The 288358-nt window shown below is 41.7% G+C and overlaps 2 protein-coding genes across 3 annotated transcripts; both read left to right on the top strand.

The window, feature by feature from the left end:
• The first annotated feature begins 150198 nt into the window (after window positions 1-150198).
• LOC309810445 (dolichyl-diphosphooligosaccharide--protein glycosyltransferase subunit KCP2-like) lies at window positions 150199-150623 on the top strand. Its single transcript, XM_082632473.1, has one exon. It carries the CDS (start codon window positions 150256-150258, stop codon window positions 150598-150600), a length of 345 nt encoding a protein of 114 aa, XP_082488599.1. The 5' UTR covers window positions 150199-150255; the 3' UTR covers window positions 150601-150623.
• Window positions 150624-155708: 5085 nt separating this feature from the next.
• Window positions 155709-275998, top strand: VWC2 (von Willebrand factor C domain containing 2). 2 transcript variants are annotated; one of them, XM_082632309.1, is made up of 4 exons: window positions 155709-155958; window positions 157785-158577; window positions 180989-181118; window positions 275484-275998. In XM_082632309.1, exons 2-4 carry the CDS (start codon window positions 157906-157908, stop codon window positions 275633-275635), a joined length of 954 nt encoding a protein of 317 aa, XP_082488435.1. In that variant the 5' UTR covers window positions 155709-155958; window positions 157785-157905; the 3' UTR covers window positions 275636-275998. The 2 variants fall into 2 exon arrangements, with proteins under 2 accessions (XP_082488435.1, XP_082488434.1); XM_082632308.1 differs by lacking the exon at window positions 155709-155958 and adding an exon at window positions 156092-156558.
• The last annotated feature ends 12360 nt before the right edge of the window (window positions 275999-288358 follow it).

The following is a 288358-nucleotide window of genomic DNA, read 5'->3' as shown; positions in this document are numbered from 1 at the left end:
TTATGGAAGCTGTGATCTGAAGACTAAATTGACACTTTGTAACTAATAGATTGGTTTCCATCTGAATAAGCTTCCAGGTCAGTGGGAAGCAGAACATCAGGCAAACTGATGCATTGCCTTAGGCGAACAAACACTTTCTATATGGACGCTATTGAATAAATTTTAACAGGCAAGTATTTTCACCATAAGACCCTAGAAAACTAGACAAAATATATGAAATAACTGTTTTCAGATATTAACTAAGAGACAGTGCAGGAATGCAATCCCTGAAAGGGAATAGAGGGTGTGGCATCATGATTACCTCAGCTCTGCCTGCAGAAACTTTCCAGATGGCAGCACAAGGAGGAGAGCCCAGACAGGACTCAGCGAGTTTTCTGAGCTGAGCCACCAGATCAGAGTTTGGAACTCCTGAGGTAGCTGGGATTTGCCACAGACTTTAGAATTCTGCACATGTCCCCGTTAGTATTCAACTGTGTATGAACAGGTCAGGAAAGAAAAAAGTACCAGAGAAAGAACAAGGAGGACTTGGGAACTGAGAAGCTATCAAAGTTTACACAAGAAGATGTTCAAGTTCCAAGAAGCCAGAATGGAGACACTTTGTTGAACACCTTTGTAATTCAGAAAAGATCCCAGAAAGTCTGTACCCTCAGAATAAGTTTAATTTAGCCCTGGAATAAATGTTACTCAGAACCAATTAATTTTTTTTAAAGCCTTGGAACTCCAAAGCTGATTTACAATAAATTAACACTTGAACGAAAAGGATCCAAACACTGAAGAATTAGAATGTTAGGATGTAAGATGACCAACCAACAGTGGAAAACTATTAGCTCCTCAAAGAAGCAGGAGAACTAACCATAAATAGGAGAAATATAACTCGACAGAAATGGGCACAAAAATGGCAGAAATGATGGAATTAATAGACAAGGGAGTTTAACAGCTATTAAAATTACATTGAAAGATTGAAAGAGAACCACGAACATAAATAGGACAGTTGGAAGATATTTTAAAAGAGTCAAAAGCTAATTCTAGAGCTAAACAATCCACTACCTAAAATGAATGCTTCACAGATTTGTATACTTGAAGACACGCTCTCCAAATCGAAACACGGAGAAATGGAAAAGAAGGACAATGAATGAACTGTGAGATAATATTAACTATAATACATATAAATAGAATATGAGGGGGGAATAGAAGAGTGGGGCAGAAAAATTATTTAAAGTATTAATGGTCACAGATTTTTCCAAACTGGATGATCCAAGAAACTCAGTGAACTTCAGGTACCATAAAATAAAACCACAAGGACATCATGGACAAATTCCTGGGATCCAGTGATAAAGAGAAAACTATAAAAGAAGCCAGAAAGAAAAGAGACACATTATACACAGAGGAACAAAGGTAAGAATCATGATCAGATTTTTTTTGTCTAAAACAGTGCATGCCAGAAGACAATAGAAAAAAAAAAAAACATTTAAACTGCTAAAGGAGGAAAAAAATGTTAACCCAGAGTCCAATTGTTATTGAAAATATTCTTCAAAAGTAATGATTAGCTCTCCAGTTTCACCTTGCAGATGTAGACAGTTAGAAAGGGTGTTAATCCCATGCTCATAACAAGAAAAATCCTGGAAAACCTTATATCAGTGACTATCCTTGAACCAATCAGATAACTGAGGTCTTAGGGAAAACACTAACCTGAAATCTGGGGAAGCGCACGTATTTGCAGAGAAAAAAAAGCACCAAGCATTTGTTTACTGGAGTAAGTGCCACCAAACCCTCGATAAGTCAATGGGAACCCCATTTTTCAGTGAACGTGATCCACGGTAGAGGTGTCTCAGATGTATGGGATTTGCAACCTCCTGGAGGTTCTTCCTCCAGGACTTCCACCAAAACTCACAGGGAAGATGGGGAGATTTGTCAGAAAGCTCTCCCATGGTGCAGGCCATGGAAGGGACCCATAGCCATGGCCAGAACTCTTCCTTGACTTGTGTCCTCTGTGGGAGAAAAGACTGAATCTACAGGGAGAAGATCATCCAAATCAGTGAGGTGATGGAACCCTATTGCAGTCGTTGGAGAGGAATGGGGTCACCACTGTCAGCTCCCCAGAACATCTCCTGTACCCCGTCTCAGGGACAAGAATTAATCTGCAGGGGGTAGGGCATCAAAACAGTATCCTGAGCACACTGGTGGAAATAACTACAGCTGGAGACAAACAGGGACAGAAAACAAGCTCTGATCCCGAGGGTAGTGCAGAAAGGCATGCACGTCAGACCCAGCGTCACACCTTGAGGAAGGGCAGGAACACAAGCTTCCCAAGGCTGAAGACTGAGATTCAACTAGAATATCAGAGAGAGCTTCAGTGTGCTCCACCCCCACCCCCAGAGACGTTGAACAGCCCTGCATAAAAGCAGCAGTGGAACAAAGATGGGGTCCCGTCAGGGACAGACTCCCTAGGGAGCAGCAAAAGGGGAACAAAGGAAGGTAAGCAAGGAAGCCGTCATGAGATGGTGCAACAGCAAACTTAAAAACCTACTCAATTCCTGATGAGATTAACATTAATACATACCTATATTCAGGCCTAACAGAAGGGGAAATGTGCTCATCTTCAAGCATAAAAACATTTACCTCAATATCTCCTGTTTTTACCATTCTGGTTTTCAATGAAAAATTATGATGCATACAAAAAGGCAAGAAAAACCCACAGTCTGAAGAAACTAAGGGGCAGGGGATTTAAAATAACTATGATTGATATGGTAAAGCTTCCAATGCAAAAATTCTCAGCTGGGGCTGGGACATACTGCCCCCAGGGGACACCTGACAATGTCTGGAGATGGTTTGATTGTCTTGTCTGAAGAGTGCTACTGGCATCTAGAGGGTGGAGGTCAGAGATGCTGTTAAATATACTATAATCCACAGAACAGTCCCTGACAATACAAAATTACCCAGTCCAAAATATCATTAGTGCCAAGGTTGATAAATATGGATCTAGTGGAAACAATAAACAATATGTAAGATCAGTTTGGAAATGTCACCAGAGAGATAAAAACTGCAAGAAAGGATCAATTGAAAATGCTAGTAAATTTTGGAGATTAATCCTTTGTCAGTTGCTTCATTTGCAAATATTTCTCTCCCATTCTGAGAGTTGTCTTTTGGTCTTGTTTATGGTTTCCTTTGCTGTGCAAAAGCTTTTAAGTTTCATTAGGCCCATTTGTTTATTTTTGTTTTTATTTCCATTTCTCTAGGAGGTGAGTCAAAAATGGTCTTGCTGTGATTTATGTGATAAAGTGTTCTGCCTATGTTTTCCTCTAACAGTTTGATAGTTTCTGGCCTTACATTTAGGTCTTTAATCCATTTTGAGTTTATTTTTCTGTATGGTGTTAGGGAGTGTTCTAATATCATACTTTTACATGTACCTGTCCATTAATCTCCAAAATTTATAAGCAGCTCATGCAGCTCAATAACAAAAAAACAAACAACCCAATCCAAAAATGGGCAGAAGACCTAAATAAACATTTCTCCAAAGAAGATATACAGATTGCCAACAAACACATGAAAGAATGCTCAACATCATTAATCATTAGAGAAATGCAAATCAAAACTACAATGAGATATCATCTTACACTGGTCAGAATGGCCATCATCAAAAAATCTAGAAACAATAAATGCTGGAGAGGGTGTGGAGAAAAGGGAACACTCTTGCACTGCTGGTGGGAATGTGAATTGGTACAGCCACTATGGAGAACAGTATGGAGGTTCCTTAGAAAACTACAAATCGAACTACCATATGACCCAGCAATCCCACTGTTGGGCATATACCCTGAGAAAACAATAATTCAAAAAGAGTCATGTACCAAAATGTTCATTGCAGCTCTATTTACAATAGCCAGGACATGGAAGCAACCTAAGTGTCCATCATCGGATGAATGGATAAAGAAGATGTGGCACATATATACAATGGAATATTACTCAGCCATAGAAGGAAACAGAATTGAGTTATTTGCAGTGAGGTGGATGGACCTAGAGTCTGTCATACAGAGTGAAGTAAGTCAGAAAGAGAAAGACAAATACCGTATGCTAACACATATATATGGGATCTAAGAAAAAAAAATAAAAATAAAAGATCATGAAGAACCTAGGGGTAAGACAGGAATAAAGACACAGACTTACTAGAGAATGGACTTGAGATTATGGGGAGGGGGAAGGGTAAGCTGGGACAAAGTGAGAGAGTGGCATGGACATATATACACTACCAAATGTAAAATAGATAGCTAGTGGGAAGCAGCCGCATAGCACAGGGAGATCTCGGTACTTTGTGACCACCTAGAAGGGTGAGATAGGGAGGGTGGGAGGGAGGGAGACACAAGAGGGAGGAGATATGGGGACATAGGTATATGTATATCTGATTCACTTTGTTATAAAGCAGAAACTCACATACCATTGTAAAACAATTATACTCCAAAAAAGATGTTAAAAAAAAAAAAAAGAAAGAAACAGAGAGAGAGAACAAATATTTTTCTTCAAATTCTAATATTAGCTGTTTTGGTTTATTTTAGAATCTATCTAGGTCACTTTTAAGAGCTTGAATTTGGTCCCTCCTCATAGTTCAGCCTAACTGTTCCCACGAGAGTAAACTGAATTTCAGTTAACTTGAATTTCTCTCTCAAATTGGGATGATAGTGCACTTGTAAAAAAAAAAAAAAAAAAAAAAAGGAAAAAGAAAATGCTAGAAACCAAAAACACAGAAATAAAAAAGAAGAATACCTTTCATGGGCTCATCAGTAGACCCAAGCAAAGAATCAGTCACATTGGAGACAGGACAATCTGAAATGCAAAAAGAAATGAAAAGTAGAAACCTCTCCTTCCTCTCCCCCCACCAAGATCAGAACATTTAAGAGCTGAGGGAATTTAGCAAATGAAGTAACATTTGTATAATTGAAATCAGTAGGTGACAAAAGAGAGATAAAAGACAGAAGAACTAATTCAAAAATTATGGCCAAGAATTTTCCAAAATTATGTACTGACATAAACTATGAGCCCAAGAATTTTTAGGATATCAAATACACCCACACCCACACATACTCAGGCATAACGTTCAAATATTCAAACAACAAAGGTGACATGCACACTTCAGCAATATATACACCAAAATTGGGAAGATGCAGAAGATTAGCATCCATCTGCCCAAGGATAACATGAAATTCAACACTACTGAATTGTACACGAAAATATGGCTGAGGTGGTAAATTTTATGTTACATGTTGTTTTATCACTATTAAATTTTTTAAATTAAAAATATTATTTTAAAAATCCAAAGGCAAAGAAAATATTGAAGAAAGCAAAGAAAGACACATTACTTAGAAAGCATGCATTTAGAACACGAATGATGTTGAGGTGAAACTTGGTTCTTGGGGAGCAAAAAAAATCTTATATATTATCCTGGTCTGTGGTCCTCTAAAGCATACCCTTTAATGAAAAAAATAATGTTATTTCTTGGTATTTAACTTCTTTCTCTGAAACAAATTTAAATTTAATTAATTTTCCTCCTTAAAGAATGGAGTGATGAGAATGAAAAGAAGGTTGATTGAGACCACTACCTGCAGAAGCATAAACATAAGGATTTTCTGAAGAAATTTGTCAATAAACACCCTCAGCATAGAGTCCTTAAATGTCTCAACAAGAATTCATCGTGGTACCCTGGGTGGAGGTGCCCCACCAGCCCTCACCAGACAGAGCAGCTCTGAGAACATTGCAAAGCTGGCCCCACTCTCTGGAGGGAAAAACAGGCCATCAAGGGGACTTACATGTTGTCAGGCCTGTTTATCAAGTCCCAGCTATGCCAGTTGTTGTGCTGAAATACCCTTGAGGGTTGTAGGAAAAGGTTATTGCCCAATTGCTTATAACAATTGTCTTGGGAAAACTATCTTAGTAAACACTGTCCCCTGGACCTTATCATTGCAATTCAAGAGAGAACTTGAAACTGATAGGCTTCTAACTTATTCCTTTTCCTTCAAAATTTATTGCACATTTACTATGCACTTTGCTAAGTCTAGGGATATAAAGATCAATGAACCAGAGGCTTCGGCAGAAAAACGTGGCAGGGGACTGGCCTTGATAACATCCTACCTATGTATCGAGTTATCGAGTTATTTCCTGTAGTCAGTGGGAAACTTTTGGTGGATTTTAATGACTGACTTTCTGTTTTTTGTTCATCTCAAGGTAATAATTCCCCAGAGCAATTTGTAAAGCATTGCTGATTACAAATACTCTGAGGCTTCAAGCAGGAGGAACCACAGGAAGTAACAGGAAAATGTTACAAGGAATACTTTCTAAATGATTGTTCTGGTCAACCTCTTTGGCTTGGATTTGTGCAAACTCTACAACATCTCTAAGGGAGTAGCTAACATTCAATACAGAGGGTGCTAAATCACCTAGTTAGAATTACCTTGTAGTCCTCTCCTTTCTTTAAATCAATATCACGAAGTTTCTTTTCTTTATACTTTATACTTTTAATGAAGCTAGAAATCAATAACACCAGATAATCTCAGCACAGAAAGAAATCTGAACAAAGGGGAAATATCCATGATTTAGGGGCTCAAGACAGAAAGACGTCGAGTTGCAAGCCAGCCTTCTTGCCTAAAACAGTCTGTTCAATGTCTGCATCCTATCAACATTTGTATTGTTATTTTATGTTGTTATGACTTGGTTAAATTAACATTTAAGTGGAACACAGGGTGCTGGCTAAGGAGCCATGGCTCAACAGAAGACCACAAGAGAAATTGACAGGTAGAAGTTTATTACTCACAAGTCCTGGAGGCAGTGTCCGACCTCCTGGGGCCCTGCAGGGAGGTCAAGGTAGAGGTCAAGGGCCCAGGCAGGGAAAGCCTAGTAGAACCTGGGGCAGGCACTTTTGTTAGGGTATGTGAGTCGAGTGCTTTGGGGTTCCTTTGGGTTTGGGGTAAGCTCTGTGGGGGTCTTATCTAAGGGGCTCACAGGGATAGGTCTTGGGTGGAGGTTAGACGGTTGATCATAAGGACCATTGGAGAAGTCGCCTCAGGAACTTACATTTGCTTGTGACTCTAAGGGCTGTTATCCAGGGCATGTGCTGAAGAGAGGGGCTCAGGTCAGTTCAAGGCCCCTGAAGGCCACGTGGCCAAACAAACTGGATGCTGAGACATCAATGCCATGGAGTAGCTCAGCTAAACTCGGGACATAGGAATTCTATTTTGTGATTATGTTTCTAAAAAAGAGTTCTAATTGTTTGGAGACACACTGAGACCCTTACAGATGAAATTCTATGATGCCTGTGATTTACTTCCCATGGTTGGAAAGAATGTAACGTGAGCAAGGCTACGGATTTAATAAGATGGGTCACTAGTCGGTAACTGCTGAAGCCGGTGCCATGTCTGTCAATGCCGTCTGCCCCCAGAATGAATTTTCCTGAAAATAAATTAGAAGGTGACCTCTGTCCCTTAGTTAGGGACAGTGTCAGGGCCTGAGTTGGGAGGAGTGCACTACTGCTGAAAGGTGCACTAGTGAGAAAGCTAGTTTGCATGTGATGAAAATTTAACTCTAACAAATGAATTTTACCCTAATCGTCAAGGTGTGAGCTGGCTTCAGCCATAGCTGGATGTAAGATCTCAAATGATGCAATGGGGATTTTTCCTTGTCTCTCTCATAGAAATATTTTCCCCTACACTGACTGTATGCTTACACAAATTCTTGACATGTGGAAGAGAATACAGCCAATACAGCCGTAGGCTACTCTGGCCTTACAATTCTTTCACAAGGAAGAATCTCACAGTAAAGAAAGTAACCCTTTGGGGATTCCCTGGCAGTCCAACGGTTAGAACTCTGAGCTCTCACTGCAGAGGGCCAGGGTTCAATCCCTGGTTGGGAAACTAAGATCCCACAAGCCGTGCCGCATGGCCAAAATAAATAAATAAAAATAAAATTTAAAAAATATCTACTAAGATATGACTCGTGTACCATAAAATTATCCTTAAAAAAAAGAAAGTAACCCTTCTATATCCCCTACATACTGGACAGTGTTTATATTAAACTCGCCACAGGCTCTGATTGGCCCCACCCTGGTCATTGTATCCAAGGGAAGAAGGAGGGAAAAGCATTGGTCAGATGAGGTCACATCCCCCCAGCTCATGGGAGAGAAGGCAGGACCCCACAACGGGCAAGGCGGATCCTTACACTGTGTCCTCTATCCTCTGTGACCTCCTACACCTCCCCCACTCTGCACCAGCCACACGGGCCTTCCTGCTTTTCCTATGATATCCCAGACACTTCCCCACTGTAAGACCTTGGCTGGGGAGGTGCTTTCCCCACAATCCCGATGGCTAACTCTCTTTTGATTTGCCTTCAAGTCTTGGCTTGGAAATCTCAAGTGTTATCCACTCCTTCTCAGTCAATCTCGCTTATCCGGCTATATCCCTATTCTCCAAGCACACATCACCTTCTGAAATGCTATTTAATTCACATGTTTCTTACATTTGCTGAGTTTTTCTTTCCTACTCCCAAAAGGGAAAAAACTTCAGGAGAGCAGGAGTTGTTGTTTTCTATCCCAAGTGCCTGGTTGTTGGTTTCTGAACACTTGAAGAATAGTGCCTGGTAGGTACTTTCTAAATATTTGAACATAAGTGAATGAATGAGTGTACCTAATCACAATAATTCATGTTGGAGGTAACCGGCCCTTAAAAAAAAAAAAAAAAAAACAACGCTTATACCAGGGGTATGCGACATTGGGCAAGACAAATCAAATGCTAAAATAATGCAGGTATATCTAGTATTGACTTCGCTATCAAGGAAGGCTTCTTGGAGGAAAAAACATCCAAGGATGTGTCAGAACTCTTATGTGAGGAAGCAGAAGCATGTATGGGTGTCAAGAGAGTGCACGTTGGGATCTTACACACGTTTCTTAGGGTTTGATGGCATAATACACTGTTTATGTGACTCTGTATACATAAACCTATACATAGGCATGTACATTTACACACATACGCGTCATACAGAGCAGCCAGAGATGAAACTGGTAAGGTGAACAAGTCTATGTCACAGTCACAGGTCACAGTAACACGTTTGGACTTTAGCTTGCGGGCACTGGAAAGGCATAGAAGGTTTTAAAAATGGAAGTGACATAATTAAGTTCATTTAAAAATGTTCTCTCTGGCTGAAGGGTGAACAATGAACCAGAAGAGGTCAAGATGGGAGACAGGAAGAATAATTTCAAGCAATGCATGGAGCAGTGACTAGCCCAGATAAGAAAGCAGAGCCTCCTATCCAGGGCCTGCAGATCAAGAGACCTCGGTGCTAAGGGTGTACGATGTTGAGCACATTTTCTCTTTATAAATAAAAGTTGACCATATAGCAAAAAAAAAAAAAAAAAAAAAAGTAGTTCTTCATTTATAGTACAGTTTCAGAAATTATCAGTTAGATCTCAAACTGAAAAGTTCAAGTTTAGAGAATCCTTCAAGACATAATTACAAGTAGACATCAAGACTGGGTTTATCTTAATTGAAGGCAAAAGGAATTTTGGAGCCCATCTTGAAAAGTGTCAGCCACCTGGCACCTTAAGTCTGGTGAAGTCTGTGTTTAATAACGTGTCACCAAGAGTCTCATTTTGCTCTTTTCAGAGCATAGTGACAAAGGTGGTAATTTTCATTTTTCCAGCAGGTTTCAACGTTTCCTTCATGATCAATAACGGACCCAAAAAACATGTTCCAGAAACCCTCTGTACCATTTTCTGAAGATGTGCTCTGACACCCAGGGTCCTGAAGCCGAGTTCTCTGTGTAAATCAGGACGTGAACTCCTGAATGCCCAGATGTGACTCCGGATACATACCCAGACATGGGATTACCGGATGATATAACAGCTTCATTTTTCATTTTTTTGATGAACCTCCATACTGCTCTCCATACTGGTTGCACCATTTTACATTCCTGCCAACAGCGTACAGAGGTTCCCTTTTCTCCACATCCTCGCCAGCACTTGTCAACTCTTTTCTTTTTGATAATAGTCATTCCAACGGGTGTGAGGTCATATCTTATTATGCTTTTGATTTCTATTTTCCTGATGATTAGTGATGCTGAGCACCTTTTCACGTACCTGTAGGCCATTTGTGTACCTTTCTTGGAAGAATGTCTATTCAGGTCTTTTGCCCATTTTTTTATAAATGTGTAGTTTGTTTCTTTGCTATTGAGTTGTATGAGTTCCCTGTGTATTTTGGGTATTATCAGATATGTGGTTTGTAAATGTTTTCCTCATTCCACAAGTTGCCTTTTCATTTTGTTGATTGTTTCCATTTGAAGAAGCAGTCACGTCTCCTGGACTTTACGGACTTGGCGTCAATAAGACCTGCCCCTGTTGCTTGGGCAGCCAGGAGCGAGCCACGTCCCTGGGTCTCGTGGCTCAGGACCCTGGATGTGCATGCGTGTAGTGGCTCCAGGAGTGGGGTTGGGGACACAATGTCTCGTGCGCTCAGGAAACGGGGGTCCAAAACCATGGCAGCTGTGTGCTCCTTGGGGGTGAGAGCTGTGGGGTCCACAGTGGCAGTGAGAACCATTGGGGGACCCAGTGATGCCTCTGGGTCCAGTAGCGGGGGACCAGGGAAGGCAGCCGTGGCGACCAGGGCCAGGGGTGGGCACACGCTGGACTGCAGACATGTGCAGCTGGTGAGTGCCGGGATGAGCAGCAGGGGCTGGGGTCAGCTGGGAACACACAGGCAGCTGCAGGAGCAGGAGATGGTGGTGTGCACAGCTGTGGCTGCAGCGGGGGGTGGACCCGGGCGGCTGGAGTCTGCAAATGCAAAATCCTGCAGGACCTCACGGGGTCCACGATGGTTTGCTGGCTATTGGTTTCAGTTATGATAGTCCTCCGTGTAGCAGCCACTGGGGTCCATGGTGGTGAGCACTGCAGGGTCCTCAATGGTGAAAACTGCTGGCATCCCCAAGGCTATGAGCTTCTCAGCGGTGAAGACTTCTGGGCTCCTCTGCAGGGCAGGCCCCTGGGGACCACAGGCACCCCTGCTGTGTGACTGCCCCTCTTCGTTCTTAGCTATATCCAGACATCTCAGCTATGCTGACCTCCCCAGCCATCCAGGTGGGTAAAGCAGAGTGGCCTGAAAGGCTGGGGAGGCTGGTCACTCACCCTTTTCCCTCAGGGGGACTCCTGGACTAGGGAGCTCGCTCTAGGCTCTTGTCAGTGCTGCTCCGGGGCCTGGGATGATGCAGGCAAAGTGGAACTATTCTTCCTACCTTTTTTTTTTTTTTTTTTTTTGCGGTACGCGGGCCTCTCACTGTTGTGGCCTCTCCCGTTGCGGAGCACAGGCTCCGGACACGCAGGCTCAGCGGCCATGGCTCACGGGCCCAGCCGCTCCGCGGCACGTGGGATCTTCCTGGACCGGGGCACGAACCCGCGTCCCTGCATTGGCAGGCGGACTCTCAACCACTGCGCCACCAGCAAAGCCCTCTTCCTACCTTTTTATGTGTGTATTTTTAGGTTTTTTGCTCCACAGTTTTGCTACAGCCTCTTAAGTGGACTCCAGCCCTCTTGCAGAGCTATTTTTTGTTTGTGGGTAGTCAGTTGCTGTTTCTGCAGAGAGGGGGTGGGGGACAGAGGCTGGGAGCTCCTGCCCCACCATTTTTTTTATTCACTTTTCAATTGGTTCGCTTTCTTATTGTTGAATTTTCAGGATGTTTTATATATTTTGGACACAAGTCATTTATTAGATACGTCATTAGGAAATACTTTCTCCCTGTTTCTTGTCTTTTTATTCTCTTAACAGGTTCTTTCAGAGAGCAGAAGTTTGTAATTTTAATAAAGTACAGCAATCACTTTTCTTCATTGGATTGTGCTTCTGGTATTGTAGCTAAAATCATATTGCCAAACCCAAGGTCACTTAGATTCTCTATAATTTTTTCTTCCAGAACTTTCAGAGTTTTGCATTTTACATTTAGGTCTATGACTGATTTTGAGTCAATTTTTGTGAACATGGTAAGTTCTGTGTGTAGGTTCATTTTTTGTTTGTTTGTTTTTGCATATAGATGCCCAATTTTGTCAGCACCACTTGAGGAAAAGAATATCCTTTCTCCATTCAACTGTCCTTCCTCCATTGTTAATATGTGTGTGGGTCTACTTCAGGGCTCTCAGTCTTGTTGCATTTATCTTCGAGTCTATTCTTCCTCTATTATCATGCTGGTTAATTACTGTAGCTTTAAAGTAAGTCTTCAAAATGGGTAAATCCTTCACATTTATTCTTCTTCAGTATTATGCTGGCTCTTCCAGGTCTTCTGTCTTTCCATATAAACTTTAGAATCAGTGTGTCAATAGCTTCAAAATAGCTTTTGGGGATTTTGTTTGGGATTGATTGCATTGAATCTGTAGTTTAAATTAGGAAAAATTAACAAGTTACTAATATTAAGTATTCTAATCTATGAACACAGGATATCTTTCATTTATTTAGATCTTTTTTAACATCTTTATTGGAGTATAATTGCTTTACATTGTTATGTTAGTTTCTGCTGTATAACAAAGTGAATCAGCTATACATATACATATATCCCCAAATCCTCTCCCTCTTGCGTCTCCCTCCCACCCTCCCTATCCCACCCCTCTAGGTGATCACAAAACGCTGAGTTGACCTCCCTGTGCTATGTGGCTGCTTCACACTAGCTATCTATTTACATTTGGTAGTGTATATATGTCCATGCCACTCTCTCACTTCATCCCAGCTTACCGTTCCCCCTCCCTGTGTCCTCCAGTCCATTCTCTACTTCTGTGTCTTTATTCCTGTCCTGCCCCTAGGTTCTTCAGAACCATTTTTTTTTCTTAGATTCCTCATATATATGTTAGCACACAGTATTTGTTTTTCTCTTTCTGACTTACTTCACTCTGTATGACAGACTCTAGGTCCATCCACCTCACTACAAGTAACTCAATTTCATTGCTTTTATGGCTGAGTAATATCCCATAGTATATATGTGCCACGTCATCTTTATCCATTCATCTGTCGATAGACATTTAGGTTGCTTCCATGCCCTGGCTATTGTAAATAGTGCTGCAATGAACATTGTGGTACTTGACTCTTTTTGAATTATGATTTTCTCAGGGTATATGCCCAGTACTGGGATTGCTGGGTCATATGGTAGTTCTATTTTTAGTTTTTTAAGGAACCTCCATATTCTTCTCCATAGTGGCTGTATCAACTTACGTTCCCAGCAACAGTGCAAGAGGGTTCCCTTTTCTCCACGCCCTCTCCAGCATTTATTGTTTGTAGATTTTTTGATGATGGCCATTCTGATCTGTGTGAGGTGACGCCTCACTGTGGTTTTGGTTTGCATTTTTCTAATGATTAGTATTGTTGAGCATCCTTTCATGTGTTTGTTTGCAATCTGTATATCTTCTTTGGAGAAATGTCTATTTAGGTCTTCCACCCATTTTTGGATTGGGTTGTTTGTTTTGTTTCTATTGAGCTGCATGAGCTGCTTGAGGTTAGATTCACTGGAAGTTTATCAATTTTATTGATCTTTTCAAAGAAACAGCTTTTGGTTTCACCAATTTTCTCAAACGTTTTCCTGTTTTAATGTCTTTGAGTTCTGTTTTAATTTATATTTTCTTTTTCATTTTTTACTTTAAATTGCTCTTCTTATTCCCTAGTTTCCTAAAATGGAAACTTAACTTATTGATTTTATGTATTTCTTCTTTTCTGATACATGCACTTAATGCTATAAATTTCTCTCTAATCAAATCACTGCTTTCATTGTGCCATAAGTTCTGATCAGTGGTATATTCAATTTCATTTAGTTCATAGTATTTTTTAATTTCTCTTCACACTTCTTTTTTGACCCATGTGTTATTTAGAAGTATTGTTTAATTTCCAATTAATTGGAGATATTTCAGTTATTGTTATGTTATTGATTTCAAATTTCATTCCATTGTGGTCTGAGAACATAGTTTCTATGATTTTCATTCTTTTAAAGTTGTTAGGGTGTGTTTTATGGCCCAGAGTTTGGACTATTTTTTTCACTAATTCATGCAAGCTTGAAAAAGCATGTATCTGCTGTGGTTGGATGGAGTATTCTTTAAATATCAATTAGATCTAGTCAATTGATGTACTGATCAGGTCAACTCTAACCTTATTGATTTTCTCTCCATTTGATCCATCAATTACTAAAGAAAGAGCATTGGCGTCTGTGATGATAATTCCAGATTTGTCTATTTTTCCTTCTAGTTCTACCAGATATTACCTCATGCTCTATTGTCAGGTGCATACATATTTAGAATTGGTATTTCTTAGAGAATTGGTTTCCCTAATCATTATAAAATGCCATGTTTATCCCTGCTAATTTTCATTCTTTTAAAAGGTGTTTGGTTTGAAATTAATATAGCTACTCCAGTTTTTTTTTGTTTTGTTTTGTTTTTCTATTATAAAGGTATATTTTCCACCATCACTTTACTTTTAACCTATCTGAGTCTTAATATTCAACATTTTTTGTATTCAACAAGTAGTTCCACCTTAATTGTTCTCTTTTAATGTGTACAGTTTTTAATTGTGTGTTTAAAACATCTACATATAAAGTGGTTATTTATAGTTTGATTAACATCTACCATGTTTCCAGTTCTTTTCTATTCATTGTAATTATTATTTCTTTTCCCTACCCTCTTTTTCTGCTTTCTGTGGTTGTAATTCAGTTTTTAATATGACTCCATTTTATCTCCTTGGTTAGCTTATCAAGTATGTTTATTCTGACTTTTTTTAGTGGTTGCCCTAGAGCTTGCAATATACGTTTCTAGCTAATCTAAATCCATTATATAATACTATATCACACCACATATAGTGTTGTTAACTTATAACAAAGTATTCCCAATTATCTATATGCTACGAGCTCCCAATATATTGTTACTATTATTACTTTAAAGTTATTTTTTAGATTAATTAAGAAAATGAAAAATAAATATTTTATTTTGTCTTTATTCCTCCTCTTCTGATCTTCCTTTCTTTCTGTAGTTTGAGTTTCTGATCTATATAATTTTCCTTCTCACTGAAGAAGTTTTTAACATACCTTATGAAACAGGTCTGCTGGTGATGAATTCTGTCAGTTTGATTATCTCAGAAAGTCTATTTTCCCTTCACTTTGGAGGGTACTTTCACTAGGTATACAATTCTGCATAGTACTTTTCTTGGTAGTACTTTTCTTCTTTCAACACTTTAATATTTACCCCATTTGTCTCTTGCTTGCATGGTTTCTGATGAGAATGTGCCCCCCCACCACCACCACACACACACATTCTGGTTTCTTTCAAGATTTTCATTAGTCTGTTGTTTATTTTTAGGTTTTTTTTTAACTTTAAATATGACATGCATTGGTGTAGATATTTTGTTATCTATCCAGTTTTGTGTTCCCTGAGCTTCCTGGATCCTTGTTTTAGTGTCTATCATTAGTTCTGGAAAATTCTTGGCCAAATCTCTTCCTCTCTGTTTTCTCTTACTTCTCTCATATCCCAATTAAATGTATGGGACATCTTTAGGAATCGTCCTATAATTTTCAGAAGTTCTGATCTTTTTTTTACTCTTTTTTCTATTTGTAGTTCAGTGGATAATCTACTGATAAACTCATCAGAGGCATTCTTCTCTACTCTTACAGATTTTTGGATTTTCAGCATTTCCTTTTAGTTCTTTCTTAGAATTTTCCTCTCAGCTTCCATCCCCCTTCTGTTCTTACACATTGTCTGCTTTCTCCACTAGAGTCCTCTACCTACTAATAATAATTATTTCCAATTCCCTGTCTAATTATTCCAACATCTGTGTCGTATCTGAGTCTGTTTCTGATGCTTGCTTTGTCTCTTCAGATTGTATTTTTTGCCTTTGTCATGCCTTGTAGTTTTTGTTAAAAGTGGAATATGTTGCATCCCATAAGAGGAATTGGGGTGCCTGTAGTGTTTAGATGTATGTTAATCTGGTGAGGACGCCGGCTGTGTTTAATGTTTGCTGTCACTGTAGATGTCCGAAACTTCCAATTCATTTAGCATCCATGCCTGTGTCTCCTCTGCTGGATTTGGCCAGAATACCCAGAATTCCTGCCTGGGTAGAATGTGCTTGTTTCAGCCCTTTCCCATGTAGCCCATGCCCTGATGTTGGAGGCTTGGGAGTAAAGAGTATGGAAGTAAGGAGTGGGGGATGGAAAAGCTCTATCATCTTAGGATGGTATCTCAGTACCATGGTGTGTCTGTGGCTCTGGGCTCTGACCATCACAAGGGTTTCCTAGTTTTTTTGTTTGCCCTCTTAATTGAGAAGGAAGGGGTCAGGGGCTGAGGCAGGAGAAATGCCCTTCTTCCAGTCTTTTTCCCTAAAGCCTGAGTCTCTGTTGAGAAGCATGCTCTGGGAATATTTCACAATGTACTCTTGCCCTCTCTCTGCCAGAGCCACATTATCTAAGCCACGTATCTTAGCTGTGATAACGCAGTGGGGTTCTTAGAGGTTAAACCCATGACATCAGGGTCCCAGGAGTTCCTCATCCTTATGTTAGTCCACACTCAGCCTCCATCATCTTGTCAAAAATAATGATTTAGCATTTCTATGAGTTTATGACTCCCAGTAAGCACATTTCAACTGTGAGTCTCTGGATTTACCTAGCTCTTGAGATCTGGGGATGGGAGTTTGCCCTGCGACTTATGTTCTTCTATGGGTCCTAGAAAAATCTTTGACTTTCAATTTGATTAGCTTTTCCTTCTTATAAGGACAAGAATGACTATTTCCAAGATTTTACATGTTGGAGCTGAAACAAAAAATTCTCTAAACTTCCTTTCAAACCTCAAATATTTCCAAAAAAGAAGCCAGATCCTTGTCTTGCCTGGAATATTATAATTGTCCCCTAACTGATTCCACACTGCTATACTTTCACTCCAGCTCCCATACATTCTACATACCACCTGGAGAAGAATTTTAAAATGCAGATTAAATCAGTTCTCTCTCCTGCTTAAAGATCATCAATGGTGGTAATGGAAATTGAAGGGAAGGCTCTTCTTTGTAAACTTTTTAGATTTTACACATACAGAAGATGATGAAATAATTGCTAAGAAATATAAGATCCTGTGGAAAGAACAAAGAGATTTTGAGAGAGGACCACAATTAGAGATCTTATAAAAGAGAAGATAAAAAACAGACGGATGCAGGACAAGGTGTGAGAGAAGCAGAGGATGTTGAAAGATGAGTCTGGGGATGGCCGGTCCTTGAGATGTGGTGGTACTGGGTGAACAAGTACAAGGGCACTGATGACTCCTCAAGATGCTGGGATGACATGGGAAGTGGGAGGCTCAGGTCCTCTGATGGACAATGATGGGGATGAACACAGAAGGATGGACGGAAAGTCTATCTAAGGAACAGTTAGATACTCAGATACACTCTATACTATAAGCATGAACACAGCTACCCTGACCTAGAGAATAAAAACACACTGCTCTATTTAAAATGGATAACAAACAAGGACCTACTATATAGCACAGGGAACTCTGCTCAATGTTATGTGGCAGCGTGGATGGGAGGGGAGTTTGGGGGAGAATGGATACTTGTATATGTATGGCTGAGTAGCTTTGCTGTGCACCTGAAGCTATTACAACATTGTTAATCAGCTATACTCCAATATAAAATAAAAAGGTAAAAAAAAAATAAAACACACAGAATAAGCTTGACTCCCTGAAGAGACTAAACAAGAGCTACTTAGGAAGCAGGCACTGGTCAGAGCTGAAGGCAAGAATGAAGTACCACAGTGAAAAGAGGGGGGCTGAACGCACATGTACATACTCAACTGTTGTCTACATCCCATGGTGTTTTAGGGGCTCAGTGGACATAGGAAGAAACAACTGAATGAGTGAATAAATGAAAGATTTAACCAGTTGACTTCTGAATACTTATAGCTTTGTGGCTTTGAGATTGTACAATTTTCCCTAGTATTTTCCTAGAAAGAAAAAAATAATCTGAAAGATTGACGGTTAATTGGGCGAAAACATTAGCAGTGTAACAAATGTGGGATGAAAGATAATACCCAATTTTCTCCTCACTAGTAGAAGGCTATTTTATCCTGCTGATAACTTAACTGTCTTGTGTATCTCTCTGCAGTGCACTTAAAATAGAGATGTGTGAATTAGCTAACTCCTTTAGCCTGACTATTAGTGAGAAAGGGCATCCAAGCTACTCCTATAGCAGCAGAGATCAATGATGATTTTAATAAAAGGGTAGCAATTTTGTTCAGGTCTTTCCCAGACCAAGAAAGTCAGAATTCAAATTATATTCACTAGTTCAAGAAGTATGCTTGTACTTATGCCAGCATCTTCACTGTTTGTTTAATGCAAGCAGTGCATTAAAATACTAAAATACTCCTCTCGTGTCTATACATCGCTCAAATTAATGTCATGAGTACTTTTTAGTAACTTACATTTATCTGCACTGAACTTATGTTTAGAAGTCTAAGTTGAAAATCAGGGCAGGTAAAAAGGATAAACAAAGTACAGCTCAAGAAAGGTCAATATCACTGATAGATGCAAAATTCTCTACCTGGTATTAAACCAAACAGAACAATGTATAAAAACGAAGATGCATCATGATCAAATCAGATGTGTTCCAGAAATGTAATATGGATTTGACATTTTAAAAAATCAGCTAATATTATCAGCACTAACCAGGTAAGGTCTCTATTTTTTTTCCCTTTGGTCATCTCAATAAATTGACAAAAGCATTTTGAAAAGATTCCCAATGGAGGGGCCTACATAACAAGGAACAGAGGATGAACCAGCCAAAGGCCAACCAGAAACTCAAGCCTTAGGCTTACAACTGACAAGGAATTGTTAAGGGTCAACTCTACATGAGCTCAGAAGTGGATCCTTCACAGCTGAACTTTGAGATGAAACCATATCCTTGACCAACATGTTGCTTTCAGTTTTTTGAGGGATAATTAATTAAGCAAAGGATCCAGCTAAGTCATTCATGGACCTGACACCCAGGAACCATGCAATGATAAATGTATGTTGGGTGGTGTCATGTGCAGGGATCATGCACAGTATGTACCTTGCTTTTTCCCCTGGTACCTCAGAAGTGGCAGATGGGTTTTTGGTCTTCTCTGTCTTGGTGCTTAGAATTTGTCCCAACTGCCTATGCATGCAGTTATTTTTAGTCCTTTATAGTTTCTTGATATTCTGTTGCTGGAGGAGACGTTTGTCCAAGTGTGAGCACTTCAGCAAAGGATCCCAGGTCCCAGGTCCCAGGTCCCAGCCTGTCTCACTTTCACACAGTCATAAAGAAGTCAAAAAATCAGGAGACCTTCAACATGGCAGAGGAGGCAGATGTGGAGATCACCTTCTTCTCTACAAATAGATCAAAACTACAGGTACATGTGGAACAACTCCTACAGGACACCTACTGAACGTTGGCAGAAGACCTCAGACTTCCCAAAAGGCAAGAAACTCCCCACATACCTGTGTAGGGCAAAAGAAAAAGGAAAAACAGAGACAAAAGAATCAGGACAGGACCTGCACCTCTGAAAGGGAGCTGTGACAGAAGAAAAGTTTCCACATACTAGGAAGTCCCTTCGCTGGTTGAGACAGGGGTTGGAGGGGGGAAGCTTCAGAGCCACGGAGGAGAGCACAGTAACAGGGGTGCAGAGGGCAAAATGGAGAGATTCCCACACAGAGGATCAGTGGTGACCAGCACTCACCAGCCTGAGAGTCTTGTCTGCTCACCCACCAGGGTGGGTGAAGGCTGAGAGCTGAGGCTCCAGCTTTGGAGGTCAAATCCCAGGGAGAGGACTGGAGCTAGCTGTGTGAACACAGCCTGAAGGGGGCTAGTGCACCACAGCTATCCGGGAGGGAGTCCGGGAAAAAGTGTGGACCTTCCGAAAAGGCAAGAGACCATTGCTTCAGGGTGTGTGAGGAGAGGGGCTTCCTGCTCCATGTGCCCACAGATGGCAGAGCACTGCCTAAGCAAGCTCCAGAGACAGACACGAGCCACGGCTATCATCTCAGACCCCAGAAGCGGACATGGACCACTACCACTGTCTCTGTTGCCACCAAGGTTCCTGTGTGCAAAGGCAGGTCACAATCCACACCCTCACAGGAGCCTGTGCAGCTCACCACTGCCAAGATCCTGTGATCCAGGGCCAAATTCCCTGGGAGAACACACAGTACACCTCAGGCTGTTGCATCTACATGCCAGCCTCTGTTACCGCAGGCACTCCTGGCATCCCAATTATGACTACTGTACCCCTCACTCTCCCTAGCCTGAGTGAGCAAGAGCCCCCTAATCAGCCACTGCTTTAAACCCCTCCTGTCTGGGTGGGGAACTGACACCCTCAGGTGACCTACACACAGAGGTGGGGTCAAAACCAAAGGTGAGCCCAGGAGCTGTGTGAACAAAGAGAAAGGGAGATTTCCCTTTCTCTCCCTTTCTCTCCAAGCATCCTCAGGAGCAGTGGATTAAGAACCCACAACTGGCTAGGTAAACCCTGCCTCTGTGGAATACCTGAATAGACAATGAATGTTCACAAAATTGAGGCAGTGGACTTTGGGGGAAACTGTGGATTTGGGGTTTGCTTTCAGCTTTTCATTTGTTTTTTGTTTTCTTTATCTTAGTTTAGTTTTTAGTGTTTGTTTTCATTTATGGGTTTGTTTATTGATTTGGTTGCTCTCTTCCTTTTTTTTCTTTTTTTTCTCTTTTTGCGAGAGTGTGTGCTTCTTTATGTGATTTTGTCTATTTATTTTTGCTATCACCATTTGTTTTGGGGTTCTATATGTTCTTTTTTTAAAATTTCTTGTTATTTTTGTTTGTTTTTCTTTTTCTTTTCTTCATTTTCTTCCATGTTGTCTGGCTGGCAAGGTCTTGGTGCACCAGCCAGGTGTTGGGCCTGAGCCTTCGAGGTGGGAAAGCTGAGTCCAGGACGTTGGACCACCAGAGACCTCCTGGCTTCATAGAATATTCATCAGTGAAAGCTCTCACAGAGATTTCTGTCTCAAAACTAAGACTCAGCTCCACCCAAGGACCAGCAGGCTCCAGTGCTGGACACCCAATGCTAAACAACTAGGAAGACAGGAACACAACCCCACCATTAGCAGACAGGCTGCCTAAAATCAAACTAAGTTCACAGACACCCCAAAACACACCACCAGATGCGGCCTTGCCCACCAGAAAGACAAGATCCAGCCTTATCCACCAGAGGAACACAGGCACCAATCCCTGTAAAAAAGAAATGCCAAACAGTGTAAGTTAAGCAAAATGAGAAGATGGAGAAATGTGCAGCAGATGAAGGAGCAAGGTAAAAACCCACCAGACCAAACAAATGAAGAGGAAACAAGCAGTCTCCCTGAAAAAGAATTCAGAGTAATGATACTAAATATGATCCAAAATCTCAGAAATAGAAAGGAGAAAATGCAAGCAATGTTTAACAAGGAACTAAAAGAAAAAAGAGCAAAAACACAATGATGAACAACACAATAAATGAAATGAAAAATTCCCTAGAAAGAATCAATAGCAGAATAACTGAGGCAGGAGAATGGTTAAGTGATCTGGAAGATAAAATAGTGGAAATAACTACCATGGAACAAAATAAAGAAAAAGAATGAAAAGAATTGAGGACAGTCTCAGAGACCTCTGGGACAACATTAAACGCACCAACGTTCGAATTATATGGGTCCCAGAAGAAGAAGAGAAAAAGAAAGGGACTGAGAAAATATTTGAAGAGATTTTAGTTGAAAACTTCCCTAGTATGGGAAAGGAAATAGCTAATCAAATCCAGGAAGCACAGAGAGTCCCATACAGGATAAATCCAAGGAGAAACATGCCAAGACACATATTCATCAAACTATCATAAATACAAAGAAAAAATATTAAAAGCAACAAGGGAAAAGCAACAAACAATATACAAGGGAATCCCCATAAGGTTAACAGCTGACCTTTCAGCAGAAACTCTGCAAGCCAGAAGGGAGTGGTGGGACATATTTAAAATGATGAAAGGGAAAATCCTACAACCGAGATTACTCTACCCAGCAAGGTCTCATTCAGATTTGATGGAGAAAATAAAACCTTTACAGACAAGCAAATCTGAGAGAATTCAGCACCACCAAACCAGCTTTACAACAAATGCTAAGGGAACATCTCTAGGAAGGAAACACAAGAGAAGGTAAAGACCTACAACAAACAAACCCAAAACAATAAGAAATTGATAACAGGAACATACATATCGATAATTACCTTAAATGTAAATGGATTAAATGATCCAACTAAAAGACACAGACTGGCTGCATGGATACAAAAACAAGACCCATATATATGCTGTCTACAAGATTTTCCATGCAAATGGAAATCAAAAGAAAGCTAGAGTAGCAATACTCATATCAGGCAAAATAGACTTTAAAATAAAGACTATTACAAGAGAAAAAGAAGGATGCTACATAATGATCAAGGGATCAATCCAAGAAGAAGATATTACAATTTTAAATATTTATGCACCCAACATAGGAGCACCTCAATACATAAGGCAAATGTTAATAGCCATAAAAGGGGAAATCGACAGTAACACGATAATAATAAGGGACTTTAACACCCCACTTACACTAATGGACAGATCATCCAAAATGAAAATAAATAAGGAAGCACAAGCTTTAAATGATACTTTAAACAGGATGGACTTAATTGATAATTATAGGACATTCCATCCAAAAACAACAGAATATACTTTCTTCTCAAGTGCACATGCGACATTCTCCAGGATAGGTCATGTCTTGGGACACAAATCAAGCCTCAGTAAATTTAAGAAAATTGAAATTGTACCAAGTATATTTTCTGATCACAGTGTTATGAGACTAGATATCAATTACAGAAAAAAAGCTGGAAAAAAATACAAACACATGGGGGCTAAACAATATGCTACTAAATAACCAAGAGATCACTGAAGAAATCAAAGAGAAAATTAAAAAAAATACCTAGAAACAAATGACAATGAAAACACGACAAACCAAAACCTATGGGACAGCTAAACAGTTCTAAGAGGGAAGTTTACAGCATACAATCCAGAACAATCTCAAATAAACAACCTAATCTTACACCTAAAGCAATTAGAGAAACAAAAACAAAACAAAAAAAGAAACCCCAAAGTTAGCAGAAGGAAAGAAATCATAAAGATCAGATGAGAAATAAATAAAAAAGAAATGGAAACAATTGCAAGGATCAATAAAACTAAAGGCTGGTTCTTCAAGATGATAAACAAAATTGATAAACCGTTAGCCAGACTCATCAGGAAAAAAAGGAGAAGACTCAAATCAACAGAATTAGAAATGAAAAAGAAGAAACAACTGACACTGCAAAAAAAAAAAAAAAGGATCATGAGAGGCTACTACAATCCACTATATGCCAATAAAATGGACAATCTGGAAGAAATGGACAAACCCTTAGAAAAGTAAAACCTCACAAGACTGAACCAGGAGAAATAGAAAATATGAACAGGCCAATCACAAGCACTGAAGTTGAAACTGTGGTTAAAAATCTTCCAACAAGAAAATGTTTAAGCCCAGGACCAGATGGCTTCAAAGGTGAACTCTATCAAACATTTAGAGAAGAGCTAACACCCATCCTTCTCAAACTCTTCCAAAACATAGCAGAGGGAGGAACACTCCCAAACTCATTCTACAAGACCACGATCACACTGATACCAAAACCAGACAAGGATGTCACAAAGAAAGAAAACTACACACCAATATCACTGATGAACATAGATGCAAAAAAAATCATTAAATACTAGCAAACAGAATCCAACAGCACATTAAAAGAATCACATGCCATGATCAAGTAGGGTTTATCCCAGGAATCCAAGGATTCTTCAGTATATGGAAATCAATCAATGTGATACACCATATTGACAAACTGAAGGAAAAAAAACATATGATAATCTTAATAGATGCAGAAAAAGCTTTCAACAAAATTCAACACCCAATTATGATAAAAGCTCTCCAGAAAGTGGGCATAGAGGGAACCTACCTCAACATAATAAAGGCCATATATGACAAACACACAGCCAACATCATTCTCAAAGGTGAAAAACTTAAACCATTTCCTCTAATATCAGGAATAAGACAAGGGTGCCCACTCTCATCACTATTATTCAACATAATTTTGGAAGTTTTAGCCATGGAAATCAGAGAAGAAAACAAATAAAGGGACTATAAATTGGAAAAGAAGAAGTAAAACTGTCACTGTTTGCAGATGACATGATACTATACATAGAGAATTGTAAAGATGCTACCAAAAAACTACTAGAGCTAATCAATGAATTTGGTAAACTAGCAGGATACAAAATTAATGCACAGAAATCTCTTGCATTCCTATACACTAATGACGAAAAATGTGAAAGAGAAATTAAGGAAACACTCCCATTTACCACTGCAACAAAAAGAATAAAATACCTAGGAATAAACCTACCTAAGGAGACAAAAGACAAAAGACCTGTATGCAGAAAACTATAAGACACTGATGAAAGAAATGAAAGACGACACAAACAGATGGAGAGATATACCATGTTCTTGGATTGGAAGAATCAACATTGTGAAAATGGCTATACTACCCAAAACAGTCTACAGATTCAATGCAGTCCCTATCAAACTACCAATGGCATTTTTCATGGAACTAACAAAAAATTTTACAATTTGTATGCAAACACAAAAGGTCCTGAATAGCCAAAGCAATCTTAAGAAAGAAAAACAGAGTTGGAGGAATCAGGCTCCCTGACTTCAGACTATACTACAAAGCTACAGTAATCAGGACAATATGGTACTGGCACAAAAACAGAAATCTAGATCAATGGAACAGGATAGAAAGCCCAGAGTTAAACCCATGCACATATGGTCACCTTATCTTTTATAAAGGAGGCAAGAATATACAGTGGAGAAAAGACAGCCTTTTCAGTAAGTGATGCTTGGAAAACTGGATAGCTACACATAAAAGAATGAAATTAGAACACTTTCTAACACCATACGAAAATAAAAAATAAACTCAAAATGGATTAAAGACCTAAATGTGAGGCCAGACACTATAAAACTCTTAAAGGAAAACATAGGCAGAACACTGTATGACAAATCAAACAAGATTCTTTTTGACCCACCTCCTAGAGGAATGGAAATAAAAACAAAAATAAACAAATGGGACCTAATTAAACTTCAAAGCTTTTGCACAGCAAAGGAAACCATAAACAAGATGAAAAGACAACCCTCAGAATGAGAAAAAGATTTGCAAATGAAGCAACTGACAAAGGATTAATCTCCAAAATATACAAGTAGTTCATGCAACTCAATATCAAAAAAACAAACACAATACAATAATGGATGGAAAAGCTCAATAGACATTTCTCCAAAGAAGATGTACAGATTGCCAACAAACACATGAAAGGATGCTCAATAACACTAATCATTAGAGAAATGCAAATCAAAACCACAATGAGGTATCACCTCACACTGATCAAAATGGCCATCATCAAAAAATCTACAAACAATAAATGTTGGTGAGGGTGTGGAGAAAAGTGAACCCTCTTGCACTGTTGGTGGGAATGTAAATTGATACAGACACTAGGGAGGTTCCTTAAAGAGCTAAAAATAGAGCTACCATGCCACCCAACAATCCCACTACTAGGCATATACCCTGAGAAAACCATAATTCAAATAGTCATATACCACAATGTTCCCTGCAGCACTATTTACAATAGCCAGGGCATGGAAGCAACCTAAGGGTCCATTGACAGATGAATGGATAAAGAAGATGTGGCACATATATACAATGGAACAATACCCAACCATAAAAAGAATGAAATTGAGTTATTTGTGGTGATCTGGATGGACCTGTAGTCTGTCATACAGAGTGAAGTAAGTCAGAAAGAGGAAAACAAATACTGTATGCTAACACACATATATGGAATCTAAAGAAAAAAAGAAAAAAATGGTTCTGAAGTACCTAGGAACAGGACAGGAATAAAGACACAAACATCGAAAATGGACTTGAGGAAACGGTGAGGGGAAAGGGTAAGCTGGGATGAAGTGAGAGAGTGGCATGGACATATATACACTACCAAATGTAAAATAGATAGCTAGTGGGAAGCAGCTGCATAGCACCAGGAGATCATCTCAGTGCTGATCCACCTAGAGGGGTGGGATAGGGAGGGTGGGAGGGACATGCAAGAGGGAGGGGATATGGGGATATATGTATATGTATAGCTGATTCACTTTGTTATACAGCAGAAACTAACACAACGTTGTAAAGCAATTATATTCCAAGAAAGATATTAAAAAAATTCTATTTACAGCAACAAAAACAAAAAAATATGTATGTTGATTTCAGCCACCAAGTCTGTGATACTTTGGTATCTAGCAATAGATAACAAACCCGGCAGCTAAATGAACCAAATCCACCTGGTAATAGAAAGGTCTGATGGCCATCTCAATCCAAAGGCCCTCATGTCCAGGGCAGACTCAACCACATCAAATGCAGTTGAAGTGAAGACAGAAACAGTTAAGGCAATCTTTGGCAAAGTTAGTGAAAATAGGGACAATTTTTTTTTCAAAGGAGGGAAGGTGAGTTACACTTCCAGAATGATAACATTAGGATCTTGGCAGACCAAATCCCCAGTAAAACTTGTGAAAAGTATTTTAAAATGTATAATCATTTAATGTTTCTAGAAGTGGCCCTGAGGACACACAATGATTGATGAAACAAGTATTTGAGAAAATCTCCTAGAACTCGATAAGAACAGTGAGGCTTGCATTTGAACCATGGCCTCCCTTGCCCTCTGGGCTCAGAGCATAAGAGGCCCCCCTGTAGACGGGTGCAGGTGAGAACTGCTGGCTCCTGTTTCCAGCTACAATTCAAGGGCTAAGACATCTTCCCAGGAGGAGCAGACATCCACATTCCTGTCTCCCAGCTACTTGTTGCAAAGGCCATGTTCTGGGTAACTGCAGCTGAGAAATCAGAAATGCATTCTCCCACCTGACTCCCACTTGTGGGCTGACGATCTACCCTAGGCAGGCAGCACTGAGACTCCTGGGGTTCCAATCACCCTCACCCTGGCTCACTCATAAGGTGGAAATGCCACCCTAGAAGACAGGGAGTCATGGAAAAAGACAGAGAGAACCTGCTAAATCCACTGCCATCTCAGGTGACTGTGTATAAGCCCAAGGGCAAGCCTTCTGGGAAGCAGCAATAGAGGGTTCCCACCATGGGAGAAATGAATTTCACGAGAGTAACTCAGCCAGTCAATATCAAACAAATAATAGCAAGCAGTACCCAGACTTGCTGTCATATTTTATCTAAAATGTCCAGTTTCCAACAATAAATGATACATCTTTTCCCCAGCCTCTTTCTCCAGTGGGCCTGTGTCTTTGTTATGATAACATGCATCTCTCTCTCAGTGACAGTAGAAATGTCTGCATGTTCCAAACGTTCTCTGCATTATCATCTCAGTGATGGCCCTGCTGATTTTCTCAGGCCCCACTACTGGAAACCTATGAGCCATCCCTGAATTGCTCCTTTCTTCCATCTCAAAGGAAATGTGCATTGATTCAATCTCTCTGACCTGTCTGAGCTGCCCCCTCACATGACACCAACCTCCTAACTGTGCACTGTGGGCATCCTTTACCATCCTGGCCAGATCCTGGCCACGTCTGCAGGCTCAACCCCACCCATGGCATTTTTGTTCCAGCAACACTGGGGTTCATGCTCTTTGCCAAGCCTCCCATCCAGTTTATGAAAGTCAGCTCCCAGTTCAGAGCCATCACCTCCTCTCACTCCATGGCACCAAGTCCCGTTCATGCTTCTTTTATCTTCGGCTCCTAAAGTATACTAACGCTTAATAAATATTTATTACTGAATGTTTTATTATTTGAGTAAACTTGTGTGTGATTCTCTTTAAAAGTAACGCCAGTGCAGAATATCAATCCCGGAACTCAGGAAGAGCATCCGTTATAACAACTCTACTAGTGAAATAACCTAAAACACTTAAAATCGTTAGATAATCTAATATGACTGAATGATTCCATTTATTGGAAATGTGTGTTTTTTACATGTGCACAAATAAATAAAACAAGAGAGATTCTCAAGAATGCTAACAGTTGTTAATTTTGAGTTATATAATTTATGGTAGATTTCTCTATTTCTTATATTTTGGTAAAATTTTAAATTTTTGGAATGAATATATATCATTTTAATATTATATATTATAAATCTATTTTTGTTTTAGAAGGAAAAAATTGCTAGTTCAAGATGATTTAAAGTTTTATTCAAGAGAAATAGGCCAAGTAGGACCTAGCAGAGTTCAAATTGTTTGTCTCATGTTAGCGTTCATCTGGAAAATTTGCCCACACAATGTACATTTAAACTTGTATTTGAAAACTGAGGGATTTTTGTCCCATTTGTTTTAATCTAGAGGAATAGCAGATACGAAAGTAAAAGACGTAGAAAGTATTGATGAATGCCTAATTAGGACTAGGTGTTTTCACATGCATTAAATTAGTAAATACAATAATCTCCTGAAGCAGAAACTGATGACTCCCTATGACAGATGGGAAGGAACCACTCCTAGAAGGAGGAAGGGTCACAGTGAAAACTCAGAACCTCAAAACAAATACATATATATGTTCATTTTATATTTTCAAATCTTCTCAATTTTATAGCAACCCAACTTTGTAAATGTTAGGTTTAAAAACTGAATCGATAGATAGAGAGATAGACGATTGATAAATAAATACATGGATAGATATACAGATGAATGATAGAGTTCTGGGCTGAATTGTGTGCTCCCCAAATTAACAAGTTGAAGTTCTAACTCCCACTACCTCAGAATATTGTCTGTATTGGAAGACAGGCCCTTTAAAGAGTTGGTTAGGTTGAAATGAGGTCCTAATCCAATCTGATTGGTGCCCTTATAAAAAGAGACTGGACACACAAAGAGGCCAAGGATGGGCAGGCGTACAGGAAAGACCGGGTAAGGACACAGCAAAAAGGCTACTGTCGGGCCTCCCTGGTGGCGCAGTGGTTGAGAGTCCGCCTGCCGATGCAGGGGACACGGGTTCGTGCCCCGGTCTGGGAGGATCCCATATGCCGCGGAGCGGCTGGGCCCGTGAGCCATGGCCGCTGGGCCTGTGCATCCGGAGCCTGTGCTCCGCAACGGGGGAGGCCACAACAGTGAGAGGCCCGCATACCGCAAAAAAAAAAAAAAAAAAAAAAAAAGGCTACTGTCTGCAAGACGAGGAGGAAGGCCTCAGGAGAGATAAAAATCTGCCCTCACCTTGATCTTGGGCTTCTGGCTTTCAGAATCATGACAAAAAAAATCTCTGTCATTTAAGCCAACCAATCTGTGGTGTTGGGTGATGGCAACCTTAGCAACCTAACAGAGAAAGAGCTCATGCAAATGAGAGAGACATTTCAATTCCTCTGGACCCTCATTCTGCAGTTCCAATTATGTTTTGAAAAATAATATAAGGTAGGCACTCAGGGAAGAGTATATTTTTAGAAGTTATTTTTACATTTTGCTCCTAACTGCACAAATAATTCTTACTGATAGATTGCCAAGATAATTTTTGTCAGTGGCTGATTTGTCTAGAAATAATTTAGCTTGCACATATCATCTTGCTTGGAGTTTCATCTTCTAAAAACAAAGGTTTCATTTTGATAATATACGAATAACAGATGTTGTTGTTAGTGATCTGTCCTTGGAACAGAAAGTGTCTTCCTCCCAGTAATAATCACCAGCAAAGGCTATAGGCTCACTTTGTCACAATCACATGGCTTATGTGACCAGCAATGGTCCTGCATACATTTAGACTTAGGAGCAAATTCTTGAATAACAAGATTTCTCTTCATGGCAATTCTACTCTAATATATACATTTAATGGGTATTATTATGGAAACTTTTTTCTTATATGAATTGTTTGCATCTGTTTGATGACTGTTCTTTCTTCATGGCACTGAATTTAACCTAATAATCCCATTAAAGTTAATAGGAACTGCCAAGTTAAAACTCATGGAAGCAAATTAATATGCCCTGCAGTCCTTGGACAAGACTTTGATACATTCTATATGATTAATCTCATTCACAGACGGACTTTATGTTTTTATAATTAGACATAATGAGATTGAATGCCTTCAGCAACTCGGGGATGGGGAGACTAGCTCTTGGGTGGTTAATTTAGGAACTGTAACTAGCCAATCAGAAAATGCAAAAAAGAAGTTCACAGAATGTTATAGAGTGATTCAGCGCATTTGTAAAATGTCAGGCCTCCTGCCTTTGATTTGGGCAAGATCTCCTACACCTGCAGAAAATGACCCTGCTCTGGGTGCTTTCAAAGAAAGTGCAGGGTCCCAGTGCTTGCAGTGGACTCTGGAGAAGGCACCTGTGCCATTTCCCATTTCCCCAGAGGGGAGAAGAGCCCCTCCACATCTTTGGGGTGTCTTAATCAGTTTCAGATGTTATAGGATCTAGGACTCAACTGAAACAGGCAAAGAATTTGCTGACTTTCAGAGACACTTTTGAGACTTGTTTAATGGAATTCAGAGAAGAGACTTGGGGAAGTTGTTGGAAGCAGGTCTCTCGTGGCTGCCTTTCCTCCGCACGGTCACCCATCACCACCCACAAACTACCTGTGAAGTAACTGCATCCTCCCAGAGGCTCCTGAGCAGAGGCTGACCCCAGAGCAAAGCCCTGCTCAGACCTGCTGACCCCAACTGTGCCGGCTGTTCTGGAAAACACCAAGAGGCCCTGTGCTCCCTTTTCTTGAATTCTCTTCTCTTTTCTCCTTCTCTTTCAATTGAATTTCATTTTCTTTACGTGAGAGGTGAGATAAAGAGCAGTCCGGGAAAAACGGAAGGGACCAAGTGCCAAATGCAGCGGCGTTGACTAAAGCACCAGGGTCGCCCTTTGCTCCACTGTTCAAGGTGCTGAGTGGTTCCCTGCCTTGTCTCATTTACCCAAAGGAAAGCCTTCTTTCCCTATTTTGAGATAGTAAGTATCACCGTCCATCCCCCACCCAGACGTGAGAGGATGTGCAGGACAGAAGTTACATGTGCCCCCTAGCGATGGGGTGAGAGTCCTGCAGTTGCAGCTGAAAACTTGAGGATGGAGGAGGAGATTTTGGACCAGGAGTGAGGGCTCATCCAGCCACGGTCCTCTCCATCCTCGGTGTGGTCGCCGTCCCAGTTTCCCTCCAAAATCCCTTGGACAGCCACCTTCTCACTGTGTCCTCACCTGGCCTTTTCTCAGTGTGGACACCTCTGGTCACTTCCTCTTCCTATAAAGACAACAGTCCTATTGGATCAGAACCCTACTCTTATGACCTAATTTAACCTTAATTACCTCTTTAAAGCCCCAATCTCCAAATACACCCCCATTAGAAGTTAGGGCTTCAACATAAGAATTATGAAGAGATGAAATTCAGTCGATAATAATGGGTTTCTATTTTCATTCTGTTTTATTTTTCTCCCCTGACACAAACTGAGTAAGACTCAACTTGTTATGTTATAGAGCTCCTTGACCTCCATGGACCCCACTGCTTTGAACATTAGAGAGGAGGAACTCTACACCTTAGCACGTGCATCCTGAATTAAGTGAGAGTTTAGTTGTTGGGAGAGCTTGCAGCTTCCTTGAGTAGGGGAATAGGAATGAAATTAGTTTTAGGGAAAGAAAGAGTGTCATTGGTCCTGAATATAAGACTGGGAGTGTGTGTGGATGGAATGGCCTTGGATCACACACACTGAAGCTAAAACAAAAGGGCAGGGAGCCCGGCAGCCCCAGCGGTGCCCAAGTGTCCTGGAGCTGCAGGCAACAGAGACAGGAAGAAGCAGCCATGTGCTTCCAGATTAGGAGTCAAGACAAGAGACTCAGAATCCAAGCTTAATTGTAGGAAAACCCTTTGTGCTTTGTGGTTGAGAACTTGTTAGAGGCCTGCAGATTGAGGTCTCAGTCTCTTTAACTGAAAAGATGAAGACCAGTGACCCACAAAGTAATATTCCCAAGTCACATGGTGACCTTGGAGTCCATCCGTTTTTGATGCCTGGTAGGGTTAGAGAAGGAAAGACTCAGAGGCACTTGATCAGCATCTCCAACAAAGGCACAGATAAACACAGCAGGAACCAGTGTATTGAGCATCTCTTTGTCCAACGACCTGAGGGCAGAGTTAAGAAGGTTTGGGGAAAGCAATACACCAGACACGGTGGCGGAAATAAATACAGGCCCCCCAAAAAGAAGAGTGAAGTCACGCCTCGCCCAACACACCACTGGAGGGGAACCACAGCCTCCCCTCACTCCCAAGAAGAGCCGCCAGAAGAGAGAGTGGTTAAATGCCCTCAGCTGTCCCCAGGAGGTGGTAGGACTATAATCAGCACTTGGACATCCAGCCTGGCACTCAGGACTCACATCAGAATGACATCTCTATGTCCCTTCAAATGCGTGTGGTTATTACAAATCCTGGTATCATCCTTGCAGCTGTTTTCTAATCGCACAAGTTTGCAGGAAATAACTCAGTTCTGCATATGCACATGCTTGTTTCCTCACCAGAATTTAAAAGAAAAAAAACCTAAAAACTCAAACTCTTCCAAGCTGAATTACAGGCCTGCCTGAGGTCACGAGAGAGGGGAAATGGGACTCAATCCAGAGGCAAGGAAGTGGCTGGCAGCAGGCGGGAGACAGATGGGACAGCCGTAAAAATGCAGAAAACCCAGAGTCGGAGAAAAGAGTCCGGGAGAGAGAATAGGAGTTGGGAAGATGACCGAGGACCAGTGAGACAGGTGGAGGGCTGGCGGCAGAGAAATCCATCCCAGAGAACTCCAGCCTTCTCCAGGAGGGAAGGAAGAGACACCAGAGTTCACCTCCTCCAGGTATTCCAACAGCAAACCCTTCCTTGGGCTTAATGAGACGTTTCCAAAACTTACCAGCAGTCTCAGGCCATCTCAGTGAAGGGCCTGATGTGCCCGCCACGGGCAAGTCCCCTTGCCCAGGGCCTGAGTCAGAAGTGGCTCTTGAGTTAATCCCGCTTCCAATGACAAGGGCTCTGGGTCCCTGGGGCAGGCCCAAGGCCCAGCTGCCCTCCACGGGCACACCTTCAGCTCCCAGGGTGCTGGATCTTTGTGTGTTTTCTTTGCATCCATTCAGTGCCACTTTTTTGCACTCCCAGGAGTCAGCAACTTGACGTGTGGGAGAAGGACCTCACATCATGATCCCGGGCAGCAAGGGATCGAACATCCCCTGCCCTCCTCCCTTGCTCATCCCTCCCTGGACAGAGAAGTTACCCAGAGCAGCGACCAAGCTGCCATGAACAACCACTGCAGGAGGCTTCAGGAGGGCCGGGCTTGGGTTTCTGTCTTAACACCCTCAGCTCTGTGTCTGAGACCAGACAGGTCTCCAAGGACAAAGCGCTTGAGACCAGACAGGCCTCCAAGGACAAAGCGCTTGAGACCAGACAGGTCTCCAAGGACAAAGTGCTTGAGATCAGACAGGTCTCCAAGGACAAAGCGCTTGGCACAGTGGAAGGCACCAGCAAGAGTTCTGAGTTAAAACCCTTGAGTCTGAAGGTAAAGATCCTCTCTGACCCTCCATGCAAAAAGGAGCCAGTTAGCAACAAAGGATCTGGGGGATCTATCTCTTGATATGCAGTGAGAAGGAAAAATTGTTATGGTCTATTTTCAGCCAGTTTTCCCCAAAGTTGAATTTTGATCCTCCCCACACAAAGTTTTGATGGGGGCCTTACTTTGGTTTGAAAGCCTCTGGGCATCTCACAAACAGAGTGGACCTTTCATATATACATATATACGTACATATACATATATACATGTGTATATACATATGTGCAAATCTCCTTTCTTACATACAATGTAGTCAGGGTGGGCAAGCTCTCCCATCGGAGACGGTCCCTCCTCCACTCTGCTCGGCCCCTGGTCCTCATCCCCCTCGTCCCAGCATCTAGGAAGATGGGAACTCAAACCCCAGCATCTCAGATCTCCAAAGTGACTGTGGAGTTTCATAAAACCTATCATTGGGCCCCGTATTCTGCTGAACACATGAAAATGAATGCAATCAATAAAAACAGTATCCAGAAGGCAGAGAGTCAAGTTTTCACTTTTTGCAAACCCCATAGAGCCCCACAATTAACACATGCTTCACAGAGGTGTGTTTGAATTAAAATTTTCATAACATCCCAAGACCTTGTCTTCATTTGGTTTTGACAGCTCTAAATAGAAACGAGCATGTTTGTAAATCAAAGAGATTGGTCTTCAAACCCCAGTTCCTCCACATCCTACTATTTTGGCTTTTGTGAACCTGTTTCTTCATCTAGAGAATGGAAACGATAATAACTGCTTCAGAGGGACTGTGACCCAAAATTGAGATCATGTGTGTGAAATTACCTACACACTTCCTATTACAGAGCAGGCAAATATTAAACTAAAATCTCCTTCCTTCCTTCCTTCCTTCCTTGGGGACACAAATGAATAAGAATATTAACATTTACTCTCACTCCTCAAACACGATGTTCTTTAGTGTATGATCTCTTTTTAGAACCAGAGCTCTCATAATTAAAGAAAATCATACCAACTAATTATTTTTATTTCGGAGGAGAATTAGTAGAGCCACGTTTCCAAAGCAATAAATGGAAACAGTGCCACAGCAGAGGAGTTCAATTATTTAAAAGAATGTCTCTTTCCAGATCCTGGCTTATGAAAGGAGAAGATTTAGGTAAAGCATAAATGGTAGCAAGAATCCAAGCAGAGGAAGAAATTTGCTAAATAAAAGAACCCCAATGAAATGTTACTGTCATCAGGAGATACCTCATATCTCCAAATACTTTTTTCTTTTTGCTTGTCTGTTTGTCTGTTTGTTTCCAGGGCAGTATTTTATTAGGCACAGGTGTTTCTCAGGGGACCTGCCTGCTTTGCCATCTAAAAGATGGGGCTCTACACTTGCTGTTCCAAATTGAGCCCATGTGAGGGGATGGCAGGGAGAATGAAGCACTAGGGGAAGGTGTGTAAGTGCTGGTCCTACAGCCTATTTCTCCCCACCTGGAACCACCTTCTGACTCTGCTATGCATGTCAGGCTCTATACATCCCCATATGCCAAGAGAAAATAACGTCAGGAGAATCTGTGAAAGCAGGTGTACTTTGAGAGTGTCCGCTCCAGTACCCAGACTTCTAGGTGGTGGTGCTTGTAGTTTTCACCTTGTTTTTGAGCTCTAGCTATGTGTAAATCATCATCCGAGGTGTCTCCCCTGCATCATCTTATTTAATCCTCAAGACAATCCTGTGTGTTGGAATTTTATCCCCCTGTGATAGAGGAAAGCTGAAGCTCAGAAAATTCAAGGCACTCGGGTTGAACTCAGGCTTTCAGACTTAAAAACCCATGCATTTTTTTACCACTTCAATCTTGTACCAATTGCAGGGCCCAAGCCTTTCTAGTTCCCTCCGTGGCTGATTGCATCCCTGGATTTCTCTCCAATGACCACCTTTCTTTAGGATCATGGCCCCACCTCCCCCCACTGCCACTTCCCCATCTCTCTGCATACCACTGACTTCTAGACCCTGGCCTCCACCTGTCTGCTTGCAGCTCCTACACGGCACCTATATGTGGTAGTAAACAACATCCTCAACTATACTGCAGCTGTGAAAATAGCAGCAAGTTCCAGGCAGTTCCTTACTTACATGAGCTGCAAGGCCATCGTATGATGCAAGCAAACCTGCAGGTAGGACGGTGCAGTTTGGCAGAGGGTCACATGTCTCCTGAGTTCCCTGCTTCTCTGACTGAAGCCAAACGTCGTCCGGGAGCAGCTGGAGGAACAGGTGTAGGGAATGTTAGACCATCCTCTGTGAATATGGATGCCTACTCTCACCTGTGAGATAAGAAATACCTGGCAGGGAGTTTCAGACTATGTTCCCTGGTAAGAATTTGGAGCAAAGAAATCCCATGTTCCACTCAAGGCTGTATCCACATGTTGGAATAGAATCAAGGCCAGTATCCAAAACTTTTCTTCCTCAATGTTTGAAGGTTTGTGGCTTTGGGAAAGTTAGAGAGAGGGAGAAGTCTTGTGACTTTATGTTCTTTTGTTGTTGTTGCTCTTTTTTTTTTTAATTGAAGTCTAGTTGATTTACAATGTTGTGTTAGTTTCAGGTGTACAGCAAAGTGATTCAGTTCTTTCTCAGATTCTTTTCCTTTATAGGTTATTACAAAACATTGAATATAGTTCCCTGTGCTATACAGTAGGACTTTGTTGCTTATCTATTTTATATATAGTGGTATATATCTGTTAATCCCAAACTCTTAATTTATCCCTCCATCCCCTTTTCCCTTTGGTAACCATAAGTTTGTTTTCTATGTCTACAAGTCTGTTTCTGTTTGGTAAATAAGTTCATTTGTCATGCCTTTATGTTCTAATTGACAAAATTCAAGTAGTAATATTTACATCATGGAGTTGTTTTAAAGTATAAATAAGGCAATGTAAATAAATGTATACAGCTACTTACTGACACAGATGAAGCCTTCCACAGGTAAATGTTTGTTGACTGAAACCATTCTCAATATTACTACCCCATTTATACATAGGGAGCCAGGGTGACTCTTACAAAAAATTAGTTTTAACTGAAGAGTTTAACTGGCCAGCATTTGGCGATAGGAGACGTGCTCGCTGGAAATTTTCACAATCCATCATCTCCACCAACATGACATTTACCGATTTTCTAGTTTATTCTTTCCTTATAACTACCTATTGTTATTTAGATGTCATCTTCTCTGAATCTCACCAAAGGTAACAATTTTCTACAGTCTTTTCTATTTCCTGGGTGAAATCTTTCCACCTGGTGAGCCTGGCCTGCTTCTGTTGAGATGCTGATTCTCCTCCAGGGATGACGGATTCCCTTTCTAGGTGAATGCATGATGAGTTCTGGCTTGGTCAGAGTCCCCTGCTGGTGGCCACTGTTGGGTCTCCCCTGCACATCTTCTGGCATCAGAGTGCCCGTTGGTGCATGCAGCCTTCTGCCCATTAAATGGCCCCAGAAGGCCAGCACCACTTCTGTGTGCAGGGTGTGAATGCCATTCAGAGACCTAGCACTGCTCCCTGGTCACTGATCTCTGAGCCCAGGTGTCCAGCCCCAGCTGGTGACTCTCGGGAATATAGGGGAAGGGAGAAGGGACTGTTCCTCCTGGGATGTAGGGAAGACATTGCCTTGGAGGTAGAGCTGCTTAGATAATTCAGCCTCTGAGCTGATTTTCCGACCACTGGCCGGAAGTTGGCCAGGAGGGGGATCCTCTGTGTATGGCTGTCTGGCTCATGCCTCTAACCCCACAGCATTTAGCAAGAAAGTGAAATATGGGTGTGAGGGCTGCTCCTGGGCTGCCAACTCATCCCTGTTTTAGTCTGTGGGCTACAAGACACCACAGACTGGGTGGAGAAAGCAGTAGGAATTCATTGCATGTAGTTCTGGAGGCCAGAGTCCAAGATCAAGATGCCACACAGTTTGGTTCCCTGGTGAGAGCTCTCCTCCTGGGATGCTGAGAGCCACCTTCCTGCTGTGTCCTTGTGAAACAGAGAGAGAGAGAGAGAGAATGAGGAAACTCTCTGGGGTCTTTAGTGCCCTTCACATAAAGACACTAAACCCATTATGAGGGCCCCACCCTCATGACTTCATCTAAACCTAATTAACTCCCAAAGACCTCAGCTCCAAATACCACCTCATTGGAGGTTAAGGATTCAACATTTAATTGAATTTAGGGGGGACCCAATTCAGTTCATCACAGTATCCATCTCTGTATTCTTAACTGACCACGTGAGGCCCACTCTTGGTGCCCTGATTTTGAGGGTTTTTCTGGCCACCATCAGAGAAGCTCGTCCAAACCTCACGTTTCCAGGGTGGGTTAGCAGGCAGCCTTGTTGGCTTATTCTGAGAGCTCAGCCCTGAGAAGTTTTTCCATCCACACATCCCACCAGGGAGTGGTATGTTAAAGCAGCTGGCCTGTGATCCATTCAACCCTTTGGGCATGAAGACCCCTGAGAAAGGAAGAGGAGGGAGCCGGTTGTCCAGACCAGTCTCCTTGGCAACTGTATCCATAGCAGGATGCTCCTATTGCCCAGCTAAAGTGTGACACAAAGCAAATAAGCCCAGAATCTCAAGGCCTAGCTCCTGGAGAATGTCTTATAGACACACAACATTCTAGGGACTGCCCAGAGGTGCTTCAGGACTCCCTCTCCCGCTGTGTCTCTGGCCTTGAGACCCCACCCACTGTTCTGATGCTGGGGTGCATGTCTGAAAAAGGAAGGAGGGAATGGGGAGCCTGTCTCCATGTCCCAGACTGCTCTTAGCTTTATCTGAGCCTCGAGATTGTCTTCGTCTCTCAAATTATCCCCAGATCTTGACACCCTGAAACTCTGGTTGGTGGGAACCTGATTTGGCAACCAGATCTCATGCCAGCTCCCAACAGAATCAAAAATGACAGAAATCTGCAAAACGTATAGCCCAGGGATGTTACCGTTTTCTGTTCCATAGCACTGCCAAGGGTGCTTTAACATCACATTTTTTCTTGGGTCTTTTCTCCGGGCTCTTGGAGGAAGGAGCAGTTGGAGTGTGTGTTGAGTGCACCACACTGAAGCTGGATCTGCCTCGCTGCCTTTAATGATGTCCTTATCTTTCCCTCTGCTGGGTGACAAAATAGTACATTTCAGATGAAAGCAGAATCTGTCACCTTTATCAGCACCATTTTTATTAGACAGAAACCAGTGATACGAGTCAAAGTGATAGAGCCCTGTGAGCTGGGGCTTAAAGCAACTTTTCATAATGGAAAGCTGAACAGTAAAGTTCCCAGTGTAGACAGAATGTGTGCACCTGAGAAATCAGAAAAGGCAAACTGGTCAATTGTCACTAGATGATTCACACGCAACTGTGTGGTGCCTACAGCTCAGACACCTTCCACATTTCAGGACCCCCTACAAGTGGCTGACACCTTTCTGTCTCTCTTTTTGGTGTAATGCTCTCCTAGGAGTCCCTGAGGCAGAGTTGCACCCAGCCAAGCAGATGGGGGACAGCACATAGAGAACTCACCTGTGCCAGGTGAGAGCATCAGACGTTGGCGAGGGCATCATTTTATTCATCTAAAGGAGCCACATTATTGGACACTTGCCAACATAAGAGATACATTACATACTGTTTTGTTTTCTTTTGGGTTTTAGTGAATAAAATTTATCTTTTAAGGAAGGTTTAGGTTTGCAGAAAAACTTAAGGGAAAGTGCAGAATGTCCAGAGAGTTTGCCTATACCTCACACTCACCCCTCATACACAGTTTCCCCCAGTAACATCTTACATTCCTGGGGTACATTTGCTACAAGTGGTGAGTCAATAACATTAGCTAAAGCCCATAGTTTACATTAGAGCTCACACTTTATATGAGTTTTCACAAATGGATAATAAAATGAATCCTCCATTACAGTATCTTACAGAATAGTTTTACTGCCCTAAAAACTCCTCTGTGATCTGCATGTTTATCCCTCCCCCAACTCCTGGCAACCACTAATATCTTTATTATCTTCATAGTTTTGCTTTTTTCAGATGTCATGTTATTGGAATCATACAATATGTAACTTTTCAGATTGCTTCTTCCCCTTAATAATATGCATTTTATGCTCCTCATTGTGTATTTATGTGGCTTGATAGCTCATTTGTTTTTAGCACTGAATAATATTCCATTGTCTGGATGGACCATAGTTTATCTATGCATCACCCGCTGAAGGACATAGTGGTTGTCTCCAAGTTTTGGCAGTTATGAATAAAACTGCTACAAACATCTGTGTGCAGTTTCTTTTGTGTGCATAGTTTTCAGTTCCTTTGGGTAAATACCATAGAGAGTGATTGTTGGATCTTATGATAATAGTATGTTTAGTTTTGTGAAAAACTGCAAACTGTCTTTCAAAGTAGCTGCACCATTTTTTATCACCACCAGCAGTGAATGAGAGTTCCCATTGCTCCACGTTCTCAGCAGCATTTGATAATGTCAGTGATCTGGATTTTGGCCATTCTGACAGGTGTATAGTGGAATCTCACTGTTGTTCTAATTTGCATTTCCCTGATAACAAATGAGGTGGAATATCTTTTCATATGTGCATTTGCCATCTGTGTATCCTCTTTGTGAGGCATCTGTTCAAACTTTTCCCTTTTATTAATTTTTGTTGCTGTTGTTATTTTCTTACAGTTGAGCTTTAAGACTTTTTAAATATATTTTGGATACCAGTCCTCTACCAGATAGGTGTTTTGAAAATATTTTCTGCCATCCTGTGGCTTGTATTTTCATTCTTTTAACAGGGTCCTTCACAGAACAGACATTTTAATATTAATGAAGTCAAAGTTACCAATTCTTATTTCATGGATCATGCTTTTGGTATTATATGTAAGAAGTCATCTCCAAATCTAATATCTCCTGGAATTTTCCTCTGTTACCTTCTGGGAGTTTTATAGTTTTGCATTTTACATTTAGATCTATGCTCTATGTTAAGTTAGTTTTTCTGAGAAATATAAGCTCTTTGTCTAGATTCACTGTTTTGTTTTTCTTTTGGCACAATTTGTTGGAAGAACTATCCTTCCTCCATTGAATTTCTTTTGTCCTTTTTTAAAATACTTTTTAAAAATTAATTCTCAAGATAGCCTCATCCAGCAAAAGGCAGACAGCAGAAACAACAAGAACTACAATCCTGCAGCCTGTGGAACAAAAACCACATTCATAGAAAGATAGACAAGATGAAAAGGCAGAGGGCTATGTACCAGATGAAGGAACAAGATAAAACCCCAGAAAAACATCTAAAAGAAGATAAGCAACCTTCCAGAAAACGAATTCAGAATAATGATAGTGAAGATGATCCAGGACCTTGGAAAAAGAATGGAGGAAAAGATCGAGAAGATGCAAGAAATGATTAATAAAGACCTAGATGAATTAAAGAACAAACAAACAGAAATGAAAAATACAATAACTGAAATGAAAAATACACTAGAAGGAATCAATAGCAGATTAACTGAGGCAGAAGAACGGATAAGTGACCTGGAAGACAGAATAGTGGAATTCACTGCTGCGGAACAGAATAAAGAAAAACGAATGAAAAGAAATGAAGACAGCCTAAGAGACCTCTGGGACAACATTAGACTCAACAACATTCACATTATTGGGGCCCCAGAAGGAGAACAGAGAGAGGAAGGACCCCAGGAAATACTTGAAGAGATTATAGTCGAAAACTTCTCTAACATGGGAAAAGAAATAGCCAACCAAGTCCAGGAAGTGCAGAGAGTCCCATACAGGATAAACCCAAGGAGAAACATGCCGAGACACATAGTAATCAAATTGCCAAAAATTAAAGACAAAAAAAAATTATTGAAAGCAGCAAGGGACAAATGACAAACAACATAAAAGGGAACTCCCATAAGGTTAACAGCTGATTTCTCAGCAGAAATTCTAGAAGCCAGAAGGGAGTGGCATGACATATTTAAAGTGATGGAAGGGAAGTATCTACAACCAAAATTACTCTACCCAGCAAGGATCTCATTCAGATTTGAGGGAGAAATCAAAAGCTTTGCAGACAAGCAAAAGCTAAGAGAATTCAGCACCACCAAACCAGCTTTACAACAAATGCTAAAGAAACTTCTCTAAGTGGGAAACACAAGAGAAGCAAAGGACCTACAAAAACAAACCCAAAACAATTAAGAAAATGGTAACAGGAATATACATATTGATAATTACCTTAAACATAAATGGATTAAATGCTCCAGCCAAAAGACACAGGCTCGCTTAATGGATACAAAAACAAGACACCTATATATGCTGTCTACAAGAGACCCACTTCAGACCTAGGGACACATACAGGCTGAAAGTGAGGGAATGGAAAAAGATATTCCATGCAAATGCAAATCAAAAGAAGGTTGGAATAGGAAACTCCTATCGGATAAAGTAGACTTTAAAATAAAGAATGTTGGGCTTCCCTGGTGGCACAGTGGTTGGGAGTCTGCCTGCCGATGCAGGGGACAAGGGTTTGTGCCCCAGTCCAGGAGGAACCCACATGCCTCAGAGTGGCTGGACCTGTGAGCCATGGCCACTGGGCCTGTGTGTCCGGAGCCTGTGCTCCACAATGGGAGAGGCCACAACAGTGGGAGGCCTGCGTACCGCAAAAATAAATAAATAAATAAAATAAATAAGAAATAATAAAATAAAGAATGTTACAAGAGACAAGGAAGGACAGTAAATTAATGATCAAGGTACCAATCCATGAAAAAGATATAACAATTATAAATATATACACACCAAACATAGGAGCACCACAGTACATAAGGCACCTGCTAACAGGTATAAAAGAGGAAATCGACAGTAACACAATAAGAGTGGGGGAATTTCACCTCACTTAAACCAATAGACAGATCATCCAAATAGAAAATTAATAAGGAAACACAAGGTTTAAATGACACAATAGACCAGATAGATGTAATTTATATTTATAGGATATTCCATGCAAAAATAGCAGATTACACTTTCTTCTCAAGTGCACATGGAACATTCTCCAGGATAGATCAAATCTCCAGTCAAAAATCAAGCTTCAGCAAATTTAACAAAACTGAAATCATATCAAGCATCTTTTCTGACCACAATGTTATGAGACTACAAATCAATTACAAGGAAAAAAATGTAAATATCACAAACACATGGAGGCTCAACAATACGTTACTAAATAACCAAGAAATCAAAGAGGAAATCAAAAAATACCTACAGACAATGACAACGAAAATAAGACAATCAAAAACCTATGGGCTGCAGCAAAAGCAGTTCTAAGAGGGAAGTTTACAGCAATACAAGCCTACCTCCAGAAAAAAAAGAAAAATCTCAAATAAACAATCTAACCTTACACCTAAAGGAACTAGAGAAAGAAGAACAAACAAAACCCAAAGTTAGTAGAAGGAAAGAAATCATAAAAATCAGAGCAGAAATAAATGAAATAGAAACAAAGAAAATAATAGCAAAGATCAATAAAACTAAAAGCTGGTTATTTGAGAAGGTAAACAAAATTGTTAAAACATTAGTCAGGCTCATCAAGAAAAAGAGGGAGAGGACTCAAATCAATAAAATTAGAAATGAAAAAGGAGAAGTTACAACAGACACTGCAGAAATACAAAGCATCTTAAGAGACTACTACAAGCAACTCTATGCCAATAAAGTGGACAACCTGGAAGAAATGGACAAATTTTTGGAAAGGTATAACCTTCCAAGACTGAAATAGGAAAAAATAGAAGATATGAACAGACCAATCACAAGTAATAAAATTGAAACTGTGATTAAAAATCTTCCAACAAACAAAAGACCAGGACCAGATGTCTTCACAGGTAAATTCTATCAAACATTTAGAGAAGAGCCTATCCTTCTCAAACTCTTCCAAAAAACTGCAGGGGAAAGAACACTCTCAAACTCATTCCATGAGACCACCATCACCCTGATACCCAAACCAGACAGAGATACTAAAAGAAAGAAAATTACAGACCAATATCACTGATGAATATGGATACAAAAATCCTCAACAAAATTCTAGCAAACAGAACCCAACAACACATTAAAAGGATCATATATCATGATCAAATGGGACTTACCCCAGGGGTGCAAAGATTCTTCAATACACGCAAATCAATTAATGTGATACACCATATCAACAAACTGAAGAATAAAAACCATACGATCATCTCAATAGATGCAGAAAAAGCTTCTGACAAAATTCAACACCGATTTATGATAAAAACTCTCCAAAAAGTGGGCATAGAGGGAACCTACCTGAATATAATAAAAGCCATATACAACAAACCCACAGCAAACATCATCCTCAACGGTGAAAAACTGAAAGCATTTCCTCTAAGATCAGGAACATGACAAGGATATCCACTCTCACTACTATTATTCAAACATATTTTTGGAAGTCCTACCCACAACAATCAGAGAAGAAAAAGAAATCAAAGGAATACAAATTAGAAAAGAAGAAGTAAAACTGTCACTGTTTGCAGATGACATGATACTATACATAGAGAATCCTAATGATGCCACCAGAAAACTACTAGAGCTAATCAATGAATTTGGTAAAGTTGAAGGATACAGAATTAAGGCACAGAAATCTCTTGCATTCCTATACACTAATGATGAAAAATCTGAAAAAGAAATTAGAGAAACACACCCATTTAACACTGCAACAAAAAGAATAAAATACCTAGGAATAAAACTACCTAGAAAGACAGAAGACCTGTATGTAGAAAACTATACGACACTGATGAAAGATATTAAAGATGATACAAACAGATGGAGAGATATACCATGTTCCAGGATTGGAAGAATCAATATTGTGAAAATGACTATAATACCCAAAGCAATCTACAGATTCAATGCAATCCCTATAAAATTACCAATGGCATTTTTTACAGAACTAGAACAAAAAGTCTTAAAATTTGTATAGAGACACAAAAGACCCCAAATAGCCAAAGCAGTCTTGAGGGAAAAAAAAAAAATGGAGCTGGAGGAATCAGACTCCCTGACTTCAGACTATACTACAAAGCTACAATAATCAAGACATTATGGTACTGGCACAAAACCAGAAATATAGATGAATGGAACAGGATAGAAAGCCCAGAGATAAACTCACACACCTATGGTCAACTAATCTATGGCAAATTAGGCAAGTGTATACAATGGAGAAAAGACAGTCCCTTCAATAAGTGGTGCTGGGAAAACTGGACAGCTACATGTAAAAGAATGAAATTAGAACATGCCCTGACACCATTTACAAAAATAATCTCAAAATGGATTAGAGACCTAAATATAAAACTGGACAGTATAAAACTCTTTGACATAAACCACAGCAAGATCTTTTTTGACCCACCTCCTAGAATAATGGAAATAAAAACAAACAAAAAACAAATGGGATCTAATGAAACTTAAAAGCTTTTGAACAGCAAATGAAACCATAAACAAGACGAAAAGATAACCCTCAGAATGGGAGAAAATATTTGCAAACAAATCAACAAATCAGTGGACAAAGGACTAATCTCCAAAATATATAAACAGCTCACGCAGCTCAATATTAAAAAAACAAACAACCCAATTAAAAAATGGGCAGAAGAGCTAAAGAGACATTTCTCCAAAGAAGACATACAGATGGCCAAGAAACACATGAAAAGCTGCTCAACATCACTAATTATTAGAGAAATGCAAATCAAAACTAAAATGAGGTATCACCTCACACCAGTTAGAATGGGCATCATCAGAAAAGCTACAAACAACAAATGTTGGAGAGGGTGTGGAGAAAAGGGAACACTCTTGCACTGTTTTTGGGAATGTAAATTGCTACAGCCACTATGGAGAACAGTATGGAGGTTCCTTATAAAACTAATAATAGAATTACCATATGACCCAGCAATGCCACTACTGGGCATATACACAGAGAGAACCATAATTCAAAAAGAGTCATGTACCACAGTATTCATTGCAGCTCTATTTACAATACCCAGGTCATGGAAGCAACATAAGTGCCCATCAACAGACGAATGGTTAAAGAAGATGTGGTACAGGAGGAGATTCAAGATGGTGGAAGAGTAAGGCACAGAGATCACCTTACTCCACACAAATACATCAGAAATGCATGTACATGTGGAACAACTCCTACAGAACACCTACTGAACGCTTGCAGAAGACCTCAGACCTTCCAAAAGGCAAGAAACTCCCCACGTACCTGGGTAAGGTAAAAAAAAAAAGAAAAAACAGAGACAAAGAATAGGGATGGGACCTGCACCAGTGGGAGGGAGCCATGAAGGAGGAAATGTTTCCACACACTAGGAAGCCCCTTCACGGGCGGAGACTGTGGGTGGCGGAAGGGGAAGCTTTGGAGCCATGGAGGAGGGTGCAGCCACAGGGGTGCGGAGGGCGCAGCGGAGAGATTCCCACACAGAGGATCGGTGCCAACCTGCACTCACCAGCCCAAGAAACTTGTCTGCTCACCCGCAGGGGTGGGCGGGGCTGGGAGCTGAGGCTCGGGCTTTGGTCAGATCCCAGGGAGAGGACTGGGGTTGGCGGCGTGAACACAGCCTGAAGTGGCTAGTGCACCACGGCTAGCCAGGAGGGAGTCCAGGAAAATGTCTGGAGCTGCCGAAGAGACAAGAGACTTTTTCTTGCCCCTTTGTTTCCTAGTGTGTGAGGAGAGAGGATTAAGAGCACCACTTAAATGAGCTCCAGAGATGGGCGTGAGCCACGGCTATCAGCAGGGATGCCAGAGACATGTATGAGATGCTAAGGCTGCTGCTGCTGCCACCAAGAAGCCTGTGTGCAAGCACATGTTGCTCTCTACATCTCCCCTCTGGAAGCCTGTGCAGCCCACCACTGCCAGTGTCCAGTGATCCAGGGACAACTTCCCTGGGAGAACACAAGGCATGCCTCAGGCTGGTGCAAAGTCCCGCCGGCCTCTGCTGCCACAGTCTTGCCCCACACACTGTACCCCTCCCTCTCCCAGACTGAATGAGTCAGAGCCCCTGAATGAGCTACTCCTTTAACCCTGTCCTGTCTGAGCAAAGAACAGATGCCCTCAGGTGACCTACATGCAGAGGCGGGTCCATATCCAAAGCTGAGACCCAGGAGCTGTGGGACCAAAGAAGAGAAAGGGAAATCTCTCCCAGAAGCCTCAGGAGAAGTGGATTAAATCTCCACAATCAATGTGATGTACCCTGCATCTGTGGAATACGTGAATAGACAACAAATCAACCCAAATTGAGGAGGTGGACATTGGGAGCAATGATATATTTTTTTCCATTTTTCTCTTCTTGTGAGTGTGTATGTGTATGTTTCTATATGTGATTTTGTCTGTATAGATTTGCTTTTACCATGTGTCCTAGGGTTCCGTCTTTTTTTTTATTACTTAAAAAATTTTTTTCTTAATAATTATGTTTTATTTTATTTTATTTTATTTCATCTTCTTTCTTTCTTTCTTTTCTCCCTTTTATTCTAAGCTATGTGGAGGACAGGCTCTTGGTGCTCCAGCCAGGTGTCAGGGTTGGGCCACTGAGGTGGGAAAGCCAAGTTCAGGACACTGGTCCACAAGAGACCTCCCAGCTCCACGTAATATCAAACGGTGAAAATCTCCCAGAAATCTCCATCTCAACACCAAGACTCAGCTCCACTCAATGACCAGCAAGTTACAGTGCGGGACACCCTATGCCAAAAAACTAACAAGACAGGAACACAACCCCATTCATTAGCGCAGAGGCTGCCTAAAATCATAATAAGGCCACAGACACCCAAAAACACACCACCAGACGTGGACCTGCCCACCAGAAAGACAAGATCCAGCCTCGTCCACCAGAACACAGGCACTAGTCCCCTCACCAGGAAGCTGACACAACCCACTGAACCAACCTTGGCCACTTGGGACAGACACCAAAAACAACGGAAACTATGAACCTGCAGCCTGCAAAAAGGAGACCCCATACACAGTAAGCTAAGCAAAATGAGAAGACAGAGAAACACACAGAAGATGAAGGAGCAAGGGAAAAACCAACCAGACCTAACAAATGAAGAGGAAATAGGCAGTCTACCTGAAAAAGAAATCAGAATAATGATAGTAAAGATGATGCAAAATCTTGGAAATAGAATAGAGAAAATACAAGAAACGTTTAACAAGGACCTACAAGAACTAAAGAGCAAACAAACAGTGATGAACAACACAATAAATGAAATTAAAAATTCTCTGGAAGGGATCAATGGCAGAATAACTGAGGCAGAAGAATGGATAACTGACCTGGAAGATAAAAGAGTGGAAATAGTTACTGCAGAGCAGAATAAAGAGAAAAGAATGAAAAGAATTGAGGACAGTCTCAGAGATCTCTGGGACAACGTTAAATGCACCAACATTCAAATTATAGGGGTCCCAGAAGAAGAAGAGAAAAAGAAAGGGACTGAGAAAATATTTGAAGAGATTATCATTGAAAACTTCCCTAATATGGGAAAGGAAATAGTTAATCAAGTCCAGAAAGCACAGAGAGTCCCATACAGGATAAATCCAAGGAGAAACATGCCAAGACACATATTCATCAAACTATCAAAAATTAAATACAAAGAACAAATATTAAAAGCAGCAAGGGAAAAACAACAAGTAACACATAAGGGAATCCCCATAAGGTTAACAGCTGATCTTTCAGCAGAAACTCTGCAAGCCAGAAGAGAGTGGCAGTACATATTTAAAGTGATGAAAGAGAAAAACCTAGAACCAAGTTTACTCTACCCAGCTAGGATCTCATTCACATTTGACAGAGAAAGTAAAAGCTTTACAGACAAGCAAAGGCTCAGAGAATTCAGCACCACCAAAACAGCTTTACAACAAATGCTAAAGGAATTCTCTAGGCAGGAAACACAAATGAAGGAAATGACCTACAATAATAAACACAAAACAATTAAGAAAATGGTATTAGGAACATACATATTGATAATTACCTTAAATGTAAATGGATTAAATGCTCCAACCTAAAGATATAGATTGGCTGAATGGAAACAAAAACAAGACCCGTATATATGATGTCTACAAGAGACTCACTTCAGACACAGGGACATATACAGACTGAAAGTGAGGGGATGGAAAATGATAGACCATGCAAATGGAAATCAAAAGAAAGCTGGAGTAGCAATTCTCATATCAGACAAAATAGACTTTAAAACAAAGACTATTACAAGAGACAAAGAAGGACACTACCTAATGATGAGGGGATCAATCCAAGAAGAAGATAAAACAATTGTAAATATTTATGCACCCAACAAGGAGCACCTCAATACATAAAGCAAATACTAACAGCCATAAAATGGGAAATCGACATTAACACAATCATAGTAGGGGACTTTAACACCCCACTTTCACCAATGAACAGATCATCCAAAATGAAAATAAATAAGAAAACAAAAGCTTTAAATGATACATTAAACAAGATGGACTTAATTAACAGTTATAGGACATTCCATCCAGAAAAAACAAAATACATATTCTTCTCAAGTGCTCATTGATCATTCTCCAGGATAGATCATATCTTGGGTCACAAATCAAGCCTGGGTAAATTTAAGAAAATTGAAATCGTATCAAGTATCTTTTCTGACCACAAAGCTATGAGACTAGATATCAATTACAGGAAAAAAGTCCATAAGAAATACAAACACATGGAGGTTAAACAACATACTACATAATAACCAAAAGATCACTGAAGAAATCAAAGAGGAAATTAAAAAATGCCAAGAAACAAATGACAATGAAAACACTACAACCCAAACATATGGAATGCAGCAAAAGCAGTTCTCAGAGGGAAGTTTAGAGCTATAGAGGCCTACCTTAAAAATCAAGAAACATCTCAAATAAACAACCTAACCTTAAACCTAAAGCAATTAGAGAAACAAGAACAAAAACCACAAATTTAGCAGAAGGAAAGAAATCATAAAGATCAGATCAGAAATAAATGAAAAAGAAATGAAGGAAATGATAGCAAAGATCAATAAAACTAAAAGCTGGTTCTTTGAGAAGATAAACAAAATTGATAAACCATTAGCCAGAATCATCAAGAAAAAAAGGGAGAAGACTCAAATCAATAGAATTAGAAATGAAAAAGGAGAAGTAAAAACTGTCATTTTAGAAATACAAAGGATCATGAGAGATTACTACAAGCAACTCTATGCCAATACGATGGACAACCTGGAAGAACTGGACAAATTCTTAGAAATGCACAACCTTCCAAGACTAAACCAGGAGGAAATAGAAAATATGAACAGACCAATCACAAGCACTGAAATTGAAACTGTGATTAAAAACCTTCCAGTAGGGCTTCCCTGGTGGCGCAGTGGTTGGGAGTCTGCCTGCTGATGCAGGGGACTCGGGTTCATGGCCTGGTCTGGGAAGATCCCACATGCTGAGGAGTGGCTGGGCCCATGAGCCATGGCTGCTGAGCCTGTGCATCTGGAGCCTGTGCTCTGCAACGGGAGAGGCCACAACAGTGAGAGGCCGGCATTCTGCAAAAAAAACAAAAAAAAAATCTTCCAACAAACAACAGCCCAGGACCAGATGGCTTCACAGGTGAATTCTATCAAACATTTAGAGAAGAGATAACACCTATCCTTCTCAAACTCTTGCAAAATATAGCAGAGGGAGGAACACTCACAAACTCATTCTACGAAGCCACCATCACTCTGATACCAAAACCAGACAAAGAGATGTCAAAAAGAAAGAAAACTATAGGCCAATATCACTGATGAACATTGATGCAAAAATCCTCAATAAAATACTAGCAAACAGAATCCAACAGCACATTAAAAGGATCATACACCATGATCAAGTGGGGTTTATTCCAGGACTTCAAGGATTCTTCAATATACGCAAATCAATCAACATGATACACCATATTAACAAATTGAAGGAGAAAAACCATATGATCATCTCAATAGATGCAGAGAAAGCTTTCGACAAAATTCAACCCCAATTTATGACAAAATCCCTCCTGAAAGAAGGCATAGAGGGAACTTTCCTCAACATAATAAAGGCCATATATGACAAACACACAGCCAACATCGTCCTCAATGGTGAAAAACTGAAACCATTTCCACTAAGATCAGGAACAAGACAAGGCTGCCCACTCTCACCACTTATTCAACATAGTTTTGGAAGTTTTAGCCACAGCAATCAGAGAAGAAAAGGAAATAAAAGGAATCCAAATTGGAAAAGAAGAAGTAAAGCTGTCACTGTTTGCAGATAACATGATACTATATGTAGAGAATCCTAAAGATACTACCAGAAAACTACCAGAGCTAATCAGTGAATTTGGTAAATTTGCAGGATACAAAATTAATGCACAGAAATCTCTGGCATTCTTATACACTAATGATGAAAATTCTGAAAATGAAATTAATAAAACACTCGCATTTACCATTGCAACAAAAAGAATAAAATATCCAGGAATAAATCTACCTAAGGAGACAAAAGACCTGTATGCAGAAAACTATAAGACACTGATGAAAGAAATTAAAGATGATACAAACAAATGGAGAGATATACCATGTTCTTGGTTTGGAAGAATAAACATTGTGAAAATGATTATACTACCCAGAGCAATCTACAGATTCAATGCAATCCCTGTCAAACTATCAATGGTGTTTATCACAGAACTAGAGCAAAAAATTTCACAGTTTGTATGGAAACTCAAAAGACCCTGAATAGCCAAAGCAATCTTAAGAAAGAAAAAAGGAGCTGGAGGAATCAGGCTCCCTGACTTCAGACTATACTACAATGCTACAGTAATCAAGACAGTATGGTACCAGCACAAAAACAGAAATCTAGATCAATGGAACAGGATAGAAAGCCCAGAGATAAACCCATGCACATATGGTCACCTTATCTTTGATAAAGGAGGCCAGAATATACAGTGGAGAAAAGACAGCCTCTTCAATAAGTGGTGCTGGGAAATCTGGACAGCTACATGTAAAAGAATGAAATTAGAACACTCCCTAACACCATACACAAAAATAAACTCAAAATGGATTAAAGACCTAAATGTAAGACCAGACACCATCAAAGTCTTAGAGGCAAACATAGGCAGAACCCTCTATCACATAAATCACAGCAAGATCCTTTTTGACCCACCTCCTAGAGAAATGGAAATAAAAACAAAAATAAACAAATGGGACCTAATGAAAGTTCAAAGCTTTTGCACAGCAAAGGAAACCATAAACAAGACCAAAAGACAACCCTCAGAATGGAAGAAAATATTTGCAAATGAAGCAACTGACAAAGGATTAATCCCCAAAACATACAAGCAACTCATGCAGCTTAATATCAAAAAAAAATCAAACAACCCCATCCAAAATTGAGCCAAAGACCTAAATAGACATTTCTCCAAAGAAGATATACAGCTTGCCAACAAACACATGAAAGAATGCTCAACATCATTAGTCATTAGAGAAATGCAAATCAAAACTAAAATGAGATATCATCTCACACCGTTCAGAATGGCCGTCATCAAAAAATCTACAAATAATAAATGCTGGAGAGAGTGTGGAGAAAAGGGAACCCTCTTCCACTGTTGGTGGGAGTGTAAATTGATACAGCCACTATGGAGGACAGTGTGGAGGTTCCTTAAAAAACTAAAAATAGAACTGCCACACAACCCAGCAATGCCACTACTGGGCATATACCCTGAGAAAACCATAATTCAAAAAGAGTCATGTATCACAATGTTCATTGCAGCACTTTTTGCAATTGCCAGGACATGGAAGCAACCTAAGTGTCCATCAACTGATGAATGGATAAAGAAGATGTGACGCATATATACAATGGAATATTACTCAACCATAAAAAGGAACAAAACTGAGTTATTTGTAGTTAAGTGGATGGACCTAGAGACTGTCATACAGAGTGAAGTAAGTCAGAAAGAGAAAAACAAATACCGTATACTAACACATATATATGGAATCCAGAAAAAAAAAGAAAGAAAAAAGAAAAAAATTATCAATAGAACCTAGCGGAAAGATGGGAATAAAGATGCAGACTTACTAGTGAATGGACTTGAGGATACGGCAACGGGGAAGGGTAAGCTGGGACAACATGAGAGAGTGTCATGGACATGTATACACTACCAAATGTAAAATAGATAGCTAGTGGGAAACAGCCACATAGCAAAGGGAGATCAGCTCGGTGCTTTGGGACCACCTAGAGGGGTGGGATAGGGAGGGTGGGAGGGAGGGAGATGCAGGAAGGAGGAGATATGGGGATGTATGTATGTGTATAGCTGATTCACTTTGTTTGTGAAGCAGAAACTAACACACCATTGTAAAGCAATTATACTCCAATAAAGATGTTAAAAAAAAAAAAGATGTGGTACCTATATACAGTGGAATATTGCTCAGACATGGAAAGGAATGAAATTAGGTCATTTGTAGAGACATAGATGGATCTAGAGACTGTCATACAGAGTGAAGTAAGTCAGAAATAGAAAAACAAATGTCGTATATTAACGCATATATGTGGAACCTAGAAAAATGATACAGATGAACTGGTTAGCAGGGCAGAAATAGAGACACAGATGTAGAGAACAAACATATGGACACCAAGGGGGGAAAGTGGTGGGGTTATGGGGTGGTGGTGTGAGGAATTGGGAGATTTGGATTGACATGTATATACTAATATGTATAAAATGGATAAATAATAAGAAGCTGCTCCATAAAAAAACTAAAAATTAAAAGTTAATTCTCCTCAAAAACAACTCAGAATTAGTTATTTTATGTTCATTTTACCAAAAAGATATAAAAGAAAGTAAAGGAAAAACAAGAGCTAGAGAGTAAAGGCATTTGTCTTGGAAGCAAAGCAATGGTCAACCAGTAAATAGTGAGTCAGGGTGCAGGTCCATGTCTGAGCCCTGAGACTTCACTTCGAGTTTTTCCAGAATGGGAGGCTTTGGAGGAAAATTCCCTGGTAAGTAAGTTTATGAAATGACACAAAATCCATCCTTTCTGATCCTTTCTCCAAGAGTTAAACTGTGCATCTGCCTGCAGGAAGGACACCTCTCTACGCGTATGCAGCACAGGGTCCCCGCACTTGGTTTCAAGCAGCAGATTTTAACTTTGCCTCCGACATAATTCACCTCTATAGGAGGCTGTCAGCAAACAAATATCAGTGACAAAAATTGTCTGTGGTTAACCTCGTGTGATGCTGTTCCAGGCCCCCTGCTAGGTTCTTATATGCACAGAATTTCTCTGCCCACAATTTGCTCATCTCTAAAATGGAGACACCAAGATAAATGTTTTCTTTGTTTCCTTCTCTTCTGACATTGTGAAGAGCCTGTACCATCTCGCCCGACATCCCTCTTTTCCTGACACCGAGGTTTTTCAGGACAAAGTGTTTGTCTTGCTTGTTGAACAACTTGAAAGTCTAGGGAGAAGATTCCAAGGCCCCAGGGGAGGAATCTGTCTCTTTCCCAAACAAGGGGCTCCGGGTTCTCTCCGTGTGTCAGACATGTTCCCATTCAGGGTTCTGGGTGGGTTCACACATAGCCCTTGTGGTCCACCTTCAGGAAACCTCCAGGGGACTCATGCAGACTCGCTTTGGCTTCTGAAGGGACTTGTGTGGTGGTCACGAGCAGAGGAGGTGCAGCCTCATTTCCCCCAACCTGCAGTGCTGGAGTGGCCACCCCCTTAGAGGGTGGCATCCATCCAGGCTTCCTGCAAAGATGTCCCCCAGATTCTGGGCTGGCTGCCCTGAACAGCTCTCAGAAGGATCCCTTTCAAGGCTCTCAGGTTTCCCCCACAGCCCACACTCTGTTTGCCTTAATTGGAGCAAATGATCTGTGCCTCCCTGGCCTCGGAGACTGATCCACATGGAGGGCAGGGGGCCCAGGAGGATCAGGAGAAAGAGAAGGATGTCCTTGTCTGATCAGAACACAGGAAGAACATGCTTCAGATGCTTTTCAGGGTGAGACATCAACAATGATTTTAGTTGCAATTTTTAAATATCTCCTTCAGATTCAAGGTTTGTGGTCAGTCAGTTCTGCTCACCTCAAACACATCAAGCCCTAGGAATCCTAAATGGACCTCATAGAGGAACGTAAGAATGGAGGGCCCTATAGGCAGATGTGGGTCAGGGAGTCTGCAGTGCCAGGATCTGTGCCCGGCACTTCCCTTCACAACAGCCTGGGGAAGACAAAGAAACTTCCCAAAGTCTGCTTTAGCACATGACAGACACACATTAGGTACTTAATACATATTTGAAAATGAAAGCATGAGTAAATTGATCAATTACTCAGCTCACTCAATCAATCAATAGAACCACACTTGAACCTTAGTGCAGAGATGGATGATGAAAGGCAAGAGTGGCAGGTGAGGGGACACAGCTCTTCACCCAAGTTTCAACTCACCCAGGTGTTTGGCTGGGCATCGCGGGACAGCGTCACACCTCAGGGGACCTGGATCTGAGAGTCAGCAGTTTGGAGCTGGACCAAACTAGTTAAAACTGATGTCTGGACATGAGAGTGGAGAGATATTGCAAACAGTGCTGACTGTGAAGGCCTGTTTAGGGCTCTGCCCTGACTGGGGACAGCCTTGCTCAAGGGCCGTCACATGGTCCCCCAGGAAGGCAGCCTACGTGGAGCCTCACTGCAGAAAGGGCAGAGCGTGCCCTGAGATTGGGAAAGGGAGAGAGCAGGATTGCATTTATTATCTTCCATGTGCTTGGTGCTAACATAAAACAAATTGTGGTGAAAGGCAGTCCTTGCCTTGAATAGTCCTGACATACACAAATTCATTCACTGTAATTTAAAAAAAAAATACTTGTCCCCTCAGTAACACAATTTTCATTTCAGCTATATTCACAGTATATTAAGGATCACATTATATTAAGTATGAGTAATTGCATGAAGTCCAAATGTGGCTATAGCTCAACAGTCCACAAATCACCACGTAAGTACAAGACACACAGCATGATCCATGGCCTCCACATAACTTCCTGGACAGTCTGCCAGTGACCGGCCCCTGTGCCTCTGCATTTGGTCCTTGAAGGGCAGGAGCTCAGTCTCCTGCAGAGACAGCTGAGCTGCCTGATGTCAGGGCAGCCACACAAAGCAACAAGCCCAGACAGAACTGGTAAACAAGCCTGCAGTCGCAGCCATGGTGTAAGAAGAGACCAAACCCACAAAGGGCTGACTTCCCCTGTTCCAATTTCCCCCAAGGAGGGTCAGGTAGATCAGCACAGTCACAGGTCATCCCACTGCTGAGAAAACCCCAAACAAAAGGCTCCTACAGTTCTATGGACCCAGGGGCTGAGGGAGAAAGGGAGAAGGTCTAGAAGTGAAAGGGTAGCGAATACTCTGTCAGAAAGTGTCTTCAGGGTTACCCCTGCTCATCATCCCCATGTAGAAACATCAGCAGAGGCTCTGAAGAGGACCTCTACCCAAGGCCTCAGACAAAGGGACCTAGGAATGAAGATACCTGGGCTAGGAATGCAAATGTGCACAAGAGCATGGCTGCCAGGGTGCTGGAGTCCTTGACTGCAACTCTGCTTAGAGACTGCAGTGCTGGCTGAACCCCAAGTCTGGCACGGGGAGGGCAGCTTCCCCTGTAAGCTCTGCCATGTAGAGCTTTTGCAACTGTCTGTGACTGGGTCTGAAAACCATTGGGAAGTTTGGTGGAGCCAAAGTCCTCAATGCACAGACAGAAATGCATGTAGCTGTGTGGCCTCATTGTCTTCCACGATAAACTTGCATGCCATTTTATCAAAATTGATAATCAAAAGAGAGAATTGGCCAGTAAAGATGAAAGAGGAGCAAAGAAATGAAAAGTGATAACACTGGAAGTGAAATTTGAATCAAATGTCAATTAAGTTATGGAAGATATAGCTCACGGAGAGAACAAGGACACTGTCGTTTGGACACTCCAGGTGTGCACTGGAGGAACTCAGAGAAGGTGACTTGCAGATATGAATGAAGAACGTGGTTGTGATGGAAAGGATCTCGGTGTCTTGGAGCAAGTGAGGCTGGCAAAGAGATCCCTTTACAGGAACTCAGAGATATTATGCAACATGGAAACACGAAGGACAGAATGTTGGAAGCTGATACAGACTTAGGAAGGAGCATGGCCATGTGCTAAGGACAGAAATGATGCTGCTCCATTTCCTCGGTTATACAATGAGAAGAAGAGGCAAACCCTGTCCCACCCTGTCTTGATGACTTTTTTTCTTCCAGTTTTATTGAGATATCATTGACATACAGCACCATATAAGTTTGAGTACAATATAATGATTTGACATACACACATTATGAAATGATTATCACAATAAGTTTGGTGAACTAAACTTATGAATGAAACATCATCTCATATAAATACAAAATTAAACAAAGAGAAAACAAATTTTCCTTCTGATGACACGTCTTAGGATTTACTGTCTTCAACGTTCATATACAACATATAGCAGTATTAATTGTATTTATCATGTTGTGTATTAAAACCCTAGTACTTATTTATCTTATAGTTGGAAGTACGTACTTTTGACTATTTTCACCCAGTTCTCCCTCACTCTGCACTCTTGCCCCTGCTAACCACAAATCTAATCTCTTTTTCTAGGAGTTTGTTTTTGAAGTATAATTGATCTACAACAGTACGTTAGTTCCTCTTATGCAGCGCAGTTATTCAATACTTCCATATTTCAAACCAATCTCCAGGATAGGTTTAGTTATGATAAGTCACCATACAAAGTTATTACACGGTTATTGACTGTATTCCCCACAACTGGACATTTCATCCCTGTGACTCACTTACTTTGCAACTGGAAATTTGCACCTGTTACTCTCCCTCACCTTTTTCTCTCCTCTCTCCACCTGCCTTCCCTCTGGTATCCACCAGTTTGTTCTCTGTATCTGTAACTTGGTTTTTGTTTTGTCACATTTGTTTATGTTTTGTTATGTTGGTTTATGTTTGTTATGTTTGCTCATTTGTTTTTTTAGATTGCACATATAAGGGAAATCATACGGTATTTGTCTTTCTCTGAGTTATTGCACTTAGCTTAACACACTCTAAGTCCATCCATATTGTTGCAAATGGCGAAATTTCATTCTTATGACTAATAGTCTATGCGTGTATATGTATGTATGGTCTTCCTACTCTGCCAAGTTGGGCACCTCCCCTCTTAATAAGTTTTTAACAAAGAAATAGAACACTTTTCTTCTCAATGCTTCTAATGCTTTAAATTACAGTGTACTAAATAATATCAATTTTACTATTTTTTTTAAATTTTCCTATACATTTAGAACCAACGACAGAGTTTTTAGTGTTTTAACAAAAATTTTCAAATACCATGAACAATGGTGATTTTCCCACGCATTGTTGATTGCTGTGCTTGGTTCCAGGCTGCCCCATCATTTTTACTTTCCTGTTCTCACCATGCTCAGGAAGCACTGCCTGGACTATCTAATCTAATCTTCACAGTAAGTCTTAAAGAAGATTGGCTTATTTCTGATAAGAAGATGGAAACTAAAGCTCGGGGTAGTGAAGTAACCTGTCAGAGGTCACAGGGCAACCAAGTGGTAGAGCTTGGGTTTGAACACAAGTCTTGATAACTCCAACATCAGGCTCTCAACGGCATCCCAGTATGGCAACAGAGGGAGAGGGAACACCTGCCACCATCCTGTGAAACCTTCGCCTTGGGCTTCCCTGGGGCTTGACCTTCTCCTGTGCCTGTAAATACACGACCTGACCTGCTGGAAGGGCATGACTTCAAAGAATGACTTAGAGTTTATAGTAATTCTAACATTAACATAGACACACCACTATATATAATATAGATAAACAACAAGGACCTACCATATATGTATAGCACAGGGAACTATATTCAATATCCTGTGATAAACCATAATGGAAAAGAATATGAAAAAGAATGTATATGTATATATAAGTGAGTCACTTTGCTATACACCAGAAACTAACACAACATTATACATCAACTATACTTAAATTTAAAAAATTAAAAAGGTTAAAAAATAATTTCTAACATTTATTCAGTACTTCCTGTGTCTAATGCAGGTGCTGTGTAAGTGCTTTGCAAGTGGTAACTCTTGCAATGTTCATGGTAATCCAAAGAGGGAGTTTCTATGGTGTTGTGTTACTTTATTTAAAATATATAAATTAGGGCTTCCCTGGTGGTGCAGTTGTTGAGAGTTTGTGCCCCGGTCCAGGAAGATCCCACATGCCGCAGAGCAGCTGGGCCCTTGAGTCATGGCCGCTGAGCCTGCGCGTCCAGAGCCTGTGCTCCACCACGGGAGAGGCCACAACAGTGAGAGGCCTGCGTACCGCAAAAAAAAAAAAAAAAAAAGATATATATATATATATATATATATATATATATATATATATATATAAATTATATTGTCTGTCATATATCATATTATACATATATCCTATTTTATGTTATATATATTCTAGGAAGGGAAATGGTGGGACACAGAGGTTAATTTATTCACTGCAGGCCACACAGTGTAACTAGTAGAACAGGGGTTAGACCTCAGGTCCTGGACTCAAAGGCAGTGCGTCCAGCTCCCAGCGAGTTCCATGTCCCCTGCTCACACCCTCTCACACCCAGTCCGGCCCCCTCCTCCCCTCCTTTGCATGACTGGACCTTCAACCTTCCCTTGTTTCTCATGAGTTCACGTGAAGCATGACCACTGCTCCTGCCCTAGGCTCCCCTCTTGACCATTGCCTAGACTCCACTGCTGGGTCCTGTGCTGCCCCCTGCAGACCTGCCCACTTCAGTCCTATGACAGGAGTCCTGTCCTCAAGTTCATGCCATGCTACTTGAAGCCAGATGTCCCTGCTGGTCCCCGGCCCCCTGTGACTGTGTTTGGTCTGCCGGTTGGAACTCTGTTACCCTCAAGACACTCTCCAGAAACAAGATCCCACTTACAACCCAGACACTTGCAACCATGTTGGACCCAGACAACCATGCTGTTTTCCACTTTCAGCCCAATATTTAATAAACTACATGAGATATTCAACACTTTCTTGTAAAATAAGCTTGTGTTAGATCATTTTGCCCAACTGTAGGCTAATGTAAGTATTCTAAGCACGTTTAAGGTAGATTAGGCTAAGCTAGGATGTTTGGTAGGTTAGCTATATTAAAGACATTTTCAACTTACAATATTTTCAATTTACGATGGGTTTGTCAGACATAAGCCCATCGTAAGTCGAGGAAGATCTGTGTATATATATAGATATATATACACCCATATATATGTATACACAAAAAATATTAACCTATATTATTTAAATTTTGTATACCTGGTATCAGGTCATATATAATCTGGGGGGATTCTTCAGTTAATATGATGTTGCAGGATTCACCCTTAGTTTCACATGCTGCTGGCATTTGCTTGTTTGAATGGCAGCAAATATTCCATTGCGAAAATACACAGAGCTGACCAGTCCATTTTCCGGTCAAGGTGCCCTGGATTGTTCCCAACTTTGCCATCCTGAACAGGGATACAATGAACATTCTTGGCTTTCTTCTGTAAATGTTTCTCTCAAGTATGTTCCAAGTGAAACTGCAATAGTTACAAAGTGTGCAAATATTTTACTTTAGGAAATAAGGCCCACCAGTTTCCCAGAGACGTTGCACCACGATTACATCAGCAGCAGTGGATGAGAGCCTTGTGGTTCTACATCTCCAGAGTTGGCATCTGTGGCTTTTCTGTGCCTAGAGAATGGGGGTGCAAAACCGCCTCCCTGGGTCCTTAGTTTCATCTCCCTCTTCAGTAATGCTGTTAAACGTCTCTGTGTGACTTTACTGCATACACGTTTTCATTTTTTAAGATGTCTGTTCAGGTCTGTGCCTCCTTTCTATCGATCACCCGCTCTGGTAATGAGCCTGTCACAGAGACATTGCCTCTACATCCCCCACAGAAAGAATAAGGCCACTTCCAGGCTCTTAACCCTGTGTGATTGCCCACACTGCCCTGATCTGTGAGGAGCTTTACTCTTTTATGACTTTAGGGCAAGTCATTTTCACATTAAAGGCAACTTCAGGCAGCTGAAGAGAAGGGGAAATTAGAGTCTGACCCAAGAGGTGCCTTGGAATGAGGATATATTTTAGATGTCTGATAAGGGTCTAATGACAAGCTCAGAAATCCCCAGGGAGTGTAGAACCTCCAGGTCTGAACCAGTCCAGCTGTCATTCAGGCGAAAGGGGACACAGTAGAGGGGATCCAAGCATCAGAACATAACAAAAGGTCTTGTGGGAATATGTTCCTCTCCTGGATATCTGTCCACTGAACCAGGTTAAAGTTAGGAAAGCTCCCCTGGAGGAGGGTCCTCTGTGAGTAGGAGCTTGAGGTCCCGGTGGATGGACATGAGGGGTAACACAAATGTCTGTACAATTGAAAACCATTGAGTCAACACAAAGAAGGGGGGTGGGGATGGGAGTAAGTCCACCTAGGATTTAGAGAGGCACTGGGCTCCCATTTCTATGCCATTGGCAGCAACAGTGATGGACCTAGAGGTGATGATCATACTGAGTGAAGTAAGTCAGACAGAGAAAGACAAATATCATATGATATCACTTTTATGTGGACTCTAAAATATGACACAAATAAACTTATCTACGAAACAGAAACAGACTTACAGACATAGAGAACAGACTTATGGTTGCCAAGGGGGAGGGAGAGAGGGACAGGGACAAATTAGGAGGCTGGGATTGACATATACACACTGCTATATATAAAATAGATAAACAACAAAGACATACTGTCTAGCACAGGGAATTCTACTTAATACTCTGTAATAACCTGTATGGGAAAGAATCTGAAAAAGAATATATATATATATGTATATGTATAAGTGAATCACTTAGCTGTACACCTGAAACTAACACAACATTGTTAATTAACTGTAATATAAAATAAAAAATTAAAGAAAAACAAAAAGTAAAAAAAATAAAATAAAGTGAAAGAATCACTTTATAAAACAAAAGGACCCTGGTTTGCTTGACAATGAAAGGAATTCTGAAATCCATTTGGGGTTCCAGGAGTCATAGGCTACCTATTCCAGGTGGGGCTGGTAGCCTCATTAAAAGGCAAATTGTTGAAGGACAGAGCCATCAACATATTTTCTGATTCATTCAGGACTGACTTAAGAACCACTAAACCTTTGTGCAAGAGGCCTAGTTTTGCAAAACTACAGAAGAGAAAAGGAATTTATTTTAATGAACAGTTTTACACTATGTATATTCCAAGCACATGACTTTCTTCAGGGACAGAGTTGCCTAAGACTTAGCACTAGCTTTCACATTGCCTAATAATATTGACATTAACATGGATTTAGTTCGTAACCATGTAACTCACTGTACTAAACATTTTATATTGATTATCTCATTTAATCTTATTTTAAAAACTATATAAAGTGGGAACCAGTATTATCCCCATTTTCCAAAGAAGACAGTGAGGTTTAAAAAGTTTAAGAAATTTCCCCAGGGTCACCTGTACAGCAGGTGGAGAAGGAGGAATCTGTGCTGTGTTTCCAAAACTTATTTTATGGGGGAGGGGAAGGGCTCAAACAGCCTCCTCACAACTCATTTTGTTGTAATATTAACCATCCAAAGACAGTAGGGCCAAGTATAAATTCCTTTAGCTCTCATGCAAATACGGAAAACACCTACAAATAACATACAAACCACAAAACCAATATAATTTAAATAGAATAATAAGTGAACGAGGTAGAGGATGTGGTTTCACAGCAGTGAATTCCATCCCTGAGTCTGTGGGCCCCACGTCTGTAATGACTCATGTCTCCCACCATTTGCGTCTATTTGAGCGACTGTGAACTTCATTAGCACATGTGCCACGGTGCCATCTGGCCACTCTAGATGAAAACACATCTCTCATGAGTTAATTCACCCTAGTACTTTCCCATTAGCCAGTGACAGTGACAGAAACATTCCTTGGCACCAACGCAGTTATGAGCACAAACCCATATGTTGGCACTAAAATCTCCCGGCTGTGATCAGGTGTAAGCTAGCAGTCTCCCGGAGAAATCTGGACCCAATTTGAAAGCTGTTTTATTATGCTCACCCTCCTCCCACCAACCCCAGTCCTAACCAAAAAAGCAATAATTCACGCTGTGTGATAAATGCCAAGGCAGAGAAAAATGCAGAGGCTGAGAGTTGTACAGGGCACAGACCATCTGCCCTGTGAGTATAGAAAAGTTTCCCAAAAATGTGACTCCTGGACTAATTCTTGAAGTTGGTATGTAGAGGAAGAGAAGAGTTTTCCAGATGAAGGAAACAACATAAGAAGAGTCCAGGGGACGTGAAGCAGCATAAATGTATGCACAAAACAGAATATATATATATATATATATATATATATATATATATATATATATATATATATATATATATAATGCATGAGGGATAAGAGGAGGAACAGTAGGCTGGAGAAAGGGGTGCAAGATTGTTCCTGAGTTATCTATTTTTATACGCATCTACAGTACATCTGTATTTGTATCCATATCTTCACCTACATCCACACCTACACCTACATCTTCAGCTCCATCTCACCTCCATCCACATCCCCACCGCCATTCGAATCCCCATCCTCATCCATGTCCCCATCTCCATCTCATCCCCATCTCCATCTCCATCCCCATTCCCATCTCCATCTCTGTCTCATCTCCATCCCTGTTTCATCTCCATCCCCATCTCCATCCCCACCTCAACTCCATCTTCATCTCATTTCCATTCCCATCCCCATCTCCATCCACATCCACATCCCCATCTTGATCCCCATTTCCACCTCCATCCCCATCCCCATCTCATCTCCATCTCCATCCCCATCTCCATCTCATCTCCATCTCCATCCCCATCCCCATCCTTATCCCCATCCCCATACCCATCTCATCTCCATCTCCATCCCCATCTCCATCTCATCCCCATCTCCATCCCCATCCACATCCCCATCTCGATCCCCATTTCCATCTCCATCCCCATCCCCATCTCATCTCCATCCTCCATCCCCATCCCCATCTCATCCTCATCTCCATCCCCATCTCCATCTCATTCCCATCTCCATCCCCATCCCCATCCTTATCCCCATCCCCATCTCCTCCCCATCCCCATCCCCATCTCATCTCCATCCCCATCTCCATCTCATCCCCATCTCCATCTCCATCCCCATCCTTATCCCCATCCCCATCCCCATCCCCATCTCCATCTCATCCCCATCTCATCCCCATCCCCATCTCCATCTCATCCTCATCCCCATCCCCACCCCTTCCCCATCTATATTTCTACAACACCATCTCCTTGTACATCTATATCTATGTCTACATCCATATTTATATCCCCAACATACCCATGGCCTATGTGATAAAAGAGAGGATAGCAAGACCTTGTCCCTAAAGAGCTTCCATTTTCCATTTTCCTCTGCACCATCTATAGAGAGAACACCTGCTGTGTTTGAAATGGAAACATCATGACCTTCGATGAGGCAATCTTCTCCCATTACCCTGGACATCCACCTTTGTCATCAGCTTCCTACCTCCTGCCAGGCCAGGGCTGCAGCAAGCAGGGCTCTTTGGGTGACAGGAGCAGCACTTGGAACTCTTATTTCCCAACACTGGCATTTGCCTGTATTATGCAGCCACAGTTTGCTAGGTCCTTTAAATTACAACCCCACTTCCCCATGCTCTGATCATTGCAGCTCCCATGGCCACTTTCCTTAAAGATATAACTTTCATTTTACAATACTGTTTATTTAATATGGGCATGTTGGCTAATATCCATGTATGCTTACTTGCATAGGGCTTTTGTTTCATCCAAGAGCCTGTGCCAACACTAAATAGGTGAATTTAGTCAAAGCAGAGAAGGATAAAGAAGAAAATAAACATGACCCATGGACCTCCTTCTCAGATTAGTTCCTTTGCATATTGGAAACATCAAATTCCAAGTTTTACCATTAACATTAAAATATAAACACGTCTCTACAACTTTGAATATACTGGAAAATAATTTAGTATCTGTGTACTATTTCTTTATAACCCTTCATATCATTGTCGGCTATTGCTATCACACTTCGATCCGTCTTTGATTTATTTATTCATTTATCAAATGACTGTTGAGCACGTAGCACTGATCATGGCAAACCACTCAGATGAGCAAGACAGACACGGCCCCTGGCCTCAGAGAGCTTACAACTAAAGGAGCAGAAGCAGATAATGAACAAGTGAGCAAAAGCAGCAAGATCCCCAATTTATACATATTCTACGCAAATGATGCGCAGAGAAAAATATCTCCATTTTTACATTTAATTTATAATCCATTGTCCACATAATTTCCTATCTACGAAAGTGTAAGTAAAATATAGAGTACAATAAATTCAACTACCTACCAAGGAGCCTAGGCTAATTTACAAAATGGAAACAATTTTCTTAGCTAAATCTTCGATTTTTTAGTTAAAATATCAAAATATCCATCTCTTAGATTCTTGCTCCTTCAAGATTCTTGCTCCTTCAACGGTTCATTCTTGGAGGGCCTGCCTGAAGTATCCATCCTCAAACTCTCTCCCTGCAGGGTCATCTGAATTCTAACCCCAAGGTTGGCTGGTCCACTGTATTCTCCTCATTTCTAATTGAGCACCTGGGACTTTCCAGGTGCTTTGCCAGACACAGAAATCCAAGGGTATCTGAAGCGATGCCACAGAATCCTTTGTCACCTGCTGCCACAGCTGCTAATGGACCTTGACTCACAGGGGCAGCAGTTGCCCCCAGAGCAATGGTTCTCAAAGTGTGGTCACCAGACCACCAGCACCATTGCCACCTGAGATCAGAAGAGCAATTTCCTGTGCCCAACCCAGGCCCATCACGTCAGAAACTCTATGTGGGGCATAGCGATCTGTGTTTTAAAGACTTTGGAGCCTGTTCAGGGAGATTCTGATGTACATGAAAGTTTGAGAACCACTTCCCTAAATGTGCAAAGTGCACTCAAACCAAAGTTGGCTAAATTCCTAATGAGACAGTCGAGGAGACAAGGCTTTCAGAAGTGACTTCCATCTTCTTTCCCTCCACCGTCTTGCAAGGCTTGAAGTGGTTGGCTTGGAGCGTCTCCTTGTCTGTACTGCATCCTCCTCCTCCTCCTCTAAGGCATCAAGGCTCATTCCTGCAAGCACGGGCGCAAAGCATCCGTTCTTCATTTTTGGAAGGGGCACTGCAACACACATCCTCCAGCTTCGATTCTTTTTTTGTTTGTTTGTTTTTATATTTTTTTAAATTTTTATTTTATATTGGAGTATAGTTGATTAAAAATGTTGTGTTAGTTTTAGGTGTACAGCAAAGCGGTTCAGTTTTACACATACATGTATCTATTCTTTTTCAAGTTCTTCTCCCGTTTAGGTTATTACAGAGTATTGAGCAGATTCTTGGTATGATAAAAAGCCCCAAGAAATTCTCCCTCTTTCTCCCTCCTGCTTTTAACACAGCCCTTTGTGGGTATGTCCCCACAAAGCCTGACTTAAAGACCATATTATCTTGATATGGGCTCAAATAAACAAAAAAAAATCTACTTGACAGTCCAACTGGAGAAACGAGTGGATTGATTGAACAGGTGTATGTTCTATCTCTCTGAAACATTGTTTTAATGGGTGTGACATCCCCAGGGCCCCCCCCCCAAAAAAAAGGCAGAATATGAAAATCCATCTGAAAATACTTCCAAAAATAATAGCCCTGTTGAACCAGGACAAAAATCATTATGAATTCTTTCTTTCAAAAAGAATGTATTGAGGACCTTCTCTGTACAGAAGTTCTAGGCTTGGGGAATTGACAGTGTCACTAGATGTTTTGTAAAAATTGTTACATCATTCAATCTTCAAAATAGTCATTAAAGATAAATCATTATTCTCTTTCCCAGGAGATGAGAAACTGGAGGATCAAAGAGTCTAAGTTGCTTCCCCAAAGGCTCACCCAGAAATGGCCAGTTGCCAAGGTGTGCTCCATGAATTGATGTGAGGGTGAAGGTCCTGCTCCAACCCAGTACTGGGCATGGATGTCTCCTCTTCTACTATACTGTCTCTGTGTCTCCCATTTATTTCCTCCATCACAGCATTTTCCGTGTTGCTGTCAATGGTCACATTCCTCAATGTGCAACTATGCATGTGTACAGATGCACATACACAGACATGCACACATGTCACTTATTTGTTTCCCTGTCTATCTGGTTCCATTCAGTCGAGTACTTCGGAGGCAGAATCATGCCCCCCACAAGATGACCACTTCCTAATGCCCAGAACCTGTGAATATGTGATGTTACATGGCAAAGGATGAAGTAAGGTCACAGATGGAATTAATGTTGCCTATCAGCTGACTTTAGGATGAGGAGATGATCCCGTATTATCCTGGCAGGGCCAATGTAATCTCAAGGATCCTTGAAAGGGGAAGGGGATAGACAGAAGGGTCAGTGTCAGAGTGATGCAGAGTGAGAAGAACTCACCCCACCATCGCTGAATTGAAGACAGAGTCAGCCTCTCGAAGCTGGAGAAGTAAGGTTACAAATGCTTCCTTAGAACCCCCAGAAAGAAAGCAGCCCTGCAACGCCTTGATTTTAACCAGGTAAGAGCTATTTCAGACTCCTAACCTCCACAAATACAAGAAAAGACATTTGTGTGTTTTAAGCTACCACATACATGGTAATTTGTGTACACACCTCAGCCTCCAGCCTAGTGCCTGCTGTGGGCTGAGCACACAGGAATGACCAAGTAAGAGCCTCAAACTATCTTTGCAGAGAGATGCCTTTTCCCTGCTCCCATCCCACAGTGAGCCCACTAACTAAAGCTGTCTTCATGCCTCACCTCTAATGTTTCTGTAGCCTCTAGACACAGGCTCTCTGCTTCCAGGTGAGACTTTCCAAAGTTGAGATCTAACATCTTAGCTTCCTGACCAAAGCCCATGAACAGTCACTCACACCCCTTTGCACAGACTTCTGAGTGACCACAGTGTGGCCCCAATGTATACTACCTTCTTCTCTATAACTTCCCCTTGTGTGCACCCACACCAAACACTAGCCATCGGCCATGGATGTCCTTGAATTCCCACTGGAGTCCTCTGCCTGGACTCTCCTGCCCTCTTCTCCCTGTGTGCCAATCCATGTTTGCACTCCTGAAGGGCATCTGAGTCCCCCCAGTCCTGGTTCATGGCCCATGACCCCCCCAGAGCAGTAGCTCTGAGGTGGAGACAGGCATCTTTAACATCTAAAATTTCCACTCATGAAAGTCAAGTGGGAAACCACTGGTCCAATTATTATCTCTCCATGGACTGTTCTGTAAAGACTTCCCAAGCTGGAAAAAATCTCTCCATTTTAGCAGAACAGGGCCAAGTAGATGTTTATTCATCTGGCAAATGGTTGAAATGAAACAACTGGTGTGCAGATGGGTCCAAGCATCATAAAGAATCCCTCTCAATGCCACACCCCCCGCCATAATACTCCATGTCATCAGATCCACAACCCAAGCTGGAACGCTGGGAAGACCGACGATGAGATTTTTATGGTTACAAGGACCATTGCTGAATAGTAAACTCTCTGTGGAAATTATACCACCACAAATCTGGGAGTAAAATAAATGAAATCAATAGCAAGGCAAGAAGTGAGTAATAGAGCCAGCTCAGAGCTAGAAGCTGGTTTAGCTGTGTCCTCAGAGCATCCTGCTCTGGTCTCTGCTGCCTACTTAAAATGCAATAGATGCAAAGTGGGCAGCTTACTCAGCATTACTTCTCTCTTCCCTGGGAATTGGGTACGGCCATCTAGTCATTAGCATTGGGATGCAAGCTTCTAGGTTAAAGCTTCAGCTCCGTGAGGGCTGCAGGGAAACCCCCTCTATGATCAGCAGCTTAAATCTTGTTTGTGTTTGTTTGTTCCTGGCTGATGTTCATCCTTTTGCAATTAATCCATTCATTCCTTCATTCAGTAAACATTTACTGAGCATGTCCTCTGCCCTAGTGCCTTGCTCCTTACAAACATTCAAGATGCAGGAGACAGAGTCCCTGCCATGGAAAACCTATAGAGCAACTGAGGATGACCAGAAGTCCGGGTTTGCCCAGGAATGATGGGTCTTCTAGTCCTATCAGTGCTGAAACTGAGAAAGTCCTGGACAAACTGGGACACCTGGTCAGGCCCACCTCCCTGTTCCAGTTCTTCAGCAGGTTACGTTGTGATTTAGGGCACCGGGCAGCCCATTCCCAAAGCCTGAAATCATTTTGGGATGATGTCTCGTAATGTCTGTACTCACGATCCAGGTCTACATCCTATATCGCCACAGCCACAGGCACTCAGGGACAACGTGTGACTCAGAAAGGCCAATCCATAGGGAGAGCTAAGTCAGCCAGACGGCCGCTTCAGGTCAGAGGAGCTGAAATCTCCTAGACTTTAAGTACTGGCAGGTTATCCTGACCACGTGCAAATAGAGAAAAGGGGGCAGGAGGAGGGTTACTGAGGGGCAGATGTGACAGACACCACACAGCTCCTCAAAGTTAAAAAAGAGGGGGCTTCAGATTCTCATTTTCCAATTTTCTGTGAATAGGGAGAAGCAGAGATGAGAAATATCATCATGAAGATCCTGAAATGTAGAAAAAAGGGCCTCAGATCTCAATTTTCCAGTGTCCTGGCTGAACTGAATCTCTTCAATGAGCCAATACATATAAAAGCTTTAGAAGAGCACCTGGCAAATCGGTGCACAGTAAATGGCCCCATTATTTGGGGCATCCATGAGATTGTTGTAATGTTGGAAAATAAACACTTTGAGACCACCCAAGCAAAGATTATGGAAAATTACACAGTACCTTGTGTTTCCTCACTGCCTGAAACTTACAGAATTGTGAATGGTAAGCGTCTTACTATTTAAACTAATCACATACTTGTAAAGGTTGTTTTTAGGATCCACTGATCTCCAACCACATGCCAGTTTTGGTGTTTCACTCCCTTCAGTTGTTAATCATATTATTCTGCATAATTAGGTTTGGGGACAGATCAGAGAAAGTTCCATACTTCACAAGGATGGCTTATTTTTAAGGCTGCTCATCTCTTGCTAATATACGCTCACCCAATGCAGCAGCCTCAGGTCATGAGTTGTAAATTAAGCTTGAGCAACAGAAAAGAGTTTAATTTTGACACCCAGACCATAAACCTGACAAGGTCCATTAATCAGATGGCTAGCCTGACATAGAGCAGAGTACAATACAGTACAAAGTACTTCCTGGAAGTCATACACCAGGAGGGCTCTGGACTCACCTCTTGCATGTGTTAACATTTCTTTGAGTTGTCAGTGTGGGCTCGGATATTCCAAGATCAAAAATAGGGGACGCGTTATGTTGAAATTCTCCCAAAGGACTGGCTTCTCCTAATCCTGGCAGGAAGACTTATACAGAAGCTGGGTGGACAAAGGTCACCAAGTCTCAGGAGGGAGACTCCACGCCTGGGAGGGACAGTCAGAAATAAGCTCAGACAAGGACCAGAGGGCTGGTGAGAGGAAGACCCATTCCTCATCTGTCACAGTCTGAAGCGAGGTTGACCTGCAGTTGCTGTGATTGTGATCTGAACAAAGAGGGTCACCCAGTGGGGCAGATTGGAGCTGAATGCCAGCCCACCTTCCCTTACTAAGCTATGCACTCTGGCACCAGCCTGCTTGCTGGATAGGAACGGGAGCCTTTTCTATTTCACTGTATGTGTGCAAACTCACTCAAGCAGCCAATCAAAGTTAAAATGAGTTCAAAATTATGACCCTCTCGTTGAAAGAAAGCCTTTGAGAAGGAGGAGGGAAACAGACCATGACTCTGTATTATAAACTGTAGCATCTGTTTATTTTATAAACCTGTGAAAGATTATTTGGAATTTCAGAATTACAGAAAGCTATTTCAGAAATTTCTCATTAAACAGTTGCAGAACAAGAAGACACAGGCTCAAGCTCTACCAATTTGATGTGACAGTAATTCCCCCATTGTCTGAGGACACACAGCACAGATGCTTGTAAGGAATCTCAGCCTGAGAAGCACCTATTCCTGTCTCCAGTGCCCAGAAGCCAGCCCACGCCAATGCATGTATGGTCCTCAGCCCAGTGAGAACAAAGGCTATCTTATCAATATCATGAAGTTATTTTTCAGTTAGAATGAATGTTCTTTGTTCAAATCATAATGTGAAGATGAGAAGGAGAATGAATTACAAGGATTCATGGACCATAGGAGTGGATTCCTGCCCCAACCAAACTGTGTTTGCATGAATTTTTAAATTCAACATAACTAGCTATCCTGAAGATTTTCTTCCCTATTTTTGACAATTGGAGACCTTAGGATGCACAGTAGAATTATGTTTTGCATTTTTGGGTAAAATGAGCAGAGCAAGGTCCTGGAGATACACACTGGAACAATCTCCTTGGCAAGATACGGCAGGTGTTGATGGAAAATATTTAAGGGAGAAGGTAGGAGGGCTGTTTAAAATAGTAAATTAGTAAGTTACTTCTGAATTTAAAGAAAACAAAATTGGAGTTAAAGAATAAATAGGCTTCCAATTGGCTATTGCCACTGAAAAAATAAACATTTTTAAAGCAAACAAACAAACAAAAATCAATCAATAAACAAATAAATACTTGTCAGATATAGAATCAACTCCAAGAAGAATATGAAACAAAGGGTTCAGAGTGATGACTCTTAGGTAGAAAGAAAACATATGAGGAAGAAGAGATAAACCCTTCCTATTGGAGGATGTTAAAATGATTTCTATGAAATAAAAGTGACAGCATATATTGATTTATTATAATTAATTACATTTTGATAAGATTTAAAAGTTGTCAGTCTTATGATTGTGTTTCTACTTTATTTGTTTTGACATTAGTCTTTGAATCCCAAACTTTGAAACCACTTTATAGATTTATAGGTTTATGTCTTCATCAATTTGACACCAAATACGGTTGGGAAAAAAAGTAGAATCTGAATTAGATAGTGCTCAACTCTTCAAATAGCTTGAGAGAAGGGAATCTTAATAAACTGCTTAACAGTCCTGGAACTAAATCTGGTAGCTACTTTCTCACTGGTAAAACTCTTATAAGCATTCAGCTGATGTATTCATTCCTTCTGTTAGTGTTAGTTTCCAATGTTCCATAAATGGGTCCAGATGCTAGACTTTTAGGAGGACACAGTCAATTAGAGAAGACAAAAATCCTTACAGAAATAACTACCATGTGAAACAGAAACCAGGTCATATGACAAACCCAGAGGAGGGCCTGCAGAAGGAAGGAAAGGATTTCTCTCTTACTGTCATGTAATCGTGTTATTGATACTTTAAGCATTATATGGTATATCCCTCTACCTTGAGGAGCGTGCGTTATGAAATCACCAGAAAAAGGTGTCTGTTGCTTTCTTTGAAATATCTCTGGAGAAATAAATATTTTACCATGTAGCATATAGATTCTAATTATCTGCTCTCCCAAGAAACAGTCTCCATTACTTCCAGCAACTTCCTGTTCTCAAAGCTGCTTTGACTAGTAAACCCCGTTTATCTTCGGACACACCTGTGAGTTCTTCCTCCTCGGGTAGTCAAGGGAACTCTGAAGACAAGAAAGAATTCCCACCAGCCTGTGTTAAGGTCAGAGTGTTAAAGAACCTTACAATCAATCAGTGGCATGAAACCATACTGATTTAATATTGAATAAAGTTAAAAATTCACATCATCTGCTGTGAACCTAAAATGCGTAAAATATTTTCTGGAAAGCCGTTTCAAATTATGTTTCAAGACATTAAAATTAAGACACCCTGTGGACCAATAGTTTCATCTGCTTCTAGCAAAAATGTTCAGCAAATTTTCAGAAATACAGGCAGAGATTTATATAGTCACCACACTTCTGTAAATAAGAGCAAAAAGGGGGAATCTCCAATATAAAATAATGGTTAAATACAGTATAGTAGACCCATAAATTACAGTCACAAAATGTAATTAACTTTATTTTTAAAAGCAAGTAATGATGTAGAGTAATTCATATGATAGAATGTTAAGTGAAAAGCAAGCAGGATGGAGAATTAATATGCTAAATGACTTCAATCTTATAAAAATAAATCATAACTCTTTATCTCTAAGAAAGGGGAATTTGGTTGGCATTTTTTTCTTTGTAACTTCTACAGTTTCAAAATTGTATACAAGAACCACATAATTCATCCAATGCTAGAGGAATTCTCTCTTTCTGAGTTTTTGCTTATCCGACCCACACACTTATATACCCAATCTTGTTAGGAGAGAAAATTTCCTTTTGTCTCTTCAAGGTCAAAGCATGGTCACAGTTACAAGAGGCTAGTGACACCCAATTACCCCAAAATGCTCTTTGTCCAAAGTGTCAGTTTGATGTAAATCTCTGCCCTTTGTGCCCTCCAAGACAACGTGCTTGCTTTAAAATCCATGTTAGGATAAAATTGCTTCCTTTTTTTTTTTTTTTTTTTTTTGCAGAAATGGCTTCCAAGCACAGTACAAGTGCTAATAATTTGCACTGTCTCCAGACAACTGCCAAATTGGCAAGCCCCGAGTTCCTATTTGCTTTAGTAATATGTGCATTTTATTATGGAAAAGACCATCATGCATAAAGTTAACTCTGGTTTCTATTTACAAATGTGTGCTATTGGAATTACCTGCTCGATGCTTACATTCTCTTGTATTGATAGAGTGTGGTTACATCATAATGTGCTCCGGAGAATATTTTCCTCGTATCCAAAGTTTTCAAGCAGTTATACTCATGTAGTGAAATGCCCGGGTATTGTCTTTCTAATTAGGGAAGAAAATGGTGTCATTGTTGTTGTTTAGGTAAAATTATATCACTGTAGTTATGTTAATGTAAGAGTCAGATGCCCTTGTTTCTAGTCCATAAACCACTCTCTGGTGTGCAAATGATGAAATTGATCCCCAAAGAAACTACACGATTTCCCCAAGATTATACCTTGCTAGGGTAGCAGAGGGAGTTCTAGTACCTAAATCCTCCTGACAGCTCCAGTGCTTTCATTGTGCTACATCTCTTTTGAGAAGTTCAGAAGGAGAAAAAAATCAAACCAATAATGATGTTTTGATAATAGACAATAGTATTAGCACAGGCCATTAATTGAGGGCATCAGTATTAGAAATGGTAAAATGCATTCACATATAAAAATAGAAAAATAAAGAAATTCTCTGGTCATAAATATGATGTCTTCATGTAAATCAAATTATAAATATTTCTTTATGTCTGGCTTCTTTCCCTCAATGATACTTGGAGAACAATTCATTATTTACCACTTAATGATTTTCCATTCCATGGACATATCACAGTTCCTTTATCTATTTTACTGTTTAAACATCATGCTCTTAATTATATATAATTTTTCGCATTTGTTGCAAAAATTGATCCATTCTCTTATTAGGTAATTCTAGAGGCTTGCTTATTTCTTTACTTATGGATAAATAAAAATTTTTTCTAGTTTAACTTTCATAAAATATTTTCATTTGTTTTCTCTGTTTTCATCAGGAGTTCTTTTCTTTCTTAGATGAAGCTACATTAAACTATTTTCTATTTCATTATATTTTCTAAAATTGTTTTGATCCACTGTGTTTCTTAATTTTATCTTAATTGTCACTAATTAACTTTTCTGCAAGCTAAATTCTACTCTTCGATTGCTTCCAAATCCAATTTATTTAGTTAATTAAGGCCTTCCTTTCAATACATTCTCTTTGTTTCTACCTATTTGTTTGACACATAAAATATTCTCTAGTCAAATTGAGAATAGATAAAAATCACTCTATCACCTTATTTTATCTTCTGAAATATTTTCAAATGAAAGATTTTCATCACAACCCTAAATATTATTCAGTTGGTGGTTTCAGATGACTGACTATGCATTAATTATTAAATTTGATGTAAAATGCCACTTCCACATGATATTTTTCACTGACCTGCTCTTAACTCAGCCACTGACTGGCTCACAGAAATTATTTCATGTATGAAATAAGTAGATTGTAAGCTTTAAAAGTGGAATCCATTGTGTTAACAACAGTAGCTGAATAAGGTTAGTGATACAACAATGGTAAAAATAGATAAATCTGTTATTTAACACGACAATACCATTTTCACTCAGTTAAGCCAGTATTAATGTCTCTGTTTGCATGACAACACTGCCAGGTGGTCAGCACTTTAGCCCCACTTAACCACAGAAGTGGAGCCCAGCTCTGCACTCAGGGGAAAGGAGATGGTGAGGAACCCCTGGGGGTCTCTGCCCTAGTCTTCTCTTCTTGTGCCCAAACATCCATTTCATTCTTTCTCTCAAACAAAGGGACGCTTGCTCTTACCCCAAGGAAAGTATTGGGTTGGCTGAAAAGTTCCTTTGGAAAAACTCAAACGAACTTTTTGGCCAACCCAATACTTCAGTTCCTACCTAAATACCAAAACCAGCTGAAATTTCGAAGCATCTGCGTGATACATGGTGTTCAACTTCAGGTGCAGATGGGCTCTTCGTGGGCTGGTGACCTGTCAACAAAGATGGTCATGTGATCGACACACACACATGCTGTGTGTACCAGGAGGGCAGGGAAGGGACAGCCTCTATCCACCCTCCCTCAGAACCTGGATAAAGAGCTCTCACAGGTCCAGAGCTTTCCCAGGTCCTGATGGGTTAGGAGGATTTCCCCGATTAGCTCTGAGTTTGTTCTGGAGAAGGATCTCCATGGTCCATTATTCTTCACGTCCCATGGCTCCACCAATTTAGAGGTCCCCCCTTTCTTTTACCCTGTAGGGCCACATCTGACTGGTCATTCTAGACTTTGCTTTCTTTCCTGTCTGCCCAGTTTCCATGGTTGACTCATAGTTTGTGAGAATGTAAGTGCCTCATGCTTTTAAATTTCTAACAGTTGAAGGCAGATTTGCACAAGCCAGTGAACCCATATTTTCCAAATGACTGACACTTCATGTTACAAAAATCATGCATGGGTAAAAGGTACATTCAGAGTCCAAGCTAGATAAATGCAACAGTGTATGTAAAGTTCTTTGCAACTCACTTGAAGAATTCTTGGAAATTCCCTGGTGGCCTAGTGATTAGGATTCTGAGCTTTCAATGCTGTGGCCTGGGTTCAATCCCTGGTAGGGGAAATGAGACCCAGCAAGCTGCATGGTGTGGCCCTCCCCAAAAAGAAATTACTTCTCACCTGGTTTTTGTAGAGAATCAAAGAAGAAAGTCTATAATTATAACTGCAGTTAATATCTACAATGAGAATACTCAAAATGCTAGTCCATTTTCCAACTACATACAGGTCTGTGTGAGGTCATATTTCTTTCTTATATACTTCAAACAAAACAATATATTGCAACAGATTGAATTTAAAAACAGGTGTGTGAATCCAGCATCATCCTGTTAGGCCTCAAATAGATTTGCAAACACATAATATAATTTTTCTTTTTCTTCTGGATTTTTAGATTTTATTTCCTTTTTTATTGAAGTATAGTTGATTTACAATGTTGTGTTAGTTTCTGCTGTACAGCAAAGTGCCTCAGTAATACATATATATACATTCTTTTCTATACTATTTTCCATTATGCTTTATCACAGGATATTGAATATAGTTCCCTGTGCTATACAGTAGAAACGTATATCCATTCTATATATAATAGTTTGCATCTACTACCCCCAAACTCCCAATCCCTCCCCCTCCCTCCCCCATCCCCCTCTGCAACCACAGGTCTGTACTCTATGTCCCTGAGTCTGTTTCTGTTTTGTAGATACATACAAAACACCATTTTTCTAACTATTTTTTGTAATAGAAAATATAGTTATTTTTCATGAGAAATATTATTCATATTAATATGTGGTAGATTTATTATTGTTTTTTTACATAAATTAACAAAGATTTTTAAATTTCTCAGTTTACTTTCTTATACAGTAAATATAAATACACAGAATATGCACCAATAAAAGCATTTTTAGGGTCACCAACAAGTTTTCAATGTGTAAAGCAACGCTGAGACCAAAAGTTACAGAACTACTGGTTTAAAGTTCATCCCAGGAAGAAACAGAGGGGGATTTGGTGAATACATCATGTCCCTGCTACAAACACTACAGAGTCCATCTCTCCATGTAGAATTCTCTGTCATAAAAATCCCAAATACCTGAGGAAAGATAACAGCAATCATCTGTGATATGAGAATAAATCAACCAAAGGTAGCTGATCTGGACTATTTCAAACAGAAAAGACTCATGGGTGGGGATAAAACAATGGAACATGTGAAGCTATGGTGCTTCTCATTATTTTACCTAACAGGGAAACGAACAGTCCATAAAGACACTCACCCAGCAAGATTGGGAGTTTGCTTACATTCATGTTTTCAGATGCTCCTAAATTTAGGTGGAGTGATTTCCATTTTATACCATATTTCCAGACTCAATATTTTCAGTTTGGTCTTTAAATCATTTACAATTTGATAAGATTCAGTCATATGTAGCTACTTATTTTAGAAATATCTTTGGAATGTTAGAATCTTTGTTGTCACAGTGTATACAAAACAAGCCTCAGTAAATTTGAAAGTACAGAAATCATACAAAGTATGTCCTCCAACCGCAATGGAACTCAGAAATCAATAACAGGAAATTTGGGAAATTCTCAAACGTGCATACTATATAACACACCTTAAATAACCAATTGATAAAAAAAAAAAAGAACAAAGGGAAATTAGAAAATACTTCCTAGACTGAAGTGATAATTCCACATAGGTTGATGAAATGGTGATTGGTCGGCCACACCTGTGTCTCCCCTGGAGCAGCAGTTGGCCAGCTGTGACTGGGTGTCTGCCATTTCCTATCTCATTACTTCAGGTGCTGCTACAAAACCTCAACTCAGGTCTTCCCTGGTGGCGCAGTGGTTGAGAGTCTGCCTGCCGATGCAGGGGACATGGGTTCATGCCCCACTCCAGGAAGATCCCACATGCCGTGGAGCGGCTGGGCCCATGAGCCATGGCCGTTGAGCCTGTGCGTCCAGAGCCTGTGCTCCACAACGGGAGAGGCCACAACAGTGAGAGGCCAGCGTACTGCAAAAAACAAAAACAAAAAAAAAAAAACCTCAGCTCAGCCATAAGAAGACTCTCTACTAGGTTAGGCATTGCTCCAAATAATGTCAACTCAGCAGTGGACTCAAAAATAAATTTGTCTCTAAAATTTCATATGTCTATAGTCAACCCATGACTATGTTGACCACATATTCCATTCCACTTATAAACAGTATAAATAATATGCAGTTACAACACATTTCTTATCATATCACTTAAAAGAGCAATTTCCACTGCCATTAGAACTATTAAAACCATTGATATCGAGGTCTTAAACATAATTAGTTAATAAGTTAATGTATGAAGGAAAAATGCACATCCCAGGAATAATGGACACATCAGGCAAAAACTGTCAAAATGCTTGTGGGAAAAAGTAATAATATTCTTTACATATATATTTAGAATGAAGCCACTGGAAATTTCCATAGCAAAAAAAAAAAAAAAAAAAGAGAGAGAAAGAGTCAAAAGATCTAGAATATATTTCAAAGGTGTCAATGAATCTCACTTAGGTTCATTCAGAATTATTCTCCCCCATACACATACAAGGAAGTATTATAACTTTTATATTCACAGTAGTTACTGAATTTTTGAAAAGATAATACATTAATGTGATTCAAAATAAAAATTAAAAGAATAGAGTGAGAAATCTCCCTGGCACTTCTGTTCCCCATCTGCACAATTACCATCCATCTCACCTCCAATCAGGTAACTACTATTATTACTTTCTTGTGTATCCTTCAGACATACTTTATGACCACATAGGCAAAAATTATAATATTGTCTCATCTTCCAACTTTTTAACACAAGTGGTAGCATGTGACCCAAAGTAGGCTGCATCTTGGTTTATTCAACTAACTGTATACACGAGAGATATTTGTATTATACTACATAGTGGATTCCCTTATTTTTTTTAAATTGTTTCATAGTAGTAGTTTATAGACAAAAAAATGACCAGAATTCACTAACCCATATTAGTGAAAATTTAGAAATTTTTTGCTATCAAAAATAATGTTGCAATGAATTATAGAGTACATATGTTATTTGTAAATGTGTGAATATTTTCATAGGACACATCCCTAAAAGTAGAATTGATAGGCCAAAGGGTATGCATTGATAATTTTGATCAATATTGATAAATTTCTCTCCTGTAGTTTATATTTCCACATTTCCAGTATATGTGATTCCCTGATCCCCACGGCCTTACTAATAGAGAATATTAACAAATATTCAATTTGCCCATCTGATAGAGTTGAGGAAACTCAATCACATAATCTGATGTATCTCTTTATTTAGTAGGAAAATCAGTCCCTTATGTGATACAACTTGGAACATTTCTTCAATCATTTGAATTGTGACTATGCTCAGTTTATGTTTGTTTGTTTTGACCAAGTATATGTTTTGTGGTTTTGATGACTGTCCCTAAAGTAGTCAACTTGTCAGACTGTTTTTTTATGGTTTTGGGATTTTAAGTTATGGTTAGAAAGTTCTTTTCCACTGTTAGGTTATAAATAAATTCCAATTTTCATTAATTACATTTAAATATTTGACCTACATAGAGTTTTTCCAGCTGTTCACTGGGAGGTGGAGATCCAAATTATTTCTTTCCAGATGGCTAGCCTCATTTTCTCAATAATATTTATTGCATAGTCCATATCTTCCTCCACTTATTTGAGATACCAACTTTAGTTTGTACTAAATGTCTATAAGTATAGGTCTTTTTAACTATCTTTCCATTAGTCTACATGATGCTAGTAGAAGAACAGTAACATGCTATTTTGATTAGAAAGGTTCTATAGAAGTGTTTCATATCTGTTAGAACCAATCTACCTGCATTGATCTCTTCCTTCTAGTGTTTTTGTTATTGTTCCTTTTTTGATATAGCCTTATACCTTTCATGTAAGATCAGATACCATAAAACTCATAGAGGAAAACATAGGCAGAACACTCTTTGACATAAATCATAGCAATATTTTTTTGGATCTGTCTCCGAAAGCAAAGGAAATAAAAGCAAAAATAAACAAATGGGACCTAATTAAACTTAAAAGCTTTGGCACAACAAAGGAAACCATCAACAAAACGAAAAGACAACCTACTGAATGGGAGAAAATACTTGCAAATGATATGACCTGACTGATAACGGGTTAATAGCCAACATATATAAACAGCTCATACGCCTCAACATCAAAAAACAAATTACCCAATTTAAAAATGGGCAGAAGAACTGAATAGACATTTTTTCAAGGAGGAAATACAAATGGCCAACAGGCACTTGAAAAGATGTTCAACATCACTAATCATCAGGGAAATGCAAATGAAAACCACAATGAGATATCACCTCATACCTGTCAGGATGGCCATCACAAAAGAATCTACAAATAATAGATGCTGGAGAGGGTGTGGAGAAAAAGGAACCCTCCTACACTGTTGGTGGGAATGCAAAATGGTGCAGCCACTATGGAGAACAGTATGGAGGTTTCTGAAAAAAATGAAAACAGAGTTACCTTATGACACAGCAATTCCATTCCTGGGTATATATCCAAAACAAAAACAAAAACAAAAACACTAATTCGAAGAGATACATGCACCTCAATGTTTATAGCAGCAAAATTTACAATTGCCAAGAAAAGGAAGCAACCTAAGTCTCCATCAACAGATGAATGGACAAAGGATATATATATATAATGCACATGTATGCACATGTATATATGTATATACACACACACACATATACACAATGGAGTACTATTCAGCCACATAGATGGACTTGGAGGACATTATGCTAAGTGAAATATGTCAGACAGAGGAAGACAAATACTGTATGATATCATTTCTATGTGGAATCTAAAATATACAACAAACTAGTGGTTACCAGTGTGGAGAGGGAAGGCAGAAGGGAAGTAGGGGAGTAAGAGGTACAAATTATTAGGTATAAAGTAAGCTACAAATATATATTCCACAACATGGGGAATATAACCAATATTTTATAATAACTATAAATGGAGTATAACCTTTAAAAATTGTGAATCACTATATTGTATACTTGTAAAATATAATATTGTACAGCAACTATATGTCAATTAAAAAATACTAAATAAATAAAACTTACAACAGTAAATGGGTATATAAAAATATAAATAAACACCTAATTAGTTTTTGTAAGCTTATAGCATTTATAGTTCTGACGTTAATAAAGCTTAAAAAATGCTCTAAGGAAAAAAAAACTTTACTGCTAAAAAATGGTAAGCATCATAGGAGCCTTCTGCAAGTTGTAGTAGCAACATCAGAGATCACTGACCACAGATCAACACAACAAATACAATAATAATGAAAAAATTTAAAATATTGCAAGAATTACCAAAATGTAACACAGAGACATGAAGAGAGCAAATGCTGCTGGAAAAATGATGCCCATAGATTTACTGGACACAGGGATGCAACAAACCTTCAAGTTGTAAAAATTGCAATATCTGTGAAGCACAATAAAACAAAACACTATAAAAGGAGGGGTACCTGCATTTATGTGTGAGTTCCAATAACTTCACCATTCTATGACTCTGTGTTAACCATTTTAGGAAAGGTCTTGCTTGGCATATGGTATAATCTTTCTAGATATAAACTGGCATCTTAATTTTACTTCTTCAAGTTTATCTTAAAATTTTTTTTCCATCATACTGTTTTGATTGGCAGATGCCAATTATGCATATGTTGAATTGCCTTTCCTTGTGTTTTATGGGTTTTATTTTCTCTCTCTTTTTCACTTTTAACACATTTTAATTTTTCTTTTATTTTGTTTACTTTTTTCGTTTCTTTCCTCTATGTCCCCTACTATGTTTTCCATGGTGTCCATCCTGCCCTTTACTTGTTTTTATTTCTATAATGGTTTTATTATATTTCTCTCAGCTCATGCCTAATTTCCTCCTGTGTCATGTTGCCTCTTCCTTGATTTTTTTCTTGTTTTGTGGTCTTTCCTCATAGAGGCAACTATTCACTAAATTTTGGAGTTTGTTTTTAAATTAAGCCAAAGTTTTTATCACAATTTTGATCTTCTCCAGGGCAATATTTCTCCAATGTATGTTCTTTATCTACTAGTAATCTCTGATACTTTTTCATTGTTTTTTTCTTACATTCTCCTTATACCAATATTATATTCTATCTCTTCTGTATCTCGTCATGTAATATCTCAAATTTCCTGGAATTAGGTTCAGATTAGCTGAGGAGGACAGAGAGCTTTGCCAGGCTCTTGTTTTCACAGCACCCAGGGCTCTTCCTGCTACCTTCTCTGCTCCTTTGACTGAAGCTGGTCCAGGCTGTTTCTGCTGCTAGATTTTTACACTCAGGTGTGTGATCTTCTCTTTCAACAATGGTGTTTTTAATACATATTTCTTAGACCTAATGCCACTGGTCCCTCCCTTTCTTCATTCCAGCCTACTTTTTCTTTTCTCCACTTCTGGTTAGTCTCTTGGATGTTTTTGGAATCTAGCAATTATATCAATTTTCTGGTTTACTAAAACTTGAGGGGTTTTGCTTCTTTGTTTTTACTTTTAAATAAATTGTAGGAGAAGAAGAGAAATGCAGACTTTTGTTGCCGTGTTCAAAATAGAACTCCTCTTGAGTAACTTATTGCAAACTTATTGGCTTTTTTTAAGCAGAATGAAAATATACAGAAATTCTCCACAATGAAATATTTATCAGAAAATAAATTTTAGTTATGAACTTGACACTAAGCTATGTACCATAAAATATATTTCATTTTGATGCAAAGCATATACAAAAGGCCAGAGATCTTATATAAGACATAGTCTCTTCTAGTCTCTCTGACCTTAGACATTTGTGTAAACCAAATTTTGCATACCAGGTAAAGAATAGTTAGAACATTTTTTGATATTTACTATTTTAAACTTAATTTGCAGCATGCAAGTCAACTGGAAAAGTGTATCCCACAGATACATTTCACTAACACTGGAGTTATACTTTCCTAAAATGTAATAGTAGCTTCAAGTCTCATAAAAGAACCTGCCAAACTACCTTTCCTATCTCTTACTTGAATCTATTTTCTGTTTCAGTCTCTTGAGATGGTTGATGACAAAGAAAATTTTCTCCTTTTCTCAGGTCCTTTCAACCTCATGGGACCCTGAGTCAGTGTGTGTGGGAGAGGTCTTCTTTAACATTGCCATCCTCCAGATAGATAGGTAGACAGATAGATAGCCACACTGTATCTATATAATATTTTCATGATGAAAAATATCTACTTGGTGAAGTATCTCTGGTGTCACAAAAGATGTTGGTCTTTTTTTCCCTTGTTACATCTTGTTTCTTCTTTTTCTCAATAATTTTTACCTTCCTACCCAAAGGTTCACACTTTTTTTTCTCTTAACCATCTTTCCTATACTACTCTTTTATTACAAGTAACTATTGTTCAAAACTAGACCCTATGAAAAATTCTATGCAGAACTTACCTACAGTGTTGGCCTGGCCTCTGTCTTCTTCTGTGGGCACAACCTGTCATCCATGGTTCTGCTCACATCTCTGGTTAGAGAATCAGCTCCGGTGGCTAAAAATGACCCCCACACCCCACCCTCCAGATGGGCTAGGCCAGGGTGCCAATGACCGTGACAGGAATGGACCTTGCTTGCAAGCTGGGAAAGTCATTTCTTCCTTCCACAGTTTGGAATCAGGGCATGAAACCTAAAGTTAGTCCATTAACCATTTAAATGGAGGCCTTAAATCTTAAGTCTGGGGCATCCAGGTTTATGAAGACAAGAAAAAGTGAGAGAGAAATAAAGGGTAAGAGAGAGAGCAGGGAGAAGGGAGAGCGGGATCGGGCTGAAGGAGGAAGGCCAGGAGAGAAAGCACAGGCACCCAGGGTAATGGAGTGAGAGCAGCGCGGTCTCAGCTGTCAGACCTCCATGAGCCCAAGCCTGCTTTTTTGATGCTGGGATCAGCGAGTTTGCCAATTATCACTTTAGATTTCCTTTTTTGCTTAGCCTGGTTTCACTAAACCTGTTCTTTGTGAAACAGTGATTCCATAATTAGATATACATATGATTTAACACAAGGCAACATGAAGACATTTGGTGAAAAAGCAGTGATAAAAAGCAACAAAAATATTTGAATTAATAAAATGACAGCAGAGATTCAAATTAAGGACTAGGAGGAGGAGTGATGCTGGACACTTTGCAGCCCTGACCTACGGGAAATGACTTGTTTGTGCTGACTCATTATGCTTTGAGGAATCCCCTGTGGAGCATATTATGTAGAATAAAATTAGAATAAAATATTGCAACCTCCTAGATTTTCAACCCAGCTATGAATATCAGAAAGCTATGCTTCCAAACCTGCTTACACACCAAAAAATGTTAATCAGATCCTCGAGACCACTTCAGATGAATTAACCCAGATTCACAGACATGGTATGAAAATGATCCTTTTTCAACCAACTGGGGACCACCTATGAGGGATAAAACCATTATTGTTGAGACAATTTTTGAAAAACAGACAGGGTCCAGCACAGACAGTGGGCATAGCAGGAAGATGAAGTCAGTGATCCCATCTGGAATAGTAGCTCTGCTGGAGGTCAGATACCAGATGCAGGGCGGGTCACCCATTCTCAGACTTTGGTGAAACATGGCATGAGATATTAAATTAGATGAGCTATTAAATCCCAGTCATGGAAGAGAATGAACTGGATGTACGAGGCCTGTCCACCAAGGGCTCATGATCCAACTTTCACGACGAATATCTCCTGTTGTCAAACCAGGGAACCCGGGTGTGTGTACGCACGCACGTGAGCCAGGCACACGCAGGTGCATGCTTCTTCAGATGTGCTTTCTGTCTCCTTCACCCGTGTTCTCATTCACATGCTCGGCGCTATTAAACCCATCAGCATTGCTTAGAAGTTTCCAGTCCTGTTTTCTTGCCTAAGTGCAGACTACCTACGAATTTAGAAAAGTTGATGCAGTATAAGAAGAAATTTGATCATCTTACTCTTTATTCAAACGGAGCTGCAATCATCTGTCTCTGATTGAATATATAAACACATTCATTTAACTCGCATGTCTTCCTATGGGAGCAGAGGGTTGGGTATGTGCATCTGATTTCGTCCAGGAATGAAAAGGCTTATGTTAACGTTTTTTGCTTTTATTTTGGTGCCTAAATGTTTAGTTTACTAAACAACAGTTGAATGTGGATTCAATATGAGTCGTAAAAAAACGTTGATGGGGAACAGGAAGCATACTTGGCCAGAAAAAACTACATCCAATGTCTCTCTCTGTAACTTGTTTTGCCCTTGGAGCCCTGCAACCAGGGCGGGCTCACCCAGCCCACTTCTCCATGTAGAGCAACAGCCCTGGGAGTTAATAGTCCCTGTGCACGTCCCTGTGATTTAATAGACAGTGACAAGTAAAGGATTTGTTTAGAATCTTTGGGTTCACTCTTTGGAATGATAACAATGTACAATACATTTACCATTAAGATAGTCTCCTTAACAGCTTCTTTTTAAGTACCAAACATTTTTTTTCCCTAAAAAAAGAAAAATCTGATTCAAAACCCTGGAGTATTGAATAGTGCAAAATGCAAAACAGAGCTGCTGTGGTTAAAGAGGGGAGGGCTCACTCTAACCACTACTTCCCAGTAAACCCAAGATCTCGCTAGAACACTGGCACATGACAAGGAAAATTGAAGAAAATAGGCTTTCCTCCTGGATGGATGCAGAGTTAAAACTCTAGTGTTCTTGCACTGGAAGAATTAACGTCATGAAAATGGCCATACTACTCAAAGCAATCTACAGATGTAATGCAATTTCTATCCAAAGTTATTGATATCCTTTAGGTTATGTGGTTTTAAAAATAGCTTCAGTTATTGCCAGACCTGAATTCTTCTTGAATTTTCCTTTTTTTATTCCATCCTTTTCTGTGTCCACAATGATATAACCGTATGCCCGTTCGAACCACACTTACATCACATGCTGATCTTCAGCTCTACTTATTGACACATTCATACTCTATCAAGTTCTCTCCTGATCAAAAGCCTTGTGAGGGAGGCTTCCCTCTGCCAGTAAGCAATTTAAATACCTGCTACTAAATACATCTAATGCCAGGAAGTTGTTCTCTTCCCTTTTCTTCAGTACCTGAGTCACATTTTATGACATAAGCATTTGATACTATTTAGTAAATGTCATGATCAGCAATTTTTCTCCTGGAACAGCTCCCCTGACAGGTGTGTTTTATTCTCATTGCCAACCATTTAGTTTCTGACTCAAGTTCCCACCGAGGATGGCCTTACCCAGGGGGCTGAATGACAGGTCTGGTGACCTATTCAGTGTTGAACTTGACCATCACCACCAGCCCCAGAGCAGGTCATTTCCTTTCTGTGTATCTACCCACTGCCTTGTGCCTTTGTGAGGTCCAGATGATTTTATCTAATTAACCAGAATTTCAGTACATCAAATAGAATTGGTATCATCTTGAGGATCCTGTTGGACTTTTAAACCTTGGCTTCATATTAGAATCACCGGGGGAGAATTTTGAAAATGCTAAAATATCGTCCACCTCAGGTAAATTCAATCGGACTGCCTGCAGGCAGGGCCCAAGAGTCAGTTGTTTCCAGCTCTGTTCAGGTGATTCCAACAGTGGCCAAGCCCTGAGAGCTGCCAGGTGCACGATGGGGCTCCTTGTATCTTCTAGGAGACAAGCGCTCTGAACGTGTCCTGCGGGCTTTTCTACTCCTTCCTCTGAGCGGCACTACATTGCTTTTCTCTCTAAGCAACACTGTGCTAAACTCACATCTGAGTGCCCTCCGTCTACCATTTTAATCGTGTTCTCCTGTGACAGGGCACCTGGCCCGGAGCCCGGCTCTGCATTTGGAAGCTCCCTGCGGGCAGGAGCTTCCCTTCCCCTCACTCCCCTGTCTCTGCAGTGAACAAGGAGGGAGAGGACCGATTCTGTGGAGGTTGCCCTGCAGGGCTCTGGCTGTCATTTCAAGGGACTCAGAAGAAAGTCCGTTTGTACCTCCAAACCTTGCCACTTTCAACAACACAACTGGACTAGTCACTCTGATATTTTATTTCCTGTCTTCATCCTGAGTCCTTTCTCAAATGGTTCAGGATCTATGCAGCTGGGAGTACGAGTGAGTATAAATCCACACGGCTTGCTCCGTGGCTGAGCTCCACGGAGCTGCATCTCCGCAGAGGTTCAGAAATGCTGCCTCTGAGGGGAAGCAGTGTGCATACTCCAGGCATCTGCAGGCGCCACGCCAGACACTAAGTGGAGGATGAAGGATGCTCCGTTTCCGCCCGGAGCCCAGAGCAACTCCTCAGTAGTGAAGATAAGAGGGAACAAAGCATCCCACGCACAGCCCACGACACCCGCCGCTCTGGGGTCACCAGGAGGCCGCCTACGCTCCCACGGAGAGTGTGAGGCAGGTACAGCGGCTTGGGTCTGCCCTTGACCCTCGGTGTAGCCTCCAGGTAGGTGTAGGATTCAAGAATAAGGAGGTTTATATTCAGATTAACACTAAAATCATGTTTATTATTTTATTTCTGAGTTTTACCTGTTAGTGATTTTTATTTTAGAATTTCCCTTAGCGGAATTTTCTAAACTCTAGTTTAGAAAACTCTAGTTTCTAAACTCTACTGCTTATTGAAAAAGAACAAGAACTAAAATGCATTACTAAAATAAAATGATTGTTTTGTAGTTAGCTTTTGACATTTGTGCACGTTTATTTCATGGGAACTATCTCCAACTTTTCGTTTTACTTTAACATCTTGCCTAATTAACCCACACCACAGCTCAGATATTATAACCTTCAATATTTTTGAAAACATACTATGGAACAGGAATGTACTAGGTCTTTATGTTAAATCTGTTTAAAAGCAGGTAAATGGTTCCTACTTTACAAATGAAAAATTAAAACACTCAAATATTCGTACTCACATGCCCAAATTCCCACCTTCATTCTGAATGTTTTGTCTTTTTTTATCTAGTCTAAATCAGGAATCAATTTTTAAAATCAAATTTAAAATTTTATCTAGTCTAAATCAGGAATATTTTAATATTAATATAAACTCTGCTTTCCCAAACTACATTGCATTAATACACCAGTCTCTTCTATTGTATTTTTTAAAATTTCTATTTCTTATTTGAAGAGTACAAGTTCTGGAATCTCATGAACTAGATTTATGTCCTAGGTCTGCCTGATGTAAGAGAAATGAGCAGTGGCTTTGTATTCAGAGATAGGAGTTTCAGTCCAGGGCAGCCTCTTCTTAGCTGTATGGTTGGTCCTCCCAAAAGCTCATTTTCCTCATCTGAAAAATGGCGGTTATATTGCTTTCTTCATGAGATTACTGTGAGGAGAAAATGATGTAACGCTATAAATCCTATTGCACTGTGACTGGCACATCATAAATGCTACATTGGTCATGGTTCCCTTTCTCGCCTCTTAATCATCCATACAAATATTTCAAGTTTATGTAGCTAACCGCCCTGCTATTCAGAGAGTCACCATCCATATGTCTTTGTGTCCCCCTGACTCTCGTGTAACTGATCATTTAAGGAGAGGGTGAAGTTTACAGCAGCAAAAACATCTCAAATCTCCCTAATGAGTCAATCCAAATCGATGATTATATGACAAGGACAATAGTACAACAGAAAGGTCTGATCATGGTTTGTATCTCCCAGAAAAACGCATTTGAGTTTTAGCCCCTATAGTGAAGGCTGAGACAGGTAGAAGTCCGCAAAACAAGGGCAGTTTTCCTCCTAAGAATTCCCTTGTCTCCTCGCTCACCAAGAATTTTACAGAACACCTGCTACCAGGATCCTCGGGATGCAGATGACAAGATATCATTTATTTCCAGAATTAAGCCCACATTCAAAATCTTCTATCCCACTGATGTCAGTGTGACAGACAGAGCTCACCCGAGAGTTTCCAGTTTAATGAAAGGAGAATATAAAATCAGGAGTTTTCTACCCATAAAGTATTTGCCAACTTTGCTTTGCAATAGATGTAACACTTGTCCACTGTGTTCATCCTTAGGAGGCTGCTTATGTTATCATACCTCAAAAGACAAGCCCAGGTCCATGCAAATGGACATGCAGGTCCCATGTTTACACACGTGTACAAAGTCCAGATCGTCTAGTGGAATCAGACCTCTGAACAGGTCAAGTTCAACTTTTGTTTGTTTCTGGTTACAAATTTCCCAGTGTTGTCGGTGGAAGAGACAGTCTTGAAAGACTATTTCGTTGTAAACCCACCGTTGCTGAGGCATCTTTTACACCTTCCCTTACAGCCAGACATGTGGGCTTCCTGTGAAAGGTGACGAGGTGAAAATATAGTAGAAAAAGCAAACAAAACAGGGAATCAGCCAGATCCGAGCTCAATTCCTGGCTTCATTACTTAACCTTAATGGTCTAAATCAGATTTGAAAATTAATTTATTTGAGCTTCAGTTTCTTACAAGGGCTGGTAAGACCAGCCCCGTGGAATGTTCTTACTTCTTCTGTTTTCCTATCTTGCATGGATCCTGTCTGCTTTAGTGTGACCTATACTCCTGGCCTTTTTCTTGGCTACCTCTCCTCACCATTATTTACCTTCAAATAACCTCTTCTTTTCCTCGTCCCAGCCTAACCCAGCATTCCTGTTTCATTCGGATCTTTTCAGTGAGAAGGAACAAAAAGCCCCCTCACATATCCTAGGTCAGGAAGGAGTCTTACCAGCTTAGTGATTGGAAAGCTGGGAGGTTCCTAGGTTTCATGTTCAGTCTTCTTGATACTATTGATGCAACGGCTATTTCTCTGTGATTTCCTGAGCTCTAGGCTCCTGAATGTGCTGCCTTTACCCCCTGAAAGATGGCTGTCCCTATTACCGGGGCTTCGTCCTTCACATCTGGGGAGACACTGTGTCTCTTCCCATAGCGATTATAAAATGTCTTCAGCTTCACTACTTGGGGAGCATCTCAAGCTCTGAGCTCACCTCCAACCAATCACTGTGCTACCCTGATTGGCCCTCCTGAGTCAGAGGTGGGGTCTACCCACCTAAGAACACACGATTACCACACACAAGGGGAGGGGTGGCGTGGATTTGGTGAAGGCAAATAAAACTTCCCCGTCCCCTCACCACCACCAAGTCTCCACTTTCTGCAAAGCTTCCCAGCCCTGACCCCTTTGCTCTTATGTTACAACATTCTAACTGAACCTGATCCAAGAAGCTGACTCTAGAAACTTCCGTGGGAGAGGCTGCAGCCAGAGAGCAGTACCGTGATGTCTCTGCAGGAGAAGGTCATCTACTCGACTGTCAGTAATATGGAAAGAATTTGCTAAGATTGTAAAGACCTTTTATAAACCACACACGGGTAGGAAAGTCTTATGGCTGGTTCCAAAGTAAAGCTCATCTACAAAAATAGACTTGTACACTGGTGAGAAGATACTGATTTACGGGAGAGAAAATTAGGGGGGAAAGTCCAATAGCAGAGGAATCGTTAATTAATTGAAGGTTTATTACTCAGTTACTGCAACAAAGACAAAGGTACTCAAAATTCATAGTGTCATGGAACTTACTAATTCTCTATGTGAAATTGGTATGTTTTGAAGTAAAAATCTGTTTATAATATGATTATATTTACATGAAACAAATAAACAAAACCAGTGCATATAGGGGTGGTGAAGACAAAGGAAACTATGAAAATATTAGAAGTGCCCATCTGTGGCATAATGGATATATTTTAATAGTGGAAAGGGGGAATCCATATTAGTTTTTAAATTACAGGATATACTATCGACAGATTCCAGAGAGTTTGTCATATGTACAGCCTCTCAAAGTGACGGCTTTATATGAGTAATACATGTTATATTTAGTGAAAAAGAAAAAAACAACCTAACACTAATACTTCAAATATTCAAGATGACACCCATAATATTGGTTCTGTCATGACTTGTTAATACAATATTATTTATCATCTCTCACACTTTTAGACTGTGCTATTCAGTTCTATTAAGCCTCCATCATGTAAATAGTACTGCATAAAAATTAACAAACAGGGCCTCCCTGGTGGCGCAGTGGTTGAGAGTCCGCCTGCCGATGCAGGGGATACGGGTTCGTGCCCCGGTCCGGGAGGATCCCATATGCCGTGGAGCGGCTGGGCCCGTGAGCCGTGGCCACTGAGCCTGCGCGTCCGGAGCCTGTGCTCCGCGACGGGAGAGGCCACAACAGTGAGAGGCCCGCATACCGCAAAAAAAAAAAAAAAAAAAAAAAAAAAAATTAACAAACAAGCTCCATGTATATACATCATAATCAATTTAAACCTTTACAGATAAATACAAATGTGTCTCCTTCTATAAGAAATTTCATTCTTATCAGCCAATAGAACCCTACCTAACAGAAACACCTATTACAGGACACCCTATAATCTTATTTTTTTCTCTGGAAAACCTGGATCCACCAGCCTCTCCCTGCCTGAATTCCCAGATGCCTGGTGCTTTAGTTTTATTACAAAGCTTGCCCATTTTAATCTGATTCTTTCTTCATGATACACAGGCTTCTCCTTGCAAGGTGAGTTCATTTGAGTGTGGTTCTTCCATTTTAACTTAATCGGCTGTTTTCAGCATCCTCCAGATTGAAGTGTTGATTGTGTACTCTTCTTGATAACAAAAAATTAATCTGCAAAGCAAATATCAAATGTCCGTGGTGAGAGAGGATGTGGTCTGATGTTCTCACCTAGAGTAACATTTGCGTCGTTATAGTTCTTCCTGGGTAGCCGTTGTTTTACTGCGGTGTGATTGTTCTCTGGATTTCATGATTTTATCCTCATTCCTAGGACACCCAACATATTCACTCCAGGTGTCATCGAGACAGAGCGTCTGCTACTGACAATGCTGAAAAGCGACCCCTAAATTTCCCTTTTAGGCCAATGCCCCCACATTCCTTTTTGGGACGACAGATGTAATGTCCACAACAAAAGCAAACATTGAAAAGGGATACTCAGGTCTACAAGACACACCTCCGTCCTGCCTGGTCAGTGAAATCCCTTCCTAACAGCTCTGCATCCTCTGATCCCCTCAACCCCCTTCCCCAGCCCCCTTCCCATTCCACAGGGCAATTGCGGGAAATGCCAGGTAGAACAAGGAAACACATCCACAGAAGTCGATCCCATGCTAATTCTGTTCAGGACTCTACTTACCAAGAGGTCCGGCCTGTGCTGCATGGAAGAACAGCTCTGACTCTCAGGTTAAGGGAAGATGCAGAAAAAGACAAGTCCTTCTGTAGACTAAGCTCAAAGGAATAAACAAAGGAGGTGATGGGGCCATGGTAGAAGCATCAACAGAGCCCTGAGATGAAGCCTCGTCTCTGTATCATTTCTTCCATCCACCCTCCTGCCCTTCCTCCTGCGCATGGCAAATACCAGCCACATGCCGGCCCTGGGAAGGCGGCCGCAACGGGTCTTCACAGCCCTACCCCCAGGGGACTTGGAGGACACGGTAACACAGACTTATAGAGACCTCATGAGATGTCTGGCATTGCTCTAGATGTTTCCCATATACAGTAAGTCCCCTACATATGAACGAGTTCCATTCTGAGAGTGCGTTAGTAAGTCCAACAAAGTTAGCTTAGACACACAAATAACACAATCAGCTATATAGTACTGTACGGTCATAGGTTTTTAATATTTTTCTCACAAATAATACATAAAAAACAAACACAAAAAAATAAAGAAAACATTTTTAGTCTTACAGTACAGTACCTTGAAAAATACAGTAGTACAGTACAACAGCTGGCATTGAGTGAACAGGCAAGAAGACTTACTGACTGGAGGAGGGAGAGGAGGTGGGAGATGGTAGAGCTGAAGGATCGTCAGCAATAGGAGATGGAGAGCAAGCTGCAATTTCGTTCACACCTGACGCTGATGGCACAGGTTCTGGACATGCAAATGCACATTCACATCTTTGAAAGTTTGCAACTTGAAGGTTCGTATGTAGAGGACTTACTGTATTGATTCTTTTAACACAAAAAAAATACTGTATGGAAGTTACTACCACTGTCCCTATCTTTATAGATGAAGTAACATAGAAACAGAAAGTCAAAATAACTGGGCCCCAAACACAGGGCCAGCAAATTGCAGAGAAGGATATGTGCACAGGTTGGAATGGCCGGAATCTGTGTCCTGACCCCCCAGCTGCATCCACAGTCCTTGCCATGCTCACCACTAATCCTCTCAAAACAAGACAAGATTACAGCATCTTTAGGGCTGCAAGTCAAGGTAGAGATCATCTTATCAAAACTCTAGTTGTTTGGTTGAGGAGACTGGTACCCAGGCAGGGCTACTAAAAGACCAGGCACTGGGATGTGTCCGCATTCGCCGCGATGCTTTCCGCAACTTAAAACTAGCTGAATCGTGGAGGTGCACCACGCTAACTGGACGGCCGCACTCCACTTTCTCCAGACTGCATCTGACATAAGAAGCACAATGGAACACTTCTGTCTATATTATAACTTCAGTTTCTCTCTCAGTTACCCAACTCTCTATCAGTCTATGTACTTGTGAGCTTACATCTCATTCCAAGTCTTGTGTCTTGACACCAGGCACCTCACCCCAGCAAGGACCTTCACAGTGTCCAGATCACCCACAGACAGCGTGATTTTTTTCCTTAGATGTGTCCATGATGGAGGAGTAAGTAGCTGACCTTCTGGAGTACCTGAGAAGATCAGAACAAAACCAAAATAACTAGGTTCATCTGTGCCATATTTTAGATTCCACATATAAGTGATATCATATGGTATTTGAGACCATATCCTCTTAATCATCATTTTATAATGAGGACATGCAGAAAGAAAGGAGAACAAAGCTCCTATTTAAAGGAGCAGAGATAAGCGTGTGTCTCTGGCTGGGTCACCACTCATGTCTTCTGATGCACTTCACTTTTCCTTTCTACTGTTCTGTACTTTTGGAGCTGCCCAGCTATACTCAGTGGGTCATTAGTATTGAATATATATACTAGTTTGCATCCACCAACCCCAAATTACCCATCCATCCCTCTCCCTCCCCTTCTCCCCCTTGGCAACCACAAGCCCAGTCTCTGTCTGTGAGTCTGTTTCTGTTTTGTGTCAATAGGATGGATAAACAATAAGGTCCTACTGTACAGAACAGGGAACTATATCCAATCTCCTGGGATAAACCATAATGGAAAAGAATGTGAAAAAATATATATATATATATATGTGTGTGTGTGTGTGTGTGTAAAGCTGAGTCACATTGTTGTTCAGCAGAGATTGGCACGACATTGTAAATCAACTACACTTCAATAAAATATATATATATATGGTCTCCAGAACAGTGACTATCTCGTACAAGTGCCCGAAAACGGTCACGCTAATTGTTGATGAGTGATTTTTATCCAGTGTTGGATACTTAAGTGTTTTCACTTTGTGAAAATGTATCACTTTTTTTGGCGTTTTTTTAATAACGATTTTTTATTGAAGTATAGTTAATTTACAATGTTGTTAGCTTCAGCTGTACAGCAAAGTGATTCAGTTATATATATACATATATATGTGTGTATATATATACACACATATATATTATTTTTCAGATTATTTTCTGAGAATGTATCACTTTTGGTTTGAACACTTTTCTGTGTTTATGGTATACTCACTAAAAATATATGAGATTTAAATCGCACACACCTGAGTCTAAATCCCCAGATGTTCACTCCTACGTTTGGGCAAGTTTCTTAATCTATCCTGGCTTCCATTTAGAAATACAAATAATCACACCTCCCAGAGTTTTCCTGGGAAAGTAAAAGAGTACCACACACATAAAGACATCTGGAACACAACAGCTGCCTTGATCCTTCTCATAAGGAAAGAGACTGTGTCGGGTTTTTTTTTACCTTTTTACCCAAGTGCCCATCATGGAACAGCTTAGCCAGTGTTTTGTTTAAAGTACCTATTAAGTGATTAACTAACTTTTTTCAAAGTACCTATTAAGTGGTTAACTAACTTTTCTCAAAGCGCCTTTCATTTACAAATGGAAGTTCCCACAATCCTGAATTTGAGGACTTACAGGTTCTTTCCACAACCCAGTGGCAGAGGAGATACAGTGGATGGGAGTTTCTTTTCCCATTGAGATTGAGCACAGCCCTGCTGAGCTGGTTAATATAGTCCTTCAAGACCTGGCTCTCCCTGGGCTGCCCCAGCCAGCAGAATTGGTGTGGGGGGAAGCATTTGTAGGATGTAATGGCCTGATTTGCATGGCTAATCACCCTCCCCGACCTGTGCCAGCAGCCTGATGCAAGGCTGAGAGCCAGCAATGCCCGGTGCAGACTCCGTCTCTACACTGCATGCGCTGAAGTGCTCAGACAAATTACTTAGAGCCTCCACATCTCAACACCGCTCTCTCGAGAACATGGCCACAGTTTATATTTGTTTACCAATTAGCTGACTTAGTTAATACATTTAAATTGCTTTGTAGATAGGTGATATGGAGTGCAGGGCAGTGTTAATTATTGTGATTTGTGGACACTTCTCAAGTCCCTAGTCTTGTATGCAAGAGGCAGTAACTACCTCATTTGGTAAAAAGAGAAAGAAATGCTAAGTAGAAATTGTGTCTGCAAGTGCAAATGTTGACATAAAAGAAGAAAGGAAGAATGACAGGACTCTTTGGTGGGAAATTGTCCTTGGGCCACCAAATTAATCTGTTGCTTGCGGAGTCTAAAATCTAAAAGAGACGGCGAGACTGGCGGGGCTAGTGAGAGCCTGGAACAGCCTCAAATCCTCGGAGAGGGCGGGTGGAAATCTCAACAGCTGGCCCTGGGAGAAGGCAAGGTGCCCAGCAGTTATGAAGGCTGCCCTTGGCAGTAATTAATTATCAAATTCAATACACTTGAACTCAATGTGGATTACGAACCAAACTCTCTGCGGGTGATTGGTAGGAAGAATGTGACCGTGAGAAAGACAAGTACTAATGAGTTACTTTCAACCTTTGAAGCATTCATGATCTAACAGCAGATCACCTACACATGCAGGTGAATAAAGAGCTACAATAGATATGTGGATAAGAGCAATCAGGGGAAGCTTCAGAGAGGGGGTGACATTTGAACAGGGTTCTGGATAGTTAAGTAGGAATTCACCAGGAAGAAATGACAAAGGGGTCCAGGGGGCAGTAGGATATGCAGGACATTGTGGTCACTATATTGAGAGTGGACAGACAGGCCCAGGGACGACCAAGGCAGGTAAGAGATGATCAGGATAGTAAGTGACAGGATAGGTGACAATGTAGCCCAGGGGAGCATCTGAGGCCATCTCCCTAGTTCATCATCACCTAGAAAACCAGATTCTGTGCCAAGGACAGATTTCAGGTCTACAAAAGGATCTCTTCCCTCAGTCGCTAAAATTTCACTTTACAATGAACCCCAAGAATATACGCCATGACAGTCAGAAGGTGTATAAAATGTTAGGTTTATGCTATTAAGTGTACAAACCTACAGAAGCCAATGGCCTTTATGTAATGGATATTTTTTTCTGCCATGATCCCTACGGGATCACAATCCCTTTACTCATGTCCTCATCTGCCCACCGGTCACACTCCCAACCCCCTTAACCCTAGGAGTCTGTGCTGGATATTGGTCCATGTGGGCCTCCTGGGAACTGAACCCCCTTCCTATTTGGGGGCACTTTTGTTGCTCACTCTTGGAGGAGGCAGGATCCTCTCTCTATAGAGGCCACCCCAGAGCCAGTAAACCTTCTCCCACCTGGAGGCAGCCGGGAGGGGTAGGGGAACAGGGCCACCCTCTGGCTCCGACAATGTGGTCCTGTGGGGCTGTGGGGACTGGGTGCAGAGCCTAGCATAGCCAGAGAGCACGTGCATAGTCATGGTCATGGCAGTGATGGGGCCCCAGCCAGTTCCTGCCTGACCTCTCTGGGTTCCAGCCTCAGCCAGGACCACCATGCTTCTCCCAATATGTGTCATATGGTTTTACATTTATTTCCTGTTTGAACTCACAACCAAAATGTTGACTGCACTAAACAAGTCCCACCTCATACGGGAGGAGCATGGGGACACCTGCCCCGTCCAGCACTGCCTGAGGCTCTGCCCGGTGCCCGCTATGTGGGCACACAAGATTGGGCAGAGTAGGAGGGGGCTGGAAGCTACCCAGTAATGAATCTGTTTCATCTCTAGCCACACCCTACGACTCAAGTAACAGAAGGTAGGAGCAACCGTGTATTTATATCCACTCCCTGTTTGTCTTGTGTTTTACACAGACCATCTCAGCTAATCTGATTATCTATGTAGGACAGTATTATCCATGTTGACAGAAACTGAAACTGAAACTCAGAAAAGGGAGTTGATTTGAAAACAACAGAGAAACAGTACATGTTTTCCTCACTCCCAATCCACATTCTTTCTATCTCACCACAGTCCACCTGAGAGAGGTAGGTCTGATTATCTGTGCTAAATGTCATTTCACAGCTTGTGCAAAGGGGGGACAGCAGAGCAGAGCAGAATTCAGGAAATAGGTGCTTATTTTTAGGTTTTACTATATTAGTAAATGACCCTTGTTATCCTGCAGAAATGGAAGCTGCCTTGCCTTTACCCCTCAGGTATCATTCATGAATAAATGCACACATACATAATAAATACATATGTAAATAAATACATGAATAGGAGAAAATCTTTACAAACCATAATCTTATAAAGGACATGTATCCAGAATACATAAATAATTCTTATAACTCGATAATAAAGATGAGTAACCCAATTTTAAGATGGGCAAAGACCTGAATAGAAATTTCTCCAGTGAAGATATACACATGGGCAATAAGCACATGAAAAGGGGTTCATTCAAAAAGAGTCATGTACCACAATGTTCATTGCAGCTCTATTTACAATAGCCAGGCCATGGAAGCAACATAAGTGTCCATCAACAGATGAATGGATAAAGAAGATGTGGCACATATATAAAATGGAATATTACTCAGCCATAAAATGAAACGAAATTGAGTTATTTGTAGTGAGGTGGATGGATCTAGAGACTGTCATACAGAGCGAAGTAAGTAAGAAAGAGAAACACAAATACCGTCTGCTAACACATATATATGGAATCTAAAAAAAAAAATGGTTCTGAAGAATCTAGGGCAGGACAGGAATAAAGATGAAGACATAGAGAATGGACTTGACACGGGGAAGGGGAAGGGGAACCTGGGATGAAGTGAGAGAGTGGCATGGACATATATACACTACCAAACGTAAAATAGATAGCCAGTGGGAAACAGCTGCATAGTACAGGGAGATCAGCTCGGTACTTTGTGACCACCTAGAGGTGTGGGATAGGGAAGATGGGAGGGAGATACAAGAGGGAGGAGATATGGAGATATATGTAAATGTATAACTGATTCACTTTGTTATAAAGCAGAACCTAACACACAATTTTAAAGCAATTATACTCCAATAAAGATGTTAAAATAATAAATTTTAAAAAATGATGCTCAACACCATAAGTCATTAGGGAAATTCAACTCAAAAGCACAAAACAATATCTCCCCACAGCCACTAGAATGGCTGAAATAAAAAAGACAAGAGAATAATAAATATTGGCAAAGATGCAGAGGAATTAGAACTTTGATACTTTACTGATGGAAATGTAAGATACATGTGGTAGCATGGATGCTTCTCAAAAACATTATGCCAGAGAACGTGAGACAGAGAAAGACAAATATCACGTGATATCACTTATGTGTTGAATCTAAAAAAAAATGATGCAAATGAACTTATTTACAAAACAGAAACAGACTCACAGACATAGAAGACAAACTTATGGTAACCAAAGGGGAGAAGGGGATATAAATTAGGAGTTTAGGATTAACATATAAACACTACTATACATAAAACAGATAAACAATAAGGACCTACTGTATAGTACAGGGAACTATATGCAATATCATGTAATAACCTGTAAAAGAAAAGAATCTGAAAAAGAATATATATAGACGTACAACTGAATCACTGTGCTGTACACCTGAAACTAATACAACTTTGTAAATCAACTATACTTCAACTAGAAGAAAAAGAAAACCATTATGCCAGGTGAAAGAAGCCAGTCTCCAAAACAACACATATTTATGGTTCCATCATATAAAACATCCATAATGGGTGAATCTAAGAGTAGATTAGTGTTGCCTAAGGTTGTGGGTCAAGGAGCTGGGGGCAATCAGGGATAGAAATGGGGGGTGACTGATAATAGGTCAAAGGGTTTTTTTCATTCCATCTTTTATTTCATTTTAATAATATACAATATAACATGAGGTTCCCAGTTTCAATAGCCATTGGAGTGCCTTTAACAGCAACCTAGACGTACACAAAACCAAAGCTGCAGTTCTTACATTTAAAAAAATTATATCAAACCCATATTTTCAGTGTTCAGAGTTTTTAATCTGAACTTAACATTGCAACTATTATATTGGAATAGATGTGTGCCAGAAATGGAATATTCTCACTAAAAATTATGTGTATATTTATTTCTATTCTATTCACATTTGCAGGCTAATTTTAAATTTATTATTATATTATAATGTGACTCTGGGAAGGCTTACACATTAATTTTTTTTATTTTTTATAATTTTTTATTTTATATAATTTTAAAGGTTATTTTCTATTTACAGTTATTACAAAATATTGGCTATATTCCCTGTGTTGTACAATACATCCTTGAGCCTGTCTTACACTCAGTAGTTTGTAACTCCTCTTCCCCCACCCCTATACTGCCCCTCCCCCCTCTCCACTGGTAGGTCAAAGTTTCTTTGGGGGTTAATGACAATGTTCTAAAATTAGATTGTGGCTGATTTCTGAATAAGTGTACTAAGAAGCATTATACACTTTAAGTGGTGAGCTCTGTGATACGTAAATTATATCTCCGTGAATCTTCAGAGAGAAAGAAAGAAACAAAGAGAAAGAAAGAAAAAGAAAGAAAGGAAGAAAGAAAGAAAGAGAGAGAAAGAAAGAGAGAGAGAGAGAGAAAGGGTAATGCCATTGTCAATTGATAATCATACCCTCTGACATATTTTCCTACTCAAATAGACTTACAGAATTGGTTTAACGATAGCCCCTCTCTGTAGCTGAGGAACCTGAGGCTTCAGCATAGAGGGCAGGTGACCTTCTCAGGGTAACACAACAAATGAGGGAAGGATCCAAGCTGAAGAGGGTAACCCCAGCAGCCTCTTACAATGACAGAGAAACAAGTTCTATCATGTGTTTAACCCAACAAATGTTATTCAAATGAAAGGATCCAATATATTTTGGAGGTTGTATATTTAACCTCACAATAAGTTTGTGCTGTCTCTATTATTTCCATTTTATAGTTAAGAAAACTGAGATGCAGAAAGGATATTTTTAAATTTTACACAGTGAAGAAGTTGTCCAAATTCACATTTCTCTGACTTCAAAATGGCAACTCTTTTCTAGTATATGAATTATGTTTTGCTCTTTAGTAGTTCAAATCCTTAACACTTCACTTTTTGTTTCAAAGTTATCAAAAACTTACGTAAAGCAAAGTTGTGACATCCTCATAACTTGTACAAAGAAATAGGAACCAAAGGATTGCAAAAGTTGTCAGAATTAAACACAGTGTGTAGGAATGATTATGTTCATTGTCTTCTGAATTTTATATTCCTGAAAATGTTTGAATAGTGCAGTATACCTAGAACCAACATTTAATTTGGTTTTTGTTAGTTGTTGCAAAATATATTTAATATTTTTTCTTCTTTAGAAAAGCAATATAATTAATGCGCTGATGGTTAAAGAAGAAGGGAAAAAAAGACCTTTCCATTCTAGAACAGGTGTTAAATTAACCACAAGAGGACTCTCGTGTTATTTCCCAAGTGTAATATAATAAAATTACAAGGAATGCATCACTAAAAAGGGAAAAGCTTTTTAAAATCCTCTTCTCCGGTCTAAATTAATAGCTTCTAGGTTAATTGGTTCCCAGAAGAAAACAAGCTGAATTTGTTTACTCCTACATATGAATAATCATGCCCATCATGTTCCAGGGGAAGGAAACACGCAAGAATGATCAATGTCCCTTGTTCTAAGAAGTAAACAGAAAGCACAGTCAGAACAAGGAGGGAGGGGTTTGAAATGGAACACAGATAATGGAGTTTGCCCCAGGAAGTCTGGGTTTGTAGAAGGAGCAGTAAGAGGCAATAATCCAGGAGGAGGGTTAAGTTCATTACAAGAAAAACGTGACCCTACTACGTACCAACCAGCATTGGATGAAAACTATCTACTCCCTGCCCCCAGGAGAGAGGTTAAGGTTTCCTTAATTCCAATTCAGTACAGTGAGCTTCATTTTGGGGAAACAGGGGGATGGAAAATGGGGGGATGGGAATAAACAATTCCCAAAATAAAAATGACCTTTATATAGATTTTACACTTGAAAAATAACAAATTAGCCAATTACGTTAAGTAATCACAAATACCATTAGCCAATCTCACTGAGCAGGTTAAACTTACATAACAAATGAATTATGCACGTGTACTATTCATAACAAAATTATGAGATATTGTGGTCCACATTTTGCAGATGGTAATACTGAGGTCAGAGCAGGCATGTGCACTCAAGCTTAAGTGATCTGGTCTGTGCCTACCGTGCAGGGCCATTTGACTCCCAAAGCCATTCTGTTAATCCCTATGCTTATCACCTTCTCTTGGAGGAGTAGGCAGACAAAAGTCTGAAGAAAATCACTCCAAGCACACAGGCAAGCAGGAAAACAAAGTGGACTAACAAGGTGTGCTCAAGGAGATACCAGCCTACAAAAATCATTGGGGAAAAGTCTCCAGGGAACAAGTTGGGAGGTGAAGCAAAAGAATTAGGAGGGACCAGGTCCTGTAAAGTACAGTAAAGTCTGTAATGGTCAACCCTCGCTGCATAACAAACAAGCTCAGACTCTCAATGGCATACACATGTAAGCATTTATTTCTTGCTCACATGTTAGTGGATCAGCTGCAGTAACTCTTGTCCATGTATCTTTCATCCTCCATGCAGGACCAGCAGGCTACCAGACTATGTTCTTTCTAGGGCACCAGCAGCCGCTCTGAGAGTCCTCCCAGCTGTGCAGCCACAACACAAGCCCCTGCCTGAGTCCAGTCAGCTGCGACCCCAGTGGCCAAAACTAGTCGCAAGGCACAGTCCAAAGCCGAGGGGGAGGGAAGTGGACGTTGCCTTATGGGAGGGATACCAGAGTGAAAACGCACAGTGTGTGGATACACAGAGGTGTGAGGAACTGGGGCCAATAAATCAATCGATCACAGCATTGAAAGGAATTTGACTTCACAAGAAGCTTCTGAGGAACCATTCCAGCTTTTACTCGCTAGTTAGAAACAGATTTGTCTTACAGAGAAAAAAACTTTGGAAGAAGAAATCAGTTTGGGGGATGCTTGGTTAAGGGAATAACTTTTTCCCTTTCCTGAAAAATGTGTGGAACTGGAGAGAGAGATTCTACTCTGTGTGAGAAGGATGGATGGAATACATGTGCCTAATTCACTCAGATGGCTTCTGTGATCTGGTATTGAGGGTTTGTCCCATCGGACTCCTGTAAACACGTGAGTGTATGCATTTTCCTGTAGTTTTCATAGACACTTGTTCAAAGACAAAGAAGCCAAAAAAGAACTGGGATCAGATTTCAAACCCACTCAAAACTAAGCAACATACTTATATCTTTATAAATGTATTTTTATACCTTTGTTGAATAGACAACGATTTAAGTTACCACATAATTTTTATTCAGTACATACATTTCCATTCAATAAATGTGTGTAGTCTTGTCATTGTGTCTTCAAATTGACATGAGTATATTTACAGCCCTTTCCCAGCTTTACCCACCATTTGAGCACCCTCCTTTTTGTTTGGGCTGTGACAGGTGGCATGCAGGATATTAGTTCCCAACCAGGGATGGAACCCATTCCCCCTGCAGTGGAAGCATGGAGTCTTAACCACTGGACCACCAGAGAAGTCCCTGAGCATCCTCCTTTTACCAAAATATGCGTGAACATGCCTGTTTGAAACAGACATTATCTTCGTGTTTTTGGATTTTGAAGTCACATATCTGAGCACTTAACTTTTCTGAGCCTCAGTTTCCTTGTTTTCAAAAGAAAAATACTAATACCTACAATATAAGGAAATTGAGGGTTAAAGAAAATGTATAACCAGCGTCAAGCCTAGCACAAGGCCTTCAGTAAATGGGGAACATGGTGATGATGCTTAGATGGTACCACTCATTTAAAAGTGGACACATGGTTACAACCCATCAAAGGCTTCTCCAGATGAGGATGAGCCATGGCCAATCCTTTTGAAAATACAAAAATCAGGAGGAAAATTCTTCTGTTGCTTAAGAATCCATGAGTCAAGGGACAGGTTTGAAAAAACAAGCTACAGCATTTTCTTTTTCTTGCTCAGTTTGAATCTAGGTCTGCACTTTGAAGACTAAAAGTTATTATGGCCCAATGGCCTGCAGTAAAGATGGAAGTCTCCATCAAGGGCTGCAAAGACAAGTGTCTGGTCCAGTAAAATGAATGTCTTTAATTCCGGGCACTCCTCAGAAATACTGAGATGGATGAAGGATCCACTGAGCATATTGATGTGTGGTCCACGGCATCTCCAACAGGAGGAGCAAGGAGAGCTTGACACCTGGACTTCTCTGTTTCACTCCCTTCTTTTAACAGAGCAAACTAAGAACCTCCCTCGGTAACACCAACAGTTTAGGTAAACTCTGGGCATTGGGTTCATATGGTGCTAAAAGTGAGTCCATGGTAGTGATGTGGCCCACATTTGACAAGTTTCCATCACATACATTTGCAGGTCGTGTCTACTTTTCCATTCCTTCCAAAAAACAAAAGCATAAAACACCTAATCACCATGAAACATAAAGAAAAAGAAACAATGTATTTCAATATTTGGATTTAATCTCTTAAACACAAGAGTCTTAAATTTCTCTTAAGATGTCCATTAAGTCTCTGAGCAACTCTTCTGGTTGTGTCTGGTTGTGTCTTACCCTATGGGAAGGAAATATCTGGGTTTTTTAAAACTTACTTTGGAGAATAAGACTATATTTTCTCCAGATTTGTCCTACAAATGTATCGTGGATATAGTTGAATATTTGTGCAGTGCATTCATCATTTTTTGGAGTGGACAGTAGCCAGGATAATTAGAACATTTATTGGTTGCCAGCATCTCAAATGAACTTAATAGGCAGTGGCAAAGCCAATGTGATCAAAATTAACAAGGATGAAATTCCCTGTGCTCGTTTGGGTAAGGGAGAAGGAACTGTTTTGTTTGGGTTTTTTCCTTGCATCTAGTTGAAAAAACTATAATGTTTCTCACATCTATCCATGAATACAGAAACCAAGAAGAGGAATGGGGACAGACATTGCCAGGCAAGGTCCACTGAGGCTGCCCATGAGGAGGTCAAGCCACGGAGGTCTATTCTCCAGAGAGTCCGTCCAAGAAATGCTGAACCACAAGTCAAGATGCACACCTGGAGTATTTGGTAAAGCAAGGTCAGCTTCAAGAGCATCAGTAAACTGTGATGCCAAAGCTAGAGACAGAGGCAAAATTAATGCGGAGAGAGATCTCCGATCCAGAGCTTGGGGCAGGTGGCAGGGAACCACGGTTGGTTGAGGGCCAAGCTTGTGAACTCAGCATCTCATGTTTGAGAAGCTGCTACAACACTGAGCAGAGATGATAAAGATCATTCTGTGATGCTGAATGAGTACGAACATTCATTTGAGTACTCTAGAGTCTTTTGGAAAGACACACATTGCAATCTTGCTGAATGTAATCATGGATGTTACATCACCACCCCTATCCTTTTGGAGAAAAGTAAGTCACAGACCCTCCCCACACTCAAGGGTGAAGAGTACCAATGGGCATGAGACGCGGGAGGCGGGCTCATTGGGAGCTATCCCAGAGTCTGTCGGCCACCTGGCCTCCTTACTTGGGGGATGGGGAAAGGAAATACTACCCCAGATAGTCAAGCAAAATCCCAAATTTCATGCTACCCTGCCCAATTCTGCTCTGTCTCTTCAACTCCTTCTAAGAAAGATCTCTCTACTATTAGGACTTAGAATACATTCCATGGGGACTTCCCTGGTGGTGCAGTGGTTAAGAATCCTCCTGCCAATGCAGGAAACACAAGCTCAATCCCTGGTCCAGGAGGATCCCACATGCCGCTGAACAACTAAGCCCATGTGCCACAACTACTGAGCCTGCACTCTAGAGCCCACGCACCACAACTACTGAAGCCTGTGTGCCTAGAGACCATGCTCCACAACCACAAGAGAAGCCACCACAATGAGAAGCCCGTGCACTGCAACGAAGAGTAGGCCCCATTCACTGCAACTAGAGAAAGTCCGCGTGCAGCAACTAAGACCCAACGCAGCCAAAAATAAATAAATCAATTAATTAAACAAAAAATACAATCCATGGAGAGTAGTGAGTTACCACCAGAGTTTCCAAGTTGAGACTGGACAGTTGATTGATTCGGATACCTGCTACCTGCTTATACTACATGAATGTTTGATATCCAGTTTTTAGCATAGAAACTTGGAAAGGACATTAACATGTGTTGTACACCTACTACTTGCCAGACACTATTATGGACGCTTTACATAGGCTTCTTTTTAAATTAAACATTGACACAACTCCATAGCGACTCTATTTTATAGAAAAGAGAAATACAATTCAGAGAGAAAACAGATCTTTTGCAAGATTCTGTATCTAGAGAATGTCAGGGCTGGGATTTAACAAGAGCAATCACACTTTTATTTTGCTTCACTTCCCAAAACTACTTGATAAAGTTTGTACATGAGTAATGATTGTGAACAATCAGAAGGTGAATTTGATTCAGTTTGGCTTTTTTCTTTGGTGACTAAGCACATTACCCTATGAGTCAGAAAGGAAAGCAAATAAGGCAGCAGTTTCTATGGAATTATCTCCCCCTGGTAGCTTGACTAGAGGGGAATGAGAAAAGCAAAAGCTGTAAAAAAAAAAAAAAAAAAAAAAAACAGCTTTAGAGATAGCCATAAAATATTACACCCCCTAAGTAAAACGGGTGCCTCTTCCTGGCTCCTGACTATTCTGAAGTCAAGAAAATGGTAACTTGGCAGGAGTTGGGAGGTGAAATATGAAAAACAAAAGCTTTCCTCTGTAGCAGGGATGGGAACACAGAAGAATTACCAAACTTCTAGGTTCCTGCAGAACCAACAAAGAATCTCTACTCAACTCTCCAAATCCCAGGCTTCCCTGAAGATAGAAGTCAAAATGTCTTGAGAAGTATGGGATGGCTCTGCTGGCTTGAAAGGCTTTGGACATTCCCTAAATCCTCTCTGTGGAGTCCTCAATTTCTGGAAAAGTTGTCGAGAAGAGAAAAACATAGAAGAAAAAATCTAAAGGAAGACAAGAATCTCCCTTTAGCCATGTTCATAAAAACTGAAATAGCCAACCATTTGAAAAGGCGAGAGTTTTAAGAAGAGGATGCTCATCGTGACTAACGAAGCAGAGAGTGCATGGAAGATGAGACGGGCAGAGGCCAACCTTCAGGAGAGCAGCGTGACAGTGTGTTCCCCCTGAAGCCTCCTAAACTCTGGTCTGGAATTACCCACAGCCCTTTGTCTACCCCCTCAGTTGATATGGGTTAGGAGATCTTAGATGTTGGACACTATTCTAGATGCTGATTTCAGACACAGAGCATCTTTTTTTTTTTTTTTTTTTTTGCGGTATGTGGGCCTCTCACTGTTGTGGCCTCTCCCGCTGCGGAGCACAGGCTCCGGGCGCGCAGGCTCAGCAGCCATGGCTCACGGGCCCAGCCGCTCCGCAGCATGTGGGATCTTCCTGGACCGGGGCACGAACCCATGTCCCCTGCATCGGCAGGCAGACTCTCAACCACTGCACCACCAGGGAAGCCCCAGAGCATCATTTTTTCCAAAGACCCAGGAATGGTGGAGAGGACAGGTCAGCTAGCCAATGATCAAACCTCATGTCCTAAGTACTGTAATAGTGGGGTATTTTCTAGAGCAATGTGGACGCAGAGTGGGTAGTGTCTGAGTTCCCCACGTAGTGGGTCAGAGGTTAAAAGAAAGAGCTGTTGTTAGACTAGCAATTAATGCAATAGTATCAGCCTTCTTAGGTTAATTCAATGTAAATAAGCATATTAGAGGGGTCAGAATTATGTTTCACATTCAGTAAGGAAGTTAAGGGACTGCTCTGAGGCAGATTGCCTAGGCGAGAATCTCAGCTCCAACATTTACTATCTATGTAACCTTTGACAAATTATTTATACTCTCTAAGCCCCAGGGGATTTTTAAATTTATTTTATTGAAATATAGCTGATTTACAATGTTGTTAATTTCTACTGTACAGGAAAGTGACTCAGTTATATATGTGTGTGTGTGTATATATATATATATATATATATATATATATATATATATATATATATATATATTCTTTTTCACATTCTTTTCCTTTATGGTTTATCACAGGATATTGAGTATAGTTCCCTGTGCTATAAAGTAAGACCTTGTTTGCATCTGCTAACCCCAAACTCCCAGTCCATCCCTCCCCACCTCACTTCCCCTTTGGTAACCACAAGTCTGTTCTCTATGTTCTAAGCCCCAGTTTTCTCAACAGTGAAATGAGCATACTGATCTTCCTACCTTATTGTGTTTGTATGAGGATAACTAGAGATATCTATAGTTAGTATAGTACTTGAAACATAGTATCCTTCATATAAATGTTGGCAATTATTTTCATTATAAATTAGACACAAAGACTAATTTGGATTTGTTTCCCCCATTGAGAATTAATAAGTCTTATAATCTTCTGGAGAGAAACCTCCTTCAAAAGCCAATGGACAAAGATGACATGGACCGTCTCTTCAGATGGTAGCAGTGCTGTCCTTTTAACTGCTATCCATGGATCAGTTGCAAAAGATTGAATATTTTATTTGAATATTCTTGGCATAGGTACATTCTTTCATGGTATCTATGACAACTGGGCTACAAAATGAAGAAATTGTCCAGTTACTGAGATGAGCCAGTAACAGCATTACTATATAAGAAAGGAAACCAGGTCTTTCAAACTATGCTGTTTCTAGTAAGGAAAACAGTCCAACAAAAAACATGAGAATCTGGGTGGGCCATTTAAGGCATTTGGGCACCACCAGCCCTGGGGTTCCAATACCCTGCACTCTTTGTGGTCTAGGAGCAAATCACCGACTTCTCAACAAGGAATGGCCACTTTTCCCAGCTTCTGACTTTGTACTGGGCTGCCTCGTTTGTAATCTGAGCTCACCTCCTCGGTCTTGACGCTGTCCAGCACCTCCCATCACTAGAACGGCTCCTCTCCTTTGTGATGCTGCAGACTGCCTTTCTTTCACATCTTTCTTTCACATCTTTCACATCCCATCCCACGTCCAGAACCCCTGGCAGGCAACCTTGTCAAGGGCAAAGCCTTCTCTACATTGCACAGCAAGCAATTCCATGCTTTTCCATGTGTGTATGGTCACATAGTCTATGGGACCTGGTGCCAAGTGAAATGGTAGGGTCTCTTACTCACTAGGATGAGAGTGGAGCCCTAAAACAAGCATGGGGAACTTCCAAGAGGGGTTCCTGTGCAACTGCATAGGACACTATTTAGGGTCCAGTACCCAATTCCACTGTTTGGGGGAGCAGGAAGGGTGTTCCCCCCCCACACACACACACAACAGCAAGAAATGCTCCACATACCAGCTGGGGATCCCACAATTCAACTCAGCTCTGACACCATCTGCCTAGAGACAGCGTCAGTTACCACAGATAAAGTGCTCAGTCCCACAAAGCTGCCCAAAACTTCAGGCAGACGCCCATCGCAAGACCAGGTTGTTACCTGTACTTTTGACTAATTGGCTATAAATCAGAGCTTCCCAGGACCCCCTCCTGGGGTTCGATTAATTTTCCAGAAAAGCTCACAGAACTCAGGAAGATGATTTACCTACTAGATTACCCATGTATTGCAAAGGGTGCTAAAAGATACAACCAGGTGAAGAGATACAAAAGGTGACGTCCCAAACAAAGGCGCCTCTGTCCTCGTGGAGTTTGAGGCCCTGCACAGTGGCATGTGGATGTGTTCTTGTTCATCAACCAGAAGCTCTCTGAACCCTGTCTTTTTTGGGTTTTTATGGAGGCTTCATTATATGCGCACAATAGATTAAATTATTGTCCATTGGTGATTGATTCAATCTCCAGCCAATAAATTCAGCTCAGTCAGTTCTGAACTCTGAAAACAACCTCCTGATGGCAAAAACGTTCCCAACTGCCCTCTATCTCCAGGGTGAAGGGAGCAACAACACATTCCAACGAAAATGCAATCCCCTGGGTATTTCAGATGAAAAACCTGAATATCTGTTGTATACAAATGTTTTCCTCAGGAATTTAGTGAACACTAGTCAACATCCCTCAAGCTCAGTCAGTTTTATGATTCTGACAATATTGAGTGACCAGTGGGCAGGGCTTAAAGGCCAATCCCTGGGCTCAGTGAAGACTTCCAGTGCTATAACATATCTTGTACACAGTATGCCATTTCAGCCAGCCTTCCTTGCTGGGGTTCAGCCACACCACCTTCCTTAAAAAGTCCATAGTCCTACTGAATATTTCTCTTACAAAAAGCTTAAAATGATAAAGTAGAAAGTATCAAAGGTCACCCGATTCCACCTCCTCTTGGTGAAGGAGCCTCCCCTCATGGAATTACCAGATTTTTGCCAGGGGTTACGCTCCTGCATCTTTTCCTTATGAGGCTGAGTGGATCACTCAAGCATCTCCTGACCTGGATCTCAGAACAGGACCCTTGGTTAGTACACACTGCAAAAGAAGTGAGTACAGACACAGCTCTGGATGGAGCAGCCAAAGAGACCCTTGAGTTCCTTCTTAAAGAGGGACATGCCCATAAGGGTGTGGTCAGAAGATGACCTAAATGAGTAGAGACCGATGTGACAAAAACACGACTTAAACTCAAGGCTAGAGGATGTATGTTCTAGTCCCACCCACTGCAGGAGCAGCAAACATTTGAGAATCATGTTCCCCGACTCCAGCTAAATGACGCCTACACTCTGCCCATGAGCCAAGATGCTCGTCTCTGAACGTGATGTCTGTGTTCAGATTGATGAAGGCTATGAAGGCTGGCTTCAAATGATGGATGTAGCCACCACGTCCCTTCTTGCAAAAAAAAAAATCACATAAAGATGATTAATGGGCTAGGAGTGTCGGTGAGTGAATTGTAGGAAATAAAACAGGTATTCAGCAGTGTTTCTATTCTCCTCAAGGGAGATCTGTGATCAAGTTGGGTGTGGTTTGGATGCCTAAAAAGTCTACTTGTTCTTGGAAAGAAAGTATCCCAGATATCTAAAAGGCTGTGTGGAAGGACCACACACCACAAAGGGCCTCGAGGCTTGGCATCACATCTGGACAGAGACCTTAAATTGGGCAGGTGCATTTGTGACACTGCCTGATGGGGTGATATTGGACTTCTCTAAACATTTTCTATTTTCCTCTGCACTTTCTTCTGATAATATTGACAGAGTTCAAAATATTTGCTCAGCTCCATTTTATCTGTTGGGAAATAACTATACTGTAATATCTTATAGAACCATGAGGACATGAACAAAATTCTAGTTGAATTGTGTATTGGTGCGAGAAACTTCTTTTGAAAGATGAACCCTCAAGAACTGATGCACATGAGTGAAAATGAAGGCTAGAACAATAACCTCTGTCCCCAGGCAAATGAGAGAGAGAGAGGGCAGGCAAGATATTCCAATATTAAGTCAGAGAAAGAGTGGTGACCACACCAGACACTAACCAGTAGGTCAATATCCAGAATATTCAACTGGAAGGAGATTATTCAAGTGTGATGTAGGATAAACTGAATAATGGGGACTCCTGGCCACAACAGACCAAAGGTCTATTCAAATGAAGTGAGAGCTACTCAAACAAAATATACGTTTGCATAACTTGAAGAACAAAGGTCAGAATTCCCAGGTGTTAAGGACTGAGCTAGTATCACATAGAAAACCTGGAGATCTGCTACAGAGATGCAGATAGAGCAGCCTGTTAGGCAGGAAGGTGCACCAAGAGGGGGACTTCGAGGGAGGCTATGGTGCATAGCCCATACATGTAAGACATGAATATTCATGTCAGCAGACCTGGTAGTTCCTGACTTCATGACATTAACATTCAAAGATTTGATTTACTACTAGAAACCCAGAAAATCCATAATACACCATAACATAGCATAATACTTACTAGAGTCCTTAGAAAGATTAAAAGGAATAATGGATAGAAAGTAATTGAAACGTACCTGAATGACACAGGTGAGTCACACCAGCAGACCACACAATGTTAGTGTTTTGGTTTGTGGTTTTATTGCTTTTATTTTTTGCCTTTCTTTTTTTTTGTCTTTTTTTTTTCTTTTTTTACATGAAGGACAGTTAATGAATATTGCATTCCTCATGAATGGGAAAATCAATTTTTTTTCCCTGCTGCCAGTGAGCAGGGAGGGCTGAGTGTCCGCTAGGCTTGTCTTCCACTGGCCTGGTGCGTGAACAAGGTTTAGCCCATAGCACTGAGACCTCATTAGGGACTGAGGGGGGCAGCCAAAGACACACAGATGGGGTTGACTGAGATCCACTGAGCTCCAAAAAGAGTGAGGAAGTGTCTCTATAGAAATGAAGAGTCTCAAACAGCACATCAGGACTCAGGATAGTCAGTGCAGAGGCTGCCACCCTGGAGGTGGTAACCAGGGGGAGGTACTGGGTCAGCCTTAGCCTCTGAAACAGCAAGAGCACATACGGGGCTTCCAGGAACAACATTGGACAGGAAGTGGTCAAAGGGGCATCCTCAGGTGATGATGGCTCCAAGCAGAGCCCCACTGGTGTCCATGCTCTCAGAAATCTCCTGGGCATAGCTGACAGAGCAGCATGAGATCTGAGCTCCTGGGAAGTAGACAGTGAGGGGTTCTGTGGAGGAGAAGTCCTGCTCTGGGTAAGGAAGGGATCAAAAGGAACAGAGTGGCTGAGGACTGCTCAGATGCAGTCATCAGAATGTGGTAGAGTTATACCATGGAATACTGCTTGGCCATCAGAAAGAGCGACATGATGCCATTTACAGCAACATAGATAAGCCTAGAGATTATCATATTAAGTGAAGTAAGTCAGACAGAGAAAGACAAACATCATATGATATCACTTATATGTGGAACCTAAAAAACAGTACACAGGAACTTATTTACAAAACAGAATCAAACTCACAGACTTAGAAAATAAACTTAGGGTTACCAAAGGGGATAGTTGGGGGTGGGTGGGGAGTAAATTAGGAGTTTGGGATTAACAGATACACATACTACTAAATATAAAATAGACAAACAACAAGGACCTACTGCATAACACGGGGAAATATATTCAAAGTTTTCTAATAACCTATAAAGGAAAATAATCTGAAAATTAATATATACATAAAAACTGAATCACTTTTCTGCACACTTGAAATTAACACAGCATTGTAAATCAACTATACCTCAATAAAAAGAAGACAAAAAATAGCAAAGATCAATAAAATTAAAAGCTGGTTCTTTGAGAAGATAAACAAAATTGATAAACCATTAGCCAGACTCATCAAGAAAAAAAGGGAGAAGACTCAAATCAACAGAATTAGAAATGAGAAAGGAGAAGTAACAACAGAAACTGCAGAAATACAAAGGATTATGAGAGATTACTACAAGCACCTCTATGCCAATAAAATGCACAACCTGGAGGAAATGGACAAATTCTTAGAAAAGCACAACCTTCGGAGACTGAACCAGGAAGAAATAGAAAACATAAACAGACAAATCACAAGCACTGAAATTGAGACTGTGATTAAAAATCTTCCAACAGACAAAAGTCCAGGAACAGATGGCTTCACAGGCAAATTCTATCAAATATTTAGAGAAGAGGTAACACCTATCCTTCTCAAAATATTACAAAGTACAGCAGAGGGAGGAACACTCCCAAACTCATTCTATGAGGCCACCATCACCCTGACACCAAAACCAGACAAAGATGTCACAAAGAAACAAAACTACAGGGCAATATCACTGATGAACATAGATGCAAAAATCCTCAACAAAATACTAGCAAACAGAATCCAACAGCACATTAAAAGGATCATACACCATGATCAAGTGGGGTTTATCCCAGGAATGCAAGGATTCTTCAATATATGCAAATCAATCAATGTGATACACTATATTAACAAATTGAAGGAGAAAAACCATATGATCATCTCAATAGATGCAGAGAAAGCTTTCAACAAAATTCAACACCCTTTTATGATAAAAACCCTGCAGCAAGTAGGCATAGAGGGAACTTTCCTCAACATAGTAAAAGTAATATATGACAAACGCACAGCCAACATCATCCTCAGTGGTGAAAAACTGAAGCCATTTCCACTAAGATCAGGAATGAGACAAGGTTGCCCACTCTCACCACTATTATTCAACAGTTTTGGAAGTTTTAGCCACAGCAATCAGAGAAGAAAAAGAAATAAAAGGAATCCAAATTGGAAAAGAAGAAATAAAGCTGTCACGGTTTGCAGATGACATGAGATATGAGATACATAGAGAATCCTAAATAGGTTACCAGAAAACTACTAGAGCTAATCAAGGAATCTGGTAAAGTAGCAGGATACAAAATTAATGCATAGAAACCTCTTGCATTCCTATACACAAATGATGAAAAATCTGAAAGTGAATTAAAAAAACACTCCCATTTACCATTGCAACAAAAAGAATAAAATACCTAAGAATAAACCTACCTAAGGAGACAAAAGACCTGTATGCAGAAAATTATAAGACACTGATGAAAGAAATTAAAGATGATATAAATAGATGGATAGATATACCATGTTTTTGGATTGGAAGAATCAACATTGTGAAAATGACTCTACTACCCAAAGCAATCTACAGATTCAATGCAATCCCTATCGAACTACCACTGGAATTTTTCACAGATCTAGAACAAAAAATTTCACAATTTGTATGGAAACACAAAAGACCCCGAATAGCCAAAGCAATCCTGAGAAAGAAAAACAGAGCTGGAGGAATCAGGTTCCCTGCCTTCAGACTATACTACAAAGCTACAGTAATCAAGACAGTATGGTACCAGCACAAAAGCAGAAATAAGGATCAATGGAACAGGAGAGAAAGCCCAGAGATAAACCCATGCACATAAGGTCACCTTATCTTTGATAAAGGAGGCAAGAATATACAGTGGAGAAAAGACAGCCTCTTCAATAAGTGGTGCTGGGAAAACTGGACAGCTACATGTAAAAGTATGAAATTAGAACACTCCCTAAAACCATACACAAAAATAAACTCAAAATGGATTAAAGACCTAAAGGTAAAGGCAGACACTATCAAACTCTTAGAGGAAAACATAGGCAGAACACTCTATCACATAAATCACAGCAAGATCCTTTTTGACCCACCTCCTAGAGAAATGGAAATAAAAACAAAAATAAACAAATGGGACCTAATGAAACTTCAAAGCTTTTGCACAGCAAAGGAAACCATAAACAAGACCAAAAGGCAACCCTCAGAATGGGAGAAAATATTTGCAAATGAAGAAGCTGACAAAGGATTAATCTCCAAAATTTATAAACAGCTCATGCAGCTCAATATCAAAAAAAAAAAATACAACCCAATCCAAAATTGGGCAGAAGACCTAAATATACTTTTCTCCAAAGAAGATATACAGATCGCCAACAAACACATGAAAGAATGCTCAACATCATTAATCATTAGAGAAATGCAAATCAAAACTACAATGAGATATCATCTCACACCAGTCAGAATAGCCATCATCAAAAAATCTAGAAACAATAAATGCTGGAGAGGGTGTGGAGAAAAGGGAACCCTCTTGCACTGTTGGTGGGAATGAAAATTGATACAGTCACTATGGAGAACAGTACAGAGGTTCCTTAAAAAACTAAAAATAGAACTACCATTCAACCCAGCAATCCCACTACTGAGCATATACTGTGAGGAAACCATAATTCAAAAATAGTCATGTACCAAAATGTTCATTGCATCTCTATTTACAATAGCTAGGACGTGGAAGCAACCTAAGTGTCCATCATCGGATGAATGGATAAAGAAGATGTGGCACATATATGCAATGGAATATTACTCAGCCATAAATAGAAAAGAAACTGAGTTCTTTGTAGTGAGATGGATCAAACTAGAGTCTGTCGTACGGAGTGAAGTAAGTCAGAAAGAGAAAAACAAATACCATATGCTAAGACATATGTATGGAATCTAAGAAAAAAGAAAAGGTCATGAAGAACCTAGGGGCAAGACTGGAATAAAGACACAGACCTACTAGAGAATGGACTTGAGGATATGGGGAGGGGGAAGGGTAAGCTGTGACAAAGTGAGAGAGTGGCATGGACATATATACACTACCAAACGTAAAATAGATAGCTAGTGGGAAGCAGCCACAAAGCACAGGGAGATCAGCTTGGTGCTTTGTGACCAACTAGAGGGGTGGGAAAGGGAGGGTGGGAGGAAGGGAGATGCAAGAGGGAAGAGATATGGGAACAGATGTATATGTATAACTGATTCACTTTGTTATAAAGCAGAAACTATCACACCATTGTAAAGCAATTATACTCCAGTAAAGATGTTAAAAAATAACTATTATTATTATACATGATCATTTTACTACCATAAATATTTAAACCAAAAAATTGTGAGTATGGCCATTGCTCATAAACTATAACAAGTTTAAAGCATTCAATTTCAATAGTTGAGATTTAAACTTGAATATTAAGAAAAAAAACATCTGCAGATAGAGATCAAGAACAAAAAAATGCATTCAAAGGAATAGTTATAATGATAGTCTACATTTGTATCATGATTTATTGGTTTTAAAATCATTTTCACATACATTATATTATTTGCCTGTAGAATTAGCACTTTCTCCAGATGGGTATTTTAAGACAATAGATGCATCATCTCATTTAAGCAAATCAGCTCCCAGACTAGATACTCAAGCGCCAAAGCAAATCCATATGCTATTTGTAGGATCACAAACTGAACTCTGAAATCTCTTTCTAGGAGAGGAATTTGTGGATAGGCATCATCCACTACTTTTTGTTTCCTGCACCTGCTATGCTCATAGAGGGTCTGATTGCTTGTATTTTCTTTTTGATGGCAGGCATTTGGTACTTCTAAAGCAAATAAAAGCAGGCTTGGTAAAAAGGCCAAATTAGTATCAATTAAATAAAATTGAACATTTTTGTAACACTTTACTATTTGCAAAGATCTAAATAAATGTTAAAACATGAAGTATTTAACACTAGATTACTTTTTCATTCTTTAAAAGTAGTTGTTTCCTAATTATTCTTTACCATAAGAATCACTGTCCATTTTACATACTCACATTGAAAAAATGATTTTGCAGTACGATTATGCTGAATTGTGTAAAGAGGACCCCATTGTTCAAATTCACAGAAAACCAAAAGATAACTTGTATGATTCAACTCCATTTCAATCAATCCAACAATCACTGCGTGGGTTTTCCATGTGTTAATTATTATCATAAACTGCGATAGCCATTAGATAAATGAAGATAATGGTCTAAAGAAAAACAATTTTCTTCCAAAGTATTGCAGTTGGTTTCAATAGATCAATAGAGGAGAAGAGGGCAGAAATTGTATTGCCTAGAAAAGACTATAAAATTTGCAGTAGATATTTGACTGGGACACAAATTCAAATCAAAGAGAGAAATTAAAATTTACATTGAGAAATGATATGTTTTTGGTAAAAATCTGATGGGGTCCCCATATATTGAAAAAATAGTTTTATAGTATGTAATCCACAGCCATAGAAATGAAAATTTCACAATGTATTCGACAATTTCTCTGAGATTTTACACTATTAGGGTTATCTCTGACTCTGAACTACTGTTTCCACTGAAATGATTAACCAATCAATTGCATAGAAATTCTACAAATGTCCTCTCCTTCCATCTTATATTGATAAAAAGAATCTCGGGTTACACGTGGGCACAAAACAAATTTAAGTAGCTGCAAAGCCAACTTTATTGAAAACTTCTTAGGAAGGGCAGAAGGGTTTATATATTATCAATGTGAAGAAATTCATGGTCTTATTCTTAAAAGAACTCCTGTAAGGAACAGGTATTGAAATCTTGGGCAGACCTAGTGTCAGGAGTCTGAATGGTGACTTATGTTTACTGTTGGGATATGAATATCACACCCTCAGTCTAAATGTGGATTTTAAAAAAAACAATCTGAAAAGTAGAAGGAAACAACAGGAAACATAGTTGTTTATAGCTAAAGTGTGGATGAAGACTTTTTTTTTTTTATCTCCCTCACCAAACCTAACCAGAACTTGTAGACAGAATCTGTGCTAACAGAGTTGCCTGAAAAAGCTCAGATGAAGGATTTAACTTAATATAGTCTTGGGTTGGTGGTATTAGAGGCAACTGACAGAAACAAGTCTCTGAAGGAATATCATTTCAACTCACAGATACATTTCCAAAAGTGTTTTCTAAATAAGAAGAAAGAGAAAAGAAAATCATAGAACATGCAAGGAAATGAGGCACTTTGAACAAAGGCAAACAAACAAAGAAAAATACACAATGCAGATATCAGAATGAATAGAGACAGACTATAAATTAATATTTGTCCCAAAATGAAAGCAGTACTTTGAAATATAAGCAATGAGCAAGGGACCAGGAAGATTTGGGGAATAAATAAATAAACTTCTCAAAACTGAGAAAAAATTATTAAAATTGGGGATTCATTAGATAGATTAAAGAGAAGATTAGATACAGATAAAAATAAAATTAGTAAACATGAATATATATTATGAAAAATTATTCAGAATACAGCACAGAGAAAAGAAAAACAAAGTATTTTTAAAATATAAAGAAGAGGTTAACATACATAGAAGATTATTAATAAGAATTCAAGTAAGAGATTATAGAAGGATTAAGCAAGAGGCAATATTTGTTAGGAATACAGTTCAGAATTTTTCAGACTGGCTAAAAAACTAATCCTCTGAACCAGAAACACAGTGAAACCAAAAATCAACTACAGAAATAATGATATTTTACTGAAAAAGAAGTGAGAGATTATTTTCCACCAACAAATACTTTAGTAAACTCTACAGACTATATTTTCAGTAGAGATTAATAATCTAAACTGAAAAGTCAGAGAAGCAAACAAATAGGTTGAGTAACTAACTTAATAATTAGTTAGTAACATAATCTACTCTTCAGACCATTAATATTACTGTTAACAAAACAGGATGAAACCAAGGTACTGAACAAAAGTAATATAAAAGTTGGAAAGAAAATAATATAAGTTAAAGCACTCAGAGGTCCTGTCTTGTTCATGAAGATCATAAAGGGACTGATTAGGGCTTTCCTGGTGGTGCAGTGGTTAAGAATCCTCCTGCCAATACAGGAGACATGGCTTCGATCCCTGATCCTGGAAGATCCCACATGCCTTGGAGCAACTAGGCCTATGCGCCACAAACTACTGAGCCTGCGCTCTAGAGCCCGTGAGCCACAACTACTGAACCCACGTGCCACAACTACTGAAGCCCACATGCCTAGAGCCCATGCTCTGCAACAAGAGAAGCCACCACAATGAGAAGCCTGCACACTGCAATGAAGAGTCGCCCCTGCTCACTGCAACTAGAGAAAGCCCGTGTGCAGCAACAAAGACCCAATGCATCCAAAAATAAATAAATAAATAAATAAATAAATAAATAATTACTTTTTAAAAAATAAATAAAAGGACTGATTAGTATTACATAATCAATCCACAAAAAAAAGACAAAGATCCAGTCCAAAGGACAAATAGTAGACACAAAATAAAATGAAGAGGAACAAATTCAAATATATCAAAATTAAAGTAAACATAAAAGAATTCGAGTTTATTGATAAATGATAGATTTTCATGCAAGATTAAGAAACCCAGAAAGATTGAAATTCTAATGTGGAGAATGATTGCTAGATATAATAACGAAAGGAAAAGTGATGCTGTTATATTAGTAAATGGGAAAATGATCTTTTGGCAAAGAATATTTCTAGAGACAGAGATTACTACATTCTAATTTAACAGTACAATTCATCAAGAATAATAAAATACTCAATTGTGAATATTTTAGCCTAATATTATAGCCTCACATTATGTAAAACCAAAAGTAGGCTTAACCAATAAGAGAAAAAGATTGAAAACATAAACTTCACCAAAATTTAAAAATTCTGCTCATCAAAACATATAATTAAAAAAAGAATAGACAGAGTCAGAGCCTAAGAGAAAATATTAGCAAAATATATATTTATCAAGGACTAGTGAACTTGCTTTATAAAGTAATCTTAAAACTCAATAATCAAAATGAAATTTCCATTAAAAAATGGGCAAAACTTTGAGCAGTCATTTCACAAAGAAATATACATGAATGTCCAATATGCACATGAAACATTGCTCACCATCATTGGTTATCAAGGAAACAATAATTAAAACTAAAATTATTCATCACTATACCTCTACCACAATTGCTAAAATTTTAATAACTGAAAAGCATCTAATGTTGGCAAGGGTGTAGGACACTAGAATTCTCTTCTGTTGCTGACTGGAAGGCAAAATGGTGCAACTCCTCTGAAAACAAGACTGACCCCTGTTTTTATAAAATATACTAAATATTTTATAAAACTAAATATACATCTACCATATGATCCAACAACTCTACTCCCAGGTATGTCCACAAGAAAGGATTACACTAGTATGAACTTAATAGTTTTAATTCATAATAGCCTCAAAACTAGAAACAGCCCAGGAGTCCATCAATAGAAAAATGAATAAAACAATGGTGGTACAACTATAGATATACTGGACTCCTGTTCAGAAATAAAGAGGAGGAAACAACAACATGGATAAATCTCAAAATCACTATACTGTGTAAAAAAAAGTCTTTAAAGAAGATGCTGTAGAGAAATGTCTATTTAAGTCTTCTGGCTATTTTTTGATTGGATTGTTTGTTTTGATGCTATTAAGCCACATGAGCTGTTTGTAAATTTTGGAGACTAATGCATTATCAGTCACATCATTTGCAATTTTTTTCTCCCATTCTGTGCGTTGTCTTTTCATTTTATTTATGGTTTCCTTTGCTGTGCAAAACCTTTTGAGTTTAATTAGGTTCCCTTTGTTTATTTATTTATTTATTTATTTCCATTACTCTGGGAGACACATTGAAAAAGATATTGCTGCGATTTATGTCATAGAGTGTTCTGCCTGTGTTTTCCTCTAAGAGTTTTATAGTGTCCAGTCTCACATTTAGGTCTTTAACCTATTTTGAGCTTATTTTTGTGTATGGTGTTAAAGAATATTCTAATTTCATTTTTTTACATGTAGCTGTCCAGTTTTCCCAGCACCATTTATTGAAGAGACTGTCTTCTCTCCATTGTATTTTCTTGCCTCCTTTATCATAGATTAGGTGACCATAGGTGCGTGGGTTTATTTCTGGACTTTCTATCCTGTTCCCTTCATCTATATATCTGGTTTTGTGCCAGTACCATACTGTTTTGATGACTATACCTTTGTAGTATAGTCTGAAGTCAGGGAACCTGATTCCTCCAGCTCCATTTTTCTTTCTCAAGATTGTTTGGCTATTCGGGGTCTTCTGTGTCTCCATAAAAATTTTAAGATTTTTTTTGTTCTAGTGCTATGAAAAATGTCATTGGTTATTTGATAGGGATTGCACTGAATCTGCAGATTGCCTTGTGTAGTTTAGTCATTTTGACAATATTGATTCTTTCAATCCAAGAACATGGTGTATCTTTTCATCTGTTTGTGTTGTCTTTGATTTCTTTCATCAGTGTCTTATAGCTTTTGGAACACAGGTCTTTTGTCTCCTTAGGTAAGTTTATTCCTAGGTATTTTATTCTTTTTTGTGTGATGGTGAATGGGATTGTTTCTTGAATTTCTCTTACTGAACTTTTGTTGTTAGTGTATAGAATTGCAACAGATTTCTGTGTATTAATTTTGTATCCTGTAACTTTACCAAATTTATTGATGAGCTCTAGTAGTTTTCTGGCAGTGTCTTTAGGATTTTCTATGTATAGTATCATGTGACCTGCAAACAATGACAGTTTTACTCTTCTTTTCTAGTTTGGATTCCTTTTATTTCTTTTTCTTCTCTGATTGCTGTAGCTAGGGCTTCCAAAACTATGTTGAATAAAAGTAGTGAGAGTGGACATCCTTGTCTTGCTCCTGATCTTAGAGGAAACACTTTCCATTTTTCACCATTGAGAATGATGTTTACTGTGGATTTGTTATATATGGCCTTTATTATGTTGATGTATGTTCCCTCTATGCCTACTTTCTGGAGAGTTTTTATCATACATGGGTGTTGAATTTTGTCAAAAGCTTTTTCTGCATCTATTGAGATGATCACATGGATTTTATTCTTCAGTTTGTTGATGTGGTGTATCACACTGATTTATTTGCAGATATTGAAAAATCCTTGCATCCCTGGGATAAATCACAGAAGACATACAGATTGCCAAGAGGCACATGAAAAGATATTCAACATCGCTAATTATTAGAGAAATGCAAATCAAAACTACAATGAGATATCACCTCACACCAGTCAGAATGTCTATCATCAAAAAATCCACAAACAATAAATGCTGGGGAGGGTGTAGAGAGAAGGGAACCCTCCTACACTGTTGGTGGGAATATAAATTGGTACAGTCACTCTGGAGAACAGTATGGAGGTCCCTTTAAAAAAACTAAAAATAGAACTACCATATGATCCTGCAATCCCACTCCTGGGCATATATCTGGAGAAAAACATGGTCTGAAAGAATACATGCATCCCAATATTCATTGCAGCACTGTTTACAATAGCCAAGACATGGAAGCAACCTAAATGTCCATCAACAGAAGAATGGATAAAGAAGTGTGGTACATATATACAGCGTAATATTACTCAGTCATAAAAAAGAATGAAATAATTCCATTTGCAGCAACATGGATGGACCTAGAGTTTATCATATGAAGTGAAGTAAGTCAGAAAGAGACAAATATCATATCACTTATATGTGGAATCTAAAATATGATACAAATGAAATTATTTATGAGACAGAAATATAGACTCACGGACATAGAAAACAAATTTATAGTTACCAAAGGGGAAAGGGGGTGGAGAAAGGATAAATTTGGAGTTGGGATTAGCAGTTACAAACTACTATATATAAAATAGATAAACAACAAGGTCCTACTGTGTAGCACAGGGAACTCTACTCAATATCCTGTAATAAACCATAATGGAAAAGAATATATATAACTGAGTCCCTTTTCTGTACACCAGAAATTAACCCAACATTGTAATCAACTATACTGCAATAAAGAATTTTTAAAAAAGGATGCTGTATAATTGCATTTATATAAAGTTCAAAAACAGGAAAAACTAACCTACGGTAGGAAAAAAATCAGAGGAATAGTTGCCTGGGTTAAGCAAGGATTTGCTAGGAAGAGATATTAAGGCAAAAGTCATGTCCTACATATCAACAGAGATTTTGGTTGCACAGGTTTGTACAGCCGTTGGCACTTACCAAAGATACACTTAAACAATTAAATTTTATCTCAATGTTTTTTTTTAAGGTGTAAACAAATATTGAACTCTTCTCAATGTTATGCATGCTGAAATATTAGAAAGGTAGGAAAGTATACTAAAGTTTACTTTGAAATACATCAAAAGAAAATGTTGGGTTGACAAATGGAGAAAGAAATGGGCAGATCTGTGAAAAGCCAAGCACAGTGAAATGTTAATTGTAGTATTTAGGTGGCGGTTTTATAAGACTCCACTGTAAAATGCTTTCAATCTTTCTGTACATTTGAAAATATTTATACTAAAACTATAGGGTAAGAAGTAGGCTGAACTTCAATAAGAAAAAACAATAAGGATGATCTTCATAAAATATTTTAGTGTACCTACCCTCTCTGTAATTGATAGATCAAGTGCACAAAAATAAACAACATATATGAAACACATAAGACTATAGAAGATTTGAGTAATAAAGATCACATTGACCTAATGAACAAATCAAACCATAGAAGAATGCTCAATCTTTTTCAGTCACCTCAACACATTACAAAGCTTTGAATCAGAGACAATTTTTTTCTCAAGAAGATACAATTATGTAGAAATCAATAACAAACAAATAAAAAGTCCATACATTTGAAAATTTAAAAAACCGTGTTAAACACTCAGGGTCAAAGAAGAAATAAATGTGAAAATATTTATATTTGTGTAATAATGAACACTAATACATACCCAAGGAGCTTTAAAGGAAAATCCAGTCAAAAATGCTTGCATTTTAAGTGAAGAAAAAAAGCAAGGACACTAATCACGAATTTTATACCATGAACGAGTATTGCTACTCAGTGCAGTAAGACAAGAAAAGAGATGAAAAACTATCAAGATTGGAAGCAAAAAGATATAAAATAGCCTTTATGTACAGATAGTATGTTTACTTAAGAAAAAATTCATAAAGGAGTATAGCAAGAATGCTAGATATACAATCAACATACAAGTGCTAACTAACCATAACCACACAGAACCAACATGTTAGAAAATGTTTTAAAACAGATAAAACTCTTCTATAATTGACTATACATATATCATATCATGCAGAAATTCCATGCTTAGGTATGTATCCAAGCAGAAATATGTGCATATATACCCTAAATAATGATTTCAAAAACAATCATAGCAACATTATTTTTCCTCTGCTCATGCTCAGCTGCATGACTTGCAGTTTTGTTGTGTTATCTCTACAACACAACTCAATACTTTGTTAGAAACAGAATAGGGCCAGTTTGGGCTGGTTCTGCAGTTACATTGTCAAGGTTAGGGTTAGTGTCAGGGGAGTTGGCTGTTGGGCAACTGGAACAAGGTAGCAGGAGGACTATCCATGTGGTTATGAATCAGTTCTGTATCTTGACCGTGGTGTTACATAAATCTACTCGTGGGATAGAACGCAGACCACCATACACACTGCACCTGCTTTAGTTCCTGGTTTTGATATTTGACTATAGTTAAGTAAAATGCAACCATTGGAAAAACTGTGTGAAAGGTACATGGAACCTACCTGCACTATATTTACAGCTTCCTATGAATCTAAAATGATTTCAAATAAAAAGTTAGAAAAAGGTTTGTTCCTATACTGACCACATTAAAATTAAGAGCTTCTGTTAAACAAACAGCCATAAAGAATGAAAAGTGAAATTTGGTAAAGCTATTGCCACGTATGTAATCAACAAAGACAATGTAAAAAGCATACCAAGAACGCTTACAATTCAGTAACAATTTGAAAACCAATCTAAGAGAAAATAAGTCAGCTACTTAAATAGCTATTTCTGGGAAGCGAAAACATGAATGACAAATATATAAATGTATACTCATCTTCATTTGAAGTAAATATGAATTAAACCATGACTGAATCATTTATAACCTGTAATGTTTGGGGTGGGGGGCAACAGAACAAAGGGAGCTGATACCAACCGCTGGTATCTGGTACAATCAGTTCCGAAAACAATTTGATGTACTTGAGTGAAGGTGAAGATTTGTATATGAAATGATCCAGCATGTTCCTTCCAAATCACATACCTTAGAGAACCTCTGGCATGTCTGCAGCAGAAGTTAAGACATTGTTCACAGATGATGATACTAAGAAAAAAAGTGGAAACAAAATGTCTAAAAACAGGAGAATCAGGATGAGGAACGTTCATACTTTTATATAACTGAATTGTGTGGAGAACTAAAACTAGAAAACTATAGTTACATTTTTTCCACAGTGTATAATCCTCATGAGAAAAATACTGAAGGAAAAAAATTACTGAATAGTACATGTATGGAAAGTTTCCAACATACTAGAGTAAGTGAAATTTAGATGGTTGAGATGAAACCGTAAAGAAAAATGATGAGATACAGTGTCCAGGATGGTGGTTTTCTCGCTGGGGCTGGAGGGAAGGTAGAAGATGAAAGTAAGAAGGAAACACAGAGGTTCCCAGGGAGCTGGTTCTCTTCCTGCTCTTGAGGCTGGTGATGAAAATTTGGGTGTTTGGATTATTGTATACTTTACAGCCTTTGGATATCCTTTGAACCTATTGGATATTGGTAAAAAAGAATTTAAGTGAAACAAAGTTAACTTAAGTGGTCATTTGGCCATCTCCCAACTCAAGGGGATGGACGCCTCATCCCATATGTACCTGAAGCTCAGGCCATGTCACTGGCTCCCCACCTCTTTCCCCTTCTGTCTCCCCACTTTAGCTTCCTTTTACCTTATTATGGAAAATAGTTAACAGCTTTCCCCAGTTCTCAGTGGCAAACTCATGTCAAACCCACCTGTAGATATTCAAATTCCTCACAGTGTAAACAGAGACAAATTCAAAACATTCAACAGCTGCTGTAGAACAGACACTGATCAATTAGAACGGACTTGGAGATCAATCAGAATGTTAAATAATGATTATAAAGCAATGTTATAGTGTCTTAGACTGAGCTAGCTGCATCTCAGCCTTAGTGCAAAGCAGGTCTACTCAACAACATAGAATATTGACATCCACATACACTCTGTATGGGTGTCATGTAAACAGGTAGTTTTGCTGAGTTATGATCATGAATGGTTTGCCCAATTGAGGCTAAGTGGAAACAAATCACTTAGCTCGCAAATGAGTCCAGCCTGACAGCAGACCTGCCGGCCACTCTGTTTTCACCTGTTGCAGTGGAGTGACTTCATGGAGTAAACCCTAACCCTAACCCGCTCTCACCCCCACTCCATCTGTCTGTGACCATACACCTGCCACCATACAAATCATAACATTATTCAGCATTTCCTGCCTTAGTGACCTTTTTTATCACCTCAGCCCACCTTGGTATGTAAACCACCCCAGGACAGTTTTTTTTCTCTTTATTCCTACTACCAATCATAGTGACTAGAATAAATGTGAATTACTCATAAATTTTGGAGTCTCACTGTTAAAAATGAGAATAAAGTATTTAGTCCCCACAAGCATTTAAAGTATTTAAAGATGATCTGTGTTTGATGTCTGCCTTTTATCTTTTTCTTAGGAAACAAGAGAGAAGGGACATTTTATAGCACTGCTAAAGTAATTGTGTAGACATTGTTCATCTTAGCTTTGGAAGGAAAACAATTTACAAGTCATGTCAGTCCATCTATAAAACGATGCTTGTCAGATAATATTTTGTGGAAAAATCAGGACATTCATAAAGGAAAAAAATGTGTGAATTACTTAATAAGAAATTTAAGGTTTCAAACCATAAAACCCCAGTTTTCATTCATTTTGTGATTTAAAAGTTCAGGCAATTAAAGTCTCTAAGTTATCAAAATTGTTGAGACAATTTTTATTATTATATAGTTCATGCCAAGTAGAATATTTTGAAATTATAGAAACATATAAAAATAATAAATCATGTATAATGAGAATATCTGGGAGTACAGAAGATGTAAAATGTTTATGTACAATTATATATTTTTCCTGACTTCACCTATAGATTTTTATTCTGAAAAAATTTTTCTCATCACAACATCAGCTAATTGTTCATTTACTTGTTCTAACATATAATTATTTATTTTAAAAATATAACTATTTCCATGTTCATGGATGGGAAGACTCTGTATTATCAAGATGTTAGTTCTTCCCAACTTGATCTATAGGTTCAATGCACTCCCAATCAAAATCCTAACAAGTTATTTTGTGGATCTCGAAAAAAATGATTCTAACATTTCTAGGGAGAGGCAAAAGACACAGAAGAGTGAACACAATACTGAAGAAGAGCAAAGTTGGAGAACTGAACCTACCTGACTTCAAGACTTACTATAAAGCTACAGTAATCAAGACCGTGTGGTTTTGGCAAAAGAGCAGACAAATAGATCAATGGAAGAGAATAGGAGTCCAGAAATAGACCCACAGAAATATAGTCTGCTGATCTTCGACGAACCAGCAAAGGCAGCACAATGGAGCAAAGACAGTCTTTACAACACATTGTGCTGGAATAACTGATATCCACACGCAAAAATATTAATCTGGACCCAGACTTTACCCCCTTCACCAAAAGTAACTCGAAATGGATCACAGACCTAAACATAAAACAGACAAACAAACAAAAGCTATAAAATGCTAGAAGATAACACGAGAGAAAACTTACATGACCTGGGGTATGTTATTGACTCTTAGATACAACACCAAAAGCACAGTCTATGAAAGAAATGACTGACAAGCTGGACTTCGTTAAAACTTAAGACTGTTGTTCTGTGAAAGACAATTCAAGAGAATGAGAAGACAAATCACAGAGTGGGAGAAAATATTTGCACAAGACACATCTGATAAAAGACTGTTATCCAAAACATACAAAGAACGTGCAAAATGCAACAATAAGAAAATAAATCAATTAAAAAGGGGGTCAAAGACTCGACAGACACCCCACCAAAGGTATGTAGGTGGAAAATAAACATACGAAAAGATGCTCCACATCATTTCATCAGGGAAATACAAATGAAGAACACAATGAGATACCACACTGCACACCTATTAGAGTAACACCCCCCCAAAAAAATCTGGAACACGGACAACACCAACTTCTGGCAAGAATGTGGAGCAACAGGAACTCTGGTTCACTGATGGTGAGGATGCAAAATGGAGCAGCCAATTTGGAAGACAGTTTGGTGGTTTCTTACAAAGCTAAACACACTCTTACTATCATCCGGCAGTCATACTGCTTGGTATTTGTCCAAAGCAGTGGAAGACTGCACACAAAAACCTGCACACAGATGCTTAGAGCAACTTTATTCATAATTGTCAGAACTCGGAAACAACCAACATGTCCTTCAGTAGGTGAGTGGATAAACTGTGGTCCATCTAGACAATGGAATATTATTCAGTGATAAAGGAACAGTCAAGCCATGAAGGAACCCTAAATGCATATTACTAAGTGAAAGAATTCAATCTGGGAAGGCTACACACTGTATGATTCCAACTCTATCACATTCTGGAAAGGCAAAACTATGGAAACAGTAAAAAATCAGTGATTGCCTAGGGTTAGGTGGAGGGAAGGATGAATGGGTGGAGCACAGAGGAATTTTTGGGCAGTGAAAACACTGCTTGAGGGCTTCCCTGGTGGCGCAGTGGTTGAGAGTCCGCCTGCCGATGCAGGGGACACGGGTTCGTGCCCCGGTCCGGGAAGATCCCACATGCCACGGAGCGGCTGGGCCCGTGAGCCATGGCCACTGAGCCTGCGCGTCCGGAGCCTGTGCTCCGCAACGGGAGAGGCCGCAACAGTGAGAGGCCCGCATACCGCAAAAAAAAAAAAAAAAAAAAAAATACTGCTTGGTACCATAATGATATATTCATGTGATTGTTCATTTGTTCAAACCAATAGAATCTACAACATCTAGAGTTAGCAGTCATGTAAACTAGGGACTCTGGGTGATAATGACATGTCAGTGTAGGCTTATCCCTTTCAACACGTCCCCTCTGGCGGTGGATGTTGACGGCGAGGGAGGTTGTGTCTGTGCACATGGCCAAGGCTACACGGGAACTCTCTGTCCCTTCCCCTCAAGCTTGCTATAAACCTAAAACTGCTCGAAAACATAAAGTCTTAATAAAATGATTTTTAATATATATAACTATTTCATTTATTAACATTTTATTTCCAACTTTTTATTCTCTCCTTCGTTGATTTATAATTATTGTTTGTTCATATATTAAGGTCTTATGTCTACTAAAACCTATTCTGAAGAACTTCTGTTTCATTGATCCTCTAGGATTTCTTCATTGTTATACATGTATATGTTTTGTTGGGATGTTTTTGTGTGTTTTATTTCTTTTGGGGGTCTTTCATATGGTCTATCACTAGATACAACAGGCAGGCTGCACGATGTATGTTGTAATAAAGAATAAGATAGGTCACCTCCCATTGTCTTCATTTTCAAAATACACTTTGCAAATCATGGAGTTGGGGAGGAATTCAGGCAGAGTGCATTCAGCTTCTGGATTTAAATGGAAGATTAAACACAGACGTCCAAATTTGCTCCTTCCAGATACACTTTAAAAATAAATGTTCGTTTGAAAAGAGGCATAAACCCACAGAAACGGTGAGAACAGGGAAGGAGATAAGAAGAGGAAATTTCCAAGGCTTCAAAACAGATGGATGGGGTGGGAGCTGACCTAGAAGACCTGAACAAAGCAAATCCCGAGCAGGGAAGCAGCTGGAAGCCGAGTGATTGACAGGGCAAAATCCTGAGTGCACACATGACTGATGACTCCAGTCTCTGTATCCAGAGCTGCTGTTGGGATGGGGCTAAATACAGAGGAGCGAGGTGGGCCATCCCTCCGTCCTCTGCAGAGACCTGCCTCCCAACAGCTATACATGGGACTGTGTCTGTCACTCGTGGCAGACCTCCAGTCCCAATGGAGAACCCCTCAATACCAAACAAGAGTGGGGTGCCTGCTGAGCTGACAGATGCACCGACCCCAGTAGCCTCCCATCCCAAGACCAGGTGGGGTCATGGTCCCCAAAGGCTCAAGTATGACTAGCATATCACAGCATCAGGGACCTTCACTGCAAAGGACTAGTCACAGTGTGGAGCAGTGGTATGATGTGTCCACCTGGGCCAGACAGCCTGACAGGCTTGTGGACTCCCTATGCTGGGCAGCAAGACCAGCTTGCTCAAGCCCTTCTTCAGCTGTGTCCCCCAACTTGCTCATCACTCCTGGGGATGAGAGGAGGACCTAGTACAGCCCAGAGTACCACAGCCCAGACCATGAACTGTGGAGTTCCAAGCACCACAGGCAACATTGCAGCAAACAGGCCCAGTACGTGTTGGAAGTGTGCAAAGGATGAAGTACCCTTACACATGGAAGAAACAGTTATTCTTTGTGAACAACACATACCTACATGGAGCCCAACCCACCAATATAATAGAATGCAAGAGAACAACTGTAACAAGCTTCAGCGCACAGCATCGGATGATGGCACCGCACGATCCCCAGCAATGGACAGCATTCAGAAAGACCCCAGGGAGGTTGCCTGTCTGCCTTGATCCCCATTTGCCTGGAGTCATCAGGTCAGACCAACACTGCTGGCTATCTGCAGCAACTGTGCTTTGGCAACAACAGGGTGCAGGTGGAGGTACAGGACCCAGTGCCTGGGATGCCCCGGGGGAGAAAGTACATTTCTGTTTGGCAGTCACATGTTTGCATGCTTCAGAAATTGGCAGATGCAATTCAGAGCTCTTTTTTAAAGGGATTTTTTTTTTTGAGACCAGATAGTCTTTTACTTCTAAGTATGTATTTCAGTATTTCTCAGGAAAAACTAGGATAAATATATTTCTTGGAGTGCTTTTAGCATTTTCATATCATACGTCCACTTCATTAGCTTACTTATAAAACATGAAGCAAAAATCAAGTTAACCTGCATTTTTAAAGTATTTGCCAAAAATCTATTAGATAATGTAATATGTATGAAACTTGTGAGCTCATGTGTTTTATGAGATTCTGGTCAACATTGGTGCCAACATACAATTAAGGAGAGTTACAGAGGATTTATAGTGGTTACTAATACTGAATATAGATGAATATTTTATTTCAGATTTTAAAGTATTTCGGCATTTATAGAAACACAGTGAGTCACTGGTTACTGGCTAGTGTTCTGTAACATACAAATTCTTTCTTTTCACATTTTAAGCCTTTTTTCTCACTGCAATGTCATGTAGAACTTCAGTATTTTTCATCAATTTAACATTCAAAACAACATTCCATTTATGGACCTAAAGGTGGATACACTAAGCAAAGCACAGAAATATTCACATAATGTACAAATGAATTAACAAATGGGAGAATATATAGGGAAAGTAGCTTCGACAAACAACTCTAGGAACCAAATGACTTCCGTAACACACCACTGTAAAGCAATTATACTCTAATAAAGATGTAAAAAAAAAAAAATCCCTTCCTGTGAGGAAGCCTCCTGCATTGTTGGTGGGAATGTAACTTGCTGCAGTCACTATGGAGAACAGTACAGAGGTTCCTCAAAAAACTAAAAATAGAGCTACCATATGATCCAGCAATCCCACTCCTGGGCATATATCCAGACAAAACTATAATCCAAAAAGATACATGCACCTCAATGTTCATAGAAGCTCTATTTACATTAGCCAAGACATGGAAGCAAACTAAATGTCCATCAAGAGAGGAATGGGTAAAGAAGATGTAGTACATATATAAAATGGAATATTACTCAGCCATAAAAAAGAATGGAATAATGCCATTTTCAGCAACATGGATGGAACTACAGGTTATCATACTAAGCGAAGTAAGTTAGACAGAGAAAGACAAATACCATATGCTATCACTTATATGTGGAATCCAAAATATGACACAAATGTATCTATGGAACATAAACACACTTGCAGACATAGAGAACAGACTTGCAGTTGCCAAGGGAGAGGAGGGTTAGGAGAGGGAAGGATTAGGAGTTTGGGATTAACAGGTGCAAACTATTATATATAGGATGGATAAACAACAAGGTCTTACTGTGTAGCACAGGGAACTATGTTCAATACCCTGTGATTAACCATAATGGGAAAGAATATGAAAAAGAATGTATATATGTGTATTACTAAGTCACTTTGCTGTACAGCAGAAATTAACACAACATTGTACATCAACTATACTTGAAACAAAATAAATTTTTTTTAAAATCTGTTCCTGTGAGTCTACGGCCTTGTGTGCAGCTTTGCTGTGTTTGTGTATCTGTTCATTGCACTCGGAAGTGGAAGCACAAGGCCTGCGTGCGTTCAGAGGCCATCTGTGTTTCCTGCCCGTCATCATTGATCCACCCAGATCTCCCTTCCCTTTCTTAATGAACCCAGGGAAAGATCTACATCTTCGAGAGTATCCTTAAAATTTATAAAAGTAGTTTTATTTAGAATAAAAAGTAACCTCTGGACATTTTTTTCAAAAAGAGTATTGAGTGACAGCAAGAAGGGAAGAAATGCTGCCCTAAGAGGACTTCCACTCTACACGGCTAGGCAACGGCCAGAAGCCTGGAAGTGCCATAGGGGATTCAAAGCTCACCTGAGAGTACAGCTATGTACTCACAATTAAAGGAGAGTTCAGAGGCAGGGCAGGGTCCTGCTGGGGACACAGCATCCACCCCCCACTCCCCACACCAAGCTCCCCAGTGATGATGGAAGGATGGCTCTCACCCCATGGTGGAAAGGCTCTTCTCTGGCTAATTCAGTGGACCCAACAGGAAGGACCTAGAGATGAGATGTTAGTGGTTACCCCACAACAGCTCCCCTGCAGATGGGGTCAAAAGTAACAAGCCTCATCCATTTCAGAGCCTCTGATCAGCTTTTCAGCCCTCAGCCCTTAATTATGATACAGCAGCCATGTATTATCATGTATCTGAAGAAAGCTCCTATCAGGGAAAAGAGAGACTTCCTGAAATAATAGGAACAGACAAAAAACCAACTTGGAGGCAATAAAGACCATGCAGGGAGGAGAAAAGTAAAACACAACAGAAGTTAACATGCTCAGAGAAAGAAAAGAACTACCCCATAAATGAAGTAAGTAATTATATATAATTAAGAGATATATGTGATAAATATATGACATCTATCTTGTATACATAATATATATAATTAATCATATAATCATAGCTAGTTGTTAATAAATAAGAACTGTACGCACATCCAATATATGTATGTATTTGACATACGTATGGCATACATTTCTGTTGTATGTATTACATTCAGCAAAGAGTAAAGTGTTCATAAAAATTGAGACATGCGAGCATAAATATAAAACTGAACAGAAGAATCTCCAAGTAGGGTCTGATCAAGACTGCAGAGCAGGAAGACCCTGAGCTCACCCTCTCCCAGGGACACAGCAAAACTATGACTACATATACAGTAACTATCTCTGAGAATGACCTGAAGACCGGCAGGACAGGTTTTCTACAGCTAAGGATATAAAGAAAAGGCCACATGGGGATGGGGAAGAGGTCCAGTCAGAACCAGCACCCTCAGGGCAGTGACTCAAAAGTGGGGGGCATATCACCACCACAGATGCACCCCTGAGGAACAGGGGTCCAAGCCCCAATTCGGGCTCCCTAGCTGGGGCACCTACACCAGGAGAATGAGCCCCGCCATAAGTCTGACTTTGGAAACCAGCCAGGCTTACATCCAGGCGAGCCTAAGGGCTGCAGGAAGCCGACCTTGCTCTTGAAGGGCTTCCATATGAACCCCCTCCTTCCGAGTTCCAGAGCAGAGGCAGCAACTTGAAAAGCACCTGGGTCTTAGGAAGAGGAGATACATTGACTTATTTTAAGGAGTGTGCCAGGGGGACAGGGATCTCTTGGAAACTTTGGAACTTTCTTAGGGATGGAAGCAAGCACTGGCAGATCCGCTGTTTTTTCACTCTCCTTCCACCTTGCTGGCCTGTCTCTGTTGGGTATCATTTCTGTTGCTCTCCATCACACTAGCTCACTCTGTGCACCCTGCCTTGTTGTTCCCCTGAGGACTTGCCCTGCCCAACCCACCCACCCCAGCCTGCCCCTCCAAAGCAGCAACTGCCCTCCCCCCACTGGAGCAGGTGCCCCACTACAGTGCCTCCCACCAGGGGGGCCAGACTCGCCCCCCAGGCTGCCCGCAGCAGTCACAGCCCAACCACGACAGGAGCCCACCCAGGGGATAACCCTGGGGCACCCAGCTCTGGAGACAGGGGGACTGTGTCACTGGACCCAATAGGACACCTTCTACATAAGGCCACCCCTTCAAGACCAGGACACGTAGCTGAAATACCTAATACGAAGAAACAACACAGAGAGATTGGCAAAATGAGGACAAACAATGTTGATTTAAAAAGTGGGCAGAGGACCTCAATAGACATTTTTCCAAAGAAGACATGCAGGTGGCCAACAGACATATGAAAAGATGCTCAGCATCACTAATCGTCAGGGAAATGCAAATCAAAACCACAAGGAGATGTCACCTCACCGGTCAAAATGACTATCATCGAAAAGACAAGAAATAACAAGTGTTGGCAAGGATGTGGAGAAAAAGGACATTCATTCACTGCTGATGGAAATGTAGATTGCTTCAGCCGCTGTGGAAAACAGTATGGAGATTCCTCAAAAAATTAAAAATAGAACAACCATATGATCCAGCAATTCTATTTCTGGGTATTTTTCCGAAGAAAACAAAAACACTCAATCAAAAAGATATATGCACCCCTATGTTCATTGCAGCACTATTTACAATAGTCAAGACATGGAAGCAAAGAGGTATCCACTTAGAAGGATAGATGAATGGATAAAGAAATTGTGAGATATATATATATATATATATATATATATATAGGTGATGAAATATTATATTAGATTTTAATTTAAAAAATAAAATCTCGCTATTTGCAACAACATGGATGGGCCTAGAGGGTATTGTGCTTAAAAAATGATAATCCGAATTGTCCTATCCCTATTAGAGAAATTAAATTGGCAGTTCATAATCTTCCAGCACAGAAAACGTCAGGAGATGATGTCTTCACTGTTCAACTTTTAACACTTAAGAAAGAAATAATACGGAAACTACACAAACTCATCCAGAATACAAAGAGGAGAATATATTTTGTGATGCAAGCCTTACTCTGATACCAAAACTAGGCAAAGATGGCACAAATAAAGAAAACCACAGAATAATATCACTTACGAACATGAATGCATACATCTTTTTTTTTTTTTTTTTTTTTTGCAGTATGCAGGCCTCTCACTGTTGTGGCCTCTCCCGTTGCGGAGCACAGGCTCTGGACACGCAGGCTCAGCGGCCATGGCTCACAGGCCTAGCCGCTCCGCGGCATGTGGAATCTTCCCGGACCGGGGCACGAACCCGTGTCCCCTGCATCGGCAGGCGGACTCTCAACCACTGTGCCACCAGGGAAGCCGTGAATGCATACATCTTTAATAAACCCTCACAAATAAAATCCCACAATATGTAAAAATTGTCATATATCATGACCAAGTGTGTTTTATCCCTAGAATGCAAGCTGGTTCAACATTCGAAAGTCAGTCAGTGTCATTCATCATATATCTTATGTTAAGTGTTTTTACCACCATAAAATGAAATAATATTTTTTTTAAAAAATAATGTGACTCTTCAAGAGTAATAGGTCATTTGGAAATTTAGGTGATTTGGGGAAATTCGGGGGGAGACCTACTGCCAGGGTTGCTGGGGTGTGGGGATGAAAGGTCAGGTGAGGTGAAAAGCCTCCACTGGCATCTCCCTGATGGATAAAGAGCCGAGTGATGGGGTACCACACTGCCACCTCCTGCTCTAATTTCCTCATCTGTGAGCCAGGAGTTAGAACAGAGTGACACTCCTACAGGAAGGTTCCCCACCATCAGGCTGAAGAAGAAGAATTATAGGAATAAAAAGGATGACAGGAGGAACATGAGCATTTATCTTCTAATTCAGAACTTAAAAGGGCGTAGCAAACAGTGAGGCATTTTACACATTTCAAGGCTGGAAGATGTTTGTACACTCACCCTCTTCTAGTGAAATCAATGAATGGGAGCACTGGCCTCCCCAAACGGTCCTTCTGGTGAGGATTCCAAAGCGCCTACTTACATTTGGAGAAGTAAGAACTAAGAGAGTCCTGAATACAGTTTTTAATTAAAACCAAGTATTTATATGTGACTGCTAAATCGTGATTTCCCACGACTCTAAATAACAGGGGAGAAAAACTGTGTGAAAGCGTCTCTGGTGTCTGACCTGTGGAGCACAAATGTCAAAGGTAGTTCCATCCGCCAATTCCCCATAGAAGGAGAAAGGGAAAGTCAGAGACAGAGGTAGAATGAAAGAGAATTCCTGAAAGTGACTTTCAGGTGAGCAACGTATCGGCAGTTACCTGGACATTTTCTGCTTGGAAAATGTAACCCTACTCTATGTCTTCCGCCAACTTTTTTCTATATTGAAAACATATTGGCTCATAAATTGCCAACTTCTCTAGATTTTCAAAGGTCAGAGTTTTCCTTGCTTACAATGTTAAATATGCTGTGATTGGTATCGGTGTTTTTCTTTATATATTGCTGCAGCATGTAGGCAGACTTTACCCTTCCTTTCGGAGCTTTCTTTCAACTGAGAAAAGTCTGGCAGGGTTTCTGTTAGGGACGTCCAGCCACTTCTGTATCTGAGGCTCACTGAGCACCACATGGCAGCAACTCCTTACACCTTGAAAAACAGATAATTGCCCCAAATTATGGCATTCCTATTTCTTTTTTTTACTTTAGCTGTGGCCTTTCATTGTTTTCATTTTTTTCAATAAATTAAAGTAATATAGTCATTGTAAGAGAATAGGAAATGCAGGTAAACAGACATGGAAAAAAAAGTAACATAGAATTCCATTTTCTAGAAAGAACCACCATTCATGTATTAGTTTATATTCTTCCAGGCATATATGCTTATATGTGTATAATAATTCTCTGCCTTTACTAATCTACTTTCTTCGAATGCAAGGCTTTCCATGTAATAAATAAAATAGCTTTATCATTTTAAATAACTACTGCTTTGAAGATCCCATAATTTATTTTTAAATGGCTAGCTTGAGGCTAGAGAAGAAGTTTTATCAATAAAGATGGACTTTTTTTTTTTTTTTTTTTTTTTGCTGTACGCGGGCCTCTCACTGTTGTGGCCTCTCCCGTTGCGGAGCACAGGCTCCGGACGCACAGGCTCAGCGGCCATGGCTCACGGGCCCAGCCGCTCCGCGGCATATGGGATCCTCCCAGACCGGGGCACGAACCCGTATCCCCTGCATCGGCAGGCGGACTCTCAACCACTGCGCCACCAGGGAGGCCCCAAAGATGGACTTTTAAGGACATAAAATGGCAAAGGATCTTGGGAGACTGTGTGGGCAAGGACTTTATATTTTAATAAATGAATCAATTTACTAAAAACCATTTGCAGTGAGTCTTCTGAATACATGGCAATCTTCTGTAAAAGAAATAAAGATGAAACAGACCAGGATTCTGATCTCACAGGGTTTACTATGTAATGGGGAAAGAGACAAGTTCCTCAAAGAAACTTTTATTTGGCAAGCCACATGATAAGTGAGGAGACCTTTATGGGTGCGTGAGATGGGTGTAGAAATGTGTCATGATTATACAGAGACGTTAGCTATGTCCCATTGGGGGACTGGAAGGAGGTTTTCTGGAAAAGATGGCATTTGATTGAGTGCTTGAAAATGATGACTCTCAGGTCCAAGTCGACTAGAAAAGTTCCCAGTGACGAAAGAACAGCCTACGCAGAATGCAGGGCAGGAGAGACAGACCAGAGCCTGGGGGTCCAGGGGTCACACCAGCTCCAGGCTGAGTGAGGAGGAGGGGGCCCAGGGTGGACATGTAGGGCAGACAGTCATCAGATAAAAGCTGGCAGTGAATTCATCAGACGTTCCACAAACAAAACTCCCAACTGCTTAAGACAGATTCACTGGGCAGAATGGAAGAGAAGCAAGAACTTAAGCCCTTTGTGAATGACTTCTTCGTGTCAGGAAAAGATGTGCCTTAAATCACAAAACCGTACACCACCTGTTTGAGGGAACATCACTGACTCAGTTTTGTAAACTGAAAAGCATCAAACTTGTCCTTCAATCTATAGATAATAAGTGATGGAAGCCCATGGAAATTCATGTTCATTAGGTTTCAGAGACTATTTCAGTCCCATCATTGCCACCCTGAAAGTGATTTAAATGCAGGCAGTCACATGAAATGTGCTTTTCAATGAAAGGGAGACCTGAGCTGATGGAGGAGTCCAGGAGGGGATCTAAAGAAAAAGATGAAAAGAGGAAGAAAAGGAAGCAGGAGGACTCAGTCTGGCCGACAGGCTTGCACCACTAACTGATGCTTCTTCTCAACTACACTGTCTGGAAAAAAGGTCTCTTATAAGCCACAAAATACCAGCAGAACCTCTTTTCCCAGTATGTTGACCACACTTCTGAGGGAGACCCAGAGTCTCCAGGGTGCATGGAAGCCTGGGTACCCAGGAAAGAAGGTAACCCTGCTCACATCCATAACTTACATAAGTGCAGACCGATTCGAGGAAGCTGGACTTGGGGAAAATCTGCAGCCAAACCCCAAGCACTTGAGCAGGGAGCATACAGGCCTGTATGACCATTCCTGGCCTGACCTCGCTGCCTTCCATGGGATCTTTTTGTTCTAGGAAGGAAAAGGCAAAGCTGAAATCCCTGTGTCACCCACAGCCCCAAAAGCTCTGCTGTGAGCCCCCTTCTCTGAAAGAGCTGGGTGTGCAGGGAAGAGTCACTTTAGAAGGCTGGGAGAGATTTGTAGTAGGAGAGGAGGGTGGCTCAGTTCCAGACACTTGGCAGGTGGAGAAATATTTATTCAGTGAATTTGGGACCAAGTATGGAAATGACTTTGCTCAGTTCCCTGAAGCAGGTAGATTTGTAAGACTTGGAAGCTTCCTTGAAAATTTATTTGAAGAAAAAAATTGGGGGAATATCAAACAGGACTCCCTGGTAATCAAGACTCCTGAAATTTAAGCTCTATTTCCAGCCCGTAGAAGCACCAATTTTTGAAAGCAGGGGCTTCCTTTCACTTCTGTGCCATGGTTCCCCAATGTTCATGATCTGTGGAGAGACTAGTTATTTTCAGGATGGGATTTTCCAAATCAAAGAATATCCAGGGCCACTTGTCAAATAAAGATATTTATTCATTTTAAGCACCCTATTACAATTGAAATCCTCCATGCACGGGCCAGGGATAAAGCCACAGATACTAACTATGCAGACTACCATATGGCCCCCCAAGTTCCTATTTGTCACTGCAGTAAAATTTTTGTGGACAACATTCATCCTCCAATAAAGGGACATCAAAGGCTGTTTCTGAACTATTGAGATGGCCTTGTCCTACCTCTAAGAATTCCAACATCTTCCTCCTTTGGGTCAGTTGTATGGTTTCTTCAGCGATGGATGGCTTCCACTCTAGGTGACTCTTGCCCTCTTTAGCACAGGATGGACACAGCTCTTCCAACCGAGAGCAAGTTCAGGGGGATGGGAAAGCCAACTGCTGGCCGGACTCAAAACTGCAAAAAAGCAAGCAATTAGCTGCTGTGACTGGAACAGGTGGGTATCTTCAAGGGGAAATCCGAGAGATGCTAACCGGGAGGTCTGAGGTTGTCTGTATCATTTGGAGAAGCAAGCAAGAGGTCTAGAGTAACAGAGAAAGACAAATATCATATGATATCACGTATATGTGGAATCAAAAAAAGATACAAATGAGCTTATTTACAAAACAGAAACAGACTCATAGAACAGAAACATAGAAAACAAGCTTATGGTTACCAAAAGGCCTAGGGAGGGATAAATTAGGAGGTTGGGATTAGCAGATACACACTACTGTATATAAAATGGATAACCAGCAAGGACCTACTGTAGAGCACAGGGGACTATATTCAATATTTTATAATAACCTATATGGGAAAAGAATTTGAAATTTTATATATATATCTATAATTTGAAATTATATATATATATATATATATATATATATATATATATATATAAAATTGAATTACTTTGCTGTACCCCTGAAACATTGTAAATCAACATTGTAAAACAACATTGTAAATCAACTCTACTTCAATAAAAAATAAATATAAAAAATACACAAAAACTAGCCACCTCCAAATTTAAAAACAAATGAAAATTAAAAACACAGTTACTAAGACACAAAAGGCAGAGTCATCTTAGGCCTTTGGAATTGCACGTGTGTGTAAACAGGTACAAAGTCAGCAGGTAAAAGTTATCTTGCAGGCTAACAGAAAGCTGTTTCTGTAAACTTGCATAGAGCTATGGTCACAGTCTGACTGCTAGAATATGAGACATAGCAATTCTAAAAATATGACACATACACACCCTTCCTCTGTCTATAAAGAGTGAAAGGAATGGGTCAAAGCGTGAAGAAGCTTTTCTTGAGTGGTCACATTATTGTTTATTACTTTCTTAGACATTGCTATAATTCCCCAGATGTCCTTAAATGAGCATGCATTATTTTTTATTAAATACCATTCTAATATCAGTAAGAAGAGTGTGCCCTTGCCCGCATGGAGGTTACAGTATAATGAAAGAAACTTTAGTTCCACAAAACATTTGCTTGGATCCTTTCCCCAGAAGTCAGGATCAAAAAGTGACTTCACTAAATGTCAAAAATCTCTACCTATAAAGCTCTGGTCACAGAGAGGAGTAGAATGTTAAAATAGGCATTTATTTTTACCTTTAGACTTGGAAAAAAAGGAGAAGCTGTCATTATCATGTCTTCTTATAGAAACTCTTAACACAAAAAGTCAGCATTATGCAATGAATGGAAATAGGGTTGTCCGCTTCAGCAAATAAAAATGGGGGATTCTCAGTTAAATTTGAGTTTCTGATAAACAGCATACAATATTTTTGATACAAGCATGTCTCATAAGGTATTTTGTACATTTATCTACAACCCCAAGTGGAAAGAATCCAGGCTAAGAAGCCTTATTTTTTAGCTCAGACTCTTGCCCTGGCTCTGAGGATCTTGCTCTCGGTTTTCTGGGTTAAATAAGAGGGCTCACCACTGACTGTTCCAATATTCTATATAAAGCTTGCAGGACAAGGAAAAGTTCCTTATGAACTTAGCCTCCCAGAAAGCTGTGATTTACTAAAATAATTTTTTTTCTAAAGTGAGACCTGAGGATCCTGAAACTTTTGCACATAGCCTTTGAGGTTTTTGTATTTGTTTCATTGACTTTCAGTTAAGTTTCACTCATCTACTAATTTTTTAAATCATATGAGCAAATTTCATTTCAGTTAATATTTAGAAGGATGTGAAAATATCACTCCTATTATACCAATAAAAAGTCATAGGAAAGTGTTTTAATGAAGCATTGGGGAGTTGTAGACGCAAAGAAATCTAAAAACAACGAGACTCCAGAAGCTCTAGGCTGTCCTGGCAATCAAGGGCTGGGGCATCCTTACCCAGCAGGAGAAAAGAAAGGAAAGTAATTTGTTTTTTAATGTTGGCCAAATTTGTTTTTCAAACTTGATCAAAAACAGCAATCCAGAGATACAGAAAGCTCTGCAATCTTTAAACAGGATAAGTATAAATGAAATGACACCAAGGAACAGCATAGTTAAATGGCTTAAAGCCACATATAGAAAATCTTTAGAGAGGCTAAAGACTTCCAAAACTATGTTGAATAAAAGTGGTGAGAGTGGACATCCTTGTCTTGTTCCTGGTCTTAGAGGAAACGCTTTCAGCTTTTCACCATTGAGTATGATGTTAGCTGTAGGTTTCTCATATATGGCCTTTACTATATTGAGATATGTTCCCTCTCTGCCCACTTTCTGGAGAGTTTTTACCATAAATGGGTTTTGAATTTTGTCAAAAGCTTTTTCTTCATCTACTGAGATGATCATATGGTTTCTATTCTTCAATTTGTTGATGTGGTGTATCACATTGATTGATTTGTGGATATTGAAAAATCCTTGCATCCCTGGGATAAAGCCCACTGGATCAGGGTGTATGATCCTTTTAATGTATTATTGGACTTGGATTGCTAGTATCTGGTTGAGAGTGTTTCTCTCTATGTTCATCAGTGATATTGGCCTGTAATTTTCCTTTTTTGTGGTGTCTCTGTCTGGTTTTGGTATCAGAGTGATGGTGGCCTCATAGAATGAGTGTGGGAGTTTTCCTCCCTCTGCAATTTTTTGGAACAGTTTCAGAAAGATAGACGTTAGCTCTTCTCTTAGCCATTAAAAAGGATGAAATAATGCTATTTGCAGCAACATGGATGGACCTAGAGATTGTCATACTGAGTGAAGTAAGTCAGGCAGAGAAAGAGAAATATTGTATAATATTGCTTATATGCAGAATCTAAAAAAATGATACAAATGAACTTATTTACAAAACAGAAACAGACTCACAGACCTAGAGAATGAACTTGTGGTTACTAGGGGGGAAGGGTGGGGGTGAGGGATAGTTAGGGAGTTTGGGATTGACATGCACACACTGCTATATTTAAAATGGATAACTAACAAGGACCTACTGTACAGCACAGGGAACACTGCTCAATATTCTGTAATAACCTAATTGGGAAAACAATTTGAAAAATAATAGATACATGTATATGTATACCTGAATCACTTTGTTGTACACCTGAAACTAACACAACATTGTTAATCAACTATGCTCCAATATAAAATTAAAAATTAAAAAAAAAAGGAAGAAGCTGAAGAAAAATACCATATTAGATACATGAAAACGATGTTCAAAAAGTACTAGACTTTGTATTCAAAGCAATGGAAGACCAAAAATAATGAAACAACATCTTTAAAGTTCCAGGGAAAATAAAAATCTATCAGCCTAGAATTCTATATCCAGTGATAAGAAATTTCTAAAATGAAGATGAAATGTTCAGATAAATGAAAGCTGAGAGATTTTATTGCCAGCAGACCTGTACTACAAGACAAGCTAAAGGAAGTTTTTCAAGTTAGAAAGAAACTAAAAAAGGATACCAGATGGAAACTTCTATCTTTAGAAAGAAATGAAGAGCACTAGAAAGAATAAGCATGTGAGCAAATAGAAATGTTATTTTGCCTTTTTTCTCATTGAAAAAAAATTTGTGACTTTTCAAAGCAATATATATATATACATGTTTTTATATATTAATTAATTATATTGGGGTTTATAACATATGGAGAAGTAAAATGTCTAACAATGGTAGCACGAAGAATAGGATAGGGTATAAATGGAATTATATTGTTGTAAAGTTCTTATCTTACACATAAAGTACTGTAACATTAATGAAGGTGAACAGGCAAGTTAAGGATACCCATTGTAACCCTTATAGCAACGATGACAAAAGTAACACAAAAATATGTAGCTAATAGCCAATAAAAGAGATATAATGAAATAATGAAAAGCACCTAATGAACCCACAAGAAGACAATAAAGGAGGAACAAAGGAGTCACAAACATAAGGGACAAATAGAAAACAAATAGATGATAGACATAAACCTGATTGTGTGAATAACTGCAATAAATGAAAATGCACTAAACTCTTTACATAAAAGGCAGAGATTTTCATTTAAAAGGACATAAAGAAGGGACACAGATGCTCATGCCTTGGGATGCTCACATTTATGCTGGTCCCAAGAGATGAATGTTAAGTATGAAGGTCTGCAGAAAGATTGAAAGAACAGGAAAAGACACACTATACAAACGGTAAGAGCTTAAAAATTGATGTGACTATGTTAATATCAAACAAAAAAGAATTTCAGACAGGAGCATAGCCAGATAGGAAGAGGATCATTTCTTAATTTAGCAAGCCTAATTGTGTATGAAAATATATAATAATTTTAACATATAGCAAGCAAAAATGGACAGAACTAAAGGTATTAAAAGCAAATCCACAGTCATAAAGATCTTTTTTTTAAGGTATATTTGTTTTTGAATGTTAAGTTCATAATGACAGAAAATATAAGTTCATAATAACTAAATAGAAACAAGCATATATAGAGGTGTGTGTGTGTATCTTTTCCTCTTTTCAAATTTAATTAACTTATTTATTTTACTTTATTTTTTTTATACAGCAGGTTCTTATTAGTCATCCATTTTATACACATCAGTATATACATGTCAATCCCAATCTCCCAATTCATCACATCACCATAAAGATCTTAATACCTTTCTCTCAGTAAATTATAGGAAATGTAAACAAAAAATCACTAAGAATATAGAAGATATGCATAATATTATCAACCAATTTGACATAAGTGACATTTGTAGAACACTACACCTAATAACTTCAGAATACACAATGTTTTCCATAGCTCTAGGAATATTGACCAAGGCAGATCACATACTGGGTCATGAAACAAGTCCCAGTACATTTCAAAAGGCTGAAATCCTAAGTATTATATTTTCTCTGCTATTTAAATTATATTAAAATTCAATTTCAGTAATAATAAAATATCTAGAAAATTTCCAAATATTTGGCAAATTTGTGGCAGACTTTAAACAAGAAATAGATCAAAGGAAAAATAATCTCCAAAAAAATTAGAAAATATTTTGAAATAATGGTGAAACAACAACATGTCAACATATATAGGATGTAATATAGTGTTCCTTAAAGTAAAATTAGTAGCTTTAAATGGTTATATTTTAATAGAATAATACAAAATTAATTGTCTAAGCTTCCAACATAAAAACAGTAGGAAAAAAAATGGAACATGAAATACCCAATGAAACAGAAAATAAACTACAGAACACATCAATGGAGCCCAGCATTTAAAAAAAAAAAGATTAATGAAATTTCAAGAAAAATAGAAAGAAAACACAAGCTGTAAGGATGAGATTGGAAAGACAACTACAGATTGAATTGTTCAGGTAGTAATAGGATAACAAGGCATAGTATGAACAACATTATGCCAAAATCTGACAACTTAAATAAAATGACCAAATTTCTTGAAAATATCTTACCAAAGTGGCACAAACTAGAATATCTGAATTGTGATATATTTATTTTAAAAATTGAATTTATAATTGAAATTCTACTCCCAAGTGTTGGGTTTGCAACCTCAGGAGCTTCCCAGGTGAGATCTGAAACTGGTCCCCCTACTCAGGGGGCAGGGAGAGAATGAAGAAAAAGGCAGACTCTCCAGATGGGCAGGTGGGAGGTTTAACAAGCAGGGAACTTACCTGAGGCTTGTCTTGATCACCTCAAGATGAGTAGATCTTGGCACCTGCCTGCCAGAATCTTAAAGTTTAAGATTTTAAACCCAATAGGCCTTACCTGGGTTCAGTTACATGTACCATCCGAGTGGTCTAAACAACACTCTCTCTACTCCTCAGGCAGCTTCTATCCTGGGGAAGGCAAGTAGGTCACACCTTCCAAGGATGGGGAGGGGTGAGGAGCCTCCAGTTGCCTGGGTCCAGCTCAAGGGTCAACCAGCACTCATGTCCTCTCAATGACCACCTCCAAAAACAAGGAAGCCTCCAAGTACAGATGGCTTCACTGGTGAGTTCTAGCAAACATTTAATGAAGAAATAATATGAATCTTAAACTCTTTCAGAAAAGAGAGGTTGAGAAAATGCTTCCCAATTTCTTCTGTGAAGCCAGCATTAACTAACAACAAAATGTGATAGAGCTTTTACAAGAAAAAAATATATAGACCAATATTTCTGTTGAACATGAACATAAAAGTCATCATTAAATATTAGAAAATTGAATCCAGCACTGTGACCTAGTTGGGTTTCTCCCAGAAATGCAATATTTGTCCAACATTCAAAAATCAAGCAGTATAATTCACACATTAAGAGAAGATCATACGATCAGGTTAACAGATGCAGAAAATAGACAAAATTCAACACTTGTTTACCAAAAAAACAATCAGCAAATAAAAAAATAGGAAGAAATTTCTTTAATCTAATAAAGGTAATACACAAATAAACCCACAGCCAACATTATATTTAATCATGTAATTTGAATGCTTTCCATGTGGGATAGGAGACAAGGCTCTGAATCTTTTTTTCCACATTTTTTTTGGTGGTCCCTAAAGAATACAGTGGAGCATTAAAGAAATAAAACATAACAGAGATTGAAAAATAATTAAAACTGTCTTTGTTTGAAGCCCATATAAATTTTTGCTTAGAAAATTCTGAGGAATATACAAAATAATTATTAGAATTAATAAGTGAATTTACCCTGGTCAGTATGTAAAAACCAATTGCATTACTATATACTAGCAATAAACAATTGGAAAATAAAATTTTAAAGTATCATTTACAATTGCATCTAAAAACAGAAAATATTCTTTCCCGTAAATTTAAGAAAGTATGCATAGGATTTTTACATTAAAAATTCCACAGAGAAAATAGAGCTAAACATGTACAGAGATATACTATGTTCATGGATTAGAAGACTCAATGTTACTAAGTTGTCAGTTTTCCCCAAACGAATCTATAGACTCAACGCCATCCCAGCAAGCATTTCTGTAGAAATTGACATACTGGTTCAGCTACTCACATGGAAACCCAAAAGACTTATTAAAACTAGTAAAATTTTTAAAAGGTTGGAAAGACTTACATTAATTGATTTCAAGGCTTACTATAAAGTTATTTAAATAGGGCAGGATAGCTGTTGCCATATTGATGTTTGTATAAATCCACGCAACACAAGAAATCCAAAAAATACACATGGTGGTTAATAGAATTTTGACAATTCTGAAAGAAAAGTTGTCTTAACAGTGATGCTGGAAAAACTAGATATCTATGTGAAAAGTAAAGAAATAAATCTTGACTTCTAACCTTGGATAAACCACAAAATTATCTTGACCTGAACATAAAAGGTAAAGCTATAAAGTATCCATAAGAAAACAGGGAAGAAACTGTGCTCAGCCTCAGAGTAGGCAAAGATATCTTACAAAGCACATACACACACAAAAAAAGAGCACTAATGAATAAAACACAAATTTGATAGGCTATTTATGAAAATTAAAAATTACTGCTCTTCAGGAGACAGTTCAAAAAATGAGACTATGAACTTTTAAAACTTTATTTTCATTTCATTGTTAAAAATTGAAAATGCAACCTTTTAAAAGTTTTTTAAAACAATGAAAATGGGAGAAAACATTCATAATACTTATAGGAATTCTACTGAAAATGTATAAACTCCAGAAATTCAATAAGAGATAGACAACCAATTTTAAAAAGGGCAATTTCAGACAGTCTTCAAAACGTAAGATACACCAAAGACCAAAAAAGCACATGAAAAATTATCCAACTTAGTGAATAGTTAATAAACATTGCAAATGCAAATGAAAACCACACTGAGATTCCACCTCACCCACTAGAGAGGCTAAAATTTTAAAAATTTGATCAAACTTGTTGATGAGTATATGGGACAGTGGGAACACTCATACTGCTGGTAGAAATGTACAATATTTACAACTATTTGGGAAAGTAATTTGGTAATTTCTTTTTCTTTTTTATTCTTTTGTTTTTTGGCCACGCTGTGTGGCATGCAGGATCTTAGTTCCCCGACCAGGGATCGAAGCTGCGCCGTCTGCAATGGAAGTGCAGAGTCTTAACCACTGGACTGCAAGGGAAGTCCGCTGGTAATTACTTATATAGTTATGTACACACTTATCACAGATACAGCAATTCTACTTGGAAAAAAATGGAAACGTGTATCCACAAAAAGACTTGTATAAAAATGCTCATGTCAGCTTTTATTCTAAAAGCCAGCAACAGCTTAAATGTCCATTTGCAGGCAAGCGAAAAAACAAGCTATGGCAGAGCTATACAAAGGAACATGAGTCAGCAATGAGAATGAGCATCCTCCTGGTCCCCAAACATATATAGGAATCACAGACACATTGAAAGAAGCCAAGCACAGAAGGATCTAAGGTGCTGCATGATTCCAGGTAAAGGAAGTCCTTAATCAACAAAATGAAAGAAGTTTTTGGGGACTGGGGAGTGAGGGGTGGAGTTGGTAGTCAGATAAGGAATTCACTGAAGGTGTTAATAGGGCACTTTCTGAGGTGTAACCATGTGCATCTTGATTGGTGTATGGTGACTCAGGTATACACATTGGTCAAAATGTAGCACAGTACACAAAGTCTATGCAAGTTACTCTTTGTAAGTTGTTCCTCAATAAAGTTGGTGAGAAATGTAATAATCCTGATCTAGACCCCCAGGTGACCACCTCACGGAAGACGGTGACATGATTCAATTCCCTCAACTCAGTTACGATCATGAGTACGCTGACACCACACTTGGTACAATTTTAATACTCACAGACTCAATAAGAAATAGCGTGAATGAACTTATTATCAAAACAGAAATAGACTCACAGACATAGGAAAAAAAAACTTATGGTTACCGGAGGGGAAAGGGGGGAAGAAGGGATAAATTAGGAGACTGGGATTAACGTACACATTTTACTATATATAAAATAGATAAGCACAAGGACCTACTGAATAGCACAGGGAACTATACTCAATATTCTGTATGTGTATATATATATATATATATATATATTTGAAACTGAATCACTTTGCTGTACACCTGAAGCTAACACAACATTGTAAATTAACTATACTTCAATTTAAAAAAATGGTTATTGAAAAAAAAATGAATCAGCAGTGGGACTTCAAAAATAAATGCTGTAGTTGTGATAAGTAGAGGCCAATGACCTTAGAGGAAGCCATGCTCATTGAAGTAATTTGAATATAGGAAAATGCTGGAGGATCCAGACCCCACCAGGCACGAACCCAGTCACCATGCTGAGCTCAGAACCTACGTAATGAGGACACAGCCGCCGACACTGCCCACAGATCTTCAGCGGTGGTCCTCCCCTCTCTCCTCAAACTAATATGGTTCATGGCAGTTCTACTGGTTTCGTAGTTTATTTTTCATCTGATCTGTACATTTACTTTTATAGGTACTTAAAAGCTAAAGGCCTAAGAGTTTGTAGTGTTTAATATTCGCATACGTTTAAGTAAAATTACAATAAAAAGAATTGGAGTAAACATTGGGGGTCTGTGAGAATATTCCTCCTTTTAAAGGGATCAATACATTATTCAAGTCTGGGAGCTGCTGAGTATTTCTAAATGGTGTTATAACTGGAAGAGACCCAGAAAACTTGATTGAATGCTGGGGCTGCCAGAAAAAAAATGTAGCAGCCCTGGCAATGGTGACTCTTTGTACAATTCAGAAACAGCTCTGCTTCTGAGCACACAGAGGCGGATTTGCTGGGATGGCATGAAAGGAATTTTTGTGTAGAAAAAGCAGTGGCTTCGTTTCTAAGTGAGAGGGCACTTTTGCGAATGCTGACAAAAGGACTAAAACCATTGACAGTCTAACCATTACGGTGGGATTTTGGTGTCTGCAGATATATTGGGCACCACTGTTTGAATTATGATATCGTTGAATTCCATCAATGAACCATTATATTTGCCAGGGCTTTTGAGTTTGCAAGGGATAGAAAACTCCAATTCAAATAGACTTGGGCAAAACAAGATATGCCTTGGCTTTGACCACTGAAGACACCAGTCTCCTCTGAGGCTGTGAGGACCTCACATAATATTTTCAGGACTAAATTTGTCATCTTTTTTTGCTTCGACGTTCTTCGGGGCTGTCTCCATCTCAGGTAGAGTCTACAACCAGTGATGCCCCTGGTAGGTCCAGCCTTAATTTTTACGAGACTCAAGTCAATGAGAAAGAGAAAAAAACTTCAGTTCTCAGATGATTCAAGCAAAAGTGATAGACCTGACTCACAGCTTCAGCAGGACCACGCGACCATCCCTGATGCAACCGTGGCCGAGGGACGGTGACCCCGGCCAGACCTGGTCCCTTGCCCCATCTGACAGCTCTGCCTGAGAAGCAGGTGGTTGAGGATGGAGATGGGCTTGGTTCTCTAGAGGAAAACGGTCAATGTTTGTTATCAGAAGAAAGAGAACAGATATTGGATGGCAAATATCCAGTAAAATCAGTGTGAGCATAAATAAGTAAACCTCTAATGAATGAAATAATAACAATATATTTGGGGCACAAGGGAGAAATATGATTTGAACGCAGCGTAGAAGGTGGGTTTGGAATTGTTCGAAAAAATTTATTCCAAGAATACTAATTAGTGAATCGGTTTCCATCTGGAAGCAAAACAGCAGTGGTACCCTGAGAAGACCCACCCTTGGCCACAGAAACACGAAGCTGTGCTCATCCCATCTCCGGATGAAAGAAACTTCGGCTGGTGAGTTAATTTATGGAAAGATAGAATGAGGATCACGAGAATAATGGACCAAATTGAATAACTTGATGTAAAGAATAAAATGAAGACTGATGATTGTGCACAGAGGACCAACTCCACAAGTATATGATGGAGAACCCTTGCCAGTGGAGACCCGAGTAACTCTTCACTGACCAGTGGTGGTGACCAGGTTTTGAATCCCTCAACCCTCATTCAATTCCTCAAAGGATTTCTTTCTTGAATCTTGCAAGAAAGTGAGGGATAACAGGATGAAGAGGGCACGGACTGAGCAGTGGACGAGACCTATTCTTGGCTCAAGACTCCAGAGAAGCTTCCCGCTTCCCTATGCCTGGTGCTGGAAGAAAGGAGTTTCTCTCGAGAGCTAGAGATAAAACCTAACTTGCATATTTTTGAGTGAGGAGAAGAAGGGTAAGAGTGAAGAGCCTCGAGCAGCACTGGTCGGGGAAGAGGGCGCTGCGTTCAGGCGCCGAGAGGGAGAAAGAGGAAGACGTGGGGGAGAAGCAAGTCCACGTTGGGGGCTGACGCATGTGCACAGCCAACTGTGCCCGGTTCGGCTCTCCTCTTGTACAGAGCGGTGGGTACAGGCACCTCGCTGGCGCTCTCCTGCCTCCTGTCCCTGCTGCTCTTCGCTGGGATGCAGATGTACAGCCGCCAGCTGGCCTCCACCGAGTGGCTCACCCCCCAGGGCGGCCTGCTTGGTTCCGGCCTGTTCACCTTCTCTCTCACTGCCTTCAATAATCTGGAGAATCTTGTCTTTGGCAAAGGATTCCAAGCAAAGATCTTCCCTGAGATTCTCCTCTGCCTCCTGTTGGCTCTCTTTGCATCTGGCCTCATCCACCGAGTCTGTGTCACCACCTGCTTCATCTTCTCCATGGTTGGTCTGTACTACATCAACAAGATCTCTCCCACTCTGTACCAGGCAACAGCTCCAGTCCTCACACCAGCCAAGGTTACAGGCAAGGGCAAAAACAGAAACTGACCCTGAATGTTTAATAAAGTTGATTCTTTACAAAATAAATAACTAAAAGAGTGAAGAGAGCCTGGCGGGGGGCACAAGGAAGTCGAGAGGCCCCCGAGCACACCTGCAGGACTTCAGTGCGTGACCAAGCACAGTGTGGAGGTCGGGGAGTAGCTGGAGATGCAAGCAAGGTGAGATCCTCAAAGATCACGCTGTCTGCATTTTCCCCTAATTCATCTGATAAACATTTGTCACGGCCCAGCTACATACTGCACAGGCCACAGGAGCTAGGGATACAGGAGTGACTTATGGTAAGGGGGTTGGGGCACGGAAGGCGAGAGGGCTCATTAAGCAAGTATATGCAACACTGTCTTACAGATGCTCAGTAGTGTGGATTCGAAAATAAAAGGCTGTTGGTTGTGTGGGCAGTTTGACGGTGTCAGCCTTGTCCTGGTTTGCAGGTCCAAATCACCACCCCACCCAGGGAGGACCACAGATGTGGACTCCACGGAAGGCTCTTTGTGCAGCAGGACCAGGAGGAATGAATGGTTAACATGAGATACCTGATGACTGACACTGACTGACATCCTGTCCATCACACGCTTCCCACACTCTCCTTGGTCCTTGATTCCTCCTGGTTTACGCGCAAACCACTGACCATTTCCTTCCAGCTGTATCTCAGATTTATGACTCAGACACCGTCCCCCTAAGTTCTGGATGTCTGGATGGTCCCACATTTGGGGTCTATGCAGAAGTAGTTTGGGGCAAGGAAGCACTTCTTTTGATCATTGTCAGGCACTTGCTCATGTCGGAAGCCCAGGGCCTGAGCCCAAGCAGTGTCCCGGGCCAGGTTCCCCTTCCTCTGGTGCTGGCATTGCTCCAGGAGCTGGTGACATGTGGAGAGCCTTGAGATCCCCCAGAGAACTTCAAAGTGCCCTTAGCATACCATGGAAGGGTCAAGAGGCCAGTCAGTTTGGGGCCTGGGGGAGAAGCCATCCCAGGAAGATGCGTTGCCTGACTCTCCAGCAGACATGTGTGCCACGCACGTGTGCTGTGGGTCCTCCTAGAAATATGCTCAGCCCTGTTCTCTGCCTTCTGCTGTGAGGTGCCACGGCCCACTCTGGGGGACCTGGGAGCAGCGTACAAACAAAGCTAGGTCTCTGGTTGTGCCACTGCCCAGTCTGGTCCAGGACTCCTGGGAAGACCAGGAGCCAGAAATGCAGTCCTTAGAAAACACATCCCATCTCAGAAGTGCTCCAGAGTGGACCCCAGGCTCCCTTTATCAACCAAGGAAAACCCTGCCTGGGGTCAGCATGTCACCCAGCACCTGCCAGGCTGCCTCCTTTGGAGCTGTCCAAAAGGAGGAGGAAAACAACCTAAATCGTGTCACCCAAGGCTTTTCTGCCTCGCTCGACGCACACAGACCCTCGCCTCCGAGGGCACGGCCTGTGCCAGCAGAAGCCCAAGCCTTGTGCTATCCTCCTTAGGCCAATCCATGCTGAGGGGCCCGGGTTCCATTAGGACTGTTTAGGAGACTTCTGTATGGGTCCACGTGTATGTGGTCTGGGGGTCTGGGATGTTAATGCAGCGCAGGCCGTTGTAGTGTATTCGAAATGCATCTCTGGCCACCTCCTTTCAAGAAAGATGCTTTTCCACTGATTTTAGAAGAATTATCTGTGAGTCATCCGTTCGATTATCTGAACAGATGCTGCTGACTTTGGGTAGAACAGCAGGAGGGGTGAGTCCCCGAGGTGTGGTGTAATCAGGCAGCCCGTGCAGAGGGCCAGCACGGGAGCAGTAACTCTCCACCCCAGCCGTGGGTCAAAGGCTGATCGGGATGGAGCTGTTGCCTCTGCTGACCAGTAGCCCGATCCAGAGCCGAGCTTTAGTAGCCAGCTTGCTCTGTGCACATCACAAAAAGCCACCCGAGCGCCTCAGGTGGCTTCTCTCACTCATTACGTTGAGTTAGTGGTCCGCCTTCTGCCTGGCCACAAAAATCCTGCTGACCCTGATTTCATATGCGAGTGGCTTTTATTCCCTCTAACCTAGAAAGATGAAGACTTTACAGCTTTTCTTTTCTCTGGCCCAAGTCCAGAATTCAAAGTAAATGCGGCTTTGCGAAGGTGTGAACTAAATAAAAGCAACCCTTAGGCATTGGGCCCAGGCAATCAGGGAACAGCAGGATTTTGTGAGAGGCTCGAGGCTTTGCATTTTATGCCCCGTCTTTACCTGGAACAGGAGTTTCCAGAAGGCTCTCCTTCCCACAGAAGCCATCTGCATCCCCTCCCCGTAAGGCTGGCAGCGCCGTCCCCGTCCATGGCCAGCCCTGGGGAAGTTCTTCCTGCGGCCACGAGCAGCTCTTTACTCGTGGAGAAAATGCACAGGGCGCTCGGCCCCTAGCATCTGCTCTCCAGTCTCCACCAGGCCCTCTGTTTCGCAGCTGTTTGTTTGTTTTTTTTCATCCTCCTAACCTCATCCTATATTTTATCCCACGGTCTCTTTTCTACTCTCAAGCCGCAAACACCACCTCTGCCCCCTTCGATTCCCACAGACAACCCTATCTCACCCCCCGGGGGGCAGGGGGCAGGCCCAAGTTTCCTGACATCTCCTCCCACATTATCCACTGATGTGCCTTCCTCCCCAGGGCACCTGGTCTGACTTTTCCTCCAAGGAGTTACCTTCCCTCAGGATTGCAGGTATCACTCTCTGTCCCCGATTCCTCGGTGGACAGAGACTGAGCCCCAGGGTAGGTTGGTCTGGTCTAAACATGTGACCACAAGGACGTCCCCGGAACGGACGGCTCTGGCCGTTCCCATCCCCTCTGCCTCTCTGTGCTCTCGGGAGAGTAGGGCCCTGAATGCGAAGTCACGTGGGATCAGCTGGATTGGGAAGCTGGGAGAACCTCGTGTCACGTACAGTAAGTCAGGGAGAGAGCGCCACCGAGGCAGGGAGCTGTGGTACTGGACCAGAAGCCCTGGAGTTAGAGTGAGGTTCCAGGGTCACCCGGCTCCTGCCCTGTGAGCTGGGACCTCAGCCAACTCACAACTTCTTTGAGGTGTGTGGCTCCCCACGGGCAAAATGGCAAACAATAATGGTGTCCCCAAGACCAGGTGTACCGTGTGAAATAAGTGAGATGCTCTGAACGGGCCCAGCACTGTTCTCCCAGTTTTCCCTCCCTCCCTCCGTCCGATCCTCCCTTCCTCCTCATTTGCCTCCTGGGCTGTAAGCACAGGAAGATGAATCAAGCACAGCTCCAGCCCCTTGTTTAATAAGCCACTGTTTCAGAGGTGGGTGCAGACTCCATGAAGCTAAGACACAGTCCGAGCCTACAAGACCTGAAACACAGACAGAAACAAGCCTTGGTGAAGAGGAGGGTCAATGAGTTATGCCTCAGGGCACCGGAAAGGTGAGGGGGAGGCAACTCTGAACTTGGCCTGGGACCCACCTGCCCTGCCTGCTGCTCAGGATGGGCCTGGGGCTGAGCACAGACTCGCAGACTCAGGGCTTCTGCTGGTTGGTTTAAGACTAATAAAGCAGATTCAAACAGGGCTGGGGGCAGAAACATGCCATAGTCCCAGAGCACTTTGGGGTTCCTACCCACTCGGAGATTTTTTCTTCTTCCTTTTAAAGGTGAGAAAATGGGGACCCTGAGATGGCAGTTGACTTGTCCGAGGTCACAAAACTGGCCCCTAGTGGAGCCCAGTGAGACCCATGTCACCTTACTCCATGACCAGAGATCTTTCTGCTGCTACATCTAACTCTGCAGCCTCAGAAGAACGTAGATAAAAGAAAGGAAGGAAGGAAGAGAAAGAAAGAGAGAGAGAGAAGGAGCAAGGGATTGGGGGGTGGGGGAGTGGGTCAGATTCCCTGGATACCTTCAAAGTCCCTGCTACTTCCTTGAATCTCTCAACGAATCAAGGTGGCATGGGCATTGCTCGCCATTAAGGACAGAAATCCTTCTAAAATGACTTCTCCCCTCATCTCGTCTGACCTTCCACACTGTCTCTGAGAGTCGCTGCCCAGATGAAGAGGTTGGGACACTGGGCAGCGTGATTAGCCCTTCACTCCCTCAGGCCCCTTCCCGGGGGGCCCTACGGTCTCATCCTCAGGGCTCTCCACTGCGCCCACGCGCGCTGCCACAGAGGTTTTCTGATTCAAGGGCCCCGTGATTGAGGTGGGATCGGAAGAGACTTCATGATTCCCTCCATCGGGCCCCCAACCCACTTGTCGGCCAGAAGTGGAATCTTCTGCACATACTATTAGCGTCTTATTCTGATTCGTCACATCTACTTGGGGCCTATGTCAGTGTAACCTTCTGCGAGTCCTTGCCAAAACAAAAACAAACATGATATGTAATGACTGGGGGACCAGGTTGCTCTGTGCGACGGGCCAGTGCGACCCGTCTCTTGCCTCGAGGTGACAAGAAGAAAAGGGGGGTAGGGACTGCAGAGGCGGAAGTGCTGAAATCTTTCTGGACATTGAAACCCTCCACCCAAACCTTTTTCTTCATTTTTTTGGTTTTTTGTTTTTGTTTTGGTAGATAAGGAGAAGCTTCTTCTCGCCCAGTCTTTCTGCGGCTGGGAGAGGGCCTTTCTGCAGTTCATTTAAATCTGGTCTGTCCACTAACAAGAGGTGGGAGAGAAGAGGAACTGGTCGCAAAGCACCCACCCCAGCCCAGGGCCTGACCTTGTAGGGGAAAGGTTGTGTGTTTATACATCTGAGCATTTTCAGTGATTCTAAGATGACAGGGTAGGAACCATTGCCTTGGGAATGGACATCTCTATAATAAAAATCCCATTTTAGGGGTTAATGTGAAGTTTCCTTTCCTCCTTTATCCAAGAAAAGTAGCACGTCCATTGAGCAAGATCAGAGAGTAAAAACAAGTCTGAACCACACAGGCCTCTGCTTGACAATTTAGCATTCCAGCGAAGTTAACCCGAAATGTTTCTCTTCGGTGACCGGAGAGTGTGGGCAGGAAAGGGGGGACATAGGGATCGACCGGGGAGAGATGGGCAGAGAGCCGGAAGGCACGCTGAACTGGCTTTTATGAGTTTCTGACTCTTCCACGCCTATACCCCCGGGTTTCTGACTGTAAAGAGGAAAAAAAAAAAAAAAAAAACCTCCCACAGGCTGCTACGCTAACACGGCCTTCGAATTCCAAATTGGACACACTTTGGTTCTGGTTTTTCAACAGTCGCAAGACCAAGCCGTCCACGGGGAGGAAAGCCAGAGGGGGCCAATTAGGAAGGAAGAAATTAAAGGGAGGAATAAAGGAAAGGAAAAAGCCCAGATGAAAGGTCCAGCGGAGAGTGAGTGACAAGGCCGGAGGATGGCAGCCGGCGGCGGAGGTGGGGAGGCGGCTGCGCTGCAAGCTGACAGGTGGGTCTCGGGCCTGGAAGGGGGCGGGTGGGCGGGAGGCCCTCCAACCCCTGGGCAGCGCCGGCCGCCGCGGCTACGCCTCCCGAACCCGGGCCGCAGAGGAGGGGCGGGGAGCGCGCGGGGCGGGAGGCGGGCGCGCGGGCTCCCACTCCGGCCTCGGCGCCACTCGCCCGCCGCGCTCCGGGCGTCCCTTCTGCCTCCGACGCGCCGCGGATACCCCAGCCTCCGGCTGCCTGGTCCGGGAAGCTCCCCGCGCCTGCCGGAGGAGAGGAGCGAGGCCGAGCCGGGGTGGCCCCGGGGCACGATTCGTCGCGGAGACGCGGGGACCAGACCTGAGGATGAGCGGCGGAGGGCGGCCCGGGCACTGACGCGAGTTGGGGCCACGGCTCCCGGCCGCCGGCGGTGCGATGAGCCTGGCAGCGGAGACGCCCTAGCCGGGTGCACGCGCCGGGCGAAGCGCGCAGGTGGGGCTGCGCTCTCCGCGGTGCGCCCCGCGCCGGGCCCCCGCCGGCCGGAGGATGGGCGCCCCGGGGCCGCGCCCGCCGCTGCTGCCCCAGCGCCCGCCGCGAGCCCCGCGTCCGGCCGGCGCCCTGTGCTCATGTACGTAGGCTGGGCGCCCGCCCCCGGGGAATGAGGGTCCATGTTGGGTGTCCGCGCCCGGTGCGCCCTTCCGCCTCCCTGCTGCTCGGGAGGAGCCCCCCTAACCCAAGCCCAAGTTTGTACCTAAGGGTTATCGCCCGGGCTGAAGTCCGCCGGGCCGGGGATGGGGTGGGCAGAGGGCACGGACGGCCCGACCCTGCTTGAGGGGGGCGGGAATGAGGGGGAGGAAGCCCCCCGGAGGCGCGCTGAACGGCGGGGGGGCGAGGGGAGCTGGAGGGCTTGGTGGAGAGAGGCTGGGCGGCCGGCATCCTGCGGCGTCTAGGGTTCCATCGGCCCTTTTGGGCGGCATAAAGTTTGGGAACCAGAGAGGCTTTCGGAGACAGGCAGAGTGAAGGGGGCTCGCCCCGCCCGGCGTCCGCCACCCCCGGCCTCCTCCACCGCACACCCTAGTGCTGCCAGCCCCCCCCCGCCCCGCTCCACCGCCACGACCCCTCCCGGGTCAAAGAAATTAGGCGACTGCGCGTTGCGGCCCACGGAGGGGTCTCTGGTCTGCGCCCCGAGTCGCTGAGCGGCTGCCGGGTGGCTGATGGAGGAGCCACAGCCTCCGAAAGCCCCGAACCGCAACCGGGAACGGGGGTTGGGCTGGGGGACAGTCACGGACCTTCTTCTGGGCAACCGGGCGGAGGGCGGGGAAGGGGCGTTTGCGCCCCGCACTGGTGGCGTTTGCAGAGTTGTTAGGATGAGTCACCGGGTCCTGGGAGCTTTCTTACCCCCCCGCGCCCTTCTTCCCCAAACAGCCTCGGGCAAGCGAGGAAGGGTTTCCCTCTTATTTTCCTGCACGGCCGTCAGCGCCCGCTCCACTGCGGAATTCTCCACTGAGTAGTGTTTAGGGAAGTGTGGCCGGGACCCGGAGAGGGCGCCGGGCTCCGGAGTTCTGTGGCTCCATCCGAGCCTTGCAGGGAGCGCGGGCCCCACTAGCTGCATCCCCGCTGCTCCGCCACCCGCTAATCACGAAGACACGGGGGACACTGCGGGCCGGAGTTTTTCTGGGACTCGCTTCCGTGTCCGTGTCCGTGTCCACAGTCTGGGATGTGTAGGACCCCGGGCCGTGCCCCGGCGCCGGGCATGCCGCCCCTGCCCTCGGGGTCCGGCGCGTCCATTCCCGGAGCCGCCGGGCCGGGCGCGCGCGGGCCTCGGGGCTCAGCTGTGCTGCTTTCTCTCCGCAGGGACGGCGGCTCCAGACTGGCGGCGGCGCGCCCCCGGGCTGTGAATGCGACTCGCCCCTCGACCTCGCTCCCCGCCCGCCCGGCCGCCGGGACGCGGTAGGGGTTGCCCAGCTGCACTGCGATGGCAGTTGGCGCGCTGTCCAGTTCCCTCCTGCTCACCTGCTGCCTGATGGTGGCTCTGTGCAGCCCGAGCATCCCGCTGGAGAAGCTGGCCCAGGCGCCCGAGCGGCCGGGCCAGGAGAAGCGCGAGCACGCGTCTCGGGACGGCCCGGGCCGGGTGAGCGAGCTCGGGCGCCCGGCGAGGGACGAGGGCGGCGGCGGCCGGGACTGGAAGGGCAAGGGCGGCCGCGAGGCGTGGAGCAGGCAGAAGCAGGCCTGGGCCGCCCAGGGCGGGGGCGCCGGGGCCGGGGACCTGCAGGGGCGGCCCCGCGGGGACACCCCGCACGAAGAGCCCCCGGCCGCCGCCGCCGCCGCCGCCCAGGACGCGGCGGGCCCAGACCCAGAGCCCACGCCCGAGCTGCCGGAGGAGTACGCGTACCCGGACTACCGCGGGAAGGGCTGCGTGGACGAGAGCGGCTTCGTGTACGCGATCGGGGAGAAGTTCGCGCCGGGCCCCTCGGCCTGCCCGTGCCTGTGCACCGAGGAGGGGCCGCTGTGCGCGCAGCCCGAGTGCCCGCGGCTGCACCCACGCTGCATCCACGTCGACACGAGTCAGTGCTGCCCACAGTGCAAGGAGAGGAAGAATTACTGCGAGTTCCGGGGCAAGACCTACCAGACCCTGGAGGAGTTCGTGGTAAGAGGCGAGCGCCCGGGCGACTTTGCCCGTCCCAGGAGAGGGTGAACCGGCTCTGAGTCCCCACTTTGGAGAAGAGGCGCTCTGTGGCTCTCAGAGGTGGGCGGCGCTGTGCCCGCGTCCCCTCAGCACGACCCCTCTTTTTCAGTGCGGAGGTAACTTTTGAAAGCCGTGTGCCCAGTCCACGTGCATTCGCTCGGTCTTCACGATAAAAGGGTTTCCTTAGAGTGAAGCCCGTGGCCCTAAGGCGAACAGCCCGAGCAAAATCACTGGCTGTACTTTTAACCTTAATTGGCCGCTCCTGAGTTAAAAGTGTTGCTGCCGAAATGCTCGCCCTGTTTTCAAACACAGGGTAATTTACCCTGCTGTTCGGGATGTGTTCTCGAGGTAATCGCTCATTAAGGGACTGTTCATCTAAATAAGCCGTTTCCCTAGATCATGTGCCGGGTATCAGGCAGATGTTCTAGAAATTAAAAGAAAAAAATGCTTGCTCAGTGGATGCCAAAACATAGTCGACAGCAAAAACAAGAAGGCCAGGTTACGGTTAAAAATGGTGTTATTTTAGGTGAGTACCGGTAATAATATTAGTAGCGCTATTTCCTGAATGCCTACTGTATGTTAGGCTCCAGGCTTCATGTTTCACCTGCATTAACTTAGTTAAACCTCAAGCCACGCAATAAAGTAGATTATTATCTACTATCTCCAGCTGATAAAGAAGAGGAAACTGAGACACAGAGTATTTTAAAAAGGTGTCGAAGGCAACACAGCTGTTAAGAAGCAGGTTCATGTGTCAAGCACGCTTTTACCCCCTACACTCTTAATTGAACCAAAAGCCCAGCCCCACAGGGGCACTTGTGCTGGCCGGGGGGTGAGCTCCCCCCGAAAGCCCTGCATCTTCACTACCGAGCCTGGGAGACAGCTGCACGGCTGCTCAGTCATTCCAGTCCCCCATGGTCGGCTCAGTCCAACTGGACTTGGCCAGTTGACTTTGGAATGCCAGAGGTTTCCCGGGCAGCAGAGGGCATCCTGGCACCTCCAGCCCCCAAAGCTGAACAAGGAGGCAGGTGCAAAGGAATCCTTCAGGGTGCCCAGACCATAGCCTCTGAGATCTGCAAGTTGAGAACGTGCCCAGGATGTGACAGCGTGTAGTGAGTTTTAGGAATGAATTCCTGAGTGTTGTAGAAATATTAATATAAAGCCGAGAAGGACAGATCTATAGGTAATGTAGAAAGTGTGGAGATGCTGGGATTTGGTCAGAAAAGATGAGTTTCCATTCTGGTTTTGCCACTAATCGGCTGCATGATGGGAACAAAACACATCTCCCCTCTGGCTTTCTTTTTCCTCATCTGTAAGGTAAGGGCCCGACATTCCTTAAGGCTCCTTGGAGTTCTAACAACCTGACACCCAGGGTTTATCTCCAGGCAAACCTGTTTAAGACAATTCTTGGCTTCAGCCCTTTGGAGAGGCAGACAACTTTGATGAGAACCTGCTAGGAACCAGGCCCTCTGCATACTACAGAAATAAGTCCGGAAGCCTGCCCTCAGAATGCTCCTGGAGGACTGGGGAGCCTGGCAGATGCCTCCCCAGATGTTCTGGGGTGCAGCCCGGAAGTGCATAAGTAAAGCTGGCCATGGGAGCTGGTGGAGCCCAGAGGAGGGGCCTTCTGTGTTGGCCTGGGACGGGGCTGTAGCCAAACGATTCTCTGGAGTTTTAAATTCATAGAAAAATCTAAGTGTTACAAGATCAAAGACAAGGGATTAGTTTTTAATTAATGCCATTTATTGTTTGCACTGTGTGTAGTTCCATAGTCATTTCTTATAAGTGTCCATGAGGTAGGCTGAGGAATTTCTAGCATTTTGCTCTCAAAAACCCAAATGCATCCCAGGGCAGCCATCACAGGTAGAAGGAAGAATTCAAACTTCAGTTCTGGTTATTCATTGCTAAGTGCTGGAGGCCATGAAGCTGCCTCTGTGTATGGGGGTGGGGGATCTTTTTTTTTTTTTTAATATCTTTATTGGAGTATAATTGCTTTACAGTGGTGTGTTAGTTTCTGCTTTATAACAAAGTGAATCAGCTGTACGTATACATATATCCCCATATCTCCTCCCTCTTGTGTCTCCCTCCCTCCCACCCTCCCTATCCCACCCCTCCAGGCGGTCACAAAGCACCGAGCTGATCTCCCTGTGCTCTGCGGCTGCTTCCCACTAGCTATTGGTTTTACATTTGGTATATGTGTACATGCCTTGTATTGGATTTCTGTTTTCAAAAACTGGTGCATAAGTAGAATGTGTTTCCCACTCTGAGATGGGAGATGATAGCAACTAAAGGGAGATTGGAAAGATTATAATCTCAGTAAGAATTAAAATACCAATAAAGCTATTTTTAGAGTATTAAGCGCATCTTTCATCTTCAAGTGATCCTTTGTTCTTAACTTTCATCCAATCATTACCAGCTGCTAGGATGACACTGTGCACAGCTGCTATAAAATTTTCATGATATTCCTGCTCCCATGATAGGTACAACTGCATAACGATTGCATTGTATATATCATGCTTGTTCATTCTGTTAGTATCAGGAACACCCATAAGGCATTTCCCTAACTTAGTGTGGCTTTGTGCAAGTTTCATTCCATGAACAAAAGAGGGTGCGGTGCTTCCTGGGAGTGTTGGGAGGATAAGCCTGGAGGGATATAGGGTCAGCTGTGAGTCCAGGGGTTCGTGGGGCACAACTGCTCCTGTAGCTGCTGTGGGTCCTCCAGGCTTCCAGGAGACCCATCAAGGCCTGCAGTTTGCACAGCACGCAGTACATGGAAGACAGGAAAGGAAAGCATTTTACATCTGAAGCGCTTTGCGCTTCTCTGAAAAAAATGTCATTCAGTGGAGGTCGTGGTGCCATAGGGTCATGTCTGGAACGCTCCTGATCATGGCCAGGTCAGGGGAGGTGAAAGGCAGGCCGGTTCTGGTCCTCTTTCCTCGGGAGGCACGCAGGCGCTTTCTGTTCTCTGCTTTCCGAGAGAGAGTAGGTTACTGAGGGAGGCTGGGAGCTCGTGGTGGGTGCCTGAGAAGGTGGAACCCCGGATCCTTGGGCCTGTGATGCTATTGTGCACATGTTCTGGACAGAGGGTGTCTCTTCCCTGCCCTGTGGTGCTTCTCTGTCCTGGGTATGTGTCTGCATCCCTGTGCCCGGTGCACATTGAGGCCAAACAAACCGAAACGTCAGAGTTCGGAGCCGAGAAAGGTTTATTTATCACAGGGCCATGCCAGGCGAATGGCTGGCTCATGCTCCGAAGACCCAGTGGGTTTCAGGGAAGAAGGTTTTATAGGCAAAACCTGGGGGGTGGGAGTCAGGGTGTGTAACCCTCCTCTGATTGGTTGGTGGTGAGGTCACAGGGCGGTGCTCCAGGGATCTGTGCTCAGCCTGAAGTCACCATCCTCCACCGGGACGGGGGCCTTAGTTCCTGCAGAAGAGCTCAGGGATATGTACCAGATATCTGTGCCCACCCCTCAGGAGGAGCTGGAACCCTCCCACATCCTGCCCTTCTGTTTCCTTCTGCGTTTCCTCACTCCCCTAATTAGTGACTGTTTGAATCTGCCCTTCGGAACTCAGGCAAGGTCTCGGAGGCAGAAACCGTTTTCCTACAAACAAGAAATAGAAAGCACAGAAAGGCTTTTGTACTTGGGAGGACCCCACAGTGTCCTGCTGGGTTTCTTCACTCTCTGCCCGGTTTTCTCTGTACTTCAGTCCTGTCTTTCCCCTTCTCACCAAGGCTCTTTACCCCATTCAAATCCCCATTCCTTACAGCCTGGTTGATCTCAGGCAGATGTCAGCAGAAGACCTTCAGTGAAATACCGCTAAGCTGCTAATAACAATTAGAGTAATACCCTCATCCCTCCAGGGGTGTTTGCAGTTTAATGTGTATATTCAGATAAAAACATAGTTACCAGTAGAATGTCCTCGACCGCCTCTGAAAGTGTACCGAGTGTCCTGTTCTTACACCAGCAGACCTCCAACTTTGAGTAAGGAAGCTGGTCTATTCGTTTGTACTTTTTACACATGAATGCTATTTCGTGTGCTCTCTTGCTTCCTGGGCTGCCATTTGTATAACAAAGTACCACAGACCCGTTGGTGGCTTAAACAATAGAAACTTACAGCTTCACAGCCGTGGAGGCCGGAAGTCTGAGGTCAAGGTGTGGGCAGGGCTGGTTCCTCCTGAGGCCTCTCTCCTGGGCGTGTGGACGGCCGTCTTCTCCCCGGGACCTCACACGGTCGTCCCTCTGTGCGTGTCTGTGCCCTGATCTCCTCTTCCTATAAGGCCACCCCTCATATTGGATCAGGGCCAACTCATATGACCTTATTTTACCTTAATTACCTCTGTAAAGACCTTGTCTCTAGATACAGTCACGTTCTGAGGTAGTGGGTTTAGGACTGCAACATCTGAGTTTGAGAGGGGACACAGTGCAGCCTGTAACATAGGATCAGTGACCACAGTTGACCTCGTAGGCCTGGGTTCAAGGAGGTGTAGGGAATGCAGTGGGGCAAGGATGCATCAACAAGTATGACTGGAAGAAAGAATTAGTCGAGAAAAGAGTGCTGGGTAATACACGGAACGCCTCATAAACACAATTAAGCCGCCCACCCAGATTATGGTGATTTAGTGTCTATTCCATTCTGAGATCCACTTCAGGAATTACTGTGCTACTTACTTATGTCAGTGGGTCCTTGTGTCATACGTATGAGGGCCTCACTTTTAAATTTGTCCCTGAGGGCTACCATACAGGCCAGCAGCAAGTCAAGTTTGAAATTCATTAATTAAAACACAATTCCATTTTGAGCAACAAAAGAACTTGCTCCCCTACTGGGAATCCTGATTTCTGGGGAACTGTGAAGACAGAAACAGGGTCTGTAAGCTTGTTTCCATGTTTCATAGAACCTAACAGAATGCATGTGACTCCCCGAGATACAGGAGAACTGAAATTTCACTTTGTTTTCGGTTGGGATGATATCAGTTCTGTGTGTCCACGTTGGTTACCGTAGCCAATCAGGAGGTCTGACTGGCAATTGTATTAAGTCTTAGAAGAAAAAGAGAAAATGAATTATTGATATGTGTTGCTTGCTGGGCTGTCATGCAAAGCATGGGGACTGTTGGACAGAAGATCAGTGAACGAGGTAGTCACAGGTGAGATGACCCGGGACCACTGAGTCACAAGCCTCTCCTGGGGCCTCAGCAGCTGACTTGTTGCAAAATCTCCTCTCTCAGAGTTTATTAATGACCAACAACTTGCATGAAATTTGGAATCAAAAGCTCCATCTCAACAGATCTCTACTGCAGTTATGAGCAAGTGCCAATAAAGAGAAAGACACAGTTCTCCATCTTTTTCAGTCTAATAGTATTTATATTCTTTTGGCTGCTGTTACTTAGACCAAAACGGTATTATTATTATTTTCCTTTGCCGAGGAACATGAACTAAGTTGTGTAAAGTCGGTGTTCTTTCCTGTAAGTCAGTTCCACGTGTGTGCTATTGCTACGACTGAGTTTGTTTTGGCTTCTAGGAAGATTTGGCAAATTCTGAACTTCTTAGTTTCTGCCTTTCTGTTCGATGCCATTTAAATGTTAACTTTTATTTTTTAAAGAAAGGAGAGTACATATGGTTTCCCTACACCTTTCAGATGTGTCCCTAACTCAGGTAGGGGAAACCTAATGTGAATGACTGTGCTTTTACATGCTCCATGCAGTACTTTATTTGCGTGTATGAGACAAATGCTATAAAAGTCCCCACGGGACATTTGGTCCTATCCAAAACTTCCATAAAACCTCTGGCCCATAAGATATTCCATCTCTGCCAAAAGGTCCTTGATATTTGCAAGACCATTTTGTCCAGTCCAAAACTTACATAAGATATTTGGTCCATAGCAGAAAGTCTTTGTAGCAACATGGATGGATCTAGAGATGATCATACTAAGTGAGGTAAACCAGGCAGAGAAAGACAAATATCATATTATATTGCTTACATGTGGAATCCAAAAACAGATACAAATGAACTTTTTACAAATAAGAAATAGACTCGCAGACACAGAAAACAAATTTATGCTTGCCAAAGGGGAAAGCAGGGGGAGAGATAAATTAAGAGTTTGGGATTAACACATACACACCACTATATATAAAATAGATAATCAACAACCACCTACTGTATAGCACAGGGAGCTGTATTCAGTATCTTGTAAAAACTGTAATGGAAAAGAATCTGAAAAATGATATATACTAATATAATATAATACTGAATCACTTTGCTGTACACCAGAAACTAACACAGCATTGTAAGTCAACTATATGTAATAAAAAAAGAAGAAAGGTCCTTGATATTTGGTCTTGTCCAAAGCCATTTGGCATGGACTCTTTGGATAGGACCGAATTTCAAGGACCTTTGGGGGTGGACCAAATGTCTTATGGAAGTTTTAGATAGGACCAATATCTGCTAACCTAAACGCTTAGTCTTTTATGTTGGGACGAAGGAAACCAACATTCATCCATTGCTTATATGTTTTATATGTTGGGGGGGCAGGGTTTACACAATAGACTGATGAGCTGGTGGTATTTTTTTTTTTAAAGGAGAGAAAACTAAGGTTTAAAACAGTTAAGTAACTTGACTGAAGTCATCAAGCTAGTGATGGGGGAGCCAGGATTTGAGTCCTGGTTTGCTGGACACTTCCTTCCAACTCTACCTCTTTACCTCCCTGATCCCGTGGGGATGGAGGGGCATTTTGTGTGTGGCTGGGAGAATTTCTGGTACACGGAAAAGGGAAGGCTTATACAGGCCTGGAGTGCCTGGCCCACTCTGAGTCCGGTAAACGCTGAATCAGTTTGGGTAAGTGTTCGTTTACGTGGACTTATGTTGTGTTTTGCTCAAGCCATTGAGGACAAGATGAATATCTGTGGCCTTCAAAGTATAAAATCTTGAGTTGTAAGAAAAGGAGCACTGATCCCAGGAGCTCCCTGAGGGCAAGGAGGGAGCTTCCAGCAGGCAGTGGACCGGGTACAAGATGGCGACCGTGGGTAGGACCTCAGAGGTCATCAGGCCCATGCGGGGGCAGACTGAAGGCCCAACAGCCAGCTCCGGCCCAGGAAGGTACTCTGCTTGGCTCAAGGCACATCAGATGTTTGTGTGATAGAGCAGACACTTAACACGTGAGAGGTTCTTACAAATACTCCAATTGCTGGTTTGTTGTGAGAACGGGGTGAGCCCCAGGTGGCAGCCATCTGCCAGGGCCAAGCTGCTCCTTGAGAAGGGCACTGGCTCCCCAGCTGACCACCTCCTCCCTTGGTGTGACTTACCCGGGGTCCTGCCGCCATGTGGCTTTGTCATGCCCTCTGTTCGCAAGTGGAGAAATTTCACCCTAGAAAATGGGTACCTTCTTCAAGATCAGGCAAGCTGGCAGCATCAGAGGAAGGAGGGACCCTGGCCCTGCTCTCCAGTACTGTCCTTCAGTTGGGGTGGGCAGTCGGTTTCTAGAACTTGGAGCACAGAGTCCTTACCCTCTGAAGACGTGAGCTCGTGTTCTGGTTCACCCCTGTGCCCGTGGGCGATACTCAGAACCTCCTTATTAGCTGGCGGGAAAACGTGGAGAGGATGCTGCTGTCCTTCACTTTGTAAGAAGGAAATGAGAGAGATGAGAGCCTGCAGAGCTCTGCACAAACAACAGAACAAAAGCCTGCTGCTCTTGTGGCCTGGGGAGCTGTGCATCTCAGGGGCGGTCCTGCCTCGGCACGGCGCTGGGTCGCCAGCAAGATGGCCTGTGCATTTCCTCACCATTAGAGAGTGACTCTAGGGGACTGTGTGTTCCCAGAAGTATTTCCTTCTCAGATCTGATAAGTCCCAGCAGAAAGCTCATGCTTGCATTTATTTATTCAAAAATACTTTTCTGAATAAATATTTGCAGGCATTGGGCTACATCCTGGATATACAGTGACAAACCGTCAGGTCCCTCCAATCAAGGGGCAGTGACCCTATAGAAAGTGATGTGCCCAGAGGTTGGTCAGCTGGGGTCGTGGTCTGCAGCGTAGGCAGGTGGAGGCCCCTCACCTAGATCCCAGTGCTGTTAATGCTTTGTGTTTAACTGACAGAGGAAGAAGGATCCTGGGGCAGCTTTCTAGGGAAAAGACCGGAGCCTGTTTCAGATAGCGTAGTTGTGAGACTGAGTAAAGGATACGGTTTTCCGCTCAAGTCTGCATCCCCTGTAGCCATCCTTCATGGCACGATTCTGATTATGTAGCCGGAAATCCTTCTTGCTGCTTATCTGTTCCAAGGCTGAGATCCTGCCAGCTGGATCTCACTTCTCCTTCTATTTCTGTCGGGCACTGGGGTGCGTCCAGGACAGAGGGTGCCTTTCGAATGGATGCAGAAAAGGATGATGTCAGGCATCTGCCTGTGGCCCTGCGAGCTCTCTGGGAAGCCCTGGGCCCGTGAAAATGCACAGCAATGGAAAATTAAGAGGCCGTGTGGCTCTGTGCGTTTCCCCTCATGGCAGAAATGATTTTACCTGGGAATATGGAAGACGCATAGGCTGAAAACCCACCGTTTAGAAAACTCATGAAATCCTGGATCTCATACAATAAAACACATCTTCTCAAATGCACAGCAGGAATGGCAAAAAAAAAAAAAGAGAGAAATTAGTCCATAGAGGTGGATGTATGAAACCAGAGAAGAAAGTCAGTCGTTCAGGGGAGGCTGTCTTAGGGTGTCCACTGATGCCCAGGGCCTGGACTCTTGGTACTCGAGGCCAGGCTACGCCACGTCACAAGTCTAGGGCCCCAGGTAGGGAGAGTCAGATCCAGGGTACCTCTCATAAAAGCAGACTCCCCAGAAGAGCCTGTCCTGCAAGAGGTCAGTGTAGACACACCCCCTGGATGGCCTCAGCACTGGGCAGAGCTGGAGGCTTCCCTCTCAGCAGTTGTACATGCCCTGCTCTGTATGTGGAGCTCCTAGTCATGCTTCCCTGAGTGCTCCGGATAATTCAGGTGGAATATTTTTATTTAAAGTGGTCCCAGGCTGGCAGGGCCCACAGGAATCTGACAAAGGCAAACACTCTCCAGCCACAGAGAATCCCCACAGATAAGGGTCCAAGGAATGTGATGTCAAAATAACAATTACACACAAGAGGAAAAAGCATCAGAAACAAGAGTCAGCCGAGACAAACACAGTCAGATCAGACCCAGATGTTGGGATACAAACGAGGATATTGTTTTATGCACAGAGAAATAAATACGGGAATCAAGTGGATGGGTAAACCACATCGGTATATACCAAGTACTTGCCAGCTTTGGAAAGGAATCACATCGAGCCTGTATAAAGGAATGCTACAGTAACTGGAACTAATCTTCAAGGGGAGGATTTGACAGCATGATAGGTGCAGCTTGTGAGATAATTTAGTGAATATGGGGGTAGATTTGAAGAAGTTGCCCAGAATGAAACACAGGTGCACGGATGGAACACAGGAAGGAAATGTTTTGGTACATGGAGCATAGGGAAAGAAGGTCTAACATACGTCCAATTAGAAGTTTGAAAGAAGTAGCAGAGAATGTGGAGAAGATGAAGCGATAGTGCCGGAGACTTTCTAGTTGAAAGACCCCTATTTCCTGATTCAGGAATCCCAGTGAATCTAAAGAACGATATATGTATGTGTGTGTATATATATCACACACACACATATTAAGTATATATAAAATATTTATGTATATATGTACATATATGTGTATACATATATATGTATGTATATGTATAAAACCACACCCAGTGATACTGCAGAACACCGGAGAGAAAGGAAACATTTTTTTTAAAAATTAATTTATTTATTTTTGGCTGCGTTGGGTCCTGTCTCTGCGCGAGGGCTTTCTCCAGTTGCAGCGAGCAGAGGCCACTCCTCATCGCGGTGCGCGGGGCTCTCACTACCACGGCCCCTCCCATTGTGGAGCACAGGCTCCAGACGCGCGGGCTCAGCAGCTGTGGCCCACGGACCCAGTCGCTCCGCGGCATGTGGGATCCTCCCAGACCAGGGCTCGAACCCGTGTCCCCTGCATCGGCAGGCAGATTCTCAACCACTGCGCCACCAGGGAAGCCCAGAAAGGAAACATTTTAAGAGGGACCACAGAGCAAAGACTTTATCTGCAAAATAACAGTAACTAGGCTGACCCCTGACATCTCGTCAAGAAGAGAAAATTTCCGCCAGGATTTCCCTGGAGGTCCAGTGGTTAACAGCCCATGTTCCCACTGCAGGGACCATGGGTTCAATCCCTGGTCAGGGAATTAAGATCCTGCAAACCACATGGCGCGGCCGAGAAAAAAGGAATAGAAAACCCAAAGCTGTAGAAGAACATCTTTAAAGAACAAAGAGGAAGTAAGCATTAATTCAATTTAAGTACCTGGCAAAACTATCTTTCAGGAAGGAGCCTGAACAAAAACATTTTTCAACAAAGATAGAGTGCATACTACCAAAAAACCTTTACTAAAAGAAGTTCCAGATGCAATCTAAAGGTTGAAATCCAGGAAGCAAAACAGGATCCCAGAAGCAGAGGCACAGAGTTAAGAAAGAAGGGATCAAAACCCATCCTTCACTAAACTGCAGATCAGTAGTTCTCAGCTGGGGTCTACATTGTCCCTACGAGGGAACTTTGGCCACATGTGGAGGCATCTGTGGTCGTCATAACTGGGGTGGGCAGATGTTACCGGCATCTGGTGGGTGGAGGCCAGACAGGCTGCTGGAATCCTACAGGGTACAGAACAGCCCAACAACCAATATCAAGGGTGCTGGGGCTGAGAACCCCGACTGCCGATTACAAAAGCGGGGTTCTCCAGGATGGTGACAGCTGAGCTGGTGGTAGGGCTGATGTTCCCCTGCCTTGCAGGGGTTGGTGTGTCCTGCACTGAAATTTGAGCTGTGAAATTTATCCTCAGGCAGGAGATGCCATTAAATACAACTTTTAAATGTTCTTGGAAAAAAATGATCGTTGGGGAGCTGGTGCAGCTTGAGGCCAAATTCTGAAATAGGTGACCATGTTCAAAGGCTCCTTCTGTCGTCCAGGGCTACAGGCCACAGGTGGCACCAAGCTCCAGTGGGCCGTGGCCAACTGCTCTGCCCTTCCTGGAAGAAAATCCAGACCCCTTCTAAGTGATATGCCCCCGGCTCCTGAAGCAGCTCAGAAAGAAATACTAACATACACCGTGCCAGACAGGTTTGCCCTCTGTGTCATGTCTTTGCTTTTGTCGGAGGTTGACATTGCTACACTCATTTCTATCTATCTCCCTGGTCCAACTTTAAAAACAGTTTCTTACTTACATTTTACTTTTAGATTTCATGCATTTTTTGAAAAAGTATCTCAATATGTTTGTTTCCGAAGGCTTGAGACAAAACACGCAGTTAGTTCCAAGCAAGCCAGGACTCCTATTTATTCATTCCTGCTAAGGTGTCAGGAGACATAGCTCTGTCCCCGGTCATGCTTTCTCACTGTTGACAGTTATGTTCTGGGGACACAGGGCCCTTGGCCAGTGGACGGCTGTCACCGTGGCACCTTTCCCCCCTGGGGCCGCAGTGTAGGGAGTCCCCAGCTGGCCAGGCTGCTGGCAGTCCCTTCCCACATGGAGCAGGGCCCCCCTGAGCACCTTTGCCTCAGTCGGCCTGTCGTTAAGCCGTGTCACACTTGGCAGAAATGTCAGGGAGAGTGGGGTCGGGAAAGAGAGAATTCTGACCAGGCTGCTGCCTTTCCCTGGGCCTGTGAGGAGCAAGGGACGCTGGTGGCCTGAGGGATAAACTGTACTGTGATGTCAACCCCTCAGCTCAGGTCACCTCCTGCAGCAGAGTCCCCTCTGGCCTCCTGTGCCCTCCAGGGAGTGAAAGAGATAAGCTCATCTTGCTCTAGGGTGACAGGACGCAGCAGCCGACACAACTGAGTGGTCAGCTCTCAGGGGTGCATCTGAGCTCAGAGATGGACCCGTTTCTTGTGAGTGAGCCCCACGGCCTCTTAAACCCCCGTGGAAAGGGACCTCATTAACTGGAGAAACCACTGGGCTGGCCTGTTGTAATGTCAGGATGCTTTGGAAGAGGCTCAGCTTCAAGGGGAAGTGCAGGGGCCAAAGGTGTGAGCCGAGGATGCCTGTGCCCCGTTCTCCCACCCTGGTCCAGCACTTGCTGGGTGATTGGCAGCTGAGGCAGGCTGATGGGAGCCGGGCTCCGACCTCAGATGTGTCCAGGTGGCCACGTCCTAGTTGGTGATGGAGAGCCTTGTTCCCGGAGCTGGGCCAGCTCTCCTCTCGTTAGCACAATTTTGTGTGCCGGACGCGCGGTGAGGCCAAACAAACTGAAACATCGGAGTTTGGAGAAGAGAAAGGTTTATTGCAGGGCCGTGCAAGGAGACCGGTGGCCCACGCCGTAAAAAGCCCCCCGAAGGGTTTCGGCAAACAGTTTTAAAAGCCAGGTGAGGGAGGGGGGCCGGTCGTAGGGTATGTGATCAGCTCGTGCACGATTCCCGGATTAGCTGATGGTGAGGTAACAGAGCAGGGTCACAGGGCTTCACGTTATCCATCCTTAGGCTCCAGGAGGCCGGGGCCTCTGGGTTTATGGTCATCAAGGAGTTAATATCTTCCATCTGGTGAGGGTTTTAGCATCTGCAAAACAACTCAGGAAATGTGCGTCAGATACTGTTATCTGGGTACTTCAGGGAGGCCCCACGGCAGAGGACATGGGGAGGGGTCTGTCCTGGGGACAGACAGACCCATGGGTCCTGCTCAGTTACACTCCGTCACCTTCACTGCTCCCTGCTTAGCGTTTAAACGTTGTTACTGCCATCTCAAATGAAGAATGATGAAAGGGAGCAGCATGGTTTTGTTTTCTTCGTGTGCATGCGTGTGTGTGTGTGTGTGTGTGTGTGTGTGTCTGTCTGTCTATATTAGGAAGAGATATGCACTTGAGTTTCAATGCATTAAGTGTTTTCCCCGTTTGCTGCAGTTCCCACCACTCCCTGTTAGGCACCTAGTTCACTGCCTCGTTTTCTTACATGACGAATCCCTGAAAGAATCTGAATTTGTGATCCCTGAGAGAACCAATCCCCACGTCACACCTCACACCCATCTTTTAAAAGCCTACTCTTGGAAGACAGTTAGTTTTAGTCATTTATATGTTAAAGGAAAACCATTTCCTTTTCATTGCTTCTTTCTGCTAAGGATGACTTATCCTTAATCTTTTATACTAATTCTAAAAAAAAGGATTTAGTGCTTCCCATGTTTTTGGGGTACACGGGCCTCTCACTGTTGTGGCCTCTCCCGTTGCGGACCACAGGTTCTGGACGCGCAGGTTCAGCGGCCATGGCTCACGGGCCTAGCTGCCCTGCGGCATGTGGGATCTTCCCGGACTGGGGCATGAACTCGTGTCCCCTGCATCGGCAGGCGGACTCTCAACCACTGCGCCACCAGTGAAGCCCGGTATTTCCCATGTTTTAAGAGGAGTTTGGCTTTAACAAAAGTGCCCCCAGCCCCAGTCCGTACGTGGTCATGCCCAGTTGGCATCACATCCGTTCTATTAAGGTCTTAATTTACAAATCTGTGACTAGGCAAAGTATCTATTAGAGATACTCCATCAAAATCTCGCCATCACCCATGCTCCCAAGTGGGAGGAGAGAGGCCCCATCTGACTGGGCCCAGGGTCCAGGGTAACACTCCAAGCCTATCTGCCTGTGGCCCTGGGGTTACTCTGAGCCTTGCTGGCCCCTTCTCCTCTCTGAAAGGCTCTGTTTGCAGCAGGCCAGGGCTGGGCGCCAGGGGCGGGTCCAGTGTGGGCACACACCTGCCTCCTCCACAGAAATGGGGGTGCACCTGCTGTCTTAGCTCAGGCTGCCAGAGCAAAATGCACGAGACTGGGTGCCTGAAACAACAGACATTTACTTCTCCTGGTTCTGGAGGCTCGAAGTCCAAGATCAAGGTGTCTGCAGGGTCTGGTTCTGCTGAGGACCTGCCTCCTGGCTTATACACCGCCGCCTACTCACCATGTCCTCACTTGGCGGGGAGAGGGCCCTCCTCCTCTCCTTACAAGGATGCTAATCCCACCCGCTGAGGGCCTCACCCTCGTGACCTTGGCCTCATCTAACGCTTATGACCTCCCAAAGGCTCCACCTCCAGAGGCCATTGCATTGGGGGTGAGGGCTTCACCATATGAGTTTAGGGGGAGCATTCAGTTTGTAACAGGAAGCCAGCAGGTTTTTACTACATGTGATGGGACTGTGTGATCTGTTAGGTCAGCACCCTTCCAGGACATTCCCCAGGTCTTCAGCCCAGAAGAAGCAGCCTTCTTCATTTTCATGTTTGCCACCAAGTGAAATACACCATGTAAACACTGCCTGCATCTTTCCCCTTGTAAGTGAGTTCCTGCATGATCCATATTTATCTGAGGGAACTATTCACAAGAGGATTTGAAAGACATTAGGGGGTCTTGCCTCAAGCTAAACTATAAAAGTCAGTCTTTGGTGGCTGAGAAGAAAGCAGTGCCTTGTCGGGTTGTCAGACTACTGTTGTTCTGTTCATCTGCTCTGTGGGTGTGTGTGGGTGTGTGTGGGTGTGTGTCTCTTCCTGAGGCTGGAAGCTGACAGCTCCTGGGGACAGTTCTTAATTAAGTCCCTTTGTGTGCAAATCCATTCTCTGACAGCCAGTAGAAAGACAAAAAGAACCAAACAAAACCAGAATCTTCTCTGAAGGCGCAGGAAGCAGCAGTTTGCTGTAGCTCCGTAGCCATTGACTTGTGCTGGAGGCTGGAAGGTGGCTGTGGATCAGGTTCATGTCAATTCGGGGCTGCTATTCCCAAGGGAGGGAAGATGGGGGGGGTGGGGACGGAGGGGCTGGAGCCCTCCCTGCTGGCCCTGATGGACAAGGGGAGCTCAGACAGCGGGCGGAGCCTGGGGGACATGGGCTGCTGGGTGGGCTCCTCTGTGTCTGGGTAGGACCCTGCTGCTTCCCAGGGTGGAGACAGAACCTTGCTCTAGTTTAAGATATTTCGGGTCGAGGAAACTTGAGTAAGGTTGGGAAAGGATTTAGTTTGAGGTGACGGTTGAAAAGAAAGCTGGGACCTGCATAGCATCTTCCAGGCGTCTTGCAGGGAGTCAGGGGAGGGTGGTCAGAGCAGGCAGGGTGGCCCAGGACATACTCATGAAGATGATATGTGAGCAGAGCCCGGTGGCCTGACCAGACCCTGCGTTCCGGCCGCTGCCTTTCCTTTCTATGTGGGTTTCTTGACAATTCACCCGACCCCTGAGTGGGTGTTCACCCCATAAAAAAGCAGAGTTGAAAAGCATTGCTCCTGTGTTTTCTTCCAGCTCCAAAATATCACAGCTCCAAGGTTATCAGAAGCTAATGAGACCTGTGGTTTAAGTAGAAGGGGATTCCCCTTCAGTGCATCGCACTCACCAGTGTGACCCCGGGCACTTTGGGGAAGACACTAAGCAGCTGGAAGGACACTTTCGCCATCTGGTGACGAAAGCGTGACAGTGGCTTTGGGAGGATGCTAGTCATCCAGGGCCAAGCCAAGGACTGCTTTCAGCGAAGGGCGATTTTAGCTCCTGCCTCTTGTTTCTTCTTTTTTTTCCTTTCTTTGTTTTTATTATTTTCAGATATCATTTGATTTTATCACATTACATTTTTGTTAAAATAAGATGAACATTATCCTATTAAAATATAACGTCAGAAAAATAAAGAGAGATTATTAAAGAAGTCACCATCCTTTTTGGGGAGAGAAGATATGCTTGAACAGAGGAATTCTTTTTTTTTTTTTAAGAAGATTATCTGATTGCAAAACTTTAACTTAGATTGTTGTTTTGGAGGTAAAGAAAAAAATGAACTGATAAAACGATATAGTCTCCAAACTCTAAAACACTTACTTTAGATTTTTATTTTGAGAACTACTGAAAAATTACTCCTGGAAAAAAAGGTTAAAATTTGTATTTATCTCTGTACACGGCAACTTGTTTCTTAATTGGAAGTTATCCGAATAATTATACAACAGGGTCATAATGTGTAAACAAAACTCAAATGCACAAACACTGAGATCTTGTTCTTTAGTCTTAGAACAATTCTTTTAGTTCTGCTGATGGTGGGAAACGTTATGCTTTCCAGTTTAGATTTCTAAGTCTCCTTGGGGTAGGTTCTCAGCCCCAGGAGGGAACCGTGGCGCCGGCGAGGCCCCTCCTTGTCTGTATGGTGCCCCTCTCCACCTGCTCTACCCTCCCCAGCTGACTTATCCACATTCCAGTCTGATCCCTTTCCTCTCCCTCCCACTCCAAGAAACAGCTTTGCTTTTAAAAGCCATAATATGCACACAGCTCGGCTGCCATCTGCCATTGCCTGCTTTTCTGTTAGTTTCTCTTTTTATGTGTCAGCTCCCCAGCCAGACTGGGCACAGAGGTGAGCGACTTGGGTGTGTCTTTGTATCTCTCTGTGAGAATACAGGATTCTGTTCCGGTCTTGAGCCTATGGGATTGGTCAGTGGAGGGTGGAGGGCCTGGTGGTGGGGCTGAGACGCCTGCTCTTGTATCGTTGCCCCGGAACCACGTGTGCAGAATCCCCAGCCCGCAGGGTGGGTGTGTCCACATTGTATATCTCCCACTTTTGGATTTGAAGTTTGTCCACTGGGTAAGTAGGAGAGTATGAGTCCTCAGCTACCCCTTATAAACGTTAGAGATATATAGGAAACACTGACACACAGAGTAGAATAGTTAGGAAAGATGTAATAGGCAGAGGGTGGTGTGACACCTGCTCCCCACGTGCAGGACTGGATTGCTCCAGAATCTCGAGGTTTTGCTTCCTGATCTCAGGCTGTGCACTTAGGGACCCTGTTTCTAGCCATGCCCTTTATGCACTTGTCAGATCCCTTCTGTAAAGCCTCTGCTTTCGTGTTTATATCGTCCTAGCATCTGTATCTTCTCTTCCATTTGTGGATTAAATGTGTAATCCACATCCTGGTCCCTCATAATGGAAAGATTTCTCTTTCTTCCCTTTGCCTCGTGTGTGGGTATCTAATCCTAGAGCAGCTCCTTACCGGGTGGTGAGCAGCCCTTCCGGAAGCAAAGCTGTAGATTTCATTTTGTATGTTTCTCCTCATGTGCTGTGCAAGTTAATTTCAGCTCCTCTGTCTTTCAATGGTTTCTTCCTTGACTCAGTCAATATTTATTGAGCCTGTGCAGCGTTTTGCATCAGCTCAGTTGCTCTAATCATCGGGGATGTGACAGAGACATGACACGCCCTGGCCCTTGAGTTGCACTGAATCTAGTTGGCAGCTGACTGCAGGCTGGGAGTCGGGCTCTAGTGACAGGACACAGCGCTCTTGGCCAGCACGCCCGGAGGAATTCAAGGGGTCCTGGGCTTATGGAGATTCAAAGGAAGCGGGGGGATCGGGAACTGGGAAAGACGAAGGGAGAGGGAAGCCCGGATTCCAGGGTTTCTCTTTGTTTTCATGTTAATCTTAGTTTGTGTCATTGTAGAATCCAACACTATGGGGGTTAGAAACATAAACGGAGCCTCTCTGGTGATGAACAAAATAGAGAAATGGAGAGAAGACTTTATTTTAGGTAGAATGGTTTTAACTGAGAAAGGTCTGGGCTGACACCTCTTAGCTCACAAATTAATCCCATCTTGAAAACGTTACAATTCCTTGGGAAGCTATGCTGGGATTTTCATGCCTCTCATTTGTTTGTTCCTGAGGAGGCATCTGCATTCAGCCTGGAATTAGTGGGGTTTCATGGCACCCACGCCAGCAACCACAGGACGAAGTTCCCGATCGGAAATATAATGTGGTTGCTCGTCAGAGAGTGGGATTCAGGTGACACAAGGCATCTTTGAGTTCTCACCCAGGCCACTGGCCTCTTCTGGCAGCACAGGACAGAAAGATGTGTTGAAGCTGGATTTAAGAAAAGTATGTTGGCCTTCCCAAGTAGGTGGGCATTCTGCTGGGTGCTGGAAGGTGCAGCTGTGTAGGCAGGATAGAGCAGGAGGAAGTGTCTGGAAATTAGTTTCTTTTTTTGTGCATGAATTTTCATAGCAGCTTGATGGGTAACAGCCCCAAACTAGAAACAACCCAAACGTCCATAAACAAGTAAATGGATAAACAAACTGTAGCATGTCTATACAATGGAATATTGTCAAAAAGGAATGACAGGATACAGCACAGACACATCTCAAAATAACTATGCCGAGTGAAAGAAATCAGGCAAGAAAGAGTACATGTATGAAATAAGTTTCTGCCTTCCAGAACGGAAAGACATTTGGGACACAGACAAGAGTGGGATTCAAACTCAACCTGCCTTCTGCTGTATTTCAGAGCCTGGTCCTTCTCATGGTTATGAAATGACACAAGGCAAAGCTCCTTATAGATAGATATCTAACTGCACCTGAGCCCATAAATGTGAAATACATGAGATAAAATACAACTGCTGACAAACAACTCGTATAGAAGCTCCTCCCAAGCCACCACTTACTTCATGTAGATCCTTTATGTATGAGGCCCTGAATGTAAGCAGTATCCATTAGGAAGGGCTCGTTCTACATCTGAGAACTGTTTCCCACGTAAATTATATTGCTTGTTCCTACTTAGTTGTTTAGAAACAGGCTCAGTATGTATTTTACAGCCCTTACTGCCTATGTACATGTGATACAGACATGTATGTCATTACTGAGCATTCTGAGGGTCTAACTAATTATGAAAATACTTTAGCTACCATCAGGTTAAGATCTTTCTTTTGCCTCTGCCGCGCACTTTGTATTCACGGCTGCTTCGTGGAAAACATGCTCAGACGTGTCTGTTCTTCATGGTTTTGCCGCAGGTTAGATCCACTTTGCAGCACTGTCGTTCATAAGCCACAGTCACTGGGGTGACTCTGAAAGCAGAGGGGGCCAGTGAGAGCCCTCGGCATCATCGGTACCTGGATCCGAGGCTGGTCCAGGCGCTGGCCCTTCGCCGGCCTTCCTAACCCCTCCCCCCCCGCCCGCCAGCCATCACCCATGTTCCCACCTTCCTGGAACTGGCATAAGTGGGTCTCATCCGTCTGGGCTCAGGACTGGGATGAATGAATGAAGAGCACAGAGCTTCCCTTTACTGTCACTCCCAATTCTGCAAGACTGAGCTCTTTTTCTCCAGCACAACGGTTGACTACTCCAGCCCCTAGTGGGTACCTTGAGAATGGCCCCTCTTCCCCAAATGCCCAGGTGTTCCTCTAGGTGCTTCATCTAAGTTCTGTACAAAACTCGATTTGCAACTGGAAGATGACAGAGGATGGCATTTCTGTCATCAGGCGTGTTAGACAAGGTGTAGGTGGCTATTGCTAGCAGGAGGGTTTGCAGAAACACACCTTAGAAGCTCACGTCCCTGCTCACAGATCCAGCAACGCACTGGGCATTCTTACCTTCGGTTTGCACAGAAGGACAAAGAATGTGGGTTGACAGGAGGCCTTCTGGTGCTTGAGCTGGTACCTGAGGGCTCTTCGGCTTGGGTGATGCTCAGACCTGGTGCCTGGAATCAGAGCAGTAATGTGGAATCCAGTCAGGGTCTGGGCAGACCGACCTCCCACCAGGGTCCCAGACGCCGGAGCTGGCTGCCCCACCTGCTACCACCATGGGGTGTGGGGTGGATCCCAGCCACACGAGTGGTCTGGGGCAGACAGAGCAGGGCTGGGAGCTGAGGCCGGGGAGGGACACGCACACACACCCGTGACCCTCACTCTAAGCCTCAACTCTGATTTTTGAGAAGTAAACAAACCTCCACATAGTTGAACCAGGATTTCCAAATGGGTAGTGATAGTAAAACCCACAGTTCAATTTTTGATCACGTTGCAGACCTTTCAGAATTTAGCAGTCCCGGCTGCGTGTGTGGTTTGAGCATGTCTCTGTGGTGGGAGAGGGCGATGTTTCAGGCCCAGAGCAGGAAGGAGGGTTTAGTTTGAAGCCCTGCCCAGGAAGCGGCCAGGAGGGGCTCCTCGGGGCCTGTGACGATGCCTTTCTGGTTTGAAGTTGCACCTTTGTTGTTCTCCTGAAGCCCTGTCCTGGGGACAGCACAGAAGGGCCCTTCTCTCCATTCAAATTCCAAACCCAAGTGGGGCTTTTCCTGCTCCCTACAGAACAGGAAGCGGGTGGGAAGGGCCAGGGGCTCGAGCCGGAGCCCTGTCTCTGATGAAAGGTCCGCCCACAGCCTTCCAGAACAGGAAGGGCCGCGCCCCTTTCTTGAGGACAGACCCCAGTCGTCCCCGGCCCTCTTTGCTCCTTCCTGACTATCCAGCCCTCCAGATGGGACCGTCCTCACCTCACCCGGGGCAGGGGCTGCCTCCCCACCGTCTGACCCAGCGGGCGAGTGCCCTCCAGACTGTGTGTCCCGCCCTGGAGGGGGCAGTGAGGAGTCTTACGGTGTTCCAGAAGCAGGGCGTGGTCAGCTCCTGGACATTCTCTGATTGGCTGCTGGTGAGGTCATCGGGAGTCGGCATCCTCAACCTCCTGGTTCCAGCTGGTCTGGGGTCTCCGTGCTGGTGAGCAGCTTGCAGCTAACTTCTCCCACCCGGTGGGGATGTCAGTATCTGCAAAACAGGTCAAAGGACACAGCTCAGAATATTGTCTATAGGCCTTGAGGAGGAACTAAGATAAAGGTCCTTGACTTTGTTTAATGGCTAAAGTATTATTTTGTCTTGCTTGACTGTTTTCCTTTCTTTCTGCATTTTCTCACTTCTCTGATTAAATTTACTCTTTGGCTAAAGTTTTTCTACAGACAAAAGACAGGTTGAGGACATGGGTGAGGGTCTATTCTGGGAAGGACCCATAGTGTCCTGCTCGGTTACATCCTGTGCAACTCAGGGTCTCTGCTTTTAAAATTCCGAACCCTTTTCTTATCCTGCTTGCTGAATAAACCCACCCTGGACACAAGGATGCTACAGGCTGAAAAGAGAACTGGTAGGAGACAAGGACAGGAGGAGAGCGGAGGCAGAGAGATGCTTGTTATGGTAGCGAGAGAACCTTCTCGCGCCAGCACTGCTTCTCAAAAACGTGCCTTTACATTGTTGTAAGATTGATTTTTAACTTCTAAGGCTATAATGCAGACCAGGTCAAGATTTTGTCCCGGGCCACTCTAAAGTTTTTTCTCAGTGTTTTCTTTCTTTTGTTACTTTCTAAGCATGAACACACACACACACACACAGAGACACACACACACCCCCTTAAGTCATGACTCCCAGCCAGACAGTGGTCTAGCACCTTTAAGAACACATTGAGCTTTTGCGTCATGCAGTACCCAGGCCACGTGGCGGAGATTGCAGCGTTGGGTGTTTGCACGGCATAGACCGAGGGAGCGTCCGAGCGAGCTGTTTGTGTAGCGCGGGTCGTGCCACTCGTGTTGTACGCAAAAGTCAAGTGGGGCCTCCCTGCCCAGAAAACTGTTTGGCACCCCCCGCCCCATCCGCACTGTCCCTTAAAGCACGTGTTTCCACATCACAGCTCCCAATTGCTGGGTCCACATGTGCTGTTTCTGCCTTGTCATGGGTCACCCCAGATGAAAAATCACTCTGTGCGTGGTTTCCAGGAAAAAAGAAACCGTCCCCATCACGGCCTGCCTGAGTGAGTACAGGAGGATTTGTTGGCAGTGTCCAGCATTGCCAGGAATGGCCGTTATGCTTGAGTGGAGCCATCCGGAAAGGTAGAATGGGGGCCAGTGGCTGGAAAGGGCAGCAAGGCCATCTGGAGCCTGGAGGTGAAGGCCATGGGGACGCTGGGTGATGAGCCCTGAGAGGCCCTGGACTGGAGCCGGAGCCCTGTCTCGGATGAAGGTCTGCCCACAGCCGGTGGCCTGATGCCTCTGGGTCTCAGTTTCCTCGCCAGAAACTAGGGCGATCATGTTAGTAGGGGTGTTTAGTGTTGCCAAGAGATGGACATGAGATCACGCTGGGACGGCCCCCGGCCGGGTCCCCGGCCCTGAGAAGCGCCCCGCCTCCTTCCCTTACCCCTGCCTTCCTGCCCTGCTCTGCTGTCTTCTCACAGCAGAGGTGCTGGGGGTGGGCCCGGCTGGCTGGGTGGCCCTGGGCGGAGCTGTGGGAAAGGGGTTCACCTGCAGGATGCCTGGCTGGGCAAGAATCCAATATGACGTGTTATTTACTTTTTGAAGAAACAAAACCCTTTCTTCAACAGAAAGCTTATAAAGAAGCTCACTATGTGGGTTGATAAAAATACAGAGGCTCAGGTGTGGAGCTGGGAGGGATTGAGCACCCCAGGCCCCATCGGTGTGTCCCCCCCTTCCCCCCAGGGGAGGCTGCTCAGCCCCGGCCCCGTCCTCACGCTCTGGGCCCCCGGGGCGGGTGAGTGCGTGCCCTTCCGGGCCGAGGATGGAGACACTGCCCTGACCGTGGCCTGTGTTGCAGGTGTCGCCTTGCGAGCGGTGCCGCTGCGAGGCCAGCGGGGAAGTGCTGTGCGCGGTGTCCGCGTGTCCACAGACCGAGTGCGTGGACCCCGTGTACGAGCCCGACCAGTGCTGCCCAATCTGCAAAAACGGTAGGTGGATGCGCGTCCGGCCCGCGATCACGCAGGGGTCCCCGCGCGCTTCCCGCCGATGAAGCACCGGATGCGGTGCGGGATGCAGTGCAGGAGGCATGTGAGTTTCAGTATTTGCATCCACGCCCTTGCACGCGGGTTCCTGCTCTCTGGGCCCCGGGGACCCGCGGGAGCTGGGCTCCAGTAAGGCCTGCTCTGTCTTATGGGTGTCAGCACAGTGTTTTGCACCCGTTTAGTTCTTTGGGGGAAAATTCAATTTCCACTCTTGAGGAGAGTCGCTTATTTTAATTTAACTTTGTTTGTTCTTGCAAAGCAGTTTCTCTCTTTCCGAGACAAATCAAACATGCTGGTTGGGCTTATTTACTTTTCATTACCAAGTGGATTAAGCGTGAAACATCGTTGAATATTTTTCATAAGCAACTTTGGCAGGAAGAGAACCCCCTCTTACTCCCAGTGAGAGCCTGGGGGAGATCAAAAGCCTTGTCTGCTTTATGAAAGAAAAATGGCAGGATGGCTTTGGTTAGCAAGGGAGAGTGTTTCCTCATCCTGAAGGATAAGTACTTTGTACCTGAGATGCTGCGTGCATCCGGGCATCACTTTAAGAGGGTGTTGAGAAGAGTGGGTTCCCGGGGAGGATGGGATGAAGACCCGTGGCCCAGGATGGTGGTTGGATGAAGCAGTTGAGCACAGCTTGGAAAAGAGTGGACTCTGGACATAAGACCACATCTTCAAGTACATGAGGGTCCTGCCTTGGGAGAGGGTTGGGTCGTCCCTGTGTGGCCCCAAGGCCACGGTGCTAGGACGAAGCCAGGGCAGAGTGTCTCAAAAAGATGAAGGCAACTCCATGGCCTGAGCATTTCAGAGACGGGAGGGGCTCACCTGTGAGGTTATCAGCTCTTCATCTGTGGGGTTGCTGGACATCAGGCCGTGTGGTGTGGGCTTTGTCAGTGGCTGATGGTTACACGAGGCCGCTGTTAGTGTCTGAGGCAATTCTGAGATTCTGCGGTCATGCCCACTGCGTGGGCTGTGAGGTTCCATGGATACCTTTCACCAAGTGCACCCAGATATCTAGATTTTACCACGAGAAATTTTAAAATTCTTGGGCTTCCCTGGTGGCGCAGTGGTTGAGAGTCCGCCTGCCGATGCAGGGGACATGGGTTCACGCCCCGGTCTGGGAAGATCCCACATGCCGCGGAGCGGCTGGGCCTGTGAGCCCTGGCCGCTGGGCCTGCACGTCCGGAGCCTGTGCTCCGCAACGGGAGAGGCCACAACAGTGAGAGGCCCGCGTACCACAAAAAAGAAAAAGAAAAAAAACATTTTAAAACTCTTGAAAGCAATCAACAGAAGTGGACGTGAAGCTTCTGTGGAAGCAGGACGGTGGCAGCCTCTCCACCGGTGGTGTGGAGTGAAGTAAGCGTGGGGAGGGGGCGCTGGTGCCTGGGGTTGGTGAGGAAACCACACGACTGAGGTCCAGGCTGCAGCACACTGCACGAGGCGGTATGGCTGAGCCTTCCCGAGTCAGTGATACTTAGTGAATGTCTTGCATATAAGTGGCTCAAATAGTTGGCATCTTAAGTACGCAAGATATTGTGTCGCTCTTGTCAGTTATGACAAAAAAATAAACACAAAGTTTTGGCCTTAGGCAGTCAGGGAGTTCTCATTTGGATGTTTACAAAAGATGGAAAGACATGATTTCCATCCTTGAGGATATTTTCAATCCCCGAAACTTTAGAAAGGTTTCAAACCTACCGAAAAGTTGATAAATAGCACGAAGAACAGAGGTGTCCCCTTCACTGTATTTACCTGTTATTCACGTTTTGCCGTTTTATTTGCTTTGTCTCTTTTGAGCTCTGTCTTTGTCCCCATCTCTCTCTATCTCTGTATATCACCCAACACTGTCAATACATTTGCTTAGTTGTTCTTTTTCATAATACACACAGGATACCTTCTATTTATACCACAACCAGCATGAAACCTACTGGTTAAAGTTCAAGATTTTTTTGCAGTTCTTTTTGCCCTTAAGATATATCCCACTTAGGGTATAGAGTTAGAGAACTTAGAAATTACTTGAATTAATTCTTTATCAAGTGAGGATATGTTAAAATTTTATAAAGATTTAAAGTCACTTATTTCTGTTTGATTCAGTTTTTAACATTAAGATATAATTTTATTGTTTGAATAAGCAAACAATGTTCAAAAGTAAAACGTGTATAAATATGGTGTAGTCAGAAATTCACAGAATGTTTTAAAGTTGCACTGATGGTTTGGGGAGAGAGATGGTTGTTGCCTAGATAGCAAACTTCTAAATGCTCTGCCATTGCCTTTACACTTTGAGAGACAGCATAGAATGAAATAAGGCAGGATTGGGGGTATTGTATTAAAGATTCTTAGACGGAGGATGAATATGTTTTGTAAAACTAGATTAAGAAAGATTACAGGATACAAAAGGATTTGTATTCAAATGTTTGATCCAATTATATCAGAACAGCAACAACTTTTTATTTTCAGGAATACACCCAGAAATAAATTTAAATGTCTAATCATGTAAGTACTCTTAAGTTTTGTTATAACGTATTCACTAGATATAATCTGTCTTTCATCTTCTCTAGCTGTAGGGTATTCTGACCTTGACAGGGCAAATGGTGTTCAGAATTCTTACTGAAAAATTTGCTTGAAAAATGAGAACAGTTTCTATCAGAAATGAACGTCCTGTAATAATTGGTTGAGATTAGTGAATAATTGACAGTAGTCCATCCCTACTGCTGCGCACAAAACTTAATGTTTTCAGTAAGAAAAAGTTATACATCTGATAGATCACAGATTACAGGACATCAAAAGTGATGCCTTGTGAAATTAAATGCTTAGATAGACTTAGCTTGGATGGAAAGGAAAATCACGATTCAGTTGCAAGCTGCCAGTCACTTGCATCAAAGGAACAAAAGTTTGAAATCAAGAATGCCTGGAATATTAAATAAATGATCACAAGTCACATACAACTTAAAATAATCACTTTGTTGATTTGTATAGATCAATCTCCCAAGGATTTTATTTTCTTTGGGACTGGTTTTCAGATTTTTCCTACTGATACAAACAGTGAGTGTTCTATTGACTTTCAGGATTTCAGGTTTTCTCTGGTGCTGGTGTACCTCAGATGAGGCTCACGTTCACAGCACACATTCCCTTCAAGCCGGAGATCAGAAGACTTCCGTCCTGCATGTGTGCACCTTACCTTACTTTAAACATTCAAAGGAAGGAAACTGACAAATGTACTGATGTTGACAAAGGAGGGCCTTGTTGGGATTAGCGCTGATTCTCCAAAGTGGAATATTATGCCCAAGAGGGAATATGTATCCCAAAAGCACAAAGGCACTGAGTATAGAGATTGTGTGTCTCCCTGAAGTATTCAGTACTACTTGGTGGGAGTTATTTAGAACTTTATTTCCACCAGCAAATGAATATGGCTACTTTTGGAGGAAAATGAAAACTTTTATGAATTTTTTAAGATAAATATGGAGACTTCAAATTATTAGAAGCCCTTTCATGGAAAACATGTGAGAAGCACTAAGAATTAGACATGGTTGTTTTTGTTTTTCTCTTGTGTATTTCAGACAGTAGGATAAGATCATAATTAAACCACATGTAGTGAGCTGGACAGAACTGAATGATGTGTGTGTGTGTGTGTGATTCATATCAAGATCCTTCTCACAAGGAAAAGCCTACTCCCATCGTATGGCTTCAACATTACATTTTTCCAAAATTTTTACCAAAGAATTAATACCAATCTTGTGGAAACACTTGATCATTATTTAAGATGACATGATCCTGTCCATAAAAAAAATAAAGGAAACTACAAATATCAGCATTAATATTTGATTATACCAAGTTTGTTTTACAAAATCAATATGTAAAAATCAGCTGTATGTCTAGATACCAGCAACAAACAAATAGAAATGAATTAAAAACTACTCTTTCAAATAACATCATACATACCAAATAATTAGAAGTAAATCTAACAAAATTGGACAAGAGTGCCACACTTAAAAATCTTAAAGCTTTATTGAGAGAAATTAAAGAAATCCTCAGTAAATGGAAAGATAGACAATATTTGTGATTGGAAAACTCACTAATGTAAAGATGTCAGCAGCCTCAAATTATTCTATTAAATAAATAAAATCTATGTATTCAGCATACTTCCAGTAAAAAAAAATACAATGACTTTTTTTGTGCAAATTACCAAATTGATTTTCAAATCCACATGGAAAGACAAGTTAAAAACTGGCCAGTGAAATACAGAAGAAGAACAACCAAGCTGTAAAATGTATACTGTGAAAGTGATTAACACACTGTGGTACTGTCTCAAAGATCAAAAGACTGACAAACCAGAGCAGAGTAGAGTCAGAAAAGACTTAGGAACAAAAGACCTCTAGATACACGGTGAAGCTGATCCTGCAGTATAGTGGGGAGGGGGGTGATCTTTCCAATTAATGCTACTAGGTCAGTTGGGAGCAATATGAAGATAAATGTTGATTTCTTCCTCACACTGTACAAAAAAAATAAATAACAATTCCAAATAGACTACAGATTTAAATATGAAAGTTAAAATAATGCTTTTGAGGAAAACATAGAACATCTTTATGATTTTGATGAGGCAAAGGTTAACTTTAAAAGATACTAAAAGCACTAACCATATGGAAAGAATTGATACATTGGACTTTATTAAAATTAAAAACCTCTGTTCATCAAACAACACTACTAAACCAATGCAAAGCAGCGCACATGTTGGGAAAAATACATGCAATGCATATATCTGACAAATGAATAAACCATTCTAACACAGCAAAACAAAGTAGAGAGATGAAAAAGTAGAGGTGAAAAGTAGAAAGAAAAATATAAAGGGATTCCAACTCTCTGTGGACCTCTGTGTCCTTCTTCTAGTTCCACTAATCATACACACAAGTTTTCTCACTGAGTTGTATGTACGGGGATGCTGCCACTCACCACTACTTTTGTGACACTGTAGTTCTGTGATAGGACCTGCTCTTGGTGTAGAGTCATGAGAGAACAATAAATTGGATTTCCTATTTTAGTGAAATTAATCTAGTATCAATCTGAAGTAGATTGTGATAAATTTGTGTGATAAAGATTGTGTGATGCATATTTTAATTCTTAGAACAATCACTAAGAGAATGAACAAAGGAATTAAACATAGCACACGAAAAATATTTATTTAACTTAAAAAGGGCAGTCAGGGAGGATCAGAGGAATATAAAGCCAGAACACTTGTAGAAAACAAATAAAAAATGTATATGCACTTAATAATAGAACCTTAAAATACAGAAAATAAAAATTGACAATTCAAAAGAGAAATAGAAACTTAATCATAGTTGGAACTTTCAACAAGCTATTCAATAATTCACAGAAAATCTAGACAGAAAATTAGCAAGGATATGGAAGACTTGAATGACACTGTCAGCTAACTTAACCTAACTGACATATATGTGGAACATGGCACCCAGCCACTGAAGAATGCTTTTCAAGTTGGTGGACATTCTCCAGGGTAGACCATATGTCAGGACATAAAACAAATCTTAATAAATGTAAAGAACTTACTCATACAAACTTTATTCTTTGAACATAACTGAGTTCAGCAGAATTGATAACGGAAGAAATCTTGGAAATTTGCAAATATTTACAAACTATATAGCACACTTCTGAAATACCCATGTGTCAATGAAGAAATCACAGAGAAATTAGAAAATATTATGAACTAGTACAAATGGCAACAGACCATACTAAAATGTATGGGATGATCCTAAGGCAGTGATTAGAGGGAAATTTACAGCCTTAAGCACCTATATCAGAAAAGAAGAAAGCTCTCCAATAAATATGTAAGCTTCCACCTTAAGGAATGAGTGGAAGAAGAGCAAAGTGTTCTAAAAACATAGCACACAGTGAAAGAGAGAAAGTAACAAAAACGTGAGCAGAAATAAATAGTATAGAAAATAGAAAAAGCTTAGGAGAAAGTAAATCAGTTAAGTTAGCTCTTTGAAACTTGGGACTTTGAAAACATCAGTAAAATTGACAAAACTTTCACTAAACTAAGAAAAAATCAGAGAGACAAATCAAGCTGGAAAGAGGGGACATTACTACCGACCCTACGAAGATGAAAAGGAATATAAGGCGATATTGTTAACAACTTTATACCAACAAATTGGACGAGTTGGAAGAAATGGACAAATTTCTAAGAGAACGCAAATTACTAAGACTAACTCAGTTCATTTCTGAATTGCCCTAAAAGAAATAAAAATTCAAATTTGTAATCAAAAGCTTCCCACAAATAAAAATCCAAACCTACATGGATTCATTTTAAATATTTTGTCAAATATTTAAAGAAAAAATAACACCAATCCTTCACAAACTCATTCAGGAAATAAAGATGAAGGAACATTTCTCAATTTATTCTCTGTGTTTTTTATGGTCCTGGTACTAAAGCAAAGCAAAGGTATCACACACAAAAATACAACTACAGATCAATTTCTTTCATGATTATATATGGAAAACTCCTTAACAAAATATTAACAATCTGAATCCAGCACCATAAAAGGAATAATACAGTATAACCAAGTGAAATTTATCCTGTGAATGCAAGGTTGGTTTATTATCTGAAAAATCAATTAGTGTAATATGCATATTATCAAAAAGGTAAAGAATAAGAAAAATGACCTCAAAAATGGAGAAGAGGTATTTGACAGTATTCAACACTTATTCATGATTAAAGCTCTCAACAAAATAGCAAAAGTGAAATTTCTATCCTGATAAAGGGCAACTATGAATAATCTATAGCTGTAGCTAACATCATACTTAATGGTGAAAGACTGGATGTTTCACCAATTAGATCAGGGAGAAGGCAAGAATATCCACTTTTGCCACTTTTATCCACTACTGTAGTGGAGGTTCTACATGGTGGGGTAAAAAAGAAGAAAGAAAGAAAAAAAAATACAATAAAGCAAATTAAGAGGTAAAATTGCCTTTACTCAGAGATGTCCTGAAAAATATTTGAAAAATTCCAAGGATTATACACACACACACGCAACTGTTAGCACTAATGAAGAATAACACCAGATTAATATATACAAAGTCATTTTTTGTAGCAAGCAGTGAACCACTCGCCATGGACAATAAAAAAAAGACATTGACAAAATAGCTCCACTTGTAATAGCCTCAAAAAGAATAGAACACTAAGAAATAAATTACCAACAGATGTGCAAGATTTATACCCTGAAATCTACACATCATTACTGAAAAGAGATATAAATAAACGGAGAGATGTGTTATGAGTAGAAGTCTGAATATCATCAAGATTGCAGGTGTTGCCAAATTGATCTATAAATTCAATGAAATCCTATACAAATCCCAACACGCTTTTTGGGTAGAAATTGACAAGCTGATCTTAAAATTCTTATGGACCATAAAGGATAGACAAAACAATTTGAAAATGAACAAAACTGGAGAATTTGCACTATCCAATTTCATAACATACTATAAAGTCTTAATAATCAATATACAGTGGTATTGGTGTAAGGATAGACATGCAATAATAGAACAGAATTGAAAGTCTAGAAATAAATCCAGAATGTAAATCCTTACCTATTTATTTTTCACCAAGATACTAAGGCATTTCAACAGGGAAAGAATGAAAGAACAGTCTTTTCAACAAATGGTGCTGGGGTTATTAGACACCCTTGTGAAAAGAAGAAAAAAATTAACTTAGATCCTTACTTAGATCACCCCATATACAAACATTAACTCAAAATGAGTCACAGACCTAAATGTAAGGGTTTAAACTATATAATTTTTATATTATTAAAAATAGAACATCTTCATGACCTTAGGTTGGGCAAAGAGTTCTTAGATTCAACACCAAAATCACAACTCATGAAAAGGAAAATAACTGATAAATTGAATATCATAGAAATTAAAAGCTTTCACATTTCAAAACACCTCATTACAAAAATGAAAATATAAGCTACAGACAGTGAGAAAATGTTTACAAATTATATACTTGATAAAAGTCTTGTATCCAGTTTATATAAAGAACTCATAGAGCTCAATAAAAAGATGAACAACCCAATAAAAAATGGACAGAGGATTTGAACAGACAATTCAGCGAAGAAGGTAAACAAATGGTAAATAAGCACATAAAAATATGCTCAACCTCCTTGGTCCTCAGGGAAATAAAAATTAAAGGCACAGGGAGAAACCAGTATACCCCCTCTAGAATGGTTCTAATCAAAAAGATAGACAACATCAGGTGTTGGCACAGATGTGGAGAAACTAGAACCCTCAAGCATTGCTGGTGGGAATGGTCCATGTGCTTTGGAAAACAGTTTGGCATTTTCTTAAAAAGTGAAACAAAAACTTTGATCTGTCCTAGCAATTCCATCCTGGAATTCAATCCCAGGAAACTGAACACATGTCTATGCAAAGGTGTGTAAGTAAATATTCATAGCAGTATTATCCTTCATAGCCAAAAAAAATAGAAATAACCCAAATGTCCATCAGCTGGTGAATGGATAAACAACATGATTATATCCACGCAATGGAGATCCACCAATAAAAAGAGATCAGCAAATGATAAATATATGCTACAAAATGCATGAACCTCAAAAACATCCTAAATGAAAGAAGCTAGTTGCAAAGACCACATATTGTATGATTCTACTTATTTGGAATGTCTAGAGAAGGCAAATTTACACAGGGAGAAAGCCCCTCAGTGGTGGCCTAGAGCTAGGATCAGAGAGGAGAATTAATCACAGATGGACAGGAGGGAATTTACTGAGGTGAGAGAAAGTTTATTAACTGGATTGATTACTAAGATCATTCAATTGTACACTTAGAAGGGGTGAGTTTTATGGTGTTTAAGATATACCTCGATAAAGCTGCTAAAAATATGGATAGTCTCTTTAAAAGATAGACGGGTGAAATTTTTGTAATTTCCTTTGATTGACTTCTAAGGCCAGCCTTGATTACACATCTTTTCATCTTCCCTGAGAAAGTGCCTTTTCAAATCCTGCACTGGTGCCTTTGATAACTATGAAATCTTTTCATTAAGCCTGTAGTAGCTGAGGCCGTTCTAAGTATACACCGTTATGTACCTTGAAGAGCTAGGAGGCCGTAAATGGTTGCAGACACACAAACCCATAGAGGCCCATGGGGTTTTCTAGACTTCCTGTGCTCTGGAGCCCCATGCATGACACAGATGTACAGCCCACACAAACCCCTCTTCTGTATTCTTCACCCGCGGTGTGGACACCTCTCTGCCCCCTTCAGTGCTGTACTCCCCTGTGTCATTCTAGACTCTCCCTCACGATGACCCAACTTCCCAGGACACGGGGCGGCAGATGCAGGGAGAATGGAGGTCGCTGGGTACATCCAGATCTCATGCAGGTGTTGTGCTCTTCTGGGATCCCAGAGCCCAGGAGGCAGGTTTCACCCAGCTCAACCCTGGTGAGCATCACCTTCAGGACTTGTTATAACACAGATCCACTGACGCGCCCCCTCTCCAGAGTTCCTGATCCAGTTGGTCTGGCCTGGAGCCTGAGAATTTGCATTTTTAATACGTGCCTCCCTTGGTGTTCTTGGTGCTGCTGGTCTTGGGACCACTGCTTTGAGGTGCTCATTTTCTCACTTTTTAAAAGATTTTTCCTCCCAGTCAAGTTTTATAAGAGAAGCACACAGTGGAGTTGTGCAGCTTTAGGCATGAAGGAGATCTTTTTGAGATTTTCATGCATTTTTGTTGTTTTTCTAGAGATTTTAGAGTTTATAGAAATAGGTAGTATGTAATATTTTAAAAATTGAAATCTCAGGGCAGAGAGAAAATGACTGTTGAATGGCAAATGAGAAAACGTTAGTATAGACACATGCTCCCCATCACCCTGTGTTTCATAACAACTCGTTGTTAAAGACGGTCTGCAGAGTTGACAATAAGTTTTCTAGCAACCGAAGCAGAAAAGAGAAACTTAATAAATATCACCTACACAGAGAAACACTCCAGAGGAAATGACTTCCTAATAAGCAATTTTCCTAAAAAATAATACCTAAATAAAGTTTTTTTCTCATTTCAATTTACAGTCTCTGGAGGTGTAGAATTGTTTATTATTGGCCTTATTTTTTATGTTAAAAATCTGATCATAGTGATTTTGTAACTTGCTGATATAAGCTATATGGTATATTTTTTCCGGGTTCAGTGTGCTTTTTTTTTCAATTTTATTGAAGTACAGTTGATTTACAATGTTGTATTAATTTCTTCTGTATACCAAAGTAACTCAGTTTTATATATATATATTCCTTTTTATATTCTTTTCCATTATTGTTTGTTACAGGATATTGAATATAGTTCCCTGTGCTGTACAGGACCTTGTTGTTTATCCATCCTGTATATACTAGATTACACCTGCTAATCCAAAGCTCTCACTCCTTCCCTCTCCCTCCCCCATCCCCCTTGGCAACCACATGTCTGTTCTTTATGTCTCTGAGTCTGTTTTTGTTTCATAGATAAGTTGATTTGTATCATATTTTAGATTCCACATGTAAGTGATATCATATGCTATGTCTTCCTCTTTCTGACTTACTTCACTTAGTATAATAATCTCTAGGTCCACCCATGTTGATGCAAATGGCATTCTAAATAGATTTTTTTAATGTAAAAACTTTATTCACCTTCTTGTTAGCGTTTCCCAAAGTAGACCAAGAACTTAACTCCAAAGTGCTAGCGGATTTCTTATCTGTGTGTTTACTTACATTTTGGTTTAGTGGGAGTAATGATTCAGATCGTATTCCATGAATCCTCACAGAGCCCAGTGAGCATCGATACTTATGCTTTAGAGAAGCACTTGCATGCCCCATTGTGTTCCTCCTCCTTCGAGAACTAAGATCAGCTCTGGGTTTGCTGAGGTCCACGCCAGGCTAAGATGCTGGGTGTCCTGAGTGCAGACGTCTCTCAGGTCTGCTCAGTTCTGACAAGTTAGACACAGAGAAGGGTTGGGTCCGGGCTGATCTCTTGATTTCAGGAACTTAATTTGTCTTCATCTCCTCTGGAGATCTTTGAATTAGCAGCTCCTCTTTGCAAATTTGAGAATAGCTTAAAATGACACTTTGGTTTGCAAACATTGGGGCAAAACCTTCATTTTTAAGATAAATAAATGAAGTTAGTTACAGACTGTCCTGAAGTCGTTGCCACCCAGTTATCACAATGAAGTTCTTTTGTGAGTTAGGTGCTCACATGAACCTAGGCAGAAAGTGTAGGACCGTGGCTTTATTTGTATGTTTCCTAGAGTCTGGGTGCATTGGGCCATAGATTTTAGACCAATCTGGGGCTCAGGCCACAGACCAGCCTCCACGAGGCTTGGCCACTTCCAGTTTACATGGTGCCCTTTGAACTTGCTGAGGACCCGCCTGGAGTCCCTTCGCAGTCTCCCCCTTTCTATAAAGACTGGCACTCAAATGTCCTTACCTGGAAAACCTTCTCTGTCCTGTTTCCTACAGGAGGTTAATTCCCCTGTGGGTCCTTCTCACAACCCAGAACCCGAATCACATGTCTTCTGATGTAATTAAGCATGTTCTTTTGTTGAACTTTTGGCTCTTTTGTTGAACGCTGGGTTCTTTTTTTAGATTTTTGTAGAGGAGTCTGTGTGTATGTATGTGTGTGGGTGTGTGCTTATATATTGCTTTTATAAAAATTAGAGGTACTTATTATATATTTTACATCAAATACAAAGATGAGTCAGTCTCTGGTTCCTGCCCTTATGAGCTCACCATCTAGAGGGGAAGTGGTCTGTAAATAACCTGTCTGCTGCTTTTGTTGAATGATGAGGAAAGTGGTGAGGGAAGCAGAGGAAAAAAACTGAGTAATACTGCAGTAAAACATCACCATGTGTGTGGCCTCTATTTGCTTTTGAATTATTTCATTAAGGTAACATCACAGGAGTGAGATGATTAGGTCAAAGGCTTGGAACATTTTTATCATCTTGGTACATATTGCCATGTTGTTTTACAGGAGGACGTGCACAGTGTAAAATCTCTGGTTCTATGATAAAATTGCTAACCTTTCATTAATTTAATTTATAGAAACTTGTGCCCATTGTTTGAACATTAAGACTGAACACTCTACAGTATTTCGATGCTATTTTTCCTACAATGTGTTCTACTTCTCTATCTTCTTAACAAAATAACTTTAAAGAGAACTTTCATGGTTCTTGATTACTGAAAGTCACTGATGTAAAAACCGGTTATTGGACTGCCCCGTTATACAATGAGGGCTTCAGAGTAAGAATTTGATCAAGTTACCTGATTTCTCTGTATCCTTTCTGGAAAATGGACATATTAAACGCAGCTACATCTGTGGATGTTTCGTGACAATTAACTAACATGATGGATTTAGAAGAGTTTCATTCATTCAGTCAGCAGATATTGATTGATCCTGTGCTGTACGCCAGGAGATAAGATGGCACTGGGAAAGAGCATGGGAGGGGAAGGGGGGAGCTCCCCGGGGGGGAGGAGGCTCTGAGGGGGCCAGGGAGGATTGTGGCTCCGGGGGTGGCTGGGCAGTGGAGGGGTGAAGGTCCCCCTGTTTGTGGGCTGGGATAGCCCTGCAGGCCTGGAGGTGGAAGCAGAGCTGGGGCCTGCCAGGCAGGGCCACAGGGATGGAACAGACTAGCTCTCGAATGACCATTATGCCTTGTTAGGGGGTTAGATTTAATCTCGAGGCTACAAGGCACCAGAGAAGGGTCTTTAGGATGGAAGAGGCACTCTTGTATTTGAACGGGAGAAGTTCTTCTGGTGGTGGGCCCAGAGCCCACAGATGGGCAGGTCTTAGGCTTTCTTGGAGGAAGGACTGCGGCTCGCAGATGCTCTTTGTCCAAGCTGTGGAGCTGTCAAGTTAGACTAAATTCCCTGAAGAAGCAGCTTGGAAAACCCCGGCTTTAAAGCTAGACAGATGTGGCTCTCCAGCTGAACCCGTGTGCCCTGGATGGGCTTGCTTATCCCCTTCAGTTTCTTCAACTGCAAGTGGGCTGATGGTCCCTGGGTGCCTGGCAGGCTTATTGTGAGGATTAACTGCAAGGCGCCTGCTGCCCAGTCACTTCTCAGGACCATCTTCTCTCTCCCCACTTGGCCTCCTAGGGGCCCCACTTAAAGGTGTGCTTCTTATAAAATAGATAACGAACAAGGACCTGTATAGCACAGGGAACTATACTCAATATCTCATAATAACCTATAAGGGAAAGGAATGAAGAAAGTAGATATGTATGTATGTATAACTGAGTCACTTTGCTGTACACCGGATAGTAACACAACACTGTAAATCAACTATACTTCAATTAAAAAACAATTTTTTTTAAATATTTACCAACAAAAAAGTTGTGCTTCTTAAAAATACCCTGGGAATTCCCTGGCGGTCCAGTGGTTAAGACTCTGTGTTCTCACTGCCGAGAGCCTGGGTTCAATGTCTGGTCGGGAAACTAAGATCCCACAAGCCGTGCGGTGTGGCAAAAAAAAAAAGAAAAAGAAAAAGGAGAAAATACTACTCATCACCAGATTTTCTTTCATGGAAGCCCTAAATTGGTACCACAGACGCTGTGGCAGCTGGCCTAGCCTCAGCCAAGAGGGAGGATCGTAGCTGCAGAAGAGGTCACATTTCCAGCTGTATTTCACAGGCAAGGCCCTTTGTCCTCGAGAAGATTATCCATTCATACTCCTTTGTCATCATTCATCTGTTAAAAGCCACTTGGTCGTTAATCCAGTGGTCTCAGATACCTCCAGCCTGTGTCCTCAGCAAAAGGGAAATCAACTTTCACAAGATACAATAAAGCCATTCGTCCAAGGCAGGCAGATACCTGCACCCCATCCACAGCTTGATCAGTGGCGCCATTACCAGAGGTAACTTGGAATTGCATCCAGAACCCTTCCATGGGATGCGTTCTGGTAGAAATAAGCTGTCAGGGCTGACAGCGTGAGACAAATGGCCCTGTGGGCAGCTCGCCCAATCTCCAGGAGAACAAGGCGATGAATACTCTCAGCCAGGACTTCCAGTGGGTGCGTCCACGGGATGTAAAATACCCTCTGTGTTGATCAGAAGAAGCATTCTGCTCTTACACTAACGGCAAAACCCAAACCTCTTATTTGTCTTTCAGGAAGATAAGCTCCAGGTATAAAAGAGCCCATTACCCCAGGAGGTCCCCCTAAACCACCAGTTCTGAAAATTGCATCTCATCTTTTCTCAAACAAATGCCTTCGCTTAAGAGTAGTTACAATTTGGTAATCCTGACAGCTGTGAACTGAATTTATCTTTAATCACACATTCCCTGAGTGTCTATGGAAAGCACGTCAGCCATCACTGAGTAAAGCATTATTATAGGAGAGAAAAACATCCCCGCTCTTTACTTAGGAGCGTTCACATTAGATAATAAGATTGATAGGCCTCTGAATAGAGTGTCTGTATTTTAACCTGTGTTATAACCTGACTCTCATAACCCTGGATAAAAATGCGGTTGTTTGGGCAACCTTTGGTCACCTGAGGCGGTGAGGTCATGGTGGGTACCAAGGTACACTTTAAACTTCACCTCCTGAGAGCACCAGATGCTGATACATCTGAATCCAGGTCACCTCTGGAGGGACAGGCTAAAAATGAGGGGACTTTGAAACAAGGCAGACTTTTCTGACCATTAGAACTCTTCCTCAGCAGCGTTCAGAGGCTGGGAAGCCCAGTTCAGAGATAAGTACTTTCCAACTTGGACCAGATGACTTAAAGAGCACCTCAGTGCTAAAACTGATTATTCTTTGACACTAATGCATACATTAGTTAGGATGTCCCGGGCATCCTGACTCAGCAATCCACTTTGGGGGCACAGAAAGAACAAGCTTCCTTTCTTTGGTTAATTCGGACGTTATCTTGTTTTTTCTCATCTTCGTTATGTCACGAAGTCATTCTGTAAATTAACAAGAGAAACAGTTAAGACAAGATAAACACTTAGTCTTTGAAGAACAACAGAGACAAGACCCCGTATCACCTTCCTCTAAAGCACATGGAGAGAAACATGAAAACTGGGCAGGGGGATCTGAGCCTCCCCGAGGGGCCTGGAGCCGGCGGCAGGGCTGCCGGCTCTGGTTCCAGCCACCCTCTGCTGCTGCTATACCTGGACCTCACTGTCCTTATCTGTAAAGGGAGTAGATAAAATAGGGGAGAATATATATGAACTTGCCTTTGCAAATTAAAACCTATTATATATCTGTCACTTAAAGGAGGGATATGCCTTAGCAAACGAAATACATGTGATTAATATTTACGAAAAGCCTCAAACATTTCCCCCTAAAAGCCCCACATTCATGTATCTCCTAATAATTAGATTTTTGAAGCCCCCTTGCCGCCCCTTGGACAGGCCCAACACTCACACAGCCGCCCAGCTTGCCCACGGAGCCCCCGCCTCCCCGCCACGAGCCTTCCTGGGCTGAACCTGCCCAGAACTGTGGCCACACCTCCCCTGCTTCTCTGCAGTTGCTCCCTCCACCTGGAAGGCATCAGAAGCCTCTGGAACCAACAAGTCTACGTGTTTCCAAGGGCCAGTGCCGATGTCTGTGTCCCACGTTACATGTGTTCCTCACCTTTCTACGACAGGAAGCGCTGCGGCCCCCGGACCTTTGTGTTCGCCACCCCCAGGAGTGATTCCGTGTTGGCCGGCTTTTTCCTGTGCAGCCGTGGACGGCCCCAGGGCCAGGGCACAGGACTTGCTCGTTTCATCCTCCATTCTTGGCTGTTTAGAATAAACTGTCAACTATATTGTTTCTTTACATGTTTCCAAGGTCTTAGTCCCTTCTAAATAAGACCAAGCTTCCTGCCTTTACTTTGAGAGACTGACCATACCAAGCTCCCCCAAACCCTGGAAGCAAATTTTGTCATTTCAGCTCTTGTAAATACCTTCCTGACCCTTGACCCCACTGCCTCTTCGGGCTCTGACCCATTTCTGAGTGCCAGGAACATCTCACATCAACCACTTCAAACCCCCAGGCTCCAGGAAACAATGATCACCAAGGCAGCCTGCTGTTCATTATGTAAAATACAGCATCGGAATAATGAAGATGTGAGGCTGTTCCCTCTGTCCCTGTGAGTAATGAAAAGCCTCCAGGAAGGGCTCATTCATTAAGATTTTATAAGCAGGGGGGGGGAATAAAAGGATATTTGTTTTAAAGAAAGCTATTTTCATCCAGTCTGGTCTTACTTTAGAGGAAATTTGGAGAGAATATAAATTTATTTTTAAACAACAATGAAAATGAAATCCAGTGCCTGCAAAAAGTCTTTCACCTGCCGGTAAGATGCTTCACTAGTAACATTTTGTTCACAAATTCTAATCAAACAGACAAGAATCTGATTTTTGTTCTGTGTTCTGATGGCATGTTAATATGTTTAAGTGCCTATACCTGGAATACAGAGGAAAGGTGAAAATGGCTGTTCTTCCCTGTCATTAAACTTACAGTGATTTACAGCACCTCACTCAACAGGCAAAAACGCAAAATGTCAAAATCCTTTTTGAAATTACCAAAAAGGTGAAAATGGACAATCCTACCCCAAGGAAGCAGCACTCTGGCGGGACAGGAGTCACTGAAAAGGTGATTGGACAGGGATGAGAAGCTGAGCTGTGTGCCCCCATTCCCCCACCCTGCATGGAAGTCTGAATAATGCTTTACTGTTTGGCAAGTAATGATTTCCCTAGCAACGAGCTCAAAATCATTTTTTTTAAAGGAATGAAATTAGGAAGAAAGTGAACATTTAACAGACATTTGGTATTGATTTTCTGTTTCTCAAAGCTATTGAAGATGAGCCTGTAATTTGTGCAAACTTTGTCTAGTCATTTTAGAGAGCTGTAGTGAATTCACTAAACAGATAGGAATAAACTAGAAAACACCCATCTGTTTAAGAAGCTTGTAGTTCATAAGTTGGTAGTCATTTTAAGAAGACCGTCTAAAGACGATGATTTAGGGACTTCCCTGGTGGTGCAATGGGTTAAGGATCTGCCTGCCAATGCAGGGGACACAGGTTTGAGCCCTGGTTCGGGAAGATCCCACATGCCACAGAGCAACTAAGCCCGTGCGCCACAACTACTGATTCTGCGCTCTAGAGCCCGCGAGCCACAACGATTGAAGCCTGCACACCTACAGCCCATGCTCCGCAACAAGAGAAGCCACCGCAATGAGAAGCCTGCACACTGCGGTGAAGAGTAGCCCCGCTTGCCACAACTAGAGAAAGCCCTTGCACAGCAACGAAGACCCAAATGCAGCCATAAATAAATAAATAAATTTAATTAAAAAAAATAAAGACAATGATTCAACAGGCATGGCAGCAGAAAGCGTGACTTACCTGTCACCATCTGAGCCACGGGGTCTCACTGAGAGCCACTTACTCTAGATTAACTTTGCTCCTTTTCAATTGCAGGGTTTTTTGTATTTGTACAGAAAGTAAAACATAGCTGTTGATATGTTGGTTCCAACAGCAGTAGAAAAACATAGTAAAAACTTAATGTCAGTGTTGCATCAGTTTTCCGTGTGCTTTGGATAGAAAATCAATTCAGCTACTTTCAAAAACAAAGTCAGTTGTCTTTTTTGTTAATTCAGTTTCTGGAATCAAAGCAAAGCTTTTGGAAATTGAAATCAATTAAAATCAAAGGGAAAACATCTAATGCTATTGCTAATTCTGTTTTAGTTGCATTTTCAAAATTCGATGTTGAAAGTAAAGTTATTTTTGACTGCTACGATGAATACATTTTTAGCAGAGCAAAGCGTCATTATAAAAACATGACCTACCTAACTTAAGGAACCAGTAGGGTAGAAATACATTTGAAGTTGACTGGGGTACACATATTATTCATAATTGTGTCCAAACAAATTGATATCCTAGAAATAACTGTAGAAGCTATAATTGTCAAAAGTATTAAATAGTTTTCTAAGCATGTCTTTTTGTGAGAAAAAAAAAAAATCTCAGCTTGGCTAGTGTCTCTTTTGCCAGTTGGATTTTTTCTTTAGAAATGGTTGAACCTTGGAAGAACTACAGTGAAGTCAGTCTAAGTGCTTAGCAACATTTTTTGACTTATTTCTGTAGATGAATTCTCTGTATTTTGGTTGCATGTTTCTTTCAAAATCAACTGGAGATCCTTAATCAGTATTCAACAAATAGAAAAAAAAATCTTCTGCTTTTGAAAACCATTGTTACAACAAAACCTGTGAACCAGACAATGGGGAGGTGTCTCCAGAACACCTGAGGGAATGACACAGTGGGACCTCCATGTGTATATAAGGTTTAATTTTCAAATTTTCTTACTGTGTTTTGGGCTGTATCAGTTTGTGGGTAGAATGTTTTGATTGAGCTTATATGTTTAATTGGATCTCTAGATATTTTGTACTGAGAAGGCCCATGATTTTTCCAACATTTGAACTCAGTGACCACTCAAAAAAATCAGAGATGAATTATTTGGTGCTTTTGTCTTCAAACCTATTTATTAAGGAAAGTTCCTCTACAGTGCTCTAAAGATAGTACCTGTGAAAATATTTGGCATATCCATGAAAGTTAGTGATTAAAAAGGAGGATGTTTTCCATTTAACAGATTTTCTCTAAGTTTACCCAGCATCTCAGCATCTGTAGAGAGAGAGCATCTTCTCCATTAAAAATATACTCTTCAGAGGAGTCAGTTTAATGCGCCAATAATTCCAGATGTATAAAACCATAAAATGTGACCTGAAAAAAATGCAGATGATTTAATGAAACATTTAAAATAACAAGACTATTGGGGGAAAAAAAAAGCTCTCAAAAATGCGATTATATAGTTAAGAAACAGAACGGATTTTATGAAATATACCAAAAGGAAAAATTTTTCTTGACCCTCTTAGGGTCCGTGGCTGGGTCTGAAAAGAAAACTGACAAAGATAGATTAACAGGAGGAAAGCATACAGACTTTATTAAAATTTTACATGTACGTGGGAGCCTTCACAAGAGAATGAAGATCCTAAGAAGCAATCAGAGCAGGAGTCTTTTCTACCTTTAGGCAAATAAACCATAAATTTGTGAAGAGTTGACAAGGAGTTTGAGACTAAGGATAGGTAAGTGATGGAGTAACTAGGAAGATGAGGGCGAGTTTAACAAGTTCATTTGTGCAGATTTTTCTTCATGGTTCAATCAGTTTTGTTTTATCATGTATAAATTATGTAGTGTTTTTACTTTAGTTTTAGAGTTTTTAATTTTTTCTAGCATTTTTAAGTTACATATAACAAAAAGCCCCCTTTTGACTGTGTGGTACAATTCTCAAGTTATCCCTTCCCAAATATGCAACCCATACACTCTGTTCCCAAGCAACTGCTGACATGTTTTCTGACATGATAGTGTTTGTAACTTGCTTTTTATGGAATTTCATACACCTGGAATCAGAGAGATGAGCCTGCGTCTGGCTTCTTTCATCTGCTGTGTTTTTGAGATTCATCAACACTGTTGTTGCATGTATCAGTCACATCCTTTTCTTGTTGGGTAGCATTCCATTTTGTGGACACACCGCATTCTATTATATTCCATTGTATGGATATGCCACTTCATACTATATTCCATTGGAGGGGTTCACCACATCTTATTATATTCCTTTGTAGGGATACATCACATCTTATTATATTCCATTGTATGGATAAACCACATTTTTATTGCATTCCATTTATGAGTATACCACAAGTAATCCATTTACTGCTTGATGGACATTTGAGTTGTTTTCAGTTTCTGACAAATATCAATAGCACTGCTCTGAGCATTCACATATAAGCCCTCGTGCAGAAATGAGATATCTTGGTTAGATACCTAGGAATGGAAACTGTTAAGTGTGAGTGTGTGTGTATGTTTAACTTTGCCAGAAACTGCCCAGTAGTTTCCCAAAGTGGCTGTTCCATTTTACATTCTCTTTAGGACGGGTGCTCCAGTTTGTCTCATAATTAAATGATACTGGGTTCTTTGAATAGAAGGCATTTGGGGCCTCCCTGGTGGCGCAGTGGTTGAGAGTCCGCCTGCCGATGCAGCGGATACGGGTTCGTGCCCCGGTCTGGGAGGATCCCATATGCCGCGGAGCGGCTGGGCCCGTGAGCCATGGCCGCTGGGCCTGCGCATCCGGAGCCTGTGCTCCGCAACGGGAGAGGCCACAACAGTGAGAGGCCCGCATACAGCAAAAAAAAAAGAAAAAAAAAATAGAAGGCATTTGGATGATGAAAGGCAGAACTCTGTTACTTACAGCTCCAAAGGGGATACCTCCAGGGTCAGGATGACAGCAACCTGGAACCCTCCAGGGCACCTTGTACGTGGGGGTGGCCTGCAGTTGGCAGGTGGGGCTACTTGAGCTTTCTGGGGATTTGGGGTATTTTGAATAATTCCATGGTCTCTAGTAAAAGGAGGCCATTCCTGCGTGGGAGGTGTCAGGACCTCTGTAGGTGGGGTGTGTGTTTTCTAACTCAGGAGTGTCAGAGCCTGAGAAAGGAAGAAGTTGGGATGGGAGCTTAGTAAGTGCCCATGGAGTGGACTTGAGAGATTTCAGCCCTGATTTCAAAACGGGATCAGCACAACACTCGTGACACATCATGATACACAGTTACTCCATATCCTTGAAAACACTTGGTTTGACAGTGTTTATTTTTAGAAATTCTGCTGGTTCTAGTAGACGTAAATTTGCTTTTACCTTATGACTGCTGAACATCTTTTCATGTGGCCGATGACCATTTGCACAGCTTATTTCGTGAAGTGCCTTTTCAAATCTTTGGCTCAATTTTTGTTGAGTTATTTGATCCTTATTATTGACTTGAAGAGGTTAATATAAGTTTTTTGATATATAGTGAATATTGTCTCTCAGTCTGTGGATTACAATTTCATTCTCTTAATGGCATCTTTCAAACAGCAGAAATATTTCATTTTGGTGGCAGCTACTGTATCAATTTTCCTTTTGTGGGTTATATTTTTTTGTATTCTATTGATGGCACATTTAACTAACTCAGGTTACAAAAGTTTCTCTTGTATTGCTTTTAAGAAGTTTTGTGATTTCAGGTCTCAGACTCATTGTCTGTAATACATACGTTGTGTAGATGGTGAGAAGGTAAGGGGTAATGTTTGATTTTTCCCCAAATTGATATCAAGTTGTCCCGACACCATTTGTTGAAAAGATTATCTTTTCTCCATTGAATTATTGTGACATTTTTGTCAAAAATCAGTTCACCATATAAGTTTGGCCTATTTCTGGACCATCTATTTTGTTCCATTGATCTGCACACTTATTCTTATGCCAGTGTCAGACTCTGGATTACTGTAGAATTATTTAAATCTTGTTTTATAGATTGCTTTGGACTTTGCATTGTCATAAAAATTTTAAATCAGCTTTCAGTTTCTACAAAAAGACTGTTTGGATTTCGATTAGGATTGCATTGAGTTTATAGATCAATATTGGAGAATAGACATGTTAACTAGATTAAGTCTACCAGTCCATGAACATAGCATCTCTCTCCATTTATTTAGGTCTTCTATAATTTCTCTCAGTGATGTTTTATAGTTTTTATTGTATAGGTCTTGTACTACTTTTGTTAATTCAATTCTTCATATTATTTTTCCTAATATTAAATAGAAATGTTATTACAGTTTATTTTCTAGTTGCTTGCTGCTTCCATATATAAATACATTTTATTTTTGTTTATAAATCATTGTTTTACCACCTTGCTAAATTCACCAACTTTGTGAGATTTTCAACCTTTATTTCTTCAGTTAGTTTTTGTGCTTCTTCTTCTCTCTTCTATCCTTCCTGGACTCCAAGTACACAAGTGAAAACTTCTTAAATTGTCCCAAAGGCTTTGAGGGTCTGTTCATTTTTCCTTCACCTTTTTCCTTTCTGTTTTTCACTTAGATGATTTCTATTGATATACTTTCAGGTTCACCGACTCTTTCTTCTGCCTTCTCCAATCTGATGTTGAGTTCATCTAGTGAGTTTTTTTTTCATTTCAGTTATTGTGCTTTCAGCTCCAGAAATGTTACAGAAGTATTTTTACAGTTCTCATTTCTCAGTTTTGACTTTATATGTTTACCCATTGACTCATTAAGACCACATTTAAAAAAGTTCTTTCTGCATATTTTAATACCTGCTTTGATGTCTTTGTCTGTAAATCCGACATCTAGACCCTGTCAGAGTCAGTTTCTGCAGCCTTTTTCCTTCAACTTGGGGTAGACATATTTGCGGTTGTTTCTTTTTATGGCTTCTCATTTTGGTTTAAAAGCTATATATAGAGAGAATGGATAAACAACAAGGTCCCACTGTAGAGCAAGGAGAACTACATTCAATATCATGTGATAAACCATAATGGAAAAGAATCTGAAAAAGAATGTGTGTGTGTGTATATATATATATATGTGTGTGTATAACGGAGTCACTTTGCTGTACAGCAGAAATTAACACATTGTAAATCAACTGTACTTCAATTAAAAACAGAAACTGTACGGTGTAGATAGGATGCTGCAGCGCCTCTGGATCTGTTGTTTGTCTGAGGATCACTGGCGTCCTGCCCCAGTGGGCACTGGCTTTCCTGGACTCACACTGCACCTGTGGATCTCTCCTGCCAGGGCAGGGGCTCTGCCCCAGGACTTCGTGACTCAGTGGCTCCTCCCCAAACCCAATGTCCTGGGGTCTCCCTGTACCATCTGGAGGCCCCGTACTTGTTCTGTTCCTGATGGTGCTCAGGCCCAACCTGTCTGTTCCCTGCTTCAGGTTTCTCTCCCCAGTCCCCACTTCTCTGCCCATCACACCTGTGTCTTGGGACGCCTCCAGCCAGGAAGGCTTCAGCCTACTTCTGCACGAGCCGCACGCGTGTTGGGAGATGCATCCAGCTTATTCACAGACATTACACAGGGCTCTGTCCTTTGGGATGCACTCCCCTCTCACACACCTCCTTCTGGTCAGCCTGCCGGACTCTCCGCTGCAGATGCTTGCTTACTGGTCGGCCAAGAGACAAGTAGACTTTGTGCTCAGCTTTTGCATCTCACCTTTGTGAGGCTCTTTCACTGCAAGGACTTCCCCCCTCACTTTCCAGCTTTCCCTGACTCTGTCCTGGAGGCAGTAACACTGATTTTTCTGTGACTGGAGTAGCAAGTGGGTGTTGGGATCACCATCAGCAAAAAGACACAAACTCATGATTCTTACCCTTTGTTCTCAGTGTCTGTTCAGAGCGAAGTCTCTCAGGCTTTTGTCTGCTTTTGGTGACTTTCCAGTGCCTTCTAATTGTTATTCTTTTCATCTAGTTTTCATCATTTTCATCTGTAGAGGATTTTTCAACTGTACCACCACCATTACCAAAATCTTCTGCTTTTAGTTTTCAGGATGAAGGTATGAGAATTCTTTAACAAGCTGTACTCTGTATTCTCACAAAATCTTATAGTCAAAAATGAAAATAAATTGCTAAACATCTTAGAACATTTAAAAAATTGATCATATACTAGGCCCCAAATGAATTATTGATGGACTTAAAAAGGTAAAATTTATAGTCAGTGATTTTCAGTTGAGGACTAAATCAGGTGTGATTCTAAGGGTAGGATATGCAGATCAACAAGCCGCAGTCTGTGTCTGGGAGTACACGCATGTATGGCCTAGGAAATTCCAATGAAACAAAGAAAAATCCTCCTCTCAGTTATTTTTAGCTTGAAGAAGAAATCATACTGAAATTATACACTATTTAGAGATGAGTGGAAATAAATATTACATGTCAAAACCAGTGATATTTTTATTATGAAAGTTTTTATACACTATGAGACTGGTAGGAAATTTTCAGTAGTTACGTTTAAAAGGTCTTTAGTAGATTTCTTAGGCATCTGGATTGACAGAATGAATTATTTAATTGAAAGTTTAAAAAACATTATCACAAAAGCTGGCTTAAGTTCTTTAACAGAGTCTGGCAGTTAATAGGTGTATTATATAAATATACATGTGTGTTTTTTTCAGCAAGTACTATGTATTATTGGCCTTATGGTAATCTATTATTACGTGAATTCAGTATATTTTCTTAGGTAAAATTTTTGTCTTCAGCCACTCAGAAAAAACTAGTTTATCCACAATTATTTTGTGTTTGTCTTGTATTTACTTACACATCAGTGGCATCTTGTCCCTATTATCTTCACAGGTTTTCATATGTTTATTAAATTTTCAGATATTTTTATTACTTTTTGCTTAGCCTGGTGTTTTCATACTCTGATAACACAATTAGATATCTCAGCTTGCAACTGTATTTTTGAGTAGGGCTTGCATTCTTGTTTGTTTAGATTTTATGTAGCTTTTAATATTCTTGGGTTTTGGTAGTCAATTCTGAAGCTTTTATACTTATGCAAATAGAATGAAGCTTTGCCCATTCTAGAACTTTAGAATATGTATTTTGATTTTTTTTTTATACTCAGCAAAGTTGTTTTGACCAGCTTTAATTTGTTTTGTTCACCTTAAATGCAGCAGTATCTTCTTTTTTGTGGAATAGTCTAGCCCATTTGAGTGTTTTACTAATACTGAACCCATTTTCCCATATGTTCAACATTGTTGCTGGCCTTTGTAGTCTCTTTTTGTTTCTGTATTTATTACTCATTGGAACAGTACCCTCTTTTCTTTGTATGAGACAAGAGGTAATTGTATGTGACTAAATGTATTTGCTAGGATTTATGATGTTCAAAGAAGTTGCATTCATTATTTTCTTCCATTGTTACCATCACATCCTATTTTTAAGACTAACCACATTTAGGAGATCCACTTTGTACAAGGAACTATCCGTGGTCTCTGCATGTAATGGCCCAGGTACCCCACCATCCTCCCAGGAGACTTCTGTGGTGGGGTCAGGCCCTCTGGACAGCTCCTCACATCTTAGTCCTTCAGTTTTCCATCAAGAAATGTAACACTTTCCCCAGGCTGTTCTGCGAATATGTGTCCAGAATGAACTTTGTTTGCGTCTATGTTCTTTTAGTGAGGCATAATTTAGGTACAATACAATGCACAGATCTTAATCGTCCGGTCTAAGTTTTGATAATTATGTCCATCCGCCTAACCATCAGCCTGGAAAATTCCTTCATGTATATTACCTTTTACTCCCCCCGCCACTCACCAGAGAAACATATTTTCTGGTTTCTATCTCTACAGCTGATTTCTGTGTGTTTCTAGACTTCACATAAGTGAAGAGAAATTTTGTGTGTGGTTTCTTCCACTCAACGTAATATTTTTAGATTCCTTCATGACGCTGTGCTTATTTGTATTTTGGCTCCCTTTTCTTGCAGAGTAGTATCTATTGTACAAATATCCTACAGTCTGCTGGACATCTGGGTTCCTCCCATTTGGGCTGTACTGAGCACAGTGCTATGGACATTTCTGTGTCAGTCTTGTCATGGACATGCACCTCCAACCTGACTCTTAGGTAAATAACAAGTGGGTCGTGGGTTAGGTTTGTGTTTAAAGTTACAAGAAGAGTTTGTGCCATTTTTCACTTCTCTCAACAATTTAAGAAAGCCTCGGGGGCTAACCCCTGCACCAGTACTTGATCTTGTGACTTTCTGAATGTGGCCCATCTGGGGGGCAGGTGGTCGTCCCTCCTCGTGTGTCCTGGCCCTGCTGTCGCCCAGGTGGGTTCAGTTCCCCACTGGCTTCAGAAGTTTTCAGAGTGGGATACGGACTTTCCCTCTAGCAGGGCTTGGGATTTGAACACAGTTTGACTTGATATTTTTTTGTTGAGTCTTTTTTTTTTTTTTGCGGTACACGGGCCTCTCACTGTTGTGGCCTCTCCCGTTGAGGAGCACAGGCTCCAGAAGCACAGGCTCAGCGGCCATGGCTCACGGGCCCAGCCGCTCCGTGGCATGTGGGATCCTCCTGGACCGGGGCACGAACCCGTGTCCCCTGCATCGGCAGGCGCACTCTCAACCACTGCACCACCAGGGAAGCCCTTTTTGTTGAGTCTTAAACTTCAGTGGCCAGCTTTCTGAAATGTTGAGTCGCTCTGGGGGTTGCTCCCAGCTGTGGTCCTGGCTCCCTGGCTTTAGGAGTTTCTCTGCTCTGCTGGCCTCCAAGGCCGGTGTTCTCCTGGGGTCTAAGCATCAGCCGGTCCACTCACAGTCATTCAAGTCAGTGACCATGTTGACTGCCTTCTCCTCGCCAGTCGTTCTGCTGCCATAAAGGCATCTCTTGTCTAGAAGCAGGCTCACCCCTTTCTGGATTTAGTCCACTTGGGTCCTTCTGGGTCCTCAGCTCTCTAAGGATTAACATGTTAGACAAACGACAACCACAGCAAACTAGGTTTCATAGTTTCCCCGGCTGCTTCTCCTTAGGGTGGAGACGGTCGCATCTTGAGACTCTGTATACCCGAACTGAAAGCAGAGCGTCATAGTGGCTCCTGTGAATCTCACCCACTGTCCATTGGGTTAGTGTTATTCTCTCTAGTTAAGCTGCTCTCAGATCTCTATTGCTGCTTGTAATGATTTGTTTTTACAATCTTGGGAGTGTGTTTACAGATTATTCTCGTGTCCTCCAGCGACTGAGACATTTTTCTCCTGCCTTCAGAGGAACAGTCAGCATCATGGGATGCATATTTTCAGGGGGGCTTACCTTTCTTCTGACTGTGCTCAGCACATTTCTGAAGCTTTCCCCTTTTTCAGTCTCCAGGAAGAAACCTGAGGTTTTCTCCTTCTTTTGACCTGGCACGTTGTAGGATCTTCATTTTTTTTCTTTAAAGTTTAAAAAAATATCTTTGCAAGTAGGAGTCCTGGAACAGAAGAGAAGCAGTTTCCTCCAGAGTCACTCCTCCACGGCATGCCGGGAGCTCTGTGCTGTGAGGATGCTCTGATTTCTCTGGTGTCTTGATTTCATCCCAGGTGGGGTTTCCTGGATGCAATTTCAAAAGTGTGAGTTCACCTCGTTATTACTGTGATTCATGTCTGTTGATAGTTGGCTGTTGATAGTTTTCCTGAGCTGGTGTTTATCTGACATCACTTTTTCATTATTTCTCCCTCTTCAGTATTTTTCACCTCATAGAAAGTTTATTAATCCCTGAGTGCCCTGGAATTCACTGCTTTAGCATGCCCGTGCAATAGCGTATGCTTGTCTGCTTTTTCCAGGGACTAACCATTCTTTTGCTTCGAGAAGCTGCTCTGGCTCCTGAGTGGAGGGTCCCTGTCCCCTGCTGCCCTCTCTTCTGTTGACCCTTCAAACTTGTTTGTCATGGGTGGTTTTGATTTTTTAATTTCTTATCGGTCTTTGGGGTCAATCTAATTTATTTTGAGGTGGATGTTCTTTTTGTGAAATCATATCCTGTGCTTTAGATTGTTGATAGCTTAATTTTTAATTTTTTTTTCAGTGGCAGTCATAAAGAAGATCATTTCATACTGTAGACAGCAGGATTTGGGGACAGTACGACAAACGTTGTATGTCTTTAGTGTAATTATTTAACCTGGAGGAAGGAAGATGTTGAGGTTTCATGGGAGAAATGTAATAACTGAGTACTTATTTCCTGGGAAACGGACCAGAATTATTTTTCTTAGCTTCCGAGGGCCTGCGTGTGCAGAATAAACAGGTGGCAGATTTTGTCTCAGTGTAAAGAGAAGCTTCTAATAATGGGGGCTTCTCCCCACTGAGGTGGATGCTGCAGAGGCTGTGACCTCCCACACTGGAGTGGGCTGGGTGATAACTGGGTGGCCATGCCTTTGTGACAGTGAGGAAGTCCTGAGTAGGGCAAGGACAGATACCATCCTGTTCTTCAACAAGGCAACAGACTATCAAAAAATTCCCAACTTAGTAAGGAGAGACATTTACTCAGAAGGATTATTGCAAGGGGGGAAAGGAACCATTGCCACAGGCAAGAACACTGTGCCCATAACACCTGCATGTGTCTCCAGCCTGGCCAAGTAGGTTTGCTGTGGTAGAGAGGAGTGATCAAGGTGGAGAGAGCTGGGGGTGTGGGGGGGTGGGGGGGCATGAAAGGGGGATGATGGATAGAAGGTCAGAGAACATTCTACCTGAGGCCAGCTTCTCCTAGGTGCTGCAGGGTGGGCTATCTTCTGCTCAGGCTGAAAGGTAAAGAATTATCAATCGTTGATGCTCAGCTCTTCCATCGGGAATTGAGAGATGGTTTGGGAATAAGAAAATATTTTCAAGAGATTTCATGGAAAGCTTCTTTTTGGATTTTATTATCCTTCATTTGTATGAATGTGTGTGTTTTAATAATTTGACCAAAGATCACATAACCATGATTTTTAATTGATCATGGTATCCTCACAATAAAATATAAATGGTTAGTTCAGCTTATGCACCTAGATTCTTTGTGGCTCTATTCTTAGAATTTTTAGTTAATATGAAAATTATCATTTTATATATTATTTATTTCTGGGTCATTTTCTCACCATCTGAAAATCAAATTAGAAGATGTAATATGATGTCAGGGGCTGGGAGAGAGGTTAACATGCATTTTGTTCTGCTGGATTCCTGGGGATAAAACAGTTCAGCTAATCGTTTATGAGGCATGAATGGGAGGGTCTGGGTCTGGCCTTTTCCTGGGTAAACAAGCAGGCATCTGTGAGTTTCATCTCACAGATTGAACTCATGGGGGAAGTCACATGGGGAAGAGATGCTTTGCCATCTGCTGTTTACTAGAACACAAGACGGTGGGGAGATTTCTTGACCTTCAGATGAAACTCAGCATTGTCAAGTTCTATTGCTTCTTGACAACGAGATGTTCCCAGGGGTCATTTCACTTCTCTCCGTGATTTGCAACGTGCCTGCCAGGCACTCCACCAGGCCCCAGGGTTAAAATTGCAGACACCAAGGAGATCATACTCTACAAGTGTCTCAGGGAGAAGGACATTTCCAGAATTGCAACTATAGACCATGTATGTCTTGAGTTGGAAATGTGCAAAATCCAGGAAACCAGGCTGAGCAGAGAGAGGGCTGGCGATCAAAGAAGATAAGACCAGTACTGTATGCTGATGGGTTGAACTGGGGCATCCAAGACAGAGAGGGGTCAACAGAGAGGTGAACTGCAGGTAGTTCACCCTGAGCAACGAGATGAATGGGATTGATACTTGCTGATTCTAAGAGGGATGTGGGCACAGCAAGGTGGTGGGGGGGTTAGTTGGGAGTTCAGTTTTGGATGAGTTAAGTTTGATAAGCCTATTAGAAATCCAAGTGGTTTTATCAAGTAGGGAGTTTGATTCTGGAACTCAGAAGAGGGCTTCAGGCCAGAGAGGTGGCTATAGACATGGCCTTTGGATCATCACATCCAAGGGTCTAGAAGGTTGGCCTGTATGGGGGGCTGGTGTATTGGTGGAGCAAGACCAGCAGTGGTCCTATGTTGATGGGTAGGATTTGGGAGTGAGGTCGGCTTGCATTTTCCCAAACAATCTTCTCTCCTCCGTGGGCAGGGCTGTTTGGATCCGCTGAATAACATTTTATGGGTTACGTAGGCCTTGGGGCAAACTTCAGGGTTGACTTGTAGTTGTTTGTCTGTTCTTCTGACCTCTATTCATTACCCCCAGAGGCGAATTCATTTCCATGAGAGACTCTGTGGGAATCAAACAGTTCAATTATATGGAGGATGAACCTGGGCACAGAGCTTTCTTCACACATTAAGAAGCCCAGGATGGAAACAAGAGTCAAAGCTTATCGGAGTCGGATTCCAATTACATAAATACATACGCCTGTAACAAGTTAAAGTGTAAGTTGATTATTCAGCAGATTTGTTAGTCCTACTAAGTGTCTGTAAAATATCCTGAAGAATCGATAGAAAATACAAAGGTTTCTGACAACATGGCAGATGGAACTGAGGTTCATGAAACCCCTCCTACTGGAAATACAAAATGCTGGGTATATATATATATATATATATATATATATATATATATATATTTATTTATTTATTTATTTTTGTTGTTGTTATTTTTGAAAAATATAGCTGTGTTTAAAAGAAGAAAAAGTAAGTAAAATCATCAGGTGCTAGAAATGAAGAGAGATGTAAAAACCCAGAGGAATATCAGACAGTCAATGCCACAGTGACTCTGGGAGTTTGAGACTGGCTGGTAGCCCTGAGGATTGACTTGTGATCCCAGCAGGAAATTTGGCTGTAGATACTGTGAGTCAGAAGGCCGAGAACATACCCTTTGATTAAAGTTTTCTAACTAGACTGTGTGTGATGTTGGGTGAGGGCAGAGATATTTAAACAGATGACGCATGTAAGGAAGGAAAAATAATTTTTCCTCTACCTTCCATAGTTCTTGCCTGAGACCCCCTATAACAACAGACAGATTAGCAAGAGAAACACAAACAGGAGTTTATTAACTAAAAAGACCAATGATGTTGGAGGCGGGGACCGGTTATGAGGTGAAAGGAAAACCACAGTAAACAGGGGTAAGACTGTCATGCAGATTTAAGTTAGGAGCCTTCTCCTTGGAGGAGAGTTTCTTAGTCATCCTTCTTCTCTTCCTGGTATGGAAAGGGAGACACCCTCACAAATGGAGATTTCCCTTATAAATGTAAATTTCCTTCACAAAAGGGCAACTTCTGTTTTCTGAGATTCTCGGGTGTTGGCAGCCACTCAAAATAATCAGCCCCCAATAATCCTATTCCCAAGAGGCCTATTCTGCTCCCCGTCACACACGTGGGCCAGGGGTGCAAATATTCCTGTGTGCAAGGGGTGCAGAGTGGATAAAACAGGGTTGGAGACTGTCCTGGAGCAGAATACTAGGCACTGATTAAAAGCAGCAAGGCTAATCCTTTTCAGACCACAGCAGTGGGGGAGGGACCAGTGTAGACGAACTCAGCTCCCACTGACACGAGGTGAGGGACCAGAAGAGAGAGCAGAAAGGGGATGGGGGCTCTGGAGAAATGGAATTTGACAGAAGAGGGGTGAGGGAGAGTTACTGCCTGTGGCTCGGCTCTGGAACTGGACAGGGCCATTTAGCAGCTTTGCATTTTCTTGAGCAAAAGACTCAGCAAAGACTAAGGGCCTGGAGTGGCCTTAGGGACAGCGGTGCAGGTGGCAGCCAGGCTACCAAGGGTCAGGTCTCAGCACTGCAGCGGGTGGTCCTGTGTGCTGCCTGGGGGGTTCCCAGATCACAGATGAACACTTAGATGTGTGGAATTCTGGCAGAAGGAAGCTCAGACCACGCGATGGCATTTTCACAAGTCAGAACAAAGGAATCCCAGAAACTATAAAACTGCACTGAAGGTGGGATCGCGATTTAAAATAATAATAAACTTACAAGATTGAGCATAAAGCAGAGAAAAAACAAGCGATATTTAGAAGGAGAAAAGATCTGAGACCTGGTTACAACTATAATTGAAGTTATAAAAATTTAGAAAAAGAATACAGTAAGTAATTTATGCAAAAATATTGAAAACTTAAGTAAAATAAGCATGTTTTGAGAAACATATATTTCCAAAATTGACCCAAGGAAAAAAAATTAAATAAAAGCCCTAAATAGCAATGTAAACATTAAAGAAATAGAATTGGTGATTTAGTTTTTTAAAATCTGTTCACAAAAAACAGGTCCCATTTGTTTTACAGGTAGGTCTCATCAAACTTTCCACAAAGAGGTGGACCTTGCGTTTCTTTGAATAAAGGATAGGAAATTCTCCCAATTCTTTATGAGGCCAAAAAACCTTGAAAAAAAGACAGTATCTGTAACTCAATCTCACTTAAAAACATAAATAAAACAAATACTACATAAAATACCATCCTACCAAATCCATCAATATGAAACAATAACCACATTATGATCAGGCAGACTTTATTCCCTGGTTTAGAAATGGTCAAAATAAGAAAATCATTGAGGTATTGATCACATTAACACATTAAATGAGAAAATGTGTGATTGTTTCTAAAGATTCAATAGAAAAAAATGACAAAATTCTGTCCCCACTCATGACTAAAAAATAAAAATCATGTTAAATAAGAACAAAAGCAAAGTTTAAAGACCTGAATGTAGTATTGAAAAAAAAACTGTAATTAATGCTGAAACATAAGTATTCTCTTCAAGAAAAAGAAGAAAATAACCATTCTCACCATTTTTTTAAAATTCAACACCTTACTGAGGATTCTAATAAATATAATGAGACAAGTAATAATCATAAAGGGAATAAGAATTTCAAGGGTAAGAAAGAAGGTTTTATTCACAGAACACAGAATGTAGAAAATCCAAAGAATCTACCGATAAGCCATTACAGATAATAAAGGAGTTCACTAAATTGTTGATACAAAAAATCATTAATATTCCTATACACCTGGAACAACTAATCAGAAATTTAATAAAATAGGCTATTGATTTGTTGATTATCACTGAAAGACATTAGTTAATGGTATTGGCTATCTTAGAAAGTTATTAATACTTTTTGTTTATTAACATATTTCTTCCAGTGTGTTATAATGACCACTTTTTGAATCAGAAGAAATTGTTAACCTGAAATAGACTTGGGTTTATTTGGGATTGGTAGAGAATTGCAAGTCAGGATCTGCAACCCTGGTGAGCGAAGTGCAAGTTCTCCCATCGGGAGAAGGATTCTTTTATAGAAGAAAAGGAAGGTGGGTGGGCTTAGTAAACAGAGTCCCAGCCTCTCATTGGCTGAGTCCCTGCCTGGAAAGAGGACAGGTCTGTCTTCTTCCTGTTGGGCTGGGCTGTGGTCTCTGGGTATAAGAGCTCCTCCTGCTGGCCTCCCAGCTCTATTTATTTGGGGTTTCTGTTTATTAATTTTTTATTTAAAAAAAAGCCTCTAAAATAATATCATGACTAAGTTCCTTATACAAGACAATCGAAGGTAAATTAAATTGTTTTGGGAGAAAATGCAACTCTTTGGTTATCCATTCCTGGACATTCAAGGATAACTTGAATATGATCATGAACAGAAGGCAGAGGAAGGGACTTAGTAGGCATTTTGTTTTCATTCTGGTTTTAACCAAAGTCTGGGATGCTGTTCCCAGATTAATCCAACATGGCATTAAGTCATCAAATTTAATTTAGATAGAATATTTTAGCCAGGTAATTCAAGGAGTATATTTATATCTGAAAAATGAACTGGTAAAATTTTTTGAATTAAAATAAATTAAGAGATAAGTGTGTAGGTTGATGGCATTCATGAAAATTTTTACACTTAAAGTAATGTCTTGTCTATGGCTTTATTTCCAACCATATTTAAAATCTATACTTAGGCATGCACAGAATTTATGAATTTTTTTCTTGGGGTCAGGCAAAATGTTTCAGAATTTCGATATGCCAAGAAAATAAAAATTATATATACATATATATATATATATAAATATATATATATATATATATATATATATATATTCTGAAAAAGAAACCAAACCATTGTTTAGTTACAGATATACCTATACTGTATACCCTTCTCAGAGAGAAGCCAGGTCAGAAGTTCACACTACCTTTGTTCTGCCTGTGAACAAAATTTCAAAAGACGTAAGAATGAGTGGGCAATTAATTGCTAAAGAATATAGTCACTAATAACTCGAAACTTTAGTCTTTGAAGTCTCAGTTGTTTGGTTTGTGACATTAAAAATTGGCTTTACAGATGAAAATATGTGGCAGCTACTGAAGTGAGTTCAGAGCCTTAACAAAAATGACCAAGTTCTTTTCAAATATTTTTTTAAACCTATTCCATAGAGATGTGAGGACTTTAAATTAAGAATTGCAACCGTGATATTCAGTGAGGGAATATTTAAATAACCAGAGCTCTGTGAAACTCAATGGACCATGCAAATGTTTCTCATACTGCCTTGTGTAATCAAACTTAATTAAATATAGACATTCTTAGAATAATTGCTGAAAATTGTCTCTATCAAAAAGATAGCTCCAAAAAAAAAACTGGTATTAAATGCAAGGACACCAGTAATGACAACTAACCTCACATATGAGCTTGCCGTGTGGGAGCATGGGTGTCCCCAGGACACAGGAAGGACCTTTAGGGTCCCCTCTTACTGGCTAAAAAGGCAGAGTGATCCTTCACTTGAAGTGTTGCCTTGGAATCCTGAAGGCTGGGTGTGGGAGTGGAGAGAGTTCTGGGTGTGGATCCAGGCCACCCTCAGAATAGGGTACCTGGCCTGGCCCAACCTTGGGGGAATCATTGGCTTTGTGTATGTTCTTTGGTCAAAGTTGGGAAGCTTACATGAAAAAGGAGTTTTATCTGCTACACTACACTTCATTTGAAAATATTCTTGACAAGGCTCATGCGAGATACAGAATATGAAGAGCTTTAAAATTTATAAACTGATGCAATTTTTTTCCCACATCACTTGGTCTTATTTCCCTTGTTGTGCAGTCCCTGAAAAGGCCCTCACAGTGCACTTGTGTCATGTTGACTGGAGCTGTGAAACACTATAATAGCCGCTCTTAAGATGGATACTGGCACTTTCCCTTTCATTTAACCTTGACATTGTAAGTTGTTACCTATACACAAATGTATGGGGAATGTTTGATATTATTCATTGTCACTGAATGGTATCAGCAGCCCTAATAATTACACAGGAATAGCAATACAAGAAAAAAAAATTCCTGGGGTGATTATCATTATTCAGATGATTCTGTCACGGTGAGAAAAAGGACAATAAAGACATGCTCAGGAATGAATTTTGCCCTTTGTTTCCCGTCTTGATCATCTAAACTGATGCAATTTGAAAAGGAAGAAAAAACAAAACTCTAATAGCAAAGTCAGCACCCCAAATGCTTTCTGAAGGTCATATACACTTACTGGAGACGGAATACACATTTTGCTTTGCATTTCTAGTAGCCAAGGGGGAGAAATCTAACCCCTTCCATGATCCATGGTGTTAATAATACAAATAAAACATGTTGCTGGAAGAGGAGCATATTTATTTCTTCTTTTGAGGCCCGAGAGCAATTTTCCCATGAGTTTTTATGATATATCATAATAAAAACCATCTTTGAAATCCTTACAGGAAATGCAACCAAAAGGTTTGAATATCTGCTTATCACCTTCTACGTCCATGATGGGATAGTGCCAGGCACAGCTCAGTGAAAGCAGTTCCAAGAGAAGCTGGCTCCCCAGGGTGGATAAGCAAGTCTCAGATGGTTGGGTTAATCCAAGCATGACTTTACAGCATCTGTGGGATGAGCCTGGATGTCCCAAAGGTGCTCTTCCACGCGGGACTCCTGAAGGATCTTGTGTCAAAGACATATGATCTGATTTACCTATAATCTCGTCTTTAAATAATGTATTTTTGGCAGATGAGTCCTTGGTTTCACTTCCTAGGAACTGGTTGGACTTTGCAGGGAGTCTGGCCCTTGGCAGAGGTGGGTGAGCCAGGGCAGGATTTGAGCAGACTCCTGTCTCTCCAGGTCTTGTCCGTGGGGAAGCAGATGTTCACAGCTGGCATCCTTCCAGGGGTTGAGGGAGGAGGGACCCTCACCATTGGAGTGGGGAGCATGGGTTCCAGGCTTTCCTCCTGGAAATTCCCCTTCTTGGAGCAAGGGACAGCAGGGTGTGTGTGAGCAGAGTCCTGAGGGAGGGATTAGCCAACATAATCAACATCCTCGTAACATTAGGATGGTCATGATATTAACCATCATGCATTTTTCAAGACCCAGAATTTTCCAGGATTCTCTGTGAGCTTTTAACCTATATTATGGCCTTTAAACCTTTTAGTGACTCTATGAAATAAATATAACGTACATTTCACAAATCAAAAAACAAGGCTTAGAGGTGGTGTATAAGGTGCCCAGTGTCACAGAACTAGTACTGTTTGCTATGGACTGAATACTTCCCTTTGAAATGCTTATGTTGAAGCCCTAACCCTGGGTCTAACTGCGTTTGGAGACAAGGCTTAAATAGGTCGTACGGGGGCCCTAATCCAATAGGGGTCCTTATCAGAAAACGAAGAGACATCAGCACCCTCTGTGCACCAGGAATGGACACGGGGACGAGGTGGCATCTGCAGCCCAGGACTCCCTCAGTAATGGAATCAAGAGCACCTTGACTTCCTATCTCTCAGAACTCTGAGGAATAAATTCCTGTTGTTTAAACCACCCAGTCTGTGATGTATTGTTATGGCAGCTTGAGTTGAGTGAGACAAGATGCAAAGGCCGAATGTGGATTCTGTCTGTGTGTCCCCTGAGGCCTTTCATTCCTGCCAGGATGCCTCTGGGTGATGGTGCCAACTTACCATTGGCAACATCCTGTCACCTGCAGGGCTCTGTCCTACATGCTCTCATGCCATTGGCACTGAGGGGCATCCAGGCTTTTCTTGTTCCTAAATGTCTGGAGTCCTACCCAACTTCTTGTTTTCACTGAGTTGTGTTTCACATTCTTGTGACTGGGTTGGAGAGAAGCCTGGGACTTACCCCGGAGGAGACCTGGGAAGGATGGCTGCCTTCAGGAAGGGCAGGGCTGGGATGTGGAAACTCGGCCTAGTTTCCGTTCCTGAGGCCAAAGTCCCTGTGTGGTGCCTGGGCCTGGAAGGTCCAGGACTCTGTGTGTTGGACCCTGGGAGTCCAACAGTGTAGCTGGGAGCCCCTGGAGTAGCCGGAAACATCCTGAGATTGAAACCGCACAGGCCAGTGTGGGACCTGAATCCACCATCTTTTAACTGAGACCACACACCTGGTCTCAGGACTTACTGAAGCTCAGGTTCTTGATGTCTCATTGCAGAAAGAATTTAGTGAAAGACAAAGTGATAGGTAAGAAGTAGATTTATTTAGAGAGAAACACACTTCACAGAGAGAGTGTAGGCCATCTCAGAAGGTGAGAGGCCCCGAAATATGGAGTGATTCGTTTTTATGGGCTGGGTAATTTCATAGGCCCATGAGTGGGAGGATTATTCCAACTATTTTGGAGAAGAGGCAGAGATTTCCAGGAACTGGGCCACTGCCCCCTTTTTTAACCTTTTCTGGTCGGCCCTGGAACTGTCATGGCACCTGTGGGTGTGTCATTTAGATGCTGATGTATTATAGTTAGCATATAATGAGGCTTGAAGTCTAGTGGAAGTCACATCTTCTGCCACCTTGGACCTACTTGGTTCTAACCAGTTTATGTTGTGTCCTCAATGGCTATGTCATTCTCTTAAAGGTTGTGTCCTTCCCCCTTCCCTGCTCTTTCAGGCACATGTGAACACAACTGAGAATGCAATGTGACCTTGTTGTGAAAACTAGCATTTGGTGAAATAGCCTAAGATGTTTACACATCATTTTTTTTTTAATTGGCTGTGCTGCATGGCTTGCGGGACCTTAGTTCCGCAACCAGGGATCAAACCCTGGCCCCCAGCAGTGAAAGCACTGAGTAGTAACCACTGGACCTCCAGGGAATTCCCTACATCAATTTTCTTTTTTTAAGTAAGAGAATCAGCTAAAAGTAATAAGCAGAATTGTGAGCTCAGAGTCCTGTAGGAGAGCAAAAATAAAAGATTTCAGGGTGGGGAGAAGAAATTAAACATGTTGGTGAAGTTCAGGAAGAGTTTTCTGTGTAAATGTGGATGTAAAGTCCTCACTTGAACACAGCTGCAGGGTGTCTTTTCCTTGGAAGCTCACACCCAAGCTCTAGTGTGGCAGTGTGACTGCAGATCTTAGAATGGATCACAAACTTCCAGAAATGGTTTGGATGTGGAGCTTTTTCCCTCAGACCTTCTAGTAGGAGAGATGGGTTGTGGGATGTAGCTGGGGCTGTGGTGGAGACTGTTTGAGAAAGGCCTGCTTTTCTTCTAATCCTTCATCCTATTTGATGTCCTTGCCCACAAGTCTGAAAATGTGTCAGTTTATGGAGACATATTTCATATCGCCTGTTTTTGTGAGAAATCAGTGTTCGCCTCTCGAAGGTTCTGAGTGTGGAGAGCCTGTCTGTGAGGGCTCTTTTCTCACATTGCTTAGTGATGACCAAACAAATTATACATTCTGCTTGTTGACAAAAAAAAATAGTCAACCTAAGATATGGAAGATTGTATTCAAGCCAAATTTTAGGATTATAACCTGGGAACAGCATCTCAGAAAGCTCCGAGAACTGTTCTGCCCATTAGAAGTCAAGGCACAGTTATATAAGTTTTCTTAAGACAGAGGGCTATTCGTTAACATGATGTATTACTGTCAGTTTACACAATCCAGATCTAAAGGTCATGTGACCCCTTATCAGGAAGGAATGTTATCAAGAAGGAGTGGCCTCACTGATGCTGGGAGAATGTTGCTCTTTATGGTTGAGCAGGTATTTCTGCCGATGGGGGAGATTTGGTCCACGCATAATGCAGATACACAATGCACGGTGGGGGGAGAGAGGAGGTCAAAGGGCAGAAAAAATTTTTATGTTTAAATTTTTCTTGTCTTGCCATAAAACATGACTTTTATTTCACATGCTTCATAGAAAATGTGCAACTCTCATGAGGAGAACCTTTAAACTCTTTTAAGTGATGTCATTAACATTATATTCATACTAAGTAAATATATGCTAAATTTTAGTGTACAGGCCTGAGCAAAAAAAAGGTTGCAACATCATAGTTTATATGAGAATAGATCATTCAGAAAATAAAAAGAAATCTAAAAATAGGACCCATCCACTTTAACTCACTTAGAATAAAAAATAAAATAAATTTGCTAACTGTATTTTTAAGTGCATGCCTGCTAGGTGTGACCATTTAAACTATCTATAAACGCTATAGGGAAAACCCTAAAAACTCTAAAAACTTAGAGGTCATGTGAGAACAAAATAGGGATTAGGATATTAATGCTGGGGAGGGCCACCCAGTGATCCTGTCACCCAGTGACAGTGAATCTCATTTGTAGGATCTTTCCTGAAATAGATCACCCTATAATCACGTGGTACTGATGCCAAATCAAATCTCAAAGACGGTTTTGGGTGAATTAGAAAAGAATACCTTTATTGCTTTGCCAGGCAAAAGGGGACACAGTGGTCTAATGCCTCAAAAACTGGGTGTCCCAACCCGAGGGGATTTGGTGAGGAGTTTTATAGCAATGGTTCAAGGGCAGGGCTGCTGATAAGGATCAGAGTGTGTGCAGGGCCTGCATTCCTTTAGTCTGGACTCAGGAGATACCCTGTTGAGCTTCTCGGGTTTATCAAACTGTGATCTTCTCTGGAATGAGGAATGCTAACATCTTCCATTTATGGGGGTTTTAGTTCTTCAGAAGAGCTTAAAGATATTGTTCTGTGTGTCCCTTGAGGGGGAACCAGGACCCTGCCCTAAGGCTGCACTGTTGCTTCTTGGCTGCTCCTCCCTTGTCTCTGCATCCCCTCCCTGCCCTGATTAGCAACAGTTTGAATCTGCCTGTTGGAACTCAGGGAAGGTCATGGAGGCTGTGGCCTATTCCCTACAAACGAGAAATAGGGGACACAGAAAGGCTTCCATGCCCAGGAGCCCCACAGGGTCCTGCTTGATTTCGATAGTGGGTGTTAGAAGGTTCCTGTCAGGAAGAGTCTGTACACTTGTAGCTAATGGTCATTAATGTTATGGGGGATAAATATGGAGCATGATGTAATAAGTTGTGCAAATCCACTGTCACTGATTCCCATAGAGATGCTGAAATAAAGGAAAATGTTGGAGTGTGAATTTGTCCATGTAGCCTTAAGACTGTTTCCCTAGAGCCTGGCTAACATGAAGGCCAGTGTGACCTCACAGAAAAGAGTCATGTTTCCCCTTTTTCCACAACTTACTAATAGATATCCCATAAGGCTATCCATTGCCTCTTCCTTTAAATTTTCTTACTATAACCATAAGAAGTGGCAAATATGGGAATTCCAATAACATGCCTAGTCATATAAATCCAGATTCAAATTATAGCTTAAACTTCTCTCTCTTATGGATGAGCTGTGTTTCTTAGGGCCTCATAACTCTGGGCACAGGAAGCCATCAGGCTGCAGATCAGAAACATCAGACCCCAGGCTCCACTGAGTGAAGGAGAGACACAGGTCTTGCAATTATTAAACACACATTCGTGAAGATTCCATTCCTGAGCCAGTTCTTATTCAGGAGATAAAGGGGCCTGTGATGAAGGAGCTTAGTCGGCAGTGGCCCAGCACTAACCCAGAAGAGTTGAACTATTTTACTAAAAAAAACCCACCAACAACCAAAAACCCAAAAATCTAAGGATCAGTCTTCAATGAATTATTTCAACAAGTGCAGGAAAGGTTTTTATCCATGACGCCTACACTTCAGCTACTTCGGTTGCCATCATTTTTTCCACAACCCCCAGAGAAGCAGCAGTGGGTCCTGAGCCTGAGTGGTGGGTGAGGCTTGTGCAATGCTCAGAGGAGGAAAGGTCTTGGAAACATGGCAGATGTGTCCCCAGGACAGTCTCCTGGTGAGCTCCGGGGCTCGCCTAGATCCTCAGGACATCGCTAAGGAGCAATATGATGTTGGCAAACAAAGGGGTGCTTATTTGGGAAGCCACCTCAAGTATTTTGGGGAAGTACAAGGACAGGTAAACTCCCTTGGGTGCATCCCTCTTTCAGGACTGTGTCAAGGATGCCTGTAGATCCAAATACATCCTGGGCTGGTTTCAGGGACTCATGAGTGAAATATCCTCATTGATCCACGCCCAAGAGAAATCGTGTACATGTGTACACACACACACACACACACACACACACACACACACACACACACACTATCTCCCTCTCCTTCCTGCCTGGATGCTGCCCTGTACCTCTCCTAGTGACAAGGTCTTGTGTCTGTGGCCCCAAAAATTCTTCCATAGAAAAGGAGGAAATGGACCCTGTCATTCTGATGTCACTTTTGTACTGGGAGGTGCGCTTGGGTTTCATTTTGTTTAAATGTCAAGACCTTTTATCAGGAATTGTAATTTAGCTCTAAAGTATCTTGGAAGGTTGGTGTCTTGAGGTTTGGAATTTCTGTTTTTGAAGACTGACTTGTGTTTCGTGGGAATTCCTCTTGGCCCCAAAGATCCTGTGTTGCATTAGCATCTGACCAGTTTCACACAGACGCAGCGGCCACCTCTCTCTCAGATGTATTCACTCACCATTCTACACCTCATTCTTTTGTAGGTAGACCATTAAATGTCAGGGGTTTGTTATCTTACTAGTGTATTGATGGTTATAATCACAAGTCGTATTATGGAAGTTATTGATGGTATATGGAGATGTAAGTCTACATAGAAATTTCAGACTCTAAAAGCTGAGTAGAGGGCTAGAATTCACGCTTTTCATCACCAACTTTTGTAAAGGAGGAAACCAAGGCGCAGACATGGGAGAGGATGGACTTGCCAGGTGAGGTGGCCTCTGGACGCCAGGTTCTTTGACCCCAAACTGACAAGGCCAGACTTCTCTCCCCTCTTCCGCCCTCTCTCTCCATTCAGGGACTTGTATTTGCTGCTATTTCATGGCTTATTAACAAGTATAGATTTATATTCCTTAATGGGCGTACAATTGATTGAGTAACGTGGAAGTGAGGTGGCCCATGGAACAATTTACAGGAAGGTTTTAGACGCACATCTGGAGTCAGCTGACTCCACTGGAGCAAAGCCCACCATGCCCATGGGCTTCTTACCTGGAGCGGTGAGAACGGGGCCCTAGTAATTTAGCAAGACTTCCCAGATGTAACACTGCAGGGCTCTAAATTGCTTGAAAGGTGGAGAGGTTAGAATGACCGCCCTCAGAGGGCCCTTACTTCATCATCCACAGTGATGTAGAGACGCCTTGAGCTCCCAGCCTGAGGGCCAGGACACCCTTCACCCTCCACTCTGAGCCCCAGGAGGCATCTCTCCCTCTGGCCCAAACCCAGAAATCTTCATGGACTTTGTCCCTCGTCCAGTTAGTCCCACACCTCGCCTTTTCTGTCTCCTCCATGTCTCTGCTCTCTCCTTTCTTCTCCACCGGTCAGGCCCTTATTACTTTGGCCTCCATCTCCTTTTGCCATTCACCAGCCACAGGACTGCTGAGCCATCACCTAAGATGAGACATGACCGCATCCCTGCCCAGTGCATGCCCCTCCTGATGCCGGGAAATCTCACGTGGGGGCTTCTCGCTAAAGCCCTTCTGTGCTCTGGCCTCCACCTTGCTGTTCCCCAGGGCGCATTCTGACACCTGCAGAGCAGCTGGCTTCTCCCTCACCTCTGTCTTTGCACTTGCCCTCCCCTGGGTTTGGAGTGCCTCTCCCCGCCTTCCTCATGTGGCCGTGGCCCTGCAGAATGCGGATCGAGCACTGTCTCCTAGAAAGCCTGGGAGTCTGGGACAGGCGACTCGATCCTTGGATCCTAATCACGCTGTGTGACTATTACCGACTTACTTCCTGCACTGAGCTGTGAGCTGCAGACAGACTTTTGTCTCGTATCCAAGGTGCCCAGAGGTGCTGACACAGAAGTCCCCCCCCACTGCATATCTGTCGAATGAACTCATAATTTCACAACATAGGAAGGTGCGCATTTCCCCGTCTTGTGTATGGATGCATATGTAAATTTCCCGAGCAGCATTTGACAGGCAGAAAAGTAGGTTTCTTAATCACGCTGACACCTTGGCAGTTTTGCCTGGATGAGGTAAAAATATTATGAAACAAATATCTGATTGTTTTTCTCTGAAGGAATAATTAGCAGTTTGACAGATTGCATATGTGAATTATTCAGCGTGAGGCTGTGAATTTCCTACACGCAGAATTTAACTCTCTAGCTTGCAGGGAGCAGAACGTCTGTGTTACAAATCTTGGATGTCTTTGCAAACGTTGGCTTATTATTTGCAAAGTGTTTCAAAAGAACAACAAGCTGTAGAGATGTCTTTGCAAATGTTGGCTTATTATTTGCAAAGTGTTTCAAAAGAACAACAAGCCGTAGAGATGGCCTTGCTATAAGAATAGATGAATTTTAGAAGGGTCACTGCCAGGGGATAAGAATCTTCTGTGGGACACAATATTAAGAAACTAAAAGTTAGAGCATTTTCTAACGTAATGACTGATGAGGCTATAAGTTCCATTTCTGATTAGTTATCAGCTACGTGAGCTCTGACAGGTTATGTATTATCTGTCAGCCTCGGTTTTTCCTACTGAACTCGGCATTGTGATGTTACCTGTGTTGTAGAATTGTTGTGAACCTCACACGGTGAGTGTACGTCTGAGCACAGACCTGGGCGGTGGTCCGTGAACGCCGGCCCTGTTCTCTCCCTGCGATCTGCGTGAAAAGCACACGCTTCACAATGCCAGTTTCATGATTATTAGAAATGATGAGGCCAACAGATCAGCAGACGACTGCCGTACACAAGAGAGCTTGAAACATCACATTCCCAGGGGGAGGGGCACTCACGCCACAGGTGGAGGCACCAGGGTCAGTCAGGGGGCCGAGGAATGAGGACCTGTGGGCAACAGGCTTGACTCCGGCTCCCCGGGGAGGAACAGGTGTGGGACTGGCACTTTGAATCATTTCAGGGCTGGGGGCACAGGGCTGCCCCTAGTTGTCTGGAACCTGGCACCGGGGGGATTAGGGCAGGGGGACAGTGGTCCCACAGAGGAGATGGGGGTATCGGGGTGATCTCTGGATGGAGGGCACTCTCAGGGGAGTTGTTTACTATGTTTAGGAATTAGCCAAGCCTGGGAGGGGCTGTCCCTCCAGGGTCAAACCTCAGAACACAGGAGATAAAGACAGGCGGGTGGAGGGCTTCCCTCGTGGCGCAGTGGTTGGGAGTCCGCCTGCCGATGCAGGGGACACGGGTTCGTGCCCCGGTCTGGGAAGATCCCACATGCCGCGGAGCGGCTGGGCCCTGAGCCATGGCTGCTGAGCCGGTGCGTCCGGAGCCTGTGCTCCGCAACGGGAGAGGCCACAACAGTGAGAGGCCCGTGTACAGCAAAAAAAAGAAAAAAAGAAAAAAAAAAAAAAAAAAAAAGACAGGCGGGGGTGGAGCCGGCCCCTCCTACGGGCCTCTTCTGGCACCCGGGTACCAGCCTGGACCAGCCCCCGGGGAGAAATCCCACAGGCGTCCGTTTGGTGTGCTGGACGCCCTGCCTCCCACGTGGGGGCTGGAGGGGCTGGAAAGCGGGACCGGGCCTGCAGTTGTGCATCTTACGTACTCATCAGACCTGTGGCACGAGCGTCCTGGGGATGCGGCGGGCACCGACTGGCCTCCCATCCACGACCGGGACCCGCCCTTGAGAGTCACCGGAGGCCGCGCCCCCCTCGGGCCCTCCCCACTCCCCGCAGGCTCCCCTCTCCCGGCACCGCCCCTGCATCCCTGGTCTAGGGCATCCCGCACCTGGGTTTGCTCTGTAGGACCCGGGACGGGTCCCGGGACGGGTTGGCCATCGTAGGTCGCCCCCCTGCGGACCTCCGGGACCCAGTGGCTGTGGGTCACGCGCTGCTGATGGACTTGAAGGGCTTGGCTCCGCCCAGCACGTCAGGGAGATGATTCCATTCCCTGTTAAACCGAACCTTTGTTTTTATTTTAAACTTGGGGGCAGAAGGGCTCAAGCCCATCCCCAGGGAGAACGGTATTTAGTGGTTGTTCTGTTTCTGCGGCTTTTTGCTTTTCATCTAATTTTGGAGATGATGGGGGTGTTTGGGGGCGAAGAGCCTGGTCACCTGAAGTCACTGCGGGTTTGGGCCTCGTTCCTCTAGACCTACGTCTAGGGTGCGGGGTGTCTCTGTCTTAATTAACTTCCTCCAGAGCCTGGGCCTGCACAGGCCTTGGGGACCTGGGCTTGTACCCCACTTGCCCTAAAGGACCCTCCTCTGTCCGGCAAACCCCCAAATGGAACGCGTGTTTGGGGGCGACCTGGACGGCGGCGCCATCTGGTGGCGGCATCCTTGAACTACAAGCTCAGACAGCAGCCTGCTGAGGGCGACCCGCCGGTGACTCCCGAGACAGTGATGCAGAAGGTGGGCGCGGGGGCGTCATTAGGCTTCCATAAAATCCCGTATGACTACACGTCTCTTCTGATCCAACACCCTCCCCACTTCCTCCCCACACTGAAAACAACAGCAGTAACAAAGGACAGAAGCAAAAGCCACGGGACCTCGGCGTGGCCCGAACGGCGCTGCAGCCTCCACGGGGTCACAAGGCGGAGGGGCAGGCGTGACGTCTCTGAGTGGCGACAGTCACCGGGAGGGCCGTGCTTGTGCCCTGGATCCCTGCAGAATCAGGGAGCAGGTCCAGGGAGGCGGGGCCCCTCTGCTGGGGGGCGAGGCGGGTCGGGGGGCGCAGGCGCGGCGGAGCACACCTCCCGCCAGGAGGTGACGGCTGGGTGGGAGTTGGTCGCCAGCACCCGCGTGGGGACGCCCACCTCGTCCTCCCCAGGGCCCGTGGGGATGAGCTTGAACCGACCTTGGTTGGCCTGGGTGGATGCCCGGGGCTGGTCTGCGCTCTGCCTGTTGGGAGAACACTGCGGCCCCAGAACTCGGTCAGCCCTCCGGTGTCCGCGGTTGCAAGGATGCAGTGGGTAAACCAGGTGCTAACATTTCCTGATCACGGTAGCACCTGAACCCTAGGATGAGGCTAAATGAAAGAATTTATATACAGGGTTTTGGGGGGTGTTTTTCGGGGGGGGGTGTTGCCGCGTGTGCAGCATGCAGGATCTTACTTCCCTGACCGGGGATTGAACCCGCGCCCCCTGCAGTGGAAGTGTGGAGTCTTAACCACTGAACTGCCGGGGAAGTCCCTCTACAGGACTTTTATGTACATTTATTTTCTTCTACTTACCACTTATATTTCTAGCATGCGACCAGCATTGTGCTAAATGCTCTAAGTAGGTCACATTTCTCACAGCACTGAGAGGGCAGTTGTCGTCCACGCTTAAGTGCAGATGAGAAAGCTGACGCTCAGAAAGGTTAAGTTATTTGTCCAGCAAGTGACACTAGTGACTGCCTGGCCCAGGGTCAAGGGAGGAAGTATTAGTTATTGTCCTAAGAGATGCGAGGCCAGGTACCGTGTCGTGTCTGTTTGGGAGAGAGGAGGAATTCTCAGCTTCTGCATTTTAAAATGGAAAAGTCTATATACCTCAGTAAAGCTGTAAAAATAGAAATCAGTGAGATTGTGTTGTGAAGAGCTTGCTCACCTCAAGTTCTTACTAGAGCAATGAGCATCCCTCATGGTTCCTAAAAGACACCGCTTTCTTTTTTGCATGTTATTGTCTTTGAAATTGGGACGTTTCACAGTCGGTGGTTGAAGAAGACCTTGGGTCACAGTTTACTGACAGTCCAGTTTCTTTCTTAGTGATATTTCAGGATCCTTCTCATCATCCCTGACAGCTTAGATTAATTAGATGCTGCATCGCTAGTGGTTGGGTACATTGACTTGACGGGGACCCGGCCAGTGTTTCTGAACAGGAGTTCATCTTTCCCAGGATGGGGTCTGAGGGAGGTTGTCGGCTTCACTGGTCCAGGCGTGAAAAAGGTTGGGAGTCCAGGTGGGGAGGTGAGGATGGAAGGCCGGTCAGGACGGTGTGAGGGGAGAGAAGGGGTTCTGTGGACTTTGGGGAGATCCTGTTCCTTTACATCAGGACAGGAGTCATGCTCGGAGCTGGAGGAGAACAGGGCAATTCTCCCAGACCATTTCTGGGGGCCTTGTGGTAGCAGATGGTGAGCAGTGAATCAGCCAAAAGTAGTCCCCTGGGGCCAGCTCAGTCCTTGGCCTCCCGCAAGGGGCGGCCTCCCCCCTCCGGGCAGGCCGGCTCCCAGCTGGTGCCCAGGGATCTGGTGAGAGTGCCAGAGCTGCGGCAAGAGGAGGCTGATGGTTTTCTCAAGTGAGTGGAGGAACTAAGCCCTGAGGTTTAACCTGGCCTCCTATGTGTGCAGATGTATAGGGCTGCCTTTTGGGACTGGTGCCCCTTCTGCGCCCACAAACGCCCCTTCTCAGAACCTTCTAGATCTTCCTCCCAAGGCCGCTGGGGTGGTAGCACCCCTGTCATCTCAGGTCCGTCCCCGCCTGGCACGGCTGCTGTCCATGGTCTTGATTTCTTTGGTGAGAGACAAACTGATTACGAACAGACATCTCCCACCAGTCCGCCCTGGCCCACCAGTAACGCTATCTGGCCCGAATACTGTGACTTGCAGGTTTTTTGACTTGCAGTTTTTGTGGTGGTTGTTGTTTTTAGGAACAAAAGGAGAGTTCATTCATTAATTCATACAGTTCATTCAACAAATATTTATTGCAAGCCTCCCACTCTAGACACAGGGGATAGATGGATAAATGATTCAGATGAGTTCCCTGCTCTCCTGGATCTTATATTCAGAGAAGGGTATTTGCCAGTATGGGAAAGGCAGAAAGGAGATGGGAGATTAATAAACAAGTAACTAAGTAACAATGAAGTTATTCAAGTCCTTTGCCCATTTTTAAAAATTAGGTTGTTTGTCTTTATAGTTGAATTATAGGAGTAATACAGATTCTGGATATTAAGCCATTATCTGATACACGATTTGCAAACATTTTCTCCCATTCTGTGAGTTGTCTTTTCACTGTCTTGATAAAATGTCCTTTGATGCACAAAAGTTTTTAATTTTGATGAAATACAGCTTATCTAGTTTTTTCTTTTGTTGCTCATGTTTTTGTGTTATATCTAAGAATCCACTGCCAAATTTGGGGTCATGAAGATGTACACCTTGGCTTCCTTCTAAGAATTTTATGGGTTTTGCTGTTATATTTAAACCAAACATCCATTTAGAATTAATTTTTGTATACTGTGTGAGGTAAGGGTCCAACTTCATTCTTTTGCATGTGGTTGTCTACTTGTCCCAGTGCCATTTGTTGAAGAGACTATTCTTTGCTATTGAATGGATTTGGCATCCTTGTCAAAAATCAATTAGCCATAGATGTCTGGGTTTATTTTTGTTTTTGTTTTTTTTTGGCTGCATTGAGTCTTCATTGCTGCACACAGGCTTTCTCTAGTTGCGCCGAGTGGGTGCTACTCTTTGTTGCAGTGTGCAGGCTTCTCATTGTGGTGGCTTCTCTTGTTGTGGAGCATGGGATCTAGGTGCATGGGCTTCAGTAGTTGTGGCATGTGGGCTCAGCAGTTGTGGCTTGCGGGCTCTAGAGCACAGGCTCAGTAGTTGTGGTGCACCGGCTTAGTTGCTTCATGGCATGTGGGATCTTCCTGGACCAGGGCTCAAACCCATGTCCCCTGCATTGGCAGGCAGATTCTTAACCACTGCGCCACAAGGGAAGTCCGTGAGTTTATTTTTGGACTCTCAATTCTGTTCCATTGTTTTTTGTAGTCCACACTGTTTTGACTACTATAGCTTTGTATTAAGTTCTGAAATTGGGAAGTGTGAGTTTCTGACTTTTTTTTTTTTTTGAAGATTATTTAGGCTAGCTGGGGTCCCTTGCAATTCCATAGGAATTTAAGGTTTGTCTCTCTATTTCTATTTTAAAAAAAACTGTTGGAATTTTCATAGAGATTGTGTTGGATCTGTAGGTTCTTTTGGAGAATGTTGCCATCTTAGCAATATCAAGTCTTCTAAGCCATGAACATGGGATTTTTCGCTGTTGATTTGTATCCTCTTGAATTTCTTTCAGCAATGTTTTATAGTTTTCAGTGAACAAGTTTTTCATATCCTTGGTTAAATTTATTCCTAGATATTTTATCCTTTTAGATAAATGGAATTGCTAACTTACATTTTTTTCTTGTTCAGATTGTTTGCTGGTGTTTAGAAATACAACTGATTTTTGTGTGTTGATCTTGTAACTTGCAACTTTGCTGAGTTCAATTATTAGCTCTAGTAGCGTTTTTGTGGATTCTTCAGGATTTCCTATGTTATCTGAGAACAGAGATGGAAAAAAAAAAAAAAAAAAAAAAAAACAGCCTCTGCAGGCTGGCTCAGTCTGTGCTGGGTCCCTACTTCAGTCCATAGCTGGGCTTCTGCTGAGCATAGGGATCAGCCTGCAATGAAAGCTTAGGGTTCTTTCAGGAATTTTCTGAGCGTGTATCTTGCCCTGGGCATGTGTGTGGTTTTCTAGAACCCCCTTGAGCATGCGCACTTTTGATTACCTTAACATGCCACATAAACTCTTCCCAGCTTCCTACTCCCTTGATCTAGGTGGCCTGTTGCCTGTCATGTTTTGATCCAGCAAAGGGGTCATCTGTTGACCCCGGTGGCTGCAGGTTGATTGTCCTTTACAGTGTCTGCTGCTTTTCTGCCCTCGTGGGTTCTGAGCTAGCAGAAGCAGAGACCTTGTGTGTCTCCTTCAGGTAGGCCCAGGCAACTTCAGACAGACACACACAGTAACGTGCAAATACAGTCAGCTCTGCTGCTCTGGGAACCAGGGGCTGAGTTCCCACCCAGCGAAGGTGAGCTGCAGTCTTCCACACTGCAGCTGAGGTGGGGAGGGCAAGTTAAAACACCACAGATCTTTTCTTCCATTTGTACAGTGCCTCTTTCTGGCTTCAGTATTCATTGGTTGCTGTAAACCTTTGAAAGTTGTCCACAGTTCCAGCAAAATTGGTTTTGATGGTTCCTGCTTGTTTTCCAATGTTTCTGTGGGGGAATGGAGTGTGGAGCTGCCCGGTATGCCATCTTGCTGACACTACTCTCTATTTATTCTTAAAGGTCTTATTTTTTGTTTTAAACTTTTGTAAGTGGGACATGTTTTATGTGGTGTTTTCTACCTGAATTTTTTTTGTGTGTAGAAATGTAATTGATTTTGTAAGACTATGAAGTTCAAGAAGAGGGGACCATGGGTGGTGATTCATGAGTTGGACTCTGAAATCAGATTACCTTGGATCAGACCATGGATTCTCTCCCATCCATTTTGTAATCTTTGATAAGTTACTTAAAAATTTCAGCCCACAGTTTTCTCAGCTGAAAAATGGGAGTAACATGAGTACTGAGTAATTGGCTTTTGCTGCATAACCGACCACCACAAAGTTCAGTGGCCGAGGTAAGACTTCTTTTCTGTAGCTCATGACTCTGCGGGTGGCGATGGCAGTGGGGCTTCTCTCTGCAAGTTCTTAAAGGTCTCTCCTTACCCCATGGTCCACAGTAACAATAGTCCCCTCTTTCTGAACTTCATATTCTTACAAAATCAATGTACAACATCAATTATATTTCTACACACACAAAAGTTTCAGTTAGAAAACATGACCGAAAGTATGTACCTTTTACAATTGTTTAAAACAAAAAATAGGACCTCTAAGAATGGTGGTCTCTCAGGAATTCCCTGGTGGTCCAGTGGTTAGGACTCTGTGCTTTCACTGCAGAGGGCCCGGGTTCAATCCCTGGTCTCGGAACTAAGATCCCACATGGCGCAAGCCCCGTAGCGTGGCCAAAACAAAAGGATGGTGGCCCCTCTCCATCGGGGAGGCAGGTAGCCCAGGAGTCTTCACAGGAGGGGCTCCGGGCTCTGCAAAGCAGCAGGAGAAGACAGCCCTCACCCTGCCTGTGCGTCACTTCCAACTGTCTCATTGTCCAAAGCAAGGCACAGGGTGAGCTGAGAACCAGATTGGCGGATACCCTGCAGGGATGCAGTCCGGAGAGACGTCGGCAGAGCAGGCAGTCCCGGCAGTGGTCCAGCCCCGTCCAGCCTCGGCACCAGTGACTCACCCTCCTCCAACACTCAAGCAACAAGCTCCTCCCAGCTCCTCCCAATTCTCATCCAGGACCACACTGGTCTCAGCGCCCAGGAATCCCCTACTGTGGGCAGCATCTCATTGTGTGCTGGGACACGATGTCCTTGTGACCCTCAGTGCCTTCTGTCCAGCGGAGACCCTAGGAGGCACTGCCTGAAGTCCTTCTTAGGTCTTCATAAAAGACCTTACAGTCATTCCTTGATTTTATGTTTTTTTCCAAGGCCATTTCTTCCTTTGAGACTTTTCTACCAGTTGGGGATATTGGACACGTGAAACTTCTATTTTTCAAGTCCAGAAGGTTCTGGCTTCCCCATTTCTGCTCTAAATTCTGCTTGTAAGCCAAATAGTCCCTTCTTTGGCTCACCTCTTTCCTGTCAGGGGGACCAAGGAGGCAGAGGTACATTTTTTCTCCGAGTCCACGCCAATGTCACGGGTGCTACTATTTCCTCATTCGTTAGACGGAGGGGCTAAAGTATGAGTGGCTACGTCACAGGATGGTCGTAAACACCACCTTGGCAGCTGAGGTTCTGTGCAAAGTGCAGCTCTGCTTTAGGACCCGCTGGCCCCTCTGTTGCTGGATTGGATCCGCATTTGCTTCCTTTCAACTTGGACATCCTGAGGCAGGAACAAGCCTGGGGTTGTTCCAGTGGGCAGGGGCCAGCGAGGCATAGCCCCTTCCCCCTGAGGACAGAGAAATCCAGAAATCCTCCTCTTGCTGAGAGACCCCAAGTGAGCCTTTAGCCCAGAGCAAGGATCATCCAGAACCGCGAAATCATTATCCTTATAACAGAGGAGAGACAGATAGCTCATGAAATTTAAATGGCAATACCCAGTGGTCCCGCAAATATCCTGGAGCCATCTCTCTAGGGTCCAATGGATACAGAAGAGTGTGGGAAGAAAACTTTTTCATTTTAGCAACTTCCTGTGAAGAGATTGAGCCTTTATTTGTCCCACATCCTTTAACAATTCCACAGGGAAATGATATTGACCAAGATATCACTGAAATACATATTTAAAGAATTTTCACTCCTGGAGATCACTGGGAAGGAAGAATTAGGAGAAAATGAGACAGGCTGAGTTCTCATTAACTTTTTTTGTGTCAAAATTTGCTGCCCGGCACAGACAGGAGGGGTTGAGGGAGCACAGCCTGGTTTAAGAAAAGTGTCAGGAAAAGATGCACCACACTAAATAAAACACGCCCCACGTACTGACACTTACTACTCGTTTGTTAAAAATAAATGAATGTAAAGCAAGGGGAACTCTTCAATATTCTGTGATAAACCATCATGGAAAAGAATATGAAAAAGAACATACATATATGTATAACTGAATCACTTTGCTGTACAGTAGAAAGTAACACAACATTGAAAATCAACTCTACTTTAGTAAAATAAATTTTTAAAAAATAAATGAAAGGATAGACAGCTAAAGGCTCACAGAGGCCTGGGCTGTGCCTGAGGGACAGATAGCCTGAGGCACTCACGTCTCTGAGCTCTGGCTCTTCTGAGCTCTGGGCTGAGGACACAGGAGACTGGTCCTAAGGTACACCTATCAATCAACCATGAACTTGAGACCATGGGGATGATCCCAAGCCCCGTGTACAGAGACAGGAAGATCAGAAGACCTGCCCAAGTGGATTCAGGTGCCTACTGCCTACACCAGCATGGATTTTATTTCAGGAAAATTCCATCAAAGGGGAGAAGGACTCAGGTAATAATCCATTTCCCTTACAATAACTGTGTTCTTATCTTCTGAGGTAACGTTCGTGGATTCTCTAGAACTTAGGGAACGATTAGATTTAATTAGTAGGAGACATGTACTCTCTGTTTTAAAGCGGACACCAGGTTTGATCCACTTTTGCCAAATTAATTTTGCATACATTTCAAAATATCAATTGGTGGTTTATTTCCTTGATCACAAATCAGCTGATGACAACACTTTATTAGTGTTTGTGAGATGACATGCCTCTAATTCAGGGCCACTATGTCTACTTGTGTTTATAAGTAGATTATGTTTATATTTTATAAAACATCAGAATCACCTAGTAGAGAAAATGCCTACAAATGTTGCCATAAGTGGCTGATCATACACCTATGAGCAATTTTTCTAAGCATTCACATGCATCATTTAAATAATCTCATGTAGGGAGGTAGAGAAAGGCGTTATATGGAAGGAAGTTTTCTTGTCTCGAATTTATGTAGGGTTTTCAGGAACATAATTTCCAGAAGAATAAGGTACAAATTAGGAAAATGACAGTTGTTTATCTTTCTGAATGACAAGGAATTTTTGAAAACCCTACAACTGGGGGATCATTTACTCTTTCATTCATATTTTTTCTGTGAATATTCATGGAATGCTAGGTGCTTAAATGCTGCAGTAAGTTGTGGGTGTAATCTGGAAGTTTAGGAGAAGAGGTGACATTGACCACAATTCCACGTTACAATTGCTGTAAATTAAGCATTTGTGAATAACACAGTGGATGGAGGACTTATGCCACCAAGGGCCTCAGGGAGGCATGGTCGAGGGGTCTGAAAGGCTATGTTCACCTGTCCAGGTGGAGAAGGTGGGAGAAAGTATTCCAGATAGATGAAAGATTTTGAAAATTAAGGCCTACACTAGGGTAGGAAAATTCCAGATAGGAAAAAGCAATGGTCTCAGATACTATAAAATAGGTGCTACAGTCTCTGTGTCGTGGTTATTTCTAAGTTTTAAATAGCTTAGATTTTTATATCGATCCTTTTGCAAAATTTTAAATCCTCACTTTGATATCTTTGGGTCAAAGGAGTTAAAGTAAAAGATAGTCTTTAAAAAGGATATGATCTTCCCCACACTGTTTAAAATTAAGGAGCCTGCTGATAGAAAGTGATAGCACGGAGGTGAAGCAGCTGCAGTACTCCCTCTCCATTTTGTAAAGTTTAAAAAATGTAAATTTAGTTGACTTACATTGTTATGTTAATTTCCACCCTACAGCAAAGTGATTCAGGTATACATATGTATAGCTATTCTTTGTCAGATTCTTTTCCATGATGGTTTATCACAGGATATTGAATATAGTTCCCTGTGCTGTACAGTAGGACCTTGTTTTTTTGTTTTTTTTTTTTTTCTGTACGCGGGCCTCTCACTGTCGTGGCCTCTCCCGCTGCGGAGCACAGGCTCCGGACGCGCAGGCCCAGCGGCCATGGCTCACGGGCCCAGCTGCTCTGCGGCATGTGGGATCTTCCCAGACCGGGGCAATGACCTTGTTTTTATCCATTCTCTGTATAGTAGTTTGCATCTGCTAATCCCAAACTCCCAATCCTTTCCTCCCTCCCGTCCCCTCGCCTTTGACAGCCACGAGTTTGATCTCTGTGTCTGTGAGTCTGTTTCTGGTTCATTTGTGTCATATTTTAGATTCCACATATGAGTGATATCATATGATATTTGTCTTTCTGTCTGACTTACTTCACTTAGCAAGCTGATCTCTAGGTCCATCCATGTTGCTGCAAATGGCATTATTTTATTCTTTTTAATGGCTGAGTAATATTCCATTGTATATATGTACCACTTCTTCTTTATCCATTCATCTGTCAATGGGCATTTAGGTTGCTTCCATGTCTCAGCTATTGTAAATAGTACTGCAATGAACATTGGGGTGCATGTATCTTTTTGGATTAGGGTTTCATCTGGATACATGCCCAGGAGTGGGATTGCTGGATCATATGGAAGCTTTATTTTTAGCTTTTTGAGGAACCTCCATACTGTTTTCTGTAGTGGCTGCACCAATTTACATTCCCACAAAGAATGTAGGAGGGTTGCCTTTTCTGCACACCCTCTCCAGCATTTATTTGTAGACTCTTTGATGATGGCCATTCTGACTGGTGTGATGTGGTACTTCATTGTAGTTTGGGATTGCATTTCTCTAGTAATTAGTGATTTGAGCATCTTTTCATGTGCTTGTTGGCCATCTGTATGTCTTCTTTGGAGAAATGTCTATTTACGTCTTCTGCACATTTTTTGATTGGGTTGTTTTTTGTTGCCATTGTTAAGCTGTACGAGCTGTTTGTATTTATTGGAGATTAAGACCTTGCCAGTTGTGTTATTTGCAAATATTTTCTCCCAGTTGGTAGGTCGTGTTTTCGTTTTGTTTATGGTTTCCTTTGCTGTGCAAAAGCTTGTAAGTTTGACTAGGTCCCATTTGTTTATTTTTGCTTTTATTTCTATTGCCTTCAGAGACTAAGAAAACATTGGTATGATTTATGTCAGAGGATGTTTGGCCTATGTTCTTTTCTAGGAGTATTATGGTGTCATGTCTCCTGTTTAAGCTTTTAATGCATTTTGAGTTTATTTTTGTGTGTGGTGTGAGGAAATGTTCTAATCTCATTGATTTACCTGTCGCTGTCCAACTTTCCCAGCACCACTTATTGAAGCGGCTGTCTTTTCTCCATTGTATAGTCCTGCCTCCTTTGTCAAAGATTAGTTGACCGTAGGTGTGTGGGTTTATATTTGGGCTCTCTGTTCTGTTCCACTGATCCATGTGTCTGTTTTTGTGCCAATACCTTACTGTTTGGATTACTATAGAAAAGCACCTGGCGCTCTCCTAACCTGATATGGCAAACTTAACCCCATGCCTCCCCATGCACACAGTTCTCCTCCTAGATACACACTCAAGAGGAACAGTGCATGCGTCACCAAAAGATGTTTATAAAAGTGTACGCATCTGCTTTAGTCAGAATAGCCCCAAACTGGAAATAGCCTCAGCACCCATCAAGAGGAGAATGGATTAAAAACTATGGCACATTCATACAGCAGAGAACCACTCAGCTATCAAAAGGAATCAACTACTTCTTATATGCAAGACAGGGGTTGAGTCTCAAAAATAGTATGCTGAATAAAAGAAGCCTTAACAAAAGAGTACGTAATCTATGATTCTATTTATTTGAAGTTCAAGAACAAGATAACTAATGGATGGTGAGAGAATAGAGAATAGTGCCATAGCAGTGAGGGGCATTAGGGAATTTGGGGGGGGACATAGAAAACCTTGTATATTATGACCAGGATGGTAGCTTCACAAGTATGTACATGTGTAAATATTCATGAACCTGTAACATTTGTATATTCTACTATATAGAAAACTAAAACTTGTAAAAGATGAGTAAATGATAGTGGTGACCGTTACTTAAGTAATAAAGGATAAGGCATGTCTTAAGGGTTGAGATTTTCACACCTGCACAGGTGAGCTGAGGCTGCAGCTCCTATGTGCATCTAGAAGGTCAGAGTAGCTTCCCCTTTCAAAACAAGAGCTGGGAAACCACGACAGTACTATGAGTAAATAACAGAAAATTTCCCCCATCAATGTAGACTGGTGAAAATACATTATGCATAGTAAGTCATGATTGGGTAAGAGTCACCCTCAAGGCAGGAAGTTAGAACCACTTCTTTTCATAATGATCTTTATGGGGGAAAGTTAATTCAAGAAACTATCAAAAAACTGATTAATAACAGGTGAACTCCCTAGTGCAAGGGCAAAGTGACCATGAAACTGCTCCAGGATATAAGTTGGGCTTTTTTAGAAGAAAACTCCTTTGGAATATGAGTTTTTATCAAAAATGATAAAACATACTAAAAAACTACAAAGCCATGAAAAATAAACTACAGAACCAACAAATTGGAGATTTGCCCCTAAGGATGTCGAGAGAATGGAACATTCCAAAATGGACATGAAAAAAGTATTTTTAAACTAAAGTGATCAAGAAATACAGTATCAATTTATAGCAAGATTTGAGTAGTAGGGACTTCTCTGGTGGCGCAGTGGTTAAGACTCTGCACTCCCAATGCAGGGGGCCCAGGTTTGATTCCTGGTCAGGGAACTAGATCCCGCATGCATGTCACAACCAAGAGTTCACATGCCACAACTAAGGAGCTGGCCTGCTGCAACTAAGTGCTGGCACAACCAAATAAATAAATAAATAAAAGAGTAGTAAAAATAAAAGTGAGTGGTGGTATCTATTGCTGGTATCTTAATGAGACTTTTTACTGCCTTCAGGGTAAATAGGAGAGTGTGGTTGCCTAGAGCTGAAATTTCGTACCTTTCAATCCAACAGTTCAACCCTTGGGACCACCATGCAGTGAAAACCCCAGCATGTGGAGGTCTGTGCCATGGGTTTATTATTATTATTATGGCATTGCTTGTAATCAGAGAAAATAAGGAATTATGGTGAATGCTCATCTGTAATGGAAAGACTGAAAGAAATATGGTGCATCCATTCATGAGCTAGTATAGAGTGATTAAAAGAGATGATAGTGATAGATGAGTTACTTGGTGGAGTTTCCATGATGTGTTTTTAGGTAGAAAAATAAGAAAGAGAAAAGTTGTTTTTCCTAAAAGAGGCATTGCACAAAACAAAACAGAAACCTCTAGGGACTTCCCTGGTGTTCCAGTGGTTAGTGCTTCCACTGCAGGGGGCACAGGTTTGATCCCTGGTTGGAGAAATAAGATCCTGCATGCTGCGTGGCATGGACAAAACCAAACCAAAACAAACAAACAAACAAAACTCTATATGTTTTGATTCATTTTGTTCCTATATGATGTGAGAATGGACTGTTATGGAAGGGAACACATTAGGGTGATAACTTGGTTTATGCAAATGCGAGGCAGGGGATTTAGATTAGGTAAAGGGGAAAAAATTGAAACAAATCAATGGTTTCTTCAAAACAAGTAGAGACCACAGGAAGTAGAATGCATTTTATAATCAGGCTTAAGGGAAATTACACCCCCAAACACACATATATGTGCATATATACAGAGACAGAGAGAGAGGGGGAAAAGGAGGGAGGAAAGGAGACAAGAAAGAATAAGACAATGTGTAGGAGAAATTAATAAAACTAAACAAAACTAAAACTAATGAAAGAATAACACGTCTAAAGAACAGCAGACTATGAAACAGAAAAGGTAGTTAAGATATAGAAAGAAGTAAAAAAAAAAAAAAGCTACAGGTGAAATATATGGTCATTGAAAGTAAAATTCCAATTGCCTAGTGACAAGTGCCTCCCTTCGTGAAGGGGGAGGGATGGGTTGAGGCAGAGGGGTAACTGATGAAGGAGCTTCGAGAAGTGCTGACAGATGCGAGGTCTTCACTTCACAGGGTCCACCACGTGTCCGCTTAGGACACCCAGCTGCATCCCAGTGATGCTGCAGCAGAAGAGATTCCTGAAAAGCCCCAGAGACGAAGTGCAGGTCCCTATAAAACACCAACAATCAAAAGTGACATCATCTTGCCCTCAACAATAATGGACGTGAACAGGCAACACACATTTTAAATTTTTGAAAGTGCGGTGAGGAAAGAATTGTAAACTAAAAGTCATTAGTGATTAAAACTCTCTTTTGAGAATAAGGCCGAAGTGAAGGTGTTTTTACATTTACAAGAACCAAGACCGTGTGATCCCCTCAGATTACGGCTGAAAGATGTAGAGAAGATGCACCTCAGCCAGAAAAGCATCTGCAGGAAGGAAAGATTCGCAGGAACATCCCAAAAGAAAAAGATTTACAAAATGATGATTTTTAAGAGACAGGAGTGGGGATATTGCAGTATAGAGACTTCCTGGCTCAGCCCATCCCAACCCGGGGTCCCTGCTGGAACCCAGAGAAAGAAAGGCCCGTAAGGGCAGCTGCCAGTGCCTGGTGCTGGTGCTCTAATCCCTGGTGCTCAGAGAGTCTCATTCTGTATGAAAACACCAATCCCAGGTGGTTTAGGACTCCACATGTGAAAAATAGTCATTCAGTCTATGAGAATCTGTAGCATAAGGGGTGGTGAATTTTTTCTCAATCAAGATAAAAAAAATATATGTAATATTCTTCTGTAATAAAATACAAAAATTCCATGAAAATAAGGATTTGGTACCCAAAATGAATTAAACCCTAAATTAGTAAGAAGAAATATTTGGGAAAAGGGCAGGAGCAGAAAGGAGATATTGATGACCAGAATTATATGCAACAGTGTTCCACCTGAGTAGTTTTTTGGGAACTGCAAAACAATACAGAAGAAAGCTAATTCTCACCCATTATTCCGAAGAATGAGAGTAACAGCTTGGCTCGGGGTGGGGGAACAATGCTTCAGACAGCTGGGGCGAACGTGCAGCGGAAGAGCTGCTCTGGGAAAACATTTGGCAGAATGTTTTAAAATTGTAAATGTGTATAGCAAGGCAATGTGCACTGATCATGCGTTTCTGATTCTGGGTACATAGGGAGAGGCCCTCATGGATTTTGTACGAGGAGACATGAACAAGTATATTTGTTAAGTCATTGTTTTTAACAACACAGAAAATGGAAACAGTCTACGTAGTGGCCATCAGTAGAAGAACGAATACGTTCATTATGGTCCATTCTTTCATATAATGTACCACTCTACAGAATTTGAACTTATGTCAACATAGAGAAATGTCAAACATATAACCAAGTAAAAATTTAAAAAGCAAGTTCTGATAGTATTATATATTACAATATGCTTGTTTAAATGTAAAATCCAACAGATTAAAATCAATGCACTATTGTGATTGGTGTGTGAGTGTGTGTGTGTGTGTGTGTGTGTGTGTAGTTTTGTTGATCGAGCCAGAGCACACACAGCATAGATTGATACAGGTTTTCTCTGGGGAAGGGCAAAGAATGGGATTGGAGTTCATGGGCAGAAGAGACCCTCACCCTGGGTGTTGTAGCCAAAGTTTCAAAATCAAATAACTGCACACACCCACACATACACGTAAAACAATTAGAAGCTGATAGAGTTGCTAGGTCTTGGTGGGAGGATTGTGGCATTTAGGGTATTCTGTTCTCTTTTCTGGGATTTATAAATTCACTCTACACATGGAGCGACCCCATTGGCAGGCCTGGGCCAGGCCACCTTCCTTCTAAGCGACATGGGATGATGCGAGTGAGCCATCCTTTTCCAGCCTGACCTCTGCTGAAGATTCCTGCCCTCCACCCGCCCCCCTTTGTAGGAGGGAACCAGATTCCCGGAATACCCATTTCCTATGGAAATGAGCTTTAAATTGTGCAAAGATGTGGTTGAAATAGTTTTATCATTCTAATGTCATTTCAGATGGGTAAAATAAGTTTTGGAGACAAGGCTAGAAACTATTTATGATATTGTTTCTAAGAAAAGAAAAGTTTTGGGGGATTTTTTTTGTTTTGTTTTTTTCTTTTAAAGAAGACATTGAGGTAGGAGTTTATTAATTTATTAATTTATTTTTGCTGTGTTGGGTCTTCGTTTCTGTGCCAGGGCTTTCTCTAGTTGTGGCGAGCAGGGGCCACTCTTCATCGCGGTGCGCGGGCCTCTCACTATCGCGGCCTCTCTTGTTGCGGAGCACAGGCTCCCGACGCGCAGGCTCAGTAGTTGTGGCTCACGGGCCTAGTTGCTCTGCGACATGAAGGATCCTCCCAGACCAGGGCTCGAACCCATGTCCCCTGCATTGGCAGGCAGATTCTCAACCACTGCACCACCAGGGAAGCCCAAGAAAAGTTTTGATGAACTTAAATAACAGGGAAAGGTACAAGTGTTTGGATCCAGCCCACTCACGACGTGGGACCCCTGCACTGAGCTAGCAACAGTCTAGGAAAGCCATGTCCCTGGGGAGCGCCCTGGGGTGGGACATCCGTCTGAGCGATTATTCCATTAATCGCAGGAGACTCCGAATGCAGGGAATACGCACCCTTCCTTCTTAGCTCTGGGGCCCAGGGTCACCACGTCACCCCTATACCCACCTCCTCTTCTGCACAGTGAGGGAGTCATGTGCATCTGATGGGACCAGATGAGGGTGGCATCACTTATATGTATTTAGTGCCTGGACCCCTGCCCGGCCCAGGTCAGGACACGCAGACAGTACCTCTTGCTGTCGTCGGTGTCCATAGTGTGTGTCACCCTAACCCTAACCCTAACCCACCAGGACAAGAACCACGCCCGTGGTTTTCAGTCTGGCATTTTCTACAACAGCTAACAAATAGCTGCAAGAAGCAGCAGGGGCGCCAGCGTTGTGTGTGCTCAGGCACCATCCTCTGCACCAAGAACGTGAAATCATACACCACTTGACAATGTATATAAAGTATTAGAAACGTTTAGAACGTGTGATCTGGATTCTACTTCTAGAAGTTCATTCTAAGGAAATAATCCACTTTGTAGGCCACAATTCATATGGAAGCTGTCTCATGAGTGTGAGTAATCGGTGAGGACCTGGACTCCAGGGTCAGTGGTTGACTAAGTCGTGTCTATGTGGAAGGACACAAAGATGTACTGTCCAAGAAAATTAGAGAATACGGGGGGAGAGGCACTTTTCCACATGGGGAGCAGTTATGGTTGATGCAATGGAAAATACATATGATTTTCGCTTGAAAGTCCAGATTTTGATTTTTCTCCTTGCCACCTGTGGTTGACACCTCTGACGAGTCACTTAAGAGCCATGAGCCTCAGTTTCCACATCTGTAAAGTGGGACCATGGCACCTGCTTCACAGAGTTCTAAAAATAATCAAACGTGTGTAAAAGCTCTTCTAAGACCACAAACTCATATCTAAATATAAGGTAATTCTCAAGGTGTATTCAGGGATATGCTTTTTACTTAATTCATATTTAACTTAGAACTTCAACTAAATAACCTATTTGGAGAAAGTATATGAGCATTAACAAAGAGCAGCTGCAGGGCGGGATCAGGGTAAGAATTTCCTTTTCAGAAGCCTTGACATTTTATCGCATCTTCAGATCCGCCTTCTTCCTCCCTTTCTCCTGACAGCCTGTTTCTGTATTCAGTCATTACCTGTCAACACGGCTTCATTTGGTATGCGTAAATACGGCTTAATCAGTTTGAAAACGATTCTCTTAATTACAGTGGTAGAGTTCCGTTATTTGCTCAGCCTTCATATCTAAGGAGTATGACACAACCTGCCAAGTCAACTTAAAACACAAAGTCTAAATTTATCAGTGCGATGCTTCTGATGTGCCCATTTCACAGTGGTTTGACCCAATTCCTTCCGACAGGTTTGGCGGGTTCAAATGCATTTAACCACATTTATTCCTTAGGACACCCTGGAGTTGAAGAACTATTTGTATGTCAGACTCTGCCAGAATGAGAGGTGATGCCAGAAGGAAGTGGGAGGAAAGATGTTGCTGCCAGCATCCATCACTGTGGTGTGAAAATCCAATGAGAAAATACATTGGGAAGAAGGACGTGGCTCTTTCCTGGCACAGAGTTGGTGCTCAGAGATATTCGCCGAGTCACGTGTTCATCCACTCATCCTTTGCCTTCCTCTGTTAGGCCTTACCATGAACAAAATCCAGACTCATGGATGGACCAATTCTGGTGTGTAGTTGCTGTGATTTATCCATCAGGGAGGGAGAACAGAGAGAACTTCATATCTGGTCCTAACTTATACCCTGGAGAGTCACCATCACTTTCAGGCATCGGCTGCTTTTATGGAAGCCTTTATTAGTATTATTTTGAAACAGGTGCTGGTCTCTAAAGGTGCCTCCAACATTTCCCGCCACCACTGGTGGGCACTTGTGCCTGCTCCATCTGCTTCCCCTCCCCTGGAATGTGCTCTGAGTTTTGTGAGTGTAGTTAAAGAATGTGTATTCCTATGTCACAGGGGTCAGCATCCTGTATCCGATATCATTTGGAGTAGATTTTCCTCTCCTTTCTTGATTTCTTTTTGGCTGTCTGGGGGTCTTTTATTGTCTTCCCCCTCCATTAGCTCAAGTTTTCCATCACCTCACACGGTCACCTTGTTGGGTTTTTTTTGTGTGTGAGAACACTTAAGATACATCACAAATATGCAGTGCTTTATTATTAACTATAGTCACCATGCTCTACATTAGATCTCCAGAACTTATCTTATAACTGGGAGTTTGTACCCTTTGACCAACGCTTCCCCATTTCCCATCCCCTCCAGCAGAACCAAAATTCTGCTCTTTGCTTCAATGAGTTCTACTTTTTGAAATTTCACATATGAGATCGTGCTGTATTTGTCTGTGTCTGGCTTATTTGACTTAGCATAGTATCATCTAGTTATACCCATGCTGTTGTAAATGGCAGGATTTCCTTTTATTTTAAGTCTAAGTAGTACTCCATTGTATATATATCACATTTTCTTTATCCATTTATCCATCAATAACCACTTAGGTTGATTCTTATGTTGGCTATTGTGAATAATGATAACAGTGAACATGAGAGTGCAGGTATTTCTTGAGATAGTGATTTTATTTCCTTTGGATATGTACCCAGAAGTGGGATTACTGGATTATATGACAGTACTATTTTAAATTTTTTGAGGAACCTCTATACTGTTCTCCCTAGCATTTGTATCAATTTACATTCCCACCAACAGTGCACAAGGGTTCCCTTTCTTTCTCCACACCTTTGTCAACACTTAATTTTTTTTTTTAAGAATAGCTATCCTATCAGATGTGACATGATATCTCATCACGGATTTGATGATGATTAGTGATGTTGAGCATCTTTTCATGTACTTCTTGGCCATTTGTATTCCTTCTTTAAAAAAGTGTCTGCTCCTGTCCTCTGCCAGTTTTTAAAATTGGGTCATCTGTTTGTTTCTGCTGCAGAGTTGTATAAGTTCCTTACAAATTTTTGATATTAAACCCCTATTGGAAATATGGGTTGCAAGCATTTTCTTCCATCCTGTATGTTGTGTTTTCATCTTGTTGTTTCCTTTACTGTGTAGAAATTTTTCAATTTGATATAGTCTCAGTGTTTATTCTTGCTTTTCCCCCCGGTGCTTTTGGCGTTACATCCAACAAATCATTGCCAAGACCGCTGTCAAGGAACTTTTTAACCTAAGTTTTCTTATTGGAGTTTTATGGTTTCAGGTTTTACCTTCAAGTCAGGATTTACCTTAAGTCAGTGGTCAAGTTTTATCCATTTGCATGTGTAATTCAATTTTTCCAACACCATTTATTGGAGAGATGATCCTTTTTTCATTGCGTATTCTCATGCCTTTGTGGAAGATAAGTTGAGCATATATGTGTGGGTTTATTTCTGGACTCTTCAATCTGTTCCATTGGTCCATATGTCACTCTTTATGCCAATACCAGTATGTTTTGATTATTATAACTTTGTAATATGCTTTGAAATCAGGAAACGTGATGCCTCCAACTTTGTTACATGTACAGCAATACATTAATATTGTCATTTTCTTCCTACAATGATCATGTATATTAACTCGCATATTTATGATTTTGCTGTTCTTTTGAGTGTCTGCCAATCTGAGCTCCTTCTGGGAAACTAATTTTTCTCCTTGAAGATTGCCTGTAAGTAAGGGCCTGGTGGTAATGAATTTCCACAGTACATGTTCATTTGAAATGGTCTTTCACAAATACTGCATGATCTCACGTATATGTGAAACCTCAAAAAGTCTTCTTGAAGTTATGTAAAGAATTTTTAAATCATATTTCCTCAGTGTATCCTCTATTTTAACTCTCATTTTCTTTCAAAATTCTGAAGACATTTTTTTCATTGTTTTTGATTCCCAGTGTTCAACTTTACACTCAGGCAGCTTTTTGCTCTATTTTTCTCTGGTTGATATAAAGATTTTGTATTTCATTATTTTCATTTGTTTGTTTATTTGTTTCTCGGCAGTTATATAATGATATTCCAAGCTGTTTACTAAATTTTTTAACATCTTTATTGGAGTATAATTGATTTACTTTGTTGTGTTAGTTTCTGCTGTATAACAAAGTGAACCAGCTATACATATATATATGTCCCCATAGCCCCTCCTTCTTGTGTCTCCCTTCCACCCTCCCTATCCCACCCTTCTAGGTGGTCACAAAGCACCGAGCTGATCTCCCTGTGCTACGCAGCTGCTTCCCACTAGCTATCTATTTTACATTTGGTAGTGCATATATGTCCATGCCACTCTCTCCCTTGGTCCCAGCTTACCCTTCCCCCTTCCCGTGTCCTCAAGTCCATCCTCTATGTCTGCGTCTTTATTCCTGTCCTGCCCCTAGTTTCTTCAGAACTTTATTTTTTTTTTTTTAGATTCCATATATATGTGTTAGCTTACGGTATTTGTTTTTCTCTTTCTGACTTATTTCACTCTTTATGACAGACTCTAGGTCCATCCACTTCACTACAAAAAACTCAATTTCGTTTCTTTGTATGACTAATATTCCATTGTATATATGTGCCACATCTTTTTATCCATTCCTCTGTTGATGGACACTTAGGTTGCTTCCATGTCCTGGCTATTGTAAATAGGGCTGCTATGAACATTGTGGTACATGATTCTTTTTGAATTATGCTATTTTCAGGGTATATGCACAGTAGTGGGATTGCTGGATGGTATGGTAGTTCTATTTTTAGCTTTTTAAGGAACTTCCATACTGTTCTCCATAATGGCTGTATCAATTTACATTCCCAACAGCAGTGCAAGAGTGATCCCTTTTCTGCACACCCTCTTCAGCATTTATTGTTTGTAGATTTTTTGATGATGGCCATTCTGACCTCTGTGAGATGATACCTCATTGTACTTTTGATTTGCATTTCTCTAATGATTAGTGATGTTGAGCATCCTTTCATGCGTTTGCTGGCAACCTGTATGTCTTCTTTGGAGAAATGTCTATTTATGTCTTCTGCCCATTTTTGGATTGGGTTGTTTGTTTTTTTATTATTGAGCTGCATGAGCTGCTTGTATATTTTTGAGATTAATCCTTTGTCACTTGCTTCATTTTCAAATATTTTCTCCCATTCTGTGGGCTGTCTTTTCATCTTGTTTATGGTTTCCTTTACTGTGCAAAAACTTTGAAGTTTCATTAGGTCCCATTTGTTTATTTTTGTTTTTATTTCCATTTCTCTAGGAGGTGGGTCAAAAAGGATATTGCTGTGATTTATGTCATACCGTGTTCTGCCTATGTTCTCCTCTAAGAGTTTGATAGTGTCTGGCCTTACATTTAGGTCTTTAATCCATTTTGAGTTTATTTTTGTGTATGATGTTAGGGAGTGTTCTAATTTCATTATTTTACGTGTAACTGTCCAGTTTCACCAGCACCACTTATGGAAGAGGCTGTCCTTTCTCCACTGTACATTCCTGCCTCCTTTATCAAAGATAAGGTGACCATATGTGCATGGGTTTATCTCTGGGCTTTCTGTCCTGTTCCATTGATCTATATTTCTGTTTTTGTGCCAGTACCATACTGTCTTGATTACTGTAGGTTTGTAGTATAGTCTGAAATCAGGGAGCCTGATTCCTTCAGCTCCATTTTTCTTTCTCAAGATTGCTTTTGCTATTCAGGGTCTTCTGTGTTTCCATACAAATTGTGAAATTTTTTGTTCTAGTTCTGTGAAGAATGCCAGTGGTAGTTTGATAGGGATTGCATTGAATTTGTTGACTGCTTTGGGTAGTATAGTCATTTTCACAATGTTGATTCTTCCAATCCAAGAACATGGTATATCTCTCCGTCTGTTTGTATCATCTTTAATTTCTTTCATCAGTGTCTTATAGTTTTCTGCATACAGGTCTTTTGTCTCCTTAGGTAGGTTTATTCCTAGGTATTTTATTCTTTTTGTTGCAGTGGTAATTGGGAGTGTTTCCTTAATTTCTCTTTCAGATTTTTCAGCATTAGTGTATAGGAATGCAAGAGATTTCTGTGCATTAATTTTGTATCCTGGTACTTTACCAAATTCCTTGATTAGCTCTAGTAGTTTTCTGGTAGTGTCTTTAGGATGCTCTCTATATATAGTATCATGTCACCTGCAAACAGTGAAAGCTTTACTTCTTCTTTTCTGATTTGGATTCCTTTCATTTCTTTTTCTTCTCTGATTGCTGTGGCAAAAACTTCAAAAACTATGTTGAGTAATAGTGGTGAGAGTGGGCAACTTTATCTTATTCCTGATCTTAGTAGAAATGGTTTCAGTTTTTCACCATTGAGAACGATGTTGGCTGTGGGTTTGTCATTTATACCCTTTATTATGTTGAGGTAAGTTCCCTCTATGCCTACTTTCTGGAGAGTTTCTTTCCTCTTTTGTTTTTAAAGGGCTTCTTTTATCTGTGGCATGATGTCTTTCATAAGTTTTGAAAGTTCTGTGCCATAACCTTTTTAAACACTGCTCATGAATTATTTTCTCCTTGACTGCTGGCATTTTAATTTTTCATAGGTCAGACCAGGACTCAACAACGTGGCTGACTGGCCAAATTCGACCCTCTGCCTCTTTCTGTAAATAAAGATGTATTGGAAGACAGCCACACTTATTCATGTGTTGTGCATGGCTGTTTTCATGCTACAGTGGCAGAGGTGAGTTTGCTGGAGATGGTCTAGATCAGAAAGCCCAGAACGTCCACTCTTTGGCCCTTTGCAGAAAGAGTCTGCAGACCCCTGGTTTAATCTTCTTGTGAGCTCCTTTGTGTCTATCACATACTCTCCATAGTTTTTAATGTTTTGTCTCTTTGTGATTCGTTCTGCATATTTTCTTCTGAACTGTCTTCCAGCTCATTCACTTCATCTTCTGATGTGTCTACTCTGTGTTACTTCTTCCCATTGCCTTCTTTTTTTCCCCCATTGACACCTTAATATTGTATATTACTATCTCCAGTTTTAGGACTTCCACTTGATTCTTTCTTTATAGTTTCTAGTTCTCTGCCAAAATTCTCAATTTCTGTCTTTTACCTTCTTTAATATACTGAGCAAATTTCATTTAAATTCTGTGACACTTTTATGATGCATAAACAATTGAATAGTTTATCATTAAGCAAAAAAGTCTGCATGGTGAGAATGGAATTAGAACAAGGGGAATTATGTATAAAATTCAAATTACTGTGACACCCTTGGATATTTATCTTTGTGACTGTTTTGTTTTATGGTGATATGGCTGATCAGTCCCCTTTATGACTGACATTTTTTTTCTTGGGCTATACTAATGTATTTAGTTTACATTCATTTCTTTATGGTCTTGGACAATTTCTATCTCAGGACATGCAGAGATGGAAGGACAGTTACCTAACTATAGCCAATTATGTTCCATAAACACCCTAACATGGTCTAGGACTAGACATAGAAAAGTAGAGGGGAATTTGCTGTCTCCATATAGACCCAAACTGCAGTCTTGTATAAAACCCAGTGGTAATAACCTTATTTTTACTTGATATCATCTTGTAACAGAGTATAAAAAAAGATCAAAAATATTTCATATCAGATAATTCCAATATCTGGAACAATTATGTTTCTAATCTATAGATTTTATTCCTGTTGACTGGTCTCCTAATGTGTTTATTCATTTTTATTATTTGCTGGATACTCTCTTGGCAAAACTTTGTAGGAATGATTTGAGACTAAAGATGATGTTATCTTACCCATGGAGGGTTTCTCTTTGCACATTCCAGCTTTCATATACTGCAATGGAGCTGACCAAGGAGAGCTTCTGTCCCATGAGGGCCTGTCTGCTACTATTTCACTCTGACTTCCAGGGGTAGCAATGCACGGTCCTGACCCAAAGCTGGTGACCTTCACAAAGAGCTCTGCCCGGTCCCAATGGGAAGGCCCTGAGACACACTATTTGTGATGTATAATGTACCCTTCCTGGTATACAGTACATCCTTCTCTTTGGTTCTTGTGTCATTTCTTTCCATAGTTATTTTTTTTAAGTTAGCCCTTTGTTAACTTTGTTAATTTTATTCTTAGAATGTTTAGGTGTGCTCACTATTGAAAATGGAATTATTATCTCATTTCCTTTTCGAAAAGGAAAGTTATTTGGTTTTCTGTGTGTCTCCTTTTAACCAGCAGCAGGATGGATAGACTCCTCAGTAGTTTCCCAGTGTTTTCTGAGTGATTTCATTCTTTGTCCCTTTTCATTTTCTACAGTGTTCAAGTGTAAATAAAACAATGATGAGAGGGGCCTTCCTATTCTAGTCCTTGACTTTTTTTTTATCACATCTTTATTGGAGTATAATGTGTTAGTTTCTGCTGTACAACAAAGTGAATCAACTATATGTGTACATATATCCCCATATCTCCTCCCTCTTGAGCCTCCCTTCCATACTCCCTATCCCATCCCTCTAGGTCATCACAAAGCACGGAGCTGATCTCCCTGTGCTATGCAGTAGCTTCCCACTAGACATCCATTTTACATTTGGTAGTGTATATACATCACTGCTACTCTCTCACTTCAACCAAGCTTCCCCTTTCCCCCTGTGCCCTCAAGTCCATTCTCTATGTCTGTGTCTTTATTCCTGCCCTGCCACTAGGTTCATCAGTACTCCTTTTTAAAATTCCATATATATGCGTTAGCATACAGTATTTGTTTATCTCTTTCTGACTTACTTCACTCGGTATGAAAGATTCAAGATCCATCCACCTCACTACAAATAGTAGTGAAATCACGTCAATTTTGTTCCTTTTTATGGCTGAGTAATATTCCATTGTATATATGTGCCACATCTTCTTTATCCAGTCATCTGTTGATGGACACTTAGGTTGCTTACATGTCCTGGCTATTGTAAATAGTGCAGCAATGAACATTGGGGAACATGTATCTTTTTGAATTATGGATTTCTCGGGGTATATGCCAAGTAGTGGGATTGCTGGGTCATATGGTAGTTCTATTTTTTAGTTTTTTAAGGAGGCTCCATACTGTTCTCCAAAGTGGCTGTATCAATTTACATTCTCACCAATAGTGCAAGAGGGTTCCTTTTTCTCCACACCCTCTCCAGCATTTATTGTTAATAGATTTTTTCATAATGGCCATTCTGACTGCTGTGAGGTGATACCTCATTGTGGTTTTGATTTGCATTTCTCTAACGATTAGTGATGTTGAGCATCTTTTCATGCATTTGTTGGCAATCTGTATATCTTCTTTGGAGAAATGTCTATTTAGGTCTTCTGCTCATTTTTGGATTGGGTTGTTTGTTTTTTTTGATATTCAGCTGCATGAGCTGCTTGTAAATTTTGGAGGTTAATCCTTTGTCAGTTGCTTCATTTGCAAATATTTTCTCCCATTCTGAGGGTTGTTTTTTCGTCTTGCTTATGGATTCCTTTGCTGTGCAAACTTTGAAGTTTCATTAGGTCCCATTTGTTTATTTTTGTTTTTATTTCCATTTGTCTAGGAGGTGGGTCAAAAAGGATCTTGCTGTGATTTATGTCATACAGTGTTCTGCCTGTGTTTTCCTCTCAGAGTTTTATAGTGTCTGGCCTTACATTTAGGTCTTTAATCCATTTTGAGTTTATTTTTGTTCATGGTGTTAGGGAGTATTCTAATTTCTTTCTTTTACATGTAGCTCTCCATTTTTCCCAGCACCACTTATTGAAGTGGCTGTCTTTTCTCCATTGCATATTCTTGCCTCCTTTGTCAAAGATAAGGTGACCATATGTGCATGGATTTATCTCTGGGCTTTCTATCCTGTTCCCTTGATCTGTATTTCTGTTTTTGTGCCAGTACCATACTGTCTTGATTACTGTAGCTTTGTAGTATAGTCTGAAGTCAGGGAGCCTGATTCCTCCAGCTCCGTTTTTCTTTCTCAAGATTGCTTTGGCTATTCGGGGTCCTTTGTGTTTCCACACAAATTGTAAAATTTCTTTTTCTAGTTCTGTGAAAAATGCCACTGGAAATTTGATAGGGATTGCATTGAACCTGTGGATTGCTTTGGGTAGTATAGTCATTTTCACAATATTGATTCTTCCAATCCAGGAGCATGGTATATCTCTCCATCTGTTTTTGTTATATTTGATTGCTTATATCAGTGTTTTATAGTTTTCTGAGTACAGGTCTTTTGCCTCCTTAGGTAGGTTTATTCCTAGGTATTCTATTCTTTTTGTTGCAATGGTAAATGGGATTGTTTCCTTAATTTCTCTTTTTGATCTTCTGTTGTTAGTGTATAGGAATGCACGGGATTTCTGTGCATTAATTTTGTATCCTGCAACCTTACCAAATGCATTGATTAGTTCTAGTTTTCTGGTGGCATCTTTAGGATTTTCTATGTATAGTATCATGTCATCTGCAAACAGTGACAGTTTTACTACTTTTCCAATTTGTATTGCTTTTATTTCTTTTTCTTCTCTGATTGCTGTGGCTAGGACTTCCAATACTATGTTGAATAATAGTGGCAAGAGTGCACATCCTTGTCTTGTTCCTGATCTTAGAGGAAACACTTTCAGTTTTTCACCATTGAGAATGATGTTTGCTCTGGGTTTGTCATACACGGCTTTTATTATGTTGAGGTAGGTTCCCTCTGTGCACACTTTCTGCAGAGTTTTTATGATAAATGGGTGTTGGATTTTGCCAAAAGCTTTTTCTGCATGTATTGAGATGATCATTTGGTTTTAATTTGTTAATATGGTGTATCACATCGGTTGTCTTACGTATATTGAAGAAACCTTGCATCCCTGGGATAAATCCCACTTGATCCTTTTAATGTATTGTTGGATGCTCTTTGCTAGTATTTTGTTAAGGCTTTTTGTATCTATGTTCATCAGTGATATTGGTGTATATTTTTCTTTTTTTGCGATATCTTTGTCTGGTTTTGGTATCAGGGAGATGGTGACTTGTAGAACGAGTGTGAGGGTGTTTCTCCCTCTACAATTTTTTGGAAGAGTTTGAGAAGGGTATGTGTTAACTCTTCTCTAAATGTTTGATAGAATTCGCCCATGAAGCCATGTGGTCCTGGACTTTTGTTTGTTGGAAGATATTTAAATACATTTTCAATTTCATTACCTGTAGTTGGTCTGTTTATATTTTCTAATTCTTCCTGGTTCAATCTTAGAAGGTTGTACTTTTCTAAAAATTTGTCCTTTTCTTCCAGGTTGTCCATTTTATTAGCATATCATTGCTTGTATGATCTCTTATGATTTTTGTATTTCTGCATTGTCAGTTGTAATCTCTCCTTTTTCATTTCCAGTATAATTGATTTGAGTCCTCTCCCTTTTTTTCTTGATGAGTCTGGATAAAGGTTTATCAATTTTGTTTATCTTCTCAAAGAACCAGCTTTTAGTTTTATTGATCTTTGCTATTGTTTTCTTTGTTTCTATTTCATTCATTTCTTCTCTTATCTTTATGATTTCTTTCCTTCTACTAATTTTGGGTTTTCTTTGTTCTTCTTTTCCTAGTTGCTTTAGATGTAAGACAGATTTTTTATTTGATATTTTTCTTGTTTCTTAAGGTGAGCTTGAATCGCTATGAACTTCCCTCTTAGAACTGCTTTTGCTGCATCCCATAGGTTTTGGATCATCGTGTTTTCATTGTCATTTGTTTCTAGGTAATTTTTGATTTCCTCTTTGATTTCTTCAGTGATCTCTTGGTTATCTAGCAGTGCACTTTTTAGCCTCCATGTATTTTTATTTTTTACTGTTTCTCTCCTGTAAAGTGATTTCTAATCTCATAGCATTGTAGGTGGCAAAGATGCTTGATACGATTTCAATTTTCTTAAATCTTCCAAGGTTTGATTTGTGACCCAAAATGTGATCTACTCTGGAGAACGTTCTGTGTGCAACTGAGAAGAAAGTATATTCTTCTGCTTTTGGGTGGAATGTCCTAAAAGTACCAATTAACTCTATCTGGTCTATGGGGTCATTTAAAGCTTGCATTTCCTTATTTACTTTCTCTTTGAATTATCTGTCTATTGGTGTAAGTGGCGTGTTAAAGTCCCCCACTATTATTGTGTTACTGTCAATTTCTCCTTTTATGGCTGTTAGCATTTGCCTTATGTATTGAGGTGCTCCTATATTGGGTGCATAAATATTTATAATTATTATGTTTTCTTCTTAGATTGATCCCTTGATCATTATGTTCTGTCCTTTCCTATCTCTTGTAACAGTCTTTATTTAAAGTCTATTTTATCTGATATGAGTATTGCTACTCCAGCTTTCTTGTGATTTCCATTTGCATGGAATATCTTTTTCCATCCCCTCACTTTCAGTCTGTATGTGTCCCTGGGTCTGAAATGGGTTTCTTGTAGACAGTGTATATAAGGGTCTTGTTTTTGTATCCATTCAGCCGCTGTCTGTCTTTATGTTGGAGCACTTAATCCATTTACTTACATTCAAGGTGATTATCAATATATATGTTCCTATTACCACTTTCTTAATTGATTTGGGTTTGTTTTTGTGGGTCTTTTTCTTCTCCTCTTGTGTTTCTTGCTTAGAGAAGTTCCTTTAGCATTTGTTGTGGAGCTGGTTTGGTGGTGCTGAATTCTTTTAGCTTTTGCTTGTCTGTAAAGCTTTTGATTTATCCATCGAATCTGAATGAGATCCTTGCTGAGTAGAGTACTCTTCGTTATATGTTTTTTCCTTTCATCACTTTAAATATGTCCTGCCACTCCCTTCTGGCTTGCAGAGATTCTGTTGAAAGATCAGCTGTTCACCTTCTGGGGATTCCCTTGTGTGTTATTTGTTGCTTTTCCCTTGCTGCTTTTAATATTTTTCTTTGTATTTTATGTTTGCTAGTTTGATTTTTATGTGTCTTGACATGTTTCTCTTTGGATTTATCCTGTATGGGACTCTCTGGCTTCGTGGACTTGATTGACTATTTCCTTTCCCATGTTAGGGAAATTTTCAACTATAATCTCTTCAAATATTTTCTCAGTCCCTTTCTTTTGCTCTTCTTCTTCTGGGACCCCTATAATTCGAATGTTGGTGCATTTAATGTTGTCTCAGAAGTCTCTGAGACTGTCCTCAGTTCTTTTCATTCTTTTTTCTTTATTCTGCTCTCCAGCAGTTACTTCCACCATTTCCAGTGGTTACTTCCACCATTCTATCTTCCTGGTTACTTATCCATTCTTCTGCCTCAGTCTTTCTGCTATTGATTCTTTCTAGAGTGTTTTAAATTTCAGTTATTGTGTTGTTCATCACTGTTTGTTTGCTCTTTAGTTCTTCTAGTTCCTTGTTAAATGTTTCTTGTATTTTCTCCATCCTGTTTCCAAGATTTTGGATCATCTTTATTATCATTACTCTGAATTCTTTTTCAGGTAGGTTGCCTATTGTGTCTTCATTTATATGGTCTTGTAGGTTTTTACCTTGCTCCTTTATCTGTAATGTATTTTTTTATCATTTCATTTTTTTTGATGGGTGGGGCTCTATTCCTCTCTTACGGGTTGTTTGGCCTGAGGTGTCCAGCACTGGAGTTTTCAGGCAGTTGGAGAGAGCCAGGTCTTGGTGCTGAGATGAGGACCTCCAGGAGGCCTCATTCCGATTAATATTCCCTGGGGTTTGAAGTTCTCTGTTAATCTAGCAGTTTGGACTCAGAACTCCCACTACATGAGCTCGGGCTGGACCTCTGGCCTGGGAACCAAGATCCCACAAGCCGTGTGGTGTGGCAAAAAAAGGAAAAAAAAAAGAGAAAGAAAAAGAAAAAAAAGGAGTGGTACAATAAGAAAGAATAATACACAAAATAAAATTAGAAAGATAAAAAATATATTAGGAAAAATAAAAATACAATTGAAACAACTGCAACACGGTAAAATAAAACCACACCAGAGAAAAAAAAATGTGTGTGGGGAACAAACCAAAAGAAGAGAACAATAACAAAGTATAAAGAATAAAATAAAATTAGAAAAATAAAAGATTTATTAGAAAAAATAAAAATATAAATGAATCAACAACAATGAATCCACTAAGGAAAACAGAACCCCAATGTAAAAGATGAAAAAATATAATAAAGCCTTGGCTATGGGGGCAGAGTTTAGGCGGAGGTGGAACTTAGGCAGGGGTTGGGGTTTTGGGTGGGCCAGGATCTAGGCGGGTGGTGGTGCGACATTTGAGTGTGGGGTGAGGCCTAGTCTCAGAACCCATGCAGCTGCAGCCAGAAAAGGCCCTGAGGGCGGGGCCTAAGCAGGGCATTGTTCAAGCATGGGGCGGGGCCTCTACTTAGGACCTGTGTGGAAGGGGAGTGGCAGGACATGGAAGGAGGGCCTCTGGAGTGTGGAGTTATGGAGTTTGGAGGTGGGGCCCTGAGTGAGGGTGTGTGGGTGGGGTTTAGGCCCAGCGTGTTGGAGGGGTTCTCTGAGTGTAGAGGTGGGGCTCTGGGTGGGGGGGTTGGGGCGGGGCTTGGGCTCTGCCTGGCAGGAGGGAGGCTCCGAGGGCAGAGTATTAAGCTCGGGAGCCCGGTAGGTTCCCTGGTGCCTAAGTGGACAGGGAAAGTGCTAGCCCCGTTCCCTTCCATTCCTTCGCTCCCCTCCCCCACCATCTCCCCCAGGGTCTCCCCCATCACTGCTGGACCCCTTACCATGGGTGAGTCCCGCTGGGTGTAGGAACTCATCCCCTCCCCCAGCCACCCAGAGGTCCAGCTTTCACTTTTGCTCCCCCTTCCCTCCCTCCCTCTCCTTCATGACCCGCGTGGCGGGAGGGGCCTTCGGTGGGGAGAGGATCAGGCCTGGGATCTCAGCAGGCTCCTGGGGGTCCACCTGGGCAGGGGAAACCTGGCCACGCTCCCTTTTGATCCTCTGCCCTCCCAATGGTCCCCCAATTTCCCCCTTCGGGTATGAGATCCCTTCTCCTCCCCCAGCCGCCCCTCAGGGGTGCCAGTGTTGTCCCACCTCCACTTCTCCTCTCCCTTCACTCCCCCCACGCTCCACATCCTACCCAGTCACTTGGGGTTCCTTCCGTCCCCTTAGGTGTCCATGGTCCCCCACGGGTGCCTGGTAGGTGCCCTAGTTGTGCTGAGACGCAAATTCCACGTCCTCCTTGTATGCAATCTTGACTCCGCCCCCAAGTCCTTGATTTTAACTGAAATGATTTTAGTGCCTCCTCATTTAAGAGGACAACTCTCATTAGATTTTGCTGAACAGCTTTCCTTTTATTTAAGAGCTTTTCTGCCTTTGCAGTGTTTTACTGAGTGTCTGCTAAATGTTATCAAATGACTTCATATGATAAAGGATTTGCTTTTATAGGTATTAGTATAAAACATGTTGATAAGTTATCTAATGTTGAACCATACTTGCATTTCTCAGTGCATCATTACCATCTTTATTAGACTTTGGAATTTAAGTTTTTCTGGCTTCATGATATTACTGGGGGGCTTTATTTTATCCTATGACAGAATAGTTTAAATAGCTCTAGGGTTAAAGGTTACATTAAAATCAACCACCAGTTTACCTGGCATTGGCATCTTTTTTGAATAGTAGACTTTTTATCCAGCTTTCCTATGGTAATTGATCCATTCAAATGTTTCAACCTTTCTTGTCTCCTTTTCCGTTCCTTGGGGGCTGAGGCCTTGCTCGGAAGTACCCATTCCTGGTCCTGGTTCTTTTGGGCCCTGGGACCCAGTTTTGTTTCACATGAGTGCAGTTGTCCTGGGGCCTTAGGAGCAACTGGCCCAGGAGGTGAAGGTACATGAGCTTGAGGAGAGGAGAGTCCAGTTTGGCCCCAGCTCTCCAAGATTTTTTCTCTTTTTGTTTTACTAGTTCACATCTTTGGAGTGTTGCCTGCCTACATAGCGACTCCATCCCATCTGACAATACAGCTTGTCCTACTTGAGACATTCACAAGACCAGAGCAGAAATTATAGTTGGGGTAACAAGAAATCTGGAATAATGGTGAATTATTAGAATGTTTAAAAAATAAAGAGCTCATTTGTCCCCACCCCTATCGTACCTCTATGTTCCTTTGTCTTCTTCTGTTATGGCTTTAGTTGTGTGGGTTGTCCTGGGAAATAATTAGGAAGCTAATTAGTTATGTAATTACAAGATATGTGTGATGAGACCCACAAAATGGGTCCCATAGTTTTATTGGGGAGGAAGAAAATGTCCTCTAAGTTCTTCTGGCTGGTCCAAGAGTAAAATGGACATGAGACAGATTAACTGGAGAAAATAAAAAAAATTTAATAATATGTATACATGGGAGAGACCCAGGAAAACTGAGTAACTTGCTAAAATGGTCAAAGCCCTCATCTTAAATACCGTCTTCAGCTAAAGATGAAAGAGGATGTTGGGAGTAGTGGCTTGGAAATTCAAAGGGGGTGAAGGCCGTTCACATGGAGATGGAAAAGCAAATGTTGGTAAACAAATATTTGCTGGGACAGTGGGACACAGAGTGGACTTTGGCCTCTGAGCTGTGCCAGTTCCCCCCCCACCCCCACCCCTCACCCCAATTCTTTGCAGATATCCCTCCCTGCTGATAACTCTGTTCCAAGGGCAGTCCCTTTATCTCAGATCTTTAGGCAGCTAAGGGGGAGGTAAAAAGAAAGACCTTCTGGGCTTCCCTGGTGGCGCAGTGGTTGAGAATCTGCCTGCCAATGCAGGGGACACAGTTTCGAGCCCTAGTCTGGGAAGATCCCACATGCCGTGGAGCAACTAAGCCCTTGCGCCACAACTACTGAGCCTGCGTGCCACAACTACTGAGCCTGCACTCTAGAGCCCACGAGCCACAACTACTGAAGTCCACGTGCCTAGAGCCCATGCTCCGCAACAAGAGAAGCCATGACAATGAGAAGCCCACACACCACAACGAAGAGCAGCCCCTGCTCGCTGCAACTAGAGAAAGCCCACGCGCAGCAACAAAGACCAACGCAGCCAAAATTAAATTAATTAATTAATTAACTAATAAGAAAAAATGTGAGACGTTCTGTGTCTTCAAAATAATCAGCCTAAATTAATCCTCATGACAAAGAGACATATTTGGGGGTGGCGCATGTGCAAATTGTTCTGCTCTACAGTTTCTTCAAGACATTCTTATTGTCTGCATCTGTCATGCTTTGCCTGTGTCCTTGAAACATACCACCATGATATTGTTCTAGGACGTATCAATTTTCCCTAAATGTCTTTGGTTAGATTTCTATTAGCATAACCATAAATAAGCTTGTGAAGGGAAATTTCTCCTTTTTAAATAATGATTGAAATTGTTTTTATATAATAATAATGTTAACTGAACTAATTAGTAATTTATTTTTGTATTATTAAACAGATATGTATCTGGAGTTGAATTTACAGATATATTTAGAAAGGATGAACAAATACTAAAAAGTTTTTATTATTTGGTATACTCTGCAACTGATTAAGTTTTTCTATTCTTTGTTGAAACTTGTCTTAAAAATAAATTGTATTTTTGCATCATTTTATGTGCCTGAGAGAAAAGGAAAACAGCCCCTAGGTAAGCGTCCAAGCACCATCTGCCTGCTTAACTGCTACTCCCAGATTATTTTTCTGTTTTAGAAATTATTTAACATGGAGAATGAGTGTATATAAATATTTAAGAGTGGATTTACATATGCCATAAAACTGGAGAACAAACTGGTGATGCAATCAATATTTGTTCTATTCTTTTATTGATTGAACGGAAAACAAAACTAAGGGAAGTGACCCACCCTTACAGAGAAGTTGTCCAAAGTTGGCAAATAGAAGTAGGATAGATTTCTGGAATGTTCCATTTGTTCTGTAGAGCCTGGCTTCATTCCCCACCCCCTGCCACCCAGCCTTAAAACATTTACACGTATATTATGGCAATAAAAAAATTAGAGAACAACACGCTACTATTTCCTATCAATAAACCATCCACTGTCTTCATTTTTGTGTTCTCTTCTAGTCTCTTTCCCCAGACATCCTGCAATTTAGAGTGTCATTATAATAGTTTGGATACAACTCTGCAAGCTGTGTAGGGAAAGGAGTGGAGAGGGACAGGGGAGGGAGGGAGAGACGGGACAGGTGTTGGAACACAGTGTTGTGTCGATTCCTGGCAAGCTTGTAGCTTCCGCACCCCCAGACTGCAGTTGAAGAGATTAATGTGGAACCCTGAAGCCATGAGATCAGAATTGTCTCATTCCAGAAACACAGACGAAAAATTATTAAAAGGAATCTGATTCTCTACTTTAATTCCTAAAAGGGAATTAAGGCAATTTATAAGCTTCATCTACATCTCTTTCCTGTCTGAATTTTCCTCCCCCTTACCTGCTCAGAAGCAGCAAGCCACCCCAAGGCTCAGTCCTCTCAACACGCCTTCAAGTGTTTTATGTCACCCCCTCGCTGCCCCCCCCCGACCTTGTAACCTGGACTTTGTCTCCCTCCTTGTGCTAGTCTGGGCCCTCTGAGTCAGAGATGCCAAGACAGGATTAGACAGGCAAGAGATTTTCAAAAAGAAACATCTTTGAGGAAATGAAGAGGGAGGCCAGGGAGGTGTCTGACCTTGAGGAGAGAGCAAAGAATGGCAAGTCAGGTGATCCGTACCCTCAAGCAGAAACCTGGTCCAGGGAGACTCCTCCCAGATCAGAGGCTGGACATCAAAGCAAGGCCCTGCCATGGAGAAGCAGCTCAGGCAGATGGATGCGTGACCAGTGCCCTAGGGATCCAAAAAGAGAAACTCATGTGCAAAAATAAATGTACTGAAAGAAATGTACTGAAAGAAAGAGGAAACAAATTTGGAATAAAAGGTAATTTAGATTCTCAAAATAAACGTTGAAAAGAATGATCAATCTATGAAATTAGATTTAAAGTAATTCAGGGAGATAAGGAAAGCTGATGAGAAAACTAAAATTTTATTTTCCAGTGTTTAAAAATTGCACTGGAGAAGTGAAGTGAGTTAGCTCAGAGGTGTGCACATGGCAAATGGTGTAAAGATGGAAAGGAAAACATTGACAGACAAGTCAGGAAGAGCATGAAATCTCACTTCCTAAATGAGATGTCAGAACAGTGAACAGATTGAACACAAATTAACAACCAAAAAAAAATGTTCTTAGTTAAAGAGACTCTTGAGTCTGTGAATAGAAATGCCTCACGAAGCATCAGTGAAAAGCAGTGAAAAGAGTCCAGTATGGAGACATAAAGTAGTTCATGTTTGAATTTCTGGAGTAAAGAAAGAAAGAGTCCAACAAAGAAGAGAAAGTCTTACTGACCTTGGATCTGTCCTGTGCAGAGGAGAGAACAGTGGCCAGCAATCCCCCAGAACCTGATGGTGAGAAAAGCACTGTGATGCTCTAGGGGTTAGGACAGCCAGCTCTCAGGAGACAGGTGAACTGCAGACAGAATTGTTAAGCAAAAGGAAATCAGAACTTGGAGGTTTGGAACATTCTCAGCCTATCCAGTGTTTCAGAAAATTAGAAATCTTGTTCTAAAGAGAATACTAGGGTTGAGGCTGAAAAACTCTTTGATAAAGTGATCCTGGTGAGCTGTGGATTTAATCAGCCTTCTCAGCAGAAGCCGGGAATGGAGACGGGATTATACCAGCAGGAACATGGCCAGTTCGAACTAAAGGGACACAGAGAGCAGAATGAAAGAAGGGATTCTACACAATAAACCATCGAGCTAGTCAGCTGTGAATGTGTACTATCCTTCAAGGAACTCATTGTCTTAAATATTTCCATTTCTAAACAAGGATAAAACTAAATCAAGCAAAGATTCCAAAGGAGAGAAAAACAAAAAGTCCAGAAATAACACAGAAGTTAGTAGCTAGTAAAACAAATAGAAAAATAATGAGTTAGAAAATTTAAAAAAATAGAATTGATAAAACCAAAAACTATCTTTGACCAAATCAACAAAATTATGACTGCTAACAAGTCAAATAAAGAAAAAGATGAAAAGCACTGATTTTATAAAACTAGGGAAAATAAAGAGAAGATACTAGCTGTGGAGCTGAATTTAAAGGTATGGGAGAATACTTTGTGCAATTGGAACTTTTATTAATAAAAGAGGAAACTCTCAATGAAGCAGACTATTTCTGGGTCTACTGAAAATGTCTCATAATTTTCTGTCCTGTGTGCCGTAGGTTTTGTCTTCCCATGGAATCGAATTAGATAAAATCATCGAACAACCTTCCTGCTGAGGGCAAGTTTCTCTTACTTGAGCAGCCTGGGCTTCATGCCCAGGAGGTCACTTCTGTTCCCAAGTCTGCGGCTCCTTCCAAAGTCACGTGTTGGCAGCTCCGGGGTGGACTTGATGAAACTATAACTGGCAGTTCCGCTTCCTGGGTCTTCTTTCACTTTCCTTTTTCTATCTGAGAGCCAGCTGTGAAATGCCTTCCAGACCATCACTAGATCTCCTTTCTTCTCTTTCCTCCTTAGGTTGAATCCTGGCTCATGTGATATAACAGACAATGCTTGGTTTACTTTTCCTAATTTGTTCACAATAACCTAGTGTTGATCCATGTTGTCAGCTCTGCAGCTGTGGTTTAGACACTCACTGATTTCCCAAATCCAGTTCTTGTTCAGATATCAATTTATGTGTTGAAGAGGGTTAGAAAAACTGTGGTTTCAATACATTTTATTCTATTATGAGTATAGATTCTGTTCTAATTCATAACATTATTCCTGATTGCAAAGCTTACCATTCAGAATTGATGAGACCCTCTCGGCCTTTGTACAAGCCCGATATGAGGGGGGAGGGGGGTCCGACCAATCCAGGAGCCATCTCGGGGGTGACTCAGAAGCTCACCCTAGTGCCTGGATGGCCGGGATGTGCGGACAGGCCAGCTATGTCGCTGTCCACACACAGAATTGCAAGGGAGACCAGATGTCCATGGCCCGTGTACCTTTTGTTGCTGCTGATGCATCATGGTGGGCTGTTCCCTCATTTCTGATCTCACAACGTTCACTTCATATTCACTGCTGACCTTGTGTATGTTTCAGGTGACTTTTTAGATACATCAACTGAAAAAAATGCACAACCTAAAAGTTGGAATTATGCTTTATTTGGCAGACTTTCCCAGGACTTCAAGCCTGGAAGGTAGTAGCATCTCAGATAGCTCTGAAGGATGGCTCTGAAGAGGTAAGGGGGGAAGCCAAAAATAGGGATCTTTGCAACAAAGACCAGGCAGTTGGAACGTCAGAAGATTACTATTTAAAGAAAACCAGCTATCTCAGGTGAAGGAATTTAGTGTTTTTCTATGTATGGGAAGATGCAAGAATCTGGGCTCACTGAAATCATTCCTTTGATACACACCTTGACTACCTAGGGCCAGTATCCTGTTTTTCTCCATCCTGAATTCCCCTCAGGGTGCATAGTCTGGGGTGGCCACAGTGGCTGATAGCTTGGTGGTCCCAACATTCATTGTTTACTGGAAGGGCAGGTGACATTTTTTGGTCCACAGATATATTAATGGAATTTGGGAAAAGGCTATTTCCTGGAGCTGCCATTTTGCATAGTCTGGGGTGGCCACAGTGGCTGATAGCTTGGTGGTCCCAACATTCATTGTTTACTGGAAGGGCAGGTGACATTTTTTGGCCCACAGATATATTAATGGAATTTGGGAAAAGGCTATTTCCTGGAGCTGCCATTTCTTCCATTTTTTCAGGATGCTTCTTAGGCTTCTATTTTGAAGGTTAAATTTGATGACGTGCAGTAGTATTGAATAAAGCTAGCTAGGTCTAACTACCAGGGTAAGGTGATGAATCATTTAAACAGTCTGGCAACAGCGCCAGTGTTTCCCCACATAGGTGAATGTTTGTGCCTTGTGTGAGGGGATCAGAGGGAAGCACAGACTGCAGAAGAAGGTGGAAGATGCTCGCAGAATCTGGGAGCTTGGGCATTACACTGGCCCTTGAAGGAGGAGGTCCCAGGAGCTGAAACCTAGAGCCATCAAAGGGGAGGAGACCAGGAGGCAGCTTCAGGGTGGTAGCCTGGATGGAATATGGGGACACACACGGGCATCCCTGTGGACACTGCTTGCACCCTGAGAATGAGCAGTGTGTCCCAGGAGCTCCAAGGCTGCCACACCAGCTTTCCACGGTGACCACTAAAACTGTATTGGGAGAAATGGTCTAAATTGGAAATAAATGAAAAACTTGATTTACATGTTTTAAAAATATTCCATTTGAATTCAAGAAGCCTTAGTAGGCCTTTGGCAACAGCAAATGGGTGCCCTGTGGTCGTCATTCACACTTGCAATTTTGAAACAGGCGGGCCAGCTGGCATGTTAGATTGTACCAGAAACGCTTGAGAGACAAATCCATGCTCTGCAAAAGAAAGTCTAATGTACAATCTCAATTCTAATCTCTTGATACTTCTAGGTTTCAGCTTTCCCATCTCTGTGTTGAGGGAGTCTGAATTAAAGATCTCCAAGGTCTAATATCTGTGGTGCGAACATTCTCCACATCAATTTTCCCACCCCGCATCTCCTGTAGGAACAAAGGGAGGGTAAGCAAAGCAAAGCAAGACTCTGAGTTCCTAGCAATAAAGAACCACATACATTTACACCGTACATATAATTATCCTAATAATTGTTGGTCAGATGTACTTGCTATAAACTGTGAAACTGAATCCTGATATAAATTATATTTTTACATAAATGGATAGACAACACATGCAAAATTGTGTTTAATTTGCTAAGGATAGAACCAGCAGGAAGACAAAAGAGCCTGTTCAAAAACAGGGATGCATAGAATCATCCAGGAAAGGAATGCATATAGGAGATTGCTAAATTCCATAACCTGCTATCTGACTTTTTATAGATCAATAAATCCATAGCATCTTTGAGTCACCATCCCCACTTGCCTAAACAGTGAAAACATCTGACCAGTTTTTACAGGTTAAGATCCTATCTTACAGGGCTACTTATCATCTTCTCCTTTCTCACTTGGGAATTGTTAGTGTCAACTGAAAAAAAAATGCACAACCTAAAAATTGAGAATTCTGCTTTATTTGGCAGACAAAACTGAGGACTTAAGCCCAGACAGGCTCTCAGATAGCTCTGAGGGACTGCTATGAAGAGGTAAGGGTGGGCCATGATATAGAGGGGTTTTTGCAACAAAGACAAGGTAGTGGGAACATCAAAAGATTACTGTTAATTAAAGAAAACCAGGCATCTCAAGTTAAGGAATTTAGCGCTTTTCTACATATGGGAAGATGCAAGAGTCTGGGCTCGCTGAAATCATGACTTTGATGTGCACCTCAGTTACCTGGGGCCAGTATCCTGTGCTTTCTCATCCTGAGGCTCCTCAGGGTGCACCGCTGGGCTGGGCTGCAGTGGCTGACGGCTGGATTGAGGGCATCCTGCTTCTATCCTGAGTTCCATCAGGGCTCACCGTCAGGGCAGCTGTAATGTGATGGCTTGATGGCTGCAACATCCTCTGTTTACTGATGTCACAGTGACATTTTTCATTCACACCATGATAGAGTGTGGAAAAACTCTCCCATTGAGATCAACTCTAAGGTTTGGATAAAATATACATGCATTAAAAAAAATGGTTTGAAGATATCAGAGTGCAAAGGACTTGGAGGTCTAGCTGTCAGAGAAAACGCAGGCTCACTGAGCTAAGCTCCATACTCACCTCCCCAGTGTTTGCTCAGGGCATTTGCAGGATCTAGAGCAGGGAGAGATGTGCTGTGGAAAGCCATAGCCCAGGGTGGCAGCTTCTGGCTGAGCTGGGAGGTGGAAGTTGGTGTTGGGGCCACCATGGCGTCTGGGAACTGAGAGGGGGACTGCATTTGAGAAGAGGAGGGAACCAAAAGAAGTGAGGCCAAAAGTCTTCATGTAATTTTCCTTCAAGGCATTTGCAGACTGCAAAGCTGCAATGTGCCAGGCAAGAGAAGCAGAACCCGAGCAGAAAGCAGCAGCTGGGTGGCTGGAGCTTGCAGAGACCTGCCAGGACTACAGTGCTCAAGGGAGCATGTGGAGGGGCCCCAGCAAACAGCAGGAGTTTTCAACCAAGACTTCAAGAAAGGCTGTGCCCTAGGAGTGAGGGGAGACTGGAAAAGACCAACCTGAAAAAAGCCTCAAATCCATTCGCGGCCAGATCACTGTAGCCCTCCTGTACTCTGTCAGCAAAAGGCTCTATCCAGGGCCTGTCCAATGTCGCTTTCACAGTATCTGTTATTTAATTCAAAATTGCCAGGCAAGCCAAGAAATACCAAATGACCCCAAACCAAGAGAAAAGCAAAATAAGAAATGACAGACTCACAGGTTCTCAAGATATGGTGACTATTTCAGAAGGTTTTTAAAGTAACAGATAACATGCACAAGAAGACAGAAGAAAAGTTGGAGAATTTCACTGAGAACTGGGCTATACTGAAAAAGCTGAAACTGGAAAATGCAATAACAACTTAAGAATTCAGTAGATGGTTTGCTAAAAAGACGAGGCACAGCAGAAGCGGGTATCACTGATCTAGAAGATAAATGCTGGGCTTCTGGCTGCCTGGGTCTCCCTCGCTCACCTGCCGTCCTGCTGTGCTGGGCTCTTCCTCAGTGCTTAGTCCCTGATGGGGGAGGAGGAGGTGCCCCCAAACACCCACTTAGGCCTTTCTTCATTAACGCCCTGTCTTCTTGTGACTCACCATTCCGTGTAAAAATCTAAAGCATGTTGGCAATTTACCCTTCTGTGTAGCCATGGCAGTTTTATTTTCATTGTGTCAATTCATTATTTAATTCTAAAACTGTACCTCAGTTGTGCACGCCCTGAGTTCCAGCTCTGTGCTGCGTGCAGCACTAGGCGCTGTGATGACCCTCCCTCCTCCCTGGCGGGGAGACCCTGAGGGCCCCTGAGGGTGGCACTGTGACAGGCAGCTCTGCCAGAGACACAGGAGCACCCAGGAGGGATGCTTAATTACAGATGTCCCCGCAGGTTCAGGCTTGGTTTGGAATTTGTGAGCATCAGCCCAATTTATTGTCAGGTCAGTGGACACATGATATCATGGGCTGGATTGTGCTGGTGTCAACTGAAAAAAAAAAAAAAGCACAACCTAAAAGTTGAGAGTTATGTTTTATTTGGAGGACAACACTGAGAACTTAAGCCTGGGACGCAGCCTCTAGGGTTGCTCTGAGGGACTGCTCCAAAGAGGTAAGGGGGAGTCAGGATGTATAGGGTTTTTTGCAAAAAGGACCAGGTAGTTGGAATATCAGAAGATTACTGTTAATTAAAGAAAACCAGGCATCTCAAGTTAAGGAATTTAGCGCTTTTCTATGCATCTATGGGAAGATGCATGAGTCTGGGCTCACTGAAATCGTCCCTTTGATGGGCACCTCAGCTACCTGGGGCCAGTGTCCTGTGCTTTCTCATCCTGAGTCCCCTCAGGGCGCACTACTGGGGGGTGGGCTGCAGTGGATGACTGCTAGATGGCAGGCATCCTGTTTCCATCCTGAGTCCCCTCAGGGCTCACCATCTTGGAGGCTGTAATGTGACGGCTTGATGGCTGCAACATCCTTTGTGTACTGATATGGCAGCAACATTTTTTCACTCACTGGTAACTAGGGCAAAACTGGGGGCTTGACACGGACTCTGCATTTCGGGAGACTGGATGTGGGGCTCCTATGGGGATGAGAGACCTCCTTGGTGTTGAGTCCCCCACCAGCACCTCGGGTCCTGGGCTGGGCCTGATACAAGCTATTCTGACACTGCGAGTCAGTCACTGTGCAGGTGATGTGAAGGAGGTGGGGACTCCTTGCTCTGAAGTCAGAGCAGCACAGAAAAGTTCATCTATATATATATATATATATATATATATATATATATATATATATATATATATATATATATATATGACTTCATTAGTAAGTAGGGGAATTTGCCCTTTATTTGCCACTGAATAATTATAGTGACCAGACTGCTTTTGTACATCAGGATTCTCTTCAGTAATTTATATTTTAGCTCATCAAGTTATCATATGTGTTTTTTTTTTCAAGTTTCTTAGCGGTTCTTGGACTTCACGTCTAGAAATTTAAAGTAAGTGTTTCATGAAAATGAAAATACAACTACCACACATCAAAACTTATGAGACCACAGCTAAAGTAGAACTGAAAGAGAAATTTATGGAACTAAATGCTTACGTTAGAAAAGAGGAAAATTCTCGAATCAATAATGTAAATCACCAACTCAAGAAACTAGAAAAAGAAAATCACGGGCTTCCCTGGTGGCACATTGGTTAAGAATCCGCCTACCAGTGCAGGGGACAGGGGTTCGAGCCCTGGTCCGGGAAGATCCCACATGCCATGGAGCAACTAAACCTGTGCACCACAGCTACTGAGCCGTGCTCTAGAGCACGCACGCTGCAACTACTTAGCCCACACACTGCAGCTATTGAAGACCACGCACCTAGAGCCCGTGCTCCACAACAAGAGAAGCCACCACGTTGAGAAGCACATGAATTGCAACCAAGAGTAGCCCCTGCTCACCACAACTAGAGAAAGCCTATGCGCAGCAACAAAGACCAAGGTAGCCAAAATTAATTAAATAAATAAACAAACAAATAAATAAATTTATTAAAAAAAGAAAAAAGCAAACAAACTGAAATAGAAAGAATAAAATAGTAACGATAAAAACAAAACAAGTCAATAAAACTGCAAACAAATTCAGTTGTGAAAATTAATGAAATAAAAAGCTGGTTTTTTAAAGATCAACAAAACTGATAAACCCTTAATACAACACAGGAAAAAAAAATAGATAAGATGCAAATTACTAATATTAAGAATAAAACAGGAGATGTCATTACAGATCCCACAGAAATTAAAAGGATAATAAAAGAATACTAACAGTTCTACACACATAAATTTAACAATTTAGAGGATATGAACCAACTCCTTGAAAAATATGAGCTGCCTCAACTTACCCAATATGAGACAGATACTCTATATGAAAGCTACTAAGGAAATTGAATTCATAATTTTAAAAGTCCCCTCAAAACTCCAGGTCCTGATGTTTTCATTGGAGAAAAATACCAGACATTTAAAGAACTAATATCACTTCTATAAAATCTTCCAACAAGAGAAGAGGAAGAAATACTTCCCAACCCATTCTATGAAGTCAGTATCATCCTGATACCAAAACTAAATGAAAGACAATATTTTTAAAAGTACAAACCAATACCTTTAATAAATAAACAGCATTTCTTAACATTTCTTATTAGCAAATGAAATACATCAATATATAAAAAGAATTTTATGTTATGACCATAAGGGATTTTTTTTTCCCAGGAATGCAAAGTTGGCTCAAAAGTCAATCAGTAGGGTTTCCAGTCACCTCTCCATCCTAAAAACAAGTAAAAAGCTCAACAAATGGAAAAATCAGTAACACTTCTTAGATCCATCAGAGAAGTAAGGTCACAAAGCAAACTGAATCTCCCTAAAATTTGGAGAGACGTAGAGCCAGATGTAGAGAATCAAACCCACCAGAGCAGAGACCTCCATGCGAATCAGCACCAGGGCAGGAAAACCTAACCTGTACACAATGAATTGCTGAAAGTCAAAACCCCCGGGGGCCCCAGACATGGAGAGTCCTCACAGTTACGTGAACTTTGACATCTTTTGACAGAAAAAAGGGGTACGTATCCTTTGCAAAATATTTCAGAACCTTCTGTTCTTTTAAAAAAGTTCTGATCTCAGGAGAAACTTGACCAGAGCCTAACCTGTTGAGGTTTTATCAAAGTGCAATTGAAGTGGGGAAGGGAAATACCCAACTCCAGCCCCCGGAGCCATCCGTACAACCAAGGAGGAAGGTTGGGGGCTAAGAAACACTTGTGAAGCTCACAGTCCAGAAGCAAACACGAAAAGATTAAGATCTAATTATGGGACTGAGAACCCTCCCATCACCTTGCTGTCAGGGTTACTAAAGTTCTATTTAGAGTAGTTCCTCTTCCCCAGTGCATCATGGGTGAACATTCAAAACGAAATTAATGAGGTACACTAAGAGGCAAAAAACAAACCAACAAACAGTTTGAAGAGACCAGAACCAGAGTCAGATAGGATATGTTGGAATTATCAAACCAGAATTTTAATATAATTATGATTGAGAATGCAAATAAACTGACTGCTGATAGGAATGTAAATTTCAGAGTTACTCTGGTAAACAGTTTGGCAGTTTCTCATAAAACTGAACCTACAACTGCTGTAGGCTCCAGTAATTGCACTCCTGGGCTCTCATCTCAGAAAAAATGAAGATTATGTTCACACAAAACACATACGTGAAATTTTATAGCAGCTTTATCCTTGATAGCCAAAAAACTGGGAAAAAATCCAAAATGTTCATCAGTAGGTGCATGGATAAAGTGGGGTCCATCCATAGCATGGGAACATCTTCTCTGTAAAAGGAATGAGCCATTGGTGCTTTTGACAACTTGGCAAGGTCTCAAGGGTATTATGCTGAGTTTAAAAAGCCAACCTCAGAAGTCACTTACTGTTCCATTCCACATATATAACATTCTTTTAATGACAAAACTATAGACATGAAAAGGATAGTGATTTCCAGGGTTAGGGTTGGGGGGGTGGGGAGGGTGATAATACTGACTCTAAAAGGAGGCATGAGGGTGATCTTGGTGGTGATGGAGCGGTCCTGGATCTTGCTCTGGCGATGGTCACACAAAACTACGCATATGATAAAATGACACAGGTGTGCACACACCCACTGTACCTGTCAGCTCCTCCCACTGGTTTTGTGTGATAACTATGTAAGATGTAACTTGGGAAAACTGAGTGAAAGGCACATGGGTTCTCCCTGTAGTACCATTTCCTGGTTTGACTGGAATCTATAACTTCAAAATAAAAATTTTTAATGTAATATGGTTCATAGGAAAATAATTTGTGTGTGTGTGTGTGTGTGTATACACACACATATTCAGAGGGAGTTGGGTACAAGAGTCTCATAATTTGGTTAGTTTATAGGAACATTGCTTTTAAGATGGGATATTTAGAAATTTTCAGTAATTGGAATCTGTTATAGAAATATCAATAGGTTGTACAAATTATATTTTAGTGAAGTGTTCATAATTTACCAAACACTTTTATGTGGTTTTGATTCAAAAAGAATTTACAAAGTACAGGAGTAGTAACTCTGTTGAACTATATCATAAGTAAATATTTGAAGCAAATCATTGAAAAAGAAAGATCCAAAGTCCTACAGTGATATAGAAAATAGACACAAGTTAATACTAATAAAAACTCATTAGAAGTGACTACTACAATGACATAGATTAATTCAGGCAAGAGGGATAGGAACTGTTGGATAACTTGAGGGCAGAGGTGTACTATCTATTCTAAAAAAAAACCAGCTTTTTATTTCAAATAGCAACAGTGCCTATAATTCTAAAAGTCATGTGATTAACCCTCTACTCAGACTAAAATCATTTTAGATGAAGAAAGCTTATTTTTCTTCTTTTTTTAAATTGCAGTATAGTTGATTTACAGTGTTGTGTTAGTTTCAGGTGTACAGCACAGTGATTCAGTTATATATCTATGAAGAAAGCTTATTTTGTAAATTCTTCAAGGGTCGACACTTGTACCGCCTAACTCTGTGTCACTGATACGACCACACAGAGAAAAGAGTTAAGTGGCTTTTGAACAAAACGCACGAATTTGGAACACAGTTCCCTCTCCCCTCCTGTCAGTCTTGCCACGTCAGACAAAAGTGTCCCCACATGGTGTCCAAACCTACACAGACAATTCTACGAGGGGTTAGGAAAGGGGTTATAACATAATCCAGATGCAACAACGGTCAGAAATTTACAAATTATGTCATAGTAAAATCTTTTACCAGGAATAATTACTCTTTTTTAATCACAGGCCTGGGAGACAAATACCTGACAGTCCAGATGCTTGTAGCACCTTCGAACTGAGTTTAATCCGAAGTTCAGGCTCAGTGAAGACCCAGAATCAGGGTTTCTTCTCACTATTCATTAAGCAGTAATAAGGAGATGACTTTATATATAAGTATTTTGGAAGCTTATGAAACAAACACTTTCTTATATGAGACAAAGTGTAAATTGTTGCTTTCTCCCTCTAGGATTAGGTGTTTAAGTTACCTTTTTGAACACTTGGTGTTTTTGTTGGATTTTGCTTTTCTTCGTGAATACACATTTTACTAACACACTGCCAGCTCTTTCTTGTGAGCCTCACTTTACCGTATCTCTTCCTTGACTGAAGCAAAAGGTAATAAATGCTCTCAGCATTTAAGCATTTCCTATACACGGCGGGGGGGGGGGGTGGGGGAGGCCGGTTTCCAAATGTCCACTGACCTTGCTTGTGACGGGGACACAGGGGCGCTGCCTGACACGAGCCCTGTGTATGGATGTGGAGTGACCCCCTGGGACAAATTGTAAGTGAAAAAAGCCAAGTACGTGGAGTTAGGAGTATGCTACCTTTTATGAAAGAAAAACGAATAATAATTTGCTTATTCTTTTAAAGAAAGTTACACTAGGGGATACATTAGAGCTAGTGAAGCTGGTCATCGCAGTGGCTGGGTGGGAGAGCACAGCTGGGCAAACGAGGCTCACGCTATACGCCACTGTTCATACAGCCACGTGGAGAGAAGAGCTGGGTGACTTTTGAACAAAGGGCACCAACTCTAAGAACTAAGAAAATCTTCCTGTTAGTTAGGAATAGCACTTACGGTGTCTTTTTTTTTTTTTTTTTTTTTTTTTTGCGGTACGCGGGCCTCTCACTGTTGTGGCCTCTCCCACTGCGGAGCACAGGCTCCGCACGCACAGGCTCAGCGGCCATGGCTCACGGGCCCAGCCGCTCCGTGGCATGTGGGATCTTCCCGGACCGGGGCACGAACCCATGTCCCCTGCATCGGCAGGCGGACTCGCAACCACTCCGCCACCAGGGAAGCCCCACGGTGTCATTTTAAAACTCTTTTACGTAACTGTGAGAGAGAGAAAATAGGTGAATATGCTAGTGATTTTAATAAACAAGAGTCTCAGTGGAAGACGAGGTACATAATTTAAAATCTAAGTAAAGTTAAGCAAAGAGTTAATAGGATCAATTACATAAATAAATGTTCCATTTGAAGTGTTTCATTGTAAGAGAAAAGATGTACACATGTAAAATCTAGGAAGAAAGAATTATGAATCCTAATAATGTCAACTCACAATTTAAAACCTGTGTGTGTGTGTGTGTGTCCCCACCTGTGCCCAGTGAGAGGGGCTGGACGCAGTGACACCCCAGTAATAATGAGCATTTGCAATAATCAGGCCTTGGATCCTCAATATTCCTCTCCACCAAAGGAATCTGGGCCCCTCGAAGAAAAGGCTGATTTCAGATGTGGGCAAAGTGAGCTGAAAATGCGTTGTTGGCACAGATGTGGCAGAGGCTGGTAGCAGCTGAGGGAGTGTGTCTGAAGGACACGGGAGTTGCCTAAAGCTGGGGCCACTCAAAAGCCGAATTGGGACAATTTGAATATAAAAAAGTATAAAGACTGCAGTGGTTGCAAATCATTGAAAAAGAAAGATCCAAAGTCCTACAGTGATATAGAAAATAGACACAAGTTAATACTAATAAAAACTCATTAGAAGTGACTACTACAATGACATAGATTAATTCAGGCAAGAGGGATAGGAACTGTTGGATAACTTGAGGGCAGAGGTGTACTATCTATTCTAGTTTAATCCTCAGGACCCCGGTGATGTATGGCATTCCCATTCTGCCAGTGAGGCCATTAAGGCTCAGAACAATGAAATCCCTTAGTCCAAGATCTCATAACTAGTAAGTAGTGGTACCAGATTTTGAATCCAGATTTTTCTGAAGAGGAGACAGGTAACTCTCTGTGAATATCTGTATCTAAAGGTACAGGTTTTCTGGGCAATTATGGAGTACCCTCTATGTGCAAAGCACACTGATAGATATTAGGGCAAATTAGAAGGCGATTGGACCCTCAAATTAAACTCTGAAAAAGAGACGAAAAGAAACAAAGAAAAAAGCACACCAAAGAGACCTGGTGTCAAATGTCAAAGTCAGGGCATCCCAGGAGCCGAGTGGGACCAGTGCTCACGGGGGGGGGGGGGTCCCACCTGGAGCTGCTGCTGTGGCCCTTTGGCCTCTGACCTCACAGAGCCGAGGACACGGTCCAAGGCCGAGGAACAGGAGGTGGGCTGGGTGGGGGGTTTGGAGATCAGGGACCTCCTGTTGGCCTACAGGTGGGGAGGGTCTGGAGTTCAAGTATTCTGATTCACCAAAGCTGATGCAGGAGTGACTTTACCACCAGCACAGCCATCACGTGAGACCGAAGAGGCAGTGGTTCCAGGCGTGTGAGCGTGGAGTGTCAGCAACCTGCAGAGGCCGCTGCCCTCTGGAAACCCAGGAGCAGTGCTCAAGAGAGAAAACTGGGTTGGATCTGTGTTTGGGGTCCTCCTCAGCTGGATGACTGTTAATGCTTCGAGGTCATGGGGAGACAGGTGGGGGTCAGGGGAGGAATCTAGGGCGGGTCTGAGTGGAGGGGCCCGAGGAAAGCGGAGTTCCTGGTGGGAGGAGGGGCGGTACCCGGGGGTGAGGTCTCCAGGGCAACCTTCAGGAGCCCTGATCCTCGCCACTTGGCTGACACAGAAGACAAAGCCACTGAAGCATGAGTTACTCTGCTTAGAATTATTCTGACTAGAATTACAAAAACAGCTAGTTTTTATCCTAGAGTTTTGGTGGATTCATTTATTTTTTTAAATTTTGTAGATGAACATTTTTCATCTCTTTGATGACTTGATACAGTGTCGTTGGACGTGCTTTGGTGTGAGCACGTTATCAAAGGCTGTAGAAGCAAAGGAAGGGAGGATGAGCGTGAGAGCCCTGTGTTCAAGGCTGCGGTGAGAACCAATGTCTCTGTTTCAGAGAAAGGTTTGGAAGCCGAGCCTTTGGTCCCATATGACTGAGTGGTATGAACTGTTAACACAGAAACCATTTGTTTCAACCAAAACAGCTCACACTGGAAATCTCCCTGATAACCATTTCTTCGTGTCCTGGATTTTACATGGAATAAGATGCACACATGGCACCTTTGTTGGTGGAGAAGCTGGTAGGTGATGTTGACCAAGAATCGAGGGGTCTTCAGTTCTCAAGGAAGACTGTGGACAATGTACCCCTGGTCCATGCTGAGACAGTGCCTCTCAAAGTGTGGCCCCAGGCCAGCACCAGCATCATCTGGGCACTTGTTATCCAAGCAGCTTCCCTGGTCACAGCCCAAAACGGAGTCAGAAGTGCTAGGGGGTGGGACCACCAACCGGTGTTTCTAGAGCCGTCCAGGTGGTTGTTCCATAAGCTGACCTTTGAAACCTGATCTAAAAGGTGTGGTAACACTGGATTGATGTCACTTCAAGCAGTTTGCTCGTTTCTGCTCTCTCTCCTGATAAGCCTGGTTCTCTGAAAGTCCCCGTTAATCAAGTTTTTCTATGACTACTTGGAATTAATTGAATCAAACGATTGCAGATCCAGCCCATGTAGAAGGCCCCCAAATTGAAAAACACAGGATTGTCATTCATAAACATTTTACTTTTTTAAATTTCTTTTAAACTTTTTAGTTTATATTTGAGTATAGCCAGTTAACAATGTTGTGACTAAAAAAAAAATAAAGCAGGGCTTCCCTGGTGGCGCAGTGGTTGACAGTCCACCTGCCGATGCAGGGACACGGGTTCGTGCCCTGGTCCGGGAAGATCCCACATGCCGCGGAGTGGCTGGGCCCATGAGCCATGGCCACTGAGCCTGCGCGTCCGGAGCCTGTGCTCCGCAACTGGAGAGGCCACAGTGGTGAGGGGCCTGCGTACCACACACACACACACACACACACACACACACACACAAAAAGCAAAAAAAAAAAGCAATGTTGTGATAGTTTCAGGTGCACAGCAGTGACTCAGCCATACATATACACGTATCCATTCTCCAAACTCCCCTCCCATCCAGGCTGCCACATAACATTCAGCAGAGTTCCCTGTGCTCTACAGTAGGTCCTTGGTGGTTATCCATTTTAAATACAGCAGTGTGGACATGTCCATTGATTCCAAACCCCCTGAATATCCCTTTCCCCTCTGGTAACCTAAGTTCATTCTCTAAGTCTGTGACTCTGTTTCTGTGTTGTAAATAAGTTCATTTGTGTCATTTTAAATAACATGGCTTTCATTTCAGGAAAAAAGTGGGAACACTTCATAGTCCTGAAATGGTAACTTTTTCACTGTCCTTCCTGAAAGGGAGTGCATAAAACATGCAGGGTAAAGCTAACTCCCTAATTAAGTGCAACCTGTTTCTTCTTTCCAGGCCCAAATTGCTTTGCCGAGACCGCTGTCATCCCCGCTGGGAGGGAAGTGAAGACGGACGAGTGCACCGTCTGCCACTGCACCTACGAGGAGGGCACCTGGAGGATTGAGAGGCAGGCCATGTGCACCAGGCACGAGTGCCGTCAGATGTAGGGCTGGCCGCACGGACCACAGATGTTTTCTAGGATCCTTTCCCGATCCATCTGAACGTTCTGGATGCCTCTGGGAAATATCGACCGAAAGGAGCAGACTTTTGATGAGGAATCGTGGAAAACTGTTGGTACTTTTTCTTTTCTTGGTCACAACAACTGCAGGAGAAGGAAATGGACATATTTCAAAACATCGACAAGAACTCTGGGCAAAAAAGTCCACTTCTAAATAAATGTGCTATTTTCACAGTAAGTACACTAAAGTACACTATTATATATGAAATGTATTTCTATAATCCCTCTATTAGAGAGCTTCTATAAATGTTTTCTATAGATACAGATTAAAAATGCTGTGTTGTCAACTGTCCTCACTGCGTACCTGCATTTCTTCTGCATTTCTGATTCCATCACATGAGATGATTTGTGGTCGCTGATTCTCCTACGAATCTTGGAATAGTGCACCCATTAATGGATCATAAGATAAGGGAACTGATTTTCCCTGAGATCCTTTCCAAATTCTATTTCATTACAGAGAGATATATAGCATCAATCCTTAGAAGATCCAGTCGAATTCACACAAATATAATATTTCCTCCTTGTAACTTACTGCTTTTAGTATCTCCATTCTCAGTCATTTGGGAGATGCAGGTACAAAGATAATGAATATACGATTTTTCTGTTCATTCAAAGCTCCCACATCGTGGGCCATTGACGGATGCACGCAGATATTTCATTTTCACTTACTTGACTTTCTCTTCTAAACATGACTTTACATCATGCCCCAAACTGAGGAACAGGATAGGCTGGATTATTTGCATCATTGGTACCTCACGCGGAAGCACACAGTCAAATAGGGGAACCCCTATTTCTCTGGAGGAGAGGTAAGGGAAACTGAACCCCTGAACAAGTCTATACCTGCAATCTACGTGTGGCACGGACATCTCACCTCTCTAGTCCATGGACTTGTGGTTCTCCTGGGGACGGTCCTCTCTCCTACATGGCAGGCATAGTCCAATCCTGAACGAGAGCTCTGTATTAGTCACTGTGCAAGGGTCCAATGAGAAAGCAGTTCTGTTGAATATATTAAAACAACAGGGCCGAAGGTCACGGGCAACGTCCCTGGAGTTACATGTCACTCCAAACCAACTCCACTTCTCTTCATTTGGATAAAAGAAGCCACTGCTAACCCCGCTGATCTGATCAGTGCATGTTATAGAATATTTCTGCCTTTATCAATCACATCAACACCTGACACATTGGTGAAAAAGGTAGCCAGAGTTTTAATAGGTTTAGGGAGAAAAGGCACAACTATGGTTACTATTTAATGCCTTTGAAGCTTTTCCCCCATACATTTATTGATTCCAAAATTTTGAATTAAGCATCTAAGTACAAATTATTGTGACCACAAAAAAAAAAGGAATAAATCATGGTTTCCTGCCTTAATGGACTCTTGGCCTCTGGTGCAACACAAATAAGAAATCAATCACTGTGCAATCGTGGTGGGAGATGAATTAGAGGTCAGCAAAGGGTGGTCAAAGAGGCTTCATTCCATACAGAAGAAATCATTTAGTCATTAACGTTTGAATAATACCCAAGAAAAATGGATACTTTTGTCATTACTAAAAAGTTGACCCATTGTGGACCTTAGTAACTGCAAAGCCACCACTAACTAAATCCTCAAGAAATTTACATATGCTTATATTTAATTTTTATCTTGTTTATCAAGAACAGCTTGGGCCAAATGGGCTCTGCACACAGCTTTCCATGCACATCCTCAGGGGAAGTACCATCTAGATGCTCTCAGGTGTGATCAGCTTTCCAGAACTTACTTTTTTGTATTAAAGGCTACTAGAAATCAGCCATCTCTCCATCATCCAAGGGAAGATTTTTATGAGCCGAGGTTATATCAAGGTATGATTTTGTCAACAAATGGCCCCAGCCTCCTGGGGAGGTGGGTCAGCAGGGATGTCTCAGCACACAAGCAGCCTCTTCTCACCCCAGCAGACATGCTGCAACTAGACAGACCCCATCAAGGGGGCCCAGAGTCTCCCTGCTCCCCTTGGTGATGTCACTCCTCCCAGGTGGGCAGTGAGCTTGGAAATCATGGTGATGGCTCCTCAAACGTGGAGAGAATTCCAGGAAACCTGGTAATTTTTTGCACAGGGAGCATGTACCTGACACCATCCTGTGAAATGGTCTAAACTCGTGTGACCCACCCTTGTCCCAGGCATGCTCCAGGTTGGAGCCCCAGGGCCATTATTACAGTAAAGTAACCCCCGCCCCTCCTCTTTTCACATAAGGATGATACATAACCAAACACAGGGCAGAACCTGGATTAACAACACCGCATAGGCTTAATGTAGAATGATACTGTTTGCATTGTTGTCCAAGAGAAACGTGATTCTCAGGTTCTTTATTTCATGATGTTGATATTAGACTTTCACATCCATAAAGTATATCAGGGGAAATTTTGGTTTCCTCCTCTCTTTCCATAGAACATTTTGCTGAGATTCCTAATGATGAAACTGCTCTAACAGAGGAAAGTATGGGTCCAAGCTATTGATTTCAAAATATGGTTTTGACACAGTACTGAAAAGGGAGCCTCAAAATTCTAGTGCAGAAATGATTGGAGAGCCATAATTCTTAAAATTCAAATAGGCTTACTCCATGAGTACCTCATAAATGTTGTTGAATGGTTTATTCAAGTGACAAAAAGGAAACCATGCTTACCAATGTATTACATGAATTTATTTCAAATTTTTCAACCTATAGCAATATCTGAAAACCTGAAGCTACTTGTATAAGCAATAGAGTGACTCTGGAATTTTCTAATCTGATGTTTTAGATTTTCAAATTAGATTCATTCTTTCAGCCATAGGCTCTTTCCTTGTTGGATGGATCCATCAGTACTTGTACATTTCACAGAAGCTCGTATTTCACTACTGCACACAACAAACGTTAGCTGCACCCTTCGCCACATGCCAGAGTCTGCAGTACAGATGGAGACGTGAGTGTATGCTTGACCTCAAGGAATTTATATGCCTTGAAACTCACATTTGATTAGTTTCTTTTCAATCTTTTTATACCTTCAATGTCTTCATCTTCTGTGTGCAGTAAAACATAAAGAGATGAATTCTTAAACATTTTAAAATTTGTGGCATCATGAGTAAGTTTAATAAACTCTTCTCTTCACTCCCCCAATGTAAGTGTTGCATGTGTACAATATTAAAAAATGTCCAAAAAATTTCAGGGAATTCAGATGTTTTCGATTTTGTTTTTGTTTTGATTTTAAGCATTGAAATGGACTTCTTAATGTGTCCATTAGTTGAAATATGAAAAATACAGTTTCTAACAAGCATTATTGAAAACTGCATCGATTATTTTAAATATAGATTACTGAAACATAAAGAAAACAAAAGCATAGACACAAGCCAAATTAGCAAATATTAACAGCCCACCCTATTTGCTTTAATAGGCAAGAGAGCAAGTCTGCTTTTTATTAATTTTTAAAAGTCAGATGTTATTGTGTTGGATTGGAGAACACATCTGACTTTTTTAGAATTAATAAAAAATTAACAGGTGACCTAGATGTCATCCCATTGGCACAAGGGGACAGTTCCAGGCGTCCCAATTAGTGGGCACCATTGGTGGCAGCATATGGCTTCTCTGGCCAATATAATTTGCAACATAATATTCTTACTAGACCTGCCCACTTACTATCACTCCGATGGTTGATGCAGTCATTTTTCCTGAATAATCTGGTTTAGAGTGAGCAATTCACTTATTCTAGAATAAATGCATTTTTATGGTTCGTACTTTTCACATTCCAGCTGCCACTCTTTATGGTTCCACAGTAGAACTGCCCCATGCTCCTCACTCCAAAGCAGCCTCCCCAGTCTACGATTTTCATTTCCTAAACATAGATTTCCATTTTGACTGAATGCTCCCAATCGCACACAGAACAGCCAGACTCCTCAGCATGGCAGGCTGGCATCTTTACATGTGGGTCCTGGTCCACACACTGACCCGGCCCTGCTGGCTCTCAGCACCTTAGGATCGGGGTGCCTCAGACTGGGCTCTGAACCTGCCTCTACCGCCCACCCCTGCCTTTTCAGCGCAGGGAGAGATGAGCCACTTTTCAGTATCAAACTCAAAGGCCATTACTTGTGAAGCTTCTTTAGTCCTAATTGGACGGTCATTTTATACCCTGCCATACTATTCATTTGGTATCTTATTTTAGCATGAATTATTTTTTCTATTTTTTGAAGTATAGTTGATTTACAATGTGTTAATTTCTGCTGTACAGCAAAGTGACTCAGTTTTATATATATATATACATATATATGTATATGTGTGTGTGTGTGTGTATATATATATATATATATATATATATATATATATATATATATTCTTTTTCTAATATATTATTTTCCATTATGGTTTACCACAGGATACTGAATACAGTTCCTGTGCTATACAGTAGGACCTTCTTGTTTATCCATCCTATATATAATAGTTTGTATCTGCTAATCCCAAACTCCAATCCATCCCTCCCCCACCCCTCCTTCCCCTTGGCAAGCACAGATCTCTTCTCTACGTCCATGAGTCTGATTCTTTTCATAGATAAGTTCGTTTGTGTCATACTTTAGACTCCACATATAATCAATATATGATATTTGTCTTTCTTTGTCTGACCTACTTCACTTAGTATGATAATCTCTAGGTCCATTCATGTTGCTGCAAATGGCACAATTTCATTCCTTTTTATGGCTGAGTAGTATTCCACTGTATATATGTACATCTTCTTCATCCATTTCTCTGTCAATGGACATTTAGATGGCTTCCATGTCTTGGCTGTTGTGAACAGTGTAATTTAGCATGATTTTGAAATCCTATCGTACTTTGCATTATAGTTCATTTGATTTTTGCTCTATTCTTTACTCTAAAGTCTCTTTAATTCAGGCTATGGACCATTCCATCCCAGAATATCACCCAATACCTTTATGTTAAAGGTTTATTGAGTTGTTGTCAATACATAAATTCAGTTATTTGCTGCCCTTGTTTAAGGCCAACACGTTTCTTGAAGAGCAACTCAAAGCTCCCATTACTCCCATTACTATTTGCCTGCCCGGTGGTCTCTTGGTGTCTCAGTTGACTTGCAGACCTCAAAGGTCCAGGGCCAGGAACCTGAGGCCTACCCAGTCCCCAGTGTTGCAGAGTTTAGGGTGAGTAGCCATGAGATAGTCATTGGCCATTTATGATGCAAGTCAGGAAACAAATGGCTTTTGGTGTAAAATTTCTGATGATGAATGTAATTTCTTATACTGAGGAGACACTGGTACTTACTGATGATAAAACAAGTCAAGTTCACAGTTTTGGTATTTCTTTACTGATTATTTCCAACTTTTGGAATATAAATCTCTTATCTTTGACTTTCTTTCACTGTTTTGAGTATCTCTGAATATTTTAATTTTTTTACATAACATAATTAAACACCTCAATAGGTATCTGATGAATTAATAAATCAATGAACTGAGTTATCAGTACAGAAATACAAGTTTCCATAGCCTGTTGGAAAAGTGTTTAAAAGTGATGGCTGTCTATATTTCACCATGGTCAAACTGTGAAGAACCTGCTGCTCTAACCTAACACAGAAATGTGGAAATTAAGTACAAATGCCTAATTTTAAAAGTAATAAATTCCATTGAACATTAAGTGACACTGGACAGTCATGCTGGCCAAGAGCACTCAACCAGAGTTTCAATAACATTCAGAAAATGTAAATGAAAATGTGCTCTAACTGCTTGGCACATGGGCGTTTTATGGTCTAAGAACTATATTCCATTTAACTCCTACCTGTTAAGTTCAGAGAAGTATATAAAGCCAGTGGCTGCCACATTATTGAGACACAGAATTATCAAAACTAATCAAAGGAGGGACTTCCCTGGTGGAGGAGTGGTTAAGAATCTGCCTTCCAATGCAGGGGACACAGGTTCGAGCCCTGGTCCAGGAGGATCCCACATGCCAGGGAGCAACTAAGCCAGTGCACCACAACTACTGAGCCTGCACTCGAGAGCCCGTGAGCAACAACTACTGAGCCCGCGTGCCACAACTACTGAAGCCCATGTGCCTAGAGCTCATGCTCTACAACAAGAGAAGCCACTGCAATGAGAAGGCTGCACACTGCACCAAAGAGAGCCCCTGCTCGCTGCAACTAGAGAAAGCACACATGAAGCAATGAAGACCCAACACAGCCAATAAATTAATTAATTAATTCGTTTTTAAAAAATCAAAGGATACACCTGCAGTCATTTTAGTACATTACTGACACAGTCTGATGAATAAAAACAATTGTAAACATTGACACCTAAGTTTTAAATTTGTTTCAAGAAATACAAGCATTTCACAATTTTATTTAATATTCAATAACATTTAATGATTAATTTCCTATTTTTAAAAGTTCCTGTAATTAATTTCAGGCCTATTGCCTTTCAGTATACTTTATGGGAATATTGGTTTTCCCATTTTCTTTATTTATTATACTTACATTATCAAATGAATACAATTCTGTGTTTATTTCTACTTGATTTCAGGAATTATTTCCTTTGGAAGCATGTACTTCCTACAATTAAAATGAAAACGAGTGAAAAGTATCCAATAAGTAATGTCTTTCTATGAAATTATTAGCACCCTATATATAACAGAGTTACTTATTTTGTAGGTTGAAATAATCCACTATTAGGCAATCAATAAATGCATATTTTAAGCCAAGAGTTATGCAGTTTCCCCAGGCAGTAGTTAACATTATCTCCTTTTTTGCAGAAAAGTAAATGTAGGCTCAGAAACCAGCTCAAGTTTCATTCCATTGAATGACAGGCTTGAGTTAAGAACCAGACTGTGATGATAATCTCAACAGATGCAGAAAAAGCTTTTGACACAAGTCAACACACATTTATGATTAAAAACTCTCCAGAAAGTAGGCATAGAGGGAACTTAGCTCAACATAATAAAGGCCAAATATGACAAACCCACAGCCAACATCATTCTCAGTGGTGAATAACTGAAACCATTTACACTAAGATCAGGAACAAGACAAGGTTGCTCATTCTCAACACTATTACTGAACATAGTTTTGGAAGTTTTAGCCACAGCAATTAGAGAAGAAAAACAAATAAAAGGAATCCAAATTGGAAAAGAAGTAAAACTGTCACTGTTTGTAGATGACATGATACTACACATAGAGAATCCTAAAGAGGCTACCAGAAACCTACTAGAGCTAATCAATGAATTTGGTAAAGTAGCAGGATACAAAATTAATGCAAAGATATTTCTTGCATTTCTATATACTAATGATGAAAAATCTGAAAGAGAAATTAAGGAAACACTCCCATTTACCACTGGAAAAAAAAAGAATAAAATACCTAGGAATAAGCCCACCTAAGGAGACAGAAGACCTGTATGCAGAAAACTATAAGACACTGATGAAAGAAATTAAAGATAATACAAACATATGGAGAGATATACCATGTTCTTGGATTGGAAGAATCAACATTGTGAAAATGACTCTACTACCCAAAGCAATCTATAGATTCAATGCAATCCCTATCAAACTACCACTGGCATTTTTCACAGAACTAGAACAAAAAATTTCACAATTTGTATGGAAACACAAAAGACCCCGAATAGCCAAAGCAATCTTGAGAAAGAAAAAAGGAGCTGGAGGAATCAGGCTCCCTGACTTCAGACTATAATACAAAGCTACAGAAATCAAGACAGTATGGTACTGGCACAAAAACAGAAATACAGATTAATGGAACAGGATAGAAAGCCCAGAGATAAACCCATGCACATATGGTCACCTTATCTTTGATACAGGAGACAAGAATATAGAAAGGAGAAAAGACAGCCTCTTCGATAAGCGGTGCTGGGAAAACTGGATAGCTACATGTAAAAGAATCAAATTAGAACACTCCCTAACACCATACATAAAAATAAACTCAAAATGAATTAAAGACCTAACTGTAACGTCAGACACTATAAAACTCTGAGAGGAAAACATAGGCAGAACACTCTGTGACATAAATCAGGCAAGATCGTTTTTGACCCACTTCCTAGAAAAATGGAAATAAAACCAAAAGTAAACAACTGGGACCTAATGAAACTTACAAGCTTTTGCACAGCAAAATAAACCATAAACAAGATGAAAAGACAGCCCTCAGAATGGGAGAAAATATTTGCAAATGAAGCAACTGACAAAGTATTAATCTCCAAGATAAACAAGCAGCTCATGCAGCTCAATATCAAAAAAACAAATAACACAATCCAAAAATGGGCAAAAGACCTAAATAGACATTTCTCCAAAGAAGATATACAGACTGCCAACAAACACATGAAAGGATGCTCAACATCACTAATCATTAGAGAAATGCAAATCAAAACTACAATGAGGGGGACTTCCCTGGTGACTCAGTGGTTAAGAATCTGACTTCCAATGCAGGGGACACGGGTTTGAGCCCTGGTCCAGGAAGATCCCACATGCCGTGGAGCAACGAAGCCCATGCACCACAACTACTGAGCCTGTGCTCTAGAGCCTGTGAGCCACAACTACTGAGCCCGCGTGCTGCAACTACTGAAGCCTGCACTCCTAGAGCCTACGCTCTGCAACGAGAAGCCACTGCAATGAGAAGCCCGCGCACTGCAACAAAGAGTAGCCGCAACTAGAGGAAGCCCACGCGCAGCAATGAAGACCCAACACAGCCAATAAATTAATTAATTTTTAAAAAATCGACAATGAGGTATCACCTCACACTCGTAAGAATGGCCATCATCAAAAGAACTACAAACAATAAATGTTGGAGAGGGTGTGGAGAAACAGGAACCCTCTTGCACTGTTGGTGGGAATGTGAATTGATACAGTCACTAGGGAGAACAGTATAGAGGTTCCTTAAAAAACTACAAATAGAACTACCATATGACCCAGCAATCCCACTACTAGGCATATACCCTGAAAAAAACATAACACAGAAAGAGTCATGTACCACAATGTTCATTAGAGCACTATTTACAATAGCCAGGACATGGAAGCAACCTAAGTGTGTATCGACAGATGAATGGATAAAGAAGATGGATGTGGCACATATATACAATGGAATATTACTCAGCCACAAAAAGAAACGAAACTGAGTTATTTGAAGTGAGGTGGATGGACCTAGAGTCTGTCATACAGAGTGAAGTAAGTCAGAAAGAGAAAAACAAACACTGTATGCTAACACATATATATGGAATCTAAAAAAAAAAAAAGATTCTTAGAACCTAGGGGCAGGACAGGAATAAAGATGCAGATATAGAGAATGGACTTGAGGACACAGGGAGGGGGAAGGGTAATCTGGGACGAAGTGAGAGAGTGGCATGGACATATATACACTACCAAATGTAAAATAGCTAGTGGGAAGCAGCCACATAGCACAGGGAGATCAGCTCAGTGCTTTGTGACCACCTAGACGGGTGTGACAGGGAGGGTGGGAGGGAGACGCAAGAGCGAGGAGATATGGGGATGTATGTATAGGTATAGCTGATTCACTTTGTTATACAGCAGAAACTAACAACACAACATTGTAAAGCAATTATACTCCAATAGAGATGTTAAAAAAACAAAAACAAAAACAAAAAACAGACTGTGCTTTATACCAGAGCCTGGGACTTTAAAGCAGAGCCTTTAGAAATTAGACAGGAATTTCCAAAATGCTCTTCCTCTCTAATCCACACAAATATAGGGAACGAACAGCCACAGATTCCCCTAATTCTACTAAGGCAATCTCAACAGTCGTGAGACTGAAAGGTAATTCCTCACAAAATATGACTCCCTAGTCTAAATGTTTGTCGTATACTTTTGCTCCTAACCAAACTATATCTGGATCTCTTGTTAAAAGAGTATTCAAGCATCAGTAGTGGTTTTTATGTCTTTGTTTAGGTATGGTCCTTACATTGAAATTTATAAAATATGACCAAATATTAGGACCCACTTTCCTGAAACTAAATGAAGCTGCCATTTATTGTGTGCCAATTATATGACATGTACTATAACAGATATCTCAGATTCTCTCATCTGATTTCTTCCTTTTGTCAACTTTACTGTCTCAATGTGGAAATTAAGATGTGGTAGATGACGTGTCTGAGTTTCAGTGATAGAACCAAGGCCACGTCTGTCTGGTCCCATTTCCCTGCATGGGGCACAGTCAGGGCTGGAATGGGTGGTACTACCTGCATCAAGTATTCTTCCGGAGGAGTATCAGCTGACCTCCTTCAACAAGCGATATCATGTTACAGATATTTCTTGAGTGTATCCTATAGGTCAAGTATGGTTTAGGCCTGGATGACCAAGAAATGTATGGCCTTTAGGCCAGTGGAACTCTTGGTCTAGGACACCTAAAGAGTCCTTAAGTCAGTAAAAACAGGGATGGCATTAAATTCCACTTTGAACTTTTGCTTAAAGTCATTAACTTGTATTGGTATCATCATTTATAATTTAAAATAAAAAATCTTGCTACGTCCTGATATACAGTAGAGATTGAATTATGAGGTTAAGATTGTATGGAACCAATGACTTTAAAAAGGTATTAAGTGCCTTCTTGGGTTATACTCTGCACATGTTTTTTCATTTAATTATTGTAAACTTCAGTTTAACTCATATAAATTAATTATAAATGTAATCTTCACACATTATATTGGGTTGGCCAAAATGTTCGTTCTTTTTTTTCCATAAAATGGCTGTACTAGCCCTTAGTTGCCTTTAACTTCATTCGAAACAATTTTGTTAGATTGTATGTGACAGCTATCATATCAGCATGCATTTTTAAAAAGACAGCAAAATTGGTGAATTTTTGTGTAGCCATTTTAATATTGAAGATGGAAGAAAAAAGGCAACATTTTCAGCATATTATGCTTTATTATTTCAAGAAAGGTAAAAATGCAACTGAAACGCAAAGAAAGATTTGTGCAGTGTATGGAGAAGCTGCTGTGACTGATCGAATGTGTCAAAAGTGGTTTGCAAGGTTTCGTGCCAGAGATCTCTTGCTGGATGATGCTCCATGGTAGGGTAGACCAGTTGAAGTTGATAGCGATCAAATCGAGATATGGAGAACAATCAACGTTATACTACACAGGAGATAGCAGACATACTCAGAATATCCAAATCAAGCACTTAAAATCATTTGCACCAGCTTGGTTATGTTAATCACTTTGATGTTTGGGTTCCACATAAGTTAAGTGAAAACAACAATCTTGACTGTATTTCGGCTTATAATTCTTTACTTAAATGTAATGAAAATGTTCCGTTTTTAAAACAAATTGTGATGGGCGATGAAAAGTGGATACTGTACAATAATGTGGAATGGAAGAGATCGTGGAGCAATCAAAATGAACCACCATCAACCACACCAAAGGCTGGCTCTTCATCCAAAGAAGGTGATGTTGTGTATATGGTGGGATTGGAAGGGAGTCCTCTATTATGAGCTCCTTCCAGAAAATCAAACAATTAATTCCAACAAGTACTGCTCCCAATTAGACCAACTGAAAGTGGCACTCAACGAAAACAGTCCGGAATAAGTCAACAGAAAACACATACTCTTCCATCAGGGTAACGCAAGACCGCATGTTTCTTTGATGACCAGGCAAAAACTGTTACAGCCTGGCTGTGAAGTTCTGATTCACCACTGTATTCAGACATTGCACCTTTGGATTTCCATTGAGTTTGGTCTTTATAAAATTCTCTTAATGGAAAAAAATTTCAATTCCCTGCAAGACTGTAAAAGGCAACTGGAACAGTTCTTTGCTCAAAAAGATAAAAAGTTTTGGGAAGATGGAATTATGAAGTTGCCTGAAAAATGGCAGAAGGTAGTGGAACAAAAAGGTAAATATGCTGTTCAATAAAGTTCTTGGTGAAAATGAAAAATGTGTCTTTTATTTTTACCAAAAAACTGAAGGCTCTTTTTTGCCAACACAACATGATATTAAATCTGTGATTTCAAAGCACATGCTATTTCTCAAAACAAAACCAAAGACTGTCCCCAGTGCAAACAATTCCAGTGGCGGTGGGAGTGGTTGAGGAGGTGAGAAGGTCCCTCTGGGCAGCAGTCGGCAGACCCTGGCCAGGTCAGTCCAGCAGCTCCCACCCTCCCTCACTGTTTTCTCTAGAAGAAAGCATTCCTACTTAAAAACAGGCATCAGTGCAATAAAGGAGCTTCATATAAAATGATTTCCTATTGATCTTTTTGTAGGTTTGGATTAATTATGGTAAATCAATACCACAAAAAATGCAGATCTTACAAATAGCGACACTGAAGTAAGAATCAAAATTTGTCCTCTATTTATGTAAAAACTAAATGTCTTTATATAGAAAACAGACTGGTGGTGGCCAAGGGGGTGGGGGTTAGAGGAGGCATGGAGGCTGGGGTGAGCAGATGTAAGCTTTTATATACAGGATGGATAAACAACAAGGTCCTACGCTATAGCACAAGGAACTCTATTCAATATCATCTTATAAGCCATAATGGAAAATAATATTAAAAAAAGAATGTATATATATGTATAACTGGATCACTTTGCTGTACAGCGGTCATTAACACAACATTGTAAATCAACTATACTTCAATTTAAAAAAAATAAGTGCCTTTAAAAGAAATATAATGGGCTTTTTTAGTACAATAAACAGGGCTTCCCTGGTGGCGCA

This window comes from Mesoplodon mirus, assembly GCF_964341445.2.
Source record: "Mesoplodon mirus genome assembly, chromosome: 9".
Lineage (NCBI taxonomy): Eukaryota > Metazoa > Chordata > Mammalia > Artiodactyla > Ziphiidae > Mesoplodon > Mesoplodon mirus.
The sequence above is the reverse complement of the archived record's forward strand: the minus strand, read 5'-3'. Positions and strand labels throughout refer to the sequence as shown.

Coding starts and splice junctions, on each gene's coding strand:
- LOC309810445 (XM_082632473.1), top strand. CDS start 150,256: ATGCAGATGTACAGCCGCCAGCTGGCCTCCACCGAGTGGCTCACCCCC.
- VWC2 (XM_082632309.1), top strand. CDS start 157,906: ATGGCAGTTGGCGCGCTGTCCAGTTCCCTCCTGCTCACCTGCTGCCTG. Junction 158,578..180,988: donor AGACCCTGGAGGAGTTCGTG/GTAAGAGGCGAG, acceptor CCTGTGTTGCAG/GTGTCGCCTTGCGAGCGGTG. Junction 181,119..275,483: donor CTGCCCAATCTGCAAAAACG/GTAGGTGGATGC, acceptor TCTTCTTTCCAG/GCCCAAATTGCTTTGCCGAG.